This window comes from Lissotriton vulgaris, chromosome 1_1 (assembly GCF_964263255.1).
Source record: "Lissotriton vulgaris chromosome 1_1, aLisVul1.2, whole genome shotgun sequence".
NCBI lineage: Eukaryota > Metazoa > Chordata > Amphibia > Caudata > Salamandridae > Lissotriton > Lissotriton vulgaris.
This window is the reverse complement of record NC_141685.1, coordinates 1,542,502,536-1,542,790,893: the sequence shown is the minus strand read 5'-3', so window position 1 is coordinate 1,542,790,893 and position 288,358 is coordinate 1,542,502,536. Positions and strand designations below refer to the sequence as shown.

At 44.7% G+C, this 288,358-nt stretch overlaps 1 protein-coding gene across 1 annotated transcript; it reads left to right on the top strand.

Moving 5' to 3' along the window:
- The first annotated feature begins 75,598 nt into the window (after positions 1–75,598).
- On the top strand, positions 75,599–269,776 carry ZC3H11D (zinc finger CCCH-type containing 11D). The gene is made up of 16 exons (XM_086931116.1): positions 75,599–75,613; positions 76,480–76,599; positions 86,603–86,726; positions 96,403–96,570; positions 98,123–98,125; positions 103,339–103,416; positions 103,495–103,611; positions 129,648–129,758; positions 143,323–143,430; positions 146,298–146,408; positions 155,563–155,794; positions 164,368–164,468; positions 196,988–197,212; positions 212,890–212,982; positions 229,917–230,009; positions 269,691–269,776. Exons 1-16 carry the CDS (start codon positions 75,599–75,601, stop codon positions 269,774–269,776), a joined length of 1,785 nt encoding a protein of 594 aa, XP_086787242.1.
- The last annotated feature ends 18,582 nt before the right edge of the window (positions 269,777–288,358 follow it).

Genomic DNA, 288,358 nt, shown 5'->3' with positions numbered 1-288,358 from the left:
CCTGTTGCTGGGCAGAATTCAAGCGCAGTTAACAAGAAGGTAGGACAAAGCACATGGTGAGCACATTGTAGCACATGGCAGACAAGATGGCTGCCAGAAATACAAAATGGCTTTCACAAAGCAGATAAGATAACTTCTAAATACAAGATGGCTTCTGCTAACGCTAACCCATTGCTGCCAATTTACAACAGTTGGGGGTATAATGCTCGCTGGACAGCATTTTAGTGCAGCTGCTCCATGGAGGAGGGGGAGTGTAGCAGCAGAAGGCGTGGTGGATGTGGTCATGGGGGTCCACCATGGATCACGTTCTGGGTGCGCGAGCTGGAGTTAAGCGGCGAGGAAGGTGGTTTCTGGACCGTCTTCCTGGTGATGTATCTTCAAAAGTGACCTCAATAGCGTCTGAGCAGGAGCTTGTACAGCCTTAGCCTTTCCAACTGAAGTAGGGTCAATGTCCAAACACCACTCAAATTGTTGGGTTCGTCCCAGAGTGCTTTGTTGCCTGCTTCTCCACAGTTAGTAAGACCTGGGCAAGGTTCTGGCTTTGGTTGGCCATGTGCTAGTTCGTTGTAAGTTAGCTTTACACTTACTCCTCTATCCGACTTTGGGAATAAACGTTCTCCCCCCCCCCCCCCCCCCCCCAACTTCCAGCACGCACCCTATAAACTGTGTGCGAATGGAACCTGGCATAATAAAACACAATTCCTTGTGCAATACCCGTCCATGTTCTCAGGAAAGACGTCCATCGGGAACAGGGCAGAGCTCGCACCGATTGGGAGTCTGCTCCAGGTGGAGGGCCTAGGCCATTGGACGGGGATTTTGTATGTGTAGGCCAGTTCTAGGTATTCCTCGGGGTCCACAACATGTTGTATTTGGGCGGAGTGGCCTGTTGGTATCCTTCCTTATTTACCCTGGCTTACACAACCTAAACCATACCCTTATCCAGAATTGCGGTGGAGAGATGACTTGCGGTTACTGCCACTGTGGGGCTTTTGATGTTTAGTTATCGTGCCACAGCAAATATTGACGGGTGGCTGGGGAAGCTAAGGCGTGCGTGATGTTGCCTAGGCGCACATTGATTATTAATACCTTCCCTGTTGGTAATGCATTGCCTTCTCCAGGATGCGGGGGGCTCTGCCGCTTTAAACACAGCATTTGACAGGTTTGGGATTAGGAGTGCATACTTGTGCTCAACAGCACATGCAGTAGTTTTATCAGCTGCCCTTGGGAGAAACTTATTGGGGAGCCCTGTTTAGAGTAGCCTTGGATTTGATACAGTCCAGCTCTTTCATGCTCACTTTAGGAAAGTTACTGTCAGTGCACGGACTACCTCTTCCAATTTCTAAATGTGTTTTCTACCACAAGCAAGTTCTAAGCGTCTTTTCAAAAGGGTAACACAGCAACAGCTCACAAATAATTAAAATAATAGGTGAGCGGAGCGCTGCGGGTCGGTAGTGCGACCGTTGGTGTTTGATTTTGCTCTTACAGTTGAGAAGAATAAAAAGAAACTTGTACTTGGTATGCGCCAATTTTATAAGGAATGTGTACATCCAGCCAAGGTCACATGACTGCAGATTATGGAAAGGCAGGTAAAGACAGCACCTCGATTGAGGTTCCCTCTTAGCAAGAGCCTTTGCACCGTGTTGAGCGGGTACAGTTGAGAAGCCGCTCTTTCAAGGTATTTGGCGTTCTCGTAATGAGATCTAGCCTAGCCATTTATGATCCATCTTATGGCAAGTGCCTTTGTACGGCGTGGATCTGTTACAGTGATATGTCTGTTTATAGCCGCCTGGCATTCTTGATGGTTAGCGAGTGTAAGATAGAAGGGGCAGGTTGTCTAGTACCTGAGGCATCTCTACAATGCCCCGTTAAACTGCTATAATGGTTTTGTGCGGCTTCAGCTGATTTTACACATATTTTACCCGTCACAGGGGTGTATGGTTGATTGCAGTTGAGGGATGGTGTGGCTTAATGTAATGTCCCATTTTGCAATATTTAACACATAAAAGTGGCAGTCATCCCATTTCAGAAGGGCAGCATTTTCAATATGCTATGCAGAGAAGCCTGAATTGTGGCTTCAGTCATCTTATACAGCTAACGAGCATTGTTATAGCCAACAGTACTGGTGGGTTGTAGGTGTAAGGTGGTCCCGTAGAATACATCTGGAGGCAATGACGGAAGCCGCTAAATCCCAGCCGGGTGCACACTAGGACCAGCACCAAATGCCAGCGGACGAGTCAGCCATGCCAAATTGCACTGACTGCGCAACCATGAGGTTGCCTGTGGGGCACTCTGCCGCAGGAGGACCTAGACAGGGGTAGCACAGGCTAGTGGGAGACAACCTTGCCCATGTAGAGTGGTTTCACCGGGTGGGCGTGCCCACCACTGACGGTGATGGCTTAAGAAGCGAGGAATGCTTGGTCCTCTCGCATTTGCGGGCGAATCCTGGGTGGGCTTAGCTTGGTAGGCCTCCCTTCAGTGGTTCACTGACTCTGGCAGTCTGTACTGGGGTTCATCCAGGAAGGGGGCACAGTAGGACTTAGTCACCCTAGAACGATAGGCACATACTGGCACACGGTGCATTAGGGTTGGTAGCACTCAGAATTGGGGGTCTCTCATGGAGCACACACACTGCCTGGGACAATGGTGAATGATAATTTTGTTCACCCAAGGAAACTGTGATCTGCTGCCAAGACCTGTCTGTCGTTGTTATTGGTCACCAGCCCAATGGTGTGGAAAGTATAATTAGCAGCTGACTATTGCACAGAAGGATGGAGGGTGTTTCAGGGGACACAGGTGGTGTGTCGGCAACGCTAGTCTGGGTAGGAAGTTTTGCATCTCCATACAGAAGGGTGCCCTGTGGCAAGAACCAGTGAATAGGTTAATCCATGGGTGCCCTTGGCCTTGCGGTTTAGATCTGTTCAAAGGGAAGAGATAAGTTAGGTACCTAATCGCTTACAACATAGCACAGTAAGGCAAGCAGTGTTGTATGGTGATGAAGCAAATGGGTAACATATACCGTCTATTCAACGACAGAGGGGCCCGGGGGCACGCACGCTTCACTGAAATGCAGTGCTGCGACCGGATAAGTGCCAAGTGGCAACAGCCAGTAAATGGTAAGAGGTAGCTCTATGGCCTTACAGCTGAGGGAAGCCATCCTCAAGTTGAGGTATGCCCAGGTGGGAAGTGGGTGCTTTTCTAGGTCCTCATACCATTGTGACTTATCATGGCACACCAAGCGGACTACCCAAGGTCATCCTGTGTTGCCATCCCAAGAAATGGGGAAACAAGGTGCCAAGCACCAAAGACTATGTATAAAGCATGTGGCTTGTCCAGTGTGCTACATGAATTTAAATTCAGCAGGGCAGGTTATATCCCATCCCTGGGGATGCTCAGTGTGTACAGGTGAAGCCCCCTGACCCCCTACTCATAAATTTGCTAGGGAGGGAGTAAGCAGGACTTAGTCTGTCCTTAAAGGTAGGCACCATATGACAGGCAGTGGGCACGGCGCAATCCAGACATTCTGTGAGTCGGTAGGCCCAGGGGGATTCACCATGGAGGGAGCTGAGTAGGCGATCCCTTGCTACTTGTCACATACTTACAGTTAGGGACAACCAGGTGCGGCATGATTTGGAGAGCAGAATGACTGCATATGCCAAGGTATATCCCTTTCCACCCTAACAGACTTGTGAGAAGGTGGGTGGGGGAGCAGTCAGCTAACAACTGGGCTGCTGCCCCCTTTAGATTTGGGGCAAAGGTGTGTATTACGCACGGTGCAGCCCGTCGCGACCGGCAAATTCATGGGGCCTTGTGAACTATAGTGCCTGATTACGCCCCGCCCTAGTTTCACGGGGCGGAGTCAAGGAAAGCGATGGAACTTTCTCATGGGGGAATTAGTTCTTGGCACAAGTTCACTTGTCAGAAAGGCCGTAGTCATGAGACTTTGGAGGTCCAACGTCAAGGGTCACGGGGATATAGTGGCGTCTCCTGCCCATGCGGCAGGGGTCCCCTATATGAGAAGTTGCAGGGATTATAGGTGCACAGGATTCAAGAAGCAGTAGGACTGTGCAAATGCGAAAGTATATTCCTTTTCACCCTAACAGCCTAAGTGGGCAGGCAGGTGTGGGAGTGGTCAGCTAACTAGTGGGCTGCTGCTCCTCGAGAGGTGGGGCACAGGTGTGCATGACACACGGTGCGGCCGGGTGCGACAGTATGACTGTGTAAATGTACACGGTGCGGCCCGGTGCGACCAGCAAATGCAGGGAGACATATGAACCATAGTGCCTAACCCGCCCCGCCCGAGTGGCATGGGGCAGAGTCATGGAAAGCGATGGTACTTTCCCACGGGAGAATCAGTTCTTGGCACAAGTTCTCTTCAGAAAGGGCTCTGGTGATTTAGATTGGGTCTCCTGCCCAATCTGGGCATGGGGCCTGTATATGAGAAGTTGCAGGGGAGAACGGAGCTGTTTTGTGGGGGCCCTGTCGGCGACGGTGGCTGCCGCCAGAGCTGTGGCAGAGTTGCAGGGCGATCTGGAAGCAAATGGATACAGAAGGGTACCTCTACACGGCACATAGTGGTGCCAGAGCCCAGGAGACTCATGGGAGGTTCCTGGAAACCGTGTCGACGCCCCGTTGGTCCTTCAGGCGGTTGTGAGCCTGAACAACCGAGGGCTTGCCTTGCTACGCTCTGCCCTGAAAGGGGCGTGAGTAATAAGTGTCACGTGATCTCGGAGGAGGACCACCAGAAGGGGCAGCACAGATGGGGTTCACCCCAGTGCTGCTTGGCTCATATGGCGGGCAGGTGGTGAGAATGCTGCCTGCCCTTGGATCGCCCGTAAGATAACCCACCATATTACGTAACTTTGTATGTAATAAACCTGCAGCAGTTTTTCCCAATAACAAATTTGTGTTGTGTGTATTATTTTCATCCATGCCATGTGCCTGGGGGTGGGGAGTGCTGTCGCCATGAGGGTACTAAGCATTTGCAACTGGAAGTCCTTGGTCGGGGAAGTCCATGAACCAGCAGAGGATATGGGGAAGTGATCTTAGCTTTGCTACTTAAGCCCCAGCAGATGAGGACCGGAGTGCAGGTCAATGGCCTAGCCATGAGGAGACCTCCCCTGCAGCCAGAGGATGCTGCAGGCTTCTTCCGAGTAGCCACCAGGAGCAGGATTCCTACCACTGCCTGAAACATTGCTGAGCCCCTGTGGTTGTCCCAGCAGGGTTGGGGGCCCACAGGGCTGACCATGCTCCACACCTACATCACACTGGATGTTTTCTTGACAGGCCAGCATACCTATCAGCAGTGTGGGTGTGGGCTGCAGAAGAGCTGCAGTGCATGGTCTGTATTTATTCTCACCTCTCTGGAAGTCAGTGGCCTCTGAATGTCTGAACAGTGTGATGAGGTAATATGGTACGTGTTCCATAGCCTGAACAACCCCTGAGCCCCCGCAGCAGTCCCTATGAGACTTGGGGGATATAAGGCCATCGACGGCCACAGGAACCTCGGCCCCCCATCACATTCTATTATAAGGGACTCTTGCTGTATAGGTTGGTGGCCCCCTGGCAGAGAGGGCAAGGATTGGGCTGATTGGAAGCAGTGCAGTAGCCTCCTGAAATACTAAACCACTCACTACATGAAGACACTATTGGCGTGTGGCAGCGCCCCAAACGTTTTGGAGGACTGGAGACTCACCCCGCCTGCTACACCCTGCCTACCCTGGATAGGTGCTTATGTCCCGGACTTCTCTCCATGCCACTGGCCCTACCTGCTCATCAGCTTGCATCTTTCTTAGTCCTGGGGGCAGCAAGTTGCCCACACAATGTCTTGGATGACTGATATATCTATGTGGGGGGTGCACACCCACCTGCATCCTATCCAGCCCTGAAATATTGGATTTGGAGGCTGAGGGAGAAGAACCTTGATTACTGACCACTGAGTACTGGGAGCTGCCGGCCCCTATGTTTTACCCAGCAGTCTTCTGCTATGAGCACTGTAGGGACCCCGGATGCTACACAACCAGCACCAGGGGCATCAGTGCCCTCTACTTAAGCCTTCCTGCTTCCACTCGGCCTGCTGGGCCCACTTGCCCTTCTGGGTCCTTAGGCCCCACTCTTCACTTCTGGCCTGCCCTACAGATCCTTGTGCACAGACTAGGGACAGCCTTTATGTCACTGCTGACTACATCCACATTGGTAGTAACATAGTGGGATGGATTCAGGGTCCAGGTCCACCAGGGATGCCCTGTCTTGATACTTCAGGCAGTGGCCACAGACGGCCCAGCGGCAGGCCTTGCCGTGGTTGAAACTGCTGATTGCTAGAGCTGTCCTCCTCTACCTGGGAACCCCTTTGATGGTGGTGCTAAAAATGGACACATCCAGCTGCTGCTCCACCCCTCTGCACGCACATGTACCGCCATGGTGTCCTTGGGTCCTCTGTAGGGTTGACTCACCCCATATAGTCTCTCCCCCCTTGCTAGCTTTCCACTCAACAGGCCCAAATCTGGACTGCCACTAACCGCAGTCGGGTGCAGGAGTCTGCTCAGTCCACGATGACATGCAGGAAGCTGATGAACTGACTGTGCGGATGGGTACAGGTCCGAGTGTTTTGTTCCTTGGATGTGCCGTGGTTTAGTTTGTTGAGATTGATCACTTTAGGAGCTGATTGAAATACATTCTTACCCCGTGTGAACTGGCATACGCTATATATTTTTTGGACATTGCAGTGGACGCCCCCTTCATTACTTGTTTAGGACGCGCACACCTAGAGAGGAGGTTGCCTCGTGTACCTAGGAGCCCCTGACCTATGGTCATGATATTTAAGTACCCGTGCCCTGATGAAGCGTAAAGAAATATTAGGCGGAAACGCGACCACGACTGCGTCGACACCATTCTAAAGGAGTCCCCTTACATTGATTTTTGTGTTTCATTTCTGGCGCCTTCTCTTTTATAATTTTGTGCATAAAGAATTGATAACTTAGGTGCTGAGAGGATTTCCTTTATAGCTTTATATCTCTTTTAGACTATAGTGAATATTGTTGACTCCAATTTTTTTTCTTTTTTGTAGGGTACACCATGTTTGTTTTTATGTAATGTATATAATGTATTTGTATGCTGTATATATATATGTAGATAGATATATTGTAAATATGTATAATTTATCCATTATTTTTTCTGTTGTGTGCCACCCTGTCCTGTGATGCGTAACTTGTGTTTGTAAATTTGTGAAATTATATGCCGTACAAATAATTGTACATTACAAGGTAATTAAATATATCTTGTGACAAAAGATTTTCGTTAAATTGATCCCTCTACACTCCCCCTTTTTTCTACTTTGTCATCCTTGTGGTGTACCTAGCCCAGGTTTGGGAGGGTTATTTGGGCAGAACCCCTGCATAATTTTTTAGGAAGCTGATGAGGTGGCTGCTATTGATAGAGGTGGTCTCCCAAGCAAAACATTCACCTCCCCCTTCAGGTCCCTCGGAGACCACAATGGATCTGATCCTCAGGGATATAACGCCAGTGAGGCTTAGGCTGGAGGCTGTGGATGTGAAGAGGACTGACCTCACAATGGAAATAAAATTGATCTGAGCTGAGATCTTTGGCTTCCACGACAAAGTGGATGCACTGAACCACCATCTATCCTCCAGAGAATCCAGAGTCAAGCTTCTTCCGGACAGGGGCCATGAAAAGATCAAGGACCTCAAGGATCAGAGCAGCAGAGACAACTTCCACTTCTTTAGGATCCAGGGTGAAGGGTGCCAATGTCAGGGGCTTTCTCTGTGACTTTCTACCTGTCCTCATTGGAATCACCTTCTCACCCCTTTGGAGATCCAGAAGGCACTGGATATAACCGAGGTGACCCCTGACCCCACAGTCGTGAAGCTCATTATAGCCTACTTCTTCCGGTGCAGGCAGGCATGGCAGATCCTGACAGCAGCTAGGACGCACTGGCCCAACGACTTTGACACAATTCCAATTGCGGCGGACCTATCCAGTGAGACAAATGACCAGTAGAGGACTTCCTCTACTGACGCAAATGAGAAGTCAAATTTGTATTTTCAAGCCGGCATGTATGTGGATTACCATGGTCACCAAATCTGAGTACTCCTACGACCTAGAACTGCTGCAGGCCTTTCTAGATAGGCTGTTGGATGGGGCCATGGATACCGCCCCATGCCTCCCTGAACTTCCAGCTGTGGGGAGGGGTCTACCTGCTTTTAGGAACCTGGATGCGAATCCTTGAGGACCCGACACCAAAACAAGGCACACTGCATGCAGAGTGGCAGAGAGACAGTGATGAAGGTAGTGTCGAACACACGCAGGGCAGTGTGTGAAATAATCCAGCTCCCACTAAAGCTGGGGCCACCTGCAGACAGATGGTCACTATGCCAGTTGCTGCACACTGAACTTTCAGTACCCTCCGACCTGAAGGCTGATTATAGCCTGCATGTTTGTTATTGCTGGTTCTTTACTTGTTTGCTTATTACTACTGCTGGATGAAGGAGCTTGCCCACTTGCAGTACAGGCTACCCCCCTGCCAGGTGCCCACTGATATATGACTGTATGCATGGAAGAGGGCTCTTCCTCCTTCCCCCACCTCCGTATGCCATCATGCGTGGCACCTAGGACCTGCCTCCTCATTCATTCATTCATTCCATGAGTCCAGGGGGGTGGGGCTGCTCAAAGACCCCCCCTTCCTGCCCAGTTATCGTATTCCTCCATCTTGCAATGACACCATTACATTGACATTTTGTCACTAAACCAACCAGGGACCATTCCTCAGTCCCTCATTTACCTGGCTCCACCCTGAGCTTACCAAAGGCATGTGCTTTTCCTCCCTCTCTTCCCCTCCCCAGCCCCCATATACTCCCTGTCCATCAGGTGGCAGGACCTCCCTTTGATCCCTTGTTCACCCACTCTCACCCTCTTCTGTGTCTCCTCAACAATCCTCCTAGATTGCTCTCCTCCCTCCTACTCGCCCCATCCTTTGCACCCTAGTGCCTCCCATACTCCGCGTCTTCTGAGGTTTGGACACGCTGATTACAGTTTCTAGGGCACATTGATTTGCAATTTTGCATGAGCATTTGGTTCTCATATTCATTGTTGTGTTATTAGTCTTTTGTTCTCCCCCTCCTTCCCCTTTGTTTTCTTCTTCCTTCCTTCGTTCTCAATCTTTTCTTTCTTGAGGTCGGTTGCCTCTTCTACCTCACCTGCCATTCTTGCTGACCATCCCTCTGCTTCTCCCAGACCCATAAGAGCCCCCCCCTTTCCATAGTTCGTATTCCCATGCTTGGCAAGCAGGATCTGACAGATAGGCCCGGCCCCTCTGCATTCCCCGCTGGCCATTCCCCACCTCCTTTCCGGGTGTCACGGTCAATTATGTCTTCGCACTTGAGCTTTAATATAAATTATTTGAACATCAACAGCCTAACACACTATGTTAAGCACAAAAAAGTGCAGACATACCTCAACTCCAAGTATGGTGACATGAGCCTTCTCTAGGAAACAAACCTCACCACACCAGAGGCAGAGAAGCTCTGGTGGGAGGGGGCCAAGGTAATCCAGAGTAGCTGCTCCCATGGGCAGCAGATGACTTGTAAGCCTTCCAAAGTGTGGAATGGCTATCCTGATCCATAGGTCCCTGCCCCATGCAGTACTCAAGGCCTTGTGGAACCATGTTCGCCAAGTTAAAGATCAGCGGGAAAGTGTTATGTGTGGACTCTGTGCAGGCCTCAATGGACCCAATGTGCCCCTTCTTGCCCCAGCTTACCCACAGTTTAATATAAATTAACACAGCAAACATTCTGATACAGGATGACTGGAATTTGGCCTGAAATGCAATCTTGGTCTTGGACCATACAAGCCCTATTGACACTCTCCTTAATGCAGACCAGGCTTTTCTAGGAGAAATTAGGGATGACCATGGCCTCCAAGATGCATGACTCCTTCTTACCCGATGGATAGAGTACACCCACCTCTTCCCAGTCCATGGCAAGCAATATTTTTGATGGCCCACCCCCTGCTCCCCCTCATTTCTGAGGCTTCCATTTTTGAGGGCGCACTCTAGGACCACCCCTTGATTCGCTTGCGGGATAATCTGGGCCTGACACGGCTAATCCGGAAACCCTGGTGCCTCAGCCTATACCACTACAATTAATTGACAGGCAAGGAACTACTCAAAACCCACATATGTGCCTATTGTGAGCACAATAGAGGCTCAGTTGATTCAGCCCAGACCCTATGGGTGGCAGTGGGAGGTCACCGTCAGGGGCCAGCTAATGCTAGATGCTTCCCTAGCCAACCGGAAGAGAAGAGAAGGGCAGGCGGCACTGAAAGAGGATTTATCCCACCTTACATGTGCCTACACAGTCTGACCCTCTGATGCCACCAGGCATAGCCTAGAGAGAGCCTACATGGACCTCAACATCCTCTTTACCTCCAAGGATGAATACTCACTCCAGAAACTGAGGTACAGGTCTTACGAATAAGGGCAGAAGGCGGGTAGGCTTCTGGTGGCGCAGCTGAGAAAGTGGTAAGCAGGGATGGCTATGCCCACCATCACCACTGACTCTGGGACCTTGGTCACCAAATCACAGATGCATTCGCTTCCTACTACTAGGTCCTTTACTCCCCAGAAATAAGCAGCCGGCAGGCACAAATAGCTACCTTCCTGGATGGCATCTGGTTACCCTACCTCAAGGATGAAGGCAGAGACCTGCTCCATGGTGTGATCTCCAAGGAGGAAATTGTGCAGACCATCTCAAACCTACCCTATCACAAGGACCTGGGGGATGATGGCTTCCCAGCAAAATTCTACATGTGGACCAAGCCAGAGTCCGAGGTGGTGGATCTCCTCCACGAGGCCTTCACTGAAGCTCACCGGTCGGGTTCTCTGGGTCTAATAACCAACAAGGCACTTATCTTGGTTCTCCTCAAGCCGGGGAGCACCCCCTCTCTGCAGCAGCTACCATTCCATCTCCCTGCTCAACAGGGATGTTAAGATACTGGCCAGCATAATGGCTACCCACCTCAAGCAGGTTCTTCACTCCCTTATCCCTCACAGGTAGGTGGGGTACGTACCAGGCCGCTCATTGTGCAATCCCCTCCAAACACTGGCACACTTGGTCTGGATGGTAGTGGACCTGCCGGAGGATGCCTTGGTACTGTTGTTGGATAGAGAGAAGGCATTCAACAGGATAGAATAGGACTACCTGTGTGCCCCCTCCAGAAATTTGGCCTAGGTGAGGATTTCATCTCTAGAGCGCGTTGGCTCTACACCTCCCCATGGCACAGGTTAACTGCAGCAACTTCTTCTCCAACACTTTCCCAGTTCTCTACTGTACATGTCAGTGGTGTCTGCTCTCCCCCCTGCTGTTTCTCCCCGCCATGGAGCCCCTGTCAGCATCTTTGCACCAGTCATATTGGATAGGGGGTATTTCCTTTTCCAGAGCCCCTTCAATGCTATACTTATATGCAGATGACATTCTGCACACCCGGTCAGTCCTTCCCTGGTGCTGGAGGTCATCAGTGCCTTTGAAGCTATATCTGGCTATAAGGTCAAGTGGGGTAAAAATGAGGCCCTTCCATTATCAAGGATTACCCAATGTGCATCCATTGCAGGGTATCCATTCCAGTGGAAACATGGCCATCTCAACTACCTGGGCATCTTTGTTAATAAAAGCTTGGGGGATATTCTCAAGAATGTGTGATAATTACAGCAAAATTAGCTTAACGCAACTCTTCATATCGCAGTCTATCGCAGGAAAATACCGCTGTGTTAACTAAGTATTCACAACACGGAGGTTCCATGTGATAGGCCCACGACAACGCTGCAAATGTCCGCGATAAAGTCAATGCAACGCTGCAAAAATACGAAACACGAACGCAAAAAAAGTTGTGATGAAGCCAATCGCGATACAAAAAGCAGTGAAAATCAGTGACAGGCCTGCAAATCCCACGCGTCATACGGGAAAATGCACTATAAAAGCAACAAAAAGAACACACCAAAAACAATTCAAAATGCGTAGCACCATGGATGCAACCAGACCGAGTGAGGAGTTCAACGCGAGCCCCACAGACCACCAGCAAGGAACAACGGGGTTGGGGAAGGCCAAGGAGAAAAGGGAGAGGAAGACGGGGTGTGGTCTGCAGGAAAACCAGATCAGCGTCACAGAGGTGACAGAACACTACCATCAACTGACCCATAATTAGACTAACGTGAATGCAGTCAGAGTGTTGAGGAGGTCAATGGAGGAGGCCAAGAGGTGCTGGCCTGATGTGAAAAGCAAAACTAAGCACAAACCCGCTGCCAAAAGAAAGGCAGCAACGGCCATAGGAGATGGGAGTCCAGCGCCACAGGAGGAGCTGGAGGAAATGGAGGCCACAGCCATCAGTGTGGAGACGGTGCAAGGAGTCGGGAGTCCGTACACAGCCCGAGAGGACCTGACAGAACATCAACAGGGTGAGTAGCGACCAGGGACTGGGGGGCCGGGGGAAGATGGACACAATAGCACACATGCACAATGATGTGTAGCACACTGCACACCCACAATGACCTAGGATCATATCCCTGATCCCAGTGGCACACTGCAGCACAAACACATAGCAATAACTGCACATCCACATTGACAACAATGTGGTACAATGTTCAACCCTGACACTGCAGAACAGAGGACACAACTGGCTCCGCTCATGCGCAGAAACAGGCCAACTACATCTAACAGAGCAGGAATCTGTGGGATGCATATGTACGCGTACAACCTCACATCCGTCATGTAGTCCAAATTTCCACTGTCCCGCATCAACATCCAGCACCTCCCAAACAGTCACAATGTACATTGTCATACAGTCTGCATGTTAACAAGAACAATAAGCCAAAATACATGTCAACACAATGTCAACATGCATCTCCCCTTCACATTGCAGAGGGACTAACAACACCTCTAGCAGAGCAGAGCAGACAACTCATCAGTGATGCTGGAGAGTACCACCAAACCTTCGACACCAACGCCCTACAAAAGCTGATGGACATCCCAGGCAACCCACCACCAGGACCAGGGCAGCCAAGATACATAGAGGAAAACCCAGCCCCTGCATTGACCACACAGAAGGAAGCACCCGCCAGCACGGCTGGCTCCCAACACTTCACCGAGCCACACATGGCATTCCAATACCAGGTGTCAGAATGCCAAAAGGAGGTGGCCGAACAGTTGCGGGTGGGGTTCGAACCCATTGAAGACGAACTAGATCACATATGTGGGTCTCTAATTCCCTTCAGGGACCACCTACACCCCACAAAGCAGACCCACACTGTGACAGAGACACATGCATTTGCACATTTCCAGTACTGAACCAAGCCCAGAGGCACGCAATTATCATTCACACACCCACACTGGACCTGCGTACGATGGCCCAGCCCACTCCTTTTAAGTATGGAGTGGGTGACGACAAAGCTATGTGTCCAAGGTCAAACCCTCTGCCTGCGGTGACATGTTTGCGTCGGCTGTACACAGCACAGTGTAATGTTTTAGGGCCCTGGGCCCTCATGCATGCATTATGACCACACGGATACACGCAGTAATTTTGTGGAATTAGCCTTGGGCATGTGCGCCCGGCCCCTTTATCGGCAGGGCCACATGTACAGTGACGCCTGTGCTGGATGTGTGTGTGGTGGGTATAAGCCAGCCCTCACGGAGTGGTTGGTGATGGCAACAACTCGAACAGTGAACACCATTGAAACTGAAACTGAAAACACCAGGATCACAGAGACAACTGCAGAGCATCATGGAGGTAGCCGGAGCAAGTACAGAGGTCACCTAATATGCAAACAGAAGTGTCCGTGAGTTGCTGTACACAGAGTTTGGGGCACTAGAGCTGGGCATGCTCATGTGAAGAAATTGTCTAGGACTGTCTCCCTTCGGGATATACATGATGCAGCTGCAGTGGGGTGTGTTACACCTGCATCATCTTCCTCGTCATCGTCCCAGGTCTCCCACACTGCCTGAGTTGACATTGCTGCATAACCTCTCCACAGCACAAAACTCAATCAGTAACGGTCCATGGGTTGCGGAGGACTGAGTTAGTGGCACCTGGAGTGCTGAGCAGGTTATCAGGCAGATAATGGCATGCACGACAGGCGTGAACAACTCCATTAGTCTATCAGTACAACTGTCTCGACTCCGGCAGCTGGCGGGTGGAGGTGGCCCTGGCAGTGGTGGCGTGTGCCTCCTGGGTTGATGCGACGTCCGGGCCGGTCGGGACTCAATTTGATGTGTGAGCCCTGGTGGACCGCAGATGAGGCCGGAGGAAGCGGACAGCGCAGGGCCACATATACATGGCGTTGATGACCCCAAGGCCATCATCTCAGAGGCCATCCAATATCCCTAAAGACAGGGTGCCTGATTTGAGCTGCACAGAGTTAGTAGCCCCGGATGAACTGCGGCTGAAACAGGCACACCGCCATGGGACGGTGACTTACGGTGCACTGAGGTAGGGCCCGTGGACTGAGCGGGTCCTCATTGATGTCTGAGGTGAATGTGGTGGATGGTTGTGGGGGACAGTGGAAGGTGTCCTGCTGGGCATGATGCAGAGGGCTGAAACCATCCGGAAGCGGCAAATTGAGGAGTGGAATGCCACAGCCTCGTTATTACCAGCACGTCAGTATCAGCTACAAGAGGACAACACCCAGTCCATAGACTCAGACGCCACCATAGTTCAACCAGAGAGTGTCCATGAATGTCGAGGAACAGACTTAGTGGCACCTGGGCTGAGAGGGGATGCATGCGATGATGCCGGTACAATGATATGAACTCGGCCATTCCTAAATCAAAACTCAGCCCCAAATGTGTGACCTACTCGACTGAAGTGTGGCCCGAGGGCAGTAGTCCGCGTGGGCCCACCGACACATCTAGTTGGAATGCTATTCACAGACTTGGTGGCACAACATCCAAGGGATTATAGTGATATAGACTCTGCCATAAATAATGTTCTCTCCCATAGTGTAATCAAGACTCAGTTCCAAATGTGTGACCTACTAGTCCGCTGTGTATGCCGGTGGAGTGCATCAACGAGAAAGGAGTACTGTCGCAGAGGCCGTGATGGTCTGAGGAGGCTACCAGGGTCACGGCCCTTGAGCTTGGACTCAATGGCCAATGCATGAGGAATGGCTCACAGGCATGTAAAAAACAGCCTCCTATGAGATGGTAATTTATAATCTGATGGACTAGTCCGACCTGTTCCTTCTCATATGGTCCCCCTTCTTGAGGGAGAACTGGCCCTGACTCTCACCCTTATCCTCTGCCACATTTGCCTTCCCCCACACCCTCCCTTCCCAACCGTTTATTCTTTACCATGCCATACATGGGCACTGGCTGCAGGTGCTACCATTCCATCCTCTTCTTCCCACTACCCTCTCTTCCTTTTCTTCTCCCTCTTTCTCTTTTCTTTCCTTCCATCTCGTCATTCAGCTTTTCTGGAGGCAATTCTCCTCCCCCCGCCATGACTGCCGACATATGACTGGCTTTCTTGATTCTTATCCTTGCTTGATAGTTATGTTGGATTCGTTTTGTGATCTTGTATGCCATCACAATGAAATGTAACCCAACCTTCTGGAGGAAAAAGCTAAGAGTGGGAATGCTCTGGGAGGTTGAAGTATGCTGGTCTTTAGTGTAATGCACCTTTCCTGCTTCTCTGCCTTGCTGCTCAGCCAGTGTGGATGTACTGTGGAATGTTGGTCCGTGGTAAGGTAATGGATGTTGTAATGTCTGAGTGTGGAGTGTCAGTTGAGAGTATGGGCTGAGCAGCAAGGAAGCTGCTACTGGTGGCATGGGACCACTGTTGTTTGAATAAGTATGTTCCCCGAGGTCCCCTGCTGACTGAATTGGGCCCCTTTTTGTTGCTAATATAATGCTACTGGTGGGGCTCGCTCTGTGACTCTGTACTGAAGACCTATTCTATATCTATATCTGTACTGCTCAATGCTTGATACTTACCTACAACTAGGAACTGTATCAATAAAGCATTCATCTTAATACTCCACCTCGACTACATGGACTTATTGCAGAGGTAAAACTCTAGGGGTCGCAGTTGGCAGCAGATGCTTTGAAGGGAAGACTGCTCTTGCCGGCTGCTTAGATTGGAAACAATAAACCCTTGAAACATACGTGAACTAAAGTCCAATTTATCTAGGCTGAACTTAAGAATAAGCATGCATCACTGTTAACGGTTATGTTTTTTTTATTGTGTCCACAATGGATGTACCTCGCATTACTGCTGTTGCTTTACTTGGAATCTTTGACATAATAAAATATAATTGCACAAAAAAGGTGTCCCTGCTTGCGCCAATGTGGGAAGGGAAACCACTATGTTCCAGGGGTGGGCTCCTCCGGTCATAGCTAGTGGGCCTGCTCTGGGAGATGGGCTTAATATATGTGTACACATATATCCCCATGTGCATACATACATGTGATAATATATACATTGTCAGACATGTACAGGTGTTTTGGTCATAAAAATATATAGAATGTTTTTTTATCGATTTCTACGTATATGCATATCCCTTTAAACGGAAACATATACCCATATACATAGCCACATGTATATAACGTCATCATACCTTTATATATATATATATATATTTGTATTTTATTATTAAGATGGGAAATATCTAGCAATTTGTGGCACTGTTCTTATTCCACATAATACATAAGTGGATTTTATTGTGATGAGTGCCATTTAAGCTGATTTCTAGGCTTAAGCCAAAATCATTTAATTTTCTTTAATCTCAGTTTCATGGTAATCAACTTTGAAGTAAGGTACTGAGTATGTGTTTTAGTGTACAATCGAGCGCAGACACATGCTGGTGTCACAGTAAACAAAATAAACCCTGCGACACTCTGAATTTAGACGTGGTCCCTTCCATACAGCACCTCTAGCACCTCTTTGAAAGATCAGGCTTGTCCATAAACGTGTGTTTATCCTTTAGTGGTGAAAAGACGTGTGCTCTTTTTCTATTTTCCCTCTAGACCTCAATTCACCAATTTCTGCAGTGCCTTCTAAATGAACCGAAGCAGAAACAAGTGAGTTACGGGTTGGGTGGAGTTAGTCTCATCAGACATGTGATGTCACTGAAGATGACGTAACAAAGCCCATGGTAACAATTGTCACAACTCCAATTCATGTCCGCTGCTGACTAGCAACCACTTTCAACTTATCTGACAGCTGAAGAGGTATCTTCTCATTTACAAACCCGTATACATAAAGAGAGACGGTCATTTTAGGGGTATCTTTTCAGTAGTCTCTCAAGTGGATCCATTTTGTTTAAAAGAAAAACCGCAGCTCGCCGGAGGCCTTTTTTGTTAGAGTAAGAGTGGATCCTTGAGTTGAGCTCTGCACGTGCCCTGGCACCATTATTGTGTCAGTAGAATGGATTAGGAAGCTTCAGAGATGCCAATGGCAGACGTGGGGAATGACTGCTATTTCTATTTTAATTCCACTTGCTCGAAGGTACTGTATACTTTAAATTATTTACATGTTCTTAAACCTTCTAATTTCTACAAATATAACACTTTTTTGCAGGTCAGCTGATCTGTATATTAGTCTATTATCTACAGATTACTTATATATTTTATATTTATAGAAGGCAAGGGGCAATTTACAGGTTAAGAGAAATGTGAGTGCAGAGCAGAAATAATAAGTGCCTACCGTCTATACAAGTGGGGTTGTTTTGAGAGTTATTGTATGGGTTACCATAAATAGTGTCCGGTTACTTTTTTTCAAGTTATTGGTAGGTGCAGGGACTCCAGTTTGGCCCACAGCAGGACCAACAGTGGGGTGTTGGCATATGGTAAATAAGATGTCATCCGGATGTGCCTGGATTCAAGGTTGAGCCTCCATATTCCTTGTGCTTGGTGTGTCTGGTGGGTGCACATGGTTAAAGTTCAAGTTCGAGCATTTATATAGCGCGCTACTCACCCAGAGGGTCTCAAGGCGCTTGGGGAAGGGGTTCATTATTTGTCGAATAGCCAGGTTTTGAGTTCTTTTCTGAAGGATATGTGGTTTTGAGTAAGGCGGAGGTGAGGCACTGGCACTCATTTTGGGGGTCTGGGACAAATTCATCTTCAACCTTTGATCCACACCAAGAAAATGAAAAGTTGGACAGGGCGAAAGAAGAAGTGGGGGAGATAGGAACAAAATATATAAAATTGAGAAAGCAGGGATGGCAAAGAACCCAAAGGGTTTAACAAAGAGATAGGCAATGTAAGGCTTGGAAGAAAGAGGCAAGAGGTGGACACAAGTCCACTTGCCACACCCTCCCGCCCCGCGCAAAGATTTTTTTTTTTTTTTACAAATTATACAGTTGATATTTCCATTCCTTCTAAGAGCACACAGTGGAAACCGTTCAAGGGGATATGAGGTGTTGAAAGTAAAGGGATACGCATGGACTACGCATGCGGGAAATGATGCGTTTAGCACACACATCTTTTTACTAGCAGTGACCCTGGCTAATCTTTTAAAGAAGGGTTACCGTAGGTAGAATAGTTGATTTTCCTGGTTTGTATCACGACGAAGCTTGAAATACATATATTTGGAAGGGACCTCTGCCCGACACAGGTAGCAGTGTGGCAGTTTTATATTCCAGCCAGGTGAAAGACAAGAGGAGAAACAAGGAAAGGCAATCCGGTGGGTTTCAGACTTTGTACAGAGACCCTCAGGGTAAACTGTATGGTTGGACTTACTTAGAGGTAATTCTTCACTGTAAATCCACATACCCCCCATCAATACATCAGAGTAGCAATGCAGTCATGAGGTCATAATGCTTGACATTGGTGAAGGCTGGCTGTCTGAGGGACAAAGATAGGCAAAGTTAAACATAGATGAATATAGGGCTAATGTGTTCAATGAAATGCCCTATCACGTTCCATATTGCACAAAAAGCCAGTTAAATTCCTCTTAGCCTTCACTGCGGCATTCTGCATTCTTATTGGAAGTACCATTTCTGAAAAAAACATTATATTTTCTTAAGCCTGTAGCATGGCTTATTTTCTCATTTTCATTAGTTACCTGGACAAGGATAATAAACAGAATATAGGAGTTATTTATTACAGTATTTGAAATACTTGGAGAAGATATTCTCACCCAAGCAGCCGAAATAATATTGTAGGGTTAACAAAAGCAGTGTACTGGAGGAGTAAAGGAAGAGTGGGTCTGGTGCTTTCCAAGTGCATTGCCTAGATGAAGAAGACTCGTGTTGCTAACAGGTGTTCTCCTCTGGACTTTCCATCATCTCATTTCTAGAGAGGCCTAACAGAAAAGCCCGGGGGTAAGTAGAACTTGATCATAGCTTCTGAAATCCTTTGATCCCATGTTGTGTGTAATTCTAGGGAAGTATGTTTTTTCAGTTTGTCGGTCTGAGGGCAGTACTTGTTTTGATTGTTGAGGTATTAACAATGGCTGATGATGCGGCAGCAGAGGCAGGGAAGCTGAGTTGACAGGATCACTTTCAGGGTGATGGTGGGTTGAGGGAAGCTGGCAAGATTGGAGATCCCTCCAAAGGAAATGCCATCAAATGAGCTAGCCAGGCTGTACGAACCAGAATGGGGAGCAAAGGAACACCAAGTGGCAAGGGAAAACTGAAAAGGAGACCCCAGGAACAATCCTTGATCGTAGGTATTGATGTCTTCTGTTATTATCAATTAACCAATGTGTGACCATGTTACCGTAGTCTTCAGCTTAATGCTAACAGCGTAGGTTAGTGAAATTCAGGGGGTTGCTGGGCAAGCCCTGCCTCTCTATGAAACATATTTGTTTTAGCTCATAGTTGACGTAACAATGGCCCTTGAATTGGATTTGAAGGATGCTGGCTAAAGGTAATATACTAGATTCTACACTGCTGTATATTCACAAAATGTGAATTGATAGATGAATTTAAGGAAGAAGAATCAGCTGAGTTTTTTTCAAAGGTTTCCAAAGAGTTTGCCGAACTTGTTGAACATTTGACAAGTTTTGTCCCTCGAGCTTTAGATGATACACGGTGGGAAATAAAGCCGTTGTATTCAAGGATAAAGCCTGCTGGCAATGTAATATTTTTTCTTTTTGAGGGCTCACCTCGACAGGTATGCAGCAGAGCATGACTGGCTTTTGTTTTACTTAATGTTTCATTCTTTTTTTGGCCTACTGCTCTGTACTATAAACACTGAAGCTAGCCTATGTATTTTTACTGCTTATGTTTTCCAAAAGAACTATAAGCCTACAGATCCATAGCATTGTGTTTGCATTTTGACATGTAAATTGGCCCTTCTATTGTAAAAGGATATAACTGGTCTTATGTGTTTGCTTAAACTTAAGGTTAGTTCAAATCGACCTGTATGTATTTACGGGTCTACACAGCTTTTCAGTGTAAAACTCACAGTTTTTAATTGTCAATTTTGGGGAAGGTCACTGATGGATGTGGGGGTCCTTATCCCCTCACTGCCACCACCTAATGCTGGAGGCAGGAGTTCCTGACCCCTCATTTCAACGTTAGGCTGAGTAAGGACAGCGTCTGAGAAAGCCCTTCTCACCCCATTAGTAGCTGGCAAAAGCAGCCAGACTTATCTCCAAGGTATGAGTGTACAATATGTGCAACCACACTCACAGCAACCCAATGATGCCAGCACAAATAGACTCCACACAAGTTTTTATAAAATAAGTATAATCTTTATAGAAGAAGTTATACGATATGACCACACAATACAAAACTAACATATAAGAATGGGTAGTATTCCTTCCGCTGGGTTGGTTTTTTAATCCCAACCAGGCTTCTAACCAACAGTTAAGCTTACTTCTAACCGTTTCCAAAAGGTTAGGCAAGTTGTATTGCTAGAATCACACACGTTGCAAAAGAAAAGAAATACTGCAATGCCTAATGATATTCACTTGTACTGTGAAACAGAGAAACAATGCCATACATAGTGCCACAGCCATGCACTTTGCAATAGAAGGAATAATGCACTGCGTATCACTACTAGCATGCCCTGTACCAGGAAGAAGCAAAGTAATGCATCACGCAACAATCATGTACTGGGCAATTAAGAAAGGCCGAGATCTGAGCTAAAGCAACAGGCTCGCACAGCTGGCAGAAGCGAGAGACTGAGAGAGTGTCCCTCCGAGCCCGCACCCCACCACAGGTGGTGATCCACGTTACCTGGGAATGCACAACCCCACTCTCCTCTCCTACTTCAGCGACTTGGGCCTTGATCCAGAACTCCATCACGGGTACGGCGAGCTCGTGCCTGCGGCTTAGCTCCTCCGGGGCTGCCGGTCCAGGCTGCTGCTGTTTCACTCCGAGGACCCAATGACCTGGCCCTCCTTCTGGCGGTCTCAGTGAACACCAAGACCCGCCCTCAGCACTGTGGAGACTTTATTTCGAATTCGATGTACACCCTACCCAGGCACTCCCCACCAGCACCTCAGGTTGCACCCAGACCCGCACTCTGCGCGTCCGAGACTCGCCTCTTCTCTGGTGCTCACGATGACCCGGCGCGCTTCACCAGTGCCTCTGCTTGCACCTCGATACACACCCTGCTCGTCTGAGTCTCTCCTCTTCTCCAGGTGCACACAATGTCCAGGCGCTCTTCACCAATGACGTTAGTCAAAAAGAAATTCCCTTTGGGTAAAGTAACAGTAGTACAAAAATACTTACAAACAAACAACCATTTAAGCCACCCACATATCACACGGAAGCAATGTAGACAGATGAAACTGACAATATATGTGAAAACACTCTAAAAATATTTTTAAATTATAAAAACAATTTATTAAGGATACATTACATTAAATAAAAACAGAATCAGAAATTGGGAAACACACAAAGATGGTACAATAATCAATAACAATTGATTATTGTACCATCTTTGTGTGTTTCCCAATTTCTTGCTTCCGTGTGATATGTGGGTGGTTTAAATGGTTATTTGTTTGTAAGTATTTTTGTACTACTGTTACTTTACCCAAAGGGAATTTCTTTTTGACTAACGTCACTTGTGGAACCCTATCCCTTTGGTTTCGGGGTCCCTCTCTCTTTTATTAGAGGCTCTTCACCAATGCCCTGGCTGCACCACAACACACACTCTGCGCGTCCGAATCTCACATCTTCTCCCGGTGCACACTATGACCGGGCACTCCTCAACAACGCCATGGCCACACTTTGACATGGACTCTGCACGTCTGAGTCTCACCTCTTCTCCCAGTGCACACGATGACCAGGCACTTCTCACTAACACCCTGGCTGCCCCACGACACGCACTCTGCGTGTCGAGAATCACTTCTTCGTTCGGTGCACACAACGACCAGGCATTCCTCACCAACGCTCTCGCTTGCACCATGACACGCATTCTGCTCGTTTGTAGTCTCAATTCATCTTCCCGTGCATACAACGACCAGGTGCTCCTCACCAATGCCTTGGCCTGCACCACGACACGCATCCTGCGCATCTGAGACTCAGCTTACTCCTGCATGCCCACCACCACAAGGCACAACTTCTGAGGGTCTCAAGCTGCAAAAGCATGTGAACACTGCGTTGCTTGGGACTTCTCTGTGTTTCCAAACATGGAGCCAGCTCCCCTCGGGCCCTTGGGGTTACAAGACACAGCATAAAGCACAGTCTTCTTCAAGAAGGAGAACCCAGCGCCTCCAAGCACACTCCCAACAGCCTCTCCCCTGGTTGGAACAGCAAACTGTTCTAACCAAGTCACGAAAGCAAGGATTGGTCTTTCCACAGCAGTCTCTTCAGTTGCTCCTTCTTTAGCAGAGGTTCCTCTTGACCACAGAATGGGTCCAAGTCTTTTCGGTCTCAATCCATTTCTGTTTCATTCCAACGGTCAGGGGTTTCAGCTCTCATAGTTATACCCCTTAATGTCTTTGAAGCTCGTTTATGCTCAGGGGTCCCTGACCCCTCCCTAAATCAGTTCTGGGCATCTTCCTCCCAGTGTCATCTTTCACCCTTTGATACAAGAGGTCTGGATCCTTAATCACTCAGCAGGCGATGGGTCAATTGGTTTATAGCACCAGCCCAGGCCTTTTCACTTCCCAAGCTTCTCCTCCCCCTACTCCCAGATGCAGGGCAGCCTTTTATTCGCTGCCCCTGGACAGTTAAGTACAACTTCTTCCTATCTCTACACTAAGGTGTTTTTTTGATGTAAATGGATGATCTAAACTTACGTTTTTTTCACAGATTCTTTGGTATGATTAGTAAACCTATCCATCTAGACTACGCCTTCAGACATTTTTACCCCTTTTCAGGTAGGTTCCTTTCTTTGCTCACCCTTCCAATTTATCGTTGGGTTCCCTCACTTGACTCTTCCTTTGTACTTTATATCTGTTTTAATCAATATTGTGGATGGCTTGAGGCTCCACTTTTAACAACACAGAGACTCCCTCCGTCCATACGGTGAAATGTGAACCATCTTTACAGATGATAGACTCGCTCTAATTAGCCATGTATCTACCTCCAATTTCCGCCCATTTGGAAACTATCTACAATCGCTCCAACACAATTTCCAAACAATTTGCTTTAAAATACAAATTACCTCTCCCTCGCTATCCTCGCGCTTCTGCTCCTACACGAGAGCAACTTCAACTAAGCAAGCCGAGTGCATTGCTCTTCTGGCTTTCACTATGTGACCCGCTCACCAAAATGAGTGATATTTACGCTACTGGCTCCTCTCATTGGGACACACAAAGACAAATTTGAGCCTGAGAGACCAAATAAGGGCTGTTTTCGGCTTTACGCTGTGCATCTCCATGGCAACACACAGCCCTGAGCCAACGGACAGGCTTCCTTCTCATCCTGCTCGGCAAAACTGACTTGTTTAAGACTAATTAAGGTCTTGAATTTAACTAAACCTTGCAAAGAAAGTCCTCGCTAGGAATACTTTAATTTACAATATATTAAGGAAAAAAAAAGTAGATGTCGCAGGACAATATTGAGACTACTAGTGAGACACCCCTCACAGAGAACTCTCTTATGAGTCTCTTTGAAAGACAACTAAAGTCCTGCTTAAATGAGGCGGTAGAAGCAGCTCTCATCAAAAGGAAAAGGGACATCCCTGAAGATGACATGGTAGCCTCTTCTGAGGAGGAGGATCCACTCCCTAAAAAAGACGGTAAGGTTTTAAAAAAGACAAAACACCTTGAACCTCATACTAACCATCGCTGTACAAGTGAGCTAGTCCTATCCTTTGGTAGCCTTTGCGCTAAGAAATGAACCAGGTGACCTGAGCGGCACAAAGAGAATAAGAGACCTTTATGGTGCAAAGAGTGCAGGTGTCCCTCACGGCATACAGAGATCAGATGTCCTTCGCGGCACAAGAAACATCATCCCCTTTAATGATGATGGCTATTTGTCCCCTATTGATGACATTGATGAAGCTGATGAGTACATTTTCGACCCCTTCGAAAAATTTGATGACCTACCCGAAGAGGACTTGGACCAACCCACCACCTCTGGGTCCATAAAGGACCCATCAGGGATAGAGATGTTTAACCCCTCGAAAATCACCCATTAGTGAAAAAATCAAGAAAGGTTCGACATCGGAGAACATGGCGGCTAGCAGCAGCTAGTCGTGAGGCTCCGTGTTATCCGGATGGGATAACAGCAAACACGCTTTTCTGTTCTGCATGCTTGCAGCGCAGACAGCGCTGATGTAATTGAAGGACATTCGCAATAATTTTACCGGGTGGCGATTGGTGGAGGAGGTTGATTTTGCTGCCTCAGGTTTCGCCGCCGCCGCTGTGCTGCCGCTGTGCTGCCGCTGTCGGGGAGTTGGAGGACTTGGGTGGCGCAGTCCTGCAGGTATCGCGGCACAGGCGCCTGGCTGAGCGGGCTGGATTGTCCGAGCCGCTCCTGCGGGAGGCTGTCTGCCGGGAGCGTCCGACTCGGGTCAGCGACCTGGCGATGGCGGGCTCAGTTAAGGTTGACACAGCGGGAGCTGCCATTGAAGGTATAAAGGACACAGCAGTAAGCACGGAGGTGAGGGGGCCACAAATAAATGTGATTGAAGGGGGTTTGGCACAGTGGGCTTGCACAACCTGGGAGGTCAGAAGGGGCCGAAGTGCAGTTGCAAGGGTCTCCCGATCTGGCAGAGGTTGGGGAAACCGGATTGCCCGGACTCTCTCTCCCAGAATCCATCAGTGGCCGCGAGGGAAAGCCGTGCACTGGCTGGCAAGACTTAGAGGACTTAGCCGGAGATACTCTACAACATCCTGGAAGAGATGCGCAAAGACCGCTAGTACCCAGATACACTCTCAGGAGCAAAGCCAGGAATCAAGAATCAATATCAGCTGATGCATCTAACGCCCCAAATAAAACGAAAAAGGATGCCTCAGTGTCTGTGCAAAAAAAGCATTAACAATGGCAACTAAACTCCCTATTTCAACTAAATCGAAATCTAAGTCGAAGAGGAAGGGCGGCATTAAGAACACTAACCTGATTCATATTAAGGCTACTACTCAAGAAGTTTTACGTAGGGCCAAGCCTACTCCCTCTCTTAAGGAGTACTTCAGGGTTATACCTACCACTCTTGAGTTAAAACCCTTGTTGGGATGCTCTACACCCCCAAGGGGCTATACAAGCGACCTCCGTAACTTTTCGGAAGGAATATTAAGCCCTAATAGATATCAGGTACTGGAAGATCAGCCGGGCCCAGAGACAATTGAAAGCTCCGAAATGGGGTACACAGAAGCTATTATAGATGGTGGATCTACCCCGCCCTGTAATGGGGATAATCCCCCCAAAGGCGGAAAAGGTGGAGAAGAATACTTGGCAGCCCAGGAAGGTGTCAATGGGCGGGAGAGTACTCCTTCATCCAGTAGCAGCCAGAGCATTGAGAATAGTGGTAAAGACGAGGAGGGGCTACCTAGTGATCAGTCTGTCTTGTTAATCCTCCAGTCCCGGAGTCAACAGATGAGAAATGGTTTCTGGGTCTCAGAAAAGAATCAGCAGGAGATTAAGACGTTCTGTGAAAAGCTAGAAGAAAAATTTGACTCACTAGCTGTTAGGACTATGGTCCTGGAATCAACAGTTACAGATCTCAAAACTTTGACTGTACAACACGTCAAATCGATAATCTAAGAGAAAGTGAGCAGGGGCTTCAGGAAAAAATAGAATCCATTGAAAATTCTCAGAGGAGAAATAATCTACGTCTTCTGAAAATTCCGGAAGGGGCTGAAGGGAATAATATCAAAGAATTTGTAGCTAAATTCATTAAACAAGCAACTGCAATAGAGATATCGGAACAAGATCTCATTAGGGACATACAGAGATTTCACAGGGACCCGTTCAGATTAAACCCGAAGAAAACTAGACCGAGGAAGATTCTGATACATTTTCTAACCTACACTTTAAAGGATGATATTCTTAATAGGGCATTAAAAAGTAGCACCCTAACTGCTGAGGGGAGCACATTCCAGATTAGGTCAGAAGTTTCCTCAATAACGGCATCTAAACAGTGGGAGCTAGGGAAACTCCTTGACTCATTTAGACAGGTGGGCGCAACTGCACAATTGAAATTCCCTGCATCCTTAAAAGTAATGTATAACAATAAAATGAGGATCTTTAAGAGAGTGGAGGAGGCAGAAGCCTACCTCCAATTGATTTCTGAAATAGGTCGGGAGGTAGAAGTGGGGTAATTTTACTTTTACACCAGTTTTGCCATTCTATTTTTTATTTTCCATGCATTTACTCTCTGTCACGTCGTACAGTCTATTTAAAAAAAAATCACATATATAGAGAGTAATCAACACTGTCTGGATACCAGGAGGGGAGCCTCAAGGCCAGAGTAGTGCTATAGGAAGAAGAAGGGGGGTTCTCCAGGGGAGCACTAGGGAGGGTCAATGGAGGGTGGGCTGTAGGGTGGTGGTCACTGGGTGGGGAGCATGTGGGAAAACAAAATATGTCCGATCCGCCAAATTAGGTCATTTAAAGAAATATACCTTCTATTTAGAGAAGAATGTCACAAGCTAGATCAGTTCAGGATATATATTTGAAGGTTTTAACATGGAATCTAAACGGTCTGAGGGTAAAACATAGAAGGGAGAGAATATTACAATATCTTAAAGATGCGCCGGAGCAAATATTTATTCTTCAAGAGACCCATCTCACAGAAAAAGAGATGAGGGAGTTCTGCAAGAGGAAAAAATGGATACAGGATGTAATATGCACCACTCAGCAAGTAACCATAAGGGGTGTTGCTATCATAGTTAAAACCAACACAGATTTTGTAGTGGAAGACTCTAAGGTGGATAAGAAGGGTAGGTGGGCCATAGCGAAGATTAGCTACCATACATATAAATTTACGGTTCCTGGGTATTATGGACCAAACTTGGATGATTCGGCCCCGCTGAGGGAGCTGCTGGAAGAACTGCTAGTCTATAAAGATCCGTTAATCCTGGCGGGAGACATTAACCTGGTTCTGGATCCCTTAATCGATAAAACGTTCGGAATAAATCCCCACTTAATTGTAAAGTGAGATCTCTTTTAGTAAATGCAATCCACCAAATGAGTTGGGTGGATGTATGGAGGAAAAAATGGGGCTCTAAAAAGAGATACACTTTCCACAATAAGAAGCTTGGGCATAAATCCAGAATAGATTTCTTTTTGATTGCTGAAGAATTATTGGGTGGTGTAGTAGATGTTAAGCGTCTAGGTGGGCATCTGTGAGATCACTAGGCAGTCACTTTAGTTTTAAAGCTGTCGAAGGAGTAAAGCACTAAAAGATAGACTTTGGATCGAACTATTCTGTTGGATGATGAAGTGGTAAAAAAGTTATTGGATGAGTCAGAGAGGTTCTTTGAGATACATCTAGGAACCTCTTCAATTGAAATTGTCTGGGATACTTATAAAGCATACCTGAGGGGGATGTTTACTGCTATACAATCCATGAGACAAAAAAAGTTTAGGGCCATGATAGCCGAAATTGAGGCAAGAATCTGTAAGTTAAAACATGACCTTATAGCTCAGACCCAGTTGTCCAAGGTCCACATTCAGGAGGAGCTCTTCGCTTGTAAACTTGAACTAGCAGAGGTTTTAGATGCCAGAGTCAGGAAACGGTGGCAGGCTAGCACTCTTGCACATTTTGAATATGGCAAATCTAGCGGGAAGCTCCTAGCCTGGAAAACTAAAAAGGAGCAAAGCAGAAACAGGATTAAAGGAGTCTTGTCAGAAACCTCTGGAAAGATCTCGGAGAACGCTAAGGATATTTGAGGAAGCCTTTTATAAGCACTTTGAGCAGGTATACAAGGAAGCTCTAACCCCACAGGATAGTTCGATACAAGCATGGCTTGATCAATATGCTCTGTTGAGAATAGACGTTGACGCATCTAATAATCTAAATGGAAATATCAGTTCAAATCGGGCAAGCGAGGCAAAGCGCCGGGCCCGGATGGGCTCCCAGTCGAACTATATAAGGTTTTAGCGCTAGCCAGTATCCCCGTGCTTCATAGGCTATTTTCTTTCATTTTTGAGGAGGGAGGGAAAATACCCCCATCATAGAATGAGGCAACTGTGGTCCTTATCCTTAAACCATCTAAACCATCAGGGCAATGTGACTCCTATAGGCCCATCTCTCTGCTTAATCTTGACTACAAGATCTTTGTCAAGATTTTAGCAGAGAGATTAAATGGGGTCGTGGGTAATCTACTGCATAGCGAGCAGGAGGGGTTTGTCAAAGGACGGAGCATACAGGACCTGACTCATACATTAGTGGGTGGTATAGATCTAGCAACCCTGTATAAATTGGCAATGGCCATTATTACACTTGACGCTACCAAGACGTTTGATCATGTAAATTGGGCCTATTTAGCACGAGTGCTGGAAAGATGCAATTTGAGGGAGTACTTCTGTAGAACTATTTGATCTTTCTACCATGTTGTGTCTAAAAAGTGTTACTCGATCACGTCGAACAACAGCTACCATGTTATGGTACTGTGCAGACTAGGGGCACGATGTAAGCCTAGAGATGTGGAAAACAAACCTTTTCTCATGTGTAGACCTTCATGAGGCCTAACTTACAAAAACCGCTATATGCAGTGTTGTATGCAAAGGCGGCAAAAGGCAAAATGGTGTTTAAACTTCTAATTATGCTTACATTTTTTTTGAGAGAGAACCCTTGTGAACACCAGGGGATTGGAGTACTTCAAACAGTAAAAGAAAGGTTTTCCCTTGGCTAAAACAGTTATAATTTCATGCCTATGCACATGTATTTCTATAAAGACACTATATCCCATGCACTACAGTCTATCCACACACAGATTGTATAGTTTAAAACATTTATTCTTGCTAAAAAAAAAAAATCTTTGGTACGAGATTTTATACACTTTTAAAAAAATGTCATAAGCTAGAACACAATCACAATATAACATATTATAATTCATAAACACAATATTATACACTTGAATGGTTAAAAAGCGCAATAAGTAGATTTGTTGCACTAGTTATAAAAAAGAGAGAATCACGTCAAAGGAGAGACATACAAAAGACACAAATGATTAGTCATTAAATGTTACACATCTGAGACCCAAACGAGTGGGTCCATTCAAGTGTATAGTTTTGTGTTTATGAATTATAATATGTTATATTGTGATTGTGTTCTGCGCTTGTGATTTTTTTTTAAAGTGTATAAAATCTCGTACCAAAGAATTTTTTTTTTAACAAGAATAAATGTTTCAAACTATACAATCTGTGTGTGGATAGACTGTAGTGCATGGGATATAGTGTCTTTATAGAAATACATGTGCATAGGCATGAAATTATAACTGTTTTAGCCAAGGGAAAACCTTTCTTTTACTGCTTAAACTTCTAATAAGCCATGCTTACATAACATGCATTCAAAGCAGGCCTTAGGCCACACTACACCCTCCCTTGATCGGAGAACGCACAATAAAGGGGGCAAGATTAATAGAAAGTAGAGTTCAAGTTCGAATGAGACAGAACCAAGTTCAGAAATGTTCCCGAACTTGAGAATTGGGAGCAAGAATTCGAATTAAAAAGTAAACAATTTAGTAAAACATTCATGAGTGGCCATGGTGTGAACAAGACCTCAAAAAAATGTAGAAAATATTAATGCATCATTGAAAAAATTCACAGGTTCAGTACGTGTTAATGAAGCAGAAAAAAATCTCACTTCAATCCAACAGCGTATTGGCACTGTATTTTGCAACCACCTCCAACAGGAAGTCGTTGTTATCATCCGTGAACATTTCACCTATCCAATTCAGCAATGGAAATGAACATACATTTTCTTCAATAACCGGAGCCTCTAGCACCATCAGAGGGCAACTTGGGCTTCTTTCGAGATAACTGCGTGCCAGAAAGTCATATGTCGCAGTCCATATGTTCCAATTGCCCAGGAACCCATGAGCCTCTGCGCAGGCCATAATCCCGAAACCAGAACAATCTATTTCATGAGCAACTGAGGGACTCATTAGTAGATTAAAATCCGGGTCAGGAGACAGCGTGTTGCAGAGACACAAATCCAGGGCCCACTCAAATCCACAATCCAGGCAATGGAAAACAGACTGCACGCAAGTAAAATACGTGAACCGGAAAGATAAACCATAAGCCACACTCAGAGTCACCTGAGGTAGCAAGCCATAGTAGTCAACCATCCCGTTACGAAGCTGGAGCAGCCGGGCCAGATCGTCGTGGGGCACAGAATGTGCATCCATTCTGGAGTAAACAAATTAACAGCAGTAGGCCCGCCTCCAAAGGGAGAATTAACAGGAAACCGCCAAAGACACTCAAAAAATCGAATGAACAAATGCTGGAATGACACCAAATATAGCTTGGAACGAGGTCACAAGGCCAGAACTTATTACTTTAATATAATGTGCCAGGCCCGTGGTCGATGAGGCATTAAAGACTGCATGAATCAAAGCAACGAAATGCAGGGTCAGGTCTGTATTTAATAAGGCATGTACCTCAGTACCTGTGTTTGCAACGTGAAGGATGAATGTTTCACGCGCAGGTGTAAGGGCGACTTCTTTCTGGGACAAAAGAGCTCTTATTGGACTCATCTTGTTGAACTCTGCTTTCAAGGTCGGTACAGAAGGCCAGATGGAAATATCGAGCCTCCCATGTGGAGGAGGAAACAGGACATTCTTACAGCAAACTACACACTGGGAAACTGGAACGATATACGGAATACCAAAAAGCATACCACAGCAATCTTCATTATTTAATAACAAATAACTACCGTTCAATTGCAGATTTCTACAGACTAACAAGTGATCTGGTGTGGATATGCAGTCTTCACCTTTCAAATGAACTTCCTTTCCTTCCTTCCAGCACCTATATGTAAACAGGAGATTTCAGACTTCATGAAGATAAGCACCACCTAAAGGTTCAAATCTACCTAAGGCATAGTGTTTCATGCATGATTCAAATTTAAACAGAGGGAAAGGTAGAGTTATTAACCTATGGATAAGCCACACTGCTGAATTTGTTTCGGCCACAGAAAATGGCAATGGTTCTCACTTTTCGATATGTAACAGTGAAAATGCGGCATCCTTCATTGACATAAATTGTTGTTTAAGAGTCAAATTAAAAGGCAGAAATAACGAAGTCATGTTCATGTAATCCCAAGGCACCTTCCAAGATTTTGTTTTTTTAAAACATTTTTTATTTGGCAATTCACATAAGTCACGCAGTGCTCTCCACCCCAGAGTCATCTGCCAAATCAAACCAAGTAGGACCATGAAAGTAATCAACTTTTACAGGAGCAATCATAAATTACATATGATCATTGAACAATAGTAATCCCGTTCCCCAACTCCCACCCTCCCACTAACCCCTAAAGATTGCACTAAACCCACACTGTCTCACTTGCAACTTATAGAAAAGATCCAAATATCCAAGTCCAAATACCCACACCCACCCAGCTCCCTCCCTCTCTCCCCTTGTATTGGCCCAATCGCATCATTCTGGTACAGAGATTCCTCCGTCGCCGGGGCTCCAGATAGAGGCCCCGATACTCCGCCCATCGCAGCCATATTTTGTAGTGTTTGCGCAGGCAACCCCTGGCCAAAAATATAGGTTGCTCCAGACCCATGCAAAAGTCTAGACCATTTTGTCTAGGCAGCCACTGAGGGGGCCCTCGTCGCCTTCCATGCCTCAGCAATATCCTGTTTAGCCAACGTGAGGCCCAGACACAATAGATGGCGCTTATAGATATTGCCACCCACACCTTCCATGACATGGAGCAGCGCAAGCTGCGGCGTGCATGTAAGCTCCCAGCCCAGGACCTCAGACAGACATGCAAAACCCCCCTCCAGAAACGATCCAGTGAGGTGCAGTGCCATACCGTGTGGATAAACATACCCTCTGCCTGACTACAGCGGAGACACTCCGGGGACTCAATCATCCCCGCCACAAGTGAGCCCTAGTATAGTAGACCCTGTGGAGGTATCTAAACTGGACTAGATGGAGCCGTACTGCTATGGCCGCGCCCCGCGGAGCTGCCAGGGCCTCCATCCAATCCTCCTTCTCCAGACCACCCAAATCTGCCTTCCAGTCCCCCCGGAGCTTCTGAAGTGTGGGGGAGCAGTGTGTGACCAAGTATCGATAAATGCGAGAGATCTTCTTCTCTGGCAGATCCCCCATAAAGATGTTTGCTTTGACGGGGCTAAATTCGGGTATCGACTCCAGGCCCCGCAGACTAGGGGACAGTGCGTGACGCAGCTGTAAGTAGCGATAGAATTGTGTCTGGGGCATATGGAACTCATCCTGCAGATCACAGAATGACTTAAGTGTCGTGTCCCTCAATACGTCCCCCAGAGTGGAGATGCCTCTGGCGTCCCATTCCTGAAACCCCTGCAGGGTCGCCAATTGGGGCAGTCACCCATTGTTCCATAGTGGGATCTCCCGGGTCAAGACATTCCACCTGCCCATGCACCACAGCGCCTGCCTCCATACCTTGAACACTACCCGTGTGGCCGATGGGAGGGTGCTACAGAGCAGCGCTGTGTACAGCAGTGTGTGCACTGAGTGGTTTCTCATTAGATAGCGTTCCAGTACGTACACCGGGTCCTCCCGTCGCCATACCACCACTCGTTGAGAACCAGCAGGTGCGAGGCCAGGTAATAAGAAAGAAGGTCCGGAGAGGCCAGACCTCCACAATAGGTGGATAAGAAGCATGTGTGTATGGCCACACGTACCTTTCCCCCTTCCTATGGAAACTGCCCCAGCACAGAGTTCACTAGCCGGAACCATTTAGGCTGGATCGGGTACAGGTGGTTCTGCAGCTGGTATAGAAGTCGGGGGGAGCCACCATTTTGAAAATGGCTGATCTACCATACAGTGTCAGGGGCATACGTGACCAGGACTTAATGTCTGCACAAACTCGCTCCCATACCGGTGCGAGACTACGTTCCCAGGCTATGGTCGGTACCTCTCAAAGCACCACACCCAGATATTTCAATCCACCCATTGCCAACTGGACCGCAGATGCCCACCTGTCCACTCTCGTCTGACCTCCCAATTCCCACAGTGTGGACTTGCGGGGATTCATGTACAGACCCGATTTCTCCCCGAAGATCTGCATAATTCACAGGAGCCGCAGACCGGTTCTGTCAATTGCCGTCCGGAAGAAAAGAACGTTGTCTGCATACAGTGCAATTCTATTGGACAGGCCCTCGGCCCACTCAAATCCTCGAATCTGGGCGTCTATGCGCACCCAGGCCACCAAGGGCTCCATAGCCAAGGCAAAGAGGTAGCCGCGTGCCCCTCTGAATAGGAAACGTGGAGGAGATAGTGCCGGCGACCCGCACTGACGCCGTAAGCCCCGTGTATAGGAGTTTCACATATGAGAGGAAGGGCGGGCCCAGGTTAAGTCTATGGAGCAGGGCGAACAGATAGACCCAGCTCAGTGAGTCGAAGGTCCTGTTCATGTCTGCAAATAGGAGCGCCGCTGGTTCCCGAAGCTGTTGGATCGCAGCGACCACCACCTGAGCCCTCCTAATGTTGTGCCGGGTTGCCCGCTGGGGCATAAACCCCGCCTGATCTGGGTGTACGAGCATTGTGATATGGGGCAGTAGGCGATTGGCCAGCACCTTCGCCAGGATTTTGACCTCCACATTGAGGAGGGAGATAGAGCGGTAGGAGGCATGCTGTTCCGAGGGACACCCGGGCTTGTGAAACACCACCAGTACGGGGGAAGCACGCCCTCCTCCTTGGCCTCTTCCACCACTGCCCGATAATGCTGAGCCAGCTGCACCCTGTATCGGCAAAAAAACTCACTTGGAAACCCATTGGGTCTGGGTGCTTTCCCAGGGTTAAGTTCCCCCAAGGCTAACCCCAGCTCCTCGTCTGTCAAGGGGGCCTCTAGCTGGTCCCTCACCTTGTCTGGCAGGGCCTTGGGTGGCAAATCAGTGATGAATGTATCTATCGTTGCAGCTGACAAACACTCTCGGGGGCATACAGATCCGCACTGCTGCTCTAGCTTATAGGGCACCCTACGATGTATCAGAATGGCCACCCCTCACGACCCCCTCATAATACCAGAGTGAGAAACCTGTTGGAACCCAGAGCGCTGTTGCAAAGGGCCTTTGTACCCATAAGGTGTGTCTCCTGTAGCATGAGTATATCAGCGTTCACCCTCTTGGCATAGTGAAGTATGGCCCCCCGCTTGATCAGTCTAGGGCCCCGCGGACATTCCATCTATGGACACCAAGGCTGGTGCATGGCCCACCGTCAGGGATGCTAGCCATAAAGGGTGGTGCCATAATACAACACAAATACTGAGCCTCGGTGGCGTGAGTGTAGTTGGTGGCGGACCTGCAGTGTAAGTACAACCTGGAAACAAAAACAATTCCCTCCCAACAAACCCCCTCTCCATACCTCAAAAACACTGCAGTATCTGTAGCGCCAGGGCTGGCACCCAATCCCCAACGGGGGGTTGGGCACTTCCCCAACCAATGGATTCCCAACTCACAGACCATGTCTCCCTGGCAGGGCTCCCGCCAGTTCGAACCTGAAAAAATACACCCATTTCAGGACATCCTGAGAGTCAGTAAATGTAGAATTGCCACACCTCTCCAGCATCCCCCGCTACAGTTCCAGTGTTTAACTCAAGGCAGCCAGCCCCCCCCCCCGGGAGGAGGCGCCCCCGGCAGCGAGCGCCACCGCATTCTTGACCTTCTGTTGCCCCACTGTCACTGACCACGAGGTCCCCCCTGGGCCACATCACTCAAGGATGAGTCCGACTCACTGCCAGGTGTCGTGTGCGGTCGCACCTGAACAGTTTCTTCGGTCAACTTAAAGACTTCTTCCGGGGTATCGAAGAAGTGGGTGCGGGAGCAAAAGGCCACCCGAAGGCGGGCCGGAAACAGGAGGGCGGCATTGTCCGGTACCACTCCTGGTTGGCCCCCAGAGGCTCCAGCTGCCGCCCCCGGGCCGGTAAACTTGTCGATAGATGGCCGATCCTCCTCCTCACTTATCTCTGGTCATAGCTGCCTCCCGAGCCCCCGGGCTGCCCCAAAGCTGATCCAGCGGTGCCCATACACAGATAGCAGCAGGTCCCGCCGCCCGGCTCAGCCACTGAATGTACAACAGCCAGAAAGATGCCCCAACGCCCAGGCCCTCGGTTACCCCGAGGATCCCGTCGTGTCTGGGGCGCGCTGAGTCACAGGCCACACCAACTCTCCCTCCGTGTTGAATGTTCTGCACGTCGGCAACTGCAGGCCCCCCCATGGCCCAGCGCAGGCCCCTGCGGCCCGATTCCGTGGCCGCCGATAGGAGCCCCTGACCAAGATCGCCCCGGGAACAGACAGCCCAGCGCAGGCTGAGGGAATGGTCACTGCGGCCTGCCCTGTGGCTCGAGAATGCCACCGATCTCCCGCAATCACACCCACAAGTGCTGTTTCCTCATGTGGCACCAATTCCTCTCCCAAACTCCACACCAAGGTCTCTGTGGGCCCAGCGGGGCGCCACCAGGGTGGGAACAGCCCGTGCAGCCGCCAATGACCCCCAACACGGCCCGACCGTGCCGCCGATCTCCTGCGATGGCCCTCAGCGGGGGGGAGGGGAGAATGTCACCCCAAACGGGCAATGATGGAAGAGTCCGTTATAGCCCCTCTAAGCAGCTCGGCCACGCCACCGATATCAACACAGTTTCAGATGAGGGAGGGGCCCCTCCAGCCACACAGCCATCCCCATCCCTGCAGCCTGATCGTGCTGCTGATCTCCCCCAGGCACACTAGTCGCCACCACAGCCCCGGCCACTGTAATAATGTCTCTAGGGGCCCAACAGATCACAACGGGGACGAGGAGGCAGCCGATGCCAACCAGCAGTAGCCCTCAATGCGGTCCGACTGCACCGCCGAACCCCTGAGATGGCACCACACACGGGGAAAGATGGGGACTGGCACCCCCAGGGCACAGAACCTCCCGGGGGAATGATATGCACCAGTGATGGGGGGGGGGCAGCCCAGTAGTCTCACCGCAGCCCCCTATGTGGCCCGACAGTGCCACTGATCCTCACTGCAGTGCTGGGGGGGCGCCACTGCACCGCAAACACAGGGAGGTGGCCCCACGTGGATCAGGCGAGCCGCCCCTGTCGCCAGCTGCCTGCGCTCGCAAGCCTCACTACCACTGCCAAGGGGGCCAGCCACCGCCCTACCTCCGCGGCCCGATCCGGCCACTGGATCCCCACAGTCTGCACCAGGAGTCCCGCCGTCCGCTTCACTGAGGCTTGGACCCCGACGCTGGGCTCCTCCGTTGATTGAGGCCACACGCCACCACAGGGCACTCCCCACCAGTCAGGGTCAGCTCCACTCTTGGCTCCAATTGAGAACCGCCATGCCGTATCCGGCGCATCGGGCCCTCTTCACTCAGCCAGGCCTCACTCCTGCATCCGCCGCACCACAGCGCCAAAGCGGCGCCCAGATTACAGCGGGGGACAGAGGAGCCAAAGAGGTATCGCTAGAGCGTGTTTTCAACTAACAATCACCTCAGAATGTCAGGATAATTGTCGGATAGTTGGCGGGCTGGACGGAGCCGGCCTACACACGTCCACCATGTAGGCTTACCAAGCCATGCCCCCCCCCCACCTTCCCAGATTTAACATTTAAAGAGTCCATGCAAACTGCATAATGGAACGCAATTGATTTTGTCCATGGTGCAGGACTGCAATGTCTTCTTGCACAATATCAACAACAGTTGAAACAATATTATCTAACGTTTAAATACGGGAAGAAAGGGTGTTAATGCTATTATCTACAACGGCAAGCAGTTTTTCGAAATTGGACTGATCAATAGCTCTGAGCCTAGAAGCAGCTTCAATTTGGGACAGCTTCCAAACCTCATTGTAAACAACATATATCCATCTTTTCGATCTGCCTGCTGCAGGACCTTTTATGAAATCATTCAAATCAATGGCGTCAGTCAGTTTAGACAAATGCGATTTAACTGATGTCAAGGTAAAGTGTTTGAGCCAGCTCTGACACAATTTGCCTACAGAGTAGGTGGTGACCGAATGTTGACTCTGAAAACGGGGATCTACCCTAACCTCTGTATACGGTGCTGGCAGGAATCTGCACTTTTTGCCACAGCAACCAGCCTTCGGGAATAATGCTGGAAACATTAAAAGAGGAATTTCTCAACATGGCTTGTAAATCGCTAAGGGAAGTACTGGTGTAATTAATGGGGTTATTCACCCAAATCAGGAAATGAAGGAGCATTTATTTTTTTTAGAAGTAGCCAATCCACAGCAGGTGGTTTGTGAAATAGAAGCATTCAGAAACAACATATGGTTCGGGATTAGGCATGCTCGATGCAAAGCCTCAGTGCCTTGCACTTGCCAACTTTTAGAACCCCAAACAGATTTAAGATCAACTGTATCTTTCCACAGCTCATAGCCTTCAACAGCCAACTGGTCAATAAAGGACTTAGAGTACAGTAATTTTGTGTGGGTAAGTCTAATCTCTGGAAAAGGACTGTTCAGTCATCTTAAAATAAAATGCGTCGGGTTTGATTGATCAAAATCAGTAAAAGAAGAAAACATTTTTCAAAAGAGTTTTAGAGCTGCCTTCAACAGGTGTGGGGCAATATTCCCACTGTGTGCAGTTAACCACAGTTCTAAATGTATTTACTTTATGCAGAAAGTGATTTCTAAAATGCTGGTAACAGAATAAATCACCATAGTTAGCAGAATCTAGATACAAATCTTCAGCAAATCCGATGTGATGAATAAAAAAAAATGAAGAAAGCACCAGCCAAATGAAAGTCCAAGTGGAAATCAAAAATGTTTTTTAAACCAGTTTTTAAACCAGGATAGCAAAAATCGAAGCTTTTGAAGGGGACTTTGATGTGGTCGAGCCAGTGTCAAATGAAAAACGTGATTGATTAGGCACTCCTGTCTCCAAATCAGGCATAGACAAGTCAGTGATGTAAGTATATTCAGTATCATTAAGAGGATCACCAGCAGGTGGATTCAATAAAGGATTTGCAACTGTATTCATCTCAATGGCAACATCAGGTGCGATGGCAGGATCCGGGGCCAAAACAGAGTGTCATACCATCGCAGGTCACAAGACTGCAGGTGTCATACTAAGAAGATGTACCTGTTCCCATTTTGCCCAGGAAGAGGAGGTAAAATGACTGTTTTTGTACACTGCACACCAAGCACGGGAACTGGAGCTCGATAGGAAGGACCAAAATTCCTTCTTGTTCTCGATCTTCTCTCGGACCAGTTCTCCAACTCGGGGTAGCCAGCCGACTACCGGAATCTGCAACGCAGCATCAGATGTGGAGGGCAAATGTTCCTTTGCAATACAGTCTATGGTCTTTTGTAGGTTCTGTAAAACATTTAGAATGTTCATCTATGTCAAAGGATGCAGCCGCCGCCGCCATGTCTAGAACCTCAAGGTCCGGAACAAACATTTTGATGCCAAAGAGCATTTCGTATGGGGCCGACCATCCAGGGACCTTCTAGGGAGATTATTTAGTGCACACTGTACGCTATTGAGGTGGGTAAGCCAGTCTCGGCCAGTACCTAATACCTTAGCTGTAAAGGATTGCTTTAAGTCACGGTTCATTCGTTCCACAGCACTATTACCCTCAGGCCGGTATGGAGATGAAAATTTGACCTGGACCCCCAAAGAACTCATGGCATCCTTGTATGCCTTAGAGGCAAACGGTGGACCCTGGTCTGAATGGAAGGTACCACACGCAAAAATTGCCACAAAGACTTGCAAATCCCTCAGTTCTGGAATCAGCACTGCGTTGCGGCTACAACCACACACAGCGTGTGCACAAATCAACTGCTACTAAGGTGTACTTATATGCAGTATCAGAAGAGAAAGAACCGCAGTGATCTAAATCAACACATTCAAGTTGTTTATCAGATATGTACAACTGAGTGTGGGGCAGGCGTGCAGCAGTAGAAGGTTGAATTTGCTGACAAATGCCACATTGAAGGACTTAATCATGCGTCTGTTTGTACAAACCCTGCCACCAATATCGTTGCTGAAGACGAGATACAGTAGCTGCACGCCGGCATGCAATGAGATCATCCCAGCGTGGGCTGTTATAATCAAAGTCTGTCTGCGGTCGGCGTTCTGTATCAACCTGTCACCAATGTCATTAATTCTCACATAAGGAACTTTATCATGACTTAAATGATAAGAGTATTTAGTAGGGAAACCTCTAGGGTAATTACCTCCCTTCTCTGTTGCAGCAATAGATGCCAAGATGTCATCATCAATGTTGCTTTTGGAACGTGTAACTGCTGCTACTGAGTATGCTGCAACTGTGGTATTAGCGGCTTTATCCGCAAGATAATTGCCAACAGCGTGAACTCCAACACGCTTGTGACCCAGAGTATGAATTACAAACACGGATGGCAGCTGTTCTTTAACCCCTTCCACACTCATGACGAGCTGGGCTCGTCATGGTGTAGCCTCCTCGTACACTCATGACGAGCCCAGCTCGTCATGAAACAATGTAAAACAACAAATTCCAGCACAGATGGGGAAAACGCATAGCAGCCATGGAGTTAAGCTCAGCCACACGAACCCAGATCATTTTATGTTTTATTGTGCGACCATTGCCCTTGGAGTCACAAACATTTTTTGGAGTCCAAAAGGGTAGATTGTCATTGTATGATTAAACACAGTAGTAAGAGTCACTTATGATAAGAGTGGTCACACGGGGATCTGCGTACTCCAATGCAAGCATCAGAGCACGAAGCTCTGCCAATTTGGCGGTACAGTCCCCTAAAGTCTGTGTATGCATGACATCGGACTTGAATTCACCATCCACCATAGTACCAACAACAATTGCGCAGGCCGAAGAATACGCGTGCTTTGAAACCGTAGCCGCTTGCGGGCTTTCGTCAGTGTAAATGATACAACGGAAATCCTCAAGTGGGCGCATTGTCAGAGAAGCAGGATGAACTAATTCATACTGCAAGAACTCCTGAGTCTGCAGAGAGGAATCAAAAATGAATGTTACATCCGGAGATGTGAAGGACATGGCCCATTGTATCCACAGTGGGTGCAAAGCTTTTGAATTTGGTACACTGGCTTTCGTCACTGCCTCCAAAGCAGGATACGGAGTAACAACCAAAATGCGTTTTCCCTGCAACAGAGCATGTTCCTTTAGAATCGCCATTTGCACTGCTGTCAAACGTTTTCCACAGTGGAAACCTCTATTCTGCCGAAGTGTACAAGTGTGACTTGTTAGCGATTGGACTGTGTCACCCTTATTAAAAGTGAGGTACATAAAACCCACTGCCCCTGGCACGATTCTTATCACTAGGTTGGTGTGGTTATCACAAGTCAACAAGAATTTCGATTTTTGTGCATCAGCCTGCAATAATTGCAAGATGGCTGAATGTTCAGGCAGCCAGCACGATTTGGAGAAAGTAGGTTGTATCAAAGCTTAAAGAGGCTTGATACGCTGGGCGTATTCGAGAATGTAGGTACGTCCGAAATTCAAAAAGCCCAGTAAAGATTGTAGTTTTTTCAGTTTTGTGGGAGCGCAAAAAAGTGCGCATTTCTCCAGGAAGTGAGGAGCCAAACCCCGACCTTCATTGTTGAGCTCGTAGCCCAGGAACAACACTGTGTACTCTGCAATGTGGGATTTTGAAAAGTTAAATTTATAGCTAAAATCCACAAAACGGTAAATTATGCGCTCAACACGGCACAGATGCGGCCATAATTCGTCGTCTGTGAGATAGATGTCATCCACATACGAAGATGCATCTGCGTCGAGCCCCTCCAAGAGCAAGACTACGCGGGCGTCAAGGACACCAGGACTGTACTTTTAACCCATGGCCCAACGGCTAAATTGGTGCTGTTTGCCACCACTGGTTAAAGCTATCCATTGACTACTAAGTGGGGACAGATTGTGGGCAAAAAAAACATTGGATATGTCAAGTGTGGTTTTGAACCTTTTACGCACAAGACTATCCACAAGAGCTGAACTGTACGACAATGGACGTTTAAGTGGCGGTAATCCAATACCAAACGGTACGAGCCATCCAGCTTGGTCACAGTAAAAAGATGGTTATTCATCGGAGACACAGATGTTTCAATTACACCTTGATATTCCAATTGTTCAAGGATTTCCGCAACAGAAGCTTTGGCTTCTTGCTGCTTGGGGTATTGGGGTTGAGGCTGTGGCATTGACTGCAAAGGAATCTCATGTCGAGGGGAAAATTTGTCCCACCCACAGTGAGTATGGTACAAAGCCGCCGCAAGCACCTTAGCCCAATCTTCTGCAAAATGCAGTGCCTGCTCTTTCGGCACTATGTGTGCGAAACTAGGTGGGATTACCTCCTCCCTCTGGGGAGCAGCTAAGACAAAGGTGGGGGCCAGTCGACCTCCACCAACAAAATATCGTGGGTAGTAGTTAGATTCTCCCCCAAAAAACTTTTATGGTATGTTCTATGTCACCTTCAATCATAAGGACAATTTCATAAAGTCTTTCAGGGGACCCACTCTAGTGTCAGCTGTCTCAACTACAACGAAGGTGTCAGTCGCTGTCACCTTCAGTAGTGGATGCAACACCTCTCAAACTATGGTAATCTACGCCGCGCTGTCCAACAGTGTCAGCGCCCATGTCAGATTCCGAAGCTGCGTTCTCACTATCTGTTGCATATCTCGCTGTTACTGCAGCAACTTTCTTCTTTTCAAGCTGGGGTCTTTGACGCGTTGACTCGTCCTGCTTGCCTTTTTCCGTCATCCTTGCGAAGCTGCTCACGGCTTTGATGGGCACCTTGTCCTCTGCCGCCGCCACTTCCACCGGTGGGTGAGACTGATGTTTCCTGCAAAGAACGAGGAGAGCATTGTTCAGGAACCTAAAATCTATCAGGTGACTTAATCGTAGTGCGGTCACGAAACTCATATGTACGCTCAGTAGAGGCAGGTGTAGTTGAAGAGGATGGGACCCCTGTTTCTGTTGCTGTTTTCCCTGTTTTTTGTTCTTACTCCAATTTTGTTTCGGAACTTTCTGGCGATCATCTTTATCAGATGACGCCTGCTGAGTTTGCTGCTGTGTTTGTTTTTAGCAAAAGGCTTAACACCCAAACTATTACGGTCTTATATTAATAATTCTCAGAAACTGACGGGGCTTCTCGGCCTCGGAAGTATTACGCAAAGCATTAGACACCAGGAAACTTACTGCATCCCCCTTAACATTCGCAAGGACAAGATCGCGAACCATGTCAAACGCTCCCACGAGTCGCATTCCCAATTCCACAGCCGCCTCCGGTTCGTGTCCATCCTGAACACGCTTAATGATGGAGGGCAGGACAGCCATTGACGGGGTGCCGAAGCACCTAGTATAGACTGCCGCAAAAATCACACCCCAAGTGGTACAGTCATTTACGTCTGGCACTAAGTCTTTCTGCAAACTAATGGTAAGGATCCTGTGTTTCTCCACAGGAGTGGTATTCGGGAATACTGCCTCTAGTTGGTCAAATTTCTCTGCAAGCCAAAAAGGCATTTTATCCGTATCCTGGGGATGCTTGCCCATAATCGCATTAACCATAACGGGACTAAGCTTCAGCCCGTTCGGCCCAACTGGATGCGCCGCTCCACCCGGGGCCCCACCCGGGAGGTTGCGGGAAATGTAATGAACCAGACCCCTTATTACCATCACTGCAGAGGCATAAAGGGGCCTTAATTCAGCAGCTGTACAACGCGCCACATTAGGGTGCGGAGTATAACCAGCTAAAACAGGCCAAGAAGCGCCTGCAATTGACAACGGTCCGTGCCTGACCGCCATCAAACTCTGGGGAAGGGCACCATTAAACCAAACCGCATGCTGCCAAACAGAAATTGGAACTTCCTGTGTTCGATACAGAGCGTACTCTACAGGTACGACAGACGGAGTGTAAGTGTTTAAAACACCAGTACCAGCTTCAACCGCAGGAAACAGGACCCAGGAGTAAAACAGCTCAAACGGGTACGCTGCGTCAGCAGATACAACAAAAACCACTACCATGCCTTCTAAAGAGACTTGAAAATCCTGTAAATGATTGCGCACAGCCAATCGGCTGTACACTGGGATATCCACTGCAGCCACAACAACACAGTGAAAGATAAGTACAATGCAATATAAAAAGCACAACTGGGTAGTAATTCAATAGAAACCGTTTTGTAATATCAAGCTTTAATCGACCTATGTAACTATAGGTAGGTTTATCCGTCACCACAGTCAACTGGAAACAATAGTGAGGGTGTCGTGGACTGATACAAGTACTACTCAAGAGTCTCACAATAAGACCACAACGTTGGTGGCGCCATGTTGCAAGGATTCTGCTTATACACAGAACTATGCACAGAGACCTAGGACATCAGTGAGTTGCGATGTACCAGAAACTCACCTCAGTACCTAGAAAATCATCAACCAGCTAGCATCAGTGTCACATTAGCTCTTCATCCTATAGCAAAGTAACCAATTATTAGACAACCTAGAACATGCAACTTAGGATAAACTCAGGAATGGTGGGAAGTGAGAACACTCTTTCGTTATACTCTCATACCAGTCCACAACAGGATTAAAGTAGAGACACGGGTAAAGTTAATACAATTTATTTTTAACGACGTGATCTCAAATGCAGTATCTTAGCCAACATAAGCAGACATATAATTAGAAATAATATGGTCAGCATTGTTACAATTCCATAAAATAGAAAAGGAGAAATCATATTACAATGATGGTGAAAACGGGTCTTATAGTGCATAGTTATAACACCCTCCCTATATGGGAACTTTATATTATAAACTATAGAAGGTCTCTTAGGTTTGTTTGGGGGAACCCATTACCTTTCCGCTCCTCAAGAGTAAATCACATCAGGATCAGTTAAAGCTCTCTGCATCCCTGGAAACGGAAAATCTTCCAAGTGTGTGAAATCATGGCAACTGTGCAACAATAAGGGCGCCAGAATCTCAGTTCGCTCACAGCTGCCAAATTGTTGTGTCTAAAAAGCGTCACTCGATCATGTCGAACAACAGCTACCATGTTATGATAACCTTGACGGCTTCAGCACTCACTGTGCAGACTAGGTGCACGATGTAAGTCTAGAGATGTCGAAAACAAACCTTTTCTCATGTGTAGACCTTCTCGAAGACTAACTTACAAAAACAGCGATATGCAGTCTTGTGTGCAAAAGCGGCAAAAGGCACAATGGCGTTTAAACTTCTAATAAGCCATGCTAACATAACATGTGTGCAAAGCAGGCCTTAGGCCACACTACAGTAGTGTTTGGAATAGATACAAAGCATGTGGTAATACATTCATTTTAACCGCGGATAGTCTCCCAAACCATGTCAGGGGAAGGCGACGCCATCCCTGTATATCTGTGCGGATCCGTGATATTAGAGCAGAGTAATTCATCTCCGCTGTTTTCGCAAGACTTTTGTGGAGGACCTGCCCGAGGAATGTAATTCCCAAATAGGTTCCAGAGAGCCTCCACCGTTGGCTGACTCGTGGTTGATTTTAAAGCCGGAGAACTGACTGCATGTCTGGAGGTCATCAACAATAGTCAGCAGAGAGGAAAAGGGGTGTGCAACTGAAAAAATAAGGTCATCCGCGTATAAACGAATGAGGTGATGGTCTAAGCCAAATGGGATGCCTCGCGCCCAGGGGTTGTCTCGGAGTCGTTGGGCTGGAGGCTCCATATAAAGGGCGAAAAGCAGGGGGGAAAGAGGGCAACCATGTTGCGTTCTTCGCCCTACCTCAAAGTGATCAGAGAGCAAGCCATTGACTTGGACAGCCACCTGAGGGGTGATGTAAATGCTCGCAATCCATCGCCGGAACCTTGGACCCAGTCCGAAGCGCTCGAGAGTCGCAAAGAGGTAGGCAAATGCACACGGTCTGACACCTTTTCCGTGTCAATCGCTAGAAGAAGGGCTTCTTCTTTGGACCGTTGCACCTTATCAATTAAGTGACAAATGCATTTGGTATTGTCTCCACATTGCCATCCCGCAATGAAACCGGGGGTTTAGTCTATGTGCTAATACACTGGAGAACAATTTCGTGTCTATGTTCAATAAAGAGGTCGGCCGGTAGGAACTGCAAAGGTCCGGGTCCTTACCCGGTTTGCGGATAACCGAAATAGAAGCCTGCAGCATGGAGGGAGTGAGGGACCCGGTGACCACAAATTAATTAAACAAGCGGGTGAGTAGTGAGGCGAGGTCCTTGCAGTAAGGTTTGTAAAAAAAAGGGCACTGAAGCCGTTAGGCCCTGGGGCCTTCTGTAACTTCAGCCAGGCGATCGCAGATATCACTTTTTCGATGCGGATAGGTGCCTCCATGGCGTCAGCCTCACCTGCAGGTAAAGGTGTCACCGCAGCTTCGCTGAGGTAGCCAGTGGGATAAGGCCGCAGAGAGAGAACTGCCACGTAGAGGGTTTTATTAAAAGGATTGAAAGGTCGACACTATGTAGTCGTCACTGGCAAGGGACTGACCAGTCTCATCGCATAGCATTTTAACAGTGTGTGCCGCCTGCTGGCTGCGCAAGCAATGCACCAACATGTGGCCTCCTTTGTTGGAGCCAACAAAGTACTTGTGTTTCAGGCGAACCACTGCATGTTTGGCTCGGTGGAGATCAATAAGTCGGAGCTGAAGGCGCTCTTTTTCAAGCTGTTGTCATATTCGGGGAGCACCCGTGAGTTTATGTATGGTCTCTAATTCTTTAACGGTAGCCTCTAGCTCTGCGCGCTTTGTTATGTTATGTTATGTTAGGGACATTTTTATAGCGCACAACTCACCCGGGGGCATCTCGGCGCTTACTTAGTGATAGGGCTGGCAGAGGAAGCTTAGGAAGTTAAAACAAAAAAGGCTTTTAATTGTTTCCTAAAAATGCTGTAGGAAGTACATTTGCGCAGGGTGATGGGCAGTAGGTTCCAGTAACGTAGGGGGAGTTACGAAAAAGCCATTCCACCGGTACGACTGAGACGTATTCGGGGAACCTTTAGGAGTGCTAAAGAATTTGATCTGTGAGTTCGACCAGATACCTGTTTGATGAACTTCCTTTGCCAATTGAGACATTGTAGGTGAGGCAGTATATTTTAAAGTTTGATCGCTTCCTTACTTGGAGCCAATGGATCTCTCTAGCAAAGGGCCTGATGGAGAGCCTGCCGGGTGATTCAGAATCAATCTTGCTGCCGTATTTTGGATCACCTGCAGTTTGGCGAGCAGCGTCCTTCCTACTTCAGCCAACAGTGCATTTTCGTAGTCCAGTCAACTGATCACCATAGCCTGGACCAGGGTCATGCGATGTTTGATAGGCAGATCGGCCAGAATCTTGCGTAGAAGACGTAAGCTATAGTAGCAGGAGCTGGTGATGGCAGCAATATGATATTTCGTAGATAAAAAATGATCTAGTATTATTCCCAGGTTTTTCACTGACTGTTTGGAGAGGGGGCAATTCCAAGCTAGAATGGCCACCAGTCATCCCTCCAGATGGATGATGCTTTCCCCATTAGCATAACCTCGGTCTTACTTGGATTCAACTGGAGGCAGTTCTCAGTCATCCAGTTCGAGATGGTGAGCAGGCCTGCCGAGAAATGGATTTTCTCAGTTTCCATATTGGAACCAATTGTACACATAAGCTGGGTGTCATCAGCGTTTGTCCATCTGGTCTTATTATTATAGGCGGCCTTAGCAGAGAGATCCCCGCACTACTAATTTAAGCGCCTCCCATACTGAGGAGAGTGGTGTGTTATTCCCATCATTAGATGCTGTATAGTTAGTAATACATTGCCAGATGTCCGCAACCACCTCTGTGGACCTAAGCAGTGAATCTCGCAGACGCCAGCGTGGGGCAAAAGCAGAGCGCTCAGGGGGGAAGCACAGGGACAGGGTAATGTATGTGCGGTGAGAGAGGCCCTGTGCTTCAGTGGTAGACTCCGTAACCAAGGCCCAGGCAGCTGAGGTGACTAGGAAGTGGTCAAGATGGGCATATGTCTTGTGTGCGGCTGAGTAATATGAAAAATCCTTCTCGTCCGGATGTAAGCAGTGGCAGGCATCTCTAATCCCCACTTCGCACAGCCAATACCCTACTTTCGCTGATAGAGCGCCTGCACTCCCCAGTGCGGGAACTAGAATGATGCAGTCCCCCATTCATCACAAGATTAAGATTGCCCCCCACTACCACAACGGGGTCAGGAGAATGCATCACCTCAGTGCAGGCCAATAGCAAAAATTTCCCTGGGCGATCGTTTGGGGAGTAGATTGAAGCAATAGTGCAGGAGGAGCATAATTGGAGTCGCAGCGCTAAGAGGCGCCCTTTAATCTCCGAGACAGGCCTCACTACCGAACCCCTAAAATGCTTGGCCACTGGGATGACCACCCCTCCTCGTCTACTGTTTGTAGAGGACCAGAACTGGTGAGGAAAGTGGCTGTGCCGCAAACGGTGGGTATCAGTTTGTAATAGGTGGGTTTCTTGGATGAGGCAAATGTCCCCCCCCCCCCGAGTTTTCCAATAGGGATCAGACCTAACTGGGTTACTAAGACCCCGGACATTGAGATTGACTATTTTAATATCCAGGTGGGAAGGAAGGGGTTGGATGAGCTCTGTGGGAGCACACGCTGCCCGAGGTGGAAAGAGGGCAGAGAGGGCGTGATGGATGAAAATGGGTAGCTGTGCCAAGTTGTTATGTATTGTGCTGATAAAAGGACTCACTGAAGAGAGAACCCACCTCATGCCAAAAAAGAAAAAAACAACCCCAAGAACAAAACAACATAAGGCGCAAAGGCATTGCAAGACCAATCCTGGACCGGCCAGCTTCAGTATCATAAAGGGAAAAACCGCAAACGTGCGGGGATGACACATGTCCGTCAAGGTAACACAGTTCGGGGGTGTGGTGATGATTCAGGTCCGTGAAGACAAAAGGGTGATGGCCCTCCAGCCTGTCCGAGTTAAGAATGGACCGAGGACGGAATAGAATTAGATGACGAAACCTGGCAGGAAGCGGTCTCCTTTCCTAAAATGGTCGCTATCCTAGCGCAATTCAGACTGGTGCAGCTAAAGGTCCTTCACAGAATTTACATAACTGGTTCCAAGCTGCTGCACATGGGTGGACTGACAGAAGGCTCTTGTAGGAGGGGATGCGCACAATGGGGCACATTCATACATATACTTTGGCACTGTGAGCAAATCCAGGTATACTGGCGCAACATCCACACATTTATGAGTGAAGTGTTGGGGGTTGAAATCAGACCGGAAGCACCCAGGTACCTCCTTAACATCTGGTAACCTACTGACCCCAACACTTATACTACGAAATGGGTCACCCTCGGTTGCATGATCGCCAAGAGAAATATTGCACAGCTCTGGGGAGCCCCCACACCCGCCCACAGTCATAGACTGGGAGCGAGATCTTGACTGGTGTATGCTGCGAGAGAAAACAGTCTATGTGGCCCGGGATTGTCCCCGTCAATGGTCCAAGGTTTGGGCCCCCTGAAATACTTACCTGGGCGATATATGTACCCCTCCCAGTGCAGCCGATGATGATGATTCCCCCATCCCCTTGAATTTCCATGAATTATGCTACTGTATTGTATGTAACCTGATCTCACTGTAACCTTCAATTGATTCTGTGACTTTGTACCTTCATGTCGAGACTGTTTAATAAAAAGATTTACAAAAAAACAAACAAAAAACAAAACAAAAAAAGAGGGTCAGGCGGGGGATGAATTTGCACAGCTGCCAGCCAGTGAGGCTAGGACATTTTCCCTCTCTTTCGCTAGTGCTGCTGCGTCCGGACCATGGGGCGAGGAAGAGGGCTTGCCCACGGACTGCCAACGGTCTGGTCTGTTGTTACTGGAGGTTGATGCCTTTTGTGGATGTGGCAGGCCGAAGAGGAAGACCCGAAAGGTCAGAGCCTTCTTGTAAAGATCTCAATTGGCATAGTTTCCCTTCGAATTTAAAAATGATGCGGATGGGGTGGCCCCACGCATAGGGAATCCCTTTTTCCCTCAGATGTTGAGTGATGAGCCGTAATTCTTGTTATTTGAGTTGTGTAACAACAGAAAGGTCCTGATAAAGCAGAGGAGTAAGGCAGCGGAATAGTAGAGGTTGCATGTCTCTGGCTTTACATAGGATAAGTTCTTTTAGTTGGAAATTGTGAGCACAAGCCAGGATATCCGGTGGTGGAGGTGTGTTGCGGTGGGGCTGGCCAACCCGATGTACCCTATCGATTTGGATCTCACTTGTGTGTTCCGGGCCTAGGATCTGTCTAAAAAGGGCTTGGACAAATTCACTAATATCACCTTCCTCCGCTCCTTGTCTCACTCCTCGGATGCGCATGTGGTTACGGTGTGAGCGGTTCTCCAATTCCTCTGCTTGCCCCTGTAGTTCAATATGCTGCTCTTTAAGAATTAGAATTTCCTGTTACATCATTTCTATTTCTTCGTCGCGCCCATTTTCGTGCTCTTCCAACGTCTCAACCCGGTCTCCTATTTCGGAGACATCGAGGCGGACCTCACGGAGATTCACTGCCAGTTGGTCTTTGAGTTCCTGGAGGTCCTTGAGTGCTGAGAAGAGAGAGGTCATGAAGGCCTTCGTGGCTGGTGCATCACCATCATCTCCATTCCCCGAATTGCGGTCTAGGCCTGTAGCATGTCTTATACAGAGTGATCCTTCCTAGGCTGCTCCTTCGATATGGGGGCCTATATTCCGACAGTCCCTGTGTGATGGGCCTCCGCTACCAAGGAATGCCTGAGGCCACGTAGATACTTGGTATGCGGGTGGGGTGTGCGCCGGGGGTGGGTGAACAAGGCCCCTAGCACGAGAAGATTAGGTGCTCCGCTGGCGTATATAGGGCCGTTCTCTGTTCATGTCAGGAAACGAATGGGCTCTGCTTGCAGTCCTGTATGGCCTGCATGAAGGCGTGGGCCACAGGGGGATTAGATGCACAGCACCAGAGCCCACCATTCCTCTGTGGAGACAACAATGCAGGCCAGGCAGGCTTACTGTCCGGCTGTGCAGGAAGGTCGAAGTAATCCTCAGAGCCGCAGATAGTAATCCTCAGAGAAGACCCTTTTAGCATTAGCTGAAGAGATTTGTTCATTTGGGGGTAATATAAATATGCATCCTGTATAATAATTTGCATAATTTCAGTAATTTCTTTATTCAGCATTCGTTGGGCTTCTATCTCAGCAGCATTTCTCTTAGCAGGTATATACGCAGTAATGCACATAGACCAAAGCATGGGACGACATTGTATACATACACAGCATGTAAATAGTATCACCAGCAGTATACAGAAAATAGTCAGTAGCCTCCAACCCCAAGTGACAAATAATGTCCAGAACCAGCTCGAAAAAGTCCATGTACCAGTCTCTGGGTGAATCTCTGCAGCAATTGTATGCAGTTTTGATATTGCATCATATACTGAAGGTGAGTGATCCGGAATCTAAACACAACAGCTGCTGCCGATGATGCGACATGCACCACCTCGATCAGCTAGAATTACATCAAGAACCATACGATTTTGGAGTGCTACAATTCTTGCAATTTGCAGTTTTTCTGTAATGTTCCCAAGTGCCATAGCTGTCTGATTGGTAACAGCTTCCACAACACCAGTCAATCGTCTTACCTTTCTACTGTTCAATGCAGCATCCACAATGAAAAACAAGCCCAAATTAAAGTCGACATATTGTTGCAAAGTGGTGTCAGTCAGATCAACCTCATCTGTACTTATTGTTCTTTTGTATCTGTTCTTAGAGATATCATTGTATAGTTTTAAATCATGGTGATACGATGGAGGGGACAGGAACACAGGTGGTAACAGAAAAGATATGTAACATACTCCGGACCATCCAATTGGGAGTTGTTAATATCCCTTATTACCACATACAAAATATGTATTATGCGACAATGTGAAACTACTATTATTGGCACCTTCAATAGTTAATGTCACAGTACACTCAATCCGTCCCACTGGAATGTTCCCAACTCTTTCTATACATAAATCTGCTGTAGCTCTGTCACAGGAATTACAAATGGTCCAGTGTTCTTTATAGTTCTTGTGTTCGTGAAAACATATGGTACAGAATTATTGTCCGGTTGATACTCTTTCCATTCCCATTTAGTTCCTTTAGCTTGAGGGTAACCATATTCATCAGGGTAACAAACTTTATTAAGATGATAGTTCATCCTTCCAACTGTCGCTTTCTTTGAAGCAATCAAAAGCGCAAACCAAGGTTGACAAGAACTATTGTGCGAGAAAGGAAGAGGAATAAAAGGTGTTCCCCCTTTCTTCTGGTGAGCAGGTATCATCCCACACACCCAACAATCAGTGGTATTTGTGGCATTATGCGTATGATGCAACATCTGAATAAATGTGTTGTTCAGGTAGGATTGTCGATGCTTCTGCCCATGGTAGGGAAGCTTAAACTAATGATGCTCAACTGGTACAGGAGTAGTGGCAATCAGCAATTGTCAAGCAGGAGCCACTTTCTCTATGAACCAAGTTATTAGTGCTATAGCCACCATAGCAACAACAAACCCTACAGCATAAATGATCATTTTATTACAGATCTTAGCAACAGTTGATCTCTCTGCAGACATGATTACTTCATCGTTGAAACAATCGTTGGAGCTGTTTGCCCTGGGCAGCCATTGATTTCTTCACTGAGGGTCAAGATGGGTGTCACTACGCAGGGCTGATCCTCCCCTTGCCACATCGGCACAACATTTCACCAACCCAGGACGGTTGCTCAACCAGTCTTTTTCAACAACGCCGGTTCTTTCCTCGGTCTCAGTTGATATCGTGATACTCCACAGATCGTATGGTCTGGTAAGACTCCCTCAGATTCGTCAGGGGAGATAGCGTGGCCCTTCTCCTTTTCCAGAATCACTCAATGATCGGTCAACACAGCAGGTTCCACCAAGGCAGGCGACACTTGCTTATAGTGAGTGCTATGGGCCCATATCTTCCTGTTCGGCACTCAAACCGCTGTCCTTGTCACTAGGAGCACCTGCTACGGTCCTCGCCGCCTCGGTTCCCCCTCTCAAATATTATTACCATCACATGGTCACCGGGCCGGAGTTCGTGGGCCTCACCGGTAGATCTATCAGGAAGATTTTCTCGAAACTGTTGGTGAATAGAGATCAAACTATCAGTCAACTGTGCCAAATAATCATTCATCAGAACACATGGTACATCATGTACGGGGCGTGGCTTTGGAACTCCATAAACATTCATTGGTATTCCAAATACCACTTCATATGGAGTAAGCCCAGATCATGAATGTGGCAATGATCTTATAGACAATATTGCCAAGGGTAGTGCATCTGGCCATTTCAAGGACGTGGAAGCCAGTATTTTCGTTAACTTCAATTTCAACGTAGCATTATACCTTTCCACCAATCCTGCTGATTGTGGGTGGAAAACTGCATGGAATTTCTGTTTGATTCCTAATCCTTTCAGGACATGTTCAACAACTTTCCCAATAAAATGAGGTCCATTGTCACTCCATAAAAGTTTGCAAACACCATATCTAGGGAAAAACTCTTTTAAAAGCACCTTTGCTGCAGTAAGAGCTGTATTATCCTTTTTAGGGTACGCCTCTATCCATTTACTGAAGGCACATACCACCACTAGAACATACTTCAAGTTATTGTAACGTTCAAGTTGGATGTAATCAATTTGCAGAACTTCAAAAGTTGCAGTTGGTATAGCAAACCCTCCTGTAGGAGTTCGTGTCCCTTTTCCAGGATTATGCTGTCAACAGATCAAACAGAATTGTACTATCCTTTTAGCAGTACCGGCAATCTCTGGATGCTCCCAAACTTGCCTAAGCAATTTCGTTGTTGCTAAAGCTCCAACATGTGCCGGCCCATGTGCCATTTGAACCATAGGCTATAAATAAGTAGCAGGCAATTTCCAACTATTCCTCTCTTTGTTGCGCTAACAGGCCTCTTCGTCTAACATTCCTTCTTTAGACCATTGCTCAAGTTCTTCCACAGAGGCAGATGTGTGTATATCTAATTCTTCTTCTCTAGCATCATGCCAAAGCTCAGCTTGTGATTCCACTACGTACATGGATGTAGTACTTTGTTGAATCGCAGTCTCAGCAGCTACGCAGTCTGCAAAGGCATTGCCTTGTCCTATCTTATCAATGACTTTCCTGTGCGCATTACACTTAACAATAGCTATTTTCTTCGGCTATGTCAGTGCAGTCAAAAGATTATGCACCAATTCTCCATGCATTATCTTCATCCCATGGGATGTAAGAAAGCCTCTTTTCTTCCAGAGTAGGCCAAAATCATGAGCCACTCCAAAAGCATAGCGGCTATCAGTATAGATGTTCACACACAAATCAGTGCTAAGTTCACACGCTTGTGTCATTAACTCAGCTGCTTGAGCCAACTTTTGTGGTAAACGAGCTGTCTCCACTACTGTCTCAAGTGTGGCAATTGCATATGCAGCTGAAGTCGTGCCATCTGGTAACTTCAAACAAGACCCATCAACCCATAGTTCCCCATCTACATCTGAAAGGGGCGTATCTTGCGAATCAACACAACCCTTTGACTGTTCTTCAGTAAGGAAAATACAATCATGAGATTCCAATGACTGAGTCTGAGTCGCTGGATATGGCAACAAAGTAGCCGGGTTCAGTGTTGCACATCTCTTCAGTGTAATGTGAGGGGCTAACAATGTCAATTCGTATCCTGCCAAGCGAGCACTAGTTAAGTGTTGGGTTTTGGTCTAATTCAAAAGGGCATCAACCACATAGGGTACTAGCACCAACAGTTTATGTGACAAAACTATCCCTTCACTCTGACGTATGGACCCAGCTGTTGCTGCAACTGAACAGAAGCACCCAGGCAATGCACGAGCAACAGGGTCAAGAACCGCTGAAAAATATGCACAGGGACGCTGCTTGTCACCATGTGTCTGTACTAAAACTGACAATGCACACCCATCTTTCTCATGTACATAAAGTGTAAAAGTCGTTGTGTAATCTGGAGTGCCTAACACTGGTGCAGAACAAAGAGCTTGTCGTAGCTGACGAAAAGCATCCTGGCATTTATCTGTCCTTGGAAGGGGCATTGGAGTATCTTTAGTCAAAAGCGCTAGCAAGGGTTAAACAATGTGTGAAAAACCCAATGTCCATTGCCTGCAGAACAAGGTCAAACCAATGAATACACGGACATCTTTCTGAGTAGAAGGCTCTGGTGTGTCTAAAATTGCTTGTATGCGATCTGGTGTAAGTGCACGCCCCTCCTTAGACAGAAGGTAGGTAAACTTAGGTTGACAATATTGCAATTTCTTCCGTGACACTTTATGGTGGTGTGTAGCAAGAAAAGAAAGTAGAGACAAAGTACATTTTTCATACTGCTTGGGTGTATCAGCTGCCAACAAGATGTCATCAGCATATTGTATGAGAGCCACTCCTTCAGGCAAAGTAAAAGAATCAAGTTGTCGTTTCAGTGCTTGACTGTAAATGCTCAAACTCTCAGTGTACCCTTGAGGAATTCTACAAAATCTGTACGATCTATTATTCAAAGTGAAACCGAACAAATATCGGCTATCAGGATGAAAAGGAATCGAGAAGAAAGCATTCTTCAGATCTATTACAGAAAATTTCGTTGCTGTTGGAGGAACTAAGGTAAACAGTGTTGTTATGTCAGAAACCACAGGGTATTGCGGTACTACAATCTTGTTGACTTCTCTTAAATCAATAATGAATCTGTAAATCCTAGGGTCAGTGTCTTATTTCAAAATGGGAAGAATAGGACTGTTGCAAACATTTTAAGGAACTTCTTCCACAACCCCCACTTTAATCAAATCAAATCCTGGAAAATGCGAATTAGTGCTTCTTCGCCTTCTTGAGAAATGTTATATTGAGGCAATCGTGGCAATAAAGCACCCTCCTTGACACTAATGTGTACTGGTGGAATAACCATTTGCCCTACATCGGTATCTGAAGTAGCCCACAAAGTATTAGGGAGTGAAGCTAATGCAATGTCCTCTTTAATAATACAGGATCTCTCAATCACGGGAAACATCACTTACAACGCATTTATTACAACGCACTACCATTACAACGCAACCATTACAACGCAAACCATTACAATCCATCAATCACAGGGCAGTTGTCATTCAAAATGACACGTACTCCTTCCGGAGAACATTGTATCGTACCCCTGAAATATTTGAGCATATCAAGACCCACAATATTGTCTGGTGTGTTTGGAGAAAGCAAAAATAGACATGGAGCAGTAAACTTGTCAACATGAAATGCAAGCGTTTGTGATAGTGGGCTAAGGAAAGGTGTTCCATCGAAACCAATCAATGTAATAGTTAAGCCAGACAGGGGAGCCCTTGGAACCAAATGTTTAGATAAGGCGCTACGAGTAGCTCCTGTATCAACCAGAAACTGATCATTAGAACCAAAACATGTGCTGTAACATAGGACCCTTCTGATATACTGGAACTTCAACTGATTCCTTACGCCATCCTAGGCAATCCTATGCATAAACTGAATCTTTGAAATCGGACGGCATATAATCGGACATTTGATATTGATTTTGTCTGTCAAAAGTGTTAATCCCATCCTGTCCACGCATTTTAGAATCCAACCTAGCACAATCATCCGTGCTCCCTCTAGGCTCTGGATATCCTGAACGATTTCGCTTTTGTCCCCGTCCAGGTGGATACTGCTGAGCACGTAGTGCCGGACAATCGGAAGCCCAATGTCCAAATTTCCTGCAGTACGCACATTGGCCAACAGACAAATTCGAACAAGTATAAGAAGGGAAGGACGAACCATAAGATCCACGTCCACCTCTATCATTGCCTCTAGAAGGCGGGCCATAAGCCTGAGCCAACATAACCTTTGTTTTTAACTCTTTAGTTATTTTATCCTCACTGCCCTTCACTTCCAACTCCTGTTGTTCGCAATATTGAGCCGCAGTTAAAAGAGAAACCGGAAAAGAGGTAGTCCATGAACTTTCACTGGCCATTAGGCAACTAGCTATTCCTGGCAATAGGTTGGCGACATATTTATCGACAAACAGATGCCTACCCGTGTTATCTGTCAATGACTGGCCACTAAAATCGTGGAATGCCTTCTCAAAGCGTGTGAAGAAATCAGAAACCGATTCGTCTACTTTTTGCTTACAAAATGCTAATACTGTCCAGTCTATCTTTTTAGGAGGAATAATCGTCTTTAACTTTAATATAATAGCAGCGGCGAGATCTAAAATAAACTGACACGGTTTATGTGAGGGTTCCCTTTCTTCATCCATTCGTTCTAAATCTTTCGATTCCGCATCAAAAGCTGTACGATCATTAACTTTACAAACAGTTCTCCACATATCAGTGGGTAATATCAATCCAAAAAACAGGTCAATATCAGGCAAAGTCATAGTGCAAGAGCTAATAGTACCCTCAACCTCCTCATAAAAGGCTGCTGGATTCTTCCGTGGATCAGGTAATGCAGTTTGAAGAGCCATGACATCCGCTCTATTCCAAGGAGTTTAAGCCCAATTATAAACAAAAAAACCCTTTGCATCAGCAGAATCCTTATTATCACTTGTTCCCTCACCTCTAGGAGGAACATACAAAGTTGCGACTTCCCGCATAGGTTTCGCATGAATTATCGTAATCTTATCTGTTCCGGGAGTAGAAGCTCATGCAATGCCAGTCTGAGATGTTTGTGCAATGGCTTCTGCTGCTTTTTTCTCCTCTCGCAAACGGACTGCATCAGCACGCAGTTTAACCAAACGTCTGATTGTATCAGCCACCTGGGAGAAGACAAAAAGACCATCACGCATTTGCCTTCAGTCATTTGCTACAAGATTGGGCTCCAATACCTCGGAATGTCTCCTAAACCGCTCAACGACTTCTGCAGCAAATACCTCAGTAAAATATATTTGCCCCCTTTCAAGCCAATCTTTCATGTCATCTAAAAGGTCAGAAGCAGGGGCAACACTACGAACGGCTTTACAAGCAGCAGATCTAAGTTCAGACGCACGCTCAGCGGACAACATAGAACGAGTTACCCGTGCTTTCTCCTGCTCTGTAGAAGAGTCTTCATCTGACTCATGAGGAGCAGAAGGAAGAGTATACGGAGACGGAGAACGGTCTAACAAAAGAGAATCATCTTGGGGTTTATTAAGGATAGGATAGAGAGATCTACGAACAGCATATTGGCCATTTACCTGTAAATGACGCTCCCAATCTTCTCTCTCTTTAATTTCTTTATTTTTCATTTCTAATGCTTTCGCATGAATGCTCTTACGCTGTTCCTTTTCAATCAAGGCTTGCTCACGCTTCATTCGTTCACGCACTTCTTTCTCCCACATTTGTACACAGTAAAACATGTCTTGCCTAGCCTTTCACTTAAACATTCGTTGTTCCACATACTGAATCTTTCGCAAATCAAATGAGCCATGCATAGGCCAACGATAGTGCTGAATATGCAGTATTATATCCGAAGTAGCACTTAAAGTACTCTTGTACGATGTGCCGTTTAAATCAATTCAAAACAGAGAAAATTCTCCTCCTTACCCGCCTATATAAATTGCAATTCATATATCAACTACTCACAAATCCAAATTGGCCAATACAAATTCCAAAAGTCACAGCAAGCGTCGCAAAACGACCTTACCAATCCCAGGCATCAAACCAACAGCAAGTTTTGCATCAAAACAACGCTTACCAATCCCTGGGTGTCCAAATTCCAACTGCCAAGTTCTTGAACTGACCAAATGGTCACTGCACGGCAAATCAACAGAAGAGATCTCAGTCGAGGACCGGCACCACCTGAATGGTCAGATCAGAAAGAGAGGAAAAACGCTGTGGTTTGCCAAGACGCCGGTCTCCTCGGGCAATGATCGTCCGAAGCGAGATTCCAATCCTTCGTTTCGACCACTCCTTTGGGCATCCGAGTCGCCGATGAGCCCCACTGGTTGGGTGCCAATTTGTCGTGGTGAGCCTCATCTGGGCCTACCAGTGCTAGGGGTTCGCCCTTCTCTGCACAAAGCCCTAAGACCAATGGGAAGAAGTTGGCACAGAAACTGGAATATAAAGCAAAGTATTTATTAACCTCATGAGGTGGAACTACATTTACACAACACCCTTTGGTAGTGTATGAAGTAGCACACCGAACAGTAGGCACATGGACCTTTTATACCCACACAGGGGTCCAAAAGAAGGCGGTATAAGAACAGAAAGAAGTTTTGAGGTACATATAAGGTCATACAGAAAATGCACAATCAACAAGTGGGAGGAGCTAACAGTTGCTAATTCTAGTAAATACATCCTGGCAGTTACAGACTAATAGCAGCTGCATAGACAGCTGCAAGCTCAACTGAGCATGTGCCAGGCAGGAGAGGCTAAATATACCTTGTCACTAGGCAGAGTACAAGAGCAGACAACAGAAATGTAGGACAGAGCACATGGTGAGCACGTGGTAGCACATGGCATACAAAATGGCTGCCAAATCCAAGATGGCTTCAGCTAGATACTAACACCGATTGCTGCCAAATTATAACACCATGTCGAAGGTTAGTAGGTCTCTTTCATGCATCCCCTGGGGTCCGAGGGTTTCTCCTGTGTCTGGTGCTCCCGCAGCAGTCCAGCCCTGTATACTATCCCGCTCCGAGGGACCTATCCTGCATGGCTGGAGACCAGGCTCTGTAGAAGTGAGCCCGCAAGGGGGTGAAGCAAGCAGAGCTGGTGAGGGGTGGGCCCAGGGACGGGCCCCACTTCAGGCAAGACCCCGCTGGATTGTCCGGCACCCCCGCCTTCTGCGCTAGCGTTGGTCCGTAGGTGCTGACCGCCGCGTTGATGCATACACACCCAGGTGGCTTCAGGTGACAGCAGGGGGGCGCAGTGCCAACCACGTCCGCCTCCACACCAATAGTCAGCCGGGATCAGGTGAGTCAAAGCGGGGCGCTGTGCTGCAGTTACCAGGGCAGCGTCGTTGTCTCAGCCTCCTCCCCTGGGCCTTTCCGCAGGCCAGGCCCAACCAAGTACCTTGATCCCCAGGTAGGCGAAGGTCATCTCAAATAGGCCGCACGCAGGCCTCAGCATCGGGGGGTCCCTGGCAACTCTGGCAACTACGCAGCAGGCGGCTGCAGTTGAACTCCCTCGCCACTCCCTGCGCTTGACAGCCATGCAGTCTCCCTCTGCACTTGCGGAGGTCGCAATGATCATCCAGGATCTCGGTAGGCAGTCGCTCGATGCCGGCTAGACAGTGCGAGTATCCCCCACCTCTGAAGACAGTGGATGGAGTGTGATTTCAAGGCTATAGTACAGGGCGGGCCGGAGCGACCGCAAAACACATCTCATGCGGTCACCATCTTGGACAAACCCCCTTAATTGGCACTTTAAAACATGTCTAAGACCTCCTATTTTTTTTAACTGACATTTCAACCTGGCAAAATAAACATTTTGTCAGGCTTAAACCTTCCTTTTTATTACATTTAAGTCATCCCTAAGGTAGGCCCTTAACAGTCCATAGCGCAGGGCGCATTGTATTTAGGAAGTGGGACATGTGTTTTAAAGTTTTATTTGTTCTGGTAGTAAAAAAACTCCTTTGAATGTGTTTTTCACTACTGTATGGCCTATCTCTTCAATTGGATGGATTGGGATACCTTACTGCATTTAGTAAGTACTAAAGTATGATTGGGAATAGATAGGGATGTCAAATTTGGACTCAAATGAAATATAACTTAAAAATCTCCATTACGGTAATGTCGGATTTTAAGTCACAGTTCTGAAAATTCCACTTTTTGAAAGTTGTCATTATCTTGCTCTAACCTTTTGGTGCCCGCTGCCAGTGTACTTAGTCATATTACAGTGAATATCTTAGCTGTCAGACTTTGAGTATTCCTCCCAGACAGTGAGACAAAAGGGGACCAGTTGTTGGCAGGATAGATCATCATGCCAAGATTCCTGGGGTAGAGCTGTTCCATGCCCCATTTATAATGCTGCCTCCAGCACACACACAAAGGAAACTGACACTAGCCTTTTGTCACCCCAGACTTCTGGGAGTCTTAGCATGTGAAGGAAAGAAGGTTTGAGGACCAGATGTAGGGGTAGCCTAGAAGATTCACCCACTTCAAAAGCGGAGACCAGGTAAATATATTGGACCCTCAGAACAACTGTTTAGTCTACTCCTGGGCCTCTGATACTACAGAAGAATGATTTGCCTTGATCCTCAGAGGACTGACTAGATGTTTAAGGTCTTGCTAGTTCCCCAGAAGACTGCCTGCTGTTTGAAACCTGACCTGATCTCTGAGAAAGAGGAACCGGACCTGCTCCATTTATCCCAGGGTACCTGAGTGACTCCAATGAACAGTTGGCTGGCCTCCTGTTCTGACACAACAAGATCCAGAGGCCTTCCTGCAACTGTCCACCTGACCTGCTGCACCTGCAACTGGGCCTGCCTGAGCCCTGCTGGTCTCTGTTGGAGTAACTCTCCAACCCCAAGAGGGACTGTCCAGTTCCTGGACCCTTGGCTGGTATCTGCTCCTCCTTGCCTAACTGAAGGTTCAATCAAATCCAGCATGAGGCGATGTGAAGCCCCACAAAGCCTCATCCCATAGCGCAAGCTTATTCAGAACTGACATCAAGTGACATGAAGCCTTACAAAACAATGCCACACGGACCTCGCATCAAGTACATAAACTCCCACCTAGCAGGTTAAACTTGATTTTGTCTTTGACTTGAGCTCCATCGTGTTTGGCCTGAACTTGTTACTTTGTACAGGTCCAGCACAACCAGATATCCTCAGTTATTGCTTTGCGCCTTTTGCCGATTCATTATCTAAACCGTGAAAATTCTATTTCCTCAGTTCTACTGGCTGGATGTTTGTCATTATGGTATAATTTTATTTAACATAATTTACTCCATGTTTCTAAATTGGTCTGGTATTTTTCTTGTGTTGTGTTTTCTGTTTATAACTGTTTGTGCGCCACATACATAGTTAACAATTATCCTTTAAGCCTGACTTCTGGTGTGACAAGCTATCAGAGGGTTAAACAGAGGTTAATTTAGTGACTTTTGTGGTCCACTCTGACAAGGACTGTGGTTGTTGCTTTAGTGGGGTTTTAATCCCCTCAATCAATAATCCAGTTCTTACATTGGTGCTCAGTGGTGGGGCCCAGAACTCCGGTTGTGCAGTGACACTCATTGATTCTGGGTAAGACTAAAATCCCCAAAATAATCTGACATCAGGTTTGACCTTTTTTTTATCCTCCCTAGTTTTTAAGTCACCTATTTTTCCTTTTTCTAAACTGAAGTCTTGCCTTGCATCATTTTTGTTACAATGGAGATGAAGCTGATTAGGTTTCATAACCTCAGTAAGGTAGGGTTATAGAGGATATGAAAGGGAAGGGGGTGAATGTGGAAAGGAAGGTAACAAAGGGGAACCTCCAGGCAGCCCTCTGAGCTTTTGATGATGTCAGAAGGATGCAGACCACCCGAGAAGAATAAGCAGAGGATGGTCGTGAGGAGGAGGAGGTGGATTTAGAAGAAGAGGAGGAGGAATAGGGCCTGGCCATGGGTCCTGAGCTGCAGCACCCCGAGGAGGACAACTTGCTCACCGGAGTGGAGTCCCCTGCCAGGGCATGGAGCTGTGAGTTTTCTTGAAACCTGTCATGTGAGTCCGTGGAGGACAGGAAGGCTGAGAGGGAGCTTGAGCTGCAGCTGACCAAGTCAAAACTCGAGGCTTTGAAGGAGGCGGCAGCTGCAAAAAGAGAGAGCCAATGATAAAGCTGCTGCAAAAAGGGCCTAGGAAGAGAGGGGAGGGAACAGAGATTGCCCTAGCCTAAAAGAAAGCAGAGATTGAAAGGACTTTTTTTTTAAATTTTAACCTTTATTCACAGTCAAAAATCTGTTACAGAGTTAGTCACCTGCAGCCCCAGGGGACGACAGCCAATATCTAGAAAACATATTGTATACTCAGCAAATATCTGACACAGCCTGAGAGCCGACATCCCGGAGGCTCGGCGGCGTACGATGAAAGCATAGTGCATTACAGATCTAGAAGTAGTCAGAATAGCATCATCGTGAAGACATTTCAGAACTTGTGTCATCATACCGCTGACTGCATTTGGGACTTTGACATTACAAACCCAGAGGGAAGCAGGCAAGACTCAACCCAGCATCATAAAAAGAAAATTAAAAGAGAAGGGCTAACTAACGTCTACCCCAACTACCCCCCCACCCTCAATTCGCCAGCAGTGCTCTTGCCCAGATTGCAACACAGCTAATACTTGATTGAACACTATGCTACTCTAATGGGAAAGGAGAAACCTGTGTACCACCTAACGTCCTGCTTTCCTCTCAAGGCAAGCAGAACCCTCCAGTGTGGCCCGCGGGCAATGCATCTCACATATCCCCCTCATGCAGCCGGCTCCCTAGTGCCCTTCCACCCGCCATATCCCTACCGCACCCCCCTCGGGACCCCAGCTATGTACTAACCTCGAACCCCTGTAAAGGCCCCTACCCGGGTTCCTCAGGTGTGTTCTGCTCATCAACGTCCCCACCCTGCTCTGTTTCCTCCTCCTCCCCAGTACCGCTGATGTATGACTGATACAATGTACAGAAGTTCTTGGGCCGACTCATGGAAGGGAGTAATTCGCTATATACCTCAGACTGTATGCAGCAGTACAACATGTCCTTTGCCCATCTTTTATTTGTTGGTAATGGGCCTCTCATCCAACAAGCGGCTACGACTCTTCTAGCTATCAACAAGGCTATATCCACCAACCGTCTCAAGGCAACTGGCAAGGGCTTCGAGTATCCCAGCATTGCCAGCGCCGGATCAGCTGCGATCTCCACATCAAGAATCAAGCCCAGTTCCGAAAACACTTCCCCCCAGAATTTACTGACGCCCGGACAGCCCCAGGCCATGTGGAGGAAATCAGCTGTCATCGCATGGCAGCGTTCACACTCCGGGGATTGCCGCAGACCGTATCTGTGCAGCCTCTCCGGGGTATAATAGACACGCTGTAGGAATTTGAAATGAACCAGTCTGTGTCTCCCATTCAAGGACAGCCTCTTTGTGCTGAGGCAACAGTACCTCCACATGTCATCCTCTATCTGTATTTGAAGATCGCGCTGCCACTCTGTTCTAGCTTTGGAGGGCTGGGGCTGCTTGTGACGGGATCCCAGTTTGTTTAGGTTAGTCACCAGCTTACGGGAAGACACAGTTTTAATCACGTAAGTGAGTTCCGGTACCTCAGCTGGTTCCTGCAGATCCGATCCCAGGAGTTCCCGCAATGCTCCCCGGACCCTATGATACTGAAAACGAGATAGGAGCGAGATGTCTGCCTGCGGGGGAGACAATTGTTCCCACGTCTTCACCACTCCATCCGTGAACAGGTCCTCAAGTTTGGACACTCCCAACTTCTGCAATGTTCTTGTGACTCCCCTCTCCCTCAGCAGGGGGATCCATATTGACCATTCAACTCTCAGGTGTGGGGAGTACAGAAGAACACAGTTCTGCGCCCGCGCCAACTCATGCCAAGCATGGTTCGTGTTTTTTATGGAGTCCAGTCTACCTACGCTCCGGTCCGCGGGTAGGCATATTGTGGCTGGCAGCGGCATTGGTTCCGCGAAGAGGCGCTCAAGAATGACATGTGGGATCTGCGGGGATCCGTGTATCCAGGGATGAAGGTGTGCCGCCTGCGCCACCCTGTAATACCTCTCTATGTCAGGGGAGCCTAGGCCTCCCATTTCGTATGGTAATGTCAAGGTCTGCCACTGTATCCTGGGGTGTTCCCCCCACCCCACGCTAGACGAGTGAGTGCCTGTGTCAGTTGTTTGAAAAAGGCCTTAGAAAGGACAACTGGGATGTTTGTGAACAGGAACAGAAACCTAGGCAGCACCACCATTTTCATAATAGAGATCCTGCCCATCAAAGACAGGGGAGAGTGTCATCCGCGTACGTGGATATGCCAATCTTGTACGTCGGGAAATTGATGCCCTCTGCCACATGGTATTCCCTAATCGCGCAGGCTAGGGGTTCAGCCACTAACGCATATAGTAAGGGAGAGAGAGGACATCCCTGTCTTGTTCCGCTGCTGATTTCGAAAGGGTCAGTGACAGAGTTCCCTATCCGCAATCTAGCCGTAGGCTTATAGTACAGTGCTCCCAGCATTTGCAGGAAGGGTTCACCCAGTCCAAGTTTTCGCAGCACTCTTAGCATGAAAGGCCATTCCACTGAATCGAATGCTTTTTCCATGTCTAGAAATATGGCTATGGCCTTATTCTCTTGCCGAACATGTTGCATTGTGCCCAACACTGTCCTGATGTTATATGTCAGATTCCGTTCTGGGACAAAACTAAGCATGGGCGAATTTTGCGAATTAGCGATCCGCGAATTTGCAGATTTGTGCAAATTTGCGGATTTTTGTTTTTTGCGTGTTCGCTGGGTTTTTTGCATGTTCGCGGGGTTTATTGCGTGTTCGCGGGGCTTTTTGCGTCTTCGCGAGCCGCTTGCATAGCGAAGTTACCCATGCAGTTGTTTATGGGAGAGGGAGAGAGAGATAGATAGATAGATAGATAGATAGATAGATAGATAGATAGATAGATAGAAAGAGAGAGAAAGAGAGGGAAAGAGAGAGGGAGAGAGAACGAGAGAAAGAAAGAGAGGCCGGATCTCTGAAGGGCCAGATTCCTGAGTTGCCCCTACAGAACATACAGCTTTTTATTTTTAGCAAAATGCATATGAAAATTCTGCTGTAAAGGTCTCTTTTAGTTTAAACCCTCCTGACAACTCATAATGGGTGTATTTGCCATCCTCTCCCTTCTTCCTGTTTTTTATATCTGTAAGTGCTTCCTGATGAGGTTTAATTCCTTGGACAGGTGCCTCGTTGCCTACTTGTAACTATTCTCTGACCCTGCTTCAAGGGTCAGAGCAGGGTCAGAGAATAGTTGCAAGTAGGCAACGAGGCGCCAGGAAGCAATTAGCAGCAGGTGTCCAAGTTGAAGTTAATTTGTTTGTAACCCTTTTGTAAAAGGTTACAAAGAAATTAGGTTCAACTTTTGCACCTGCTGCTGTAACCCTTGCTTGGCTGAAAATTCGTCCCCGCTGATTCGCGGATTTTACCGCGATTTCGCGGGATTCGCGGATCGCGAAATCGTGGAAAATCCGCAAATTCGCCCGCGAAACGGATTTTACGCCCACCCTTAGACAAAACCTGCCTGCTCCGGCGCCACGAGGTCGGGGACAAGGAGCGCCAATTGAGTGGCCAGCTCTTTGGCATACAGCTTGGTATCCACATTCAATAATGACAGTGGCCGATAGGAACCGCAAACTTCAGTTGGCTTACCGGGCTTCAATATCGTTATCAGCAGGGCCTCGCTCATGGTGGGAGACATCAACCCGTCCGCACAGATCTCATCAAATAGGGTGATCAGGTGGGGCATTAGTTTGTCCAGAAAAGTCTTGTAGAAGCCCACAGTAAGGCCATCCGCACCGGGGGCACTGCCCGCTCTCATCCCCCCCAGTGCTTCCCGAATCTCATCTCATCCGCCAGGAACTCTCTCATCGAGTCCGGCAGGAATGGCATCCTAATGTAGCTAAGATAGTCCTCTATCTCCTCTTCCATATGAGAGGATTTGGACTGATGGAGATCAGAATAATAATTTTTAAGTGTTGCAATAATCTCCTTTTCATCCGTAAGGGACTCCCCAGTGGGTGAAATCAGTTTATCTATTACCTAAGGCTTCCTCTCCTGTCGCATAATTCGGGCCAGGACTGAGCTGGGCCTATCCTCCTCCCCATACACTCTTGCCGTGGCGTACTTGCCCATATGCTGAACCTCTCTGTCAGCCTCCTCATGATATTCAGCTAGCAGTGTTTTAAGTTGTTCTGCAGAATCCGAAGCGGGGCAGCCGCCTTGCTTCTTCTCAAGACCTCTCAGTTGGGTTTTGAGTGTCCACAACCGTTGTCTGATGGCTTTGAGTACACTGGAGTGTTTGGCCATGGCCATCCCTCTAATGTATGCCTTAAACGTATCCCACAGAGTCAGGAAGCTATCCACGGTGCCTAGGTTTGCCTCAAAGAAAGTGTCAATGTCTTCCGCAAGGCCACCTCTGAACCCTTCATCTAGAAGTGAGTAGGGAGGGAATCTCCAAGTGAACGGGGGAATTCTTTTCGCCGGGACCACTAGTGTCAACAGCAGGGGGGAATGGTCCGAAAGTGTACGGGGCAGCACCTCGCAGCTACGAACACTAGTGAGCATCGATTGTGAGGCCAGGAAGTGATCGATGCGCGTATGTGTATCATGGTATGCCGAGTAGTGTGTAAACCCTCCCCGTGTGGGGTGTCTATTGCGCCAAGCATCAGCCAAGTCTAGTTTCAACATTTCAGCCTGCATAAGGAGGGCCGTGGCCGCCGGGGGATCCCTGGATCTGTTCTTATCCGGGTCGTGGACAAAGTTAAAGTCCCCCCCCCATAACATTTTGGAGGTCTCATAGGGCCGACAACGTGTTGATAAACCTGCGTAGAACTCGGGGTGGTCGTAGTTGGGCCCATAAACATTAACCACTACCAGGTCCAAACCCTTACCTATACATCGTGCAATCAGGAAACGCCCTTCTGAGTCCGCTTCAATTAGTGACAGCCGCAATTGCGAGCGTGGATTGACCCATATGAGCACTCCCCTAGAGTGTGTGGTGAATCCCGCTGCAAGACAGTTACCCCTAATGCCTGTGGTGTTAAGCATCTTGCTATGGGGAGGGAGGTGTGTCTCCTGTATGAGTGCAAGGTCAACTTGGTGTCTATGTAGGTAGTTTAACACCTTCCTAAGCTTGCGGTGGTCGTTTAGGCCCCTCACATTCCATGTTAATGCATTCAGTGAATCAGGACCACTATCAGTGGTCATTCTACCTACGTCAGCCATTTCTGGAGAGAAATCAGTGTAGCAGCTAACAACATTTCCCCTCTGCTGTTGAATATTTTCCATGAATATGCAATAAAAGCAACATTTCCTGCAAGATAGCATTCAGGCAGCATTCTGCATGGCGTACCCATTAGAACGCCCCAATTGCAACCGTAACCTCCCGCAACTTGTGCCTCCCCCCACCCACTGCAGACCTCCCCCAACCTGGCCTGACAGGGTCCTATCCCACCCTCAGACCTCAAAATCACAAAACCTTCCTGGGGTTCCCCAGACATAGTCCACCTGGGGACAACTTGAGCTATGCGCGCTGGGGGAGAGGTCACTAGGAGTAACACAGAAGAGGACCACATTCGTGTAACGTACAGCCGATGCCCCAGGCGCCATCACCACAGGTCATGTCCATCAACGGGAAGAAAAAACAGGGCACTTCAGAAAAACACATACTGCTGCCTCCAGGAAGTCCCTTACATTGTCTCGTTTTGCAGCTTTACATTCAAAGTTCAAGAAAAGGGAGGAAATAACAACAAAGAAAAGAGAGCGATCTCACCCAGCTGCCAGCCGTCAGGGATTTTATGAATGCCTCTGCCTCTTTGTACCTGGAATTCCATACAACATGGAGTCTCGGCCGTGCGGCGTTTCAGCGCCACCGCGCCGCACTGCATCAGGCAACTACCAAAGTTAAACTCTCAGCTGCTGGCTAGGGTGTCATTCCTGTTCATCCAGCCTGCTACTGTCCACTTGGTCGTTGGACGCTCTGTGGGGGCTGGCCCTCTGCTCCTTGGTCCACTCCTTCAGCAATTTCTGAAGATCCTTAGGATCGGTGAAAAAGTGTGAGTGCCCCCGCCTGTTTATTCGCAATTTCGCAGGGTACAGCATTGCGTAATCAAGGCCCAGCTCACGCAATTATCTTTTGTAGGGGGCAAAGCGCCTTCGCTCCTCTTGGACCTTCGCCGTGAAATCAGGGTACAAAGAGATATCCATGCCTTCGAACTGCAGCTTCCCTTTTTCTCTGGCGACTCTCAATGCTGCGTTGCGGTCTCTGTAATTCAGCAGTTTCGCTATTATCGGCCTAGGGGCTGCCCCCGTGGGTGGTCGCTGAGCCAACGTGCGGTGTGCTCTTTCAACTACAAACATCGGGGAGAAGACATCGTCTCCCAGCAGGGCAACTAGCAGCTTCTCCACAAACAGTTCCATCCTCCCGGTATGCGTCGTCTCCGAAATCCCTGTGATGCGAATGTTCGAGCGCCTCGAGCGGGCCTCCAAATCCTCCGACTTCTCCTGAATGACTTGTAGGAGTCTGGAGAACTGCTTGCGATCCTTGTCCCATTCGGTTTGTGCCTCCTCCACCTCTGTGATGCGTCTCTCCGACATATCGAGTCTTTCCGCATGTTTGTCAACCCTCTCCGCCATGCAATCCATGCTGTAGGTGAGCTCGCCTATCTTCGTGCCTATAGACGCTATACTTTCCTGTAGCCCCCGTTCCATGGATACAAGCATGTCCTTAATGTCGGCATAGAGCGTGTTTTCGGGCCCGCACTCTTTGCGGGGGGTCAGGCTGTTGCTCTTCAGGGGCTTTCGACTTCCGTTGGTCAAACGCCAATTTGGATTGTGTCCTGTCGTTTTTGCCCATAGTTGGTTGACAGAGGCGGTGGGTGCCGCACTTCTCGGCGCTGGTATTTGCCCTTTACTTGCAGCCGAGAAAAGGTAACAGGTACACTGCGTTTCGCCGTCTGTCCACAGACAATCCTGTCTGTCGCAACCACTGTGCCCGTCGGCAGTGCTGCGCCTCGTCGTCTTAGCCGCTTACTCCGCACCGTAGGCCGTAGTGCGTGGGCCCGCTGCGCAATGCTTGCAAGGGCAGCCCGACCCCTCCCCACAGCAGGCGCCTGCGCCTGTCCCCAGCGACGGCTGTGTTTGTGGGTCCTTAGCTCTGTGCTCTACAGCCGCCCCTGTCAGGTCACCACTGATGTCCAAGAACGTCTACTCACGACGCTTAGCGTCCGACTATTTGGTTGCGCCCAACTCTACAAGTCTTAAATCAGTTGTGACATCTTGCACAAGGCGCACAACGCATCACAGTTCTCCCCGGTTTCTTCCAGTAATGGGGGGGGCAGAGGGGGCCCAAATCGTGTTGTCCGTAATTAGGGGGGACCTGTGCGCCACCGGGACGAAGGCAGTCGGTGGAATCACAGGCCAGGCCCACCCTTGCCGCACCGCCGCCGGTGCACTCCCGTGGCGTCACCTCGCTGGGCCCCCGATGTCCAAGCGCACTATCGTAGAGGGCTCTGCAGTACTGCTCAGTGATTTGTGGCGCTATGTGGCGGGGAGGGGGAGTGCCGCTGAACCCCCAGACTTCAGGCACCCCAACAATCACCGTGCTGGGCTGCAGCTCGGGGCCCGGTGTGCCGCCCACGTGTTCTCCGGCGGGCCCTCTCTGCAGTCCCAGGCAGACCGGTACCGCTCTCCGCCAACCCTCTCACCGCTGTGTCTGTTGTCTGCTCCTGCCTCCGTATTTGTGTGCCAGACAGCGGGGCTATCTTGGCTGCCCACGGGTTCCGGAGTCCGGGACAGAAGTCGTTCGCTGTCCTGCGGGACCACATCACTCCACTGGCCGCATGTCAGGTCACGCACGCCGGCCCCGTTCTCAGGCAAGACCGCTGCTTTTGGGCCTTGATCCACCGGGTCTCTGTCTCCTCGTAGCGCCGTGAATTTCAGCCCCTCTGCCGCGAGAATGCAGCCGAGTGTGCCCAATGGTCTTCCTTGCAGCAGAGCACACTTGTAGGGGCAAAGTCCCATTAATGAAGGATAATTTTGCAGGATTTTAGAGGTGATGGCGCGGAGCTCGGCGCTCACACGTCCGGCATCAACGCTTGCAAGCTCCGCCCCCCGATTGAAAGGACTTTGCTGAAAGAAAATCGATATTGGCTCATTAAAGTGAGTCTTAAAGAGCCCAACCTAGAAGCTAAGCACATCTCAGAATCCAACCAAAATGTTGACAGTGATGTCCTAATGCCCAATAGAGCTAGAAAGACCCACATCGCCAAAGATCTGGTGCCTGATTTTTTTGTGGGGAATAAAATTGATATGTTGTTTGAGGCCTTTGTGGTTGCCTTAGGGAAAGGATGATGTCTCCCCTCAAGACGGACACTCTTTGTTACAGGGATCCTGCTTTTACCCAGAACTGTGCGCAGAGACCTAGGACCTCAGTGAATTGTGATGGACCAAAAAACTCACTTCAGTACCTAGAAACCCTAACCAGCTAGCATCAGTGTCAAATTAGCTCTTCGTCCTATAGCAAAGGAACCAATGATTAGACAACCCAGAACATGCAACTTAGGTTATACTCAGGAATGGTGAGAAGCAAGAACACTCCTTTGTTATACTCTCATACCAGTCCACAACAGGAATATAAAAGAGATACGGGAAAGGTTAAAATATTTATTTTACCAACATGCTCTAAGATGCAGTATCTTTGCTAACATAAGCAGATATATGATTACAAATATTATGATCAGCATTGTTACAATTCCATAAAACACAAAAGAAGAAATCATATTACAATGATGGTGAAAAAAGGTCTTATAGCGCCTAGTATATCACCCTCCCTAGTTAGGAACTATGTTTTATAAAATATAGAAGGTCTCTATGGGGCCCCCCTTGTGAGGGGGACCCCATAACTCCAAGATCAGCAGGTGTTAATCCCACCAGGATCTGCAAAAACTCTCTGTCTCTCTGGAAAACGGGAATCTTCCAAGTGCCTGAAATCATGCTTACAGTGCAATATTAAAGGCGCCAGAAACACGTTGGTTGCAGCTGCATGTATGTTATAGCTAAAACGTGAGCCGATCAGCCTGAACAACAGCTACCTTGTTATGATAACCTTGAAGGCTTCAGCACTCAGAGTGCAGACTAGAGTCGCGATGTAAGAAGAGGGATGCTGAAAACAAGCCTTTCTCATGTGAAGCATTTCACGCAGCCGAACTTACAACAACAGCTATATGCAGTGTCATGTGCAAAAGCAGCAAAAAGGTAAAATAGTGTTTAAACTTATAATAAGCCTATGCTAACATAGCAATGTGCGCAACAAGGCCCAGTCCTCACTACACCTTGTCAGGAAATATGGCCTCTTCCCTGATCAGAATAGGCAGATGTTCAGGGAAAGCCTAGTGAGCTCTCTGATCCCTGAGAGCTTGCTAAGGAGGCGGACCACTGGCTCAGCGACAGGTTCCACAAGAACGTATCTGTGAAGATCCCCAAATAGGACAAGGTCCCCAACAGAAGAAACGGAGGGGGGGCAAAAATAAAAACAAGGAATTCTCTAAAGAGCTCGAACATAGTTCATTGGGGAAGGATAACCAATCCCAACCACCCACCACAAGAAGAGTGGGTTTCCTGAATAAGCTAGGGAAGTTAAACCTCAAATGAAATGGGTGTTACTGATATGGGCCCAATCGGGTGCTGTACCTGTCCACTGGTAGGCAGACACCATGGTTGGCCATTGTAGCCCTTGGGGAGGAGGCTGTCCTAGTAAGCATGAGGGGTAGTGCAGTGATTAACCTAATGTCCTTGGGCACCCTTCTTCCTTCTTTCTGCACCCTTCTTGTCTCTTTCAGCACCTCTGTTGCTTCTTTCTGCACTCCTCATCCTTGTTTCTGCACCTCTCTTGCCTCTTTCTGTATCACTATTGCCTCTTTGTTCACCTCTCCTACCTCTTTCTGCACCCCTCTTGCCTCTTTCTGCACCATTGACGGTTCTTTCTGCACTGCTCTTGCTTCTTTCTGCACCTCTTTTGCACATTTCTGTATCCCTCTTGCCTCTTTCTGTACCTTTCATGCCTGTGTCTGCACCTCTTTTACCTTTTCTGCACCTCTGTTGCTTCTTTCTTTACTTCTTTTGCCTCTTTCTGCACCCCTCTGGCCTATTTCAGCACCTCTTTTGCTTCTTTCTGCACTTCTCTTTCTTCCTTCTACACCCCTCTTTCCTCTTTCTGTAACCCTCTTGCCTCTTTCTGAACCTCTGTTGGTTCTTTCTGCTTCACTTTTGCCTCTTTGTGCACCTTTTTGCTTCTTTCTGCACTTCTCTCTCCTCTTTCTGTACCCCTCTTGCCTTATTCAGCACTACTGTTGCTTCTTTTTGTACTTCTCTTGCTTCCTTATGTGCCCCTCTTGCCTCTTTCTGTTGCCGCTCTTCTCTCTTTCTGCACCTCTGTTGGTTCTTTCTGCAGGGCTCTTGCTTCTTTCTGCACCTCTTTTGCAAGTGTCATTTCTCTTGCTGCACCCCTGTTCCCTCTTTCTGCACCTTTCCTGCCTGTTTCTGCACTTCCCTTGCCTCTTTCTGCACCTCTGTTGCTTCTTTCAGCAATTATCTTGCCTCTCTATGCACTTCTCTTGCTTGTTTCTGCACCTATTTTGCATCTTTCCGCACCTCAAGAGCTTCTTTCTGCACTTCTCTTGCCTCTTTCTACACTTATTTAGCCTCTTTCTATATCTCTCTTGCCTCTTTCGGCACCCCACTTGCCACTTTCTGCTCTTCTCTTTTCTCTTTCTGAACATTACTCTCTTCTTTCTGTACCTCTCTTGCCTCTTTTTGTACCCTCTTACCTCTTTTTGCAACTCTGTTGCTTCTTTTTGCACTCCTCTTGCCTCTTTCTTCACCCTTCTTGTCTCTTTCAGCACCTCTGTTGCTTCTTTCTGTACTTCTCTTCCTTCTTTTTGCACCCCTCTTGCTTCTTTCTGTACCCCTCTTGCCTCTTTGTGCACCTTTGTTGGTTCTTCTTGCACAACTTTTGGTTCTTTCTGCACCTCTTTTGTTAATTTATTGCCTCCCTCATGCCTCTTGCTGCACCCCTCTTCTCTATTTATCTACCTCTCTTGCTTCTTTCTGCACTTCTCTTGCTTCTTTCTACACTGCTCTTGCTTCTTTCTGCACCTCTTGCGCAAATTTCTGTATCCCTTTTACCTATTTCTGCACCTCTGTTTCCTCTGTCTTGCCTGTTCGTGCACCTCTATTGCCTCTTTTGGTAGGCCTGTTGCTTCTTTCTGTACTTCTTTTGCCTTTTTCTGCACCTCTCTTGCTTCTTTCTGCACCCCTGTTGTCTCTTATCTGTACTCGCCTTCCCTCTTTCTGTACCTCTCATGCGTCTTTCTGCACTTCTCTTGCCTCTTTCTGCACCCATCCCACCTTGTTTGCGTCCCTCTTGCCTCTCTCTGCTGTTCTCTTGCCAATTCCTGCACCTCTCTTGCCGCTTTCTGCACCTCACTTGCCCCCTTCTGCACTTCTCTTGCTTCTTTCCACACCTCTGTTGCTTTTTCTGCACTTCTCTTCCTTCTTTCTGCACCCCTCCTGACTCTTTCTGTAACTCTCTTGACTCTTTGTGTACCTCTCCTACCTTTGTCTGCACCCTTGTTGCCTCTTGTTGTACCTCTGTTGGTTCTTTCTGCACTGCTCTTGCTTCTTTCTGCCCCTCATTTGCCTCTTTCTGCACTTCTTTTGCTTCTTTCTATACCTCTGTTGCTTCTTCAGCAATTCTCTTGCCTCTTTCAGCACTTCTCTTCCTTCTTTCTGCACAACTCCTGGTTCTTTCTGTACCTCTCTGTGCTCTTCTCCTACCTCGTTCTGCACCCTTCATACCTCTGTTTGCACCTCTGTTGGTCTTTTCTGCACTGCTCTTGCTTCTTTCTGCATCTCATTGCCTTTTACTGCACTTCTCTTGCTTCTTTCTATACCTCTGTTGCTTCTTTCAGCAATTCTCTTGCCTCTTTCTACACTTCTGTTCCTTCTTTCTGCACCCCTCCTGACTCTTTCTGTGCCCCTCTTGCCTCTTTTTGTAACTCTGTTGGTTCTTTCTGCATTGCTCTTGCTTCTTTCTACACCTCTCTTGCCTCTTTTGGCACCTCTGTTGTTCTTTTCTGTACTTATCTTGTCTCTTTCTTCAACTATGACTTAGAGATCGTTTTAATCCCCCTGCCCTATTATATACTAGGGCCTTACAGGGGAGGTTCATGGCAATCACAGGGGTACCCCAAACCCATAGGGTCCCCTAGTTTATGTAGGTGTTTTCACTTTATTCTAAGTGTCTTTCAGCATAGCACTGGCTCCAGGCCTGGTTAGTCAGAGTCAGTTACAACTAGTACCAGTCAGCAAAAAGTTGGGTGCACAGAATGACTTTGCAACAAGGCCTCTTTCTGCAACTCTGTTGGTTCTTTCTGTATATCTCTTGCTTCTTTTTTCCCCTTTCTTTGCCTTTCTGGACTTCTGTTGCCTCTTTCTGCATTTCTCTTGTTTCTTTCTGCACCTTTCTTCCTGTTTCTGCATGTGTCCTACCTATGTATGCATAGTTAGAAATTAGCATTTAAAAAACCTTTGAAATTCACTGAAAAAAACATACTTTTTAGGGACGTCATAGTTAGAAATTAGCATTTAAAAAACCTTAGAAATTCGCCAAAAAAACCCCACTATAACTCCTGCCCCCAGCAATGCACTGCTGATGTTGTCACATATTACATCATTCATGACATGGTCAGTGACATCACTGATGACATCTCAAATTACTTTACTGATGACCTAACTATAACATCCCTATAACCTTTGTTTTTTTCAGTGAATCTTTAAGTTTGTTTAAATTCTATGTCCTATCTATAATCTCCCTGTAACCTTTTTTCAGTGAATTTCTATGGTTCTCAACAAATATTTATTCAAGTCCATTTGAAATATAATTTTTAAACTTTTGAAAATAACTCCTTACCCCAAATCATACATTGTGTTTCAGTATCTGATTAGATACAGGGTTGTTTTTTTTCATTTTGGGCAGTGAATTCATGAATCTCCATTTGTTTTACCTTCTTCAGAGATACATGGAATGTGACAAAGTTTGCATGAGTTTCCTGACAACCCAAATTCTGTGAATATATAACGATTTATGAACAGATTTTAAGAAGTAACATAGCATTTACTCCTTGATCGATGCACCTTTTGATTCTACTGTGACTTTTTAACTTTGGACGTCTATCACATGCCAAGACAATAGAGTTATCTTTTTGATAACTGCAGCCAGTATTTCTGATATCTAATGCTAGGCAATGTGTTTCCAGTTATTCATAATACAATATTGTACTTTTACTTTTCTGCTCCATCTTGTGAATACTTGAAATTATTTGCCAGCCGCTTTCAGAGGCTGACTAGTGATTTGAGTTTCTGAGGCAAGCAAACAGCACATCCTGCACACCCACCTTTATAAATGATATGAAGGGTCCAATGGTAATGTGAATAAATGCATTACATGAATTCTCAGTATTAGTCCATAAAGTAATACCTTCTAACAGAACACCGTTTCTCTCTATTTAAACTACGTATTTTTCCAAATGTTATGATATTCTGTTGCACTTATTTTTTTGTAATTCTCCATTTTCTAGATGTATGTGTTTTGAAAAAAAGCTAAAGGTTGAGTTATTTTTTGTGTGGGAAAACGTAGGGCCATATTTAGAGTTTGGCAGGTAGCATAATCAGTCTTCTGCCGTATTACCGGTGCCATAGGCTATAATGCCCTTGTAGTATGGCGGACAGGACATCAGCTGCATTTGTGATATAGTATGCCAAAATCCAAAAATGGGCCTAAGTACCTTAGCAATATAGAAACTTCTAAGCAAAGTTTAAAGTCTAATAAAAAACTGAACAGTGATTATTGTGAATGCTGGAGGTGGGCAGCAAAGGATGTGAGGGGGAAGGAGTATGGTAATTAGTGCTAAATATCTCCACATGAGCTGAAGTGAAACAATTAATTCTAATAAGTAAAGAGTACAATCTGATATTATTGAGGATGTAAGTTTCATATCAAATATAACAGTAATGGCACTGTCAAATGGCTGTAAAAAGTAGAACTATCACATATTTACATTAAAGGAATTATCCTCTCTTCTGACTAGTTCCTGCTCACTTCCACCTCTGCTTTTAGATTAACTTTCATTAACAAAAAGTGAATTTGATTTCACATATTATATTAATGCATTAGAACTTCTGTATTCTTCATAGTTATACTTTTCTAAACACACTACATAGGAAAAAAGATTGTGGCTATGACATTTTTGAAGACAGCACAACATGAATAATTTCCTTTTTTTTATTAGGGCCCCCTCTGCCGATTCCGCCATTGTAAAGAGGCCCTTGGGAGTGACTCTGTTTGCTCATCATGGAGGGAAGGGAGATGCCTTCTCCCTCACTGCACATCTAGACACATGGAAATACAGGTAGAAGCAAATCTCTTTAACCATGAATAGTCATAAGCGTTATTGGAATGTGACAGCTAGTTTAATGTTTCTATTGCATACATTTTCTTACCTTACTATTATTTTAATATTTACTTTTGGTATACATGGTTGAGGTAAGCACGATTTATAAAAATGAATCAAAGTATTCACAGTAATGGATTTTGTTACCATTCTTACAGGTTTATATGAAAGTAAGGTTTACAGAAATTAAATAATGCAACTTTGTAATGTATATTATGGCTTCTGTTATCTATATTAATATTTTCACTGTATCACATTTTTTGTTGATCTATTACTCTTACAACAAAAAATCCAAGGCAATGTTACAGGAAATTATCTAATATATAGGGCAATTATGCACCAAGATTCCTACTGAGCAGCAATTGCCTAAAACACAATTTACACTGGCCTACGTGTGAATGAATGCAGTTTTTGCACGGGATGGCGCAGATCTGAATTTTTCATAGGTTGACATGTGAAATTTTGAAATACCCAATGACAAAAATAATGTTCTTCTGCTGTCTGATTGAAAATTATTCACGCATGGTTGAACACAATATTCTGTTAGACCTTAGCAATTTGTAGAAACAGATGAGAGAGGTGGTAAAGGGTGGCCGTTGCTAGTCGGATATCGTTGAGTTAGAAGGTGCTCAGACATTTTTTAATCAAGAGAGGAAGTGTAGAGGAAGCGATAGAATCACCTTCCTGGAAGACTCAAATAAACAAAGAGATTCTATCAAGAAAAAAGTGCAAGTGTTTATTTTTAAGGGTTTTTATAAATATATTTTTGAAAGGGAGGTTGGCTCTTCATCTAACCAATGGGATGAAGGCACTGTGTGCTTTTTTAAAATACCCCTCACACACTAAGAGTCCCTTAGTGTCATGCTTCATCATGGGGGTCTTCCCGTCCCTCTACGGGGCGGGGCGTGCTGCGACCTACGAGCTACGCGGGAGCACTATAGTTTTGTGGTGAAAGACTATGTGTTTGTGCAGTGACAGTGGAGGTGGTGAGGTGTAGGGACCTACAGAAGTGATTAAAAAGGTTAAAAAATTCCCTGGCTAGTGGAAAAAATAATTTTATTCGCTTCCCTGGCTGGGAATGTTAAAAAGGGGTTGTGGGGTAGGGCTGTGTAGCAACTACCGGGTCGACATGTTTCACAGACAGTCCCCTACTGTCTGATCATCAGGACCAGTGGTGGTCCCTACTTGGAGGTACTCAGTTCTAAGTAGTATAGCCTAGAGTCCTACAAACTGATAGCAAAAATCGGCTAACAGTTTGTGCTTCAGAGCTTGAGTTGGCCCAATGTGAAGCGTGAAAAATGAAAAAAGACGCAGTGGTCTCTGCAAGAGAAAGGAAAAAAATAACAGAATGAAGTAACAACATTCATAGCACATGGTTAGACTCGAAATTGTCATTGAATTTTTAGAACATATGCATATCTAGCAAAAATTTGAAGATAGCTTTTACCAAAAGTACTCCTGATTGCGGAGTTTAGTTTTTCGGTAAGACGAACATACATAAAGCCTCAACACACATATAACAGTGACACACAGAGAAGGACTGACACCCATTTCTACCAATGTCTCTGTTCTCTTGACTGAAAAGAGATTGTGCAATCGGTTTACTCGTTTTCTGAGTTGCGTTGCAAATGATAGGAAAGGCACAGAGATATATATAGATGGTATACATACTTTCCCGGTTCAGAAAACGTGCCTCATGAGCCGGCAGATACGAGGGTTTTTCGATGCGGTTAACTAAAAAAGGGGGATAGACAGAGCCGCATACTCTCGTTAGATTGCTTGGTTCGTGGGAGCTTGTTTTACCTTTTCGTTTCTGAAGGTCTGTCAACCTCGGCTCTTAGTTCGTAGTTGATTTTACTTACGTAACCGCTGCTCGACAGTGCCTTATCCCTACCCCTGTGCCGCTCCGAGGAGAACATCAGCTTCACCTCGCCTTCGTCTATTTATACATATGCCGGTAATGCACTCTCATCGGCGTATGTATTATTTCCAACTACTAGTCTGCTAACTCAAAATGGCCGCTTGTTTTTGGAACACTTCCTGGTAGGACCGGAAGTGTTGTTTTTTGGTTAGACCTCTCCCTGAAAAATCTCTAATGTTTTTGGAACCCTATCCATACATCCTAGCCAATGTCTTTTACCAACGCCTAACCAAAAAACAACACTTCCGGTCCTACCAGGAAGTGTTCCAAAAACAAGCGGCCATTTTGAGTTAGCAGACTAGTAGTTGGAAATAATACATACGCCGATGAGAGTGCATTACCGGCATATGTTAAATAGACGAAGGCGAGGTGAAGCTGATGTTCTCCTCGGAGTGGCACGGGGGTAGGAATAAGGCACTGTCAAGCAGCGGTTACGTAACTAAAATCAACTACGAACTAACAGCCGAGGTTGACAGACCTTCAGAAACGAAAAGGTAAAACAAGCTCCCACGAACCAAGCAATCTAACGAGAGTATGCGGCTCTGTCTATCCCCCTTTTTTAGTTAACCGCATCGAAAAACCCTCGTATCTGCCGGCTCATGAGGCACGTTTTCTGAACCGGGAAAGTATGTATACCATCTATATATATCTCTGTGCCTTTCCTATCATTTGCAATCACAACTCAGAAAACGAGTAAACCGATTGCACAATCTCTTTTCAGTCAAGAGAACAGAGACATTGGTAGAAATGGGTGTCAGTCCTTCTCTGTGAGTCACTGTTATATGTGTGTTGAGACTTTATGTATGTTCGTCTTACCGAAAAACTAAACTCCGCAATCAGGAGTTCTTTTGGTAAAAGCTATCTTCAAATTTTTGCTAGATATGCATATGTTCTAAAAATTCAATGACAATTTCGAGTCTAACCATGTGCTATGAATGTTGTTACTTCATTCTGTTATTTTTTTCCTTTCTCTTGCAGAGACCACTGCGTCTTTTTTCATTTTTCACGCTTCACATTGGGCCAACTCAAGCTCCGAAGCACAAACTGTTAGCCGATTTTTGCTATCAGTTTGTAGGACTCTAGGCTATACTACTTAGAACTGAGTACCTCCAAGTAGGGACCACCACTGGTCCTGATGATCAGACAGTAGGGGACTGTCTGTGAAACATGTCGACCCGGTAGTTGCTAAACAGCCCTACCCCACAACCCCTTTTTAACATTCCCAGCCAGGGAAGCGAATACAATTATTTTTTCCACTAGCCAGGGAATTTTTTAACCTTTTTAATCACTTCTGTAGGTCCCTACACCTCACCACCTCCACTGTCACTGCACAAATACATAGTCTTTCACCACAAAACTATAGTGCTCCCGCGTAGCTCGTAGGTCGCAGCACGCCCCGCCCCGTAGAGGGACGGGAAGACCCCCATGATGAAGCATGACACTAAGGGACTCTTAGTGTGTGAGGGGTATTTTAAAAGCACATGGTGCCTTCATCCCATTGGTTAGATGAAGAGCCAACCTCCCTTTCAAAAATATATTTATAAAAACCCTTAAAAATAAACACTTGCACTTTTTTCTTGATAGAATCTATTTGTTTATATAAGGTGCTCAGACATACCAGCTCTACTGTTCACAGTAGAATTTACTTTACTGCTCTCCCGCTTTACCTAGCATTACTTTGTAAATTAATTATGGGGCCTTATGCACAATCTTACCGAATCCATTTCCGTCATGGTTGTTCTAACATTTTGAACACGATCAGAGGCCTAGAGATGCCTGGGTCCTCGTCCACCTGATGCTGTTGCTACTATGGAGCCTTTTACATTGTGAGGAGCTTGCTGGCATCCGCCTTCTCTTAGAAGTGTTCGGAAAGGGCGGAGGTCTGGGAGTTCTTGGTTTCATGTAAAGTTTAGCTATTTAAATAACAAGCAGTGACAATGCCAATAGGTCAGGCTTGAAAGGAATGTTGAATGTTAATGTGAAACATCAGTATGAAAATAGCTCAGAAACAGATATGTATTTCTGTGGAATCAAAGACTGTAGAATAATATTGGGGTAGCTTAAAAGGTAAGGTGACAGTTGAACTGTCAAGCCATACCTAGAAAGCCATGTAGGTTAATTAATGACTGTTAGGTCTGGGTGGAGCTGGCAGAGTTTTACTCTATGGAGTTCCACAGAGTTCCTGAAAAACTCTGCTGACTTACGCATAGTTCTGTGTGCAGGCGGAGTGGCTCTGCCAACATGTTTAGCTCCTAGTCATGCATGTACAGAGTCGGATTCGGAGAGACTCTGGTGTTTACACACAGTAAAACAACGTCTGTCATGTGGCTTAAAAGTTAAAATGTCCAGCCTGGGGTAGGAGTGAGCACAGACAGGGCGGATTACCAACCTGCGCTGGAGGAAGGAATACGAGCACAGGCAGCAGTTAAGCCTGCATGGGAACAAGTATTCGTGCTTTGTTACAAAGGCTTTGTACAGACTCAAGGTATAGCCACAAGCTCATAACACGATGAGAGTAAAAATGTAAAGATGGTAAAACTGAAACATCACAATATCACGTGCACCCGGCATTAATGTTATTCTGAGGTGCGCCTCTTCCACGCGCCCACTGCAGGGCCCCTCGTGACCTCAAAACAGAAGTTGATGGGTAACAAGAGCTGTCAGAGGATCTTAATACCACTCCCTTAGGGTATAAGCATGATCTCCCCTCCATCACTGTCTACGAGGCGGCAGTAGAGTCAGACATGAGGCCTTTACCGTTACCTTGCCACCCACTACCTGCACCCCGGCCAGATTCGGTGGCTCTGGGCTATGAAGCGGGGCACTGGGGACATGGTGAAGGTGGTGACCAGCAGCAGCATGGTGGTAGCGGGTACCTGTCCTCTGTGAGGACCCTAGCCCATCAAGCTTCTGTGAGATAGGGCTGCGCTACACAGTGGCGTCACTAGGGCTGGTGTCACCCGATGCGGGTAACTCATGGTGTCACCCCCTCACAACTTACCGGATGGACCATCTCACCCTCTGACTGCACCATGTCCCCTCTGCCTGCACCATCTCCCCTCCGCCTGCACTATCTCACCCCTGCCTGCACCATCGCACCCTGTGCCTGCACCATCTCCCCTCTGCCTGCACCATCTCTCCCTTTGTCCGCACCATCTCCCCTCCACCTGCACCATCTCTCTCTCTGCCTGCACCATCTCTCCCTCTGCCTGCACCATCTCCCCTCCACCTGCACCATCTCTCCCTCTGTCTGAACCATCTCTCCCTCCACCTCCACCATCTTTCCCTCCGCCTGTGCCATCTCTCCCTCTGCCTGCGCCATCTCTCCCTCTGCCTGCACCATCTCCCCTCTGCCTGCACCATCTCCCCCTCTGCCTACACCATCTCCCCCTCTGCCTGCACCATCTCCTCTCTGCCTGCACCATCTCCCCCTCTGCCTGCACCATCTCTCCCTCTGCCTGCACCACCTCTCCTCTGCCTGCACCATCTCTCCCTCTGCCTGCACCATCTCCCCTCTGCCTGCACCATCTCTCCCTCTGTCCGCACCATCTCCCCTCCGCCTGCACCATCTCCCCTTTGCCTGCACCATCTCCCCCTCTGCCTGCACCATCTCCCCCTCTGCCTGCACCATCTCTCCCTCTTCCTGCACCATCTCCCCTTCGCATGCACCATCTCACCCTCTGCCTGCACCATCTCTCCCTCTGCCTGCACCATCTCCCCTCTGCATGCTCCATCTCTCCCTCTGCCTGCGCCATCTCACCCCCTGCCTGCACCATCTCTCCCCTCCACCTGCACCATCTCACCCTCTGCCTGCACCATCTCCCTCTCTGCCTGCACCCCCCCTCCCCCGCCTGCACCCCCCCTCCCTGTGTGCTGCTCTTTTAACCCTTTCCTTGTCGCCTTCTCCACCCCCCCCATGGTTTCACCCTTACAGTTCTCTTCTCTTCACAAAGTGACTGAAATAAATGAAATGTGCTTTGCATTCGTGCGTGCGACACTGAGAGGATACCTTTAAATTAGCACAGAGACACACTTGCCCTCACCTTCGAGCAGAGTTGTGTTTACACAGCGTAACCAGATGGTGTCATCCCATGTGAGGGTGTCACCCGGTGCGGTCCGCACCCCCGCACCCCCTAGTGACGCCGCTGGCGCTACTCCCTCTATTCCAGTAGATTGGTGTGACTACCTGTAAATTCTCTTTATAGTGCCCTTTACCTACAATAAAACATCTAAGGCGCCCAGTAGGAGACAATTTGGTTCAGGAGAAAGTGTAACCACAATATCGAATGCCTTGCTAACTTAGCTCTCCCAAACCTCGCCTCAAGTAATTAAACAAGCCAACAACATGCCTCTCAATACCTCAATGAGCCATCCGAGGCCTTACTACAACTTTCTATGAGAAAGGCAAAGACAATTACATGTTCCTTCTGGACACCAGAAAGCAGAGCAGAATCGATATTGCATGGCATTGAAGCCATGGTTCTGATTTCCCTAATCTCAGAGGCAGATCTACTGTTGTTGATATCCAAGGTGAAACCCTCAAACCTTCTATGCGATGCCATTTCTGGATCCATCAGCAGACTTCCCTCTAAACAACCAATCCCTGTGTGGAGAACTCTAGTTAAAGCCCCCCATGAATATAGTTCATTCCGAGACAGTCTAAAAGTTGGTCAAATCTCTCCTCTTCTTACGAGAGAGTATCCTTCCACGTACCCAAGAGGAACCTCCGCTCCGCCGACCTCGCCCTGGCAGAGACCCCCGGATCCGCATAAACAGAACCGGCGCCTTGAGAACCTCATGTATGAGTAGCGCGCTTTACAAACCCCTGATTGATTGATTGATTCTTAAGAAATAATCTTTGGATCACAACAACTTGAACAACTTAAGTCCTGGCTGCACCCTCCCATTCCTAGGTAAGGTGATCAGAGCTATGTACCGTCTTAATTGTTCTCTCACATCAATGCAAAGAATCTCCTTGATACGTTCCAATCTGTTTTCCATCTGGACTCAGCACAGAGATGGCAGCTCTGCGGACTGTGGATGACTTCCTTCTGATCCTTCACTCTGGATACTCCAGTCTTGTTCTCCTTGACCTCTCTCTTTTGCATTTGACAAGACAACCTCCTAGCCCTGATTTATAGCCTGAAGCATCAAATGGAATTTAAAGACGTAGTCCATAAAATGTTCACCTCCGACTTAAAGAACCCCTCTCAAATAGTGAATATCAGGAAATCTGTTTTGAAACTAGCTAGCCTGCAGCAATGGGCACCACAAGGCTTGATCCTCTCTCTGACCCTTCTGAATCTCTATTTCTCATACCCCTCTGTGTCATCCTTAGGAATTCTAGGATCATCTCCACCTGTACGGTGATGATACCCAAATATACCTGAAGGTTGCATCTTCAGGTGACACCACCCTCTTGTCCAGTGGCGGCTCGCATAGGGCATGCTATGGGGAGATGGGGAGTGTCGGGGGGTAGTAAACTCAGACATATACGACGGAATAGAGGAAATTAATTATTACGTTCCTTTATTCCGTCGTATATCCGAGTTTACTAACGCCCCACCCTACTCCTCCCCGCCCACTACCCCGCAGCACGCCCTATGTGAGCCGCCACTGCTGAGCAAGCCCTGAAGCTTTTCATCACAATACTCCCCATTTATACTAGACACAAATTATAAGGGGGTGTTATTATCAAAAAGACAGGTTACTAACGTTGTCATGTTGTTACTGTATTAATATAAGCAAAGCTACCATAAAACTGCTACATATCACACGCCGCACCATTGAAATAACTGTGGATAGTACCATCTCAATAATGCTCATTAATGTATAGATCATTGCAGTGTCAATATCAACAGTGTAAAAAGAGCATTTAGAAACATTTCAATAACTTTCATGAACACACGTCATATAAGATTTCATTATCAATATTGTAAATGAAATATACTTTCAGTTCAATTTGTGCAAACATATTTATTCTACCTTTACCATGCTCTTATTGCAGTTTTAGAACCGACCAACAGGAATCCCTACAATCCCCACACTCCAGAGCTCATATTCCAAAACATAAGCTCTAAAAGTGGGTAAACCATAGTAGAACCTGTCTCTGGTGCATCAATATAGTCCCCTGGGAGATTTAGGCAGTGGGCAGGTTTATGTGGAGGCTGTTGAGTCCTGGCAGCACCCCTGGACACCTTTCAATATATTGGAGATGCCCCTCTCTTACCTGGGACACCAGATGATTGTGGGACACTCCTTTAACGTGTGACATGAATATCTTATGAGTGGCTGTGCCACTCTACCCAAATAAATGTTTAGCTTTCTGCTGTTTTAAAGAGGTGGCTTCACCTCGTGCTTATAACTTTTTAATCCAGTATGCTCTAGGCTGGGACAGCAGGGGAGTCCACCCCTGCGCTGACTGGCTCCATGCCTGACTGACACTACTCTTAAACCAGTGCAGGAGCCGACAGTTCATTTCTCCTACATGGGTTGTCAACGTTTGATAGTGGTGTGTACCCATCTCCCCCAGTGCAAGGCTCAGGGAGTGAGAGACACATCCATCCATTTAAGACTCCAGTGATGATCATCTTCCGTCCCAGGGGATGAGGTCCCGAAGGAAATTGTCACATGCGTTGGGCCCCAGATTGTGGGGTCCCTGGGCCTGCAGATGTTCTCTGACAGGGGGTCCCCCACAAGCCCCTCCCCATAGATATAAACAAAACAAGGTTGCACCAACCACTGAGGTCTTGGCCCACCTTGGGCCATTTCACGGATTTGTGATTAAGGCTATACTATTCGTTCTCTGCCTATTTTGTTTTCTCTGTCCTTGTAGTCTTGATTTTCAAGAGGGAGGTACTGTTTTGTTCCTGGTAGTGAACTTCAACCATCAGGATTAGTTTATTCAGATATCCTGGCTTCTAAAAGTTTCATTTTCAGGGAGCTTGATTTGTAATGCTTATGTTTTCGAACCTGTCATTTATCAAGAGTAAGAGTACCTGCCTTCACCAAAGCCCTCTTTACCAGCTCCTCCAACACAGTAGCATATCTGTAACACTCCCCAGGTCCGATGGCTTTGGCTTAGTTTCTGGGCATCTGTGTGTCAGCAATAGAGTCAGTGGCATGCTTCCTAATGAGAGGGTCACCCAGCTGCAGGACAAGCCCACAAAAGATCCAGAATTACCATCCAGGATCCCTCCAAGTAGGTCCGTCCCCCTATTTTAATACAGAGTGAATAAGGAGGCAACTGTCCCTCAGTCCCTGGGTGCCAGGTGCAGTCAAAGTCCTTCAGTTCATCCTTGCAGTGGAGTCAGGTGGCTTCTTCTTCCAGCTGGGCAGCCTCTGGCATTGACGTGCCCAGGTGCAATGTATTCTTAAATGTCTCTTTCTTGTGCAGGGGTTTTTAAGTGGGGGTGGAACATTCTGTAAAATAGGCACCTGAACCTAACCCTCGGGTTCCACATTATCACTCTGCCTCTGCTTTAACCCTCCTGCACAGTATTCTTGGACATTTAACAATGGCAATGTGAAGTGGCCTCAGCCCCATCCTAGCTGAAACAATTGCCTGAACCCTTCCCCTAAAATCCTCATATGATAGCCCCTGTTGTGTTTCGCCTCAGTGGTATGACCTTCCTTCTTTTGCATGGGCATGGGTGTGTCCATGCCTGGTGAACATTAACAGTAAATTAACACATGCAGATTTCAGCCCCACCCCAGGGACTTGGCCAAGCACTATCACATGGCTCTAATGTGTGGGAAGGCATACATTAAAGCTTCATAGCTGATCCATCGGTTAGTGCTATAACCAAAAAAACCATATTTAAAATAGGCATAAGTGATTACTTACAATTGGTTTTCATGATCAGACCTAGTCACTGACCAAATAAAACCCAAATCTGTAATCTCTAAAGTAATATCAACCCTAAGTAACATTAAATATGTTCTATTTATTAACTAGTATGAATAGAGGTTGTGTGCATGTTTCCAAATCATCCTGTGTTTGGTTTCTCTGTAAGTCATTGTTTCGTTTCGAATTCACAGAAACCACGCTGTGCACCACCATGTTTCTGGGAAAACCAACCTATTGGTTGTGTGAAAATCAATTGTTACTTCCATCACAGTAAACCTCGCTGTATAAATGGACTATTCTTGCCGCCCAGTGGAAGTAAGTATAGATTTTCTTTACACATGTATTTTGTAACATGTCATACATTTGCTATTGACATTTTGTTTGTTAAATAATATTCTCATTTTAAAAATCGACAGAAATAGAATAAGTTATAGGTTCAGTGATAGTTCCACAACTGACAGGAAAAGCAGAAAGCATTTCAGACGTCTGTTTTGTTGCTCCCCTAAGCAAAGTTCAACAGTGTTTTGCTTCATTTCACCAGTAGTCTTTTCTTATTACTATCTGATTCATTGCGGTGCAGGTGAAGGGATGGTCAGGAAACATCAAGGGTTAGGCACCTGTAGATAGTTCATGATTTTAACAAGAACCTTTGTGTTATTTATTGTATTATAGAAACAGAATTTCATTTTATCAAGCAGATGAAATGAAAATCTTTTTCATAGTGAATATACCAAAGCACTGCACGGCTTCAACACTTAGGTATCAATCAGCGTGACTACTTCACTCTAGTCTAGATCATTACGGACACTGTCTACAGTCATTCACTTTTGTCTCATGCATATATTTATCAGTTGTGTTAGTCTAATTAGTCAAATGGAAGAAAAACAAGTAGAAAGTACTGACCTGGAGGGAGGAGATCACTCTACGGACAATATTTCACCCTTGGTGGGTGCTGCAACCTATGATCCTATATTGTACTATTTATTTTATCATCCCATTAAAGATAATTGTCCAGTTCCCTCTGTTTAACAGTAACTAGAGGATCTGTGGTCAACGTGAAACTGCGCCTACCATGGGTTTTTGGTTGATACCAGAGGAAATTATGTCTCCGTAGCGTTTCAGCATGCTAGCAAATATATTACAGTGCAAGGTGGGCCCCATTTCCAGGGGGGCATAGCATCCAGACAAGAGAAGCAGATGGAGATCGACACACAATAATATCTCTATTTACACTAAATTGAAGATAACCTAGAAACGTTGTACATGCCAGACTGTTACAGTCCTGGAGCATCAAGGATAGTTGCATGCTGACCAAATATGTTTCCTTCAAGGTGGAGGTGCTGTTAAAGTGAACAGTTTCATCCTCCTTCTACCAGAGAGCGCTCTAATGAACTGGGACTCTAGAACCAACTTTGAGACTTTCTTATGTAGTTTCGTGTTATTTTTAATAGGAGTGTTGCAAGTGTGTGTTATTATGAGTCAGCCCCAGTGGAGGTTCTGCAGGAGCAGCAAACGTGTGAATCTTGACATGAAGGACAACAAATGGTGAACTTCAGGTCTTCAGAGACAGTCAAACTGTGAACTGTGACATTCAGACAGGATGGAGAAATGTTCATGAGCATAAAATAGGCAATCAAATTCAAGAGTTTTCTTTAAGAAAAATCACTTCAATGGATATTTAAGCGTGAAGAAGATCCAGAAAGGGAGGAATGCTGCAGATGGGTTAGGAGAACATAGAGAAGGAGAGAGCAATAAAAGATCAAAATACAGATGAGACAGTATGAGGCAATAGGCAACTACAGCTCTGCAGTAAAATAACCAGTGTTGGTGGACTTGTTGCAGAGATCTATCTGCACCTGAAGCTTCAAGCTTTGAATTTGGGCAGTCACCCCTCAACATGTGATAGTAGTAAAGAGGGTAAATTAAAGACTATTGACTTTGGAAATATTTAAGGATATAGAAAGTATTTGCTGCACAAGGGATGATAGCCAAAGTCACAAACTTAAACTTGGTGAAGTCAAGCAAAGTTTCCTGATTTCATTCAATGTCGCCAAAGGTTTCGTTTGGGGCCCCCCTGACTTCAGGGACAATTTCCTGTTGAAGGATGTCATACGGGTAGAACATCATGTAGCAGGCAATTGTGAGCCAGCAAGCCCTCTACTTGAAAAATGTGTGAGGTGCCAGAGATGGGCAGACAATTGTTCATAGGCGGGTTGCAGTGCAAGTGGGGGTAAGAGGGCTAGAGGGGACAGGTTACTTTCCAAAAAGAATGAGGGCACTTCAAGGAAAAAAAGGTGTATGGTAGGGGCCATGAAAATGGTATAGCTCCAAAATGGTGCTAGCACGCAGCAACCCTTAATGGCAGTAACAAAGATTTTCTGCTGCCAGAAATGAAAGCAGTCCATTTTTTGGAAAAAAACGTTGCAGCCTTGGCACTTCTAAAGGTATAAACAATACCGTCTGAACCCGTTACATGGGCTGCAATCACATCCTGATATCAAATAGTTGTCATTTGGGTCTTTTGATAGCTGTTGGCATTCTAGTTTGCTCTAAAGTCATTCATGTTCAAGAATGGAAAGAAGCTATTTAAAATTGTAAAAACGTGGACAACATCACGCTCAAACAATTCTGTAAATATATACCTGTTGCCAAGTCACACACACAGCTTAGGCTTTTGGCAACAATACATGCACTACTGATAAAAATCAAAAGTATCATAGACTATCATGTACATCAGCGGTTCTTAACCTGTGATCTGAGGATCCTTGGGGGTTGGCAACGCCTATCAAGGGGGTCTGCTTCTGCTTAGAAAAATACATATAAAGTATATAAGTAAAGAAGCAACATATAAATGTAACTTGGTATCCTCAGATTGATTTGTGCTAGAAGTGCAAGTGCAGCCAACAGAATCTAATTTGAACGAAGGGTAGGCTCATTTGAATTTAGAAAAGCTTTAAGATTAACACATTTTTTAATATATATTTGTGAAATAATATATTTCATCTTGTGTGTTTGTTTAATAAATGCCTGCTTCTGCATTTTTACATATAGCTTTGCCATTCAACTCATCAAAATTGCTTAGGATGGGGTATCCGTATTCCAAATAATGACTCAGTGGGGAACTCCAGATTCCAATAATGATTAAGTGGGGGTCCACAGAAGTCTAAAAGTTAAGAATCACTGATTAACATAATGAATACCCAGCTTGTTTCACCATTCGCCTGCTCGGGTACATTTGCTTTTCTTGTCTTGGCCAATATTTGGGCATCATGGCCATATAAACACATCGAAAGGCATAATATATTTTCCACATTTTATTATAGCCTTATAGCCCGCTGTAGCGGGCTATATAGGCTATTAAAGGCCTGCTCCAGCGCAGCTCGGGCCTTTAACAAGGGAGCGGGACTTTAATAACTCATATAGCCCAGCTACGAAGGGCTATAAGGCTATTAGAACATTCTGCCACTGGAGGGCAGAATGTTCCAACAAATAAAAAAAGAGGCCTCTCGGAGACCGAGGGTTTTAAATTCCCTCAGGCTCCGAGAGGCCTTTGAAAACAACATTGGAATGTTGCTTTGTTGGCCTTCACCGGCCCGTAAAAGCATGGAGCACTCAATGGAGCTCCCAACATTCCAATGTTCTAATATGGTATATTCCTCCAAAAAAACTGTGTATTTGGTAGTCCTGTTTCATTGTTATAAATTGATCATATTTAATCTGCCCTGTCTAGGCCCTGTGGCAGCCAGTTCCAGATGTCTGCTTTACATGCCCATTTGATGCAATGATCTGATCTTACTATTTACTTAGAAGAGAAGATTAAGGGGGGGGGGGGGCATTTACAGTTGAGTGTAGTGGGAGTACTGGTGTAAAGTGGCAGTGCCCCTGCTCCATTAAACTCCATCAAACTCAGGGGTATATTTAGAAGGGGATATATTAGAAAGGGCGGTTTCTAGTTGGCAGGTTGTTATCCTGTCCATGTAGGGACCCTTCTTCCTAGTCAGGAGAAGGGGGATACACTTCTAAAATAATCCCTGCTCACCCTCTTGGTAGCTTGGCATGAGCAGTCAGGCTTATCTCAGAGGCAGTGTAGGAAGCATTTGCACATAACCAACAGAACTACAGTGAAAGCACTACAAAATTACACCAAACCAGTTTTAGAAAAAGAACCAATATTTTATCTGTGTAAACAACACCAAAAATGATCAAAATCAATCATACAGTTCTTAGAAATATCAATACTCAAAAATTGTCTTAAAATTCCATCCCTTCAAGTCGAATGCTCCGTCCAGGGCTCTCACAGCATCATGAACAACAAATCAAAACAGTTCTGGCTGACTGCGGCGTTGCAGGTCCAATACAGTGTTGGGAAGACCCGCAAAACAGTACCTTTTACAACTGCAGGGCATTGAGGCCCTAGCTGTCATCTCTGAAGAGCCGGTGTCAGCAGTTGTCTATTCCGGAGGTGTGTGCAGGAGTCGTCAGGCTCTTGAAGTCACACGTGTTGCAGATCAATGCGGTTGAAATCGGGAGCACCGGCATCAGCAGGTGTCAGGGCTGTGGTGCGAAGTGCAGAGGTGTGGCGTGTTGAGCACTCAGTCCGCGGTGCAGGCAGCGGCACAGGGACGGTTGTCCAGCAGCGTCAGTGAGACCACAGCTGTGGTGCGCAGTCGTGCGGGGCTCACTGTGGTGCTGGCAGGCCACGGTGCAAGCAGCGGCATCAATGTCAGCAAGCAGCAGCATTGGAGGGTACCAGGGTGGCAGTGTGAAGTGAGTCAGTGCAAAGAACGGTACCCATGGATCAGAAAGGCTTGGTGGCGTCGTCGTCGGTGAGACCAGGGTTGCATTGTGAAGTGTGGCAGTGCCCTCTGCTGTGCCTTCAGGACATGGAGCCAGCATGATGGCATCAGGTTGCTTTTTCTTCTGTTGCATAAAAAAACACACACTTCCCAGTGTTGGTCGCAGATGAACTTGAAGTCTTTGCTGTTCCTGAGACTTCTTGAACATGCAAAAAGCTCTACCTCAAGCCATTGGAGAAACTCAAACAAAGAAGTTGCAGAAAGTTCAGTCCAGTTCTTCTCTGCCAAAGACAGAATCAGGCACTGCAGGCCAACACAGCAAAGCACATAGCAAAGTGGTAGTTCCTCCTCACAGCTTCTCCAGCTCTTCTTCTTGGCAGGTTTCTGAATCCAAAACAGTTCAAAGTCCAGGGTCTGGGGTCTGGGTCCATATTTTCCTTTGTTATCTTACGGCAGAGAGTCTCTGTGCTTAGTACAAACCAGTTCTGTCCTCACTGGCCCAGCATCCTGGCAGAAGTTGGAGACAGCATTGTGTAAGGCACTCCTCCCACTACTCTAAATGCAGCCCAGGTCTATTCTGCCTAGCTCTGACTCATCCAGCAAAGGCAGGACCCTTCTCAACCCCCCAGTGGCTGTCCACAGTGAATGCACATCCCCTGCCCCTTTCACTTCAAAGCCAGACAGTCAATCCACAACCCAGCAGAGGCAACCAGGATGGCTAAGCAAGAAAATGCCTACTTTCTAAAAGGCTCAGTAAGATTTTGGTCGAGGATCTTGTGAGAGACGCCGTCGCGTCTTGGAACCTTTGGTCCCCGATGAAGGGCACTACAGCCCGAAATGCATTGGACTAAGAAATCAATATAATGCTGATTTATATGAAATGAAATATGGAAAAGCTTATGAATTGATATGAACTGATGAAATAAACAAACATACTTGAAATCATATTACAGTATCTTTGAATGATGGAATTCTGGTGAACCAGAAGATTAATGAGTGGTGCGCCAGGGGATGCTTCCAATGGTCCATTGTTCCGGTCTGCGACCCCGCCCCCTGGAATGGCGAAACGCTGACTGAAACGCCGCGGCTGAGATCTGCTCCTGTTCTTGCTTCGCAGCCATTTTTGCCTTCACGGACTTCAGCGGGGGCGATGCGGCTGACGTCCACAGTCGATGTGTAAGGTCGAGGGGTGTTTGTGACCCCTGTAAGCTGCTGGGAGGCCACAGTTTGCCTGTTTGCTTACGAAGCTCGGCATTCGGCACCCTGGGTCCCGCGGACATTGCAACTTCCCGGCTTCATGCTTCACGCCCTGAGCCCGGACTTAGGGGGCATAGACTCTCGCTAATGGAGCTGCTGATTAAGGGGGTTCAGCTCCTAGCATTGCAGAGGATTTTTCAGGATTGTGGTGCTTCTTCCTTTGGATTTTACACTGGCCCTCGAGTTTTGAGTTGGGACGCGCAATCAACCAGGAGAGGCTGCTTACCGACCGTGAGGGGAACGGTCCAACTCATTGTCCCTGCACCTGTGCTCCCCGTGGCAGGGGGAACATTACACTAGCGCGCCCTGAGGGAAACGGCTTGAAAGCGTCACGGACATCCACAGGTACTACAGCCCCCAGAACCACCTAGGGTGCACGCTGATAGCGTCAATTACCGGCGACGCCAGGCTACATCAGCGCACGGTGCCTCAGGCAGCGCGGGACGCGCGCGGGCGTGCGCCGGGCTAAGCCCGGGCAAAGGGCGGGCCCTCTGTGGCCAGAGGAGGTCGGGTCGGGGCACTCCTCTTGGTTGGTCTCTTTGGACTAAAGACATGAACTAAGGTATGCTTAATTAGAGACCAACCATCCAGAGCCTACCAATGAATGTTCCTGTTTATTTTTTCCGTAGCCCTTTAGTCTTCCTTAGTCTTCCTAAATATCCATTGGTCTCACACAAGATGTGTGCAGTTGGGTCATTAGCTTGTCGCATCATGACCTCTAAAGGGTCAGCCAAACAATCTGCCTCTCAAGGAGGGTCACTTAAGGGGACACTGGACCTATATTTAACTAGGGTAACATCGGCTTTTGAGTCATTAGAACATAGCCTCCCTAAAGACACCATAGGTAGCAAACGATCCCCTCCAATCTTAATTGACTTGCCAAACTCTTTATTACAGAGGGAAATAAACGCCATTTGCAAAACCAGGTATATCCCCATTGAGCAGGGAATTGAACAATCCAGTTCCACAAGATGCCCTACGGGTACTGGAAGCCCTCCGCTTAGGAATTCGCATCAACTTAATAAAAGTCCACTGGAAATCCCAGTCGTAACAACAGATACAATTACCATTCAGGGGTTAGCACATCCTCAGGTGCTCACCCAGAGCATAAAACGTAAAGGTATGAAATATAAGGGGAAACCATCGAAATACCGAAAAACAACCTTAAACCCCTCTTTGGTTACTGCCACCACCACCCCCGAGACACCCAAAGCAGATCAAATACTGGAAACCCCTATATCCCTTCTACCATCTATTTTGTTGGCCCACTTTGAAGAATTGGTAAAAACCCTATTATCCCCTCTTATCGAAAGGTTAGAGAGAATTGGGGAAAAGCTCTCAACAAGAGACAACAATAACAAGCCAACTAAGTCAAACAAGCAATCTCAGAGAATTGCTGCCTCAAAAATGTTTGACACGACTACACAGCAAAATTGCCCAGAATAACCCATCTGATCCTGTACTATCAGTTATTAAAAACAAGGAGGTAGCCAATGAACTGAGAATGGCCCATAGTTCTGTTCCCAGAGCGGGTCGGTCGAAAGTAGGCAAATGTTCTGAGGGGCTAGCCGTGAGTAATAGATCCATAAATTTACAACCAGAGGCAGCACTCTACGTATGTGTCCTCTCGGGAGTGCCTGCGCTCGCTACCGGGAAGATTGAAGGTCACCAGGACCTCAAAAACAAAGTCCAGTTTTGGCTGACAAAAAATAGACCTCTTCCATCCAACATTAACCGGACAATCCTAAATGTCAGAAGGGTGGGGTGGATAGGCTCCCGTCCTAAGAACATAGCGGGAGACCTGGTCATTGTCAACTTCCGGGACAACATGGTCGTCCCTTATCTACAAAGCTGGGAGCCACAAATAGGAGATGGGCCTATATCAACACTTGAATTGTGCGATTTTTAACCAAAAACTGCATATTCGCCAAGCACTAGGTGGAGCGTAGAGGGATACCACCGGGGGGGCAGGAGGGGTCCTGTACCAACTAGTTACCAGCAGTTACCCCCCTATAATTACTAGAACCTACCCCTTGTCCCAGATATGTTACTCTGATAGAACAAGGATATCACTCCTACCAACTTTGTATTGTTTGATTGTAAGGAAATCTGATGTATTTTTCCCTTAAATTTTATTGTTATTTTAATGTAAATTAATTGTGTATTTTGTACGCTTTTATGGTTAATAATTTTAAGCGAATAAAGTACCTACTGAATCTGGTCCATTGGGGGCACAACTTGTGTATGTTTACTTTCTAAAAGCGGCATTTTCAAACACACAATTTCAAAACCATATTTACTAAAAGCAGTGTTATCAAATTCTGAGTTCAGAGAGCCCAAACTCCATTTCTTTATCTTGTCCCAATGGAAAGTTATACTTGGAAGATGTTAGAAAGTATCTCCCATTCTATCCTATGGGGCAGATAGCCTTTCAATAGCGAAAAAAAGAAATACTCTGCATTTCACTATCAGAACATGTCACACTCACCAGTACATGTCCTACCTTTCATCTACACTGCATCCTGCCCACGGGGGTACCTTGGGCCTACCTGGGGGATGCCTTACTTGCAAGAAAAGGGAAGGTGTGGGGCTTGGCAAGTGGGTGCACTTGCCAGGTCGATATAGCAGGTCTGAGAATACTTGGAAGGGCTACTTGTGTGGGTGGCACAACAACTGCTGCAAGCCCACTAGTATCATTTGATTTACAGTCCCTGGGCACATAAGGTGTGCTGTACTAGGGACTTAAAGGTAAAACACCACCAATCCAGAAACACAATTTATAGTAGGAGCACTTGCACTTTAACACTGACCAGCAGTGAGAAAGGGCATAGAGAAACTAAAACAGCAAAACCAGAGTCAAAACCAGGAGGCCAAAAAGCAAAAAGACAGCAGAAACACGCCAAAAGATGCCAAATCAGACAGGATAGCACCACCACAACTCCAGTTTTAGGGACGTTCTGGTGGTGCTATGCCATTCTCCCTATTTACAAAGCTGCGTCAAACCACTTTTTGTCCCTTAACGCCGCCTTGTTAACACAGCCCCTTTACATACATCACTTTGCGTAAAAGGAGCGTGCAATGGGTGTTGCTTTCGCCATTCCACCCCAGCACCCATTGCTTTTTGACACTGTCACAGATTTACAAGGATGTGTCAATCTGAAGAAGCGCCAAAAACTAACGCAAATGCTAACACCATGCAATAGCAGGCCCTAGAATGGCGAGACGAGGAGAAAGAAATGCCATTAATGATTCTTTTTTGCAGAAAGGTGTCCCTTCCTGCATATAAACAATCATTAAAAATTACAATTTGCTACGTCCATTATTGATTGTTTATGTGCAGGAAAGGACACCTTCTTGCACTTAAACAATCATTCTCTACAACGCAGGCACTCTTGCACTATGGTGCAAGGGTGCCTGCGTTGGCACTTGACAGCTAAGTTTAGCGCCAGGGAAAACACAGGGGTGCACGGTATTCTTGTAAATATGGTGCATCCTTTTATTTTGGAAATGTTGGAGCGTGGCGCTGCCAAATTTGGCACAGCTCCGTGCTTCAACATCCCCTTGTAAATATGCCACTCAGTGCAGCATTGTTCTCTTCAGAGTCGGACATTTTTGACCTGACAGCCCCTTTTGACCTTATAGCCCCTATGCAACAAAGCTATAGGGCCATAGTGATTGTCCCTCCATTCTTTGTATTAGTGGTCCAACCATCAGTAGAATTTCCCTGCCCTGGGCAGGAAAATCTCTCAATGTCCCTCAAGTGCAGTGAGAAAACTCTTCGCTAGCTGGAGTAATTTTTATTAGTTTTTCAAAACAAATTTCCCACTCAAACTAGGTCCTAAATATTAAAAGGTATTGTTTAATATAAATGTTTCATGTGTACAGGCTCGTGGACATCACCTTCACGCTAATTCATTGTTGACTATCCTTTCTTTTAGCCAATGTGTCGGAATCAGAAACCCAGAAAGGAACTGTACACCTTAATATCACTGAGGTTCTTCTGAAAAATGCAGACAGCATTTCAAGACCAATTCATCCACCACTCATCATAACAATTGACCTGGATGAGGATGACGATGGGGAACATGAGGAGGATGAGGAAAGCTGTAAATATGCCTTCACTTCAGTTACATTGTCTGCTATCACCAATTGATCTCACTTCTCATTTTACAGCTCACAGCTCGATATTCTCAACAGAACCATGAATGCAGTTTCAAAACAAGTAGTATAAACCACATTTTTGGAAAAAATCTCTAAGGTTGTATACATGCACAAATGTGTTGTTACTGATATAGCGCCTAATTTGAGAAGAGCTGTGGTGTGAATTTGCCTAGTTTCCTGCTGGACTGGGGCTTGCCTGGTGCTGTTGGGGATGAGGACGAACAAGGTTTTGGTCGAACTCAGCTCGAAGTAAGCAATATTGACATAATTGCTTAGAGATAGTGAGGGAGTGTTTGCAAGGTCGTCTCCTTGATGGCAGAGATTACAAGTGCATTTCGGTGTTTTTGCCTCTTTTCGCATTGTGATTCCATGGGGTGCAAGAAGGCGTTGAAGAGGCTCTCCCAATAGATTTAACACCATGAGGTGGTGAATCCTTGTCACTGGCAGCCACTTTGGTCTGAAGATGTCTATCTGGATGAGTTGATACAGTATGAGCAGGCAGGGGGAAGACCTCAAAACTGTTGTGCTGGTGAGCCTAATGAACTCTGGTGAGATGTTTATGATGACGTCACAGTGAATGGTATGAAAAGATTACACAATTTTAAATAGAACAACAATGCATGATCAACCATCTCTGCTGATGAAGAGCATCATCCATAATTTGAGTGGTACCTGTCTTGTTGCTGTTGTGTGGCCTGAAGCCAGACTGATAATTGAATACACTTTATTTATTAACCATCATTTACAAACCCACAATCTCAGCAAAGATATGGGGATGTTGTTGGATGGGATTTGGAAGACTTGAGTGCCAGGCGTTTTGTGAGGGTGTTCCCTGATATTTTCCACTCTCTATGCTGTCAGTCTGAGCAGATGTGGATCAGGACACCTGTGTATAAGCCTTGGTGCTAACCAAAATCCATAGTAATTCACTTTATGTTTTTACTAAATGAATACAGAGCAGGAAACAGGGGGGCATATTATCAAGAACGTCGATAAAATTATCGCCGCCTTAGCAGCAGAAAACTGCCGCTAAAATGGCAATAATGGGCTTGATAATATGTCCTTGTGAATTCCCATAGCAGCCCAGGTTCTGGTGTTAACCTGGGCTGCTATGGGAATTCACAAGGGCACACGATAGGCGGAAAGAAGGCAAAAAAGGCAAGATTTTTTTGCAAAGGCCTGGAGCTGACCAAAGTCCTGACATTTCCATATCTAGGGATAGTATTTGATCACAAAAGGACATGGGTGGCGCAGCGAACCATAAAAAAGAATGGTCTAGCAAGGTTCATAAAAAAGAATGGTCTAGCAAGGTCCACGGGGCTGTTCTTGGGTCCGCTAAGCGAATAGGTTCTAAGCCTCTTCCAGCCCTTATGAAAATCTACAAAGCGAAGTGTGTCCCCATGGCTCTATATGGGAGCGAGGTATGGGGCTACACTGACGCTAGAGAAATACAAGTAGCAGAAAATATTTTTTTACGGAAAATATTGTCGCTCCCAGCTGGTGCTGCTAATTTTAATGTTCATGAGGACTTAGGAGTCTGCTACATTCAAGATCAGATCGCTGTGGCACCTTTATTAGGCTGGTTAAGAATTTGGGCCCAGAAACCTCCTAATTTGAATCAAGATATAATTCAAGATTGTATGTCCCTAGACAGAGCCTTGGATATCCCTTGGCTCAGATATGTTAAAACTCAAATGGCCATTTTAGGCAGCCCTGACCTGTTCATAAATCCAAGGGCGTTGAATATGGTGGCTATTAAAGCCATCAAACTCCAGTTCTTAAACAGGTCTATGTCAACAAGCGAACAAGATGAGCTGATTAAACCCTCAGTTGGAAGTTTTGCAATCCTAAATTCGGCGAGAGGAATTCAGCTGTACTTAACATATATAAACAAACCATTTCATTTGTTTGTAGTGATAAGATTTAAGTACAATATGCTTCCATGGCTACTTTCTTTCCCAAAGGGTTTTTCGAAGGAGGGGGCCCTTGGTCCATGCCCCTGTGATAATTTTTCAGACCAGAACACCTTACATATGATTTTCTTTTGCGATTTCTATGTTACTATATGAAAGAAATTCGTATTGCCGTTGTTAAAGGGCTGTCATTTTTAACAGGTCAGGCCAGCTCTGATATGTCTGCAATGTCTGAGATCCCCGATGGTATGTTTTGGAGTGGCTAGTTATATCACAGGGGCAATTAGACGAAGAAATAGGATGCAGTTATTATGATATGAGCCCACTATTTTTGCACATGTGGCGACTTCATGATTGAGGAGTATTTATTGACATGAATTTTTATTGTCATGTAGTTTTTAAAAATGTAAATTCAGTGGGTGACAATCTTTTTAATTGTTTATTGAATGTCAAGTATTGTGTTTGTAGGGGACAAGTTACTTAAATGATCTTCTCTTAATAATTATGAAACATATATGTTGGTATTAATTGTATTTTAATGTATATAGCGAATATTATTATGACCCATGTGTCGAATTACGCTTTGATGGTTTTAAAAACTTTTTTAACCGAATAAAGCTCATTGTATTGTTGACACAAGGGCACATTATCAAGCCCATTATCGCTAGTTTAGCAGCAGTTTTGTGCCGCGAAAGGGGCAATAATTTTATTGACGTTCTTGATAATAAGCCCCAGTGAGTCTTAATTATATGCCTCATTCACTGTGTGGTGCGTTTCTGTGTATGTTCACTACTCTAAGCTTTCTAGGATGCAAAGAGCTGGTGACCTCTAGACAGAGGTACCTCAACAGAGTCATTGGCCTGCTGGCATCCTTCAAAGAACTTTCATTCTATACAAATAGCCACAGTGCCAGCCTGAACAATACTAAATACCTCCTTTGGCTAAGATATTCTTATCAATGACCTAAATACCGTAAATAAAACACCTGTTCCTGCCAACAACAGACCTATTGCCATGAGATTAATAATTGTCTTCCGGTTGCTTCATACCGTCCACTTATGCAATGTACTATAGAAACTCCTTGCTTAGGCATGAAAAGGGTTTCTCTTCTTGTTACAGAATGGAATCAACTCTGATTGCCATATGGAGTCTCCAGAAAACCCAAGCAGACAGGATGGGAAAGGCTATATTTGTTATTCTGGACCGGTCTGGGGCAGTTGACGCTATATAAGATACTATCCTCATCTGCAGACTCTAATTTAGCGTTTGTGTCGACCTTTCAAAGAGATCTCCTTGTTACTCTCAGAGCAAGACTAATTATCTTCCTTGCCACTTACCTTTCAAAACTTAGGGGCAGATTTACAAGCCCCTTGCGTCTCATTTGCATGGCCATTGCGTCACTTCTGTGACACAGCATTGGCGTAAACCATGCGCCACATTGCGCCCTATTTACAACGTGATGAATCTAGGGAGATGAGTCATGTTGTAAAGCCCTGCACCACATGAAACCTGCGTCAGGTTTCATGTGGGCGTTCTGGCGCATGGGGGGGGTTCCTTCGCAGGAACGCCTCGGAAAAGTGCCTGAGTGAAATCTACAAGATTTCACTCAGTCATTTTTCGGGAGCCGCTGCGTCAAAACCTTGCACCTGCTTGAAGCAGGCGTAAGGCTTGACGCACCATGTTGGACATAGGCAGGGTTGGAATAGTGCTGGAGTTGCGTCGCGCCCGTGACGCAACTCCAGCACTGCGCCAAGCTTACGCCGGCAGATGTGACACGCATCTATTTATCCTTGCGCCATGATGTGCCGCATTGTAAATCGGAGCATCTGTGGTGGTGCATGGGTAAACAAGTACTTCAGATTTCGAGTTGTTTAAATGAAAACAATATACTGGCATCCAACAATGTGAGTGAGTTTGACATGGTCTAGTGAAGACACTTATGCAAAGTGGAGAATGAGATAAAAACCTATGAGTCATCGGCATGGAAGTGACAGCTTAGCTCAGAGGATGAAGCGATGCAGCCATGTGGGGTATTATAGGTAAAAAAGAGAAGTGCACCATGAACTGAGCTTTCTGTAATATCATAGGCAGTGGGCACCTCCAGAGGGTCTGCAGCACAAGGATCCCAAAAGAAAAAATAAATGTCAGGTGATTGGAATGACCTAGGGACCACGGTGTCAAGATCCAGCATGCATTTGAGTCGGGGTCTCAAACTCTATGGCATATGCATTCCCTATGAAAAGTTAGCAGCTGACACCTCCTGGGCAAAGACTACAATTGTGGTGCTGGATGTTTCATTTGTAATGGCATCTTGAGCAATGCATTCTTCAGCCCCCATAACCATTCCACTCACAGGAGTCTGATGAGCACTTTCTTTTCAGCATGGTTGAAGGTACTGCCAGGGCGATCTTGATATACAGTGCAAGTCTTCGAAATGGACTCCAACTTCCGTTCCAACAGATTAATCACTGCCATTCTTGACTGGCCACTGATGCGGCCAACCATGGTAGAAAACGTTGAATCTAATACAGAAAATTGAGGAAGCTACATAGGGATTTTTTTACCATCAATTCTGAGGCTCCTGCGCCTCAGAATTAATTGGCTGTATAGAGGGAGTATAATGCAGAGCTGCTGAAACATTGTGCCCTGCTGAATGGCTGCTCATTCTCATAATTCAGCTGCAACCTTGTAGCTAAGATTTGGAGAATAGCTGGATGAGCTTTCTTCGAGGCACAGAATCAGGGCCTGTCTTGTTGTCCTCTTCGTGTTCAGGTGAGGGCAAGCACCATAATGGAAAGATCACCACCAGGAGATCACAAGAGAGCACAGATGATGCTTGATGATCTAGGTCTTCTAAGCCCTGCCCATCCCCTAGTCACATGTAGTGTTTGTTTGAGAGAACAAATAACACCCAGTATCCAGGAGTCATGAAAAGTAGATGAGTGTTCCGTGTGCTTCTTCCATCTTTTTTATTCTCCCAGCACGTAGTGGGCACTCTTGATGTTTGCTGTTGCTCTGCCACAACCATAATGCACGTAGTTGTTGTCTGCATTAACCATGATGTACGTAGTGTGGCCCCTCTGACTTATAGCACGTAGTGGGCACTCTTGATGTTTGCTGTTGCTCTGCCACAACCATAATGCACGTAGTTGTTGTCTGCAACCACCATGATGTACGTAGTGTGGCCCCTCTGACTTATAGCACGTAGTGGGCACTCTTGATGTTTGCTGTTGCTCTGCCACAACCATAATGCACGTAGTTGTTGTCTGCATTAACCATGATGTACGTAGTGTGGCCCCTCTGACTTATAGCACGTAGTGGGCACTCTTGATGTTTGCTGTTGCTCTGCCACAACCATAATGCACGTAGTTGTTGTCTGCAACCACCATGATGTACGTAGTGTGGCCCCTCTGACTTATAGCACGTAGTGGGCACTCTTGATGTTTGCTGTTGCTCTGCCACAACCATAATGCACGTAGTTGTTGTCTGCATTAACCATGATGTACGTAGTGTGACCCCTCTGACTTATTTTTTTCGGTGGAAGCCCTGTACAATGTTCTTCCTAACAGAGGTGCTGAGGAAAAGAGGGATGGGCAGATGGGGCATCTGCCAATTATGGGGATGTACAATTCCTGCTCACTTATAAATAATGCCCCAAATCTGCACACACATAGGTTAGAAGGAGAGAAGCCGGATGTGGGTTACAGGAATGGTTCCTTTTGGTTTCCCCTCGTGAATGTTTTCAATCATAATTCCTATAAGTTGAAACTCAGAGACTCATTTAGTGGTAGGCAAGGGGAAGTTAGAAAGCCCCACTGTGTCCATGGGGATTTTTCACTGAACGTGTAAATGTCGGCCAGTCCTTATGTTTTGATGGCATGGCAGACTAGTCAACTTGTTTTTGCTTTGCAAAGAGGAAACCCGAAGGCAGAGGTTTGCCTTTTCAAACTAAAAAACATTTTCCCTGATATTCTGAGAGAGATGTCTCCTAAATCGATCGGGGCATTGTACACTTTTTCCTGCTTAACATCTCCATGCGTTGCGTGGCAGTCGGGAACTGGAAACTACAGTGTTGGTTCAACTGGCAATTATGTGGTGGTTGGCCCACCAGAAAAGGGATCTCGATGAATGAGCCAGCTAACCTCCCTCACTTAAGATTCGGTCTCTAAAAGAGTTGAGGGAAGTGATGGATGAGCGGAAGGGACATTCACAGATTTTTCGATGAATGCCCCATTCACCCGTCTCTATATGACCCCATCAAATACAGAGCAGAGAATCATCCATGCACATGAGGCAGGAGATATTTAGTGGGAGTCTACCCATGTGACTACAGGCAAAATAATCAAAGGAGAGTCTCAGGGCTAACATTAGCAATACATGTTCCTTTATAAGGTGTTGACTACTTTGGACAACATTTTACATAACATCTGATTACTAAAGCAATATATGTGCTAAAATAATTTCCAGAGGCGAATAATGACAGCTGAGTAGCCAAGGTGACAAGGTATGTCACCCACAAGCATAGTAAAGAAAAAACTGTATATTTCTATGAATCTGCGTTTTCTGCGAGTACAGATGTGACATACATCACACAGAGTAACTGAAATAAGATGTTTAAAGAGAGAAAAGGTTGCGATCTTGGGAATCCAAAAAAAATTGTTTATTCAATTCTTCGAGACAATCTGGTTTAGACAGTTTTAATTTACAATTTCTGTACTTATTTGACTGCAATGGCCCATAGATGTTTACTAGACATAAAAGGTTGAGATACATGTTTTGATTGTAAAATATTTTGCATAGGTGATGATATTCCAAGGACAAAGACTCCTGAGGAAATAGAGGAAGAAAGGGCCATAAAGGAAATGTGCTGCAAATCAGGTAAACATCCATTGAAAACTGCCCTTTTCCCTGTTTCAAACAGCACAGCCATTGCATTAACACGTGTGTGCTTTGCAGGAGAGATCTACAAACTGCAAATTCCAGAAGAGGATTTATCAACCAAATGTTTGCCAATCTCTGCACTACAGACCAAATTGCAGAAATCCATTGAAACTGGAAGAGATTTGCAGGAGGGTAAGTGTATCAATGATTTGGTAATAGCTTGCTAATTCTGTAATGCATATACAATAGGTAAAACATACATTTACTCTGTGGAGGAACTGGCCAGCTCACTTCTTGACTTGTGAAAACACCAGCGTAGAACGTCTTTTCACTTCTGTACTGTTGGTGCTGTTGTGATTTGTCAATTGTGTTGCAGACTGTGAATACCACACCTATGATATTGGGGTAGCATGTGTATAGTTTGTAAAATGTCCCAGGAATCATGCGCAAGGGGTGAGGTGGTGTTAGCAGGTAAAGTTATTGGCCTTCAAAGTAGAATTGTTAATGACTCAGATACCCAACACCTACTCTTGTTTCCACCTGCTACTTACTCTACATGATTCTCAGCTTCTCAACTCTACCTGGTTATTAATCGCACCTGTTTATGCCATTACACTTGATTAATACCATGATGCAGTATTAAAATATCACACAATAAAATGATGGACGGAGTGTTGAAGCTTTTCAAACACTCATCCCCAGTCACATATCTTGGTTTAATCCATCGTTATTTTGCTCGCCACGTCATTCCAGTTTGGACTCAGCCATTTCCAAATCAGCCTTGATCCTGCTCCCCATGTGAACAGTCTAGCTCAAACTGCCAGGCCAGTTCCTCCCTGGACAGGAAATATGCATCCTAGGACCAGGTTCAGGGTATCACTCCTCATCAGCCAGACAATCTTGAATCCAACACTCAGTCCATTATTTTATTTTGTGATGTTGCTATGTATGCCCTAAGTAGTTAGGGGTATGCCCTGATATGCTTGCTGCACCACCAGATCCTTGATCTTTATTCAGGACCTAAATAGATCCCTACTCCACACCTAGGATGTGACATGTAGTGCCAGGTACTCCCCTATATAATACATTATAGTATGATTGTCCATCTTAGATAAAACATAGAAATACATTATAAAAACATTTTTTATAATATATGGATATGGTGCTTCTCATATAGGGGAAACATCCATAACAACGCGGGCATTACCCCGCACTGCTATTACAATGCTGCTATTACAACGCAAGTTACAACGACTTGCGCTGGAGGGCGCTGTAGGATAGGGAATAGTTTAATTTTCTATCCCAACACCTTCCCTACTATCAACGTGGGCTGGAGTTGGAATAGAAATGTAAACTATTCCACTATCCAGCGCCCCCCAACGCAAGTCATTGTAACGACTTGCATTGTAAAAACTGAGTTGTAATGCATGCGGGGTAAAAGCCTGCGTTGTAATGCCGTACAACCCTCATATAGACACTGATTGCTCATGTCTCATCATGGTAGACATACTCATGCTATAAAATGGGTGCTTCAAAGTTGGCGCAAAGTGGAGGGTGTACATACATACAATAGGTCAGGCAAGTAGACACAAGTGTAAAAAAAACAACAAGCAACATTGATTTTGAAACGTACAACAAATAACAAGGACAAATAAAGGGTAGTGAAATCTCCATAGATGAGAGTAGAGATCTAATTCGTTTGCATCAATCTGTAAGCCCCTTAGGTCAAAAGAAATAGGTAGTGCACAGCTACTAAGAGACTCTTAAAACACAGTAAAGGAATATCAGCATTAAAGAGAATAATTGTCGTCCGGCGATACAGGGAAACATGACCTGCTGAAAGTTTAAAGTGAAAACTGTACTCATGTGGTCCTGTGCGGAGAGCACCGGAGACCTACCCCACCTCTGCTCGCCTGGGTACAGGAATGCAAAGAGGTGAGAGAGTGGTATTTAAAGAACAGCAATTCCTCTCAGCACACACAGTAACACAATAAAAACACCACAAAAGACTCCACACAGGTTTAGAAATATAGAGAATATTTGTATGAGAAAATCTAGACCTTCAAATAATAAACCAAAAACAGTCAATAGCACTAAACGGTTACTTGAGGTCATGCGAGACGGGGGTAAATCTAAATGTTCAGGCTGACCGTGATGGCAGGAAGCCTGGCTAACAAAGTACCTTGAATGGAGCAAGCGTCGATTTTGAAGAATCGATGCAAGGATTTGAGGAGACGCTGCTTTGTCGTTGATCCCATGGATGTAGGCGAAGCATCAGTGCTGATCCGCGCAGTCGATGAAGGCTTCCAGGACGGAACTAATTTGTGATGCAAGCAGTACATTGCCATCAAGCCATGCTGTTCGTCATCGTCAAGCAGCGCAGTCTGTCCAGGCGATGTCGCCGATCAGTCGGCGTCATAGGGGCAATGCATTGGTATTGAGTGGCGCCTACTCGTCACTGTGTAGATTTTGATGCAGAAACTGCTGCAAAATCTACTTTTGAGTGCCAGGCCCAGGACCTCAGGCAAGACACGACTCACAGATGGCAGAGTCCAGCAGCAGCAGAGTTTGTAGGACGTCTTTGATGGCCCTGAGTCTTCAGAAACAGGAGGCAAACCAGCAAGCCCTTGGAATCCCTCTGGGTTCAAGTGAGATGGGTTCAGACCTTGTTCTCAGCAGGGTAAAGATCAGAATCGGCAGAGAAGCTCAGCAAAGCAGAGAAGTCGTTCTTTCAGAACAGTCAGTCAAGAAGAGTAGCACATCACAGTCCAGTAGTGTACTTCCTTGGTAGGGTCTGAGCTCCATTACTTATACCCAAATGTGCCTTTGAAGTGGGGGTGACTTCAAAGCCAACCCTTTAAGTGCACCGATCCCCTTTCATACCCAGCCCTGTCTGACAGGCTATCTGTGGGGGGCATCAGCCCTTTATGTAGGACACAGACGCTGCCTATTAAGATGTATCAGCTCCGTCTCCCTCTTCCGGCCTAGGAAGAGCTATCAGAATGTAGATGAACGTACATGAATTCTCTGTTACACTCACCCTTTCAGTGTTTGTGGTGTCTAGAGGGAATGCACAAAGTGTAGCTGTCATCTACCCTAGACATGTATTGGAGACAAGCTGCAAGGTACACAGAGCAGTAAGAGCAAAGAAATGTCCACTTTCTGAAAATGGCATTTCTAAAACATTGAAGTTAAATAGTCCTGGGTGGTAAACTGTGCTCCGCCAGTTAAGTTTGCAGAGTTTTTACATTCTAACCTCTGCTTTGAGCGCAGAGTTCAGCAAAACACTCTGCCAACCACTGGCAGAGTGGAGTTTACAGGCGTGCTCAACCCTACTTAATATTTATTTTACATTTTGGTTGCAAATTCAAGGATTCAAGTGCCTTGTGACCACTGCCTCTAAGGAGCTTGTGAGCCTTACCTCCGAGGAGCTAATTAATGCATCACTGGAACCCACTAACAAGCCCCTTGTGCATTTCATACTCCACAGTTCATTTCTCTTCTCATTTGAACACATTCAGAAATGTCCATGTTTCAAGTGGCAACAACATGACGGAATTACATCCCTGATGGCACTTTTCCTCAAAGCTTCCATAAAATCATGCTGCTCTCTTCCGGATACTGCAAGTTTATTATGTGACAGAAGGTTGGTGTATTGGATAAACATTTTCTTTGCGACGTTCTTTCACTCTGATGTCTGTTCAAGACAAACGAATTTCCAGCTTGGGAATGGGAGCCATTCTGTAACTTATCTCCAGTGGCATTGCGCCATCTAGTGACATAAACTATAATAGTGCCATTGCAATACTAGCTGTTAGTTACTCTCGCTTTATGTATATGGCTGTGTCCCTGATTCACTACTGCATAAGTGCTTAAAGCATAGTCCTCCAGCTTACAAGGCGTTTTTATAACATTCACAGACCTGAGACCCTAGAATTTCAGAAGCAGCAAAGACCACCAACTCTGGGAGACACCACCAGTGCCCCAAGACCCTCTGCCACTGTGTCATGGTCAGCCTGCCTCCAGAGGCATGCCATGAATCCAAACACCTTGAAACAAGGAAGACTGTTGTGTTTGGAGAGACGGTCTGTGTGGTGCACAGGGATCTTCACTAAAGGCGAGGGGTGCAGGAAGCACACACACAAACGCTCAGCGCTACAAGACTCACTCCCTTTGCCCTCCTGGAGCTTGGCCCGAGCTGTGCCGACACCAACACCTGAGAAAGCACCTATAGGCACCAGGGGCCTTATTTATGAAGGCCTTGCGCTGCCGGTGCGTCACTTTTAACATGGTAAAAAGTGACGCACCGGCGGCGCAAGGCCTTCATAAATAAGGCCCCAGGTGGGTGGTGCTGAGCCTCGGGGTGAGCAGAAGGTGCAAGAGGAAGGGAGCTAGCTACCTGTTATATGAGCATCCCCGCGATGGGAGGCAAGGGGCGGGAGCTGGGCAGTAAGTGTGCCCTCCAAACATGCAATGCACTGCTTCCTCCACTGCCCGGTGAACTTCACATGTGTACAGGGCAGGCACCTTGATGTAGGCTGTGTGGGAGCTCAAGGGCCCCTCCTCCCCACGAGTTATCTTCAGAGGGCCAGTGGCGCCCTGAAGGTGGCGCCCAGAAGCATGAGCTTCTTGGGCTCGCAGATGGTGTCTGGTAGAGGGCGATAGGCATAGTTGATACCAGAGCCATGCAGGCGGCCAGCACTGGTGGATGGTCATCATCCTTGGAGTGCAGTGCTACCCTGCTAGGCGACGGGTTTCAAGGAGCCTCTCAGGCGGTGTGATACAGGAGGCGCCCATTAAACAGAGATGCCAAGGCACCTTTCGAGGAATGCCTAAACTGGTTAATAGCAGGTTCTCTGGCAAATAATTCTCACGAGCAGCACCCGGATCTGGAGCTTCAGTCAAGGTTTCCCGACTCTGCTGGCCAATAGGAAGCACAGAGGGAGAATGTTCGGGTGGCTGTGCTTCACTCACCCTCTTTGCATGAGTGCCTAACAGCTACCACAGAAGACTGATACAAAGAGCCTCGGAGCATCTGTTCACAGCACCAACTCCTGGCCACAGGCCCCACTGCAGTCAAAACTGTAAACCAACATGAACAGTAGGGTTTGCGAGTAATACTGCACCTGCTCATGGAACTCTGCAGAATTTGGCGGAGTTTTCAAGTGACTCTGCAGAATTCCGCGGAGTGAAATTCCACGACTTCCGCTTAGTCCTAATGTTAAATCCAACTTTACCACTAAAGAAGATTTATCATTACTATTCCAAAGATATGAAACATAAATTAGCTACTCCTTTCTGTGAGAAGCTGACCTGGTATATGATGTCCACTTATGTAAATGGGCACCCTGCACCAGTCCAGACAACCCTTATGTTGATTTAGGACGTCTTAGACAACCTTAGAAAGCTCTCTAAGTGGTAGCTGTGAAGAGCAGCCTTCAGGCTTAGTCCAGAAGAAGTGTAAAGCAGCTTGTTTTACCAGAATTCAATCTTATATAACAGAGCATGTGTATTTGTAAAGCACACGTTCACCCATGATGGGGCATCTTGGCGGTGAATAACAGATGTGGCATGATTAAGTGAAAAAGAAACACCCAAGGTATTTATACAAATATGTATTTATTATATAACAGTCTCTAACACATACAAATATCTCCTAACCAGAGATATGCACAATGCACACAATTCTTAGGAAAGAAATCAAAGGAAATAGCACAGAAAACACAGTGGACCCCAGGGGGGGACCAAACCATATACTAAGAAAGTGGTATACGAACCACGACTTGGGTCAAGATAATGGTCAAGACAATGTTTAGGGGACGTAGAAGTGCTGGAAACCCTAGGAACCACCCAAGGTGAGTGACTAGGAACCCCATGGAGAGCGTGTGCAGTGTAGGAACACGACTGCGTGCTCTGTACAAGTCAACGTGTAAGTTGCGGTTGGATTTTTAAAGCTTAAGGACCCTTCCCAGTGGACCCTGAAGAAACCCAATAGAAGGCAGAAGGTTGGAGAGCCGCCCCATTTGTAGATACCCGAATACCCATGTTACCTACACCAGGGAAGCCAGGTGCATAGGTGTGAAGTGGTGTCCGAAACCCAAATCAAACCCAATGAGGGACTTCAGGAAAGTGCCACTGCTGATGAAGGCGAAAGTGTCTGGTGAAATCTGAAGGTGGATTCTAGTTGAGAGGTACTTGCAAGCAGAGGGGACACAGTCTATGTCACTCAGGAGTGACTAGGAGACTTGGAAGGCAAATTCCCTCCGATGTCGGGTGTTGCAGGAGAGATGACAATGACCTTGGGACCAGGCGATGCTGAGGAAGACCAGAAGCCATGCATGAGCTGTCCCACGTCAGATGTCGAGAGCTGAAGGGTCGGTGTCTGGCAGGAGCATCAACAAGCCTTGGCAAATGCAACCAATGCAGAAGTCGAAGAAGGTGCACTGGTGAGACCTGCAACGTCCAGAGGACTCACCAGAAGCAGGGGAGACAGGGCAGTCCCCACGCAATCAGGAGAGCCCAAAAAAACATAGATGACCCTCAACAGGACCCACATCCTGCAAGCACTGGAGTCGCAAGAGGACCCCAAGCAGCTCACCAAAAGATGCAGGAAACAGTGCAAAGCATTTAATGTGGGCAAAGAATTTTGTCACTGAAGATGTTTGAGGTTAGGGCTACTTGGAGTTCGAAGATTTTTGTGGAAGGAAGCCAACAAGCCTGTGCAACTGCAAGTTGACTCGGTGCACATAGTTTCGGTTATTACAGCCCCCACGAGGGATACTGGCATCAAACTTAGTGAGAGGGCAGGCAGACCTCAAGAGCTGTGGAGAAACACACCTGTGTTGCAAAACCTTTTGGAGAATGGAGGGGCTCAGATTCAGCAGACCGGTCAACTTAGTTGCGTGCCTGCGAATGCAGGGAAGTGACTCCTTCACTTCAAGGTAGATTCCTTCAGGTGTCTTTGAATCCAACAGGCCTAGGATGGTTTCTGTATGGTGCACAGGCACAGACGCTGCAGCAGACTGGAAGTGATATGAAGTCAAGCTCAAACGAAGTCTAGCGAACTCCAGAGTGCATAGACCATAGAAGAAGAAGTGGTGTCTGATCTGCATCTTGTCCCACGATGAATCCAGGGACCCACGCATAGGTAAGCCTCTAAGTACCCTAAGGAAAGGGTTGGGACGATTCAGGGGACCCTCCCACGGGAGGAGCTGGACAGGAGTGACGTTACTCCTATGACCTTTGTCCAGTTTCACACCAGAGCGGGAGCCAACTGCTCCTAGAGCTGGTTTGAACTGAACTATTCAAGGAGGCACCAAATGTGCCCCCTCATCCAGATCCAGTGGCGCTGACAAGCACACCCACCCGGTCCCAGTACACTAAATCCTGTCTGGGAGGTTGTGACACCTCCCTGTGACAGGATGCCTATTGTTCTGCCTTCCCCTGGTCGAGCTTGGCTCAGCAGCAGGAGGTCAGAATGTTGTCTCTGCTCGCTGCAATACGGGAGGCACCGATGGATAGAGCGGGGCCTCATACTCCCAAGCGGTCGCCGGGTGAGGTGAGGTCTTCACCCACACAAAGCTGGGAAGAAAACACATTGATCTCCCTCCAGTGGACACTTAAGTATTGAAGTTCCTGGTAAACAAATAATTAATATATTGTTTTGTAGTACATTTTTGCATATCTTTCACTTTAATGTAGGTGCAGTAGCCAATCTATGTTTAAAGGTCCTGAAGAAAGCCGGGGTAATTGCCCCTATGGCTGAAACATGTCGACCACTCTGCACTGTGCCAGTAGGTAGTCTTACTACTTGGCACATTTTTAACCTCTGGCACATGGACTTCTGTTTAACCCCTTAAGTGCTGCTGACGGCCAATGGTCGTCAGCAGCACTACCTCCCCAGTGCTGCGCACGACCATTGAACGTCCATTCAGCACTAGTTCTAATGGACAGCGCAGCACTGCGGAGAAATGTTTACACGCAGCTAAGGTGTTAAACCCTCTTCGGAGTCTGTGTAGTCATTTTTATCCATCACCATCACTTTAGCACTGCACTTTTTCACCAGCATCACACTAGGATGTTTATTATGACTACATTACTGTTATCCATTCCCACACCGGCACTACATGGTCGGACGGAATGTTCAGCAATCCCCACATGACGTAAATTCCACCAAAAAGGGTGGTCTGATGGGAATTGCTTTAGCTTCTGTGTAACAATTGTTGTTTAATGTGTTCTCTATGAATTTATGCAGACAGCAACCTCCACTTACACATGCACTACGTGTGGCCACGGTGACTGGTATAGCCACACACTGTTTCTAGACCTGGTCTGTTCTTTTGTGTATTGTATATTGGCATAAGGGGTATGAGCAGAGAGGTCGTTAAAGATTCCCCTCGACCCTCCGCACACCTGTTTTGTTTTTCACTGGTCTAAGGAACCCCTTGGTCCTATAGTTTGAAGAGCTCTATCCCTCTATTTTGTTATGGGCAAGAGAAAGACTTCCAATTGCCCACCCAACACACTTGTAATAAAAAACTACCAGCCTGAATGATTGGGGCTTTAGATATAAAAATTGCTGAAACTGAAAAGTATCCTGCTAGTCCCATTCTGGCTTACATATTTCTATAGATATTTTTACTGACATTCCTAAACTTAAAGGCTCTGGCAAACATGTCTCCTTGCTGTTTAAAAATCCCTGCATTTCAAATGTTTCTTCTGTTATTGAATCAGAGATGATGTTGAAACCAATACTAGTTATACTATAGAAGGTTGGTCTTGTGGTTAAGAAGGACGCAGTTAAAGATTCCAGTCCACCTATTGCCGAACCTGGTCCAACAACTTAATTTTCTTTCCAGTTGTTCAGAATATTTTAATCAATAATAAATCCGCAATTTGTGGCTATTTTGGAACCCGTTTTGACTGTTTTCAGTCACACCTCATAGCAACTAAAGAGAAGGCCAATAATATTTGTAAAATGTTTAATTTAAACGTCCGGGCCGGTAATATTGCAGGTTGCTGCTCACTGTGAAGTTACTGAGCAGTTTGTTGTCATTCATTCTGACACCACAAATTATGATCCTGTGAACAGTACATTCATTGGTACAGCATCTTCCGACTCTGTCCTGAGCCCTGTGTTGAGTCACGTATCTCCACGTAATCCCTTAACCCTCCTACAAACATCTCAAACATTAAACCCAACTTGTTATTCTGACTCTACCTCCACTGGCATCCCCTTTTGTAATGATTCTTAACAATATTCTTGGTCATGAAGTATAAGGATCGTATTATGTCAAATATTCGATAGTCACAACGTTTTGTACATGTGATACATGCGGCGCTTTCTTGGCAAAATTGCAGTGAAAAAGGACGGACATTTTGCTGAACATGGCTTGGACTACTAATTTTGGAGATATAGGGCCATCTGTATGAACACTTTTTCCCATAGACACAGAATGGGTAAAACCCTTTGATACATCTGGCCCATAGTACACGCAGCGCTTTCTTTACTCAATGGTTTCCGGTAGTCCAAGCCGGGTCCTGCAATACATCCATCTTCCTTCACTGCAATTGTGCAATGGCAGAATTGTGGTGAAGGACGTCAGATTTTTGCTGAATACAGCTTGGACTACCGATTTTGGAAATCATTGAGTAAAGAAATCGATGCGTATATTACATGTGCAAAACTTTGTGACCATTGCACATTAGACATAATACAGTCCTTGTAGTTCATGAGTGTTATGCATGGATGGTTGCTGCTTCGTTTACGCTTACCATATGAATTCTGGTGTAAAATAGTGATAAGCTAACCAAGATCTTTGCTATGATTGCTGGTTCGAAATATGTTAAATCTAGTAATTTTTCTATCACAATTCATCTCCTTGAGAAGGTCAAGCCTTTCTCGTATTTGGGTGTGGTCTCAGATAGTACATTATCCTGCAATTATCTTCTTAGATCGAACTTGAGGTCTTTTGTACTTTTATTTTTCTGTGTATTTAGTTTTTCAAATTAGTCAGACATAACGTTTTTCAACAGTTGATTACTTTGTATAACAGTAAGGGCCAAATATTATGAGGCCAGTAGCGTTGCACTTACCCCACGCAACGTGGTGCATACGTGACACAACTCAAAAATGTAATTTATAAAGCCATGCAAGGCCACTTTCCATGGCTCTGAGTATCTTTATACATCTGTAGAAACGCGACACAGAGTAAATTGCTGTGTTGCTTTACTCTGCTTTGGGAAGGCATTCCATAGGTGTTCTGTGGGTGTTCCCACACAACTCCTATAGATGTTGACACATTCCCAGATTTACCAGAACTGGTAACCGTGGGATTGCACCACAATGCTGTGCCAGGGGAAGCGTAACAAGGGGAAATATCTTACTTACTCTTTCTATGTGTTCTGCATTGTGCAGCACACATAGAAAGAGGAACATGTTTCTCAGGGTTGTTTTTGTGTAGGAAGGTGTCCCTTCCTGCACAAAAATAATCCTGCCTGCATGCAATGGAGGAACCCTTACGTTTGTACTAAGCACTCAAAATGGCGCTAGTGCAGGGACAAAGGCAGGAATGAGCCATATTGTTTTAAATACGGCTTATTCCTGCCCTTTTCCTGTCACATAGTGCAGCATAGCAAGGTGAAGTTTCCCCTAAGTGCGTTCCTGTTTCCTGCTATTGCGCTATTGTGTTGTAATTTGAGAGTATGTAAAATCTGGCCCTTTACACACTTAACCGCATCGCTGCGGCGGTTATTTTTCCGCTACGCGGCTTTTTTCTATGCACACGACCACCGTGGCTGATGACGAGCTGAGCTCGTCATCAGCATCGAAGGGGTTAATAGAACAAATTCTGCCATCATCTTTTATCTGTTCTACAGAGAAATCTTTCTTGTTAGAACTTTGGATTTCCTGTTTGACCGAGAGAATCCAGCTCTTGAGCTGGATCTCAATTTCTATCAATCCTTGTACTACTTTTAAGAGATTGATCATCAACGGTCTTCTATCTCTAAAGTGCCATCAAAAAGCTAGGCGGCTTTCCTACATTAAATCATGTTGTGTAGAATTGTAAAGGCCTGAAATTTTTCATCACCAAGAAATGGAAACAAAATAGTTGAAGACCTGGGCAAAGTTTGACTAGAGAGTTTCTAGATTTCTCTAAGTCACAGAAATGGAGAAAGTGCAGAAGGGCTTGGTCCTGAGGGTGAAGGACGCGGAAGGACGGGCCCGACGCAACAACCTGCGCTTTGTTGGCTTTCTGGAAGGATGTGAAAGTGGCCACGCGGAGTCCTTCTTGGCGCAATGGAGAGCTGGATCCCGGCGGACACTCTATCTAGATGCTTCGTGGTGGAGAGAGCTCATCAGGCGCTGGTGCAGAGCCTTCGCTCGGGACACGCCAGAGACCGATCATGGCCAAATTCTTGAACTATGCAGACCGGGATACTATCCTGAGGCAAGCGAGATCTAAGGGCACACTCACCTATGATAATGCCACCATCATGATCTTCCCGGACTATTCAAGATTGGTGCAGCAGCATCGCCAGTCAGTCAGTCAAAATACACTTTATTCGATTTGATTAAAATCATAAAAGCAATAAAAACATTAAAAAGACATTTTAAGATTACTGTGCAAATAAAGCAGGACATAGTTCATACAGGATACAGTGGTACAGATAAAATGCATAGTACAGGAAAAGTGCCAATCTGAATATGATTTAAAAAAGAAGAAAAAGGTTACATAAACGCAGCGTTATAAATACGAGCTTAAAAACAGGGTTCTATGGTCAAGCTTTTTGATCTAATCCTGTGGGACGCCGCTAAAAAACTGGCTACACAGAAGATGACGCGAACACTACATAAAGACTGTAGGTAAACAAAGGCAGGCCTGACCTGTATAAAACCCGCCTCTTTCAGTAAAGGCACCAAATATTTATTCCTGGGAACCGTGTACATACTGCAAAACATGATAAAATGCATGGAGTCCTGTATGGAGAATGCGTCGCAGACACAGGGGGGGCCACTCTCCGGGTTACACCATGTATGATATGTGCCTAAGGCATAATGTATCAGATTAAATCCGAATTTGGTTAACAGCAGCCTGTGGAACGGCTTAGTAACAATTTTTAAATAAGGTTCCAGGGAGGGTGAGCTTAACAACAAATAGTGTTGTCTGACTGTAGGTTTCGTTAGTTCCGCTTCTTCCCGGGTAACTCTTGCCAGGTCCATAAAATTTCTTTTGGTCCATATCACATCCTCCCGCCTAATACTGGATGGAGTTATAAATAGGTCAGGGCGGCCTAGCCGTGCAAAGGTCTGTTTTATGTATTCGTACTCCTCTTAGGGATTTGAAGTGGCTTGTACACCGCCCCTCCTTTGTGACCCTCACTTGGGCAAATAAATCTTGATGTAGCGAAGCTAAAAAGTGAATGAGAGGCTTATCCACACCCATCTGGTCAAGGACTCTCCACAGTTTTGATCTGTTAACGAGATCAAAAGCCGAGGTGAGGTCCATGAAAGCTAAAAATAGAGACCCCTCCTTGGCTACTGTGTATTTAGATATTATCAGGTGCAAGTTGGAGCACTGGTCCACTGTACCCCTTTTTGCTCTAAAGCCATATTGGATATTTGTTAGCCCCCCACAACTATCAATATTATCTCTTAATTTGTGTAGGAGAACTCTGCCTAGAATCTTGATAGCCGAGTCTTAGAGAGATATTGGCCTGTAACAGCTTGGGCCGTCGCGTTGCCCTTTCTTAAAAATTGGAACAATTATAGAGGTGGTCCAAGTGACAGGGAAAATTTTGGAATTTGCAATTGTGAACACATTTGTTAAGATCCTTGCCCACTTTTTGGGAGAATGTCTGTAGAAGTCCGCGGGGCCCCCATATGGCCCTGGAGCCTTCTTTTTAGATGTCTCCTCTATTGCCTTTTCCACGTCCTCAACCGAGAACGGCAAAGGATCGAACTCACCCCGCTCCCATTGGGTATCCTCAGTTACAATATCACTGTCACTGTCCCCATATACACCCCTAAAATGGTTTATCCATTTATCGTCTGGGACGATACATTCAATGGCAGTGTTGTCCCCTTCAGAAAAATAAGGATGATTGACTATGGACCAGAATTGTGCGCTATTATGTAGCACATCACAAGAAAGTAGGTCTTCGCCAGTCATTCATTGCAGCCGATGCCCGTCTCCGAGACCTGAAACTACAATATGCGCTGATCTACCCGGCTCGGCTGCGGGTGGTCTACAAATCCTGATCGCTATACTTTGACACTCCGGAAGAAGTGTTTCAGTGGACTGATGCGACTGTGAAAATTCTGCTTAACACTGCCAAAGAAGGAGAATCGGACTCTTCATCGAGTGGATTAGTCAGGGAGGGTCTGCGAGTCAGCGTCAGCGCCGTAGAAGATCACGATCAGGTGGGAGGTTGTGCTCGGGCTCTGCCGCACGCCAAGAGGACCTGATACAGACACAGCAGCCAGGAGTGTCTTAAGGACAGAGAGACATATATGTCAATCAGTGTATATGATGCATATGAAAGCCCAGGGCAATGTTGATTTAGGCTGGAAAACCGCCCAGGGTCAGTATGGGAGGGTGGATGTGACGGCCTAGTTCAGATGGGTTGTTACTGGGGGATTCATTGGAGGATGCAGCGCTGGCTCCCCGGTTGGGGGCTTGGCCGCCATCCGTCCGTGACAGGTGCTTCCATGTTTGGGAGGTGCGGGGTGGGTGGTGGGGAAGGGAGTTTTTGGGGTGTTGGGGGGGAGGGGCTTTGCTTGGGTGTGCTCCGTGTCCAATTTGTTTGCCTTGTACCGTGCCGGCTGGACGGTAGGACCCTTAGGTCCACTCATGCTACGCTGCTCAAATGCCCACTGCTAGAGAGGGAGGGCGGGTAGGCCCCGGGCCGCTACGAATCATGAGCTGGAATGTGAGGGGGATGCTGGACAAAATTAAGCTGGGAGCGGTGTTTCAGTACGCCAAAAGGACGGGGGCGGATGTTCTTCTATTGCAGGAAACTCACATGCTGGGTACCAAGGCACTGTGCCTGCAGCACTCAGGCTACACACAAGCCTTTCACTCTGGCTTCACAAGGGGCTCTAGGGGGGTTGCGGTCCTCATACACCGTAGAGTGCCATACATAGGGTAGGTACGTAGTGGTACAGGGGGAGATCAGCGGAGATAGGGTGACATTTGGTAGTGTATATGCTCATCCCCCGCTTCAGTGGTCAGTGGCTGAAAAGTTGCTATCCCTGTGGAGTGAGGTGCCCGACTCTATGTCCATCATGGGGGGAGACTGGAACGATGTTCTAGACAAAAGCTGCGATAGGTGGCGATGTTGGGCAGTGGCGCAGGACCATGGGTATGAAGGAACCACCACAAGATTATCAGCGTTAGTCGCGGGGCTTGATTGGCTGGACGCTTGGGGATATAAACACGGTGCGTGACGGGATTATACATACTTCTCAGCAGCGCGAGACTCGTTCTCTAGATTAGACTATATTTTTGTCCCAAGGGTGAGTGCCTCTTGCATTGTCTCGGCGGAGATTTTGCCGCGGACCCTGTCGGACCACTCCGCGGTGCTCGTCTCGCTTCGCGTGGGCCCAGCCAGGCAGGCATTCCGGTGGCGGATGTCGACTGGCACTTAACCTTGGACGACTATAAAGTGCACCTGACGGTTGAAATAGACTACTACCTGTCTGTGAACGAGGGGTCGGTGGACTCTCCGTCTGATCTCTGGGAGGCCCTGAAGCCCACGCTACGTGGCCGCCCGGTGGAAGAGGCGCTGCGACCTAGTGCGACGGGAGGCTGAATTAGAGACACTGAAGCGCAGGGCTCAGGAGTTCGATGGTGGGCCAGCAAGAGGTCAGTTGGTACTAGCGCAACAACAATATGCGTCGGTCCTAATGGACGAGGCGCGGCAGGCCTGGTTGGCAACTCGCAGCCGGGTCTACCAGTCGGGCGAAAAGTCATGTAAAATGTTGCATCGTCTATGCCAGGGTATTATGCATGCTCAGCCGCTGCCTCGGATAGGGACCCCGGAGGGAGAGCCTATGTTGGATCCAGCGGAGATAGCAGAGAGCTTTGCCGGGTATTATGAGGCGTTGTATGCCCCCCGGGAGTGCTTAGAGGCTGGTACCGTCCAGTGCTTTATTGAGGACCTCCTGCCAAAGCAAGTCTCGGATGAGGTGAGGGACCGGCTGGACAGGTCCCTGACAGAGGATGAGTTGGGCGCCGCGCTGGGAGAATTGAACCCGGGCAAGGCGCCGGGTCCTAACGGGTTTCCCAGTGAGTTTTTCCGGAGATTCTCTGTCCAGTTGGGCCCGCTCCTTTGGCCGGTAATTGCAGAGTCATGCGAGAGCGGGTCGCTCCCGCCGGATTGGCGTCACGCCGAGGTTGTAGTATTTCTGAAGCCTTGGAGGCCCCCGAGGGCCACGCATCCTATTGTCCGATATCGCTCCTTAATACCGAAGCCAAGATCTTAGCGAAGGCCCTGGCTACTAGACTCAAACCACATATCTTGGCTCTGATTCACTCGGATCAGGCGGGGTTTATGCCACAACGGGCCACCCGCCATAACATCAGACGGGTTCAGGTTGCGGTGTCGGCTTGGAGAGGGTTGGGGGAGCCGGCCGCGCTGTTCCTGGCGGATATGGATAGGGCCTTCGATTCCCTCAGCTGGACATACCTCTTTGCCCTACTGAGCCGACTGAATCTCGGCCCACGCTTACTGGCGTATGTCCAATTGTTATACACTGGTCTCACCGCTTCGGTGCGTGTCGGAGGCGCGATATCTCGCTCGTTCCCGGTCCGGAGAGGGACGCGGCAGGGCTGTCCCCTCTCCCGTATTTATTTGCGCTCGCCATGCAGACCCTTGCGGCATGGGTACGCATTGATGCTCAACTCAGGGGATTCCGATTGGCGCCTGGCCTTACCGACCGAATAGTGTTGTACGCTGACGATGTCCTGTTCTTTTTTCACTGCCCTGGACTGTTCCGGACCGCGATTGCTGCATATTCTACAAATCTTTGGTGAGACCTCGGGCCTATACATGAACCCAGGCAAATCCACGCTGTGGCTGCAGGGAGACCAGCGGACAGTGGGAGACTGGACGTCGGGTCTCCGAGTGGTGACGTACGGGGTGAAATACCTGGGAGTCTTTTTATCTGAAGATGCAGCTGTATCCCGGGAGCGCAACATCGCTCCGGTGTGGGTCCGGGTGCACGAGGACATGAAGGAGTGGGCGCGGATGCCACTATCTATTCTCGGACGGTCTGCCATTTTCAAAATGGTGGCGCTTTCACGCCTCGTGTATCAACTACAGAATCATCCATTCGTAATTTCCCCTCGCTGGTTTCGGCAGCTCAATTTGGTGCTGAGCGGCTTTCTGTGGGAGGGGGGAGTGACCCAGGTGGCCCTATGGACATGTTATCTATCGACCTATACCGGTGGCCTCGCCACATCGGACGTGCTGTCATACTACCAGGCGGCTCACCTCCTGGTGCTAAATGACTGGTGATATGGCGACCAGGGGGATCCGGCTTACACCGTCGAGAGACACTTAATGGGCTCGGCGTCTTTGCACACGTTGTTGTACGCGGCCCCCCTTCGGAGGTCCCTCCCATCGGCCACACAGGTGGTATTTCTGGGTTGGAGGCAGGCATTGAGGCAGACTGGATGGTGGAATGTCCTTACGCAGGAGACCCCCTCTGGCGTAATGGAAGGCTCCCGCAGTTGGATGCCCTGACGGGCTTCAGGGGCTGGGACGTCATAGGCATCTCGACCCTGGGCGACGTTCTGTCTGGAGATGCCCTTAAATCCTTCACAGACCTGCAGGAGGACTTCGGAATGCCCGCACCCAATTCTATTGATACCTCCAATTTCGCCATGCGTGGGCGCCCTCCCTAGTCGGTCTGGAACAAATCCCCGAACTCAGTCCCATTGAAGCGAAAGTTTTCATGGGAGAACTGCCAGACAAGAAGCTATCACGTATTTTTCAAATGCGACATTGCTCCTCAGACTTGAGTGGCCTTAAAGCCCACTGGGAGCGAGTCATTGGGGAGCTAGACGAAGAGGACTGGGTCGAGGCTCTTGGGAGTCCCAGGGGGGCAGCCATATCCACGCGCCTGCGACTAATTCAGTTCCCTTACTTGCATCGCACCTATTACACCAGACAGCAGTTATAGAGGGCAGGTTTAGTAGCGTCCCCGGACTGCCTCCGTTTCGGCCAGGAGGTGGGCACATTGATACACACAGCCTGGGGCTGTGCATCGCTGCAAAAGTTTTGGGATGGGGTTCATCGTTGCTTAGCCGAGGTTCTTGCCTGGGAGATACAGAGGGACCCTAAACTAGCGTTGCTACATGTCATGGCTGGGGTTGGAGGAAACAGGTATAAGCGTCACCTTATGCTGTTGGGATTTACTCTGGCGAAACGAGATATAGCGAAAGCATGGAAGGCCCCCCAAGCCCCGTCACTCACGGCGTGGAAGAATGGCATGGACTTTTGTATGGGTATAGAACAACCTGTGTTTCTAGCAAGGGGCTGTCCCCGGAAGCATTTCAAAATTTGGAAACGGTGGAAGGACTACCGGGGCCTGGACCTAGACCCGCCACCAGAGGAGGATACCCTCCCGATGATATGAGGACATGCTATATGAATGATTGCAGCTGGTTCGGTCTGTACAAGGCATAGTACTGTACTGTTATCTTTTGCGTTAGGTTGGGAGCAGGCAAGCAGGGAGGGCATGGGAGGGGGGAGGGAAGGAGGTTTACATATTGACTATATTCTGTGTTCGACAGTTTTCCTGAAGGGACTCAATTGTTTCATATGTTTTAAATGTACCTGATGACTTTCTGCAGATACATTGATGGTGGCATTAGCTTCTGGGTGACGGAGCTGTGCACGATATGTGACCTCAATTTAAAAATAAAATTTGTTTAAAAAAAAAATGAGCTGTTGTGCAGCTGCAGCGATGCGTTTGTTCAGAGATGCAGTGAGGCGGTGGTGTGAAGGCCTGCATCATGCTCATGAGTCCTGTCAATGGGACCTATGATGTGAAATTCGGCATCGAGGATGCAGCATGTAGTTGGAATGATATGTCAGTTCCGAGTAGCAGCGAGGCTGCGATGCGCAGTCCAGTGTCATCGAGGCTCCCTTCTATGACGGATGTAAGGGAAAGCGCAGAGGATGCGTCACAAAGTGGTGGTTCTGAAAGGCCTTGTGAGCTGAGGTGGTGATGTGGGTCTTTGCTACTGGTCCAATCCACCAGAAGATTGTGTCGCGTTCAACAAAGGAGTTGTATCTGTTACGCTGGATCCACAGAGGCTGGTAGAGCGTCTAAAGCCCATTTCCAAGGGTCCTAGTCTTAGGTGGCAACACTTGGCAGGGTAGTCTCACAGATGACAGAGCCCAGGTGCAAGGTTGTTGAAATCCTGATATGCCCCTGAGCCTTCAGATCAGGGGGCCAGCCAACTAGCCCTCAGAGCCACTCTGGGTTATAGGTTCACAAGACCCATATCCAGTCCTTCTCACCCAGGCAAGAGGGCATCAGGCAGCAGGTCAGCAGAGCAGGGCAGCAGTTCCTTCAGAGTAGCAGTCCAGCAGAGTGGCAGTCCTTTCAACAGCACAACAGTCCTCCTTCCTGTCAGAGTATCCACAGGTCCAGAAATGTACTGAAGTGGTAGTGACTGAAGTCCGGTATTTATACTTCATTGTGCTTTTGAAGTGGGGGGAAAAGCATGCCTTTGAAGTGCACATGTGCCCTACCCTCCGAACCCTGGCTCCATACTAACTACAGGGGGTATGCAGCCCTTTGTGTGGAGACAGAACACAGGCTATTGAAGGGTAAGTGGTTCGGGCCCAGGCCGGCTGGTAGCATTTAATTTATAGGCCCTAGGCACAGGTAGTGCCACTTTACTAGGGACTTGCACGTAAATTAAATATGCCAATTGGGTATAAAGCAATCTACCATGTTTTAAGGAGCGAGCACAAGCACTTTAGCATTGGCCAGAAGTAGTAAAGTGTGAAGAGTCATAGGGCCTGTAAAAAATGCAGTCAGCAAAAACAGGATGTTAAAAGGCAAAAACTTAGGGGAATACCACACTAAGGATGCCAGGTCTAACAAATGTACTATGCACTTTATATTCTTTTGTAAATGGTAGCAAACACAAGAAGATGATGGATGGAGCACTGAAACTTTTCACACACTCACCCCCAATCACAGATCTGGGTAGAATACATCATCGTTCTTTAGTTCGCTTCGCTACCCCAGTTCAGACCCAGCTATATGCAAATCAGTCTTGACCCTGTTCCTTATGGGAACAATCCAGCCTGAACTGCCAGCCTGTCTTCCCTGGATCTGAAAGAAGCATCCTGGGACTGATTTCGGGATAACACCCCTCATCAACCACTTCTGGCCATACCCTGCCAACTTAGGGCCAAAAAAGCAAACACAAGGAGATGATGGACGGAGCAGTGAAACTTTTCAGACACTGATAGAAATGGAAATATTTGGTTGGCTAGGGCATGTGCCAAAGTCGGGCAGAAACCACCACTCTAGTCAGGATAAAGGAGTTAAACTCCTAAAATAACTCCTGCTTCACCCCCTTGGTAGCTTGGCACAAGCAGTCAGGCTTATCTTAGATGCAGTGCTTTAAGCATTTGTACATAATCAACAGTGTAAGCACTACGAAAGGACACCACACCAGTTTAGAATAATATCCAATATTTTTATATACTTAAGACAAGACCAAAAATTATACAAATCCACAATCCAGTACTTAATAATGTTTGGTTATCAAAATATGCTTGAAAAATAGTTCCTTGATGTTGATAGCTCCGTCTGGGGCTATTACATGTCGTCAGCAAACAAATCCTGACAGTTCTGGCTGACCGAGGTGTTGCGGCCAGCTACGGTGTTGGGAAGACCCAAAACAGTACCTTTTATAAATGCAGGGCATCAGCGACCTCTCGTTGAGCTTCCAAAAGAACGGCGTCCGCGGGCGTCGGTTCGGGAGGTCGTCGGGGGCCTCAAAGTCACACACATTGCAGATCGATCTCCTCTCTGTTGATGTCAGGAGTGCTGGTGTCGCAGGCGTCGGGTGCTGCGGTGCAAAGTGCAGCTGTGCGACGTCCGGTGCCTCCAGGTCACAGTGCGAGAAGCGGCTCGATAGTGGCATAAGATGGCATTGTCGGTGAGACCAGGGTCGCGGTGCAAAGTGAATGCGGTGCTCGTCGCGGTGCTGGCCGGTCGGGGTGCAAGCAGCGGCGTCGTCATTGCTGAAGCGCTGTCATCGGCTGACAAACTGTAGCCGATGGCGCCGGCGTCGGTAGGCCAAGGCTGCGATGCCTGATGAGGGCGGTACGTCATGTAACTTTACAAGCGGTGCCCTCCAACCACGGTGCAAGCAGAGGCATAGATTTTGGCATGAAGCAGCATCCTCGGGGATACCAAGGTGTCGTCGTGAAGCAAGGCGGTGCAGAGTGCGGTGCTCACAGGTCAGGGTGCGAGCAGCGGCTCGTGGCAGCATCAGCAGGCGTCGGTGTCACCAAGGTCGAGGTGCAGCTTTGCGGCTGTGCCCTCTGCTGTGTCTTCAGAACACAGAGTCAGCAGTGGTGTTGTAGATGTCGTCAGTTTGCTTTTCTTCTGCTGCAGCACAAAACACACAGTCCCCAGTGCTGGGGGCAGAAGAGCTTGAACTCTTTGCTGTTCCTGAGACTTCTTTAGCAGGGGGAAAGCTCTACCACTAGCCCTTGGAGAAACTCACAAAGTAGAGTGCAGAAAGTTCAGTCAAGTCCTTTCACTGCCCACGACCGAAGCAGCCACTGCAGGGCAACACATCAAAGACACAGCAAAGTCGTAGTTCCTCCTCACAGCTTCTCCAGCACTTCTTCTTGGTAGTCTTCTTGGTCCAAAAGAGTTCTAAAGTTCAGGGGTCTGGGCTCCAATATTTATATCCCAAAATCCTTTGATCTCTTAAGCAGAGTGTCTGTGCCCAGCCAGTACCATTTCCGCCTTCTCTGGTGTGACTTCCTGGCAGGAGGTGGAGACATCATTGTCAGAGGCAGACTAGGCCCTTTGAGGTGCAAGGAGATCTCCTCCCCCTTCCCCCTTTGCAGCCCAGGTCTCTTAGACTATCTGGAGCCACTCCTGCTCCCCAGCCTTCTGTCATCCAAATCCCAGACAGGCAATCCACATTCTAGCAGAGGCACAAGGGTTACTGAGCAAGAAAATACCTACTTTCTGAAAGTGGTATTTTCAAACACAGAATGCAAAAATCACCTTCACTAAAAGATGCATCTTTAGATTCTTATTTCAGGCCTACTAAACTTTGTTTTCCTACCTAATTTCCCGGGCCAGTTATGTTTATAAGATGTTATAAACAAAATCCGCATTTTGTCCTATGGGGAACAGGTAGCCTTGCAATAGTGAAAAACGAAATTGGCCGTAATTCACTACCAGGACATGCCACAAACACCAGGGCATGTCCTACATTTCACATACACTGCACCCTGCCCGAGGGGGTACCTTGGGCCTACCTTAGGGGTTGCTGACATCTAAGAAGAGGAAAGGTTATGGACTGGCAAGTGTGTGCAACAGGCCAAGTCAAAATGGCAGTTACAAACTGCGCACAGTATCTGCAATGGCAGGTCTGAGGTACCTTTTCTGGGCTACTCACGTGGGTGGCACAATCAGTGCTGCAGGCCCACTAGTAGCATTAGATTTACGGGCCCTGGCACACTCAGTGCACTTTACTAGGGACTAACAAGTAAATCAAAAATATCCAATCATGGAAACACCAATCCATAAGACAATGCACAGAGAGCATATGCACTTTAGCGCTGATTAGCAGTGGTAAAGTGCCCAGAGTCCTAAAACCAACACAAACAGTTCAGGAAAAGTTTGGGGATAACCCTGCAAAAAGGGCCATTTCCAACAGACACTCACCCCCAGTCACAGATCTGGGTGGAATCCCTCATCATTCCTTAGCTCACTTCGCCAGCCCAGTTCAGACCCATGCAAATCAGTCTTGACCCTGTTTCTTAATGGAACAGTCCAGCCATTACTGCCAAGCCAGGTCTTCCCTGGACCGTAAACAGGCATCCTAGGACCGGTTTCGGGGTAGCACCCCTCATCAACCATGCTACCTTGAATCCAGTGGCAAAGTGAGTAAGGGACCCACGCCTTTTGTAAATTGTATTCATTTCCTCACAAGATTTTTCTTGTACCGACACTAATCAAGTAAATATCTACAATGTCGGCCAGCCTTTATTTTTTTATATAGTTGCTTAACTTGCCATTGGTACATTGTGCTGTAAATCGTTGTTTATCTCCTGCTATTAAGATTTGTATGTGTCTGATAAGCAATTTGTTTTTAAGCTTTTTAATATTTGTTCTCTGTTCTTTGCCTTTTTACAGCTTTCCTTAGTTTATGCTTTATACTAAATAAAGATTAAATACATTGAATTGATTCAATAATTTGAGAGAAGAGAGGGGCAAATGTATGGAGGTAAAGAGTTTTCTAGCTTCAAAGATAGAGGGCACAGATTATTATTACATTATTAGTTTTCGATGACATCAGAAGTTATATATGGCGTGACCAGGCACCAAGCATTAGCGAATTAAGTAGCCAGATAAGGGATTGTGATCTGGAAGAGACTGACTAAAGAAAGATGCTGAAAGGAGATATGGGCTGATTAGCGAATGGGACAAGGTCAGATTATGAGAGCTGCCAATAAAGATCAAGAAACAAGAGTGAGATGAGGGGGGAATGGTATGGTGTAGGGGAATAATGGAAATCTGAGAGGAGTGAAATGCTTCTATTATTTTTATTTTCATAGATAACAAATTAGCTAATTGGTTTGCATTAAGAGTAATCAAACTCTATGAAGCATATGCAAGATGGGAGTACAAATTGGTTTGCATTAACGGTATTTGAACTCTATGAAGCATATGCAAGATGGGAGTAAGGGAAATTAAAGGCACTTAAAAATCTGGCAGATGTTTGTTTGAAGGGAGATGACCAAGCATCTGGCAATAGGTAGATTTGGCGTGAATGAGAGTAGAGGTAAGGTTGGAAAGTGGGATTTCTAACCAGTGAGCATGTCAGAGAAGCAGGTCTATGAAAAATAGGTGATAGTATGATGTGATAACATTATTCAATTGGTCAGATAGGTGTTGCAGGCATTGGGAAGGGTTGAGAGCAATTATCTGGATGAATATTCAATATCCCATGCTGTCAAATGGCACTGGGAGCATTTGCTCAATATTTTTTTAGTGTAGTCCTTTGAAAAGAAGGAAATTATATGGCAATATCATCATAATTACATTTTTTAATTTCGGTGATTATCATCAATAGCATTCTAAATTTAATGCAGTAAAAGTTGTTAAGACAGCCTGAAGCTTAAGGGCTTCTCTGTAGTTAAATAAACGTGTTGTGCTGGGTCACAGTTATTATGAACAATGTTACTGAGCTAAACTTTAATATCATAGTAAAAATTGTAAATATCTATTTTCAAATCAAAACAGTAAAACATATAATTTTCACTGACACTCTCAAAAACGGATAGTATGAGATTGCTGAAATAGTGTCTAACAATAATATAGTCTAAAATGGTGAATAATTTGTGTACAAGGACGGGTGCCACAAGTGAAGTAGGCCAAATCAAGTCTCAGTGAGAAACAATGCATCAGGGTTATGATCACGAAGGAAATTAAATAAGTGTTGTTGATTATGTTATGTTATATCTGGGGAGCGAATGGTAATTCAGGCTAAAAGAGTTCGAGTGGAGAAGCACCCAGTAGAAGGCCTCTCGTCTTGAAGTCCATCAAGTCCCTCAATAAACCAATGTTTAGAAAGTGGGCGCTGAGCCACGTGAGCTTCCCTCAGGATACAGTGAGTAGAGAAGGCACAATTGCAGCAGTTGCAGGTCAATAATGCCGCCCCTGGGTCAATGACCTGGCAGCTCATGGTAGCATTTGGCTTCAATGAATATAGAAACGTTGCAGCATAAGACTTTTCCTTTGACCTTTCCTCTGGCTGGAAGAGAGCAGGGTTCCTGGCTCCTGGCCTCAGTCGGACATGGATAGGCGTAGATGGGCTTGCCGTAGGCGTGCCAGGGGTGCACTTGCTGCACACGTCCACTGCGCGTTCGACCAGCGATTGAATTAAAGGGCCTTTTTCCCAACAACTAGCCCGCTAACCAAGCCGGAGGTGCCAGATATGAATGCTCAAGATAAGTAAATTAGGAATACGGCGCAACTGTACTGTATTGGAAAATCTTCTAAATAAATTTTAAAAAAAAAATTGAAATAAAAAAAAGTCAAGTAGAAGTGCACACATGTCTTATGCTAATGACTTTCAGAACAGCGTACCTGCTGCCTTCATGTACCCCCGCATTTCAGTCACCCCATGCCCAGGATACAGAATCAATACAATAAAGGCTGTCCACGACAACATGATGAAATTCCAGTAGAACTGGGAACCGGTTCACGGGACTGACTTCCATAGTTCTGGGATAGGTCCCTGCAGGCAGAGTTACAGTGAATGCTCAGATCAGCTTCCTTGTATTCCCCAAGATGAGATTCAGAGACTTTTCCTCTTATGGCAAAGCAGAGGGTGAGCCTTCATATTCTCCTTTTGAAGCTGAAACTAATAGCTGTAACCTATGTACGAGTTCTTGAATTGTACAGACAAGCATGGAATTGGCAGGTTCTCATTTACATGGGTTCACTTATTTATCTCTCCATGTCATATTTGGAATTAGCCTTTATTGTATCCTTGGCTTGATCATACTTTAACCACACCCTCTGAGTAACCTAGGATTACTCCAAATTCAATGGCCTCTGGCCCCGAAATTACCAACACAAAGAAATTAGAAACTGCTACAGGAATCAGTAATTACAGATTCAGGGGCATATTAGCAAGAACCTCGGTAAAATTATCGCCGTTTTAGTGGCAGGAAACTGCTGCTAAAACCGCGATAATGGGCTTGGTAATATGCGTTATAGAATTCCAATAGAAGCCCAGGTTAGATGTGCAGGACATCTAACCTGGACTTCTATTGGAATTCTATAATGCATATTAGCAAGCCCATTATCGCTGTTTTAGCTGCAGTTTCCTGCCGCTAAAACAGCAATAATTTTACTGAGGTTCTTGCTAATATGCCCCTCAGTCCCTTGGCCACTTACTGACCTAGCACAATTTTAGTCCAGGCCCATTTTAGAGGATGTTTCACTAAAAGTGAAACAAAACCATTGAAAATAGAAGATATAGTGAAATAGGGTTGGCAAGCATGACTCATAGCACAGAAGATGGAAACATCTAGAGTTCCAAAAAGTAAAAAAAGATTGTGGTAACACCATGAGTAGATTTGATGGCCAGACACATTATTTTCATATATATAAAAAATGCGAGGTAATGGCATAAGTTGTAAAAGCATAAGCATTGTAAAAAAATGTGATAAAAAATGCGTGGTTAAGGCATACGATGTATTTTCTTACGTTGCAAAAATCTGCAAATTGGAAGAACATCTGCTCTTGTAAGTGGCAAATCTGCTAGAAGGCTATATGAAGTTGTTACAAATATATTTTATATTTCATAAAAGTATTCCAAATTAGTTTTAACTAAAATTATCTTGCATCTTGCTTATCCTGCCATAAAGTTAAGTGCAAAGGCACAACTTGCATTTAAGAGTTTACGTGATTCCGGCAAGTGAATGGTTCAGATGAAATTGCTTCCTTCAAGGTGTTTTTTACTGACACTTGATATATTCTCCTGCAAACCGTCTCAACAGAATTGTGCTAGATTTCGCAAGCATGAAAATTACAACATTTAGCGAGATTTTTTAGCACAGTGAAAATTTCACAAAGGTCTAATCTGCATCTAAATCTATCCTGGTATTGCCATTTGTAAATCTATTTTTGCATGTGAAGGTTTTTTTTTCATTTTTCACCACTCTTAAAACATGTTGTGAATCTGACCCAAGATTTCCTTTTTTTACCAGGTCGAAGCATGCATTTAGAAAAGAAAGCTCACCTGGCATTTAATTTTCCTTTTGACATATAGTTTTGCATACGTTTTTCTTTGATCATTATTGTGCCTTCCATGTGATAAAATGTGTTATGTTCAATTTTTAAAAAATGAGATGCACATCAGATAATATTATTTAAATTACTGACAATTTCTGGTGGCTATTTCCTAATGATGGGTGCTTTGTCTTATCAGGTGATGGACTTGCAGTTCCAACCAAGATCAGTTTATCTGGGAGACAAGGAAAGGTATTTGTGCCACATGAAGGAAAAGCCAAGGTGGATCGCAGGGCCTTTGAAAAAGGGGGTAAGAACCAATAGTTACGAGTAAGGCATGACATTTTTAACCAGCTGTCTCTCTGCAGTTCCGATATGCAGGTAAGCTAAACGGTAGTGCAGGAGTGCCCCAGGAGTGCTGGTGGCATTTGCAATCCCATTTCTGTAATTTCCTATTACAGAAGGGCTAGCAGACAGTTGGGTAACCTGTTGTTTAATTCCCATTACAAAGGCACAAATGCATTGCCCAAGCAATGTGAAGTGAGTGCTCCCTCATTTGCAAAGGACATGGACCTATGCAAATTGGGAAATAACACACCACACAAGCTAGGCACTTGGACATTTAAATGTGAGGAATATGAACGTTGACAATTAAAATGTAAGAATAAGCCTGCTTCCTTGGGCAGAACATTACTGTTTACATACTTTTCCTGAATTATACTGCCTTGTGAGACATAACTAGTGGCACTGTCAGCTCCAGCTCTGGTGGCAGTCTAATTAGGAGCTTATTGCCATTGCCACGAGATGAGGACGCCCATGGGCAGAACCTGAGAGGAGAATTCGCCTCTGCTATATTGAAGATCATGAACTAGAATTGTTGAGGAGTAAGACAGAGGCCCTCACTCTGCTTTGCGGACTCATACAGCCAGTGCTGTGCACACAAACCCAACGGCAGGAGGAAAAAAGAAAAAATATAGGAGGAGATTACATGTGACTCCCACAACCTTGCGGTGAGAGGAGCTTCATAACCAGCGATTAAGTCAAACAACAAAGGCCCAAACTTACTCACTCTGCCTGCTTGCTCATGTGCACTGCTTTCCTTCTACAACGCCATTACCCACTCCAATTAGGGATGGGAAAATCAGTGTTCAGCAATGATCCATAGTAAACTAAGGCCATCCCAGTTAATCACGATGGGAAAAACTATAGACCACAAGCAGCTAAAACTACCATTCAAGGCTCAGTGCACAGGCAGGCAGACAGAGACGCATAATGCTTTGAGTAACCCTCAGACTGGGGACACAGAGACAGTGGGGAAGAGCCTGATATAAAGGCACTCCTCAAAGGTATGCAACAGAGCCTCATTCAACAGAGGATGACTTGCACCGAGAGACAGAAAAGGTGTTCCACATGAAGTACTTTCACTAATAAAGGCAATCAATTTGGATTTGGAAGCCAGATTGTGGAGAAACAACTAGAGAATCCTAAGTGTTGCTGAGTTGATGGACACCGGGAAAACGGGAACCTTTGCAGAGAACATGCTGGTGTTGTTGTTTGGAGCAGATAACTTCTCCAAGTCACTTATTGTGGAAAGAACACACCAATCGCTGGTATCCTATCACCCCTGTTGGCCCATCCCAGATTATTTATTGCTAGATTACACCATTTCTGGTACAGAGACCTAGAGCTTCAACTAGCAGGAGAAAAGAAAGATATAGCAATAAAGAGGATGCAACATCTCTTTATACCCCAACTTCACAATGGTTGCCCAGGATGCACATAGAACATTCACATCAGTAAAGAAAAAAAATGATCTAGAAGGAAATTTCACACACCATTCAATACTTGGCACAGCTGAGGATTACACACTGCAGCAAGTAGAACGTTTTTACTGATCTCATTTACTCTGAGTCAAAAAGAAAATGCACCAAGACCGCCCTCTTAGCCGCCACTGACAACATGCGCCACCCTCCTTGATCAAGGCCACATTTCAGCCCTCATTCTACTAGAGATCTCAGTAGCCTTCGACACAGTCTCCCACTGCACACTAACCGTAAAACTCCACGACGCTGGCATACAGGGAACTGCCTTAGAATGGATTCACTCTTTCCTCTCTAGCAGAACACAAAGAATAAAACTCCTGCTCTTCCTCTCCGAACCCACAGAGATCAAATGCAGAGTAACCCAAGGATCCTCGCTTAGTGCCACGCTCTTCAACATATACATGGACCTCCTTGCAACCATCTTCAGAAAACACAGACTCAGCATAGTATTCTTTGGCGATGACACCCAGCTCCTCCTCTCCCTCACCAAGGAACCCGACATCACCAGGAACAGTTTCCAGGAAGGAATGAAGGACATTGCATCCCGGATGAGCAGCAGCTGCCTGAAGCTTAACCCAGAGAAAACTGAAGTTCTTATCCTTGTATCCATCCCCGCTGAGTGGGACAACACGTAGTGGCCCCTGCCCTTGGAAACCCTCCCACCCCCATATACCATACCTGCAACCTCGGCATCATACTTGACTCCTCACTCATCATGAACCAACAGATCAACTCTGTGTTTTCCACATGCTTCAACCCCCTCTGCATACACTGCAAGACCTTGAAATGGATGCCCCCAACTCCAGGAAAACCGTCAACCATGCACTCAGCACCAGCAGGCTGGACTATGGAAACGCTCTCTACGCTGATCTTTCTCCCTCAGCTACTATATTGAAAAAAAAAGGGATGACGAGCCAGGCATTTACGGCCCAAACTCTGGGGAATCCTTTAGGACTGCTCAATTAGATAGAAAAGTATTCTGTGTAAGTTGTGGGAATCTGATTTTTGAGGAGTGCACTAGGCAGGGTTTCACCATTCACCAGCATGTTAAGGGGAATGTTGTGGGATGGAGGAGGAAAAGGAAAACATATCTCCATCAGACCGCTTTTAGACCTGTTAGCCTTCGGGCGATCTTCCCCAAAACATTTCTGCCATCCTGCCCTTATTTTTGCTGATCTTTTTTTTTTGCTGGCCTTATGATTCTTTGTACTTTACCACTGCTAACCAGTTTTAAAGGGCATGTGATCACTCTTTAAAGCATGGAAACATTGGCTGAACCCCAACTGGCATATTTAATTTGCTTATAAGCCCCTAAAAAGTTGTACTGTATGTACACAGAGCCTGTAATTCAAATTCTACTTGTGGGCCTGCAGCACTGATTGCACCACCCACTTAAGTAACCTTTTCAACATGTCTCAGGTCTGCGATTTCAGCTTGTTGTGTGCAGTTTTAAACTGCAATGTCAACCTGGCAAAATAAACCTCCTTTTTAACACATATAAGTCACTCCTAGGGTAGGCCCTGGACAGCCCCAAGGGTAAGCTGCAGTGTCTTTAAAAAGTTGGAGATGTACTTTTAAGTTTTACACTTCTTGGTAGCCAGCGCCAGGAAACTTATGGTGACAGAGCGCTATACAAGTTTCCCTTAAGATAAGATAAGATAAGGTAGTGAAAAACTCATAAATGTGTTTTTCAGTAGTGCAAGGTCTACCTCTCCAATAGGATAACATTGGAGTTACCTTATTACAATTAACAAGGTGTAATTTCCAAATGGGAAAATGTAACCAGTCCATGTTTGGTGTCTTCGGCATTGTAATGAAAAGTCCTCTCTTATATTAAATTCGGATTTCAAATTACAAATTAGAAAATGCCACTTTTAGAAAGTTGACATTTTCCTGCCTCAGCCATTTAGTGCAACTGACAGCTGGGCTTTGTGTATTCCTCCTTGACAGCCACAGCAATACAATAGAGATCTTAGGTGTGCCTGGATGGGCCATTACTGGCAGGATGGGAGGGGAGAACTGGGCACAGCCTTACTTACACTTGAATTAACTGTGCCCTGCCTCCACACAAAAGGCTATATACCCCCTGTAGTTAGTCTGGAGCCAGGGCAGGGAAGGCAGGAAGACTATACACGTCAAAGTGAATCTCTAGAAGCTTCTCCGACCTTCCAGAGGAAGGGTACCAGGTATAAATATTATGTTCCAGACCCTACTTCTTCAGTACACTTCCAGACCTTTGGATACTCTTCCAGGAAGAAGGACTGCTGTGGTGCTAAACGAACTGCTACTCTGCTGGACTGCTGCTATGAAGGAACTGCTACCCTTCTGTGCTGACCTGCTGCCTTCTTGCCCAGTTGAGAAGGGTGGACCTGCATCTGTTAAACCCAACACCCTAAAATGACTCCAAGGGCTGGTTGACGGACCTCCTGTCTAGAGTCTCGGGGGCAGAAGGCTCCAGTAACCTTGAACACAGCACCTGGACTCTACCATCTGTGAGTCCTTCCCTGCCAAATGGTGCCACCAGAGTTCTGACCCCTTGGAAGTGGGCCTGAAGGTGCTCTGCCATCCCATCTGTGGAGCCTGCGGAACAAACACATCTCTACTATGTGGCGCAATTCCGTGATTTGCATATAGCCAGTGTCTAACCCAGGGTGGTGTGGAGTGCAAAAAAACGATGGATTTAGGCCCAAATCCTTGTACTGGGGTGAATGTATGACATTGTTCTACATTCTGTCCATCAACTGTGTTTTTTGCAATTTTCACCCCGAGTATGCTGGGTATACTCCGACGTGAGTCCCAGGCTCTCCACACCACTGGAGTCAAGCTATCCAGGCTGATGAAGGCTGATAGCCAGAAACCGGTCTTTGGATGCTTGATTCAGGTCTGGGAAAGACATGGCTTGGTAGTTCGGACTGGACTGTTCCCATGAGGCACAGGGTCAGAGCTGATTTGCATATAGCCAGTGTCTAACCCAGGGTGGTGTGGAGTGCAAAAAAACGATGGATTTAGGCCCAGATCCTTGTACTGGGGTGAATGTATGACATTGTTCTACATTCTGTCCATCTACTGTGTTCTTTGCAATTCCGAGCAGAACTGACGTATTGCCACTGCTGCGAGGGTACTCATGATGTAAAGGACTCTGCACTGACCTCACAAACTGCATGGGAGACTCCATTGTGGGAAGTTTCACCAATGCAGGCCTTTGCATTGCAAATCTCTCTTCAACGGCAGCCATCATGATGACTCAGTGTCTCGCATCGCAGTCTCAGAGCTCTTCAGAACTGATGCAATGCCTCAACAGTACCGAACTTCACATCACATGCCCTCTTCAGTGGGATCCTCGACTATGAACCAGGACCTGGCATCTTAGCTTCCCATCTCCTCTGACCCATTTCAGAACTGACGCAATGCCTCAACAGTACCGGACTTCACATCACATGCCATCTTCAATGGGATCCTCGACTATGAACCAGGACCTGGCATCGTAGCTTCCCATCTCCTCTGACCCATTTCATCGCCTCAGCTGCATTACGCATCCTCAGCGAAGGACCTCATAATACTCCACAAGACAGAATTTAAGATACTTTTGTTTAGAAGGCCTCACTTACTCGCTGTAGCTGGCCAGTGCTCCATCATGGCCAGCTTGAACGTGTGACTTTGTCCCAGTCGGGCGCGACCAGAAACCCACAATTGGTGTGGTCTGCTTTTTGGTGCGATTTTCACCAAATTCTTTTAAACCTGAGTAACTCCAGTTCTACTGATTAGATTTTTGTCATTTTGGTCTTGTTTTATGTATTAAAGAACAATCTATTTTTTTTATCTGGTGTATTTTCCCTGTGCTACAGTTTGAAGTGTTTCACAGATTCTTTACACATTGTCTCTAAGTTAAGCCCACCTGCTCTGTCCAAGCTACCAGGAAGTTGAGCACAAGATAATTTAAGGTTTGACTTCACCCTGTCAAGGAATGTGTTCTCTGTTTGAGTAGGGCTACAATCACATACACACACGTACCAAATTGCTGCAATACCATACATTACCAATTTAACAGCCCTTGATATGTTTCACCACACTTACCCTGTCAGCAAATACTGATTGATGCAATTGGCTGGCACCCAGTCTCCATCTAGTTCGTGAATGCACTCTTCTCTCCTGAATTGTGCATGAATTAAACAATCCTAGAAAGATGAGGCAGATGATGGCTTGTCTATAGCGAGAGAGGGCGGATATTGTCCTGCTACAGGAAACATACCTTACGCCATTCAGTGAGAGGCACCTACTAGGGAAATTGGTAGGAATTACCATAACAACCTTATCCTTGGCCTACACTAAAGGAGTAGCCATTGTCATTAAACATGGTACTCCATTTTGGCTAGGACATGGAGTATTGGGTAATAAGCATGTGACACTCATTAACACCTCTTGCCCCAACACCAATTATCCTGTATTTTCCAACACCCTTTGGGGCAAAATACATGGGAGGGAATTTCAATATTACATTAGAGCCATACATGGACAAGTCACCAATGCTGTTCACAGGAATCATATCTTTAGCACTGCCCTCAGAGATATGATAGCTGGCAGGAAATTGGTGGATGCATGCTGACACAGGCACCTCTGCAACAGTAAGGGACATAATATTTGTGCAACACACAATATGTGATCTAGACTAGACTACTGATTGACCAAGCTAGATGTGAACATGTGGATCACGTGCACAGACCACGGTGCCAGTACACTATCAGATTATGCACCAGGGTGACTATGCATGAAAATGGCAGGGATATCACATGAAGACATTGTTGGTGTCCCCGGGGTGCTTTTTGATCTACTGTTATGAGAGGAAATATGGACCGGAATACATAATTCCATTGAGGAAACCCATATATCTGTGACCAAGAAGGCAACATTGGGGGAGAGTCATAGTTGTGCTTAGGGGCTAATGAATCACGAATCATCATGGCATACTTAAATCACTGTGACAGCATCTGGAGATACTAGAATGGAAAATTTGATAACTAGAAGTGAGCCTGGTCCAGTAGGATAATGTCAAAGCTAGAGAGGAAATTAGAACCAAAGCACAGCGTACAAAAAAATTGGGGAGCGCAAAGCAAATTATCTACGTAAATACGATTGGTCATGTGTATATGGGGAGGGAGGAAGACTTAGAAAGACAGAAGACACACTATTATCAAGAATGTTTAGTCTGCTAACAGTGCAACCCACATCATGAATAGCATTGGAGATCCCAAATACAAGGCCGATGAAATTAGGGAAGTATTCCTAAGGTATTATATTATAGAGAGTTATACGCATAATTTTACACTAATGAGCATGTCATATCCACAGATATCAGGATAGCATGACAATAGCTTGGCTAAGCAATATCCATAGAACATTCTTGGTGCTACCGATCAAACTAGGAGTGAAGAAGGATGCGATATGGGGATTGCCCAATGTTGAGGCCCCCAGGTCTGACAGGCTACCTTCTGAACTATAACAGACATATTGATTTACTGTTGCTGCTCTTGATGGAAGACTCCACAGAAGCCATTGCTATAGACTACCTACTGGCCTCCATGCACAAAGCTATAGTCATAACCATTCTTAAACCTACCAAACCGGCTGACTGTTGCAAATTGTAACAAGAGTTACAAGATCAGTCAGACATCATCCATGGGAGATCGATTATGCATACATTTTGCACCCTATTTGCAGTACTGCATCAGCAAAACCTTGAAGCCAATGCGGGGGCAGTATTTCTAGACATTACAAAAGGATTTGATTCGGTCGAGTGTAGCTACCTTATGACATCCCTGGGTTGTATGGGAATGCACAGGCCATTCCTGGCCCTAATCATGTTATTAAATACCTCACCAGTCTGTAGATTATATATGAATGGGCAGATCACTATCCCAATTCCAATTGCCAGGGGACCAGGCGAACATGCCCCTATTCCTGATACTTTTTGCTTTTGCTCTGTAACCACTAGTGGCAAAAAAGAGACAGCAGTAGGCGCAATACGCCTTGTGGTTTCTAGATAGACCACTTCTAATATCGCTTTAAGCAGATGACAATGCTTTATGCCGGGCTTTAAGTGGGATGAAATAACTGGGGGGGGTCTCCCAAATGGACATGGCCAATGTAATTAAGGGTGTGGCTTAAAAAACGTAAGCTAAAAAGCTGTGCTTAGCATAGTGTACAACCCAACTTGTAGTTTTTACTGTTTCTGTCAATGCATCCAGATATATGATAAAACAAGTAACATCTTACCTACAACAAGTCAGGACTAATATTGGCTTTTTCAATGGTTGTTGGTTGCATAAGATAAATAAGCAGCAACTATGGCTTGTATATAATAGCGAAAAAGCTTCAACTTAAAGCCCTGGTGACACCATAACGATATTGCTGCTACTGAGTTTAAAAAAAGGGAAGGGAAATCCGGAGACAAAATGACTCTCCTTTAAGGATTTTCCTTCCTCAACAACGCGCCCCTGGCGTAACTTCTCCACATGTGAGAAGTGAGTAGTGTGAGCACGCACACATCGATGTGCCTGCTGTTACTGCAGTCCGAAAAAATACGGACCGTCCATGCCAGGACACAAAACAGAGCCCGATAGAGACCCGTTTCGAGGTCCCCCTTAAAAAACTGGCAGTGCTCATTACTGGTGAGACCCGACCCACTTAAAGCGACGGCTTTATGTCTGGGACTCACTAGTGAGCTTCATCCCAATTCCAAGGGCATTTACCAGGTTTGGGGGGTCTCTCTGGACTTACCAACAATTCGGAGAAGTCTGCTACCTCCTCCCCACTTACGCTGAATACCAACAGAATTAATTTAGACTAGCCACTGGAATGGCTCTGTGATTAAACCTGGGCATCTGGATTAGGTTTAACTCAGATGAAATCATCAGTCTCAACTATGTTAATGCAATCAATAACTTTGAGGATCAAATAAAAGTGCGGCTAAAACTTGACGCTTGTAATGGCAGGCCATAAAGGACTTATCAAATGGCTGTACTTGCTAAATTCCTACACTACTTCGATAATATTCCCAACCCACTCAATACCAGCTTTCTCCAGTCGTTCACATGCCAACTCAAGTTTGTTTGGGCAGGTAAAAAGCCCAGAATTACTTGCGAAACAATGACTATCCCATACAATCACGGTGGAACTTTGCTGTCCCTATTATTGAATTGCATTACAGATGCGCACAGGTGCACTTGAGAGTGGCACACTATTGGTTTAACCCTCAAAGATATTTGCCCCATCTATCAGTGAAAAGAGATGTCATGGACCCTGTTTCCCTAGGGGCAAACATAAGGATGAAATGTCCCTAAAAAGCACTGAAATGAACACCGTCCAAACCACAATTGCAGCATGTGATAAGTTCAGACTAAAGGCATGACACAAGATACTATATAACTATATACTCCCCATACTGATCTTCTGTCGCACCCAAGTGTTCACAGGGCTGCTGAGTAAAAAGTGTAATCCCAGTTTCAATGGCTCAACATCACCAACTGCGCAGATCTTTATAAAAATGGCACATTTATCACTTTTGACAATCTATGTGCATTCTCTATTGCCCCATTCGACAATTTTCTGTGTGACAGGCTAAAAGTAGCATACAAAAATATCACGTCAAATTCCCCCTTGGAACCTGATCAGTTAAAACTGTTTGAAACGATTATCACTGCAAAAATATATTTTTTTAAACTCTCCACAACGTAATATGAGAAATGCATGGGGTGGTCCTTTTATGTCACTGTCGGGTCAGAGCTGGGTGGGAGGCCGACCAAGACACCCACCTAACCAATGAAATGTGGGAATATTACTGGTCACAGACGGACTAACTCTTACCAATTAGTAGACTTTGCTTAATACACTTCGGATACATCCAAAGAGTGTACCATTCCCCCTCGGGAAAGCACAAATAGGGACCGAGGCCTAACTCCTCGTGTAAATGCTGCAAAATGGAGGGAGTCAGGCTCTTGAAGTTTGGCGGCTTCCTGACCCTTCATACTAGGGGGCAGATTTACAAGCTCCTTGAGCCACTTTTGCGTCACTTTTAACATGGGAAAAGTGACGCAAACCTGACGCAAGGGGTTTGTAAATCTGCCCCTAGAATTCTTGGAAGATGTGATAAGTGCAACGCAGGAAATAATTCGGACATCGCCTCATGTCACGCTATTGGCTTGGGTGCAACAAATACGATTTCCCATGTTCCTCTCTTATAGTTGCTTAGTAATTGCACAATTCCAACTTCTCCTCGAAAAAATGACTGGATCCATGCGGTAAACATCCTCTCCAGGAGCCCCCTACACCAAAGGGTAGAGCCGTAAAATGGCGATACGTCACAGCCTGAAAATCAGTAACCTCTCTCCTCCACTATTTTAAGGAATTTGATTTATAACTAGGGAGATGAGAGGCCTTATTTTTCAATCTTATCGCACAAATATTTTAGAGAAGTATTTAACTTACTAAGTCAAATGATCTAAAGGCGAACGCACAAGTATGACTTTTACCTTGAACAACTACAGCCTATTGCTTTGCCAGGCTTTGTTTTTTTTTAACTCTTTTAATTGTTTTATGAATTCAAACAAAGAATTATAGATTTACACCTTTCTAACAATAGCAATAAATTGATGCCTTTATGTGAACAATGCCCCAAATGTTCACTCTTCTCCTCACAGCTACCAGTCAGGTACAGAGCAGTGTTTATTCATAGTGTTAACTCATATAAGTATATTTGCGTGTGTTGCTCAAAGTGGTACACAGCAGGGGCCACTGAACGAAAAGGGTCCCTTGACTTAAGTCAAAGCATTAATTGCAGCACTTCACGCCTTTCTTCCTAAGTAATGGACTGATAGATCATTTCATCACCATCAGGCAGGGGATTTGTAGTTTGGCTGTATAGGTGTTTACTCTAGTCCAATGCAGCCAGAATCTAAAAAGCGTTCTATAAATTACTTTTGTGACATTTGAACTAAAAAATCTAAGCTCACCACGGAATTACATTTTCACTGATAACATCAAACACCAAGGAAGTACCCAGATGTAGTTAAATCGGTCACACTTAAATATAATTTGGTTGCCAAACATAAAAGAATGAAGAAAAGAAAAAACTGTGACACAAAGAGGAGCAAAAGGACAGAGAAAGAAAAATAGTGAGTGAGAGCACAGAAGGTGGGAAAATGAAAGAGAGAGTGAAATGAAAGCAAGGAGGAAGAAATGAAAATAAAAAAGAGAAAGGGCAAGCACATGCTCTATTTTTACAGCAAAAGACATACAATTGATGGACGGGATGCAGAACAAATCAAAACATTCACCCCCAGTCAAGAGATCTGAGTTAAATCTATCATTCTTTTGCCCACCATGCCACCCCATTTTAGACCCGGCCATATGCAAATCAGTCTTGAGTCTGTGCCTCATGGGAACAATCCAGCCTGAACTAGCAAGCCAGGTCCTCCCTGTACCGGAAACAAGCATCCTAGGACCTGTTTTGGGGTTTCACCCCTCTTCAGCCAGGATAGCTTTATTCCAGTGGCACAGTGAGCCCAGGGCCCACGTCTGGGTTTAACTGGCGCACTTAGGGCGAGAAAGCAAAAGACACACAATTGATGGACGTAATGCAGAACAAATCAAAACATTCAACCCAGTCAAGAGATCTGGGTTAAATCCATCTATTTTTACAGAGCACATGGTAATTGTTTCTGGTCAGGGAGGCTTGCCAGTTCGGGCTGGACTGTTCCAATGAGGCACAGGGTCGAGACTGATTTGCATATAGCTGTGTCTGAGCTGGGGTGGGGAACTGAGCTAAAGAATGATGATGGATTCAAACCGGATATGTGACGGGGTTGAGTGTCTGAAAAGTTTCAGTGTTCTGTCCATCATCTCCTTGAGTTTGCCTGATTTTTTTCAGAGAGCACTAGAGGAAGAGAAACAGGAGAGAAGGGGAGTTTGTGAGAGGAGGTGGACCGTTGTAGCATAGGCCTTCAACACATCTCTCAGCTCCTTGTCAGATCTCTCAGAAGAGGTTCTGAAGAGGTGGAGGGCACGTGACTTAGATGTACATAGAGGCAGGCAGGCACCATCCTCTGGTGAAGGGCCTCCTGTTGCATATAGCAGCCTCCAAGGCACAGAGAGGACGAGATAGCCATGCACCCAGAGTCCAGGACAAATGCCTTATAAAGTGGGACGAGCGCTAATTGACACACTGAGGAGAGCTGGTATGTTAGTTGCTAATAGAGTAAAAAAAAGAAAAACGTCTACTCATAAAAAAAAAAAATGCAAATACATTTTTTATGATTTCAATACAGACCTATGAGATGAGGTGGTCCAAAACCTTTGTCCTCCTCTAGCACAGCTCAGTGTTTATACGGAGACAACAATTTCTTGCAATCTCACTCTTAGATGATGTGAAGACTGAAATATATTGCTGCAGAGTAGCTGAGTTGAGCCTCTTTAGTCCAATGCACCACAATAACCCAGCCATCTTTGAATAGAAAGATACCAATTGGAACAATGAAAAGATGTCAAAAAAATACAAAATCTAAATGGAATAGTTGTTACTAATACTGCACCAGTTTGGCTGAATAGGATTGCAAATAGTCTTCCAAAATTATTTTAATCTCCTGAAATTCACATTAACTTTAACCATTCATATTTTCTAGTAGTACATTTAATGTTATGGATTGGCATAACAAAGCATAGGTAGTGACACTATCAAAATATGGTTGGCACCTGTCCACCTGTTCCTCTGTATCGATGAAACATCAGCACAGTGGAAAACCAGAAGACTGTTCTTAGCAGTAGGATGGAACAGAAACTCGAGTGGATAGTGATGTAGAAATCTGTGTGTATCTGCATCCTGAAAAACAACGAGCAGTGAGGCTGTCATTTCTACAGTGTTCAAGGGTGTAGAAGGGAATCCCAGATTAATTAATGGCAGGGGTTGGCAGGGGTTTACGGGTGAGGGTCAGGGTCAGGCAAAAACGAGTAGCATCTAAGGGGCAGTCAAAGAGCCACAGGTGTAGGAGTTGCCTAGAGAGTGAAGGAGAGGGGTCAATGATAGTACATACATTGCTGTCAAATGTTAACATTCTTTAGCAACAGACAGTGAAATAAGGGGATTAAAATAATGACTAGAGGGGATGCAAAGACTGATGAAAGTTCAGCCCGTGTGCTGCTCTGCACCAGAAAGTACCTCAGATGCTGCTCTCCCGCAAAATCGCACACATGCTGCTGTAGGCACCCTCCCTATGCTACGGTCACCTTGAAGTATCTAGCCTCAATCACATCAAGCACAGCTCCAAGCCTATGTGAGGCCACGGTGCTGGGTCGAGATCGACCCATTTGAGTTTTAGGCTCATTGCTCCCTTTGTGGATTTCAACATGTAAAAAGGCAAAATGCTGCCACTCAACATGACTGGCATTATAACTACTGAATGGCTAGCCAGAGGTCTGATCGGAGATGTGACTAGCACTTCCAACATGCACGAAGAAGGCTAAGCTATTGCCCTGTTCTAGGCATCCTGTCTTGTGAGCTAATCCAAAATGTGAGTGACACTTTAAGCAAGCAATTGATGGGTATACAACCCTTACAACAAATCTTTTACCACGCACTACCATTACAACGCAGTCATTACAACGCAAACCATTACAACGCATTGCGCTGGGGGGCGCTCTAGGATAGGGAATACGTTTTATTTACTATCCAACACCTTCCCTAGTGTCCACGGGGACTGGAGTTGGAATAGTAAATTAAACTATTCACTATCCAGCACCCCAAAGCGCTATGCGTTGTAATGGTATGCGTTGTAAAAACCGCATTGTAATGGTATGCGTGGTAAAACTATGCGTTGTAACGTCATACATCCAATTGATGAAGGGTGCTGAAAGAAAGCCTATTCCTGTATAGTGCATGTTTTCTATCATATTGTGTATTACTTGCAAAATTGATTGACAAATAAAACGTTCTCTAGCTCAAAGCTATAAATCATATGATGCTTCAATTTTTTTGTCACCATTTTTCCTGGTTGTTCCATACAGGAGGCGATTGCTATGTGCCACGCAGAAATCCATTTATTAAACTGGATGAAAGAAAAGTGCTAATGGAAGATAATGAATACATGGCATCAAAACATTCAGATTCAAGAGGTATTGCATTTCTACTTTTGAGATTTTTTATGAATACTGCATTTAGCTAATCATTCAATGTATCATCTTTAAAGATCCACATACTCTTATGAACTCTGCAATGTAAGCTCAATATCATTTTTCACATTATACATCAAACTGTACATAGGTAAAGGAAAACATTTATTTATTGGGACCATACATATTTTGAGATGCTGGTCACTACTATTTATTTTATATATATTAGCCCTATAAAGCTCTCTGCATCTGTCCCGTGCCCCATTTTACGTAAGTATTCCATTTCCTTAGGAGGTTATTTTTAATCTGCTTTTGACACATCAAACAGGAAGTGACCGCGGATGACGACTGGCAGTACAATAATTAGTTGCATTATGGTATCACAGATACAAATGAAAAGGTTGCATATTCTCGTTGATGGAAGGTAACCTACAATGTAATCTTTAGTTCCCATATTTTAGGATGTGATAGATCTGGACACTGTTCTCCTCTGAAGCCATTTTTTGTTCCAAAATTTGAAAGGTGATCGCAAAATGGAAGACAATCTGAGTAAGAAAACACCTCGAAACCGATTAAAAAGGAATAAATTGTAACATTTTTTGGCTGGGAGAACTGCTAGAAATTAACATCCATACTAGGAAGCCACATATTTGTTATCTAGTCCCCCTTTAAATAATATTGCACTACGAAAAGGGGTCTTCTGCCAGTTCGTTATTCAGTAATGTTGCAAAGTCCTGAGCAATTTCATAGCCCTATCTCGCCCTTAGAGAATATGTACCTGGGGATGATGAATTGATGAATGAAACCCCTGTAATAGGATTTGTTGAGTGCCATCGTATCCCTTTAAAGCTACTTTAGTTCGATTTGTTTGGAAAAGTACACAATTGACTTTCAGCAGTTGAAGGTATACTGGAAGGCTTTATTACACAGCCTCCAGATGAGTCTATGTATTCAGGTGAATTTGATGAGTCCTTTGCAGATGGTGTGGCACACTTCTGTCTGCCCTGTTATCTTTTCATAAACTGGTCTCTCTCTGAGAGGCCAAGGCATTATATGTCCATCTCAGTGATGAATTTAGGACTTTCTGGAGTCATTAGCCTTTTGATTTGGCATCATGCCTGACCTGTCTGTACCTGACCCGTGCAATATAAAATTATGGCTAGCTATGAAGTTTAATGTATGGGTGAAGTATGGATCCAAGAGATTCTGGGGTCTTTGTCACAGGAAGCTTTACGCATGGTAAAAAAAGTGTGGGCAGGTCACATGGCATACTTTTAGAGAAGTGCGAGGTAGATAAAAAAATATTAGAAATTCAGTTGACAGATTAAGAATAAAGAACGGAAGGTCTTGATCAAATTAATAAAAAAGTGTCAACATCTATTAATGCCACAAAAAGTTGGAAAAAATGAGTGAAAAACATGTTTAATGACTACTTCAAAATGTAATCGTAGATGCACACTTTTGCTGTGGGGGGCGCTACCATATAAAATATTTCCATGATATCTGAATATTAGACATCTGACAAAACATCTCTGGTGACTGATCAGAGTAGAAGTCATGTTGGAAGGCGACCTTTAGGACTCTCTGAGCTGTGGTAGTGTCACATGACTGAATCTAGTGGGTCTTTCCTTTGAAGGGACAGAGTAGATATCACTTTTGAAAAGTTGAAGGCATTTATGCATTGGTACGGTCTAGTCAGTATTTTCACTCTTAAGTAATTCGTTATCAGGTTATTTATTACAGCAGATATCACCATGTGGCTCATAGTGTGGATCACTGTTCCTAAAGAGCGGCTATATTGTGTTCTCGTTTGCAAATTCAAAATTAGCATGTATGTTTTTCCCAGTTTGATATCTCCCTGAACCCTGTCAGCCTAAGTAGAGCAAACCTGTGTTTTATGACAGATTTCACCTATAAGTATGATACAGTTAAAACACCCCAGATTTTCTAGTAGGCCCTGCAGACCTTCACTATGAATGATCACTTATATTACAAGATCCACCACATGACAGCACCAATCCTTGCAGAGTTCCTTCTGTGAAAATCTACCTGTACACTGATACCGGGTTGTGCAAAATAGTAGTCTCACATATGCAGTCCGCACATGTGTATCCACACATGTTAATCTGTAACCAGTCCAGTGCCTCCTACCTTAGCTGCGCCGCAGCAACCTTATCTTAAAAAGTGAACACTGGCATTTAGCAGGCTCACTCCAATTACCATGAATTTACTGTGAGTGAGACTCAAGTAATGAGATTCACCCACAGTCAAGGTCCAAAAACAGGGTAGCCGAAAGCAATACAATCCTTGGGGACCTCATGAACTAACCCGTTTGCTACAATAATGATATAGCAATAAGGATCGACAATGCCAAATGGAAGGCCCAATAGTGTGGCTGCTTCCTAGACGGCATTTGCACTTAGAACAGATAAATAAACCGTTCTGAATTTTAATCTATAGCACAGGAAAATATGGTTCTTATTGATGCATTAAAAGGATACTGTTGGCATTTGAATTTCTATGACCTGAATATATAGGTCAAATACAATTGGGTTTTGCATATGGTTTCCAATGCTCCCTGAAGCTATTTCCTGTTAAAGGGGGATTTTCCCATGTAGCCTATCACTTACCATATAGACAGAGGAGTCAGCAACATTTTAAATCCTTACCACACTGGAAATTGAAGAACGCTTCCGCAGGTGATTATTCAAGCACAAACAATCCGTGGTCATCACAAAGTGAGCATCAATTTGCAAACCTAAATAGGTCTGCAATATTAGAGTACTTAGCATGGCAACAGTGTTTCTGATGCCATCTTTGCTCATGTAGAAGCATTTCCATCTGATTAAACATTTTGAATTTGATTTTAGGAAAAGATGGGAGAAAAACTTTTAAGAAAAGATTTTTTGAACACCTTGAAAGCAAACAACAGACTGATATGGATTCGCAGAGGCCTTCCAGCACTCTTCCTAGAGGAAAAGGTACATGTTGTTTAATGTACATTCAATGTATCACACAACAAGATCCTGTAATATGGCACTGTTTGCTTGTTTGAAGCTATTAACATTGATTTAGAGATTGTGTTATATCAAAAAATATAACTAAATACAGCTAAAGAAAGGATTAGTGAATGGGCGGTGCAACAATCTGGTAGAGTGCAAGTAAACATCATAATCTATACTACTATTATAAAGAGAGAAATGTGTCCTTTAAGCCAGGTAAACTCGAAAGTACACAATCAATCGCAACACCCAATACAGCGTTGGAAAGGGGGGGTCCTGTAGATGGACATAGGCTATAAAAAAATTAAAATAAACGTTATTTAAAAAATAAACAATAAAAAAGTAGTCCCTAAGAAGTAGCGCCGGCCGTGTGAGCAAACAACGTGGACGTGCGTGCTGACATCATCTAGCGCGGGGAGGAGCGGCGGACAGCAGCGGTGAAGTCGGGCTGAGATAGATGAAGCGCGGGGAGGAGCGGAACATGTGCGGCTGACTGAAGCAATGGGAGGAGGCGGAACGAGGAGCGGTGAAGTCGGGCTGAGATAGGTGAAGCACGGGAGCGCTGGGAGGAGGAGGAACGTGTGCGGCTCAGTGAAGTGCTGGGAGTAGGCGGAACATGTGCGGCTAAGTGAAGCGCAGGGAGGAGTGGCCCGTTAGCGCAGGGAGGAGCGGTGAACTGTGTGCGGATGATTGGGGGCCTTGAAGGTGGCAGTTCGGCTGATTGGGGGCCCTGAAGGTGGCGGTTGCGCTCCAGGGGACCCCCGGACAACGTCGGGACGGGCTGCGGCCCTGAAGCAGCCTTTGCTCCCGGACAACGTCGGGACGGGCTGCTAGTCAACTAATATTTGGCTTTATTCATAGTAAAAACACTTCTGGTTGTTTGGAGGCATAATTGAAATGCCTATTAAAGAGCTATGTTTACAGATTATGTACAAGTGAAGAAGATGTTTAAGGATCAAAAATAGTTTTTTTAGAAGAGTCGATCTATAGCAAATTGGCGTGTCCTAGGCTTTTAAACAACAAAGAAACCTAGGGGTCTAGAAAAGAGGATAAACAAAATTTCCTCAGGCTGTCATCAATAGTATTTAATACATTAATGACTAACAGCTAATTTCAACGAGTAGGACAATATTACCAAACACAATGTCTGCGGTGATTTGTGAGTACAACCCAAGATTCCCATCAAAATCTTGTGATGATCAATGTTATCATTTGGTCATCCAACCAAGGCAATAAAGTCTCTTGATCATTGAGACCAAATTCATGCCTTGTACCAAAGTAGGGTCACTGCCCACAAACACTTTTTGACCAAGTGATATCAAACTGATGGGTTAAAGTGCAGTGCAAAAAATCATAAAGGTGGTGAGTTTTAAAAAAAGATAGAGGACAAGAAAAGTAATTTTATTAGGGATCTGGCCTCTTCCTAGTTAAAAACAAGAAAAGTGCAAGAAAGCAGTGTTAAACAAATTACTGCATAGGGGCCAACATGTTTCAGCCTAAATGGGGAAGACCCAAGGCTTTCTTCAGGGCCTCTGTTCTAAACGTTGCTACTGCAAAGTGATTATGTCATACAAAAACTAAGGTGACAGAAAAAATAGTAAAGTGAAGAATCAAAAAGGATACGATAATTCAGTTGCATATCCTCCGTGTCAGTAGATGAATAAATACATCTGGAACAACAAAACATAAAGCAAACATAGTATTCAAAATAAAACATGTCCCACTCATTCTCCTCCTTGTGAGATGGATAAAAATTAATAACACTCACCCAGCACGACCGGGGATTTTACCTCACCTCACCTGGACACATACTCAGGAATAAGGAGGCCAGGCTCTAGAAAAGTAAGGATACGGGTGCATGATGCAAATAGGTGAAAAAACCTAATTCCACTCTACTCTGCACTAATATAAACACTCCTATCGTTAACTTAGTGTTCTATTACTATTCAAGTACCCTCAAAATTACTAAGGGCTCACACCTCTCACGAGGTCTCTCAAACATTGGCCTATAACTTAATAAGCCTGATCCTGAAGTATAGCCGATTATAAAACAGGCTCTATCTGATTGTCAAATTCACAAAGTGTAAGATACCTGATTAAAGTCTCAAACAAATATCTATAATAGCAACACCCTCTTCCGACATCTGAGCATACCTGTGCGTCGTTGCCTCTGGCAGGTCCCGAGTTTAGGGGGAGGCAACAAACGGAACAGTTGCAGCGAGTCAAATAGAGTGTAATGCCTACGAAGCACCCAATCACTGACGCGCTCTCCAATTCAAAAACAAGACGGAAACCGTCTTTTCACACACCTGTAGCCTTATGCTCCTTGTAATGCCATCCAATAAACAACTAGGGGTTGGCTCTAATCAGTATGGCTGAGCCGTCATACAACATAACAAAAAGAGATTGCCAGTACTGATAATACCGCAGTAACATGAATTCGGACACAGTACTTGAGAAAATATTCAAGACTGGGGGCTAGTTGATAGCTTTTTATTCTTATTTTTGATTTTATCAAAAGATACTTTTTTTCATATTCAAAACACAAACATATACAACATATTTATCAAAAAAGTCACAATAGGGGGGTATCATTCGTCATATCAATCATATCACAATCATACAACATGCAAGCATTCGTGGGGAGAAGGGGTGCACTAGATAAGAAAGCTACAAAATTTACCAAAACATACAATATTTACAATATAATATCAAACATAAGACAAGAATAACCACAGTCTGCAAAAACACTTAAACAATATTTTCATTTGGTGTATGATCGATTATACCGTACATTCCTATAGTCAAGTATGAGAATACTTTCTAAATGTTTAGAGAAAGGATAATGTACAGGGATTAGTGATAAGCAACAATTATCCTGACATTTACGCTTATCACTAGAGCAGACAGGAATGTGGCTTGGGCCTACGCGTTTCGAATCCCAATGACTTGTAGGGATTCTCTTCAGGGCCTTTAGAATTCTCTTCTGTACTTAAGAAAGAAATAGTCTCAGGGGTGGGATAGGTTGACACAGTTAAAATGATGGTGGACCTAATCAAGTTCAGGTGGAGGAGGCCATGTGAGAGGTAGCTGCCGGATTTTTTGGTTACTAGACACGTCGAAAATGATAATTTGAAGAGATGAAAAGTTGTGCTTGCTCACGGGACCCCTATCAAAGAAGGGAACGTTTGACACGGTGCTTATCGAGGCAGAAACTCTCAAGCATTTGACCGTAAAAAATGAAGCACGCAAGTAATTCAATTTAAGGTGACTTCAGACGGAAAATATTTTCAATCAGTCAGTTGAGATTATTTAAGAGATTTAGGATTGAGCAGATTTCCCAAACGACGGCGTCTTTGGCAGCACTGCACACAGGCTAGTGCTGCCAAAGACGCCGTCGTTTGGGAAATCTGCTCAATCCTAAATCTCTTAAATAATCTCAACTGACTGATTGAAAATATTTTCCGTCTGAAGTCACCTTAAATTGAATTACTTGCGTGCTTCATTTTTTACGGTCAAATGCTTGAGAGTTTCTGCCTCGATAAGCACCGTGTCAAACGTTCCCTTCTTTGATAGGGGTCCCGTGAGCAAGCACAACTTTTCATCTCTTCAAATTATCATTTTCGACGTGTCTAGTAACCAAAAAATCCGGCAGCTACCTCTCACATGGCCTCCTCCACCTGAACTTGATTAGGTCCACCATCATTTTAACTGTGTCAACCTATCCCACCCCTGAGACTATTTCTTTCTTAAGTACAGAAGAGAATTCTAAAGGCCCTGAAGAGAATCCCTACAAGTCATTGGGATTCGAAACGCGTAGGCCCAAGCCACATTCCTGTCTGCTCTAGTGATAAGCGTAAATGTCAGGATAATTGTTGCTTATCACTAATCCCTGTACATTATCCTTTCTCTAAACATTTAGAAAGTATTCTCATACTTGACTATAGGAATGTACGGTATAATCGATCATACACCAAATGAAAATATTGTTTAAGTGTTTTTGCAGACTGTGGTTATTCTTGTCTTATGTTTGATATTATATTGTAAATATTGTATGTTTTGGTAAATTTTGTAGCTTTCTTATCTAGTGCACCCCTTCTCCCCACGAATGCTTGCATGTTGTATGATTGTGATATGATTGATATGACGAATGATACCCCCCTATTGTGACTTTTTTGATAAATATGTTGTATATGTTTGTGTTTTGAATATGAAAAAAAGTATCTTTTGATAAAATCAAAAATAAGAATAAAAAGCTATCAACTAGCCCCCAGTCTTGAATATTTTCTCAAGTACTGTGTCCGAATTCATGTTACTGCGGTATTATCAGTACTGGCAATCCCTTGTAATGCCATGGCAAATGATTGCTTAGTGCAATGATCTAATATGTAATGTAATACCCCGAAAACGGCTTACCCCATTGAGCACCGGCACACTGTTTACTCATAGCCGGAAGACCAGGTCAAGCGCGTAATCCAGCGAGACTTCGTCAAACTACAGGATGACGTCATCCTGCTCAGAGTAGTAGTTCCTAAGTGAGGCGCATGCGCTCACTGGTCGTACAAGCCTCCAATGCAACCCAAAGTTCACGTGCCTAGTTAGCATTCTCAAAAGTGACACCACGACAACATTATTGAACGGAGTGACTCAGTAATCGTTTCTAGCTATGCAGATGCTAGTAATGCACCTCCCAAAAAAAAACCTATATGGTCTAGCAGTATGTCTCAGAACTTTGGCTATCTCAATCAATAGTTGATGATAGTTGATGAATATGTAAAATAAACACCAAAAGCAGCAGTGTGTAGGCAGACTCAAATAGTGTACATCAAAAAGCATCTGATATTATATTTCCAAGAACAGCAGTGTCAACAATGTCATATGCAGTTCAAAGTGATGGGCCCTCCTGCAGTGATATTGCATTATCAGAGGGTGTTCCAGGGTATTTCGTCATTCAAACCGTCGCAGTCCTACTCTCAGACTGCCATGGTTTAGCTACAGGGACATAGCAAGCTCCAGAAGCCTTCAAGGAGCTGCCCAGCTGACCTCCTGCACTGGACATGCCTGGACTGCATCTGGACCTGGCTGAGTCCTCCCTGCTAGTCTCTGCTAGAGTGAGCTCCTGATCCCAACAAGGTGCCTCCTCATGCCCTGGACTTTAGCTGGCATCAGCTGAGCTCCTCCTGTGAAGAAAGGTGAAAACCTGATCCTTTGGTGCCAGAACTCTGCTGCCCATGATGACTGGCAACACAGATCTTCTGTGAATCCAACTCTTTGCACTAACTTGACACCCAGAAACAAGCAACACGAGATCTGCACTTCATGCTAAAGCAACGAAAACCCACTATGACCATCAATGCAAATCTGAAGGAACAGCCGTGCCCGACTGGTTCTTCATGCTACAGCTATGACCTAAGCCTCATGCTCCAGAGACAAACATCTGTCACTCTCTTCCTGCTCTGTGCAGCCTCCTCCACCTTGAACGGAACTCTTTGTGCTGGACTTTGAAAAGCTAACTTTTTCAGCAGGACTATCCTTGTACCAGTAACCGACCCACTCTTCCCCAAGGTGAGCCTGAACTTGTGACTTTTTCCCCCAATCTAGCGTGATGAGATGACCGCATCTGGCACTTTGTGCTTTTAGGTGCTATTTTCAGTAAAAACTTTAAAGTTTAATATCTTCAGTTCTACTGATAGGATTTTTGCCATTCTGGTATTACTGTAATTATTAAAATGTACGCTATGATTTAAATTGGATTAGGAATTTTTCTGTGATGTGTTTTCACTTTCTTACTGTTAGTGTGTCTGCATACATACTTTGCACTTTGCTTCTAAGTTAAGTCTGACTGCTTTGTACCAAGCTAAAAGAGGGTTAAGCAGAGGTTTATTTAGTGACCTTTGTGGTTGGATTGTGGTTGTTGCTAGAGTAGGGCTTCCACCTACCTCAACCAATAATCCAATTTCTTAAAATTACCACTCACAAATGGGAAGAGAAGCCCAAGGACCACTTCCCTTTTGTGAATTTGGATAAAACCATTTTAAGGAACAGCATATTAATGTGGTAGGTTGAATTGCGACCCACTACAATTTGGTATGTTGTGAACCAATCTATTGAACACACTGAAATACTGGGTATCATATGGCTCCATCAGTCAGCAGCATACTTATGACTATAGATCTGTATGAACCAAGGAAAATACAGATGCACCCAGTCCTATTTGGCAGATGAGGTAAATTCCACTAAGCATTGTTCTGGATGTACAAGGAATTGTTGGCTCTAAATCTGGAACATTGTACTCTTACATACTCAACCAATGTAGGTAACAACTTATTCTGTTCTTTGAAAAAAAATGGACACAGTCACAGTAAACATCTAATCAGGAATGACTCTACCTCCTAACACCTTGGCACCACGGTTGAAACAGCTAATAGTGTTGCTTGAGTTCATCCTAGTTCTACCCCAGAGCACTGCCAAGATCCTATTCTCCTTGAATAAACAGTCCTTTGACACACCTGCAATGTACATCTTATCCTTCCTACATGGATTCCTGCCAACAATAGCCTTTTTAATACCTCATTTTCCACGGTATATAGCATTTTACATCTCAAAACAAATATTAGTCATAGTAAAGTTACAATCAAATGTTAATACCAACATCTTGTCCAACTGAATACTTTTCTAGGCTCAACTACATCAAAAAGGCACCAAATCAATCCAAATCACTTTGTATCTAAAGGCCAGTAATATGACTAGATATCTCCAGTTTTTGTTGCACTCATAAGCCAGGAATTAAACTGAATTTCTTAGTATCAAAAGGACGTCACAATAAATAGAAATTAGGATTTCACCCTATTTTACATCTGCCTCACAAACTGACTTATGTTCTCAATGTATTCTGGTGTAGCCTAAATATAGTAATACTAATTCACCTAGTGCTAAAAAGGCATCTCCAGACTTAATATAAGAAAGGCTCATGAATTGGCCATAAATTGGCTCTCTTTGAGAGGATACTAGTTATTAAGGCTCTCCACAACTCTACCCCTTGCTCCCTAGCCGAGGTTTTCCAGCCTTGGCATCCAACCATAAGTGTGAAATCTATTACCCTTTGTTTACTTGGCACTGACCCAGCCAGGTACATAACATTTGATGTGAAACCTCTTCAAGTTCAAAAAAGGCACTTTAGAACATCCTGCCACCATATACTACAGTCAGGTGAAAGTTCATGCAGAACGGAAATTCATCTTTCCCACAATAAATATGATGAGGAGCTGCTACTACTTTTCCCTACCTCAAATCTCAACATGCTAACTTACTGGCATTCAGACTTCCCATTCTGCCCTTCAGCCTATTGGTCATATGACTAGGATGACTATACCACTGAATATCGAGAATATGAATATCATGATACAAGTATATTGTGGACAAAATATCGAAGACCAAAATATCAAAAGGTAAGGGCAAATAGAAGAAGGGATCAAATATTCCAAACTCTACATCTACGTACCTTGAAGAGACATATATATAGTTGAAGTTAGGTATAGAAAATCTATATACTTGCTTTTTATATTATGGTCTCAATATCTCCATACCGCAATATTCTATCTTCAATATTCATGGGGCACACGGACTAGGATTCGTCTACGTAATCATCCTCAGGAATTGGAGGACCTTTATTCAGCCCTTGATACTAAAGCTTCAACATTATCTTCTCATATCAGGGCTGCTGTATGAACATTGATGTGGGTACACTGGAGCTGATTCTTTCTGAATCTGTATCTGGATACTCACTAAACACTCCCATTGTCAATGCTTTTAGTCCAATTCCCAAAAACATGTAAAATTAGGCAAAAGAGTACGACTTAAGGACTGCATTACATGTCCCTGTGAATAGATTCCATTGACTCTAGGTAAGCCATCTTGCCTCTCTGGGTCTTATTTAACTCCTCTGGTTCTCATCCCCATTGCTTTCTGAATTGCTTTTGCAATTTAACATATTGCTTTACAAAACCTTACAAATATAATGGATAGAATAAAACATAAGTAAAACTAGGCTTGACGCACAACCTGTTTTTCCTACCTAGAGGAACATAGGCAAAATAGTACATGACAACAACCCTTATTGAACAAAGTCAATGGTTAGAATGACTGTCTCACATAATTATTTCCCACCAGTACATGATCATCACATTTTCTGCACATACCTGGACAGCATAAAATACCTGTTGTGATCCGTCTTGTGTCACCACTGTTCATGCGCTCAATATGAGGTGAGGTCGACCTATTTCAGCAGTATTAATTAATAAAGCAATATTAAAAATATAATGCTTTGGTGCCTGCAATCCCTGCATACAAATTAGTCTCTTCATTATTACTATCAAGTTGTGATGTCCCCAGTCACCTGTAATACAATTATAAAGCTGCTCAATTGAAATAAGCTGTTACAGTTGAGTTGTGAGTCATAATGCCTGATGGCTGAGCCACCAGCAGGGCGCAGAGCAAAATTAAAGCTGCAGTTCAACCAGCAAAAATGAGAACTGCTGTTTCCTTCTTCTAATCTCTTTTTCTAAAGTGAACAGTGATTGGCAAAAAGAAGATGCATTTGCATGTTTAATTTATGTGCGTTATTACAGGAAAGATAAAATCTTTACCTGTTTCTACACCTTCTGATTTTATTATTTTTTATCTAGCATACAGTAAACTGATTTCTTCTTTTTTTGCAACAAATTACTAATTGCTTTTTGGTCTGTTTAAATATGCATTCCAAATATTGCTTTTATTTTTCATGGCTGTAACCAAACTATCATTTCCATATAGAAGACCAACACATTATGGATTTTGGTGGTTTGTGGAAAGGGTGATGGTGTGACCATATATTATAAGAAATAAAATACCTTCTTCAATACATTAAAAGAATATTACAAGTTGCTTAGTGTTCCATGGCCTTTTAAAGGAGCTTTTGGTCTTGTTCCTCTGAAATCATGGACTTCCTCTGTAATTTGCAGTATCCTTGTAATATATGGAATAGGATTCTTTATCTAAAATTTCTGACTACATTGTGCCATTCTTTAGCAGTATCCCTCACAATTTTCCATAATATTGATGGTATTGTTTTATATTATTGTCTTATCTTGTCTAGCACCCTCTGGAAGACCAAAGGTTAAAGGGGGTTTTCACAACCAGAGGTGGAACAGGTTTGGAAACGATAATGATGTGCCTGGTACAGTTCTTACCCAGAAAGGCACAATAAAGAACCATCATTCAGTCCCCTACACACCTACTGTTTCATCAGCTGCTGGTAATAATGCTATGTGCAGCATTGCTACAAATGCCACAACAAAACAATCCACAGACAATCCTTCTACAAGTAAGTATTTCAATCTCTGAAACAGTATTACTTACATTTGTATTTAAAATTTACTATATTTTTCATTAGTTTATATATTTGAGCAATTTATTTTAAAGAACTTGTGAGCAATTCTTTTTAGTATAGCTAAAAGTCAAAAATGTACAACAGCTTTCAAAGAGAACAATGGCCTTAGAGTGTTTCCTAAAGCATGCACATTCAATGTGTGCAGGATTTTCATCTCTAAAAACACAACGAAGGAGGGGAGAGTATAAGCCAACACACTTCTCCAAAAGTTAAAGAACTAAAATACAAAATGCTATTGTGACTACGTAGTGCTTTTTTAAATCAGTGTTATATGCACAAATCACTGATAACTCTAATTCTGGTGTTGAGGGGAGGGGGGTAACATAAAAGAGGAAGAAAGACCAATCTTTTTGGAAAAGGAAGCCTTACTGGCATAATGTGACATGCTACGTCATAGGCAACCACTCCCCACCCTGGTAGGATAATTCAACCAGGGAGGACTTACCCTCCTAGTGGAACCGATGGAGAGATTTCTTAGAAGAAATTTTTCCTGGACAAAACGGGGAGATCCAGCAATAAGTACTTAGAGGTGACCGGGTTTTCACCTTTAATATGTGATTTTGAACAAACTATGCAATGGAATGACGGACAGCCCAATGGCTCAGACCATGGTCTTCTTGCCAACATGCTGGAGTTTCATCCCCTGGTACTCATTAGCCCCCTCCCCATTTACATATATCAGTATTTCTCACTGGCACCCCGTGTTTCAATAGGGATTAGGGCAGAAAATGCATGATTTCTATACATTAGCACATCCTTATACTAAACTTTGTTGTTACAATTGTATTCAATTACAGATTATTCCTCTCCATGAATTGTCCCTTCTATATATTTGTACAGTATTTTATGTAATATTCCTATGTTTGAAATTGTTCAGACCTTCTTCATCAGTGCAATATTCTCTCTCAGGGTGATCAATATAGATTTTCATCATCATCATCATCATCATCTTTATTTCGGCAACGTATTGCCATAAAAATACAAAGAACATTACATTGAAAACAGCTAAAAATAGTTAGATAAGAACATTATAAAACCAATTTATAAAACGAGGACCAGCCTCATACATACAAACATTATTACTGTAATAGATTTACAATTTAGCTGTTGTCATACGTCCCCAATTATTAGGTGTCTTCTCTTGTGCCAAACTATTCCCAGATATTTGGCCGTGGCAAAAACTATAAGCCTGGATAAATCAGTTTTGAAGACCCTATATGCATGCAGACATTGGGAAAACCCCAGGTTTTTACACACCGGGACAATCCATTGCCTCCTAGCCCGCGCATAAGCATTGCAAAAGAACAGTATGTGCAATTCAGTTTCCTGATCTAGTTTATACCCTGGACAGTGGCTCGGTGAGGACGCAGACCATTTACCGGTATAAGCTCGGATCGCCAAACTGCCGTACCTCCCTTGAAGGTACAATTTCCTAAGGGTGATTGGAAATATAAAATCTAAGACAGGTTCGAACCTGTAAATGTCCTTTGCCATTAGAAATTATGCCGTTAAGGTGCCCAAGCCTGTACTTTGTGAGTGTGCAGCAAGTTTGCTTTCATTATACAGTGTGACAAGCCGCCTCCGTGAGACCCTAGAGCATGATGACAGTGGATCGGACCATAAGGTGGGTAGTCCTAATCGCCCTAGCTCATTTTTTATGTAATTTAACCAGGGGATTTTCCCAGCATTTGGGAGGGTAAGGATTTCCTGCAATTCTGACCTATAGTTGAGTAGCTCTGGTACAGACCATAACCTACACCAACATATTAAAGGCCGTAGGCCCAAGTCTTCATCAAGGGGTCTCAAACCCAAATCAAGCCTCATTGGCAACAAGGGGGTGCTAGGGGGAAGTGATAAAAGCTGTCTAATGAATTTGTTCTCTGTTGCTACTAAGTCACGTTTACACGCGTAGCCCCAGAGTTCGCTTCCATACATAGCCGCACCCCTGGCCTGTGCTCTGTAGATCTCTAACGGTGGGCCAACCGGCTTGGAGGAAGATTTATTTTTGCTTATGAGCTTAATAATTCCTCCTGCTATTTGGGCCAACTTTAATTGAGATTTGTCCTGGTGGTGCCCCCACAACATCTTTTCGTTTAGGGTAATATCCAGGTACTCGAAGGTTCGGACCCTTTCTAGCCTGTTAGCACCAATATACGGATTAGGGCGAGTTTTAGGTGGTGGATTGAAAACCATATATTTGGTTTTCAATGCGTTGATTTCAAGGCCATGATCTTGACAAAAAGCCTCAAATCCATCGAGGACTCACTGTATCCCCATTGGCGACGTGGACAGCAGCAGGGTGTCGTCTGCGAACATTATCGCCGGCACCCTGCTGCCAGCGAGTTTGGGGGCGTCGCTGTTTTCAACCCCGTTCAGATGGGCAATGACCCCGTTGACATAGAGGCAAAACAGGGTCGGCGCTAACACACAGCCCTGTCTTACCCCCCTGTCAACGGGGAATCTATTGGATAGAGTTCCCTCCCTGCCACATCTGACCTGCGCAAAGTTATCTGTATGTAGTCAGATAACTATGTTTAGGAGATGTTGCGGGACCCCCAGGTTAGAAAGCACGGACCAGAGTTTCCTACGGGGAACAAGATCAAAGGCCGCTCGCAGGTCAACGAATACAGTATAGAGGCCTGCAAAATAAGAGGGCGAGACGGAAAACTTGATCTATAGTAGATACTTTATTCCTGAACCCGGCTTGGTAGGGGCTCAGAACAGAGTGGTCTAGCATCCATTCTATTAGGCGATCCAAGATCAGCCTCGCGAAAATCTTTTGTGGGACGTCGATTAAGCTGATGGGCCTATGATTGGTTGGGAGCAGAGGGGAACCCTTCTTAGAGATGGGGACGATCTCCGCCCCCAGCCAAGTAGTAGGCACCGACATCCCTCGTAGGATTGCCTTAAATACCACCTGTAGGTATGGGGCCCAAACCATTGGTTCGTGTTTAAATAAATCACCTGGGAGTTTATCCAACCCTGGGGCTTTTTCTGCAGAGAGTCTAGAAATAGCTGCCCCAACCTCCGCCGTGGTGAATTTATCCGACTCCAAAGATGGCATGAGGGTGGATTTTCAGTTTTGATCTCAGTACTAAGGAAAGAGTCTTTTTAGGTTGAGCCTAAAGCAGCGCGCATGCAGTGCTTGCTCGACTTTTAGTAAGGGGATTCAGTAAGCTCCCCAAGCTCACCACACGCTCGTGCGTATGTGTTTTCTTCCGCACAGGCTAATGGGCTTTGCATGCGTCTTTCAAATAAAGACAGCATGCAATTGGACAAAGGCAGGTGCATGTCCTGCCTTTGCTCTGCCCACAGCCTATTGCTTGCGGTTACCCGCACAGGCCACATCTGTTTTCAATTATCGTGCCCAGACACGGCGCGATGATTTAAAACAGATCGCTCGATGTGGCGCGCGCGCGCAACACTCGCGGGCTAATGGCAAAAACTCTGTGGGGCGTTGCCGGGCCCAGTCGAAGAGGTAATAAAACAGAAAATAATAATAATATACTTTTCATGCTGTACTTGCCTTGACGCGTCTGTTTTTCGGTGGCTGCTGTACTGGTCTCAGAGGTGAAGAACCGACCTTGGCCATGGGAAGCCCCTAGGCCACCATACATGCCACTGGCTCTGAATCTTATTTGGGAAAGTATTTCCTTCCATCTTACCAATGGTTAAAGGAATCAATTTTGAAGTCCTCTAAGGGGGAGTCCAGGAACATTGGCAAAAAGGAAATATGAAGCATAGATCAATTAGTTTGGCAAAGAAGGATTCCAAGTGAACTGCAATAAAGTAGCAGCGTCAGCAAAAAGGCAGTCCAAGATAGAAATTTGAAGGATGAATATAAAATCATAGAAAAAGAGTTCCGTTCTCTCCTAAGGGAAAAAAACTAAAATGATGCATTGCATCAAAGAGGTAGACAGGTATGGTGTTACCCCTCCTTTGGGGTTTCTTCCTTTATAGTCCTTATGCCATTTTAATGACATGTGTCACTCCACTAGTCAGTCCATCAAATGATTAGTTTACATATGTAGTCACCAAATCCATTTAGTTACTCCAGCATTCTTTCCCAAGCACTTCTTGTGAACGACTTGGCTTTCCAGGTCTCATAGGTTTGTAAACAGTAAGAAATGTACAATGTAACTGACTATGGCGTAAGGTTAGAGTTGGATTTCCCACCGAGACATCTCACAGCGAACTTCAAAAGATTGTCCTTTATATGTAAGAGGAAATGTGCACAGAAAAATGCAACATTTGCAGAAATGTCAATATTTTATTTTGCTAGCTAAGTGACATTTGCAACTAAGGAAAGAACACATTTAAAGCTTAAAATGCAGACATCAGCTTTGAATGATTAAACTTAATTAGAATCAAATATATTGCATTGAATCATTTTTTCATAATAACAGAATAATAATAAATGTTTCACCAATGTATTATTACACAACATTAATTAGCGATAGATATGGCCTACTGCTACACATTTTTCAACATCCATACATTTAAATTATTCTTAAAAAACATTTTGCTAAAATAATTTCCTAGTTTTTATAAGCATTCAGGTCTCTACTTTCACATCTGTAAGTTTCAATTTCCTAACTAATTTTATAACATAATTTCACTTCGATCTATCCATAATACATTTGCAATGAAAGGCAATAGAACTGTTAGGCCTCATCGTTAGATTCATTCATTTTCTTCAGTATGTTAATAGTAAAACATCACTTCATGAATAATCTTGTTATTAGAATTCTATTAATAAGTGTTATAACTATTTAGCAGTGTATTTTCTCTACCTCTTCAAGTATGCTTTTATAATGCTGTTACTTCCCTTGTGTCTATTGCTGTATCACTTTGTCATCTTGTGTAATGCACCTTCTGGTTTTTGTGTCTAAATCGGTAATGTGACATGTAAAGTGTTTTTGAAATATCTGCACTATCAAGCCCCCTCTGATGGCAAATCAAGCCATTACAATATCTAATCATCAGCTCTGATCACACATTACGGGTTTGTTTTCTCAAACCTCTTTCTTCTAAGATTTTATTTTTGTCATAATATTTACATTGCCCATCTTCCATTTCAAGATCAGATCTTGTTCTTTTCACTTCTTGTTTGTATTTTCGATATTTGTTAAATTTGATAGATATGATAGATATTATCATCAGTATTATGCTCAAAGAGATTGCCACTCAAGGTCTCAAGATAGAAATTGCCGATCAGTTTCCTAAATTACCTAACCAGTTACTAATATTCACAATCCCTTACCCATCGTTTCCCAGGTACCATCAGGTTTTACATCTATTAAGTCCTTTTTTAAGTCAGTAATGTTTTTGATGTAACTCTCTAAGTCTCTGTTCTTATCTGGTATATTAGTTTAACAGCGTCAGACCTTTAATAATCAACGGACTTCATCCTCCTTCATGAAAAGGATATCAAGGGAAAGTCAATTTTAAATCACCATCACTCTTATTGAAATCATTTCTACATCCATAACCGAACAGTCCCCAGCTGTACCTGTGGCTAATTTATCAACTATAGTAGAAAGTAGTCTCATTTTATGTGAGTTTAATGCTACTCCTACTAAAGGTAAAAACACTCACAAAATATCACCTACTATTTCACTTGCACACATAACTTTCTTTATTCTCCTGTTCTCAAATTTGTTTTCTCTTTCAATGGGGCTCATTATGATGGTGGAAAAATAGCCACCACGGGCCGTCAGTGGCGATCTTTCCGCCATCGTCATGAGATTTATCCCCGACACATTATGAATGGGGGTGCGTATCGCGGCGGATGGAAATTTCATCCGCCACTTTTCCGCTGGTACCAATCGTCACGATTGCCTGGCAGAGCAATCAGCATGCTCACAATGGTGGCAGAACCTAGCATGCTCCGCTGGCACAATTATGATGCTGGCGGAAGCCAGCATTGCCGTGGGGGTTGAACTGCCATTGAAAGGCTGGCAGAGAATGTCTTCAGGGGCCCGTTGAAGGCCCCCATTGTGTTGGGGGGAGGTGTGGGTGCACTGGGGGGGGGTACCCATGGTACCCCCCTACATATCACTGCCCCCAAGTGGCAGGCACAGTGTAGTGCCTGCCATGTAGTGCAGTGAAATGCACAAGCTCTTTTTAACATCGCAGCAGTGCTGCTGTCAGCAGCCACCGCCGCAATGTTAAAGGTGCAGAATCCGACCACAGCAGTGGCAGTCCCATTATAATTGTATATGAGGGACTGCTGCACGCATGGCGGTCGGACCCAATCACCGCTACAGTGACGGACGGACCAAGTCCTCCCGCCGTTGTGATTAGCCTGTTTACCTTGATACATTTTTGGATAAACTATTCCCACATTACGACTTCCAAACAAACCTCTCAGTAACTCTATAAAAAACATTCTTTTCACAAATATAATACACACCAGGAAAGATTGGATCAACACCCTTTAAGTATTTTTCCCAGTTCACACTCCTTTTAAAAGTTTGTTCACATTCACTAGAACCTACAAAATTCCTGATAATAATTGATCTTTTTCTATGTATCTGAAGTTTACCTTTGTGTTGCCAGACTAAAGCTAACCAAGCCATTCCTTCTAGGATATTCTTTTCTTCTATCAGTAGATATCCAAGGATTTAATTTAGGCAATGTGTTAGTAGTTATGTTATATTATCTCATCTACTTTCTTTATTAAAATCCAGATTCCATTTCTTGATTATGGTCATCAGCTCTCTAATCTGTAATTTGGTACAATGACAAAATATCGACACCGAAAATATCCCCATACAAAAATATTGTGATCAAAATATTGATGTAAAAAATATATTTAATGGTAAATACAAAAATATTGAAAAGAAAAAAATGATGTCATAAATATAATTTTACAAAAAAAAGGGGGTCATCATGATGGCAGAAGGCCCGCCACCGCCAGCCATATGGTGGCGGGCCCTCCGCCATCTGACTTCCTTTTGCAACCTGCCACATTACGATGTCGGGGGGAATCGTTCCGCAAGCTTGGCGTGCGCAAAGAGAGCCCGCTACACGTCCGCCACAGGCAATCGTTACGATTGCCTGGCAGAGCGGACAGGAATTATGAAAATGGTGGCGGTACCTAGCAAGCACCATCCGCCAGATTGCAATGCTGTCTTCAGCCAGTCTTTCCATGGCGGTGAAACCACCATGGGAAGGTTGACGGATATTGGATTCGGGGGCCCATTGCTGGCCCCCTCTGTGTCGGGGGGTGCACTGGGGTTTACCTATGGTACCCCCCAACATTTCCCAGCACGTAGTGCAGGGAAAAGCACTGCATGCCATTTTAGCATTGCGAACAGTGCTGCAGCCAGCAGCACCATTTGCAATTTTAAAGCCCTGGGATGCGCCCGCCATAGTGGGTCCCCACCACCGGAGCCTTCCCAGTTGGGCCCATGGGGTACCAATTGATTCCCCCTTACCAGCCATGCACAGTGTGGCAGGCACCAGGGGGTGCCCACCACAGGTGCCCGATTTTCCCCAGCCTCCCCTTTCCTCAAGGGGAGCCTGTGCATTTGGTCAGAACATAGGTTCCCATTGAAGTCAATCGGAGTCCAACCAAATCGTATCTGGAAGCATCCGGATGCATCGTAACCGGTCGGTCGGACTCGAGTTGTTCAGAAATCATTCCCAAACCGTTTCGGTCTAGAGGATTTCCAAACCACATCAGAATCAGGCCCTCATCTGTAAAGACACGTTTCTGATCCAATTCGGACGGATCAAATGCTTTTAAGAGGTCTTTTTAACCGCATCGGAATCAGGTCCTTAGTTTTTATTAGGGAGTTCCAAACAAAAGTTGGATCCTCTTTCAGAATGTGCAGGTGGTAGTTTATAGGTATGTTAGTTTCCAGATATCTATTATTTGTATACGTTTTTGGAAAGCAAAACACCTGCCACATTTTCAATTATGAACATTAAATGTAACAGTTTGTGTATTGGCAAAAATGTAGTTTAAAAGCATGAATTTGCTTCATAAATTCGACAAATCTGATGGTGATTTAAATTAATAATGTACAACTGTGCTTGATCAATTTTCTGTTCATATTACTATGTCTAAATAGCAAAGATAATCTGGAAATATTCATATGATATGGATATTTCTTTTACAGATCATTTGTAACTTATTAGCACTGAACAATTTAAGAGTTCTTTTGATGTATTAATAATGTTATATTCTGAGTAACTGAATAAAAAATAAAAATAAAATATGTAGAGCTCTTTTGAGCATGTGAGTATTTCTGTGTAGCAAGCATTAGTTGGTAATTTTCTTACTTCATTATATTATGAAACTACATGTGAGTTATCAGATTACTTGTCACACATATTGGTGCAGCAGAAAATATCTATTTTCTTTGAAACACATGCTTCACAAGCCGTAGATTTAATAGATTATTTCAAACCCGAACACATGTGTTGGATATTGTCTTTATAAATACTTATAAGTAATATTAAGTGTTTGTTTGTCATAGCTACAAGGAATGTTGACACAAGGAATGTTGACCCAGCAATGAAACAGCCATGTAAAAGAGTGAGAAAAAAGCAATGGACCTATGAAGAACCCAAACCTTCACCTCGCCCACCAAAAGAAAATGGTACTGTACAAACAGAATTGAATTTTTTTTTCAGTACAAGCAATTTCGCAAAACTTTATATTGTTTAACTGCAGCAACATAGTACAATTGAGTATGGGCACATCAGTTGCAGAGGTTGTTGGCTGTAGGTACACCACTTCTTTTTGTGTGTTTGAGGCATAGTGTATTTCTTTTTAGCAGAGATGTTTTAATAACTGAAATAATAATTTTACCTTTTGGTTCAAACTAAGTTAAATCTGGCTTGCCCCATAACTTTTTACCACAATGTTCTGATTACAAGAAGTGGCTTCAGACGGCAGGGCAACTATTTTTCTTATGCACTCTATGGCAGAATCAGTTTAAGCTTGGTTGTCATCCTTGACAATGTTGTTGATTGCCACCATATTAAGGCAGCGCTTGAAAATTAGAAGTCTTAAAGCATTAGCCCACATGTTTGGATGCCTAGTATTAAGCCTGGTAAAATGTTTTTGTTGATGCACCCATATTCATGGGCGCCACTTTTGTAAAATTCACTAGCCAGTGAGTGGGAGAGATCCCATAAAACTTCCTAACCAATGCGGAAAAAGTTCAGAAGGGCAAAGTTTCCCACTTTTGCAGAACATCATGCTTACCTTACTGCAAATTTTCCACAGTGCAGTATTTCAAGTAAAATACAAGATCTGACAGTCTTTCTGTCCTTAGAGGTGGCTTGTGTGCCTGCTAGGGATGTGGCATGTAAATTAGGAGCCTCCTTCTCCACTACTACACCAACATTTTTCAAGGTCCCACTTCTAACAGGCTGGTGCCAAACTGGCTACAGGGAGCCCAGTGGAGAAGACTTCTTCTCCCTAAGTTTCCCTCAAATGTAACTATGAATAAGCAGGCCTCACCTGCTTCAATCAAGTTAATCAAATTTGTGATCCTTCCCCCGCTGTGACATGCCTCATAACCAAGTTTTCATGGCAAAATGCCAAAGTCATTGTTTCTGACCGTGGCGCTGTTTTCACACTTAAATAATGGGAAGCGCTGACAAGCCAGCTGTTGGCAAGCTAATGGTAAATAGCCTACAGGATGTTCATGCAGACAAAGTCTAACTTTCTAAAAGTCTTTTTTCCTAACTGTTTTTATTAAAAAATCTAACTTCACCACTGAATTGGATTTTTAGTAAACATTAAAAATAGTAGCTTCTCCCTAGCCAAAGTCAGGAGATTTAAGATTTCATTCTGAACTTTGGTTTTTCTTATTGACCAGCTACATCCCTTCACAGTGAAAATGCGTTTGGGGGCTAGTCACTGTAGATATATACCAACATTAAATTCTTACATATAACACTTATAAATACTGCGTACTATATCTTGTGAGTTACAAGGCTTACTTTAGGGGACTTATTTAACGTTTAAAAGTGGAGTTCTTTCATGTCAAAAAGGGGTTTTCTGGCAGGTTTGCCTACAGTCTGAAAAGCTGCAAGAGTCAGGCCACACAATTAGACCTGAAGTCATGTTTCTTTTGCAAGCCTAGTGAATGGCACAACATGTGTGCATTTCCTGCTCCCTATTCTATGGTCTTACTGGGACGTTAAATATGGAAATTGAAAGTTAGCATATTTTTACCATGTTTTAGTGGTCAAAGAACCTACACTGGTGTCTGCACAGCAGTACCGCAGTGTGCAGAGTTAAACACCAGCAATAACAGTCAGCAGAAAATGTGACCATGCACAAAGAGTCATTTTCTCATAGGTTGCAACTGTTCACTCAACAAATAAGGAACACACCACACTTCAATACATTCAATATCTTGCATCAGAGAATCACAAATGCATGACCAGCCATAGATAATGCAAGTGGGAAATATTTAAGTGCCCAACCCTCAAACTCCCAGTGCCACTTACTGCCTGAATTAGGTAAACCGCACACTGAAGTTCAGGGATCCGCTCACAACAACATGCAACATGTCCTTAGAGCATGCTACAGTTGAAGAAACATGCTATTGATGCAATACACATACTTATTTATACAATATTGTTGCAAATGTTTTGCACAATTCTACATGTTTTTAAACAACAGATGCCCCCAATAGGTACTGTATGGTGACCTATATACTCACTATTAGCACTTGACAGTCACTGGAATTCAAATGTTTGGCATTCTTGAGTCAAACAAAAAAGTTATTGGTTGACAATAATTCATGTTCCTCGTGGTAAGTACAACCATTATTGGAGCAAACACCTTTTACTAATATATCATGAAAACAGGTGTGTTATCATGGTAACATGTGACCCAAATGTTTTCTCATATTTAAGCAAATAGGCTGCAGTTGAGATACAACAACACACCAGCCCTACAACAGCAGGAGAGCATGCACAACATTAGAATAACACAACATCACAACAACACAACAGCAAATCAACAGAACAAAACAATGCAGCTACAAAAAGCAGAACACCATCTGCACAACAGAAACAGCTAATCCAACATATCCACAAAATGCAACGAAACATGAAAACAACACCATGACAACACAGGAAAACACTGCCACAGAAAGGCAGCATGGTAACACATCACATCAGTCTCATGATATAACACCACATTAATCAAAATATAGCACACCAAAGCACAATATCACAACAATAACACAACATCATACCAACATTAAACAATACATTGCAACACTCAGTAAATCAATATTACACTAAAAAAGCAACTAGCCAGCATACCACAAAAATTCAAAGGTAAAATACTGTATAATTTTTAGGTTGAGCTTAGAGTCAGCGTGCAAGTGCTGCTCTAGGGAAGATCTGGGGTAGTTCAGTATGTGAGGGAAGTCTCGCTCACTGCCCCGCCCATTTTTTTATTGGCTTGAGTCTTTGTCCTTCGTAAATGTTGTCTTATGATTCATTATGTGGCTTGTTAGTCCCTCTCGTGTTTTGCAGCACATACTCGAGGTGCCCCCCATCCTTCGGAACATCACGGTGTATGCACTGAGAGGACGTTTTTACGGTGCGCAGCCCAGCGCTTCTCAGAGGTGCTAGACTGTAACAAGGGCGCAGTCGGCTCGGCTTTCTGATAGCTGAGCCCACGGATCATGGAGCAACTCAGCACCCTGGTTAGACAGATCTCTTGTAGGGCAAGTTACTGCTGACAGGTTGTGGGACCCAATTCACTGGAAGGCGTAATAAACAGTCTTTTAGCGAGCGCACCATATAAAGCAATTATCCTCATAGGTTTACATGGCCGGAAATGTATAACTCTCACTCACAACTGCACAATAAATATAGATATTTGTAATTCCAAAACTTTAAATTGGAGCAACTATTTATTCACAGGCTGATCATATTCTTTTTTTAAGTTTAATCATTGTATTTTATTTTTGGGATTCACATATTCCAACCTAGCAATGTGAAAATAAAATTTGTAGCGTGATAAGGGGGTGTGCCCTTGGAGGGTGCAGGGCTTTGTGCTGCACTACCTTTGATGCCCGTCTGCCCCCGTGCCTTGCCCCCTTTGACCTCCTCCCCACTCCAAAAAAAACAAAACATCAAAGTGACACATTATTACTTCATTATAGATGAGTTAAGACTGGTTGCATAATAGAAACTGACCAACATTATTATTGCTGCTCACTCAACTCCTTAACTTTGACAAATGTAAACATTTCTTGCTGAACCAGGACACCTGCTTGACCGGACACGTCAAGTGTCCATGAAAACAGGCAACTAAACATCCACACTAGGAAGAGAGCAGTACCAAATGTTTCTCTGATTGTTTTGTGTAACTGCAACTACTGAGGTCAATTCCACCCAGATATGATTTTGTCACTTTTTTAAAGAAACAAATCAAAGTAAATCATAGTTTCTGTAAATAAAGGTATTCGGCCATGCAACAGTTGATGATTTAACATAAGACAATTCTACTTAAATTCTTATTCTAAGGTATCCCTAAACAAATGTCATTTTTCAGGAAATAACTGTGTAAAGCATTACTGCACCCAATGGCCCATCTAATCTGAACTCACCTACGGTAAAAACAGAAGAGAAATACAAGGGTTTAATGCATTTACGTTTTACCAGTGATTCAAAATGGGTCTACCTCAACCCTCCAGTTTTTGTATCTTATAGTTTGTTTATTGTTGGACTTGGCCCTTTTTGGGTAAAGTTCCCTAAACTGTTTGCTTTCCCCCTAGACCTTTTTTCTGACATGGTGTTGCCAACTTAGATGCTTTGGGCACTTTGCCACTGCTGATCAGTGTCAAAGTGCAAGTGCTCCCTGTGTAAAGTACAAAGGTAATTGGTTGTCAATGATTGGTGTTTGCCTTACTAGTAAAGTCCCCAGTAAAGTGTGTGTGCCAGGGCTGGTAATACAAATGCTACTTTGGTTGCTTTTTATCTCTTCCCTGACTAAAAACCTTTGAACATATATTAAATATATGATTTTTTTGAAGTACATTTTCGCACCGTGTGTCACTTTTAGAATTATTATCTATTATTTGTTATATTTTTCACAATTAAGCACATAGATTGTTTTTGATTGAATCTGCTGTTCACCACTGATTAGGGTGTACCAAAAACATAGAGAAAATATCTTGAATAAGTACTTGATAAACAAAATCCATTGTAGGCAATTTTGCCTTTTTAAAACTAGTGGGCCTGCAGCACCAATTGTGTCACCCACACAAATAGCCTTAAAGAGGGAACTCAGGCCTGCCACTGCAGTGCCTGCACGCAGTTTGTTAAACTGCCATGTTGTCCTGACAAGTGCACCCACTTGTCAGGCCTTACCCTTCCCTTTCTATGCACATCAGACACCCCTATGGTAGGTCCAAGATACCCCCTGGGCAGTGTGCAGTGTATGTGAAAGGTAGGACATGTACTGAGATGTGTACCATATCTTGACAGTGAAATACTCTATAATTTCGTTTTTCACTGTTGAAAGGCCATCTTGAACAGAATGGTGAGGCTGTGTGATATGTTTCCAGCCTATCTTCGCAAAGGCTTAAGATGGAGAGGTGATGTTTAGTGCACCTGAACTCGCAATTCGATAACACATCTTTTTGTGAAGGTGGTTTTTGCATTGTGTGTTTAGAAACTACTCTTTTAGAAGTGGTTGGGTTTTTGTACTCTAACATTTCTGTGTGTCTCTGCCTGGTTGTGGATTGACTGACTGGATCTTAAAGTGATAGGCTCTGGGGAATGTCTTGACCCAGGGGAGGAGGTGAGCCAGCAACAGGCTGGCCTGCATCTGGAGTGTAGGGGGGAGGAGTAACCCCTGGTGGTGAAGAGGCTGGGCTGCCACCATAAAACAATGGCTCCATCCCCTGCTGAGTGATTAAGGATCCAGACCCCCACTATCAAAGGAAGAAGGTGTCACTGGCACGGAGGCACCCAGAACTGGATTGGACAGGGGTCAGTGCCCCCCTGAACACAAAGACATCAAAGACATTGAGAGGTATAACTAGGAGAGCTGAAACCCTGGACTTTAGGATGGAAATGCCTTGTTCAAGACTGAAAAGGTTTCAAACTACTTTGTGGTCAAGAATTACCTCTGCCAAAGAAGAAACAGCTGAAGAGACTGAAGGAAAGGAGAGACCCTTGCTGTGTGTCTGGGGCTGGCCTGCAGTTTTCTGTTTTAACCAAGGAGAGGCTAATGGGACTTTGCTGTGTGCTGTGTCCCCCTGCTTGAAAGGACTTTGCTGTGTGCTGTGTCCTGAAGTAACTTAACCCCAAGGGCCCGAGTAGAGCTGGCTCCCTGTTGTGGAAACTCAGGAACACAAAAGTTTACAGGAGAGTCTCAGCGATGCTGTGTGTGTGTGCTTTTTGCAGTCGGAGACCCTCGTAAGAATTGCCCTGTGATCGTGGGCCCCGGGAGTCCAAGCAAGTCTCAGCGACGCTGTGTGCCTGTGCTTTTTGCAGCCTGAACCCTTCGTAAGGATTGTCCTATTATCGTGCACCTGGAGTCCAAATGAGTCTTAGCAACGCTGTGTGTGTGTGCTTCTTGCAGCCTGAGACATACGTGATGATTGCCCTTTTATTGTGCACCCGGAGTCCAAGTGAGTCTCAGCGACGTTGTGAGTGTGTGCTTCTTACAGCCTGGGACCTTTGTGAGGATTGCCCTGTTATCATACACCCGGAGTCCAAGTGAGTCTCAGTGACGCTATGTGCATGTGCTTCTAACAGCCTGAGACCTTCCTGAGGATTTCCCTGTGATCGTGTGCACTCGGAACTCAAGTGAGTCTCAGTGACGCTGTGTGCGTGTGCTTCTTGCAGATTGAGACCTTCGTGAGGATTGCCCTGTGATTGTGTGCACCCAGACGTCATGTGAGTGTCAGTGACGCTGTGTGCGTGTGCTTCTTGCAGCCTGAAACCTTCGTGAGGATTGCCATGTGATTGTGTGCACCTGAAACTCAAGTGAGTCTCAGCGATGCTGTGTGCATAAGCTTCTTGCAGCCTGAGACCTTTGTGAGGATTGCCCCATGATCATGCACACATGAAACTCAAGTGACTATCAGCAACGCTGTGTGTGTGTGCCCAGTTGCAGCCTGAGATCTTCGTTAACGTAACTGCCCGGAATCCACAAAGTCGCATCGGAGGCCCAAGTCGAGAGAAGAGGAGGGGAGAGCGAGTTCGCACCCCTCAGGTAACGTGTATCACCGACTGGGGCGGAGTGTGGGCTCAGAGAGGGATGCTCTCAGTCTCTCCCATTCTTGCAGCGCGAGCCTCTGCTTGAGCTCGCATTGCGGCCTGTAGTTGCCGAGGAGTGGCAGTACCGGGGCCAGAGTGCGGAGCTGCACTGTGGTTTACATCATACCCGTGTTGGCGCCATATGTTGGCCAAAGCTGACCTCGAGCCGGTACGAGTGGCGGAGAGAGTGCCTAAAGCACCATGATCGGTGCGGGATTGTATTACGTATTGCATTCTTTCTGCAGTACGAACTACCTAATTTTTGTATTACGCATTGCATTATTTCTGCAGTACGAACTACTGGATTATTGCATTACGCGTTGCAATATTTCTGCATTACAAACTGCCTGATTGTTGCATTACGCATTGCACTATTTTTGCATAACAAACTTCCTGATTGTTGCAGGACGCATTGCATTACTTTGCATAACGAACTGCCTGATTCTTGCATTACGCATTGCATTATTTTGCCATTACAAACTGCTTGATTTTTGCATAACAAACTACATTATTTTTACATTGCAAAGTGCCTGATTCTTGCAATACGAACTGCATAGCATTGCACTAGGACTGCATTGGATCATCTATAATTACTCATTAATACTGCTAGAACCTACAAGGGCTGGCTGGCCTAATAACTGGCCAGGAGGAATATTACAAATACGCATATGTTGCATTTATATTGTGTGGTCTCATCGTATATCTTTTTATATAAACATATACTTGTTTTTCTATGAAACTCGTGTGGAGTCCATTTGTGGTGTGATCATTGGGTTACTGAGAGCGTGCTTGCAAATACTTTTCACACTTGCCTTGAAGATAAGCCTGGCTGCTCGTGCCAAGCTACCGAGGGGGTGAGCAGAGGCGATCTGAGAAGGTGTCCTTCCTTTACCTGATGTGGAAGCAAGGGTCCATATTTGACCTAAGGTACCTACCTCATCCAACTAGCGACCCCCAGATCTAACATTTATAAATGTAATAATTTCATTTGCAGAGACTTATCAATATAATAGAGTAAAACAAGCATTTGCAATGCAATAGGTCTCTCATTTACGCAAGTTTAAGCTATTGGCATTGTAAATGGCAATGCCTTTTAATAATGTTTATGTTTTTAAAACAAAAACAAAAAAAAAGGCATTGCTATTTGCAATGTCAGTAGCTCAAACTTGTGTAAATGCGAGACATATTGCATTGCAAATGCTTGTTATACTGTTAGGTCATATTGTGTTTTTATGTTGAAAGGATGTTTTGTTGTGGCGTATTATTGTTTTGTGTCATTATTGTGTTATGTTGGGTTGTGTGTCTTTTTTTGTTGTTGTTGTAAGTTGAAACTGTGCAGTGTTTTTTTTTGTTGCTCTTTCATTATTGTTTGGAAATTACCTTGCATTTGATTGTGCTTATGGCATACAAAGTGTAAATGCTGTTGTATTTTGGTGTTAAATTACTTTTGTTGTGCTATTATGGTGTGTTTTTTCTTGTACTGCATTTACTTTGTTACTGTCGTGCTACATTCGGTTGTGGTTCCCTATTGTGTTAGCTCAACATGTGTTTTAACTATTTAACAAAGGCTGATAGCCTTAAAGATGGAAGCAAGACTTTCAATTAAAGTTCTCAAGCACAAATTAACCATTTATCATTGTGTTAATATTCCAGTCATCCCAAAACCATTGCCTGTTCCTTGCCTTAAAATAGCACTCCTCATGCTTACTTTAAGTGCTCCTGCATCCTGCCTTGGTTTGTACTATTCTGAAGGATCATCACAGATATAGTCAACAATTCCTGCATCCATATTCCTGACTAACGTTTTACTTTTTCAAGAAGATCCCTGAAGTCCAGGCAAGCACTCTGTATAAAAGGTTAATTGAAAATTAGGCCACTGAAGCTAGTACCTTACAATAGCATCATTGGATGTAATTTCAAGACATCTGACATTTTCAGAAGAACGTTTATGAGAGTCTCTGTTCAGTCTAGGAAATGTCTTACATATAGTACAAAATTCACGGTGCAGAGAATAAGGGGTTTCAATTTGAAATATACTGGTTTCCTGCATATATTATACATGCCTTCATATAGTGTGTGCACATACCCATACTATAGAATGTATTTTAGTACAAGCATATAAATATATAATATATGCTTCTTATTATGCAACAAAACTGCCTCATTTTATATCATGTATGCACATCCGAGTAGTGTACAAATTAAAGATTTAGTTAGTGCACAGGCTTTGCCGTGCAGTATACATTTGAATATTTTCTTTTTGCGCCTCAGTGTGCAGTGCATGTATATCAGCACATCAGACATATTTGAATTCCCATTTGTATTATAATCGGTAAAGAATATAACCGTCTCACTGTATAATGCAAACATTGCACTGCAGCAGGACCCTTCACCTGTCTCCTGACACTTCACCACCACCATAGGAATGACTGCCCTAGTAGGATCCTGCACTTCGCCATCCCTGCCACCCAAGCACCCCAACCAAGATCAACTCAGATGCCCCCTGATCAATGCAAGATTGCTGTGCAAACCCACCCATGAAGTCTGGGACACAATTTTTACCCTGATCGGATGTGACCTTCATCACTGAGACCCCCCCTCCGGCATCAGCCCCGGACATCACCTCTGCAACTCCCAGCGGCTACAAGATGAAACATTGTGACTGCACCCAAAGACACAGAAGGAACGTCAACATTGTACATAGAGAGGCAATCATATGTACGACCACCGGAGCCAAAACCACACCATTCATGGAACACCTGAATTTCCAGCTCCAAAACCACTATCAGAGGCATCCTTGCATAAACCCAGGCCCGCAAATCGGCCTCAGCAATGCCATAACTGAATTCATCAGCCCTCTTGCCATCAAATCCAAACACTACATCTTTTTGGGAGACGTCAACTTTCACCTGGATGACCCCACGGACACCAACTCCAACAACATCCTGCCTGAAATGAATGGACAACTTTGGCCTCACGCTGCTGGTCTCGGACCCTACACACAGAGCTGGACACATGCTGGAACCCATCTTCAGGTCCAGCAACAGAATCAGATACAGCAACACCATGGAACTCACCTGGTCCAATCATTTCATCATTCACTGAATCCCTCTGCACCATCCCCAACCACCACTTTCATAGCTGGGCCATGGTCACTCAGCAACAAATGACCAACGCCCTCATCCTCTCCCAGCCTGGTGCCTCCACCAACCTGAACCAGGCAGTAGAGAACTTCAACGTTTAGATCACCTGCACTGTCGACTGAGTTGTTACCGATGCAAAGAACTGATTAGAAGATGGCACTTCAGCAAAAAACTACAGTGATTGAGCCATGTTCAAGTTGGCCCTCAACAGCTACTACCACCTACTTAAAACCACAAAAAAGAGTGCTGTAACACACGGCATCAAGGCCAGCGCCAACCACAGTAGGGAACTCTTCCCTATCATCAGAGAATTCAACTGCCCATCTGTCACCAAAAACTCAGCTCCACCCTCACAGGAACTCTGTGACACCCTTGCATACCACTTCCACAACAAGATAGCCGCCATTTACAGAAACTTCAAGACGCAAGCCACAGACCTCCTCAGCATCCCCAATCCCACAAACACTGCCGCTGACCACCTGCTCACCACATAGAAAGAACTGAGCACAGCGAACACCAAGGTCTTAAAGAATGACACTCACTCAGGTGCACCCACCAACCTGTGCCCCCATCTACTTTCCAACCTCTGAAGCATTGAGATCATCCACCAGCTCACCACCATCCTCAACTCCTTTATCTCCACAACCACCTTCCCCGACGCCTGGAAACACTCAGAGGTCTGACTCCATATCCCTGCTTCCATTCCCTGCCAAAGTACTGGAGAAGGCCATCGACCTTCTACTCACCAAACATCTAGAGAGAAACAACCTTCTAGACCCTTCTCAATCTGGATTCAGAGCTAACCACACCACGGAGATAGCCCTGACTGCCACGACAGACAACACCCATACCTTACTTGACAAAGGAGAAGCAGCAGCCCTGATCCTTCTCGACCTCTCCGCTGCCTTCAACACCATCTCCTTCCAAACACTCATCAACAGTCAACTTATTTCACTTAGCCTAGGGTTGGGTGTGCCTTAGCGTGCACAGACCGCCCAGGCTTATATGGTCCTGACGAAAACCTGGCAATCCCATGTAGACCATTTCCTTTTTTTCCACATAGATATAGTCGGCCATTGTAACCCTCTTTAATATCTTACACTTTGTTTTTATTACTGTCCAGTACCCTCAGATTAAAGTTTTATTGAAGGTATACTGTGTCAATTTTTACATCACTTTTCTCTGTTTCTTTTACCCCACCCACACAAAAAAAAATTTAAAAAATTATAATTACCAGCTCCACTGTAATTCAGGTGTTGCAGCACACCCGGATGGCACTCGACAATCCGGGTGGGCTCCGATGATGAAGCATGTCACCAACCAGGTTGGTGAGTGAGGGGTTTATTAAAACAAGGAACAATTCTCCTTGAGTCTTCATATATTTCCCCATCCCCAGTAGGGCCACTTCCCGGTTCTTTGGTGATACTCCTTTTTTGTTTATATATACTTGGTCTAGGGGACGAGGAGTACCCCCTCCACTCCTGTGGAGAAACCCTTACTCTCCCATTGTTTTTTGCTGTAAGGTGTGACACACCATGTTGAGGATAGGCCAGATTGGAACAGTGCTGGAGTTGTGTCACACCCGCGACACAACTGCAGCACTGCGCCAACCTTACGCCTGCAGATGCGACACGCATCTGTTTATACTTGCGCCATGATGCTCCGAATTATAAATGCAGTGCATCTGTGGTGGAGCAATGGTAAACATGCGTCATGCATCTTTCCTGGTGCATCCCTCTTGATTTGCAGGGATGCGCCAGGAATCGTACATCTGCCCCTTAGAGTGAAGTAGTTAGATTTTGTTTTTTAAATGACAAGAATTATCAATATTATTTCAGTGTAGGCATTACTCCAAGTCTGGCCAATGTAATGTCAATATTCTACACATTATTGCCACAATTGACATCATAATGCCAGGGAACATGTTGCTCCAATCGTGGGCACTGTTGTGCAAAGAGCACCAACAACATGTCAAACAGTCTTAGCATATGTTTGTATGTATCCCATCTATCAGTTATCCAGGTGCTTATTATTATTTTCAAATGTATGCATTTACTTATTCATTTCAGATTTGCACTCACAAATCTTGAGTTGCCTCATTAATCATTCATTTTTAATCCTTGTTCATTTGCAGCATCACTCAGAATTCCTTGCTACGTGTTTTTTGTCATAACTTGGTAATCAAGTGATTGTTCAGATTCACCACTTCACCCAATAATCATGATTGCATGGTTAGATTAGCACCATTGTTTAACAGTCATTAGTACATACATATATTTGTATAATCACTAGTGATGTTAATATTTACAACATCACTCAGAAATTCTGAACATATGCCCACATTTAAGCCATTATTCAAAATTCTTCTCTGCACAACCAGATTCAGATCATTGCATATCAATTCCTCGTACATATTCAAAGTTGCCTAGCTGATCAGTAATCCTGAAGTGAATTCTGACTTGCCGAATCACTTCGTTACAATTAGTGCATGTTCTGTTTATGAATTCATTCCAGTTGCATGTTAAAAGTTGCCCATACACAAGACAAAGGGTGTACAGGAGTTAAGGAAAGAATGTAATTTAATCAACCACCAAATCCATACACTATGATTCTTTTTGCTTCAGAAAAAGAGTTTGAATAAACATTGTATTTATTTTACAATGGCCACTTTTGTGTACGGAAATTCCATGGGATCTTAATACAGCTGCTGCTGTCATACTTCTCTTGCCCAAAAATACCTCATTCCGCTGTACACCGCAGCCAGATGTAGTGTCAGGCACTGCCCACATCATCCCTGCTTTTTCTTATTAGTGGCAGTGCCACACTTCAGCTGCCTGTCTCTGCCAGCTCATGGCATCCACGGCCTCTACAATTTCCTTTCTTGCCAACAGCTCCCAAGCCTGTATGCCTATTCCAGGTGGTTCTTGGCAAGGGGGCACTATATGTAGCACTGTTCCTAAATTAACGATTTCCACATGGTGACTCTCCCTCTGCACACTGTCCCTTTGGGTCCATATACCACCATGGGTGGCTTACAGTGTGAGCAGGTGCTAGTAGTAATATCCACCTTAATGCATGGCTTCAAGGGCCGCACAGTATCTCACCGCTCACATTCCTCACAGTAAGTGGATGACTGTTGCAAATGATCATCTTTTGTGTTGCCCCAGATTTTTGCCTTGACTGTTTTTACAGACCATAGAACTTTACTCCTGCTAACTAGAGGTACAATGCCTATGCTCCCCTTTTGCAACATGATGCAATTGGCATACCACTGACCAGCATATTTAATTTGCTAATAAGTCTCTAGTATATGGTGCACAGTGGACTCAGTGCCTGTAAATGAAATGATATTAGTGGGGTGCAGCACACATTGTGCCACCAACAGTGATAGTGCAAACATGGCTGCAGGCATATCCTGGCTGTACCATTTTAAATCTACAAAGTTGACCTGTCAAAATAACCCATTCTGACAAGCCTAAACCTTTACATATTAATGTAACCCTAGCCTATATTGCTCATAAAGCAACGTGTGTGGTATTTATAAGTAGGACATGCAAAAGTTTAATGTTACACATGTCCTTACAGTGACCACCAGGGGTTCACGTCACTCTGTATGCCGGCAAACAAAAACTCAATCTTTGACCGCGGTTCAGGAGGACTGATGGTCTTCGCCTCTATAACGACAATAGGCGAAATTAGGGCTCCGGACTTTCACATAACCCCCCCCAAGTGTCATACAGGTGGCAAAGCTCTCACTCCCCTTAACAAAGCAGCATCAGGAAGTTATTATTATAAATACATACATCCACCCCAAACGGAAACAAAAATTGGTGGAAGAGCTGGCGCACGTTCTACAAAAAATAAGGGATTCTAGGGTGTTGGACACCTTCATTCTGGCTGGTGATTTCAACATGCTTCTCATCAGCAAAGGGCAAGGCACTGATCTCATTTACAAACTGGACACAGCATGGGGCGTGCCGCCACAAGGCCAAACAGAAAACAATAATTTAACGAAATATTCAAAAAACGTTCTTTTGCTACTGGATAACCGTAATCTAAGGGCCCTAAACGGACGTTATGCGGAAGACGACCCACCCGCAGCTACCTTCCACTCTAGTACACAATCTTCGCATCTGGATTATATGTTCATGTCTCTAGACATGTTCAGCTGGATAACATCATTTAAAATAGATGCGACCGACTTCAGCGACCATCTGCCCCTTGTGGCTGAGATAAGATCCAACTCAGCAGAGGAAAAACAACGCTATACTAGCCCAGAGACAGTAGTCAGCGCTAACTTAACCTCTTAAGTGCTGCGCCTATACCAACGGCCGACGGCACCACTACCTCGGGAGTGCTGCCGTCGGCTGTTGGACGTTCCAGCTGCACCTGCGCAATGGAACGTTCAGCACTGGAGCTGGACGTTCCAAAGCAGCTAAGGTGCTAAAGAGGATACGGTGCAACCCTTACAAAAATCTACCTTATTAGTACCACTGCGAAAACCCTCTTCCATCAAGTTCATTGCTCATACAAACTAGCGAACGTCTGGCAAGACTTCATTAACACCATCGGGGAGCAAATGGGAAGTTCCAGGTCTATTAACCCTCGCCTTGGGAGGGGAACCTCAAGCACGAGACAGATGCGGCTGGATATGAAAATACAAAAACGTTTGATTAATCAAACTCTGAGGCGGATGCGAAAGAACCAGCCTGCAAGTAGTGCTGAGGGAAGCAAAAAAGCAACTCAAACGGCTGAAATGGGAGAGTCAAAAGCAAAGAAACGATGACCTTTGGGGGAAACTTCTCTATGAAGGGAAGCAGAAAAACAGCTCTAGGTTCTGGCAAATGGTGAAAAGAATACAGAACCCTGACCATCGGGGGCAAAATTCGCACATAGCAGAGGAAGTATGGACCAAATACTTATTGTCACATTTTAATAATGACAATAATACAGGAGACACGACAACAAAGTCACCCTGCATGAAAATTACAAAGCTTGGTCATGATGGTAACTTCAACAATCATAGGGGGGCAAATACGTGCGAAATGTGGGATGGTAAGGGTATCACCCCACCACAACCTGACTACCTAAAATGGGAAGGAAGATCTGTAAAGGACGCGGAGATAGTGCTCACGGGATTTACCCCAGCGGACATCGGACGGCAAATCACCAAGGGGCGACCGAATGGAGCTCCGGGGCCAAATGGAATCCCTCCCATGTTGTATAAATCTGACGTAGCTTTCTGGAGTGCATCTCTGGGGCTAGTTTTTAACGAGGCTAGACTTACTTTGTCCCTTCCGGACTCCTGGCATGGGTCCGTTATAAGCCCGATTTATAAACATGGGAGCAAGAGTAATCCGAAAAGCTATCGTCTCATAGCTTAGCTTGACATAGAAGCAAAATACTTCGCTGGACTCATCTTGGAGGAACTATCGGCATGGGTGACAGAAAAAGCCATTATCCCCCCCAATCAAATGGGTTCCGTAAAGGCCAAGGGACAACAACCAACATCATGGCCTTGTCCCTACTGATGGGTGAAGTAAAAACTACTAAGCTACCGCTATTCCTCTCATTCATCGATTACACTGCTGCCTTTGACCATGTAGACCGAAACAAACTTTGGGAAAAACTATTTAATTGGGGCATTCCGGAACACCTCCTGGATATCCTAATACTGCTTCACTCTAACACCTGGGTTAAAATCAAACTTGGAACTGGCCAACACCTTTCGAAGCCGATTAGGACAACTAAAGCACTAAAGGAGGGGTGCTTATTAGCGCCCATCTTATTCAATCTGTTTATTTCGGATTTACCTGGAGAACTCGACAAATGCTGCAATCATGCACCCAAGCTAGGAAAAGCCACCCTCTCAAGTCTTCTATATGCGGCTGACTTAGTGCTGATAAGCCGGTCGCCAAAAGGGCCTTCAGCATCTCCTGAACTGTACCCATGCCTCCTCGGTAAAGAATGCCCTACAAATAAATCTTAACAAATCCAAGGTCATGACGGTGAACTATAGGAAGAAAAGGATCCCTTGTTGGTATCTGAACGGAGAAAAGCTTGAACGGGTAGTCATATATAAGTACCTCGGTGTCGTGCTGGATTCTAAGAATACGTCTAGGCCTCAGCTCCAGTCCATCCGAGGGAAGGCAACAATGACCTTACTTGCACTAAAATCACTAAAGCCCAAACTCCCTGACCGCACCCTCAAACCCTTCCTTGAAATCCTCCGAGCGAAACTTCAACCAACGCTCACCTACGGGAGTGAATCTCTGCATGGGAAGGACGCTGCACTGTTGGATACAGTCATAGCCAACTCTTACAGGGCCATCTTTAACCTCCCCAAATATGTTTCTCCGGCCCAAAATTCGTTCAGAATTTGGGCTTGTCAAACAAGCACTAGAAAGACAGAGTGCATATGTAGCTAGCTGGCGCAAGATCCGCGATTCTGACTCTGACTCCCTAAATGCCAGCGTCTGGCAAGAGCTACTCAGATGTCGCACTTCACTGCCTAGGGACTATTTATTTGGATCTCTTGAAGTGCTAGGTTTATCTGAAATTTGGGAAACAGCCATAGACCTTCAGTCCTTCAAAAAATTGGCCAAAAAGTCTGCTCGGATAATCTCAGCAATAGAAGACAAGAAAGATCTAGCCAACAGAGCGCACGGATGGATAACGGTGGGAGATTACGGTAAAATACGGCCACAAGCCTATCTTAACATCGGGATGAAAATAAAAGTTAAAGAAAAGTTTCTAAAACTGCGCCTTGGGGCTATCCCAATATTACCGCACCTGCCTCCATGGGAGAGATCTCATGCCTCGGACTTGTGTCGCCTGTGTAAATCTGGCAAGGAGGACATTGTCCACGTGATATGCACATGCCCGAGATTAAGGGATCTGAGGCACAACCTGCTGCTACCATTTTTTAGAGCACATGCTCATTGGGACTTAGTAACAACCTTGAACTGACCACAGTAATTGTTGCATTTTTAAAAAAGTGAAATCACTTTTTATTGTCATATGGCTTTTATACTTTTGTAAAGATTTTAATTAATCATATACAAATAAAATATTACTTACATAAAATATTACTCACTACAGTGAAAAAAAGACCAAAAGTCATTTTCACAGTGCATTTTTACCAATGAAAGAAAGGAATCAATTGTAAACTGCAGATTAAGGGTGAGTGCAAAATCCGTTCCGCTCGCGGATTTCGCGGATTTTCGGTAAATCCGCAATCCCGAACTCCCGCGAATTTACCGAAAATCCGCGAAATCCGCGAGCGGCGGATTTGGGGGGCAAAAGTTCAAGCCTGTTGAACTTGTAACTATTTTAGGATGGCGCCAGCAAGCTGCCAGCGCCATCCTAAAATAGTTACTAAGTTAGCTTCAACAGGAAGCACTAATAGATAAAATAAATCAGGTGCTCGAGCTCCTGCTTTATTTTATCTATTAGTGCTTCCTGATGAAGCTAATTTAGTAACTATTTTAGGATGGCGCTGGCAGCTTGCCGGCACCATCCTAAAATAGTTACAGGATGATGGGCACTGGCAGGCAGCTCACTCAAGGGACCCTTGCGCTCTTCGGTGTGATGGCAAAGTTAATCAGCCCCCCCAAAAATGTGAGTTTTGTCGAGGCTGGGCAGGTGTGCGTTCTCCCCATATCTATCGTCGAAAATTAGCTTTGATGCTTGATGGAGGCCTTTGCATTATTGACTTTCACGAGCTCAATCCCTGTGCAGTTCCTGTGACCACGAGCTTCTCTGATCCGTGCCTGTCCTTTTATGCATACAAGAGGCATGTGAACTCGCATATAAGGCTTGCCCGTTTGGCCCTGCCCCTCACACTAGCGATGTGCACCATTTTCCCACCCTTTACCCACTATGAAGGACAGCTCACTCGAGGGACCCCTGTGCTCTTCGGTGTGATGGCAAAGTTAATCAGCCCCCCCCAAAATGTGAGTTTTGTCGAGGCTGGGCAGGTGTGCGTTCTCCCCATATCAATCCCTGTGCAGTTCCTGTGACCACAAGCTTTTCTGATCCGTGCCTGTCCTTTTATGCACACAAGAGGCATATGAACTCGCATATAAGCCTCGCCCGTTTGGCCCTGCCCCTCACACTAGTGATTTGCACCGTTTTCCCGCCCTTTACCCACTATGATCCGCAAAATCTGCGAATCCGCAAATTCGCGGATTTTGCGGATCCGCGAATCGACAAATCCGCAAATTCGCAGATAGTGGATCCGCGAAATCCGCCCATGCTTACTGCAGATTGTCCTGTTGGAGTCTTGAGGTTCTAAAGGCAGAAGAGGAGTCTGACAGCTTCCCATCAACAAGGCATCCATTCAATTTAATGAGTTTCCAAAGCAAAGCAATGTTAAATTTAATAATGTTTTCCCCGCTAGGAAGCAACTACAAATTTCATTCTTGGACTTTTTGAAATATTTTTTACAAGCCCTAATATTATTTATTTGGGTTTGCGATAACTATTTAGGAAAATTTACTTTTAGAAAGTTTATTTTTCCCTATCTAAATCTGCTGGAGGCTGATTTGCATGAGTGCATTGTGGGGAGGAGTTTCTGTTCCGCTGAAAGGATGACCATCTGCCCAGGAACTTGATTAACTTAAAATATGCCTACCCTGTCGCAGGCAAATTTTAGCTGACACAATTTGACAGAGCCCTTCTTTGTTACCCCAGTCAAACAGGCACCAATCCTAATGAGAGGAGAGCTGACCCTAGAACTCTCTTTGAGTGACCACTGGGAAGGCATTGCTCATTTCCCTGGTTACACTTCTGGGGTGGCCACACAGGCCCTACACAAGGCAGGAATGGTTTTACCATCTTGGATTTAGGCAGAGAGGGACACTGTGGGATTATTTGCTGTAAGTCACAGAAGACATGCTTCAAAAATGAGCAGGGTTGCCCCTGGAAATGTTGATCCTATTGGCTAGGAAGGGGCCATGAGTCATTCTCACCCACAGGCTGCGAGACATAAACATAGCTACCACAGTACCCTCCTTAGATTACAGACGAGTACTAGGCCTCTTGCATGTGGCCTGAGAAGAGCTTTGAAGACTAGACCTGTTCTTCCTTTTGTACACAGGACAAGGAAGTGGATTCCAAGGGTCATAAAACTGACTTTTTGTTCAAGATACAGGGACACAATAAGCTACAGAGGCCTTTTCTGCAACTGCCCATCTGACCAGTTCCAACTTGACCTGTCCAGGACCCTGCTGCTAGCCTCGGCTGGAGTGAGTCTTGGCCCCCAAGTGCTGTTTCCGAAGTCTTGGACTTTTGGTTAGGGTCAAAGTACACTCCTCCTACCATCAAGTGAAACTTAAATACTTTTGGGTTCCAGAGACCTCCAGAAGACTGGGACCAAACTGCTAAGCCAATCTGACGAAAATGCTTTGCCACTGGACTGAAGATTCAGATTGCTCCCCCTGGGAGCTTTTCGGCAGTAGCAAATCCAGTTCCTCTGGACCTAATGGAGGAGGCATCTCTCTTCTGCTACAGCATGCAGCCTTGCCTCACAAGAGGAATCTGAGCTCCAAAAAAATGAAATGTAGAAATCTTCTCCAGGTGAATGCACCAGAGGTATACGGACAGAAAGGGACATTTTCTCAGCATGAAATTCAAATTTCTCTTCCTCTGAGCTTTCCTGCCAAAAGGCAATGGATTCTCTGAGACCTCATCCACCAGCTATGGAATGGATGGAGCCCTATTCGGGCACAACCTGCTGTATTGTCCCACCGAGGATTTTTTTACTTCCATTTCAGAGACCTTGTATGAAGGTAAGACCTTTGACTGGAATATTTCTGTATTAAACCCACACTCCATCAAGTTCGATCATACCTTTCGCATAGTTATCAATCAAGTGTAACCAGATAACCCAATTTGGCAAATAATGCTTTTTGGTGCTATTTTGGACCTTAAACTTTAACAATCCATATGTCCAGTTCCTCATTTTGGATTTTTGTCATTTTGGTGCCGTTCTCTCTACTGAAATTTACCCTATTTTTTCTCAATTTTGGAGAGATTTTTCTTGTGCTGTGTTTTGACTTCCTACTGTCTTTGTACCACATAAATATTTTACATAGTGGCTCTAAGTTGAGCCTGCTTGATCTGTGCCAAAGCTATCAGATTGTTCAGCTCAGATTAAATTAGTGACTTTACTGCTTCATCCTGAAAAGGGTTGTGGCACTCACCCTCTTTAACTAATACCCCAGTTTCATACAATGACTCATCAGTAATGCACTCAACTCAGGCGTACATTGAGGAGGAATTGCAGTTAAAGAAGTGCAATCTTAATGCATGGGCACACTGGGATGTTGCCCAATGGCCCCAGGAGCATAGTGGCCCATGCAGCCAGAATTTAACACTAATTTTCAGTTTAATATTTGCATTCCTGTGAGTGGTTGTGTAGGCAGTGTCCAGTTCACTGCTTTGCCTGGGGGCCTAAAATGTTTTTGAGATGGCCCCTGAGTGAAAGTGGGCTTGAGAGCATTTGTCAGTCTGGAGAGGTGCACTGTAGAGTGTGAAAGGTTTTTATAGGTGCATTTGCTGTATAATGCAGTCATACAACTGCTTTATCAATCACTAGCAAGATAAACAATCTAATGCTGATGCATCATCACTCTCAGTTTAATCAAGCAATGGCTGATGAAGGTAGACTAGCCAATTTTTGAGTGCATGCTTCATTTCTTCGTGTAGAAAACATTATTTCTGCTTTGACTCATGCAATTCATACCCATGGCAAAAAGTAATTGCTCATCATGAGGAAAATTGGGTCTGATGTTTGAAAATAATATTTACCTAAATTGTGACAAATAACGATTCGCAAAATAGGAATTGCAATGATTTCCCTTTCCTGTAGGCAATTAGTGATTCATAAGCATTTTTAAATACCAAATCGTAAATTGCAGATTAGGACTGTCTCACCAGCAGAGTGTGATGACCTCACCTATTTCAGGAAGTGCATTTACTTTAATATGCAGGGCAGAAACAGATCTTCTCTCCGTACACGAGGCTAGGGACCTGACTACCAGTTTGTTGATGCAGGATTGGGGCGACACACCAGCGCCCCGCTCCTGCACAGCCAAACTCGATTGCTGGCTGCCTGCCAGATTATGAGTTTTCTCGTTGGTCCTTTTGCGTTCTCAGGGCGGTGCATTTGAAAACGCCTTATAATTTAAAACTGTCTTTAATGGTGAAGTCGGATTTTAAATTACTATTTTGAAATGCATTTTTATTTTATTTCAAAAAGAACAATTGATGGACAGAATACAGAACAGTGTTATACATTCACCCCAGTACAGAGATCTGGGCCTAAATCCATCGTTTTTTTGCTCCCCATGCCAGTCCAGTTCGAACCCAGTCATATGCAAATCAGTCTTGACCCTGCGCCCAATGGGAACAGTCCACTCCAAACTGCTAGGCCTGGTCCTCCTGGACTGGAAACATGCATGAAGCATTAAAGTTGGCATTTTCCTGCCTACGCCAAATGTGCCAATCTGCCGGTGTCCAGGGTCTCCAGATTGTGATGGCTCCCCAACTGGGAAATTTGTACTAAAATCAAAAGACCTGGGTATAGAGGGGGTGTGGGTCTTCCTGACAGGATGGCTGGGAGCTAGCTGTGCTCTGCCCTGATTACACTTCAAAGAGTAGCCTGGAGGCTGTGCTTAGCCCTTCCTGACTGCAGAAGAAGCTTACCCTGTCACTGGCAGATGCAGCTCATACCTTGGCCTGCCTGCCCTTTGGTGCACTAGCCGGGCTGGAGCCAAACTCTGGGGAAAGGGAAGAACTGACTAGAAATAGTTTAGGGTTAGACAAAGGTGGTGTCACCCACCCAAAAGCTGGCCCTGGGCATAAAAGTGGCATCCTCAGAACCTGATATCAGGCCTTTTCGGGATCTGAGAAGATTCAGAAGAAGGACTGTCATGCTGTCTGCAGAAGGAAGACTGGACCTGCTTGCTCAGGTACCCAGAAGTCACTTTGAGAGTCAGTTTGCTAACCTCTTGTTTGAGCTCCAACTTTCCATCTGACTATTACCAGCTGGACCTGACCTGTCCCCTCCTACTGGCCTCCAAGGGAGTGAGTCCTGACCCCCCAAATGCTATCTAAGGACCTGGACCCTCTCTTGCAGTCAGATTGTACTTCTCACTGATTAACTGAAGATTTCAACAGAGCAAATGCAGAGCTGTTCACAGTGAAGAAGAAGATTGCATCGCGGTTCCATGCAGCTCCTGATTGGTGGCGTTATTGATTCCAAGGCAGAGTCTCACATTGACTACTGAAACATGAAGATGGAGTGAGTATACCACAGTGGTGAAGTAGCAAGGAGCCTGGACCAAATGACAATCACCTTAGAAGAATGTCATACTGTTAATACAAGAATAGGGTAGCAATGCCTGATGGGTAAAAGGAAGAGGGCTCAAGTGTAAGTTGTATTTCCTTTGGTAAACCAGCTACATCAAGGAGCATTGGAAGCCAAAGTGCAGAAGGGAAAGGAAGTGACAGCTTTTAACACAAAGACCAACAACTGGTGGTCAAATGCATAAATAGTAAAGCATACAATGGCACTGTTTTCAAGAAAAGAAAACAAATACTGCCTTTTATTTAAACTTAATTGATATCTCTATTACTGAGTAATATACTCATAATGTATATACTTTGCATTTTCGAAATCATTTGTGAATAAACAGAAAACGTGATGTTGTGTCCTAACTACGCTTTGTTTGGTATTTATTTCAAAATATATTTCTGATACATTTCTTAAAGGTAGTTTGTGACATGATCCTTGTGTGCATGTCCCTCTACAGCTCTTACAGCATCAAGTCTTAGAAGTGATAAGGGGGATTTCCTACATCATCTTCATCTATATTGTCCCATGCAGGTACATTGGGAGTCTCCTCGGGATTGCTAAATTATGCAGAATAGAAGATGGCTATTATTTTCTAGCACATTGCTGGCTCCTACTCTGAGGCACGCTCACTTTTCTGTAAACATCGGAATATGCCTTCATGTAACTCAAATGTCCGCTAATAATGCTCCTTGTTTGCCTGTGTGCAACATTGTCCCTCGCGTGTCTAGGCATCTGGGGGGGGGGGGGGGGGGGGGGGGGTTGGGGGGCTGGGTGAACTATGGAGTCCTGATTGGTGGGCTTAATGCATATGCACTGCAACTTGAAATTAACGCAGTTGTGTTAGAATGTGTGAATTACCCAATTGTGGCATCTAATTTTAAATTGTAGGCAGAATACCGAACAACTATCTGCCTCCAAGTTCTCCGCTTGGTAGCCGCTCATATGATTCTTTGTATTGTGATACACATACTTTGTTTCAGAGGGTGGACAAATTAGAACATGTGTACCATCTATACCATCTATACATTGAATCACTTGAAGGAAACATGCTGTAGCATAGAATGGTATTTAGACAGACTATCAGAAACAAAAATATCGTAGCACAAAATATTGTATCAAGAATATCAAAGACAAAAGTATTGTTAAGGTAAGTTTATATAGGTAAGCAATATTTTACCACATAGATATACCTTGACGAAATATATATAGCTTCAAGGTACATAGATGTAGAGCTATGAATAGTAAACCTATACTTACCTATTTGCACTTACCTTCTCAATATTTCGGCCCTCGATATTTTTGACATGATATTCTGACCACACAATATTTTTGTTTCCGATATTCTGCCAGTGATCCACTTAGAACTAGATTTTTGTAGCTATCAATTCCGCAGGTGCACTTGTAAAAGCAATTTGTGAATTTACTCTTGGAAAACATTGCACCAATGCGTTTATTCTAAACAATCAGTATATGGTAGACTAGAGTCACCCTCCATCTGAAAATCCTTTCTCATCTCCTTCTCTGTTGAGCTCCAAGAATCCACATCCTCCTCACTAGAGCAGAGAGTGCAACCATTGTGAAAGATTGCAACGCAGTTTTGGCTCCCTTTTATACCTTACCTCTAGTTATCACCTGCTTTCATTAGATACATATTTCCCATGTGCAAAATACTGTGCTTTGACAAATTTCCTATTTAGGAATCTACTGATAATCACATTTAGCGATTCTGTATTTCCTTTCTCAAAAATAAGCAATTACTAATATACAGTGCATTGTGCTATTTTAAGAAATATGGCTTTAGCAAGTGTTTGCAATTGCAAATCACAAACGCCCTATTAAGTGATCGCTAACCAGATTGTGACTAGTTAGGGACTGGCTATTTTTTTGTGCATCAGACCCAGTGTTTCTTCACCAGCTATCATTTTGAAAAGATTATGATTTGAATATCCTATTTTCGATGTGGCTGCTATTGAGAGTCAATGATGACCTGAAATATGAATCTGATTAGATTAATATATTAGCTTGAATATAGGCATCAAATCAATAGAGATAAGGTCAAAGGAGCTTTAGTATTTGATTTGCTTTAAGTTCTCCAATAAAAGTTGAACTGCAATTCTATCCTATAAATGTGAGGAGAAATACTGCAAACGAAATACTGTTTTGGTTCCAAACAGATGATTCATGACTCTTTTGCTATGGTATGTTTTTATAAATCTTGACATTTGCAATTCGCACGGCCTACTGATGCGGACAACCTTTTCAATTACCAGAGTATCAGCTGCTGATTCATGGTTTTTATGCAGTAACAGTTTGATAGAAGAGGGAGAGGATAGGCCATATGAACACTCATATTACCTATGTAAGTAATGTCAGTGCATGCTGTGCTAAATAAATATAAGGCTTCATATGATGAAGCACTGTGGCCATGCCCGTGTCAATGTCCTCCTGCCCTGATGTTTGGGCCTGTGCATCCATGATACAGTATTATTGGTCCATACCTGCATCTCCAAGCCCCAGTGTATAAATCTCTGTCACTCTCCCCATAGTCTGAGACCATGTCTCTAATGTGCTTGAATATGCGTCTGTGTTGCCCTGTGTCTGCCCTTTGTCTTTGTCTGTGCAACCCTTTGCATGTTTACTGGCTTGAGTATTCATGTCACTCTGCTGCATTTTCTATGTCAAAGTCCTAAGATTAGTATCTGTGCCTACCTTTTCTAGTATCCATATGTATGGGTTCCTTACCATATTGTCTGAGTCTCCTTGTCCAATTGTTCATCAATCCCTTCTTCATTGGTTGTACACAGGAATCCCTAATTTTAGATTTTTTGTTTATTTAACCAGTGTATTTGTGTCCCTTCCGATGCCTCTCCATATCCATGACTGAGTGTCTATTTCTCTTTGCTACCATATCTCTGTTTTGCTTTAAATTTTTTTAGATATATGCGGTATGTTCAGAACATGCACCTGTATTCTTCTTTTAGTTATGTATCCTTTATAGAATTTAGATGATGGTATCCATGCCAATGCAACTCCTTCATCCTCATTGTCGCACTGTCCAGCAGAAAGTACTCCAAAAGCATCCTTTGGGTCCAAACTCCAATCAGTAAAAAGTGAACAATCTTGCAACCAACACATCTAACACATCCTTGCACTAAGGTATATTGATTAGGCACCTACCACCCTAAAAAAACATTTTTTGAATATTAGAAAAGCAAATGGTTCACTTTTAAAGCCAACAGCCTTGTGTACCTGCATGAGTAGGTGCCACACTAGCTCTCCATCTGAAAGTGCCAAAGCCTGCAGTTAGACTTCCTAAAATTACCTCTCCCTCCAGTCAGTTAGTGAAATACATGTTTTAGGGGTAAAGCCCTGTGGCCCATAGTGAATAAAGGATGGTATAGATCCGTTTGGTGGTATGATATGAGAAGTAATTTCCGCAAGCCTGAAACTGTCTGATATCTAATCATACTGATTATCTTTACCAGTAAATTGCAATCATAAAAAGTTCAGTCTCTTTCTGTCTCGAGCACTAATACTGACAGTGCATTATGGAGCTATCAGCAATGAACCAAGCAGTAGACATCAACCCAAGTAGTCCACTAACTTTTTTGCCCAGTAACGAATTATTTGAGCTGGAGACACTGACACATCTACCTGAGAGATGCAAGTGGGTGATTCTCCGTACACCCCCTCCAAGTTGAAAGAAGGCACAACATACACAGCGTGAGTGCTAATAGTAGATTGCTTTATGCAAAATATTAAGGAATAGGACAATAAAAATAAATTAAAATAACAAAAAGGCACAAAAGAAATGTACATGAGAACGTCAACCAGGGAAAGAAATTATTACGCAGAAAACAGAAAGAGAAGATAAGGTACAGCATAGAGTGAGGGGGGAAGGTAAAAAATCATTGGGAGGGAACTGCTGGTCGAGGGGAGATTAGACAGAAAATGGTTGAGGTGTACAAGGATGAGCTGAGGAAGGAGAGGGGTAAGAAGGGGGTAGGAAGAGAAAACAGAAGCTGAAATATAGAAAAAGAGAGGTAGGAGTGAAATAAGGGAGAACGGATGAGTGTGATGACAATAGTGCGGTTAAGGACCCCAGTGTTTGCTGAGAAGGAAATGTTGAAGGTCTTTTTTAAAGCTCAGGTTGGCGGGGTTACATCGCAGATTCTTTGGTAGAGAGTTCCAGATGATCGGGCGTTTCCAGAGAAGGAGCATGTTTGTGTGTTTTTCTTGTTTAACAGGGAGGAACGAGGAGGAGAGTATTAGTGCTTCTCATTGGTCTGGAGCAGCCCGCTTTTTTGAGTTTGTTTGTTAGGTACAAGGGGGTATTTTTATGGAGAGCTTTGTGAGTAAAGCCCGCTGTCTTGTAGAAGGATCTACCATCAACGGGTAGCCAAGTAAGGGCTTTAAGGGCTGGGGAGATGTGGTCAAAGTGTTTACAGTCAGTGATTAGTCTGGCCGCTGGGCTGAGCACAGATCTGAGGGGGGCTAGGTGTACTTTAGGTGTTCCTGTGAGGATGGCGTTACGGCATCAATTTTTGAGAGGACTAGGTATTGTATAACCCATTTGAAGTCTTCAGCAGGGATGAAGAGTTTGATTTTCTTGGAGTGACGGAGAGTGAGGAGCGCTCCTTTTGCTGAGTTTTTTATGTGGATGTTGAGAGTAATGTTTTGGTCAATGGAGACCCCAAGGGATTATACTAAGTTAGATAAGGAAAGAGAACAATTGAGGGCATTGAGGTCAGAAATCCATGCCCCCCATTCAATGGGGAGCCGGTTGTTTTTGGGTGAGAAGAGAATGATTTCAGTTTTTTTAGGGTTAAGTTTGAGGTGATTGGAGTGGAACCAGAATTGGATCTTACTCAGGGTGTTGTTTAGATGAAGTACATCAGAGTGGGATCTAATCTGATAGTTGAGTATCATCAGCGTGGGGCTGATAGTTGATTGCAGCTTGTTTCAGAATGAGGGTGAGGTGTTCCATGAAAAGGTTACAGAGAGACGGGGAGAGAATAGAGCCCTGAGGGACACCTAGGGAGACAGGTGAAGGGTTTGATAGGCAGTCATTTATTTTGAGTTGTTGAGTTCTGTGTTGGATATAAGAGGAGAACCATTTGAAGACAAGACAGTTGAGACCAAAGCGAGTTTAGTAGGAAAGAGTGGTTAACAGTATCAAAGGCAGTAGAGGTCAAGGCGAATCAGTAGGCCGGATACAATGTTATCAAGGGAACAATGGATGGCATCCCCTACATTAATGAAGGCTGTTTCGGTGCTGCAGCCTTTTCTGAAGTTGCTAATGTGTTTGCCCAGTTGGAGTAGAGCACATTTCTCAATGGCTTTTGAAATAAGGGGAAGGTTAAAGATAGGGCGAAGATTGTTCAGGTCATTAGGGTCAGCAGTGAGGTTTTTAAGAATGGGGTGATTTGTCCAAGTTGGAGGGAATCAGGGACACACACTGTGGCAAAGGAGGTGTTGATGATTGTAGCCCAGTAAGGGGTAATGATGCAATTTAAATCTTGAACAAGGTTAGAGGGGAGCGGGTCTTTTATGTGTGAACTCCGCTTTATTTGTGCAATGATGTTAGAGACTTCGCAATCAACAGTCACAGGGTTAAAATTTCCCCAGGATGCGTTGTTTTTCAGCAGTGAGTTGGAAGGTCTGGAGTCAGGAGGGGTTTTATCGTGCCGGTGAGGGGAGGAATCAGGGGTTAGAGAAAGCAAGGGAGAAAAGTCTACAGAAGCCTCAACGGCAAAAAATGGGCTGGGTGGGATCTCTGTTAGATGGAAGGATTGATCTATTTTGGTGATTTTATCAGAGAAAAAGTTGGCAATTTCCTCTGGGTCTATTTTTGGCACATTTCAGTTGTGCTCAGAAGAAGCCTGCCTTTTCATTGAAAATGCATTCCTTGTGAGTGGATCTTGCTGCTCCGAGGCGGGTGAGATGGGAGGGAGAGGGATGTTGCCTCCAAGTTCTTTCTGCCAGTCTAAGGGAGCGTCTTTCGTTTATAAGCTCAGTGTTGAACCAAGATTTGGAGGGGATACTTCTTTGCTTTTTTAGTTAAGATGGGGCTAGTTGGTCTAAGACATCAGTGATGGTCTTATTGGAAAACTCAGTGAGTTTGTTGGCATTTATGGAGGTAAGGGTAAGAAGAAGTTGTGCTTGGAGTTTAGATTCAAGTTCACCAGGAGGGAACTGGAATTTCCTTGGAGGGAAGGGTTTGACATTTTTTGTGGAGGGACAGTAGGGGAGTCGTAGTAAACTTAAACAGAATGAGGTGATGATCAGACCAGTCGATGAGAATGATGTTGGAGAGGGAGGCTAAGTCATTGTTGGAAATGATGGCATCGAGAGTGGCCCTTTGGTGTGAGTAGGAGAGTGAACTAGATGAGTAAGGTTGTTTATCTCTAGAAGATTAGTGAGGTGGTTTACTGTGGAATCATCAACATTGTTCCAATGGATGTTAAAATCTCCTAAGAAGAGGTTTTTGGAGTTAGAAAATGAGGATTATGTGATAAGGTCAGATAGCTCTTCAGCGAAGAGAAGACCGCCGGGTGGGTGGTAGATGTTACGTAGAAAAAGAGTAGAAGAACCCTGCACAGAGAGTTCTGAGCCAAGGTATTCAAAGGTAGGGTGGTCTGAATTATTTACAATAGAGATTTGAAGTTTGTTTTTATGGATTATAGCTAATTCACCAATTATTTTGTCAGGTCTATCTTTCCTAATGATAGAGTAATCAGGAGGGGTGAGTAAGTTAAGGATGGCCGTCGAGTGGTCATTAAGCCAGGTTTGAGTAAGAAAGGCGATGTCAATATCTTCACTGAGGACGGTTTTTGATATTTCAGTCGCGTGTCGAGCAGTCGTGTGGCAGTTGACGAGCATGCAGGAGAGGGGATTAGGATTATCTTTGATGGGGGAGACAGAGTGGATGGAGGTAAATTGGGCTGGGGATCTGGGGGGGTTGGGAGTAGAGGGGATTTGGCTAGTATCCAAAATCACAGGAATGCTGGAGTAAGGGAGGGTATGATCAGTAATCGAACGATTGGGAAGGTAGGAATTGCAAAGATCAGGAAGGTCATAGGGGGAGAGGTGGTTCGTGGTGCAGAGAGGCCGAGGAGCTTGGCTGCAAAGGGGTGTGGTTCTTTATCGGTTGTTTGGGGCGATGTTTTGGAAGCAAGAACAGAGGGAAGCAGTACGATTAAGGAAAGTCCTGGAGTCGAGTAAGTTCAGATTTCATGGTTGAGAGGTTGCGTTCAATGTTAGATAGTGTCTGGGCAATGAGATTGAGGGGGAATTCAGGTGAAGAGGGAAGGGTAGATACGCTAACGATATGGGGAGAAAGTCTGATGCGGAGGGAGGGGGGATAACAGGAGGGGGGTCAGAGGAGTGTCAGGTTGTTGGGGAGCTCAGGTGAGGAGGGTAGAGTAGGATTGTTGTCAGTCGGGGGAGTAAGACTGATGTGGAGAGAGGGGTATTTCGGGAGGGGGAGTTAGAGGAGTGTTCAGGTTGATAAATGTGGAGAGAAATGGGTCATTCATAGAGTCAGGGCATGAGTAAGGAGATGAAAAGAAGGGGAGAGGGATGTGTGGGGAAGTTAAGTTCATTTCAGGGGAGAGAGGGCAATTCAGATAGGGGGTTATTGTCGCAGGGGATATAATCGGAAGTTCAAGTTGTGGGGGAAGGGAGGTACGAGAGAGGTTAGATGTAGCGAGAGGGGTTTCAGGAGGTTGGTTGCCAGAGAGGGAGTGAATTTGGGTGGCTGTGTTAGCAATTGAGAAGTCTAGGAAGGAGGAGGTCAACATCATGGGAGAGGGAGAGATGAGAGATGTGTCAGACAAATGGGCTGAAGAAGGGTTAGTAGTTGGATTGGATAGTAGTTTGGCAAGGGTAATGAAATGGTTCTCAAAGATGTTGAGGTGGTATTCAGAGGCTTGAATAAGGATATTGCCAGTTTTGAAAATGGAAATGTCAATTTCGCAGGGAAAGACTGCGGATAAATACTTGCACTGATCAGAAATTCTTTCCACCCATGAGGGAAGTGATTCTTCCATAGCATGGCCCTACGAGTTTAAGGCCATGAACATAGAAACCTCTTACCTTGCATCTCAATCATGTTAAAATAAAGTGTATGTAAGTTGTGAAGATAGATGACTCACAACTTGGACTCTTTTTCAAACTTCATGAAATTCTCAAAGCTTGAATCTCATGACGTTTTGAAAAGGAAGACCAGTACATTCAAGGGCCTCTCATAGCAACAGGGACCTTCCCCAAAGTTGTGAAGGGCAGTGGGTGAAGTGGTACTCCTTGGCAGTCAGTGCCCATTAGATCCCTCACCCATGTTACATACTCTCACATCTTTCTTGCCACTTGAACTTTTTCTAGCAAAATAAAATGTTATGGTCTTTGTGTGTGAATGCTTCCCCTACTCACCATCTCCTGAGCACTGCTCCCCCAGCTAGCCCCCTACCCATCCCTTGATATAAATCTCTATAGTATATCCAGAAATCTGTTGACTTTGAAAGGTAGGACATCCTGTGACTGGAAAATAGCCTCATTGTTCAGGCCTACATTGGGGAAATTGTACCTCAGCAAAGGTAGGAAAAATCTGAAAACTTAGCCTGCCATCAGCTTAGTGAGGGTCCTAACTGAAAACTAAACTATTCAGGTAAACAAATGAACTTCATCCTCGTTGAAGAATGCTTCACATGGTTCTCAGGGGCTTAGATTAGTCGTTAGATGTAGGTGTGAATCTCAAATTTCCCAACCAAAAAGCATTGGGCCTCATGGGGAATGTGTGAGGTGACCACGGGTTCCTTGGTGCCCCCTTTCCCAAGTGAAGAGTCAGTGCTAATTTGCATTAGGTGTGCCTTGGTGTTGATTTAGAGTTTGGGGAACAGGCACTCTGTTGCAACAGACACAGATTACCCTGTCTGCCACACTTAAGTTCCACCCAAATCCAATTGTAATTCAGGCATACCACACAGTTTCACAGATGGAATACCATTTACTGTGTCAGCATATGATGTAAGAGCCATCAGCTGAAACCGTCCTGGTGTGCGTCCTGTTTAGAGTGCACTGTCAGATAGCTTTTTTTGTTATAGTTTCCGTCACCACTAGATATATCCAGGGGACAGTAAAAAAAATAATACTACCCCTACCCCGTGGGAGAAAACAGGTGTGGGGGTCACTAGTTATTTTTATTAAACAAACTCCCAATTTGGGAGTTTGGTTTTGAAAAATAAAAGATTTGGGAAAGTTTGATGGTCAGGCGAAGTTTGACAGAGCCAACCATTTATACTTTTCCTACATTCATAGGAACCACAATGACAGCAGTTCCTGCCAATGTACAGAGATTTCTGGCGGGCTGTCAGACATCTCTAACTTTGGTGAATGGAGTAAAGTCAGTAATGTCCTCCGCCACCCTGTTGGCTTTTACTCGATCTTCTAAATCCTGAATCAGGTCCTCATTCAAGGTGTACTTCAATGGGTGCAGTTTAGCTACTTTTTTGTATACCGGTCCCTGAGAAGCATATTTACAAATTCCATGTCACAATTCCTCACAGCAAATTAAGTTGCTGCATTGCATTGCATTACTCAAAGTAAGATGCACTGAGACATATTTCAAAGAAATGGCTCATGTTTGTTTTCTACATGCACTGACACACTTTAGCAGCCTTTTGCCAATGCAGGCAACCCTGTGACATAGTGTCAGGGATTCTGCGTTATGGTCAGGAGAGTATTTTGTACAGGAAGTTGTACCTTCCTACACAAAATCTATCCTTCAAAGCTTTTTCCACTTTGCATGCGTGCTGCAGAATGCTTTTCTGTAAACATCGGAATATGCCTTTAAGTAACTCAAAAATCTGCTCAATAATGCTCCTTGTTTGCCAGTGAGCATCATTGTCCCTCCTTTGTCTAGGTGTCCGAGAGAGAAAGTATGGAGTCCTGATTGGTGGACTTAATACATATGCAACTTTAAAATGAACACAGTTGTTTTAGAATTTACGAGTAACCCAACTGTGACCACTATATTTAAATTGTAGATAGAATTACCGAACAACTATCCCCCTTCAATGCAGCACACATGCAAAGTGGAAATTACAAGGATATATAAAGACGTTTCTCTTTGTTACACAATCATCAGGCAAGCGCACTGTGTGGGTGCAACGCATGTTTACAACTCTTTGTGGTGTATCTGCTGCTTACTTTATTGCAAAGAATAATCACCCAGTTTTGGCGGTTTTTCCAATAATTAGTTGTTATAGTATCTAGAAAACACAAAGTGAATCTGTCAATAGTATTGCAGTCAGGTCCACAAACATAGGGAGCTGTTCTTGAAATAGAATGTTTCTTCTTTTTTTAGACTTACTGATCCGTAATTGCAAAGGAAAAGTAGTTTGTCAAAGATTTGAAGAAAGAAGTGATCAAAACAAATCACCACAGAACTTTAACAATACTCATTCTCAGAAAGGTTCTACGAGGAGCCCTCATCAAAAAACATTATTGCCAAACAAGCCAACACCTGCAACAAGTGTCACTAGCTTGAGAGAGAAGATGTCAGATGAACAAAATCCCAGTGCTTATACAGGTAACTTTTTACATTCATATGTTTTAATGAATAATGTATGTTGGCACTGTGCGTCTTAAAACGTTAAGTTGATGAAATTAATTATAGGGCATAGCAACAGGGACCTTCCCATGGGTAATGTCCCATGACATTACCCATGTTTAATAATAAATAAACGCGAGTTTATAACATGACAATACAAATAGCAAAAGGTTTTTGTCATGAAATAACCTTAGTTCAGAGAGCTCAATAAAGTTTGCACTACGAGCACCCGTGTTGAAAAAAGACCGTTCTTCCAGCAAGACGGATGTTAAAATAAAAATAGGACTACCAAACAAACACGCACACGGCACTCGTGCGGTAACTGCTATGGCGAGAACTCCGTTTTGAGCACTACGCTTATTGAAATAAGGTAACCGCTAACAACGGATTTATTTTTCAACAAACATTTGGTTGTTTGTAATTTTATAGTCACCATGATTAACGGGCGCTCCCTCCCCTTCTTTTTAGTGCGGGAAGCGGACATTTCGGCGAGACCGAATCTTAAACTGCTAGGCTCGCAGGTAAATGTGTGTTTGTTACTATTTCAAAAAAAGAGAGTTTATCTACTTAAAGCAGTGCATTTACGTAAAACCGCTTGTTTCACTGCAGGTCCCCCGCTTTATCGACATAACGTCTAAAAACACAGGTGAGCCTGATTAACCATTGGTTTCCTTATCTCACCGAAAAAATAACTAGAAAATAACTAAGACAGTTTTGCCGTATTTGTGTCTTACAGATATAACTCACTTACCATCACAGGTAACAAAAAGAGTAAAATAAGATTCCTTTTCCTTCCCTTTTTTTAAATATGCAGTCATTTTTTTGACGCATGGTGATTTTTTCTTCCACAGATCATGAAAATATAGCCTAATTAAACCCAAAATTATGAGTTTTGTTCATAGAAAATAGGTAAGCTGATAAATATTCATTACCCAATATGAACGTTCAGAATTAATCATGTAATACTCACTCCTTGCTTTCCGTTTTTCTTTCAGACCCCTGACGAAGGGGCTTTTTTACGCCCCGAAATGCATTGGGTTTTGTTGATTTATTTGTTATGATTTGATGATATACTGTTGGTTGTGTATAATAATCAGTATTATTCATGTGAATCTCTTAAATGATTGTTTGAAGTAATGTAATTCTGCACATCACATTTATGTGATGGAAGTGTTTGATTTATGATATTGAGTAAAAATAAACCAGAACGGTTAAAAGGAAAAGCATTCTGATTGTAGTGCGTGTCAGAGTCCTAGTGTTTTACACCAGGCCATATACATTGTTTTACTAGTGAGCAGGCACTAATCTGACAGAGCACACTTATTGTAAGAATATTTCAAATATCAGGTACACCTGAGTGCAATACCCTTCTCCATTCATATCTAAACTTACTGCACCCTAAGGGCATTTGCACCAAACCAAAAATTAAAATGTCATTCGATTCAATCGCCTCAATAACCGACAATCGAGCCAACACAAAAGTATACACAGCGGACGAAGCCAACATAATATACAAGCTTATCAGAGAAGTAAAGACCTTTGACACGCAAGGAGGATCTGTTGAACAGCAACTCAAACAGCTGGAATATCTTACTAGACGAGAATTAAACCAACGTCTACATGCAACTACTTTGATACAATATCATCGTGTCAGAAGGATTCCTAGGGGACTTAGACTTGCAATTAGACCAATGTTATACAGACTCAACAACAACCCAAAATTCATGGAGAAATGGTTCGAAATACTCAATAAGTGTTCTTTGGATTTAATATTACTATTGGTCGAAGAGCTTGCCAAAACACTAAAGGATTTGGAAGAAGAAATACACAACATTAAACAAGAACTTTCAGAAAGATTAGAAGAAGCGCAATGGGAAAGGTTTTTAGAAGATATCAACACGCGCCTTGACAAATACGGGAAGGAATTACAAGAGACCAAGCTGCGCAAATTCAAACGCGACACCATCGACTACAAGTTAAACGAAACGTATACGTGGGCTGAGGTCTACGCAAAGAAAAGATTAACCAGTAGAAGACAGCAACCAACATCTTCAGATGAGAGTGTGGTCTCAGACAGCGAGTTAAACATCGCTAGACAACCCATTTCAACTCAACCACCAAAAGCAGGACAGATCGTTGATGCATCATCCATCACACCAGGTACCTCATCTACTTTTTTAGAGAAGGACCAGCCACCCAGCAAACCACCAGATCTAACATTGGCTCAACAAGAAAAAAGACGAGAAGAGGACAAGGAGAAAGAAGCAAAAGAAAAGGAGAGAGAGAAAGAGAAGGACAAAGATCTGCAGAAAAAATCAGGGTTACGGAGCCAGACAAAAACCTTGTCATAAATATTTCCCAGTATCCACTGTCAAGTTTTGAAGAAAATTTGTTAAATAAAGGAATCTCTTTTGTTCGAACATACCAGTCCAACGAGTTTGAAACAGAGATATCTTTTTTCAAATTTATGAGAGTCCTCAGATTAAAATATTTCTTTACCACCTTGGATCCAATGGAGAATTTGGAAGACCCTATTAGGCTATTCAAGCCTAAAAGCAATTTTGTTCCTCCCACATCACATAAAAGTTTGGATACTTTTGAGACTTTGGTTCGAGCAGACTTAAGCAAAATACATTACAAAAGGAAACTGAACAACTTGACAAGAGCAGAACAAAGCACAATACAACGTTTGGCTAGGAACACCACCATAACAATACAAAAGGCAGACAAGGGAGGTGGACTCGTAATCATGGATTCATCATTCTACAAACAAAAGGGCGATGAGCATGTTAATGACAGGAATACCTACACGGAGCTACCACAAGATCCTACGAATAACATTGGAAAAGACTTGGATAACATTTTGAAAAAGGCAGAAGAACTAGAATGGATAGACAACTCTACAAAGAGATACCTTCAACAAATCTACCCAAGGAGACCTAAGATATACTTTTTACCGAAAGTACATAAAGATGTCAACAACCCACCCTTCAGACCTATAGTGTCGGGATGTTCCTCTATATTTGAGAACCCGGGAATCTTTATAGACACGCACATGCAGCCGTTCATACAGAAATGGCCTACTTATCTCCAAGATACTTCGGACTTTCTTAGAAGTCTATCAAACATTGACACGACAGGATGCGCTGAATGGACTCTATGCACTATAGATGTCACTGCATTATACACATCAATTCCGCATAAACAGGGTTTAGAAGCCATGGAGTGGGCTCTACTCAGGACTGACAAACCAAATGAAGAAAGAATTTTGATATTGCAACTATTGGAATTCTGTCTTACAAACAGCTATTTCATCTGGCAAAATAAGTACTATACCCAATTGACGGGTACAGCTATGGGTTTCCCTGGAGCCTGTATATACGCAAATATCTACATGGCTAAATTTGAGCTAGATTACATTTTAGAAGATCCATCATGGCAGCAAGGACTCATCTACTATAAACGTTTCATTGATGATATCTTCATTATTTGGAAACATTCGACAACTAATCTACTCAAGGTTATCAAAAGTCTAAACCTAGCAGATCCAAGGATTCAATTTACACATAAAGTCAGCAACACAACATTACCATTCCTGGATGTACTAGTTGAAATTAAAGATGGCTCTATAACCACTAAACTGTACAAAAAACCAACAGACAAAAATACTGCACTACTTTACAGCAGTTTTCATCCAGCAAATTTGATCAACAATTTGCCTATATCCCAATTCATGAGGATCAAGCGGATATCATCTGATAAGGAGCAGTGTGAAAAAAGCCTCAATGAGCAAAAACAAAGATATTTGGATAGAGGTTATATCCCAAGAAACTACTGGAAGCGCAATTGGAAAAAATCAAGACCACGTCAAGAACTGATCTTCTGACCAAAACATCTAAAACTTCTAGCACCAGAATGGTGTTTGTGTCTAAGTACTCAACCGCTTCTAGAGATATAAAGAGAACAATATTGAAAAGATGGGAAATTCTTCTAGCAGAAAAAGATTTTGAAACCCTATTTAAGGAGCGTCCACTGTTTGCGTATAAGAGAGCTCAGAATCTCAAAGAATTGCTTTGTAAATCCACACCGTCACAACAAGAACAACTTTACAAAGGCACAATGAAGTGCTACAATTGCAAGAATTGCAACAACGTAATAGTTGGTAACACACTATTACACCCACGTACTGGCGAAAAAATAGCATTGAGACATACCACAAATTGTGACTCAGAGCATGTTGTGTATTCAATCAAGTGCCCATGTGGCCTTTTGTATATTGGTAAAACAGACAGAAAATTGAAAATCAGACTTTCAGAACATAAAAGTCGAATACGCAACAAGAATTTAACATCTCCTTTAGCACAACATTGGATAGAGCAGAATCACGGCATCGCCCAAATTCGCTTTCAAGTGATAGAACTGGTGCCCCAAAGACTTGGAATGGACAATGCTAAAATATTGATTCAAAGAGAAACTTATTGGATTCGAAAATTGCAAACGCTGACCCCATTTGGATTAAACGACAAATTAGAAATGGCATGCTTTTTGTAAAATAGACAACATTTTTTCCAACATCACACACATCTACACACACACACAAGGTTTAAAACTCGAAAGTTTCAAAAAGAAAAGATATCCAGATTGTTGCTTTAGATTGTATATAGGCAGGTTTAATTCTGATGAAATATTCAGCTTTGATATATAGCATGCACTTGATGGTTTCTCAGCCACTTATCACAGTGATTTTTGAGTATCAAGTTCTAAGCACAACTTAAATTAACTGGCGTTATTTTCACCCGGTATCTGTGTGTTAATCACTAAAAAGCGCATATTTTTAAATTTCAGACCACATGCGAAGGATCCACCACGCATGAAATAATATAACTGTAGTACTTGATCCAATCATCTTTCTGTTAAGATATAACCAAGGCACAACCATTCGATAAAGTTGTTTAACACTAACCTAACTACATTTTGTCGACATAGAAGAGGGACACTAATAATAGAATTCAATGTAATATCACGCATTATCGTGATTAAGAGATAAAATTTTCTATTTAGTGTGGCAATCATGCCCGTAAATTTATTGTCATGATTTTAGAATTAAGTCGCCATGGCCGAGATACGTGACATTACCCATGTTTAATAATAAATAAACGCGAGTTTATAACATGACAATACAAATAGCAAAAGGTTTTTGTCATGAAATAACCTTAGTTCAGAGAGCTCAATAAAGTTTGCACTACGAGCACCCGTGTTGAAAAAAGACCGTTCTTCCAGCAAGACGGATGTTAAAATAAAAATAGGACTACCAAACAAACACGCACACGGCACTCGTGCGGTAACTGCTATGGCGAGAACTCCGTTTTGAGCACTACGCTTATTGAAATAAGGTAACCGCTAACAACGGATTTATTTTTCAACAAACATTTGGTTGTTTGTAATTTTATAGTCACCATGATTAACGGGCGCTCCCTCCCCTTCTTTTTAGTGCGGGAAGCGGACATTTCGGCGAGACCGAATCTTAAACTGCTAGGCTCGCAGGTAAATGTGTGTTTGTTACTATTTCAAAAAAAGAGAGTTTATCTACTTAAAGCAGTGCATTTACGTAAAACCGCTTGTTTCACTGCAGGTCCCCCGCTTTATCGACATAACGTCTAAAAACACAGGTGAGCCTGATTAACCATTGGTTTCCTTATCTCACCGAAAAAATAACTAGAAAATAACTAAGACAGTTTTGCCGTATTTGTGTCTTACAGATATAACTCACTTACCATCACAGGTAACAAAAAGAGTAAAATAAGATTCCTTTTCCTTCCCTTTTTTTAAATATGCAGTCATTTTTTTGACGCATGGTGATTTTTTCTTCCACAGATCATGAAAATATAGCCTAATTAAACCCAAAATTATGAGTTTTGTTCATAGAAAATAGGTAAGCTGATAAATATTCATTACCCAATATGAACGTTCAGAATTAATCATGTAATACTCACTCCTTGCTTTCCGTTTTTCTTTCAGACCCCTGACGAAGGGGCTTTTTTACGCCCCGAAATGCATTGGGTTTTGTTGATTTATTTGTTATGATTTGATGATATACTGTTGGTTGTGTATAATAATCAGTATTATTCATGTGAATCTCTTAAATGATTGTTTGAAGTAATGTAATTCTGCACATCACATTTATGTGATGGAAGTGTTTGATTTATGATATTGAGTAAAAATAAACCAGAACGGTTAAAAGGAAAAGCATTCTGATTGTAGTGCGTGTCAGAGTCCTAGTGTTTTACACCAGGCCATATACATTGAAATTAATTATAGGGCATATAAAATGCATATGGAAAGGGACAATAAACGCACAACCGAATGGCGAGTAAGTTATTTTGCATGCATTATACCTATAGACGTTTATAGTCTTTCGTTAGTATGTAAAACACATGCAGGAACAGTCATAGAAAAATACATGGGCTCAAATCTGCTAAGGTATTTTGCTGGCGCTAGTGAGATGCAATGCAATTAACAGCAGCTCAAAGCAACACATTCTATGTACTGTCCATGACAAACAAGCATTGGCATAGCTAATAGGCCTCGCCTTTGGGACCTTATAAGTGTTTAACCATGCAGCTGTTAATGTTGTTGCGCCAAGGATATTGTGCTGCATAACTAAATACTTATAAGGTCCCAAAAGCGAGACCTATTGGCTATGCCAATGCTTTTTTTCTTAGTCATGTTATAATTCACCACCATGTTGTGCTGCTAATTTTCTACGGCATTCTTAGGCAGGCCCAGTTATATAGCATTACAGTCATCAATGTGGAAAAGGAGCAAAACAGACACCACTTGACTAAACATCTCCAAAGGAGGGAAAACAATGGCTTTTCCTAAGCACTTTTAAAGGGCACCTCGATACTGCTTGCTTGACACTGTGTCACTGCCCAAAGGGAAGTGAATTCAGCACAGATTCGCATTATTGGGGCCGGTGCTGGTGAAAAAAGGTGAATAGCAATCAGGTGGTTGAAGGTGACAGGACAAGATATAAAACCCTGGCAGAGGGACTTGATTAAATGGGCCATTGCTGAGGAAATAGGCATGAAAACGGTCCGCACTGACAAGTATTTGGCCGATGACTTGGAGGGCTGGTCATCAATGACAATAGATTTTTGGTGGAACTAGAGGGGCATTGGGAAGGCAATTGATGGCACATATGAATAGCAACTTTATGGTGTATATGTGCCATGAAGGTCCATGCTATATAACATGTCAAGATGTACTTCATGATGTTTTTGCTTCTGTTCGGTGTAAAAAAGCATAAATAAAAATATGGGAAAGGAGTGTCTCCCTTTTGTTCTGGCCAGAAGTCTGGTGTCCAGCAGTTAATATTCCCACCCACGATCAACACATCTATCTTGTGTGTTTGGGTTTAAATAGGCACAGATCATCAGTCCTGAATTCCTACAAAGTAATTGATGCTGGATGTTGTAGATCCTTGGTCAGATATCAATAAAAGCTGTTTATCTTCGGCATATTAAAAAGTGTTAAAACCATGGATTTTCTTAGGCTGCTAAGAAGTTGCACAGAAACCTTAACCTTGATAGGAACCTGAACATTCGTAAACCCCTCAAGACAGTGTAATCTTGACGGACCGAAACGTAGATTTCAGTACATACATGACCTATTTTTCAAAAAAGAAGAGAAACATGCCAAATTTCATGATGGTGAAGTAACTTCCCCGGATCACACAATCTTCTCACATTTAACACGTTCATTTGAGACAAGCTTGCCAGGACTCTAAATTTGGCACGTGAAATATCAAATGATATTTCACGTCTGGTAGAATAAAATACTTGCTCAGGATCAGACAATGTTCTCAAGTTATAAAACATATGTCATATAGAGCTTAAATTAACAGTTGCCCTGTGTCTAAGCACTACCTAAGGACATGGATTGATGGTCCCAAGATCACGCGCTTTTGTCAAGTTGGCCAGATTAATTTTACAGCCTTAGAGGGCAAAAAGAATGAATACTTGACATTCTTTAAAGGCTGCTGTGGTGTTTGTAGAGTTGTTTTTAAAGTGCTGCAAAGCTTCACGGCCACCCACAGAGCGCTCTGAGTCACATAAACTCTATGTTATGAGATATAGTTGGACGAGGTAGGTTGTGCAAGATTTTTAGAAACTGTGGGCAATCCTAAATAAAGCCAGGATGGAGGGTTCTGTGTAGACGCCTCTTTAAACAGTGAGGTGGGGTCTGTACAAGAAAACATGGGCCGGGTCCGACAATCCAGCCCGAATCTCTGTCATTCCACTTAATAGCTGTCAAAGGCTTGTACGAATACAGCGGATTTCGGGTGCTCCCCGTGCAGTGGGCAGTTGGTTACACTCAAAGAGGCACTGAGGGCGTACCGAAACTGTATGCTATGCGATTCTGAAAATGACATTTGTCTATGATCTGCTTGTTTCACTATAAAAAAATAATATCAGTTCTTGCCATGTATGAATTTAAAGAGAAGAATATAGGATGTGCGTCTTTTTTATCCATGCTGCCAGCACAGAAAGCCACCCTTATCTGAAGTAATTCTCCATCCACTGCAGATGTTTCATGACTAAGGCATTTGCTGGTTTGAGTTAGCTGCTGAGTACGCGCTGGCTCCGTAAATTAACCTCACCGTACCCGTCCCACTCACTTAACTTGCAAACATTAGATTAGAGATTTTCATAGCAGACGCCAACTTCCACCCCCAGACAAGAATTCCGACTATGGTAATAACCAAATTAACCTACTTTAAAAGTGAGTTTATCACTCAAAAGCAATGATATCTTTTGAAATTTCAACTCCCAAAAAATCTTGACGTGGTGTCTTATTTTTCATCTCAGTGCATCTCGTTTTGTGGAGTCTTCACTTACGAATCGTGCGCCCATTTCTTCCAGACCCTTTAAACATGTGGTTTGCCAGTAAAACACTATGGAAACCGCGTTAGTTTTGAGACTACGGACAATGTATTTATGTAAATCCAAGTCTTTCTAAGTGTACTGTATATGCATTCATATACTTTTCGCAGTGTAGCGTATTTTGTTTATCTGTGATTATTTAGAGTGGCTCCGCTGGGTGTTTGCACCTTAAGAAAAGGTTTGGTTTTGCTTTAAGCTTGTAATTTGCAAACTGAGCTTGACAGACTGCTCCCCTGAAAGGCCTGAAGATCTAGGGCGGGTCAGAAACATGGCAGGTTAAAGTCACGCCTTAGTCACTTCTACTGGTGCCAATTGGATACATCCATTTTTGGTGAGCCCTTACTACCCGTCTTAAACCAGTTTCTATGGGTAGATTTTGCAGATTAGGACATTTAAGGGTAGGGGTACGGCGCGGTTTGCTCAGGATCACAAAATGTACTCATAGGGAAAGCCAGGATTAGTTCGCATGTTTGCTTTGTGATAGTGATAAAGCACGAAAGATTGAACTCATATGTGCTAGTACAAAAAGGAACCACCACTGTGGAAATCAGACTTGGCTCATCACAAATAGCGCAGTCTAGATTAAACTGGTAAGTCACGACACGCGAAGGGCAGATAAACAAGCATTGGCGGCCGCAAAATGAAATGTAAAAAACGCGCGTCACCACAAGTACTACTTCGCTGGTGATCTGCTTGCTATAACACGCATGCGCGTGTGCGCTCTTGTGCGTGTTCTAGCAAGCAGATCGCCAGCAAAGTAGCATTTCCAGCGCACCTACTAGATGTCTCGGCCGAGACCAGCACATGCGCTGGATCAGGCCGAGACCTAAAAATGGTTAGCGCTGGAAGGGTGACATTTTCACAGCACAAAAACACTGCGTCTGTTTGCGTCAAGTGGGCATTACTGGCGTGGTTCAAAGCAAACATCTATAGCTTTTGATGAAAATCCCAATATTCTAAGATAACAAGACTGGGCTGTGCATTGTGATCTAATGCCCACTCGAAGCAGGGGCAAGAAATGGAAAGTATATGCATTTCTCAAAGAAAATGAAGTATGGCAAGCCAGATGCAGTGCCAGCACACAACCACTGTGGGATACATTCAGAGTTTATACAAATTTGACCTGAAGGGTAAACCAACAGGACAGCGAATGCTCACTTTCTGGAAATGGTGCTCGGATGTATATCATGTAAGGCAGCCTGTTTGTGTAGCCGGTGGATGACAGCAGCAGCAGAGTAATCTCCTAGATACGGCACTGTGCTGTGCGTTCACACTTGCGCAATGCAGCACAGCAAAGCTGGATCCCGGGCTACTGTGCATAACAATTAGTAAATCTGGGACCTTATTTTAAAGACGGGAGTATCGTAGCTCTGTTGGTGTGGTACGGAAAATGTCACACGGTGGTACAGTGGACACATACTTTTTGATTGCAGCGCTCCAAGATGGCAGAGAGGACGTACTCCGTATTGGCTCCGCTGCCACCGAGAGATTAATCGGAGATATGTAGTTGAAATAACCCAAATGTATCAAGGTCCGACACAGCACTGATCACAGCAAACCCCTAGCTTCCCCTGTCTCAACTTGAGGGGAGAAACAACATCAGGAGACCCAGCAATGTTGAAGGGCCTGGCGGTGATAACATCAACGCGGAGTGGGATGAGGGGCCGGCACTAACGAGACCCGAGAATCGGCAACCCTACGCAGGGCAGTGCCTGCCAGCACAGCAGTGCCCCCCAGCGGGAAAGCATTCCTGGCGGGGGAAATCCGTAGAGCAGTGCGTGCCACAAGGTGAGCTACGGAGGGAGACACAGAAATGGTGGGACAGAGAGCTGTGCGTGACTGCAACTCGGGGTAAAACTAAAAGGACAGGTATCGGCCTGCCCTATGTAGTGACCCAGAGTCAGCAGTCTAGTGTTTTGTATGCCCTGAGGCTGCGGCGGGGTGGTGACTGAACTGGAGCGACCGCAGCGTAAGGAAAGCTGCCGGGCGCCGAGTGATTAAAGCGGAGCCCACCCACACGCACGACGAGGCCCCGCCGTTGGCAAGCACCCCCAGCACAGCCGGACGAAGCATAGGCTGCCCAAGGCCCCAGAGCAGTGTGCCACCTGGAGGACAGCGCCAACACTCCTCCCCCGCCGCGCCGTGTGTGGCTTGTGAGGCTGCAGCGGCGGAATAGTGAAGGAAAAGCGGCGAGAAGTCCAGCGGCGCTAGCGCTAACGATCTCCCCCCCTACCCCCACACACCCCAGGCTGCGAAGAAGACTGGCAGGGAGAGTGAACAGGACTGCCGGCCCGCGGCGAACCAGCGATGCGGCACCAGCCCCTATCCTGCGCAGCCGTGACGAGAAAAAGCCTGTGGCGAGCGGCAGGGAGTTTGTAAGTCCACCAAAAGAGAAGGACACCACAGCACACTTCACACTGCCCCAGCACCGACTCTTCCCCGCCCTGCGCAGCATGTGGTCTGAGAGGCTGCAGCAGGCGGGGAGAAAGTGAAGGCAAGCAAGCTCCTCACCAGCAAAGTGCAAACAGCAGCTCCAAATCAGATCAACTGAGGCTCCGTTCCCAGCCGAATGCAGGAAGCATCCAGACCACAGCAAACCCGGGCTCACGACGAGATCAAAGGATACACTGCCATCTAGTGGCCATTTTGAATAACTGCGCCCCCTACATGAAGGAATTGAGCAAAGGATGGCAGAATGAGAGGCTCTAATGAAAGAAAGGACATGTAATGTGTTCAGGCCAGATCTGCTCCAGGTAGCAAGGAACAGCCTGTAACATCCCAGAACATTTTTGCCCAGAGACAGATAGAGAACGACCTGCTGGCAGGTGGCCACTCCCAAGAAGAGAGGAACGCGCCACAAAGCGAAAAGAAGGCTAGCAGGAAAAGACTATGAAGGGCAGCAACCTGCACGCCGTCACGTCCAAAGAAGTATACAAGCCATCACACCGCCGAGGAAGAGAAAAGGTAATGGCGCAGGAGCGCGCCAGAAGCACAAAAGAACGCAAACACACCCCGTGAAGTAACAGGAAGCGACTTTGAACACTAAGAAGCTCGGAGCGGTGACGTAACCCTCCGCACCCAAAGAAGCACAAGAAGAGCGTGGACAAAAGCGCGCCAACGCTACAGCACCGGAACCGAGCGAACAGCAATCAAGCAGAAGACAGCAAAGCGTGAGGACTCACGCAGAAGACCACCCAGATGGTCACCCAGAAAGAAAAGGAGAAGATGACCAGTCAGATGGTCGCCCGGAAAGAAAAGGAGAAGATGACCAGTCAGATGGTCGCTCGGAAAGAAAAGGAGAAGATGATCAGTCAGATGGTCGCCCGGAAAGAAAAGGAGAAGATGACCAGTCAGATGGTCGCCCGGAAAGAAAAGGAGAAGACGACCAGTTGGATGGTCGCCTGGAAAGAAAAGGAGAAGATGACCAGTCAGATGGTTGCCCGGAAAGAAAAGGAGAAGATGACCTGCCTGAAGGTCACGACTGCGAAAACCTGCCAGAAGGTCAAAGCAAAAGTAACTGAATAGTCTGACATGGAGACCGACGTGAAGTTCAAGAAGAGGTCTGATAGCACCGACCCGAAGTAAAGGAGGAGCGACAGGAAGAAACGTGCGATGTCTGGTTTTGGTCATCGGAAGAAGAGAAGGCATGTCCTAAGGGTAGGATGCAACCAGGGAGACACGTGTGGAGTGCACGCTACAGGGAGATGGCCTGGGTGGTTGAAGAAAAGAAAATGGACCGACCACATCGTGAAAGGAAAGGAGGAGAAGAAGGTAAGCGAGTGCCACGGTGCCACTAGAAGATCACAAGAAAAGAAGAGGTGTGACCAGCCAACTCACACACCAATCAGAAGAAGATGGTGACATGCACCAGAACACCGGAGTGCAGCGGAGAACAAGGCCTGGCAGGAACACCGGCGGGACAAGTCAAAGATATCCACCTACAAGCCATCCATCCATGTGGCAATCACAGAAGAGGGCAAGTTTGGACGGTTGACAACAATCTACCTTTGGAGTTGAGCGGAATATTGGATGGCGAGAGTGCTCACACATCCGGCTGAGGAACTGACCTCTCCACACCAACCCGTGGCAGCCCAAGAAGCAAAGGCCTCAAGGGACTCTGGTGGCTGCAAGTCCCGCAAGAGAGACAGGTCCACAACGGTGCGTCTGCAAGACCCACTGAGAGGAAAGCTTTGCATGCAAGAAAAGAGTCAACAGCGTAACCTTCAGGTGGAACTAAGACACAATGGTGAAGATCGTGGAGCGCCCCGCTCACGGCCCGAAGGCTATGGTGGAGCAACATGACCGAAAACACCAGTCCAGTGGAAACCTGGCAAAGAGGTCCTCCCGGACATCTTGTGAGAGAGGAATACCGGCGAGAGGGGCATCCTAGTGAGAGAGATGTATGCACCTACTCCTTTCATCTGCCCAGAAATACTTTGAAGCCTGCCCCGAGACATCACCAAGGACCAGGACTGAAGAGGAGAACCGAGAAGACAAACAATACTCGGATCACGTCACCCTTCTATCTGGCTACCAACTGTCACCAGTGGTGTGAAGCAAAGACAAGGCAAAGGACAACGTCCAGGCGGCGCAGACAGAAGATTGGACCCGCCGAATAACGGCAAACCATGCCACAGTGACTCATGAGTCCTGGATGCAGTAACTACACCATCTGCGACCTGCAATCCACCAAAGAGACTCACTTCAAACTATAGAGTCCAGTATTATAGTGTATGTACATTTTCTTTCCCAAAGGTTGAACTTTGTTGTGGGGTTTGCAAACTGCACTTTTTCTCCCACAGGTTGGACTTTCTTTTGTTTTCAATTTTCCCCAAAGTTTGGGAGGGATGTAGTGACCCAGAGTCAGCAGTCTAGTGTTTTGTATGCCCTACAGTAAACACCCACCCACCACTGATGTCACTGGTCAGGTGACACAGTTCTAATAAAAGAGGCCGAGCGCACGTGCTCTGGGCCAGTTGTACCTTGTAGCTGATGGTGTCTGCGTCAGTCCTTTACAGCATGAGGGCCCAGGGCCCCCAACATAACACCCTACAAGGAAGGGAATGGTGGAGTGACACCCGCCAGCGCTAAGCAAAGACTCACCGGAACACTGACACAGCAGTATCCCAAAATGGCAACCCGCGTAGCCTAAATGTGAAACACCACACGCGAGTTACAGAGGTGGAGGCAGGGGTGCAGCGACAGCAACGGGAGCAGCCTTCAGCAAATTTATCCAGGAGACCAGCAGACACCCACTCCCCCCATAGAGAATCTTCGGGAAGCAGCTACATGGTCTGTCTGACCTTAAAATGGTTGGATCTGCGCACTTGAAGCTGAATCTGCTCACTTGAAGCCTCCCCCTCCCAGAAGCAATTGGCGCAGATATTATCTAAAACAGCAGGGATCGGAGGGGGGAGAGCATCAGTCTCCCCCTTGTTCACCTTTGCAGACTCTGCCTACTTGTGTGGCCCAGCACAACCTGTATCCAGCATGCTGCTTCCCTCACCACCATTCGACCTTCTACCCCATGGACATCTCCAACTCAGTGGATCCCTTCAGACCCAAGAATACCACCCTTGAGTGCAACACCACCTGAACACCTGGCTTAACGATGGCAAGAATGTCCTGCTCTGTAAATATGTAATATTTAATTGTCCAAGCCTAATCGCTGTTAAAATGTAATCCGAGTGAATTTGCAATTTGTATATATTTCTGTCTCTAACCACTAGTATATGTAGCAGACCTTTGTACTTACTACCATTCCTATGTGATTTTAGAGGTTATCTGTTTGTATCTCCTCCTTGAGTGACTCTACAACTTGCACATTTGCAATTTTTCACTCCTTTCGCTCCACTTGTACATTTGCAATTTTTGTCCTGTCTATATCTGTTATGTAACTCATGTAATCCAAAGTCCTTATGTAATACAACTGGTTCTTTTGTAAAGAGCTCTGACAACTTTGGGTAATGTTTGCGTTATATAAAATTGCATTAAATAAATAAAATAAATAACATATTTAAGTTTTGAACTGGAAGACTGCAGCCATTCTCTGTGGTGGGTATAATTCAATACTACGTATCAAACCTTTGTGAAAATGCTAACTGGCCAAATGGGTTTTATTTGGGAAGGGTTAATTTACATAAAGGTGTTTTAAAGTGATTACTTTAAAAATACTCAGTATAACATCCAGAAGGTACATTTTGATCTAACCTAATTGCCAGCCTATTCTATAGACCTACTTTCTGTTGTAATAACTGCAATACAATCTGAGTAAATCTTCGATTTCTCACGAAGATTCATCAGAAGTCAAGGTCTGCCAGAGTCAAACAGGGACAAATTATTTGTATAGGTCTATCTGTGAAAAATAAAGAGTTTGATAGTGTAAACCAAATGCATATGTATGTTTTGGGACCGTATTATTTTTCAGAAAGGTAAATATTGTATTGGGGTGATATTTCCCGGGGGAAAATAAGATATTAACACCGAGAAGCATGGAATAATATTTCTCAACATATATGATTAACCTGTGTATTGATCCTCAGATCGGATGGTAATATTCACACGGACGTTGACATTTGAGATCCCAAGAGCATGTGGTAGAATGTTAATGCGTTTAATTCATAACAATTAAAAACTTCCTTCTAGGAAAGCAAAGCAGTACCGTTGATTAAATGGCTTGTTAAATTTTAATGCATGTTTATATATTTTTAGGGCATTCACCGTTCCCGACCAATAATGCTCAAAGATGGAGGAAAAGAGTACAATCTACAATTGCACCGACAAAAAACGACAAAACACATTATGGTAAGTAACACTTATTCTTTTGTTCCACGCCTAATGTGTTTTAAGTTAATTTAAGCATGAATAGCGAAGCTTTCTACAAACAAATTTGTAGATGCACATTCCAGTTATAGTTTTCCTTGTTTGTTTTATTGGAAGAACTCAAACCGAGGAACAAAGGGGGATATTTGTCCACATAAAGTACAAACAACACATTTTTTGGTGAAAAAACATATGACAAGAAGCCACAAAACGATCAGTATCAAAATTTAGTAAAGAAGGGAGATCATCATGGTAATAAATAAAAGCTAAACACCCATGTCAAGCACTCATTTCATGAACAGCAAGCCTTTCGCCCATCCAGAGCCTGACTGGGTCCCACATCTGGCTCAGCCTTCATCTCCATGCATCATCCTCTAACAAAGTCCTCCCCAACAGGCAGATGTTCAGAAGTTCCCTCCACCAGTTCCAGGGTTTGGAGGAGGGGGGGGGGGGGCACTCAAGAGCCAGGAACGTGCCAACACCTGTCTGGCCACAAAGATTGAAAATAAATATAAGCGAGCTACGGGTTCAGGGATCACCGACGAATGCCACAGCATGATCAACTTCGAGTCCCACTCTACCCATAGATTCGGGATGCGATTAGTTTTCCCGAAAATGAAAGCCTAAAAAGAATGCAGGGTAGGACAAGAAGAAAAGTCATGAACCACATCGGCCCCCTCAAGCCTACAGTGAAAGCAGCAATTACCTGCTGGAAGTTTCCTGACCCTAAGGTGGTAGGGAGTGTAGTAGAAATCATTGATGCATTTAATAAGATGATCCTTAATGCTCGACATATTAAAAATCGTCTGTGCCAGGGAGTTATTGTCTCATGTCCCCAGCTGTTACCTCCGATTTCAGGAGCTTGCTCCATTTTTCCCCCTCTGCTGAAAAGGATTAACCACATGAAAGCGTGAGTAAAAATAGATTAATTTATAGACCAAACCAATATTTCACTTCCCTGGAGCTTTCATTACTAATTCTAGCAGGGGATTGTCAGAGCAGCTAATCTGGTCATTATTAACACTGGAAATAAAATGTTGTATGTCAACATATCTATAAAAGCCAGACGAGGAAATGAAAACTACTGCTGCAGATCCTCAAAAGAGAGGAAGTCTTCCCCCTCAAACAACTGACCCAAGATAAAAAATCTGGTCTTCTCCCAGTTTTCCCGAAAACACTCATGAACACACAAAGATAATTTAGGGTTAGGTTATACCATAAATATGTAAGTTGATTAAGCAAGGTAATATCTTGGAATATTTGCTTGAGCGAGCCCCAAATAAGATGAAAAGCATTTAAGGTTTTGAACTTTGTCCTTTTAAAATACACTGTATCCACTATGCTTACATCTGGAGTAATCGATTCCCCTAAATTTTGAAGTCACCAAACTTATGCCTTGCTGCCACATCCCCCAGCCCAAAGCCAATCTTTGACTCTGAGCAAGAGGGCGGTTCATTGCATAGTGCGGTCAGTCCGTGGGTCGCCCCTGGAGATATGCATCGGTGAGTGACAACATGTTGACACCGTTAGACCCCTGCCCCCTTTGGTCTTGCCTACGCACAGAGAAAGCTTCTTTCCCTACTAAGAGGGCCAAGCTTGAAATGGTGCCACAGTGGTTGAGAGCCTGTAAGAGCATTTCAGTGCGGTTAAAAGTGTCTTGGAGGAGCAGCGCAGAAACAGAAGTCATGGCTGGCATTCCCACATGTTTCCTTGTGTTGGAGGAGCCGCGCTGGCCTCGAGTTGCTGGACCAGGGAGTTTCTGGCAGCTTTCTGGTGAGGAGTAGGATTGGATCCCCCTCATACAAAGTATTTAGAGAGTATTTAGAGAGCTCTCCTTTCTGCTCCTACTATATTGTTTGCATTTGCATTGTGAGACTGGGCAGCAGCCGGCTTTGTTTCCTGGCTGATACTTTGCTTGTTATGTGGCTGCATACTTAGCTGCAAGTGATTCTCTATCAGCAAGAGCTGAATGATGTGAGCACAGATACCATAAAAGAAGTTTTGAACTTATTGAGGCTTATGGTCAGACTCAATAGTCTCTCACTGGAAAAGATGCTGGCTAAGAGGGTTTTCAAGAAAGGGGGGCGTGGCTGGTTCTATCCGGCGCCCACTCCTCACCAAAGCTTGGCAAGAAGTGGCTTCTCCGCAGTAAGCAGGGCTATAACACTCCAAAGGTTCTATGCAGATTTTACGAGCCACTCCTCACCCATCCGATCGAGATGGGTTGGCCCTGAGTTGTCCAGACATTACTGTGGGCCACCTAGGATTGGTCGGCGAGTCTGCTTTCCCTAACAACGCTGATATGTTCCCATCTGTGACTGACTCTATTGTACTGGGGCGAGGGGTCACTTTCTGCTTTCACAGATAACATTAGACTCATTCATTGCCCCGCTCCCTCCTCCTGCTTGGGCTGCCTCAAGTGGTATAGTGATGTCGGGAGTAGAGCAACCAAGAAAGTGCATTCAGCACCAGCGGCACAGGCTCTCCCTCCTCCAGTACAGCCCATGGCAGTTACTAGGGAGTTCCAAATCTTGACAGACACCTCCCCAGTTAATCAGACTGATGCGAATAGGGCTGCATGTCATTTGGAATCTGTTAATGGGCAGGCTCTCGTTGCACACAGTCTCAGTAGATGTATCTGGGACACCACTCCCAGATCTTGCCGCTATGGGGAAACGCCAGGAGGTTTTCCTTTCCCATATGACTCAGGCAGCTTATTCAAGAGTGATGATAATGGTGATCAAACTGTTAAATCAGTTCTAGCAGCCAAGGGTTATATTGATCCTCCAGAGCTTTCAAGGAGGTCCCTCATTTGCTCAGATAACTCTCTTGGTATTACTACTATGCTTGCTTTGAGGAATTTGAGTGCTTGGGGGTGTCACAATTCAGCCTACAGGACTTTGTCATGGCTGTCTTTGTCAAGGGGGAAGTGGATCCTGCTCCTTCTCAATGGGGCAAAATAGTTTTTTTTAAATATTCTTTACTGATTATCATAAGATCACTACACTGCAAAGGTAGTCCAGCATTTAAACACCTACCCAGTCTAAAAATCACAGATAATATTTAACATTCAAACAATTCTCTCAACTTACTCCACCCCTCAATGCTTCTCTTCTTCCTCAGCATACATTTCCATATTGTGTGTATTTATTTATCACAGAAATTTGTAGTACAGCTTCTGGCCAGTGGCCAATGTAGTTACTCTTCCCACTCCCTGGTTTATTCTGGCTGTTAGCACAGTTTCCAGGTTACTTATTCTCTTGCCCCTTCATGTCTCAGGACATATCATGTTCTCACACAATCCTCTTCCCCTCGGTCCCCCAGTCCCACACCTGTGTCTGCCACATTGCGTTGTTCAGTCGACATCAAAGTCCATGCAGCTGAAGAATATTTATGGGATCCTGACGGGACAGGGCTAACTCCCATCAATCTCTCGCCACCCATGTCTATTCCTCCTACCACCTTGCTAGCTGCCAATCAGTCTAGTTCCAAGGATTGGGCTCCTGGGGAGGCCCCTTCTCCCTTCACAAGATCATGATTGGTGCAGGACGCTCCGACCCTGAATGATATTTATCATCTTTTTTAGCAGAGGGCGGAGTACCGGAAATATTCCCTTTCTGAAAATATGGATATCATTAATTCCCATCTTGGAGCAGTGGAGAGATCCCAGAAGGCCCTCCGTATGACTATAGAGGAAAATTGCTAAGTGATCACCCACCATAAATCTCAGTTTTCTATCCAATTTCCTCCAGAGTGGAAGATCTGAAGAATAGATCATGTAGAAACAACCTATGGGTTCGAAGGTGCTGAAGGCAACAATCCTAGGAGCTTTGCCATCTGCCTGCTCCAAGAAGCCCTCTCCACATTGAATGACTGGGACATGAACAGTATGATCTGGAGGGTGCATCACATTCCATTCAGGTGTTCCAACAAGGGGGTGTCCTCTCGATACCCTTGGGCCATTCTCATCTATGTAGATAACTACATTTTGCAGCAGGAGGTTTACAGAGCAGTTTCACCTGAAACCACTTGTTAAGGCTTGTGGGGTGGATTTTTTTGTTTGGTCATATTTTTACCATCAAACTGTGATGAGGTGTTGGCAGCTCTGGGAGCATATCCCAGCACTCTAGAAGTTTGGGCCAATTGTTTCTCTTATAGGGCCCGCAACTTTTTCGGTTAGATTTTAAGGTCAGCCAAAGATCCAGGAGTTACTAACTAAATGATACCCAGTCTGTAGCGCAGGACCTCCTCGAAAAAATTCACCTTGCATCGTGAGGGCTCACTTTCGAAATTGGGTGCTGGTGAATCTATCTCTGAGCTGGAGGAAGCTCCTGAATGTTCAAAACAAAGCGACAAATGTCCCAAATACTTCAACAATGGAAGGTTCTCCGCAATATGGACGAACACCCACCCCATCGACAAGGGTGACCACTAGGTCCAGGAAAAAAAGAACAAGACAGAAGAATATAGCAACGGGAGTCTGATCAAGAATCTTTCATCTATCACACTCTCAGAGCAGAAACAAGTATTCTAAATAAGGGACTTTCCTTTCTTACGACTTAATTTTGAATCTTTGAAGTAAGTCATAAACACAGAAAAATAAAAATCACTAATCTACATACCTTGTATAGGAATTTTCTTTGTGCAAAACAATAACTTTTTGGCTTGTCCTGACTCTTTTTTGGAACAATAGTGTTATCCTCCCTAAAAAAGAGTAGGACCCTACTTTCCATGGTTCATATCAATCAATGTCATTAATTAATGCTGACTAAAAGATATATACACAGATTCTGGCTAATTGGTTATCAGAAGTCATCACAAGCTTGGTCAATTCTAGCCAGCATGGCTTTATTAACGGGATACAACCTCACATTCAATGCGGCAATTACCGCCCTGGAGGCCACCTCTGTTGCCAAGGGCCCAGTAGGTATGCTTTTATTTGATGCTAAGAAGGCCTTGGACTGGGTTTTCCTCTGGGCAGTGATGGAGCTTCTTGGACTTGATTCAAGCATTGACTCCAGAGTCTACCGACATTTCACTGGTCTGAAAGCAAGGATTCATTGTTCTTGATCTCTCTCTGACTCAATAGTTATTTCACGTGGTGCTAGGCAGGGGTGTCCTCTTTGCCCTGAGCTGTTCGTTTTATACATCAAGCATATAATCCAGTCTCTCAGTTTGCCGAGGATATCCAGTCCTTGAGAATACATCAGTTTGAGGTTAAGGTTCTAGCTTATGCAGATGATGTGGCAGTATTAACTCCTGCCCCAGTCAGAGCCTTAAGGGTAGTCGGGAAGGTTGCAAACTCATTTGGGGAAGTTTCTGGTTATAACCTTAATGCTGATAAAACTCAGGGTCTGCCTAAAGTCACTTACCCATTCAGGATACGAGAGGACACAGTCTGCTGTCTTTCTGGGGATAGAGCTATTGGTGCATATGGCAGAGATTGTTGAAAATAGTTATGGCAAGCTATACCAACAAACAATGAGTGTTTTTACAAAGTGGAATTGTTTTCATCTGAGTTTGCTAGACCAGTGCATCCTTATTAAAATGATTGTCCTCCCGGGGTACCCTGTATCTCAACCTTTGCATTTCTCTTTTCCGTCCTGTGACTGTTTTCGATAAGATAGAGTCTTAATGGCAGAAGTTTATTTGGTGTAATAGGAAGCCTTGCTCTAAAATACAGTTTATTCATCAGCCTAGGGAGTATGGTGGGGTTCTCTCCCAGATCTGCAGTTTCATTGTCTCGCCTCATTCTTCTCTGGACTTTGGCAGAACTACGGATGGTTTGTTTAAAATTATCAATGGTTCTTAACTCCTTAAATGCTGCGTCAGTGCATTGGCCGACGGCAGCACTACCTCCCCAGTGCTGCGCACGACCATTGGACGTCCATTCAGCACTAGTTCCAATGGACAGCGCAGCATTGGGGAGGGATGTTTACTAGCATCTATGAGGTTAAAAACCAAAGAAACACTCCTATGTTTTCCATGGATTTCAAGTTTATTTAGGAGTTTCACGAAATATGAAATTATTTGTTAAACAGGCATTAATGGTATTTATTTATTCATTTACAACTTAAAAGCCAACCAATCCAACCTAATTTGCCTTCCAAATATTTCTTGTAAAAACGATTAATCCTGCTTACAAAGTGGTATACCACAACTGTAAATGGTGACAAAAATAGTATGTCCTGGTAAAGTTATAGAAATATAGTTAAATAAAATACTTTTTTTTTTGCAAAAAACACATTGCAAAATTGTTGCATTGCTTGTTTAAAATGTAAAGGTATCCTTAATAGAAATTAGAAAACAAAATTAATTTCATTTAAAAGTCACACACAACGTGTACCATGTTTTTAAAAGGAAGATTGGTGTATCATTATCAATGGGATGGTTATGGGAACCTGTATGTGTCACAATTACAGTTCTACATAGATTGCACCTCCTGACATGCCCATTACATAGCAAAAAGAATAAAACATTCAACAAAATTAATGTAATCTATTTCAAAATCAATGCAATACATGACAGAATCGATTTAACATCGAGTCAAAACAAATACGATGCAAAGAAGCATGAACATTTTAATAGTGAATAATATGACTAACACATATGCTAATTTAAAAACATATTCTAAAATATATAGGAATCATACTAAAACGAATATGGCCTTCATTAAAAAGACTATATAGCAAGCACTGAAATGAAAGGAATATGACCCTTCTTCAAATGAATATGACATGCATTACAATAAATATGGCTTATGCTGATATGACTATGACAAGTAGTGAAATATAAATGGCACGCATAATTAGTAACAGCTTCTTTGTTAAAAAGAATTTAACATGCCTTCAAGATGCTATGACCTTAAATTAAAATATGTATAGCATTTGCTTAAACAAACATGGTATGCATTAAAAAGAACATGACGCATTTTGAAGAGAATCAAACATTCACTTACATGAATATTGCAAGGTTTGAAATGAATTTGACAGTGATTGAAATTAATATGAGAAATGTTGAAATGAATGTTGTACTTGTTAATATCGACATGCCCTAATACAATTTGTGCTAAAATGACTAAGACAACTTATTGAAGATAATATGAAACGCTGTGAGATAATTTTGGCATGCAGTGAAAGAGAATGCAGCATATGTTGAAATTGAAATGACCTTATTATTTATTTATTTATTTTATTTTAAAGTTTTATAGAGCGCAAACCAGATTTGTGAGGGTATCAGCGCGCTTTACAGGTTTGAGGGTGGCATACAAAGCGTTAGGAAGGGAGGGAACAATTGGGTAAGATGGGGGATACATAATACATTATACAAGAAAAAGCACGCAGTCTAAGGTCCCGGCTACAAGAAGGATAAAAAGTTAAAAATAGGTAGACAATTATTAAAGAAGGCACGCAGTCGCAACTCTTGGGAGGGATGCCCAGGAGTAAGTAATTGGTATCCTCCATAGAGCCGTGGATGATGTCAAGATGGAGGGTGGAAACATGTTGCTACGGTGATTGCGATGTAATCATAAGACGAGGTATTTGCCCATTAAGAAGGTTTTGGTTTCCTTTTTAAAGTGTGCCAAGGACGGAAGTCTTCTGATGGCGGGTGAGAGGAAGTTCCATACTCTTGGAGCGGCCCCAGAGAAGGCCCGATTGTAGGTTTTTTCTTCCAGAAGTGGGCTGGTTCCAGCAATAGGTCTTTGGCAGATAGGGAGTTTCTGACTCCTCCTGATATCAAAAGTCTATGGGTGATAGAAGCAGGAAGTAGAGAGCTTTATGAGTAATGCAGGCCAGTTTAAATTGGATCCTGGCCGCTAGGGAAAGCCAGTTCAGAGTTTTGAGATGGGGAGAAATGTGGTCGAATTTCTTTGAGCCAGTTAGGAGTCTGGGGGCAGTGTTGAGGCAAGCTTTCAGTGGGGCTAGGGAGTTCTAGGGTAGCCCTGCGAGAGTGGAGCATCCATATTCTAGCCTGGAAATGACTAGAGCCTGGATTGCCGTTTTGAGTTCGGAAACCTCAAGGAACGGTTTTAGGTTTCTTAGGTAGCTCAAGTGGAACCTGGCCGTCTAGGTCATCAAGTTTATATGGCCGCGCATGTTCAAGCTGATGTCAAGGGTTATTCCAAGGGATTTTGCAAAATCAACAATTGTGGGCGGGCAGTTTAGTGCAGTGATGCTCTTGATCCATTCCTGGATGTCAGGGTAGGTTTGGTCCAAATTGACCTGTGTAATTAGAGACAATGTCTAAAGTATTGATGCAGCAATTCAAACACTAATCAAGTGAAAACACAATACAAGAAAAGTCCCACCCCAGGCTAGAAAAATATAGCACATTTTAATAAATTATTTGAGAGCAAAGTGACCAGATTTCAATTAATAGAACTTGGGATATCCACTTTTAAAGATTTCGCTAAAAATGGGGCCTAGAAGCATAATCTCAAACTGTAGTTATCTGGTTGCTGCAGACTGGGACAAAGCAACAGGCAACCCATGATGGAGCACAGGTCAGATACAGGAACCAAGTTAGGCCCTCTGAACAATGTACTTAAAATTCTGGTTGTAAAGTGGTGCGATATCCCACGGTAAGGATGTGTTGTGCAGAGCAGTTATGATGAGCTCTGGGTGGCGAAGTGAGGTCCTGGGTCAAGGATGTGTCATGTAGTGGCGGTTCTGATTAAGTCATTGATGAGGCTTGTGGTGCAAGGTCCAGCATCGTTATCGAGGATACCATCAACTGAGTCTTGCAATGCAAAGTCCTGTATCAGGATGCATCACACCTTCCCAATGCAGGGCTACATCATCTGTCTGTGGGGCTACAGCGATTCTGCTCAAAAGACCACAGCAGGACTTGCTGAGAACTTCAGGGCCACTTTCCAGTGTCTAGGACTGGGGGTGGCACCACTTGGGGGGCAGGACACACATCAGACAGAGTCCAGCTGCTGATTGCAAGGTGGTTGGAGTCTTTTCTCTCCCAGAGGCCCTGATCAGGACGCCAGCCAACTAGCCATTGAAGTCATTCTGGTGGTCCTGGTTTCAAGATGCAATGCCACTCGTTCTCATTCAGGCAGCAGGGCAACAAAGTATCAGGACAGCAGTGTTTCTTGTAGCAGAGCAGCACAGCAGTCCTTCTGAGCCTTTCATAAACCCAGAGGTGTACTGAGGTGTTGGGTCAGAGGATCCAATATTTATACCTGGTGTTAGCTTTGAAGTAGGAGAATGTTCTGGAAGTTTCTACCCCAGAGGTGTTTGGAATTTCCTGCCTCCCTGACCTGTCTCCAGGTCGTCTGAGTGCACAAAAGACTAATGCAAAATCCTTTGTGAGTGAGCTGAGGCATAGTTTTTGTGATGTGCAAGTGTGGTAGGTGACAGCTCCGCCCCCTATCAAGTCAAAGCTGACCCATTCTGTCATCACCTGTTTCCTCTTCGTCTCACTGTCTGGGAGCAAAACACAAAAATGAACTGCCAGCTACACCTGGTTTTGTGACCCAGGATACAGGCTGCAGACACCAAATGGTTAGTCCAAGAAAATGTCTACTTTCTAAAAGTAAACAGAACAGAATGGCTGGATAGGGAAAGTTTGTATCATAAGTAACAGTCACGCAGTCGATATGTACTGTATAGGTGTAAATATTGTATTCATGTACTCACTGTTGTGACAGTCTGTGGTTTGCCCATGCGTTTGATAAATCTGAAAAACTAGATAAAAAATTAAATAAATTTGTTTTGGTACAGAAGACCTTGGCTACGTAGTACATATCGACTGCGTGACTGTTACTTATGATACAAACTTTCCCTATCCAGCCATTCTGTTCTGTTTACTTTGTTGTTGAGATCCGGGCTGGGTAGACGTAGGATCCAAAATCTTTTTTGTTCTACAGTACTTTCTAAAAGTGGCATTTTGAGATTTGTGACTTAAAATCCAACTTAACCATTAAAGAGGGTTTTAAATTTCAATTCTTTAGACACCAAACTCAACAATCCTTCTTGCTCCCATTTAAATCACTAATTATATGTAATAAGGCAACCCAGTGTTTTCCTATGGGAGAGGTAGGCCTTGCAGTAGTGAAAAATGAATTTAAGAGTTTTTCACCACAAGGACATGGAAAACTTAAAAGTACACGTCTTTTTAAATGCACTGCACCTGCCCTCTGGGCTGCTTTTGGCCAACCGTAGGAGTGACCTATATGTATAATAGGGAAAGTTTAGGCCTGGCAAAAAATGTATTTTGTCAGGTAGGAATGGCAGTTTAAAACTGCACACACAGGCTGCATTTGCAGGCCAGAGACATGGTTGAAAAGCCTTTTCAACTGGGTGGCAAAATAAGTGCTGCAGGTGCACTCATTGCATTTAATTTTCAGGCCTGGGTACATGGAGTACCAGTTGGGTGTAAGCCACTGTTATATGTTTTGCGGAGAAGGCTGAGCCCAACACTGACCTAGGGCCGTAATATGGTTACATTGCACTTTCCTTGTTTGCGCCACAACACGCCTCTCAAAAGGTGCATCCTGCGTAAAAAGGAAAGTGCACTATATTAGAATGAATGCTCTGGCCTCCAGGGCAGCTATAAACTCACTTAGACCTGGCTGGCGGCATCGCATTCACCTTAAAATTCGGAGCAGCTGTTTGAAGGCTGCTCCATATTTCACTGTGAATGCGGCAAACCTCTTGCACTTTCAAGGAGATTAGAGATCCCATTGCAAGCAGGTGCAGTACTTGACTGCACCCGCTTGCAGGGGGATGTTTGAGGGATCCGTGGGATCTGGTTTCTTCCCCCAAGACAGTCAATCAAGAGTATTTGTAAAGCACGCTACTCACCCGCTAGGGTCTCAAGGCGCTGGGGGGGGGGGGCTGCTACTGCTCGAAAAGCCAGGTCTTGAGTTGCTTCCTAAGGGAGAGATGGTTCTGGGTGAGTCGTAGTTGGGTGGGGAGGGTGTTCCAGGTCTTGGCCGCCAGGTAGCTGAAGGATCTTCCTCCGGTGGTGGTTCTGCGGATCCGTGGGACGGTGGCGAGGGTGAGGCTGGCGGAGCGGAGCTGGCGGGTTGGCGTGTAGAACGTGAGGCGTTTGTTGAGGTATTCGGGGCCCAAGTCATGGAGAGCCTTGTGTGCGTGGGTGAGCAGTCTGAACGTGATCCGTTTGCTGAGGACCGAGTGCAGGTGAAGTAGCAGGCGTGGCAGGTGAAGGCTCCGTGGGTGCGTTTCGGGGTGGCTTGGTAGCAGGCTGGATGTCGGCCGGTGTTGAGTGCGTGGAGGGTGGGTGGCGTCGTAGCTCAGTCGGGTTGGCTGGCTCTGGCAGGGTCCAGGGGTTCTGGCGCTGGGCGCGGTCCAGGCGCGAATGGGCGTAGACGGGCTTGCCTTTGGCGCGCAATCGGCCGCTGCTCGTACGCACGGTCCCCGCCATTTATGGCCAAGTGGGAGGGAGGAGCAGCTGGGAGGCGGGAGCGGGGCGGCGAATCGGGAGCGGGGGACAGGAGAAGGGGCGGGGCCGCAGGAGAGCAGCGGCGGGGAGCAGAGGGGGGGTTGGAAAGAGCAGGAAAATGGAGCGGGGTAGAGCGAGGGCAAGCCTGGAGAGCGAGTGCAGGCCTGGGCAATCCTGGGGAGCGAGGGCAAGCCTGGAGAGCAGGGGCCCTAAGGAGAGGCGGCAGCAAGAGGGCCAGCAATCTAGCGGCAGCAGAATCCGGGCACACGTGGGCCGTGCGGTAGTAAAGTGACCGGGTCAAGGGTCACAGCTCACTGCCGCGCGGTCCCCGCCATTTATGGCCAAGTGGGCGGGAGGAGCAGCTGGGAGGCGGGAGCGGGGTGGCGAATGGGGAGCGGGAGACAGGAGAAGGGGGAGGGGCCGCAGGAGAGCAGCGGCGGGAGCAGAGGGGGGGTTGGAAAGAGTGGGAAAGCGGAGCGGGGGAGAGCGGGGGCAAGGAGCACTAAAAGTACACCACATTTTTGTGGCACACTTTTAGTGCACCTCTTAAAGGCATGTTTGCCTCTGCGCCCACGTCAATATTACGATGCAGAAGCAAAGTTTTTCTGTCATTTGCATGGGGCCACACTTACATGCAAGTGAGTGGATGCCCTCTCATAATAGCGCCAGCGAAACATGTGCACCAGTGCTATCTGTATTACAGATGGGGACGCACAAGCCATTGTGCCCTGGGGTGCCCAAAGCTGGCACAGATGCCCATTGTGTGCCTAGCGCACAATTTATAATACGGGCCCTGATGCACTTTGATAACCCTTACATCCAGCCTTGGGTCAGTTGGAGATTTTTAGTAAGTAGTAGCAGCGATCTAGGTAAATATATGGTTATATAAATAATATGTCTTATGTCATGGTCTACTGGCCTCTCATTGTCCAGTAGTCCAAGAACAACCACTACAGGGGAAGCTAAAATGTCCCTCCTCTTTGTATTTCTCAGCGCTTGAAATATACCTCACAGAAACATCTTTAAGCTATTACAGGACCAGAGTATATGTAACCAGCCCTCTGGCAAATACAGTAAACATTTTATTTAAAGTCCACAGTGTAATGTAAAGTAGCCATCCTTTAAAAAATGCCATGCATTGAAAATTAGCGTCTCTAAGACTTGAATAGCTGTAAATCGAAATAACATTACTATTGAGCTTCTCCTATCTGTATTGCGCAATACAGTTCCCATTGTAATCTTATCCTTTCCAAGGTTGACTCTGGATTCGTGTGCAGCTCTTTATAACAGAGGCCAAGTTTTAAATGAGATTTTTCTACATTGAACTGCTTGTTCATCGGACTCCAAGAAGAGCTTATATCTGTCCCCTCCAGATTTTGTAAAAATGTTCTTATTTGGGCGTTCATATGGAGTTGTTTTTCTAAGAGGTTTTCAAAAGATTTTAAACTAGCCCCTTCGTAAAATATCCCCTATTTTTATAATTGATAAATCAGCCCATTTGTTTATTGTTTCAGGGGTCAAGCTAAGTGACAAATGGCAACAATGCCACAGAGGTGCTTCGGAATTTGCAATGGGGATTTAATATTTCAAAAAATGAATTGTGCTCATATTCCAGATAAAATGCAAATATTTGCATCTTACTTTCTCAGAGATTCGGGGGTTTAACCAGCTGGGGTCCAATATATCATAATTCTTCAACATCAGATGAATAATCAAGTAGTCAAAATTGGCACTGTGGATCGAACAATTACGCCATTGTAATATAAAAGACGCCATGTGATATAACCAAAAGTCTAGAAACCCCAAACTGCCCTCATCCTTACACATTTGTAGCACTTTCAGCTTTACCCGGGGAAACTCTAATTCCAAACAAATGATGTCAGAGTGCACTCCATTTTAACAAAGATAGTTCTAAATTCACAGGAGATAGCCTTGAAAAAATATAAAATCATAGGTAAAATAGACATTTTATTCAATGCTATGCAGTAGATAATTGATGGTTATAGGCCCCTCCTTCCTTCCAGAAAGTTGAAAGCCTTCCTCATCACTGGGTTATAATTATTATGAAACAATTCCCCAGATTCCTATGCTTGTTGGACCCTAGACATAATTTCGGACCATCTTTGTAATTATTTAAGGCTGTAGGGAGGACTGCTGGAGAAGTGTTATACAGTAAGCATTCTCTCTTTGCGTCATTGATCTTATCTCCACCCAACTTTGTAAACGATGTGTTTGTCCGCAAGGCCAAATCTATACTAGTAAGGCAATGTCGTTGGCGTACAGTTAAAATATTTTTATTTTTTCGAATAAGCTGGGCTAGGAGTTCAGTAAAATGGGAAAATAATAACAGAGAGAGCGGGTACCCTTGACAAGGGCCTCGTTTTGAAATGATCTGACCTGCTAGAATGTTATTAATAATTAACGTTGATGTCGTCCCTTGATATATTTTGCCTAAGGACCTAATGTTCTGGGGTGGAAATTGGAAGTTATACGGAATTTGGAATAAGCAGATCCAAAGGTTTTTCGGCATCCTCTAAAATAATTACAGCCGGGGTAGCAGCAGCTGTTATCACATCAGTAAACTTATAGGGGCATATTAGCAAGAACCTCGTTAAAATTATCGCAGTTTTAGCGACAGGAATCTGCTGCTAAAACGTCAATAATGGGCTTGCTAATATGCGTTATAGAATTCCAATAGAAGCCCAGGTTAGATGTCCTGCACATCTAACCTGGGCTTCTATTGGAATTCTATAACGCATATAAGCAAGCCCATTATCGCCATTTTAGCAGCAGTTTTCTGTCGCTAAAACAGCGATAATTTTAACAAGGTACTTGCTTATATGCCCCATAGATTCTTCGCTATAAGAACATGGGGGCAGTATTTATCCGATTTGCTAGAATTTTTGTATATATCTTATATTCGGAATTTAACCCCTTGGCCGCAGTGGAAATTCCACCGCAGCGCTGGGGGGGAAGGGGGGTCCGTGCGGCCACACCATGCTCGTGACGGACCCACTCTGTCATGAGCCACGGGCGCGCTGTGCTTGTGACGGAGTGGTTCTGTCACGGCCCCGCCTGCTCAATAGAACGCCCGCGCAGGCACGGACTTCCTGCAGCGTGGGTGGCCGCGCCATGACGGAACCACTCCGTCACCAGCACAGCGCGTCCGTGGCTCGTGGCGGAGTGGTTCCGTCATGAGCACGGAAGAGGTTAATATAACAAAATAGGTCTATAAGACTTCGAGTCTTTGCTGCTTTCTCGGTTTAAAAAAATACACCTCTACAAAAGCTTTCCTTCATTCAATAAATAGGTAAATAGATCGATCAAATGCCCAATTAAGGAGGAGACGAATGATTTATTAAACCCAGCAGAAAAACATCTCCTGGGGCCTTCCCATTAGGAAGCTGCCCTATTACTTCCTGTATCTCTCTTCAGTATGCCTCTTCTGTTGTGTACGGCTGGATTTGACCAGTTCAGATGCACATTTGTCTCAAAGCTAAAATCCCACCTATAATGACCTAACTAGGGCAAAATACACGGGGCAGATTTACGTTTCCTGGCGCATCCCTGCAAATCAGCAGAGATGCGCCTGGGAAGATGCGTGACACAAGTTTGCCCTTGCGCCACCACAGATGCGCTGCATTTACAATGCGGTGCATCATGGCGCAAGGATAAACAGATGTGTGTCGCCTCTGCAGGCGTAACGTTGGCGCAGTGCTGGAGTTGTGTTGCAGGCACGACGCAACTCCAGCACTGGTACAACCTGGCCTATCCTCAACATGGTGCGCCAAGCCTTACACCTGCTTCAAGCAGGCACAAGGTTTTGATGCAGCTGGGTCGGAAAAGTGACTGAGTGAAATCTTGTAGATTTCACTCAGGCACTTTTGCGAGGCGTTCCTGCGCCGGAACGCCCACATGAAACCTGGCGCAGGTTTCCGGGAGGAATGGTTTTCCTTTTTTCGGTAGAGGAAGCAGTACCAGGCAACCTCTGCTTTCTTCAAAATGTTATCTGTGGTGTTGTTGTCCTGAGTTAATCCAAGTGACTCGATGTTGAGTAAAAGATGTTTTTTGGAGGTTGTGTAGGTCATTCAGGCATTGCAATCACATGCTAACTCCACACACTCTTGCACAAGTAACTCCAGAGTTACTGGGTGGCATAACAGGGAACTCACATTAAGGCCAGAAATGTATTCACTTTTAATAAAAATCTAAAGCCTCAACAAGATCTAAAGTTGTGCACACAAACATGCATGCACAGTATTTGCTGGATCTTGCTAGGGATAAGGTGGACATCGAACCCAGCATATTTTTTTATTTACAAAGATATGTTTCTTTTTGAGCAATCGATGCCGATCCTTCTTCAACTTCACTGGCAGAGGGAAAGGAGAAAAACACACAAGAAAGTAGGCCTGTTGGTAATGTTTACCCTGTACTTGCAACTCTTGTGCAGGTATAAGAGTTGTAGAAAATGTAATAATGATTACTGCCTAAGCGGAGGCACAAGTAAAATTATTATAATTCAGCCGCGGCCAGCAGTGGGAGTACCTGCAGGTCCCCAAATGCGATGCAGTGTGCGCAACAAAATTAGTTTTATTTATTTAAATGTTTACTTACCTGTAAAACTCCGTATTCCATACATTACTAGCCCGCACCCTGCCCCTCCCCCTCCCCACGTCACCGCCCTGCAGGTACTCCCACTGCCGCCATGGCTGTTATAATTGTCCTAGATGGGTCCTTTAACACAAATCAAGGGAAATACATTCACCAAATCGGAGGCCGACTGACTTGGGTCCTTAGCATAGTTAAGTATTTGGTGGTTGCCAAGAGATTTGGGCCACATGTAATATTTACTTGTTGCAAAATAGTGGTTGCAATTTACAACCAGTATTTTTGTGACCAGTAAAGAATTTTAAGAACTGGCCTATGTACTAATAATGTCGGTTCTTAACATTCGAAATAATAGTGGGTCAAAATCTAACCTAACGTATATATTAATGAAGTAGGCCGCAAATTTCAATGCACTCTTATTGGAGACCATCACAAGAATGGCAGCCTTGCTGGAGTCAGAAGACCACCTCATTTGTGATTGCCTTTTAATAAAGTAGACTTGTTTTTTTTTAATGCAGGGTGTTTTACTTAAAGGAAACAGAACTGCATTTAAAAAAAAAAAGTTTATATGTTTTTAGAAGATTGTTTATGAGGGAAGAGTGTTTTCCTAAAATGGGACTAGTAAATAAGAAAAAAGCATTTTAATGGATGCCAACGCCAAATTGGAGTACTTCTGGTCCTTAATTCTGATTGGAGGGAAGGGATGTTCAGTGATGTGAAGATAATAGACTCTGAATCTAGATCAGTGTTCTGTTAATGGGGACCTGCATGAACACTTTATTAGTTTTGTTTCCTTAGTTCCTAACTACCTTGGGTATAAGAAGTATAAAACTCATGATCATAACTTTGATATTAAGTAACCATTGCCATTAAACCATATGTTTATTTTTCAGACAATTACAATGAAGCACCTTATATTGCACCAGCCTGGAGAAAAAGGATCTCCTACACAAAGACAGACCAGAAATCTGAGAACTCATATAATGGTAATTACTTTTCACAATTGATACATTTCATTTTATTGCCAAAGATGTATTTATTTATTTTTTTGAAAGTTTTATATAGGGCGAACCAGACCCTTGCGAGTATCAGAGCGCTTTACAGGGTAGGTGTCAAAGTTACATAAAAACAAAGAAAATAACATCGGTTCAATGCTGGACAATGATAGTATAAACTTCCTAACATATCTACATGGGAATAAGGCACATAACAAAACATTCACTGTATATCACGCAAAATATTTACATGTTATAAATGAAACACAGTTAGAAGCTATAGTTTGTTTTTGCAAAATGTACCAATTAGGTCTTGTTTTCTCATCCTTTTATGTCTAGGTGAGCAATTTTGACAGTGCATATTATGCGACTTAGTATTTGTTTTCTGCATTCTATTTCATCTTAAAAAACATTCTTGTACTGGCCACTTATCTGATTGTAATTGAATATGTTTTCTATTAGTCATCTAGAAAGTTTCAAAAAGGGATGTGGTCAGTTGAGTAATAATTATTCTGCCAATATAATGAATCATTTTACAAAATTTCACAAATATCATGAACGTTATGAATTTTGTATTTAAAACTCCTTTAAAGATTGGGGACAATATAAGTATTTTATGTTAAATACAGGTGATTTCAAAATTATAAATCCACATGTTCAGGTTTAGGACGAGTCTACTGAATGTGAAAATGAATCTATGTTGAATTTTGCCTATCAAACCCAATATTTTAACGTTTATTCCCCATAAATGCACCTATTTTTATATTAATTGTACAGGGTCATTAACCTCACAAGTGATACACGATAATTACAAAAAACCATAGCTGTGTTTTTGATGAGGTTTTTTTGCCATCCTGCACTATAGTCAAGGGTATGAAAATAGTTTTATTCGAAGATGGCTCAAAAACAAAATCTTAAATTAGGCAGCCCGAATTGTTACATATGTTCCTCAGGATAGCAATTTCACAGTTAATTGTTTATCTAGTAAAATGTAGTGAAGCTTGACCAATTCATTGAACGATAGGCTTCTTGGAGATTTGCCCAATCCCTTCCAATGCCTTAGTAAACAAACATTGGCAAAGCTTATGTGTCTGGTTATTTTAGATCGAGAAATTGGTGGGTGAGTCAATGTGATAATGTGTCAACTTTTGGATGTAATGCGTTGATTGGAGGTGATTGAATTCTTAGATAACTATGGTATGAGTGGTCAAATATGTGAGTGCATTGATGGATGGATGAATTTGTGACTGCATGAATGGGTAAGAGACTGAGGGGCATATGTACAATAAAGTTGTGAAGCGTGTCATTAAGCCAAGAAGGCTAACTACACGCTTTATCACTTTAGAAATGCAGGGCAACTCCATATTTACTAGAATATGGTGCAGCCCTGCATTTCCCCTGCGCTGGTGCTAACTTTAGCTGCCCAAGGCCAACACAGGCATCCTAGCACCATAGTTCAAGGGTGCCTGTGATGAAGGGAAGTTTGTTTGATGTGCAGGAAGGTCCCCCTTCCTGCACATAAACAATGTTTAAATGCTGTTTTGTAATTTCTATGTGTGCTGCTTAACACATAGAAGTTGCAAAACAGCATTTTTTTTAAATGATTGTTTATGAGCAGGAAGGGGGACCTTCAACCACATAAACAATCATAGGCAATTTGCTGATTCCATGTGTGCTGCACGAGGCAGCACACACTGAAACAGCAAAAACAAGGAGAAATAAAGCATTTCTTCTCATTTCACCCTGCTATCATGCTATGTTTTCGCTGGCCTTAATTTTGGCTCTGCCTCCAATTTACGCTGCCCTTGTAAATAGAAGACAGTGTCAAAATCAATAGGTGTTACGGAGGAATGCCCACAGCAACACCCTTTACCTTCCCCTTTCACACTAAATACAGCATGAAAGGGTGCCTTATTTAAAAGGCAGCGTGAAGCCATCTCAAGTGGCTAACTCTGCCTTGTAAATAAAGCAGGGCCCCTATCGCCATCTCAGCGTCACTGAAAATGATGTTATAGTGGCGATAGGGGCTTGTAAATATGCCCCTGAGTCTGTTGGTGAATGCAGGCATGTTTATTAAAAGCCTCGGACATCAATGGAAATATTGTTATATGTTAGAAAAAGATTCTAACTCCCCTACGAGGCTCGATTAACTAATCTATACATATACACTACATGCAAACTGTGAAAAAACACAAATATACAGGAACATACACATAAGAAAAAGGGTTACTGGTTGAGTGGAGGTGAAACCCTACTCAAGCAGAAACCACAATATTTGTTAGGGTGAAGTCGCAAGCAAACCCCAAATTGACCTGTACTCAACCCTCTGGTAACAGTCAGGCTTAACCTAGACGCAATGTGTTTATTCAGCACTTCAAATACAAATAAAAAGAAAAACACAGCACAAGAAAATTCTGCACCAATTAGTTAAATAGAGTAAAATGTAATGAATAATCACCAGAATGACAAAAATCAAATTGGTAGAACCAGACATATGCAATCTTTATGATGTAAGTAAATATACCATGGTTGAATCATAACTTCAGGTTGGCCATGATTAAGCATGAGTGGGCAACAGAGACCCACTTTGGCCCACTGAAGAAGAATACCGTAAATCCTGTTTCAAGGAGGAGTCACGTAGCGGTGAATCCTAGGTGCTAGGATGCCATTGATGAGGGTCTTGCGATGCTAAGTCCTGTGTCGAGATGTGTTGAGCACTGGCTGGTTCTGAAGACATTGTTGAGTTTGCAATGCATAGACATGTATCGACGAGGATGCTGTCAATGAGGGACTTGCATTGTGAAGGCCTGCATTGAAGATGTGTTGCACAGTGGTGGTTCCTGGAAGGCTGCTTGTGGTGGTACAAAGTCCTGAGATGGAGAAAAATCTCGCAGAGGTCCCGTTGCAGTGTATGGAGAGGTGATGCTTCGCGCAGAGCTTTAATGCAGTGTTTCTGCTTTGAATTCATCATAATGCTTCTCTGATGGCTGAGTCCTGCTGGCACCACAGTTGGGATGGTACAGCACCTCCAGGTCCACTTCCAAGGATCCAGGACTGAGCTGGAACCAATTTGCAGACTAGAACTCACAGCAGGCAGAGTCCAGGTGCTGGGTTCAAGGTGGTTAGAGCCTTCTGTCCCTGAGGCTCTGGTCAAGATGCCAACCAAATAGCCCTTGGTATTGATCTAGTGGTCCTGGGTTCAAGAAGCAGGTCCCGTCCTTCACTAAGGCAGCAGGACAGCAGAGTGGCAGTCCTTCTTGCAGAGCAACACAGCAGTCTTCCTTATGAGTTTTGCCACAGGCCCAGATGTGTAATGAAGAGTCGGGTCTAAGGGTCCAGTATTTTTATCTGGTGCCCACTTTGAAGTTGGAGAAGCTTCCAGAGGTTTCTAACTTTAAAAGTGCGTGAAATTCCCTGCCTTCTTGCCCTGGCTCCAAATTGTCTGGGGTCATAATAAACCAGTGTCAAACACCTTTGTGTGAGTGCTCAGACAGAGCCTTTATGATGTGCAAGTGTGGTAGGTGACAGCTCCCCCTGCTCGTCAACACCTAGCTTCCATTTGTCTCAATGTCTGGGAGCAATACACAAAGATCAACTGCCAATTACACCTAGGCATGAGACCTAAGGACAAGGTGCAATATTCTAAAAGAGGCATTTTCTGAATTGTGACTAGAAATCCAACTTTACCATTTAAGAAGTTTTTAATCTCTGTTTCATAGAAACTAAATTCGAGCTGTCCACCCGTTCCCAATTGAAAGCTATTATTTAATAAATGTAATTAGGTAGCCCAATGCTAACCTATGGGAGAGATAGTCCTCATAGTAGTGGAAAAAAGAAATTTGGAGTTTTTCACTACCAGAACATGTAAAACCTTATAGTACATGTTAAAATGTTTTAAAATATACTGCACACTGTCATCTGAGCTGTTTAGGGTCTACCCTAGGGTAGACACCCTAATGTGTCTTTTATGCATTAAAAAGGGTGGTTTGGGTTAGGAAGAGGTTTATCTTACCAGTTTGAATTGAATACACAGGCTACAATGGCAGGCCTTAGGCATGTTTATTTATTTATTTATTTAAGTGTATCTTGATATAGCGTACAGCTACCCCAACGGGGTGTCCCGACGCTTCTGTGTAACTTCATGCTGCATGAGATGGTTGTTAAAAAGGAAAGAATCAGCAAAACAGGTAGGTTTTTAAGGCTCTTCGGAAGGGTTGTTCATCCTTGATCAACCGAATGGCATTGGGTAATTTATTCCAGAGGGCCGTTGTCAGTACTGGGAAGGATTTACCACCAGAGCGGGTTTTCCTGAATCTGGGTACCGAAAGTAAGTTTTTAAAAGAAGAGCGAAGGGTCCTGGAGTTGTTATAAGGAATAAGGCACGTAGAAAGATAAGCAGAGCCCTTGCCTCGCAAGGCTCGATGAGCCAGGACCAGAGCTTTAAATTCTGCCCTCTTATGGACTGGTAGGTTAATGAAGGTCGCGACGATGAGGGGTTATGTGCTCACGCAGAGGGATACCGCGAACCAGTCGCACCGCGGCATTCTGAACCGTCTGAAGGTGGTGGCAGAGTCCCACAGACAGACCAGTGTACAGGCCATTGGCGTAATCAAGGTGTGAAGTGATTAACGCCTGCACCACTGTCTTCCTGGTATTACTGGGCAGAAAATGAATAAACTTCTTTATCATTCGAATTTTTGCTGAACAGGCCATGGAAACTGTGTGAACTTGATGGTTAAAAGAGAGGTTGGAATCCCATCTGACTCCTAGATTTTTCACTGAGTCCTTTGGGATGGGAGGCACGCTTAGATCAAGAGGCCACCAGATGTTAGAATCCAGTGGAGTTGGCTGATGGAAAAAAAGGACCTCCGTTTTGCCAGCATTCAACCTCAAGAAGTTATTATCCATCCACTGGGCGATGGTTCGTAAACAGTTTTTTAAGGGGTCAAAAGTGGTGGGAGTGATATTGTTAAACGAAAACAAAAGTGACTTTTATACCCGTTTGAGCAATGATATCAAAAAGTGGGGAAAAATATATATTGAATAAAAGCGGGCTCAGGGAGGATCCCTGAGGGACTCCCCACCGGAGCGGGAGGCTTTCAGAGGTAAAAGGGGGAGTGAACACCGCCTGGGTATGGTTGGACAGGAAGGAAGACATCCACCCTAACGCTGTACCCTGAATGCCCTTAGAGTGCAGGCGTTTGAGGAGAAGGGGGTGGGAAACGGTGTTGAATGCTGCTGACAGGTCAAGCAGCACCAACACCGCTCTAGACCCCCCATCCAAGCTCCATCTTACAGCATCAGACATCTCAATGAGTGCAGATTCTGTACTGTATCCAGACCTAAAACCATGCTGAGAGTCATGGAACGCGCCTGAGGTTTCAAGAAAGGTCGCTAGCTGTTGTTGAGCGAGTCTTTCTAGTACTTTAGCAGGGGCAGGTAATGGGGAAATCGGTCTATAATTGGCGGGGTCACTGGGGTCAGCGGTAGACTTCTTGATTATGGGAACCAATCGAGCTTGTTTCCAGGTATTTGGAAAGAGTCTCAGTTTAAACGAGTCATTCCAAATCCCATTCAGAAGAGGGTTAAGAACGGGGGCTAAAGATCTGTACTGTTTAGCGGGCCAAGGGTCTAATGGGGAGCCAGATTTAGTCTTAGAGAGTTCCACAAGAGATTGTTCCAATGTGATCTCTGCGAAATCAGAAAACAGGGGCTCTGAAGCCGCAGGAGAGGAGGGGGAAGAACATTTTATTACCTGAATGTTAATGGGGAAGGAATCATAAATTGTAGCTATTTTATTCTCGAAGAAAGTGGAGAGGTTGTCACAGAGAGTCTGTGATACCACTGGAGGACGTTTAAGGGCTAGGGGATCCGTAAAAGATCTTACTGTCTCGAAGATTTCCCTAGATGACCCTTGAGAACAATTTATTTTGTCTTCTAGAAATTTCCTTTTATGTTCAATGATCTTCCTCCTATAATTTTTCAAAGCGGCTTTATAGTGGCTTTTGCGGTCAGGGAAAAAGGTGGTTCTCCAGCGTCTTTCTAGACGTTTACATTCTGATTTGAGCACTCAGAGGTCATTCGAATACCATGGGGCCGAAGGAGCTGAGCGGTAGGTTTTAATGGGTCTGACTGGGGCAATGAGGTCGATTGCCGAAGTAATCTGGTCATTGAGATTAATCAAGCGTGTGTCAAGATCTGAGCTTGTGTCTGAAAAGTCGACCAGTGAAAGCCCAGGTGCTAGACTTTCCGGGGAAATCTTGCTCCAATTTCTAGCAGGGCTACTTAAGTGGGTGACACAATAAGTGCTGCAGGCCCACTGGTAGCATTTAATTTACAGGATGTGGGCACATGTATTACCACTTTACTAGGCACTTATAAGTAAATTAAATATGCCAATTGTGTATCAGCCAATCCAATTTCACCATTTTTAAAGGAGAATTAGAAATGTGGCAAAGTGCTAGGAGTCCTAAAGCCAGCAAAAATTAAGTCAGCAAAACCGGAATGCAGAAAGGCAAAAAGTTGGGGGAAAATGATGCCCAGAATCTCAAGTTCAATAATACAAAACTATATAATTTATTAAAATATAACACAAAAGTGTACATCTATTACTGTTTAAAAACATGGACTCTTACAGCCAATCATGTTGTTCTGAATTCATATTCACTATATTTCAAAAAGAACCAGACGTACAAAAGAAATAAATTCCTGACATTCATCGATGGGTTTTGGAGGATCATATTAATTCAGCCCACCTTCCTCAGGACAACAAAATTAGATTTTCCACATAAATCAACCTATATGGTTACAATATACAATCATCAATTAGCATAATGCATATCTAAAACCAAATATAAAACAAGCATTTGGGTCGCGCATTTGCGAGAGTTTCAGATATTGGCATTGTAAATGACAATGCTTTTTTATTTATGCATTTGAAAACCTGCAAGCTGTGCGTGAACAAGCACTTTGTACTTATTATCCTTGCTTACGAGATGCAAAGCTGGCAGTCTCGTTTACTGCCAGCCTTGCTTCTCGTAAGCAAGGACTATACGTACAAAGTGCGTGTTTATGCACTGCTTGCAGTTTTTTAAACAAATGAATAAATACGGTTCACCAGAGCATACATTTATTGGTCAAATGCTACACCCAGGCAGGAAAATGTATTGACTGAGGTACAGAATACTCCCTCTTGCCAGAGAAGGGCAGTGAACTGAGGAAAGAAAAGAGCGTGAAAGTTAAGAAAGGGAAAACGGAATATTGAGTAGAAAGTGAAGAAATTACAGAGAAAGGGTATTTAAGAGGAGGGAGAATAGAAGTGGGATTATGAAAGGTGGACCAAAGAGTAAAGAAGCAGAGGGAGGCTAAAAAGAATGACAATGCAAAGTGGAAGAGGAGTGAGGACTGAGGAGGGAAAGGAGGTGGAGTTGGGAAGATGTGGAGAGCAGAAGATATTAGGGCAGAGAGGGACGGAGGGAAAGAGAATTATAGAGGACAGATGCAAAGGTCTGAAGTGAACTGGACAGGGAGCCAGTAAGAAGCAAAAGGAAAAGACCATGAGCGAAAGAAGAGAGGATGTTAAACTAAGCGAGAGGAAGGAAATGGTGCGAGAAAGAAAGGGAGAACTGCCGGTGAGTGAAATAGCTGCTTGCGATATTTAGTACAAAAACAGTCAGGACGAAGTTTGTCCTCAGCACGGGTTAATGGACAGAGAACGTTTAGGCGGTAGTAGTGATTGCCTTGGTTCCCTGCTTCACCCTGTTTAACCACCTGCCCCATCTGATCCACACTGATTGAGCTACACTGCCGCTCCCGCCCCTCACCTGTGCACTCCTTCCTGCCAGCAGAGGAAACATGAGTGGAGCAACAGCATCCTTTGGCCTCAGATACAACTGTTAAGATTGCTAAATGGGTTAATCTAACCACTGCTGCAATCCGCCTGGGGGTTTACAGTTTCAGTGAAACAGCTCAGTTGGTTCAAGCACCTGGCATGGCCTGCCGAGCCCAATTTAAGTAAGCTAGCTCGAATGGTCAGCACAGCTGGTGCTGAGCTTTGTGTCTGTGACACCATCAACCACGGGCTGAGGCACACCTTGCTCCGCTTTGTGTAGTAGCTACAGTGCTGTAAACGCTGGCAGGCCAGTGGAGTTTTTCATTTCCCAGAGGGTGCTTAGAGCAAGGCAGGTCCCAACAACCGTGAGTTACAGCGCTATGGAACTGAGAAAATCAGTGCTACCAACTGCTACTTAAGAAACTGGTTCTTTTAATTATAAATAAGAGATAATTAACGAATAGTGCATAAATCGAAAAGGCGCGCAAATAACAGACCTACATTAGTTCGAGTGCACAGCTCAGTGAGGCGCCTTAGGTGTGGGGGGTGGACCAGTAGAGGTGAGCAGACAAACCACAGTCTGCAGAAGCAAGGCACCGTGGACCGCACAGAGAATAGAAATCAAACCGACGGTAAGTTAGAGACAAGATACAAAACAAGCACAAATAGAAACTACAGCCACAGAGATAACTGTAAATGTAAAGTCAACCAACCGAGCTGTTTCACTCAGATTCGAACATATGTCTGCAGGTTAAACACTGATGAAGACAGCATGCCAACTAGTGAACTAAATTAGCTGTTTTCCCTGACTTTAGATGTGATCTGCAATTTATTTAAACATCTCATCTGGTTACAATCTAAACAGGTGCATGTGCCGGGGGCTTACACCCGCACATAAAACCCATGCACACACACACACACACCTGCATATTAGCTCACTATGTTACCTTACTTGGGAAGGACCCTGGTTCCAGCCTGCCTCTAAGTAGGATCTACCGGGAGGGCGCCCTGGGCGGAGAGAAAATTTGGTGTTTGATGGGGGGGGGGTGGATTGGGGTCGTTGTGGTGTGACGGCAGGAGGTGTGAAGAAGATGGGGAGGGCAGGGGGTTGATTGGGTGCTAACAATGACGTTAAGGTATATTAAGGGCTGATTAACAAGTCTTTGACGCGACCTCATTGAGACCAAGTGGGATTGAAGAGCTCTCTGTTGTGCCCTTGTGCTCTACACAGATCTATAGGGCGTTTTACGCATATATCATGGCAGGGTACACGCAGCGCCGTGCAACATCACCTACACCAATTCAGAGCGCTATATTTCAAGATTGGCACCCTTGACCCGCAGACTCCTACCGGATCTCCATCGCTGGCGCATGTAACAGCTGGAATGTCAGACAACAGTCAGAACCAACTACAAAGCAGCCAAGTTGCAGAAAAAAATTAGATGAAGTTTTGAATCCTGGAAGCACATCATTTGTATAAGGTAAAGCGATACTACTGTTCCCAGACGTTTGAGCACTCCTGGTTTGAAGACCGGTCCTACTGCATTTTTCATAGAGCACATGGAACACGTTGGCAGCGCTGGGCACCTGAAGACGAGACAGCGATCATATACCCACAGAAGTCCCTCACAGTGTGCAGCATCACAGGTGCTGCAAGAGGTGGACACAGAGTCACCTGAACCCGATCCCAGAAGGTAAACATTGACTCAGGGCGGAGGGAGCTGCCTATCTGGACCACACAGGGTGCAGCAGTCACGAGTCACCACTTCACACCGCTGCCTATGCCAATCTTTGTGATCTTGGGAAAGCATGCCTCTGGGACTGTGTTACTGCCCCAGCGTGTCTCAGATGGGTAAGGCACCTGCTGCAGAATTGCAGGTTTTGAAGGAGGGGGGCGGGGCGCGTGAGGTGAATAAATATCAGTACTTCCTGCCTCCCTCAGCTCGGGTAAAACAGATTGACAAAGCACCCAGCATGTTGTTTTAGTTTGGAAAAGTCAACATTGCGTTAATCGCTGTACTTTTCACTCACCTTTTAACTGGCTGGAAAAGGGTTGGGAACAGGAGGAACAGCTGACTGGAGGGCAAGCTACAAGTCGAAGGCCGAGTAGCACAATACTTGGCAACAGGAGGCCTCAATCAAGGTGGTCGGTCGGTGGTCTGTAATCGCACTCACAGCAGAGGAAGTTCAAAAGGAGGAAAAGGGGGGTGGAGACGAGCAGAGAAATAATCGCGCACTGTGCTGAAACGCCGTGAACAAAAGACACGTCATACGTGTAAACATCTCCTGACATCAACAACAGTGAAAGCACGCCATGCGCACGTTGTGCTGGAATGCCGCAAGCCCTACGCGTGCACATCGCCTGTCTGGGCAGGCACGGCGAGTAGGAGACAGGGGGGAAACAAAACATGCCTTCCTTCCAATGAAATGCACGCATTTTTGGCCCGTGCCAATCAGAAGCATGGTAGGAGCTACCACCCCACTTCCCCAAAAAAATTGCCTAGCATCGCAACGCATGCACTGTTGCTTGCGAGATCTATTGTCAATTTTTCTTCGACAATAGATCTCGCAAGCAACAGCGCATGCGCTGCCATGCTAGGCGAGACCTAAACAATACATTGTACACTGTATAACACAGAAAGCAAATGGTTGTGAATAATATAAAATAAATCATCTTAAAAATCCTCCAAAACTAATGTCATTAATAGGTTCAAGGGAATAAATATAATTTAAGTTTCAGGCAAAAATAGTCCTTTAAAACTAGAAGGCAGGCACGTAAATGCAAGGGTTTCAAATACCATCCCAATAGTACCTCATTCATTATCATTATTAAACAGGGTCTTCCTACTGGACCTTCATGATTTTACAACCACATTTTAGAACTAAAATCAACAAATATACTAAGTATTTGTACAGGTCCCTATGTTTGCAGCTTAAATGCTCTGAAACAAGAAATATCCGTTAATTTAATAAAGAAAGCCCTGAGCATCAACATACTTCTTTCAATAAATACATTCCAATCAATGTTTAAGGTTTATGTACAGAGTTTAGCTGTCTTGCTCACCACCTAATATTATTGGCTCAACTCTTTTCAATAAAGTTGGATCAATGGCAGATTTATATTCTTGATAATAATATATCTAACCAGCTCGTATTTCTTGAAGCAGAAATGTCTCAGCCTATGAGATGTAGAAATACAGCATTTAGGACATCACTATATAGCATTTTTAATGCTTTTTAAAAAAAAATATTATTTTTTTGAGAGTTCATAAAACAAGATCAACATTACAGAATACATTTGTTAAAAGATTTGATGTAATACATGGCTTATGGTTATACATGAATAATCAATAATCGAGTGTCGGTAACATGATTATAAAGTGCAAAGAGTAAGTGCTTAAGAAAAGTGCATACAGGCAGACTAGAGATTATGAAGGTATTTTTTACAATTCAAAAACACTCCAGAACTTTTCATATTTTTTGAGCGCCCCTGATCTGAGCGCATATTTTCTTTCCCTACCCCTTGTTCGTATTAATTTAGCCTTCCATGCCTGAAAGGTTGGTACTTGATTGGTTTTCTAGCACTGCAATATGAGTGATTTAGCAATTAGGGAAGCTATGAAAAGAAATTCGTCATATTTGGTGTTGGTCACTGAGCAACCAAAAACCGGGACTAGAGCTTCCAAAATTATAGGAGTTTTAAGCTCAGAGGAAAGATATTTTTCAATTTCCCTCCATAGCTGTTGGATTTTAAAGCATTCCCAAACGATATGCTTCCAGGTCCCTTTTTCCTCGCATCAAAAGCATTTATCGGGAACTAGTGGAAAGATATTGTGGAGATAGGAGGGAGTTCTGTAAATCAACCATTTATTACAAAATTGCATGCGCTTAAAATTAGCGCCACGAAAGATTGTTTTGTTAAATTTGATTATTTTATCCCAAATTTGTTCATTGATTTCAATATCCTCCCTTTTTTCCACCTCTCAAAAATCTTACTCGAGGATTCCTGTTTCTTGTCCTCTTTTAATATTTTAACCCAGATACTCATCTTTTTTTTAGATTTATTATTCAGTTCTGTGGAGATATTTTCTTTAAAATAGAGATTTCCTATGTCCAGCTCTCTGAGTATTGGAATCAACATACAAAAGGACCATTTCAGAACGGAATGGGAATGACTTACCTGGCTAGCGATTTGATCCCATGTCATCCACCTGTTACCAGCCAGGAAGTCATCTATTTTTTCAAAACCGTTTTCTTGACATATCTTTATTGTTTTCCTATCCATGCCTCCCTCTTCACCTAGGTTGAGGTTGTTTAAATCGGTTGTGTTACTTATCCTAGGAATGGAATTGGATTTCAGGAACTGGGTTTTCTGTCTAAGAATCCATTGGAGGGACTTTAACGGATCTTTTTTGGGTCTTTAGTAACTCTAATTGGATCAAAAATCTTTGCCTCTAATAGCATCTTCTTCATAAAAAAGTTATCTGTCTCATTCGTGTCTAAAGTGAAAAATCTAAAACTATTATGTGCAAAAGACGCAGAATAGTATTCCCTTATGTTGGGGAGGGATAATCCTCCTTGTGCAAATGGAAGATATAAAGTGCTAAGTGCCAGTCTAGTAGACTTTTTTGCCCAAAGAAATGAAGATATTATGGAATCTATTTTTTTTAAAAAGGAAATCTGAATAACACAGGGTGCTGCATTAAATAAAAAATTAAACAGAGGTAGGATCGACATGCGTATCAGTGCTGCTCGGCCCATTATAGACAGAGGTAGTAGATTCCAGCGTTCTAAAAGGGACTCAACTTTTTTTAACAACGGTGAATAGTTAAGTGAGAACAGCTCATCTAAATTATCCGAAATAAATATACCCAGATATCTCTTCGACGTGGGGTTATAAATTTGCATAAATTCTGGTAATAAAGTGTCTACAGTGCAGTTGAATAAAATCATTTCCGTCTTGTTAACGTTAATTTTATAACCCCCTAGTTTTTGAAAATCAGAAAATATTTTTTACATTTTTGCTTGACTTAGGGGGTTAGAGTCTAAAAACAGGGCAATATCATCAGCGTATAATTTTATATTAGTCATGCATCTTTAATGTTGTACTCATATTTAAAAAACGTAAAACCTTTAAAAAAAATCTTTATTTATGAAATTTTCTATCAGTCATAGTACTACAATAACAATACACAAGCAATCGATGGGGGCAGAGAATGTACACATATGCAGTATGAAACCATGGCAACATATATTGTACATGCATATCGCACAGAAAGAAGACATTCCAAAAGAAGATTAATGAAAAATAACAGGGAGGAAAAAAGCTAGAGAGGCAAGCGTTTGTTCATGTAGGGAATCAAAAAAGATACATGTGAGCAAATCACAGCTCTATACACGGCAAGGGTGTCCCACAAAGGCACACACATATAAGTCATCCAGATATAGTTCTCAGGATGCAAATCAATCTTCCTCAGTTTGAGCAGCATCCGAGGCAGAAAGCATCAGATAGTTCCTTAGTGGCTACCATATGTCCCTTGGTCTCAGGGCAGTGAATTGTAAAGATGCATATATTTCACTTGTAGTATCACAGTACACAAGGTCTCGAATCCACTCCACCCAGTAGGACTGGAGGCTCCCCAACAGTGCTGCAGAGATACATGATGCTTAGCCAATGGCACAGCAAGAGCAGTATAATGATAGACATTTGCCTGTAGTGGTTTCACATAACCCAGTAGAGCTAGCAATGGACTTGCAGTGTGTGTCCTATCATACGTGACAATGTGGAGTGGACTGCTTCTCAATGTGAGACTAGGGTTGCAACTCCATGTTAAGTGAGCAAAGTCAGCATGTTCCGCTGCACATATGAGGCAGGAATGCGACTTGGTAGGGTTGCCTCCAGACAGTAACTGGGGGGTAGCATAAGCCAGATGTAAATGTTTAAAATGTAACAGCTTGTGATGATGGTTATAAGAAATCAGTAGCGTCTACTCACAGCAATAATGCCATGTTTTATCTGACAGGGGTCTCCTCAAGTCTCTTTGCCAGACGGTCCTTGCCCTTTCCACCCCTATAGGTCTCAGACTCAGAGAACTATGATATAGAAGGGAGACAAGGTGGGTGCTATCCGTGCCCATATGTATCATAGCAGGTGGAGAAAAGTCAGCAGGTTTCCGAGGGTAAGAAGGAAGTGCGGTACAGATAGTACTGTGCAGGCAGTGTAAGATAAATCTGTCCATATAGGACCACCAATCCTCCTGGCTATAGACAAAGGCAGGCTGATCCAGCACTCAATTTGGGTTGAAAGCTTATCACTAGCAAGACCATAAATAGGGTGAATGACCTCTGCGTTGTTCCTGTGTAAATAAACTGCAAGTTATTTTGGCGGGTCCATGCACCACTGCAAGGGGAATTCGATAGTACAAGGGGCTGTAGCGTCCGCCAAGGGGAAGATCTCGGATTTTCCCCAATTGATGGAGAGTCCAGAAAAAATTCAAAATGGATGACTTCCCGAATCAAAGGGGGAAGATTTGTCTCAGGATCTCTAGCAAATAACAGTATGTCATTGGCATGCAGAAAAGCGAGAAAAGGACCTAGATGAAATCCAAGTCTTCGTGGCATTCCTAAAAAGTGGTGGACCAGGGATCCATTCAAGGATGTATAATAAAGATGGGTGTGTTCAGTAAAGGGACAATTTAATCTAAGATGAGCTATGGGATGAGCCAATGGAGCAGTGTAGAGCAGGTTGACCAGGATCGGAAGCCTTTAGGAATAACTAGCTTCTGTAAAGTGGCATGTAAAAAGGACCACTCAATGGAATCAAATGCCTTATCGGCATCCAGCAGCATGGCGACCACCAGGAGGTCTGGAGAAATATGATTGATGACATCAAGTCAAGTCAAGTCAAAGATCTTTATTCGGAATAAAAACATCCATAAAAGTATATACAGATTGCAATTTCAAACAGTACAGTACAATGATATAACAGCCGGCATAGAACATAATTCAGTCAATCATTTCCACAATAACACATAAATGTCCCTCTTTGTTAAATACAGCAGTATATACAGTTAAAAAGTTATTTAAAAACAAGTGAAAAAGATAGCAACAACATTAATAAATCCAGATCAGTATTGTGCAAAAATACAAAAATTTGCAAAATGAAGCATAAAGTGTAGAGTGCATAGAACAAAAGTGCAATGTGCAGAACATTATACATCAATATATAAAGTGGCTTGTGACCGAACAGCAGCTTTAAGAAAACAGCTCACTCTGAGAGTTACTTCATCTGAGCCCAGTAGTAATAAGGTCCTCAGTGCAGTTCTATAGTTAGACAACTTATTTTTTCGACAATAGGGCATTAAATAGTGAGCGGAAAACAGTTTTTAAAAATCACAGAAAAACAAAAAGTGCATGAGACTCTGTTTCATATTTGGGTTACATGGACAAACTACATTTTCAAGATGTTTATTGTAACTCAGGGGGAAGTTCAATAAGTTTACTATGCTCCCATCCCGAAAGCGAAACAGTAGGCTCCTGTTCCATCTACCAAGATGTAAACGTAAGTATCTCTGTGGAGGGCCTGTATGACTGTTTAAGGATTCGAAATAACCCATATATTTTGTAACAGTACACTTTGAGAATTTCTTCCTTTCCCGCTCCTCTTAATACAAATGGTATAATGCCCTTTGAATAATAGTCTTATGTGAGCGATTTATTAGACTGGGTGAAGTAAACAAATAACCGTGCCCTACGCTATCTAAACATTATTTTACAGCTTTTAACCACAGAATACAATGTGCCCTGTCACATTTCAAGCAATCCAAGATTATATCACGGGTCAGAGTGGCAGCCGGGTTAATCCATATCTTTAGCCAGAAGAGTGCTGGTCTAGATCTAATAAAATCCTCTATATATGGGATGTTTAATTCACTGTGACATATATAGTGTGGGGAACAAATAACCCCACCCAGCACCTTCCGACAGAACCTGTTTTCTTCGGTCTGGATATGGATACAGTTTGTATAACCCCAAACCTCAGCGCCATAAGTACCGGTTGGGATGCATTGGGTTTGGTAAATCTTTACTAGAGGTACAATCACATCAGCATGGTTGGGTTGTCGTAAGGAGGTAACACAATTTATCGCTTTACCCAACTTGTTCCTTGCATAGGAAACGTGTGGTTGCCAAGAACCAGTATTAGAAAATAGCAACCCCAGATAAGGAAAAGTGCAAGTGCTTTTCAGAACATTTGTCCCTGATTTAATCTTGACAATTTTATACTTTTTGGGACCACAGCCCATGATAAGAGATTTTTTAAAATTTGTGGTCAAGCCTAGGTCAGCCATGAAACGGACAAAACCTGAAATTAAAGTGCGCAGTGCCTTAGGTGTGCGGCCCATTAGGACCGCATCATCTGCGTAAAGAAGAGTGGGTATGGGGACCCCATTCACGTAAGGTACATCTGTTGTTAAGGTGCTCAGGGAGCTGCTCAAATCATTAATATAAAGAATAAAAAGCAGGGGGGGCAGCACACATCCCTGTCTGACCCCCCTGCCAATGCTGATGTCATTGGAAACTTCACCAGATTGATTAATGCGCACACGTGCTCTTAAGTCACTATGTAAAAAAGCTAAAAAGTGAACCAAATAATCATCCAAACCATAATTAAGAAGGGTGGACCATAAACGGGAACGGTTGACAAAATCAAATGCAGAACTTAAGTCCATAAAACCAAAATATAAGGGGGAATTTTTAGCAGTGTTATATTTTGCCATAATCAGACTCAAGTTTAAACATTGTTCCACCGTGCCCACACTACTGCGAAAACCAAGCTGGCTAGGGTGAAGTATTTTGCTTTCATCTGCCCAAGTTCTTATTCTTTTAAAAATGACCCTGCCCATTACTTTCAGGGTGTTATCAATTAACGATATAGGGCGATAGCACCCAGGATCCAACCTGTCACCTTTTTTGAAAATAGGTACAAAAGTGCTACACGACCACGTTTCAGGGATGGAATCATTTGTTAAGTTATTAAAGACGTTACATAACAGTGGGGCCCAAAAGTTAAGTTCACACTTTAATTGATCGATCGAAAGCCCATCGGGAACAGGCGCTTTGTTACCTGCACGTTCAATGATGGCGTCCTCGACCTCAGACAAGGAGATGTTCAAAGGGGTTAAAGGGGAAGGGGTTGCTGTGTGGTTGTCAGATGCAGCATAAATTTTAGAAAAGTGGTCAACCCACACAGGCCCGATGATATTACAGTTAATTGCTGTTAAATTCGAACCTAAGGATCTTAAGTTCCTTACCTCCTTCCAAAACCCTGCAGTGTCTTTGAGGTCAGCCATACGTGCAAGGGATTCCCAATGGCCCTTAACTAATTCGTTTGATCTAATACGTAGGGTAAATTTACACTCTGCTCTAAGCAACCTTACCTGGGTAATATCCCTTGGTTCAGATTTAAGTGCAGCCCTTAAGTTCCTGTTTGCTCTAGAGCAGGAGGCATTGAACCATCTAGGTGTTTCCTCAAGTTTCCTGGGTGCCGGTCTAGAAATCTCACTTTTTATGGCAGAGCAGAGTTCACTAAAAGATTTAATTACATTACCCCCACGTCCATCAAAGGTGAGACAATTGTCGATTAAAGCTGGGTGTTTTTTGATACCCTTTGCCAGAACTCCCCTGTTATCCACGCCCCTCCAAACTACCCTCAATTTATCAGTTGAAACTTCCAAGTTTCTAGCACCTATTTCATTTTGTGAACACTTACCCCCAGTAAGCTGTAGATGGATTACAATGGGATAGTGGTTGCTATATACTTTGCACACTACCTCAGCTTTAATTAAAACATTAGCAATGGAAGATGAAACAAATATATAATCAATCGTGGTGGCACTCCCATGGCCAATAAAAGTGGGAAACAGGGCAGAGCTTATTTCGGTGCCAACGTGCTCCATGCAATTTACGAGTTCTCTAGTTGCGAGGAGATTCAACAGTTCTGCACCTCTTCTACAGGGGGGATTTCTAGACTGTATATGTGCGTTGAAGTCCCCTCCTAAACAAATACCATCAAATTTCCCGTGTTTCTGTCCCTCCATGATTTCATCAATAAAATCAAACAAAAGTATAAAATTGCGATTTGGTTGGGACAAAAAATCGTTATTGTAGAAATTAATCAAACATAGCCTAGTCCTCTTAGTATATATCAATGCCATGAAGCTTGGACAATTAGTTTGAAGTGCTTCGACTTTAGCTTCCGCAGAGATTTTGACCCAAATCTAAAGGCCCCCGCTCGGTCGACCTAGAGGGGGGGCCAATACAGTCCTGTTATGGCAACTGTACCCTTCAAATAGCAAGTCATCTGTGCACCAGGTTTCTTGGAACATTAACACATCGTGACAGTTAACCCAGTCCTTCCAGGATTTGATTTCCATTTTTGCCTTCAGGCCGGCAATATTCCAACTAAGGATTAACAAATTTTTATCGGGCCTTAGGCAGACATCCTGATTGGTTACTTGGGTGGATACTGTTATTTTATTCACCCGTTGATTACATTGTGGGGTTTCAGGCAAGGTGGTGTCAGATGATGTCAAGGGTGCCTCAGATGATATTTCCACCATGTGGGCAAAACAAGGGGCCACAACAACTGGTTCCTCAGCAGTAGATGACAGTCAATCCAAGGTCCCCAAATCGCGAAGTATTGAGAACCTGTTTTGCAGCGGAAATACAGGGGGTGGCTGCATCATTCTGTGTGGGGGTCGATAGAAGTAACTTAGCGGTAAAGGGGTCACCACAGTGGATGGGCCGGGTTGAACAAAGTTCTTATTTAACAGAAATTTTACGGTGCCTGGGTTCCTGAAATTGACTATAATACAGTCCCCATTAATGTTTTTAAAAAGAGGACCAACCCAGGTTACTCGACGTGTAGATAAGATTTCTTTAGATATGTCGTAGCCGACCCCCTTATGCTTAGTTAACCAGTCGATGCATTTATTGTGCAGTTGAACCGACGATTCCTCTTGCCCTTCCCTAAGAGGTGGGATGCCAGCCAGAACCAAGACATAGGGACAAGCCTCAGGTGGAAGGTGTAGAGCAGGGCCTTGATGTTTGAAAGGCCTGTTGTCCTCATGTAGAGTCTTATTCTGGCTGGGGTTGGGAGGAACCTTCTGCTTGGTCGTGCCTGTGACAGAATTACATTTCTGATTGATCTTAGGGGCACTAGGAGGAGTGGAGGACGAGGAAGATTGAGGGGTGGAAGATGTTCTTAGGGAAGTAGAGGAGTTGCCTTTCCTTGTGTTTGCATCCGCCATAGATGTTGTAGTTGTGGGCGGACTGGTGACAACCTGTGGTTCTTTAACCTCATTTGATGTGGACAAATTACAGTTTTTTGTACAGTCACCACTGGGAAGGGCATGGGTGATAGACTCCAAGTCTTTTAGCAAACGTTCACCTCTTATCTTATCTAGGCACACCGTACCTTTCCCATTAGCATCATCATTTTTGATTAGGGTTTCCAATCTATCAAGTCTCTTAAAAATATTATTAAATTGTCTGATCATTTGACCTTCTAATTGTTTAAAAATTGTGGTGTCCGCAATGGTCTCGATAAGATTCCCCTTTGGTTTAGAGTGAAGACTATTTTCATTGGGGGAATCTGTCTGCGTAGAAATTGTAGTAAAATTTATGCCGTCATTTATAACAATAGTGTCACCCAGGTGAGGTTGATCTGGCAAAGATACTGTTTGTTGTTTTTGTTTCTTCCCCCTGGTCCACATACTCTGTGGTGTTGGTTGGTTATTATTCCTAGGGGGCTGCCTCCTTTTATTTATTGTAGACTTAACTGGACCCCTTTTTCGCTTTGCTCCTGTGTTCTCGATGGTCTCAGTACACTCGGTGGTTGTTGGTAATGATAATCTTGAAACGGGATCCAGAACTACAACTGGGGCTATATTAATACTAGTGTTTCCATCTTCTTCAGATACAACGGGCAAACTGACAACAGGATTTGGCTTTACCACAATGACTTCAGGGAATATATGCATATTGTCATTTGGGCTACCTGTTGTCCCAGATTGATTTATAGTAAGTGAGCCCATAGAAAGCCTCCTCTCAGTTTCAGCTATCTCATTAAAAGCAGTGTCTATTAATGTCTCAAATGACGTTAAAAGAGATGCTGAGGTTTCAGCGTCCTGAGTGACTAGGTCTGTGGTGTTGCTTATTGCATTACGTTTGCCCATTATAACAGCTGAAAGCTCACCTTGGTAAGGGATGTTAGATAGGTGGCCCGCCCGACCACTGTTGACCTCTGAGGGCCTCAGAGGGCCCGCCCTTTGCCCGGACTTCGGCACGGGCTCTCCCGCGGGCGCGACTCGCGGGGCGAGAGGGGTGTCATCCTTTTACTTGCGCCGCCGGGCGCTTCTGGCGCGTCACGGGCGCGCTGCCGCCCCAGAGCCTGCTGGGTAGTGTGGTCCGGTCCGGTCTGCCTCCCGGTGTAAGCGCTGCCGCCGTTTCCCTCACGGCTCCGCTGATGGCGTGGCAGTGGCAGTCAGGTAAGAGCGCCTGGTGTTCCCCACTATGCTCGCGGGGGTCAGCCTTTTACTCGCGCCTCCGGGCGCTTCTGGCGCGTCACGGGCGCGCTGCCGCCCCAGAGCCTGCTGGGTAGTGTGGTCCGGTCCGGTCTGCCTCCCGGTGTAAGCGCTGCCGCCGTTTCCCTCACGGCTCCGCTGATGGCGTGGCAGTGGCAGTCAGGTAAGAGCGCCTGGTGTTCCCCACTATGCTTGCGGGGTCAGCCTTTTACTCGCGCCTCCGGGCGCTTCTGGTGCGTCACGGGCGCGCTGCCGCCCCAGAGCCTGCTGGGTAGTGTGGTCCGGTCCGGTCTGCCTCCCGGTGTAAGCGCTGCCGCCGTTTCCCTCACGGCTCCGCTGATGGCGTGGCAGTGGCAGTCAGGTAAGAGCGCCTGGTGTTCCCCACTATGCTCGCGGGGGTCAGCCTTTTACTCGCGCCTCCGGGCGCTTCTGGCGCGTCACGGGCGCGCTGCCGCCCCAGAGCCTGCTGGGTAGTGTGGTCCGGTCCGGTCTGCCTCCCGGTGTAAGCGCTGCCGCCGTTTCCCTCACGGCTCCCCTGATGGCGTGGCAGTGGCAGTCAGGTAAGAGCGCCTGGTGTTCAATCAAATATGATTGATGACATCAAACACTGTTTGTAGGTTCACAGAAGTACAATGGCTCGAGAGGAACCCCGACTGCAAGGGAGATATTATGCTGCCCATTAGTAGGGAGAGGCATGTGGCGAGAACCTTAGCCACAATTTTATTGTCATGGTTCAACAATGACAAGGGCCTGTATGAAGTGCACAGGTGTAGAGTTTTGCCTGGCTTAACTAAAAGTGTTATGAATCCCTACCGTAATGTGCAGTGAGATTTTCCTGTTAAATTCGGCATGGACTTCAAGCAAATGTGATACAAGTATTGCCTTGTAGGCTTCATTAAATTTGCCTGTAAAGCCATCCGATGCCATGTCTAGACTTATAAGAAATAACTTTCCTTCTTTTGTGAGGGTTAATCAGCCTTCTGATATTCTAGGCCATACAGTCAAGCGCCACTGGCCAACATTAACTATCTGGGTGCCCCATAGGTGTTACGATAAGTGAATGTCTGTGTACATGTATGTATAAGAAAAATGCATGTTTATTAGTGCAACCCCTACAAACAAACAGAAATAACAACACAGCCCAACAAGGAAATGCCCCCCACCCACACCGAAAATTGGGATAACAAAGTCTGGTGAATCACACAGTAACCCCCAAAAAGAAACAAAACCAATCAGATGGAGTACTCCTGAGGGTGTTGCAATGCTCTGAAAGAGAATGCCGAGCACACAATGAGTATAGCATCGATTACATCAGCCTCTCATTATATCCGAGTGCTACCAGGAATGCCGGGCGTCTGAAGTTGAGAGATATGGAGGGCTATTGTGTACTGTGCATCATTCTGAGCAGTGCATTGGTATTTCATGGTGAGGAAGTGGCCTGTATGTCCGCCATGGTGCAGCCGGGCAATGAAGTGGAGAACAGATCACCAGGTGACTTAGTCCCAATCCCATGTTGTGTACAAAAAGCAGCAGCATCTGCTGGGACTCAAATATAGGATGCTTTCCATCGAACCGGACACGCAGTCGAGCTGGATACAACTTTTCATATCTCACACTAAATTTATGGCGCACCTCCTGCACCAATGGGGTAAAATCTGGATAGAGGGTCACAGCCATTTCCTGGTATTGTAGCAGCCACTTCTGACAGGCCAGGTGAAGGACAGTGTCACGGTCACAATAGTGCAGGAGTCTGGCAATAATGAGATGTGGAGGCGCCACGGTATTGGTCTTTGGCCAAACGGTCCTATGTACTCTCTCAATTGTAAAGGTGGCTGAGAATACCTCTTCTCCAAACAGTTCCAGCAAAAGACTCTTGACAAAAGTGTCCATGCGGCCAGTGTTGGTGACTCATCCACTCCCGCAATGCAAATGTTGTTATGTCTGGAGCGCGCCTCCAAATCCTCGGTCTTGGCGGCCATCACCTTGAGGAACCACTCTACCTTCTCAAGACATTTATTTGCTGTAATGTTAGTGTCTACAATGTCGTATATCCGTTGTTCAGCGGCATCTAATCTTGTCTTATGTCTATCCATTCCCTCATCCATGCCATCCAAGTGGATAGATAGAGTCTCAAAGTGGCAATCCATGGATTGGAATCCGGCCTTTAGTTCAGCCATTATGTCAGCAATGCTTTCTAGTGCAGTGGATTCAACCACAGTGGTGCCAAAGTCCCCCTTAGTTGTCGTTGTTTAGGATCGTTGCGCTCCATTGTGTAGTAGATAGGCCCAGTAGAGACAAGTCAGGGCAGGAAGGAGGTGCCAACCATCTGCCAAATTCGAGAAAGAGCCCCAGTCAGGAGTGCCTGCCGAGACTCAGTTGAGGCAGAGCCAGTGGTCTCAGATAACCAGGGGTAAGCACCAGGACAGTCTGGCGTGCCCACACTGCCAGGTGGTCTCCCAGTCAGTGCCAACCAGATCCAATGAGGCAAGCACCATAAGTTGCGGCCAAGCAACTGCCTTGTCCGAGTGGTGGTGTTAATCACTGGCAGGAGGCGCCAATCTAACCACTGCCCCAAGCTGTAACACCAAACACTGCAGCACAGGGGTCCCCACAGTAGACAATAGTTCCATTGTTTATGACAGGGGCACAGCAACATTGCAAGGGACTAACAGGGTTGTTTAATGTGTTGTTAACAGGTGACTCCACTAGCCCACATGTATCATCCACTGGACTGCATAAGGCCTTGTCGGCAAGTACTGATATCCAGGAGAGGTTTGAGGCTGGCCTACTCACCACACCTTGCATCCAGTGGTGGAGTAGGCTCAAAGCCAGTCATGCAGGTTCACTTAGCAGACGGGCACCTGCAGGCAACACAGGCATAGGCAGGTGAACCCAGAGTGGCCCTCATCCGCAGAGGCAGGATTTGGCCTGCCCACTATCACCGCTGGGCCTCCTGGGGCCGCATCGGGCCATGACCGCCGGCAGACCTGATATCTTACCCCCAGGTGAGCAAGTGGTCCTGGATCAGGAAGGCAGATTCCCTGTGCTAAGGGCACCCCCAACCTCAACGACCGTGATGATGGACTGGAAGATTGTGGTGAGCTCTTCGAAGCTTCAGCACTAAGTGGCCATCTTGGTCCTCGGCTTGACCACGCCCCCTTTACTACCTATTTTATCTCTTTTTTCTATAATCTTAATTTATTGTGTTGGTGGTCTATAAATAATTCTAACTATCCACTACTTATGTGCAAATGTTTTGTTGAAAGCCTACTGGTAGAAATTAATGTAAAAAATAGGCATTAAAGCTATTTAAAAATTTCAAATTATGCACTCTGTTTAAAAATAACAACTTAGCTCGCTCCTCACCTATTTAAGAACATGTCAGCCTTCCCCAAATATCCCAATGATATAAAAAAAAAGCCAACACCAACTTAAATGCTCAATTTATATGGGGCACCATCAGGTAATTTAACTTAGCTGATGCTAAACTCAAGCCCCAACAGGCTCTGGGCTTTTACTATAAACTTGCGCAGAATAATTCCCAGTGCTAAGATATGCTGACTGCAACACACTCATGTTGGACTAAAAGCCCTTCTCATTCTGCCGCCATCTTAATCTGATACAAGACTAAAGTAAGTATATACAAATTCAAATACAAGCTCATGGAAGATAGACGATTTTTTTTTTTTTTTCATAAAAACACTAAGTTCCAGCTTCCGCAAAAAGTCTGCTCAATGCAACAGTTTTTCTAATAAATCTTGTACTTCTAGCTGGACCTCAATTAATTTTACATACATATTCCCTGTACATTCAAACTCCATGTTCTCTCACCTCGCCCTTAACCCTCTCTTTTTAAACTGACGTTTCCATGCCCCTGCCATCATCTGCTTGCCCCCTCCAGGTTCCTTGTTCCTTCAGTGCCTCCTGCCATTCTATCGGCAGTTGAACACCTGAAAATATGTACTTAACCATTCTAGGATGGCCAAGAGTGAATACCTGGCAGGCATCTTTCAAAGCAGTTTTTATATTTTTCCTAAGAAATCACATTCAAAGACATTTGCCTGAGATGTGTACGCATCTATGGCTTGCATCTTTGAATGGAGTTCTTGCAATTTAATAAATCACCTTCAAAGATTCACATACATCTACAGTGGCCATCTTAGAATAAGGTTCTTAAAATAACACAAAATATATTCTAAGATGGCTTCTGTGTATGTGTTCATCTGGTTCAGCTGTCTTTAAATGCAGTTTCGAATCTGTAAATGGCATGGGCTTATTTTTTATTTGATTTTTAATTGCCCATATTTAGACACCCTTGCTTACCTAGTGGTTATCTCAATGCCTTTTATACATCCAGAGGACTTACGGATACACAGAAGATGTAGGTATATTGCAAGTAGGCGACATGTATATTTCACCTGCTCAACATTCACATGCATATTTTATCCATATAAACTTTGCGGGGAATGAGATTTTAATATCTTTTATGATCAATTTGATAACTTATCTCATTCGTCAATTTTGGATCGGTTGTTATCTGTCATTGAGTAAAAGACAGCCCCTGCATAGGTTAGATAAACCCCATAAACTGACGCAACTCTGAAGAACCACTTACAACTGATGAAGTTTAAAAGGTTTAATATAAAATTAAGAAAAGTTGCAAATACAATCCTCTCAGGATAAAATTCAGCAAATATACAGGAACTAGAAGGAACATGTATTCCCTAAAGAACCTTAATCTATAAACGAATACAATTAAAGTCAGCTCCAGAATCAACAAATTAAAAGCATAGATATGATGTGGTTCCGTTGCGTCATCTACAAAAGAAAGAAATACAAGTTAAATCTGTCCCTACTCTATACTAGGTGACATCCCTACTTCGCAAGTTTCTAGTACCCTAAAAGGTGTCAGCAGTTTGACTCCCTAAGAAGTTCAAACTCTCTTAGCCTCTAAAGGTAACTTAAGTTTAAGAAGCAGTACCCTCTCTGCCTACCCATCCGATCTCTAAGGGTCCTCGGCCTACTGCTCTCTTGCGCTCTGATCTCTCTCAGCGCATCTGCTCAAGTCATCTGCTCTTCCTAACTTCGCTCTCGCTGTTCTCGCTATCTTCTCCCCGGGGTGCTGTCCCTAAAATACACAATCACAGTGTGGGTGGAACGCCCCTTCGACGCCCACCACGGACTTTCCCCATGATGTCATTTTCTAGCTCTTTCCATGGCTTCGTCTCTTCGCGTCGTCCGTTAAGTTGACCTTTCTCCTTAGACGCCATCTTCGTCTTCTTGCTGGTGACTTCATTCGACTTTACCTTTGACACTTTCGGAGCAAAATCTATCACCTTATCAGAACTTTACTCTTTACGACTATATACGTAACCTTTCTTGGTCTTGTGAATGGTCATTTCAAAACAAGACTCAAATTCCAAGCGTCTCCTCTCATGTTTAGGCAATAAACTTCGTCCGACATTTGTCACCTTAAATCTAACAAGAACTAGACTCTTTGGCTCGCACATTCTAGTGAAGGCTATTCACCACTCCTGTGAGCCCACTAAATTACCAACAGCGGACTACACTCCTGCGAACCCTTGGTCAGTCAGGTTATAATCACAAATGACCTAAAACTCTTCTAACATTCCTACAAACTTCTTCTACACAGTATAACCTTTAACATATATTTATATATGATCGCATTTAGCAAATCCCTTGCTTATATGTGAATACATTTTCCATAGAATACAAATTACATAGAATATAATTTTATTTTCTAATTTGTTACATCGTTATATACATGCTCTCTGCACATTTCTCCATGTTACATTTCTCGCCGTTTCTGCATTTAAAGTTACTCACGTACATGAATTCTACTTTGCACGTTCTTCTATTCGTGAGCATTTCTACACATTTCTACATTAGCCCACTACGTATACGGGCCTTCTAAATCTAATGCATTTTCAAGAGTAAATACAGTTACATTTCCTATATTACTTTGGTCACATCTGTTAACCTTATGCTATAAGCGTCAACTTCACGTTCGATATACATTTCATTCCTACGTTTATACAATATGCTTGTAAATATGACTCGGATATACGTTTTATTCAAATTGCGCTCTCTCAGTTCCCCCCTTTGATGACTTTTAGGAGTCATTACTAAATGCAATTTGAATAGCACCTTTAAACAGAACTAGTTACATCATTTCCTCTTTTCATCATTTCAAGTGCTCTCAAACTTTTATACTGTTGATCTTGTAAAGCAGCTAATCTCCTTTCTTGTTCTCTCATAGATCTTTGTAACCGGTTCGTCCTATACCATTTATATAGTTTCACAAATCCTAACAATGTGATTATACAAATTAATATTATTAATACAGGTTTCAATATATACCATACAATGCTTTTACCAAGGTTGGCAAACCAACTTCCAACCTTTCCTACTCCATGACCTACTTTTTCCCAAACATTTATTTTTGTCAAATCTTCGATTTCTTGATGAATCTGTGTAATGTTTCTTATGACCTTCTCAAGTGGTTTTGAATTATCAGGAATATAAGTACAACATTCCTGGACTTTCAAAGCCTTGCAAACTCCGCCTTCTTTTGCTAATAGCACATCAAGAGCAAGTCGATTCTGAAGAACCATTGCTCTAATCGATTGCATTTCGCCTTCTATTAACATTAATGACCTTGCAGTACTTGCAGACAATCTATCTACGACTGTAGCTAGTCTCCTGATCTTAACATCGTTAAGTATTAAACCTAACATAGGAAACATCGCTCCAAATACGTCTCCTACTACTTCTGCATCTCCTACTTCTCTTTTCATTCTTATCGAAGCCTTTCCTTCTATGATCGCTAAATCCTTTGCATGATATATTTTGGGGAAGACAATTGCCAAGTAACACGAACCATACCAATTGTTAGGCAGTCTTACATAGGCATTTCTTCCGCATACAAAATATACATTAGGAATCACTTGCATCTCCTTCATGAAATCTTTCGTGTAGTACTCTAATCTAAAAGCATGTTCGCAATTAACTTCACCTACAAATACATTCTCATAATATGTCTTGCTTCGAGTTACACATAACTTTCCTTTCTGCATTCTATCCAAAGCTATTGGACCATTGCTCCCTTTCTTTTTATGTGCCTTCTCTTCTTCGGTCCAATCAGTTTTCCACTGTCCTGACATTTTTAGAATCTTCTGCCTTCTGTATCGGTCATCTACTTGTCCTATGAACTTTTTCTCAATCTCTGACACTTTGCAAGTCAGATTATTTCTGCGTGCGTATGATGTATCTAATGTATCCCAAGGAAGGAAGAATTTGGCTAGTCTATCCTCCTTTTTGTAATAGTCCCACTTATTCATTTGTTTATAATTCGGAACTTCAGGCAGTACCGAATCATAATTTGAAAAGTAGTACTCAAACCCTTCTCTACCATAAAATATACTAAGCAGTAAACTACATGTTATCCCATAAGTCAGTGGGAGATGATGATATCGGATGCCCTCATCTACAGAAGCCGGCAATTGCATACAAACGTAGCAATCTTTGGCCTCCATGGCATCGATATATTCATATAATAATTTGGCATATGCATTTGACCTAAAGTTTCCCTGTGACTCGTCTACATGTAATCTACGAGCTTCATCTGCCAGTAACGCTTTTTCACGAATTATATTGCTCTCCTCCTTCTTCCCATCAAGAGCAGGTTTCAAAGTCGTTACAGGCTTTACATCTGCTGTTTCTTTATCAGTTTCATGTCCTATTATGTACGATATTGTCACTACTGTAATTATGAGAAAAATTACTACTGCTATATGTGTACCTATTATGCATTTAGCTTTTCGGTTTGGGTTACCGTTCTCCATGTTACCAAACAGCTTAACTCCTTCTTTTGCGAAAAAGTTTTTTCTTTTCTTTTCCAATCTTTGCTTTATTTGCTTTATTTTCTCTCAGTTTGTAAAGTGCTCTTTATCAACAAAGTCTCTTTTTCGCAACAATGTCTCTTTATTTTTAACAACAGACAACCCTAACCCTTCTCCGTCCTCTAAATGTTATCCCTAATTTTATTCTTCTTTCCACTCGGCGCTAGGTTATCTTCTTCTTTATAACTTATATACAAAAGTCTTTATACATCAACAATTATTCTCGTACCTGCAGCTTTCACAACAAGTTCCAATAGTTCAAAACGAATGACTTTTTCTTCTTCTTCCGGAATTTGATGACCAAAAGTCGGAAACTGTAATCGATTTAGCACTAGATCTTTGATCCGACTCAAGTATGGGGGTATGGGAAGTGTGAAAGTCAGTAATCCCTCAGTCTCGAGTCCAGGAGTCAACATCCATATCTCCACTGCCACAAATGGATCGTGATCGATTACTTTCACTTCCTTCACTCTCCCAGATTTCTGTCCCCAAGACATCTGCTAGATAAGTCCACTCTGGGGTGGCGTACCTTCTGCAGGGCACACGTACCCTTCTCGATCTTCTTGGACTCTCAGTTCCTGAGTCTGTAGTTTCTTCCTCTTGATCTGACTCTTCAGAGATTGGGACAAGAATTTTCTCCTGTTGTGCCTTTAAGCTTGGCCTTCTCCTTCTCTCTGGCCAACTAGCTTCGTCACTCCTTGTCCTCCTGCTCCTTGTTCTTGGACTTGTCTCTTGGTCACTCTCAGCTTGTTCAGTATCTGATTCGATCTCCCAGTTACTTTCTTCTCCTGAGGCGACTTCGGTCTCACTGGTGTCCTGACCTTCGTCGACCTGTTCCGACACAGGTTGGCCTCTTCGATCACCTCTACAGCTTGGCTTTCCCCCTCTGTGGCTTCTCCGCTTTCCGCTGGATTCTCATCCGAGAGAGGAGCTGTTTCTTCTAGAGGTGTTGGCACTCTTCGAGTGTGTGAAGCATGTATCCAATTTGGCAGGCCTCCACACTTCACTGCAGTGTTCGTAACAAGTATGACTTGAAATGGTCCTCGCCAACGCACGTCTAAGCAGTTCTTCCTGACATGCTTTTTCACCAAGACCCAGTCCCCCGGACTCAGGTCATGGCACAAGTCTTGTGCTGATGGAACCTCTGCAGCCTGGACCTGGAGGGACACAGAATTAATGGCATCAGATAGTCCCTTGCAGTAGTCCAAGATCAAGTCGTCTGTGATGTTCAATAACGCTGCAGTCGGAACCGATGGCAATCTCATAGCTCTCCCCATTAGCACTTCATGTGGAGAGAGACCTGTTTTTCTATCTGGTGTGCTACGTATGCTCATAAGAACCACTGGTAGTGCGTCTGGCCAACTCAGGGATGTTGATGAACAAACTTTGGCAAGTCTGGACTTGATTGTGCCGTTGATTTGCTCTACAATCCCTGAAGCTTCTGGTCGATAACTGCAATGTAACTTCTGATCGATACTCAAAGCTGAGCATAGCATCTTCACTATTTCGCTGTTGAAATGAGTTCCTCTGTCCGATTCCAAAGAGGATGGCACCCCAAACCTCGGTATTAACTCTCTAAGTAATAGTTTTGCTACTGTAAGTGTATCGCACCTACGTGTAGGGTAAGCCTCAACCCATCTAGAAAATATACAGACAATCACTAAAACGTATCTGAGTCTGTTGCATTTAGGCATTTCTATGAAATCAAGCTGCATCCTATTGAAAGGCCCCCCAGACCTCCCAATGTGACTGGTGTTCTTTTTCCTACGTTTAGTTGCTGACAGATCGCACATCGCTGACATACTGCTTCTGCCGCTACTCTAAATTTAGGATTAAACCACGTTTGTCTGAATACTCTCACCATGGCATCTCTACCTATGTGTGCTGATCCATGCAATTTCCTTGCCATTGGACTAACAAGTTCATTCGGTAAAACTGCTCTCCCATCTGCAGAAATCCAGAAATTCATTTCGCTCTTTATACACCCAGCTGTTTCCCAGCCCATTTTCTCCTCATCTGGTGCATTCTCCTGAACACTCTTTAGCTCATCCCACGTATCTACAGTGTCTAACAACATTGTCAATTCAGTTCTTTCTTGGATTCCCCCCACTTTCACATCAGTGTGAGAATATCCTTGTTCTGCGCAGTAACGCGCTACCTCATCCGCATAGCGGTTACCTTGTGACACAAAGTCTACATTTTTTGTATGCGCTGCACATTTGACAACTGCAATAGCTGTCGGGCCTTGTAATGCCTCTAACAAGAGTCTCACGAATTCTCCATTCCTAATGGGAGAACCCGAGGAGGTCATGTAACCTCTTTGAGACCATAACTGCCCGTAATCGTGAACTACCCCGAAACCATACTGGCTATCGGTGTATATGGTGACTCGAATTTTGTTACCTGCTAAACAGGCACGCGTCAAAGCAATAATTTCAGCTACCTGAGCGGAGTGTACTCCTTCCAGGCAAGCGGCTTTTACAACTCTGGTGATTGTACAAACTGCATAAGCTGCTCTCAGCTGACCAATATCGTCTCTTACGCATGAACCATCGACAAAGAAAATTTCATCGGGGTCAGTCAATGGCTCATCTACGATATCGGGTCTCGGTTTGGTGCATAGTTCAGTCACATCAAGGCAGTCGTGATCTGTACAAATTTCATCATCCACATCATTTGGAAGTGGCATCAAAGTTGCAGAATTCAAGACGGAGCATCTTTTTAGGGTCACATTCTCGGCAGCCAATATGACTTGCTCGTAGCGTGTGAGCCTGCTATTCGTCAGATGCTGAGTCTTAGTCCTGGTCATTAACAATTCCACAGAATGCGGTACATACACCACTAACTGATGTCCCATTACCACGCTTTCAGAACGTTCAATGCTGACACCTGTTGCAGCAACGGATTTGAGACATCCGGGCAACGCTGCGGCTACTGGATCTAATGTAGCCGAAAAATACGCAACTGGCCTACGCGCATCTCCATGTATCTGGGCCAATACTGCTAAAGCGCATCCCTCTCTTTCGCAGCAGTAAAGCAAAAATGGTTTTGTGTAATCAGGCATTCCTAAAGCCGGGGCGCGACATAAGTCCTCCCTCAGCTGTAAAAACGCCATCAAACAATCTTTGTCCCATGGTACCGGATCACTCACTCCTTTGTGCGTCAGTTGTAATAGCGGCTTTGCCTTCAGTGAGAAGTTGGCTATCCACTGTCGACAATAACCGACCATGCCTAGAAACATCCTGACTTCTCTCTGTGTTTTAGGCGCGTTCATTTTCATAATCGCCTCTATTCTGTCTGGAGACACCTTCCGTTTCCCCTTTTCAATCCTGTGGCCCAAGTATTGCACTTCGGTAAGACAATATTGCAATTTACTTGGAGACACCTTGTGCCCGTTCTCGGCCAAGTGATTTAGTAAGGTAATAGTGTCTACTCTGCAAGCTTCCTCAGTTTCTGACGCAACTAGGAGGTCGTCTATGTACTGGACCAGAACCGAATTCTTGGGCAGTACTAGACTTTCAAGATTTTTCTTCAGTAGCTGGTTAAAAATCGATGGGCTTTCTGTATACCCCTGAGGGATACGACACCATGTTAAAACGCGATTTTCCAGCTTAAAAGCGAAAAGATACTGGCTATCTTCATCTAAAGGAATCGAAAAGAAAGCCTGGCACAAATCTATCACTGTAAACCATTCAGCTTGGAACGGTATCTGAAACAATATCACTGATGGATTCGGTACCACTGGACAACATGAGACAACAATATTATTAATCTTTCGAAGATCCTGCACTATTCTGTATTTTCCACTAGGCTTCTGCAAACCCATAATCGGGGAGTTACATGGACTACCCACGATCTCCTTCAGTATTCCCTGTTTAATCATGGATTCGATCACAGGCTTTATTCCTGCAATCGTCTCCGGTGTCAACTTGTATTGTGGTGTTCTTGGATACTCGGCATTGGGTCTTACCATGATCTTTACTGGTTCTACCCCTTTGATCAATCCTATTTCTTCTCCAGTAAAATCCCACACCTCAGCTGACACTTTCTCCCTCAAATCCTGTGGAAGTTCCTCCACTGTTAAGGTAGGATATAGTTCCACGCATTCCTGCGAGTTTACAACCTTAAAATCGGCATCTTCATCGTTGGTCTGCACTTCTACTCCTTCAGGTGTGCAATGTATTGTGCAATTCAGTTTACACAACAGATCTCTTCCTAGCAAACACACCGGGCTAGAATCACAGATCACAAACTGATGTTCGTCACTGTAATTCCCTATCTTCACTGACACTGGTTCTGTCAGAGGATTCGTCATCCTCTTGTTTGCGACTCCTACCACCTGAATCATCTCTCCTGATATCGGCAGACCTGGGACTACCGCTGATCTCAACGTGGATCTAGTGGCCCCCGTATCCACCAAAAAGGTCGTAGGACATCCAGCTACTTCAGCCTCTACGTATGGTCCTCTCTGATCTACTTCCAGGGCTGCTCCTAGAGTACAGTCTTCTTCCCTATTCACTCGTTGCCCTGTAAGAGGATCAACGTAGTAGCATTCCTCTCCTCCTACGAACAATGGTATTTGTCTATAGGTTTTCCCTCCATTTGAAATGCGAGGCGGTTGAGGAAACGGGGCTCGAGGAGTCTGAGTCCCCCCTTTGATAAACTTTCCCTTCGGGACTGTCGCTCCCTTAACCACGTTGTTCTGTACCTCTTCCTCCTCCTGTTCTAATTCCCCTGTCTCAATATTATACGGACACTCGCGTCTCCAATGTCCCACCTCATTACACTGATGACACCTGGTTGTCCTTTTCAGTGTTGCGATATCTATTCTCGGTCTCGGTCTTTCTTCCTCATCTCTGTTCTGATTATTCTGTTTCTTTGCTGGCGTTCCTGTTCCCTGCTGCCGCTGTCCACCCTTTCCAGCTGCTTGCATCTGTACCAACATCAGCTTTTCCTTAAGCTTCTTTGCCTTCGAATCTATCTCATCGCTACAGTACCTTGCATATCTCAGAATCTCATCCAAAGGTTTGTTCTGCCAGCAAATTAAATGTTGTTGAATCATCAGGCTTATGTCTGGTCCCAATCCGAGAACAAACTTCGACACAAACTGTCCTATGTCTTTAGGATCCATTACGTCTAACCCACTGTACTGTTTAAATGCTTTCAGTAATCTCTCATAGAACTCGTGAACGGTCTCTTTAGGCTCCTGAGTTGTTCGATCTATCTTAACCCAGTCTATGTCCTGCACCGGCACTTTCTCTTTTAGCCATGTTATTACTCTCTCGTATTTTTCCATGACTCTGTCTGATGGACCGTTTGTCTGGGTATCTCTCGGAGGCTCACAAGTGGGCCATTCAATACTAAGTTTGCATGCCGTCCACAAATCTCCGGGTACTACGATATCGAACAAAGTGTTCAAATCGATCCACAGTACCTTAGAGATTTTCACGAATCTCTCTACCTGCTTGTACCACTCCACGGGGTTCTCTCTAAGCTTTGGGAAAGAATTAGTGAATGCCGCTAAATCCCCCCTACTCCAGGGTACATAAACGTAGTTTCCGTTCGCGATTTCTCGCAAAGGGAAAGCTTCCATTCGCATTAGGTCTGTATCCTGGGACTTCACAAGTGTACTCCGTCTGACAGATCCCCTCTTGGACCATTTTTCCTCCCATCTATCCAGATCTCTCCATATTCTAATACACATGATTAGTTCCCTTATGTGTACTCTTAGCCCAATCATTCTACGTTCATCTAGATCCCGATCCGTGCAATTCAGCCTATGGTTGGCCTGTAAGGCTTTTGTTCGTGACATGTCTATCATATACTTTTCTGCTAATTCGGATAACTTTTCATGAGCTGCCCTTGCTTTTCGAGTAACATCCTTAGATAAAAACAGTATTTCGTCTGGATCGTACAGCTCTAACCTTTCTATTGCCACTGTGCCGTCAATTATTTCATCCAAGTCTGATTTTAAACTCATTACATCTATGCGTCTTGCTTTTATTTCAGCTCTCAGTACGTCAGTCCTAGGTTGTTCTCTTACACCCCTCTCACCTCCACTATGCGCCCTACGCCTAAGCACAGGTGAGTTATGAGGAGTTTTTCCTCTATCTCTTTGTTCCCATCTCTCTAGATCCCAAGCTTTTCCATCTTCCCTTGGGGTATGGTGGAACAATGCTCCATCCCTCAACCCTACATTCCGTCTTTTTGGCTCGGTTTCTCCAGATACGAGATAGGATCCTCCGTGCTGTTCTAATCCACTGTAACTCGCTTGCTGTCTAGTGTCACTCAACAAACGATAAGGACCTTCATGGCCCTCCATGCTCCCGCGATCTCGTTCGTGATCACCGGATGTATGGCGAGACGTTTCGCGACTCCCTATATTCTCATGACTTCGTTCTTGATCACCGGACGCATGGCGAGACCCTTCGCGACTCTCCATGTTCCCGTGATTCCGTCCGTAATCACCGGAGGCATGTCGAGACGTTTCACGACTCTCCATGTTCCCGTGATTCCAATGTTGCACATTCTCATCCGGGGTATGGTGTGTGCATCTGAAAGTATTTCGGTACTCCTGCGTCCTTCGTTCTCCCTCACTAAAGGTGACGCGAGGCACTTCCCCACACCCTGTACTCCTGTCGTTGCACGTTTGCCTATTGCCACTGGTAGTAGGGCAAGTATCTCTCCTGCTTCCTTGACTCCCTCTCTCCCACTCCGGGCTGCTTTCGCCAGCTCCACAATGAGAGAGGATCTTGTTATCCTGGTCTCTCCACTCTGCTCCTGTTTCTAAACTTTTATTCCGAGTCTCTTCGGCAGTATCCCATTCTTTCAGGTATTCCCTTAATTCCTTATAGGATTTCGGTTTCGGTCCCCTCAAATCCATTGATCCTCTTTGACCCCCTTGTTCTATCCAGGGACCCGTTGCGGAATCTAGTGGGGTACTCCGACTCACTGGTGCTAGTATCTGCCTCTGAGGATTTATCGTATTATTCCTACTCTCCATCTCTGCCCTTTCCCTGTCCCATCTTGCCTGTTCCTCCTGCTGGACCCCCTCTGGGTTATAGATTGACACTATAGGGCCTATGGTAACAGGTACTTGTAGAGCGTCTGGCATTTGATACGATCTTGCATGCTGTGTTTCTGGCACCTTCTGGACCACGAATCTTCCTACTACTCTCTGTTCGGAACTAGATTGAAGTACTTCCTCACCTTTCTTGGTATCCCACTCTGTTACTGGGATCGATTTATATTCCCCCCATCTAGCTCCGTCCTCTTGCTGTAGTACGGGACTTGCGACTTCGCTGTTGTACGGAGGTGGTCTATCTGTTAATAGCCTCTCTATCAGATCCTCCTCTGTCTCGCTATCCTCATCTTCCTCTAGAGGTTTCTTTTCTCCCGTAGCTTCTATCATGGTGAACAGTTTGTCTGCTTCTATCTTTTGCACTCTCCACTTCTTAGCTTCCTCATCCCATTTCGCATCCTGCACTGCCTTTACTGATCGTCTCACTCTTTCTTGGCGCCTCTTTAAATTTCTTTCGTGTGCTGCTCTAAACCATGCACTAAGTGCTTCGAACTGTGTTGGCCTCGGTAGAGGTCTCGCTGCAAGCATTACTGCTTTTAGTTGGTTCAACACTTCTAGCTTAAATGTTCCGAATCTCGGAAACGTCAGTTCCTTATTCCCTTCTGTTAGCCTATTCCACTCGGAGATCCACATTATTGAGTGTAAGCCTACATTTACTGCCATATGATAAGCTGGTGTGCCTTCTGGTGGAGCTTCTTCTCCAGCATATAAGTTTCTTCTATTTCTCTTAAAGATTGCCCTTAAACTCTTAAAGCACTTCATTTTTGATAATCTACGATTTTCCTTATTAATTCTCTTCCTTATGTTTATGTCCCGATGACAACTACCAATCCCTGTGCGACTCTCAATAATCAGCCTATCCCAACGCTGTTCTACGCTAACCGACCAATCTCAGCGCCACTCTACGCTGACGTCACTTGTCCCCTCTGCAGCAGTTTCCTTTGTTTCTCAACTCGTCTCACGGTCTTACATGCGTTTCATTCATACACCGAAAAATGACTACTTCCGTCCAAGCGATCACTTTTCTCTGACTGTACGGCCACAGTCTAACTGTAATTGTCACCTCAACTGGCGAGACGTCTTCCTCTTACGGTCAGACGCTCACCTTAACTGATAGGTTACTTACACACAGTAAACGTACGACCAGCGTCCGTTACTCATACACTCACTCAAACGCTCCCCCTATCATCGGTCTGCGGGCGATCAATGGTACCTCATGACCCCCTTTAAATGGTAGACAAATTACTCTGGGTGTTCGATACACCCGAACCACTTAAGCCCTCTCTGGACATAAGATTTTATCCGGTTGCGCGCGCTCACAACCTTCCCTCAATCACACTACAGGCATTCAACTCCGCTTGACATTACAACACAGGAACAACATAAAACACCGCAATCTTACAACGCATGACCCTTATACTCACTCTCGACCGACTCTGCTGCTTTTCTCTCGACGCACCGTCAGCACCGTCTTCGGTAGGGATTCTTCTTCTGGTCGTCGATGACTAGGGACCTTGGGGTAATCTAAACCTGACCTAGGTTGTCTTCCTCAAGAAGAAAACCATCTTTCTCTGCTACCAACTGCGGGGAATGAGATTTTAATATCTTTTATGATCAATTTGATAACTTATCTCATTCGTCGATTTTGGATCGGTTGTTATCTGTCATTGAGTAAAAGACAGCCCCTGCATAGGTTAGATAAACCCCATAAACTGACGCAACTCTGAAGAACCACTTACAACTGATGAAGTTTAAAAGGTTTAATATAAAATTAAGAAAAGTTGCAAATACAATCCTCTCAGGATAAAATTCAGCAAATATACAGGAACTAGAAGGAACATGTATTCCCTAAAGAACCTTAATCTATAAACGAATACAATTAAAGTCAGCTCCAGAATCAACAAATTAAAAGCATAGATATGATGTGGTTCCGTTGCGTCATCTACAAAAGAAAGAAATACAAGTTAAATCTGTCCCTACTCTATACTAGGTGACATCCCTACTTCGCAAGTTTCTAGTACCCTAAAAGGTGTCAGCAGTTTGACTCCCTAAGAAGTTCAAACTCTCTTAGCCTCTAAAGGTAACTTAAGTTTAAGAAGCAGTACCCTCTCTGCCTACCCATCCGATCTCTAAGGGTCCTCGGCCTACTGCTCTCTTGCGCTCTGATCTCTCTCAGCGCATCTGCTCAAGTCATCTGCTCTTCCTAACTTCGCTCTCGCTGTTCTCGCTATCTTCTCCCCGGGGTGCTGTCCCTAAAATACACAATCACAGTGTGGGTGGAACGCCCCTTCGACGCCCACCACGGACTTTCCCCATGATGTCATTTTCTAGCTCTTTCCATGGCTTCGTCTCTTCGCGTCGTCCGTTAAGTTGACCTTTCTCCTTAGACGCCATCTTCGTCTTCTTGCTGGTGACTTCATTCGACTTTACCTTTGACACTTTCGGAGCAAAATCTATCACCTTATCAGAACTTTACTCTTTACGACTATATACGTAACCTTTCTTGGTCTTGTGAATGGTCATTTCAAAACAAGACTCAAATTCCAAGCGTCTCCTCTCATGTTTAGGCAATAAACTTCGTCCGACATTTGTCACCTTAAATCTAACAAGAACTAGACTCTTTGGCTCGCACATTCAAGTGAAGGCTATTCACGACTCCTGTGAGCCCACTAAATTACCAACAGCGGACTACACTCCTGCGAACCCTTGGTCAGTCAGGTTATAATCACAAATGACCTAAAACTCTTCTAACATTCCTACAAACTTCTTCTACACAGTATAACCTTTAACATATATTTATATATGATCGCATTTAGCAAATCCCTTGCTTATATGTGAATACATTTTCCATAGAATACAAATTACATAGAATATAATTTTATTTTCTCATTTGTTACATCGTTATATATATGCTCTCTGCACATTTCTCCATGTTACATTTCTCGCCGTTTCTGCATTTAAAGTTACACACGTACATGAATTCTACTTTGCACGTTCTTCTATTCGTGAGCATTTCTACACATTTCTACATTAGCCCACTACGTATACGGGCCTTCTAAATCTAATGCATTTTCAAGAGTAAATACAGTTACATTTCCTATATTACTTTGGTCACATCTGTTAACCTTATGCTATAAGCGTCAACTTCACGTTCGATATACATTTCATTCCTACGTTTATACAATATGCTTGTAAATATGACTCGGATATATACGTTTTATTCAAATTGCGCTCTCTCACTTTTAGCAATGCTGTAAACAATTTGATTATTTTTTCCCGTGATAAACAGGGCCAGACTGGGAACCACAACCGGCCCTGGCAAAGTTGTCGGCCACCCCCCCTAACCCACTCGGGAGGGGGGGAATGGGGGGGGGGGGATTTGGAGGTGCAGTCGAGCTCTTTGCCGGGGCCAGTTTTCGTCCGTTTTTGGTACAGGGCCAATTTTGCAGCCCAAAACCGGCCCCCACCCGTGCAGCGCACAGGGGGATTGCCCGGTGCCCGCTATGGCCAGTCCGGCCCTGGTGATAAATGTCCTGCCTCAATGAATAGTTGCAACTCTTGTCAAGGTAAACCCTCAAAACTACTAAATTAACCTGAGCTCAAACCCTTGCAAGCTATGACCCAGCGTGGACCGGTTTAACTTAGGGCAATGTATGAAGTATTTATTCAGTATCAAAGTAGTAATAAAGTCCAAGCACCAAGCAATACAAATTCCAAACTGAATTAGAAAACAGAGTAAAAATGAATTTACAGAATGATACAAAAATAGCAAAAATCAAATAGGGGAATCAGGGAGATGACTGTTTAAAGTTTTATGTAGAAATAGTGGCAAACAGCTCAAAGAGCTAATGATAACTCATGGAAGTGGTAGACTGGGACCAGTGCGCAATTTGAGGCTGACAGCAATTGAGCCCTCGTCACAAAGTTTCCAAGCTTTTTTCTGGTGCCTGAACAACCACAGGAGTACTCTTCTAAGGACCCAAAACCCAAGTAGAGGTAATATACAGACTCTCAGAGTATCAGGCAGAAGCCAACAACAAAATCCAGTCCAAGTCCAGTTGTCAGTGGTTAGCTCTGCACTTTAGGAAAAATACCCATTAAAGCGTGTTGTGTCTGTGGAGCCACCTAGGAAGTCATTCACCTGTCCCTTGTAGTCTACGTATTTGTCATGGGTACAAGAAGGAGCAGGTATAGTCCTTTAAGGTCCTCTCAAGATACTGACAGCACATTCAGTCTTCTTCCATTCTTTCACAGGTCCAGAAAAGGTTCTGATGGGGGTGCTCTTTTGGTGGAAACACATTTATGCCTGGCACAAGCAAATGGTTGGGGATGACTTCTGACAATGCTCTAAACACTGTGGTATAAGTTCCTGAGGGCAACCCTATTCCCTTTTTCAGAAGTACATGTATGTCTTACTGTAAACAGACTTAAAGGGTCATGTGTCAAGGCATTTTTAAGATGGCGAAAGACTTTGGCCTCACTACACTTGGTATTGAGCGTTGTGGGTGTGTAAGGGAGTCCTGCCACATCCAACCATTAAATCCAGTTTGAAGCAGGTCCTGTATCCACTACACACTATGAGGCAGACGTCTGGTAGGACAAAGACAGGATCTTACAACACAAATACAGGAGATGCGCAAAAAGTGTCCTGGCATCCTCTTTTCTACCTTTCAAGTGGATCTAAGTGTTATATTTTGCTCAAACAAACCTGTCATAAAGGATTTGACTATGTGGTGGGAACAGAATGCTTACAACCTGCAGTATGAAGGTTCTGTAGATCTCAGTTGAGTCATCCCTGCCCATTCATGTCACCCTTTTATGTAGCTCATGTGTGGAATTTAGCTGCTCACTCAAGGCTGAGCATAGGCTGGGAGCTGGCAGAGGCTAATGCTAATTAGCCATCTGAAAACTAAGACAGGTAAAAGGTAACTTTCTAAAAGTTACTTTTTCTTATTACCCATTACAAATGTGACTTTTCCATTGAGTTGGATTTGTAATTAGTATTAAAATAGTGGTTTAATTATGTTCCTAGCTAGTCCCTTTCCAGAATTAGCAATATTAGTATTTCAATCAGCACTTCTAAGTAGGGCAGTGAGGCCTGCCACAGTGAAGATCTCTAAACCTTATCACTCTAGAAATATTGTATTATAAGTTTGTAAATGTCCCACTTTCAAATAACATACATCCTGCCCTGTGGGCTACAAGCCCTACTCGAGGGCGGCTTACTAATATTTAAAAGGGAGGTTTTACCATCCAAAAAGGGATATTTTGACGTGTCACACTGCAGGTTTTACACTGTCAGGCTACGCAAGTTAGTCTGTTTCCATGACTACATTGCTACTGTAGTGGATGGCACAATAAGTGCCACAGTCCACAAGTGGTGTCTAACTTTCAGCCCCAGGTACGCCTATTTCCATGACTACATTGCTACTGTAGTGGATGGCACAATAAGTGCCACAGTCCACAAGTGGTGTCTAACTTTCAGCCCCAAGGAACGCCTATTTAAAGTCGTCCTCTTCCGCGCAGCGGGAACGCGCAGTGGGACGCCGTCGCTTAGCCGGAGTCGTGCCTGAGTCCTGCCCGTCTGCGCCCGTCCGCGCTAAGGACGCGCAGGGCGCAGCGGGCACCTGGGGTTCTTGAGAGTTGGTCTCAGCTCTCGTTACCATGCTGGTGTACTCTGGCGACACTCTGCGGGGCATAGGTCGTTCATTTGTGAGTTGTACCCTTCCCCCTATACACCCACTAGTGGGCCCCTATCACTGTGCGTGTGGAAGGTGGTCTTTGGATCCCCCTACCATGAGCTCACACGAAAATCTTACGGTTGCCCTTAGTAGGAACCGCGCCGAGCATTCCCTTCGCATCTTCAGCCTGAATGCCAGGTCTCTGGTGCAGCATTATCAGGCCGTGTTCGACCTGATACAGGAAGAGGCCCCGGACATCGTAGCCATCACCGAGACGTGGTTGAAGGATGACGATGTGGCCATTATCAACTTGGCTTTCCCCTCTGATTTTTCGGTTTTTACCCTTAATCGATCTACTAGGGGAGGAGGTATTGCGTTGGCCATGCGACCTGGCCTCACTGGTAGTTGGTCTGGTCTGACCATTGCGGGATGTGAAAGTGCGGTGTTTAAGATCTCGGTCACCCCACATTTCACACTCTCGGGGATGGTGGTTTATCGCCCCCCTGGTAGTGATGTGGCGTTTAGAGCGGCCTTCCCCGACATGGTTAGTTCCTTGGTGGTAGGCTGCTCCAATTTCTCGATCTTGGGAGACTTCAATTTACATTTTGAGAACCTTACCACCCCCTCGGTTACCGGTATTCTTGCTGACCTGGAGGCCCTTCAACTGGTGCAAATGGTTCGACAGCCTACCCATACAGGCGGCCATACCTTAGATCCTTTTTTCACCAATTTGGCAGATGCTGCTGTCTCTGCCGTTACACCTCTTGGCTGGACGGACCACTCTTTGGTTACCATCTGTACCCCTTTGCCGGGAATGATTACAATTCCCCCGGCAAAGCTGGTTACAAGGCGGCAATGGAGTAAATTACGGCTGAAGGACTTACATCGTGTCCTCGCCGAGGAGCCTTTAGAACCTCCGATGTTGGTTGATTCAGGTTACGAGAAGTTCTGCTCCTGGATCTCCAAGGCGCTTGACGCCCTTATTCCAATTACCGCTTGTAAAGTCAGCTCCAGGGACTCTAGTCCGTGGTACGATGGCGCCTTACGTACACTCAAGGGTAGTTGTAGACGAGCAGAGAGGGCTTGGCAGAAGGCGTACGATAGCGGGAAAAAAGCTATTTATCTCGCCTCCGTCAAAATATACCATCGGGCTGTTTGCCGAACTCGGGCAGCTTATTACGCTACTGCATTCGGCAACAGCTCCAACCCCTCTAAAACCATCTTTAAAGTGATGAAGGATCTTTTGGCAAAGCGTGCCTGTATTATGACGACTGGGTCCACCACTCACTGTGAGGCTCTTGCTCGTTTTTTTCTGGAAAAGGTCCAAAACATCTATCGGACGTTCCCTTGTACAGGGCCTCCGGTTAAGCCCCCGATCAACATCTATGGAGTTTCCACCTTGCACGTGCTGCCCCCGCTGACATCAGAGGGGTTTGACCTTCTGGCTCTGCAGGTCAAATCAGGGTCCCCTGCTGATCCGCTTACAGCGACCCTTTTTAGAGAGCAGTCGTTCGTGGGACGGGCCGTGGTTCACTCCTTGATTAACATCTCGTTGGAATCAAGCACGGTACCCGCTAGCTGGAAGCGGGCAGTGGTTTCTCCCATTTTGAAGAAGCCGTCCCTGGATCCAGATAAACCCGAAAACTACCGGCCCATCTCCTTACTTCCGTGGCCGACCAAAGTGTTGGAGGCCCATGTCAACAAAGTTCTTTCGGCTCACCTTATCCATGCTAACATCTTGGATCCCACCCAGAATGGGTTCCGTGCTGGACACAGCACGGAGACCGCCCTCCTCTCCATGGCTGAACACCTTCGCACGGTGATGGATGCGGGACAGACAGCAGCGCTCGTCTTATTGGACCTGAGCGCCGCGTTTGATACTGTTTCGCATCCTATCCTGTTGCATCGCCTGGAGGAGATTGGGCTGGGTGGACCTGCCCTCCAGTGGTTCCGGTCTTTTCTAGTCGATCGTTTCTTTAGCGTTGCCGTCCCACCGTTCCAGTCCCAATTCCATCCTTTGAAACAAGGGGTGCCGCAAGGATCCTCGCTGAGCCCCACGTTGTTTAATCTCTACGTGAGACCGCTGGCTGAGGTCGTCAAGAAATGGGGCATGACTATGGTCTCATATGCTGACGACACTCAGCTAGCGGTTACGATCAGCGGGGATGCGGACCGGGATGCCCCCAGGTTTCAGAGTGGACTTAGGGCGGTGGCGAGCTGGATGAAGAACAACTGTCTCCAGCTCAACGCTAAGAAAACAGAGATCATGATCGTCGGCAAGAGATCGGAGCTATGGGGGGACAGGTGGTGGCCTACGGAGCTGGGGCCGGCCCCCCTTCCGGTCACGGAATTAAAGAACTTAGGAGTATGGATGGATCCCTCCCTCAGCTATGTAGGCCACACGAAGAAAACCGCGGCCTGTTGCTTTGGTATCTTACGGTCCCTTCGCCCTGTACTGAAGTTCTTTGACCATCGCACCAGGCAGCTGATAGTCCAGGCTACAGTGTTATCTCGCCTGGACTATGCCAGCTCTCTTCTTGTAGGGTCCAATGTGGCTGAGGTTACCCGCCTCCAACGCGTCCAGAACGCTGCGGCGAGAGCTATTGTTGGCCTACCCCGTACTTGTTCTGTCTCCAACACATTGAGATCACTGCACTGGTTGCCTATCAGGGCCAGAATTCAGTTTAAAGTGCTGTGTATAGCGTTCAAGATTTTGAGGGGGGTAGGTCTCCCAATTCTTGCGGACCTTCTGTCTTGGTATGTACCTACTCGGCCCCTGAGATCCTTGGGTCATGCACTTACTGTGATTCCCCGATACAGACTGTGTCGGGTCGGTGGCCGTTCTTTCCGGGTCAGAGCAGCCGAGCTCTGGAACTCCCTTCCTGTAGAGATGCGGCTGTTAGACGATCTTTTAGTCTTTCGTAAAGTCTTAAAAACCTTTTTGTTTTAATAAATCACTTCCCTCCTTTCTGTTATGTTTCCTGTGATGTTGCATTTTTACCTGCCATGCGCCTGGACGCCCCTTAGCTGGGGCAGCAGTGCGCATTACAAATGTATGTAACATAACATAACATAACAGGTGTACTTTCTACGCCATGTAATAGATTTGTACATGCAAGATGAAGGTGCCACTGGTGAGAAAGTCAATTTAACCCTGTTTAAAGGGGAACAGAGACACTTTATTCTTGGTTAGCAGGGATAAAATGCACACAGTTCTAAAGACAGAAAAAATAGGGTCCAGAAAATTGCAGAAAATATATGGTGACCACTGAGAAAGGGTGAGTTTCCTACAAATGCTATTTGTGAGTACTATTTACACTGCTTAGGATACTTACATGTAGAACGAAGACAGGGAACTTTCAAATATGCCTTTAAATGTTCTTGCCATTACACCTTGAGATATTTTCAGTTGAAATAGTATGCAAATAAAAGACAATAATACAGTTGTTTTGCATATATTTTAATTTTAGAGCGAAGAAGGAATGGAAGCAAATAGAAGAAGATGTGTATATGTAAATTACAGCAAAGTGTGCCTTTTACAGTCATAGAGAAAATACAGCGATAAATTGGAGGATTCATGAGTGCATTAATGTACTCGCACTTGAGACAGAAGTGGCAGTTCAGAAAATGAGGGTATGGAGAGAGCAGCTGACACTACATACGAGAGATAAAATTACTTTGGAGTGTGCTGCAATAAAAAAATGAAATGTGTGTTTCTGGATTCTTAAAGTAATTAAACCCTTGAAGTATTTAAAGGCATTTTTGCATTCTGTACCACCTAAAGAGGTAGGCATCTGGCCAATAACACCATTCAAATGGCCTGGGCATTTTATAAAATAGTGATTACTCCTTTTTTTAGGTCTCGCATAGGCAGCGGATGCGATGCATGCACTATCTCTTCAAGACATTCTGTATTTACAATGTGGGCTTCAAGCACCTTCCATTTTGTTTCATTGGTTCCCCTTACTGCCTTTCGTAAATGCCTATTTTTGTTTGGTGAATATGCTTATTAGTCTCTCCTTTTGGTGTTTTGGAACCTCCCATGTAACACGCCCCTGTTACATGTCTCATTTTGCTCCTGGTTATTGTGGTCCGTTTCGTGGACTATTTTTTTGGTGCCTTTGCTCGTGTTCTTGGAATGCTGTTTGCTGGCTTTCCAAGGCAAATGTGCGCAACTGATGTTTGCAACCATTGTTACTGGTTTCCCCTCTCACCCACTGTTTCTCCGTGTGCTGTCCCCTTTGCACCACCTTCAACCCCACTCTTGTTCCCTCCCCACCACCCTCCTTGCATCTTCTAATTGCCTATTCTCATTCCTTCCACTACCAAAACAGTTCCCACATTTGTACCCCCTTATCTCCTTTTTCTCCATCGCCCAGTGTCTCTGTATACCTCATTTACTCCATGGTTCTTTTTTCCATTTCCAATCTCTCTGCACCTCATCTACTTCTCCTATCTTTAAACTCTGCTATCTTCCCCTCCTCTCTGCCTACATCTATTTTTAACTGGGCAACTCTCTCCTCTGCTCCCTCAATTTCTTCTCCATTCATTCGGTTGCACCCCTTTTTGCTCTACACCCGCCTCTGTGTGCCCACTGTCTGTGGGCACTCCTTTCACCTGCGCCCTCTCTCTTGCATGTCTTCCCCCCGGTGGGCTCCAGGGCATCCCCCTCGGGGGCTGCTCCCTCCTGGGTTATGGGAGCCAGGGGGCCGGCTTCATGTGCCCCCTGCCCCTTCTCTCTAAAGCAGGGATCTGGGCTATAATCTCAGGCTCAAGATTCTTCTCAACACCCTCCTTGGCTGCCATGGACCTAGTGGTAGCACATGCCCTTTCAGGCAGACCCAACATTTGCAAGTGAGCTCTCCTCTCCACCGTAGCCCACGGGGAGTTCTCTAAATCATTTCTCAACAGACAGTCTACAGGCATGGGGTGGGGGCTGTTCTGTCACAGGTAAATGAGGAGGGACTGGACCAACCTGTAGCCTTCATCAGTAGGAGGTTACTCCCCGGGAACAAAGGTGGAGTGCAGACTTTGCTATGGTCTGGGCACTGAAGAAGCTGAGACCATACCTGTTTGGGACTCACAGACCACAGACCCCTCAGATGGCTGATGCAGATGAGGGGTGAGAATCCCAAGTTGTTGAGGTGGTCAATTTCCCTACAGGGTATGGATTTCACGATGGAACACCGCCCTGATACAGAACACACCAATGCAGCATTAAAGTCAGATTTACCAAGCAATGCAAGGCCACCTTGCCTGGTCTTGCGAAGCTTGGTAAATCGAGTAACACAAAGCAGCACAAGTCGCTGCCCTGTGTTCCTCTGCTCCAGGGAGGTGTCCCATGTGTGGAGCGTGGGTGTTCCCACGCATCCAACTATGGACTTTGGTGTATTCCCAGGTTTACCATGAGTCGTAGAACTGAGAATGCATTAAGATGCTACACCTTCCATTGGAGGCTTTTCAAGAAGCACGTTTATTTCTTCCAGTTTCTTCCTCTTTCTACCTGTGATGCATTCTGCAGCACACATAGAAAGAGGAAAAAGCCTCGGAGGATTGGTTTTTTGCAGGAAAAAAACAATCCATCCTACAACACAGACACTAATGAACTATGGTTTAGTGAAGCCAGCGTTGTCACAAAGCAGCACATTGTGCTCAAGTGCAAGAAGAGGACAGGAATGCGCCATATGATGTGAATTACGGTGCATTTCTGAGCTCTCCCTTCAAGTAGTGCAGCAAAGTGTCTTGCTGCATTGCGTTGAGTTAAAGTATTATACATCTGTCCCCTGGTGTGGAGCTTGCTAAGCCTTCACTAAATCGAGAATTTAGCGGAATTTATTAAGGCTGGAAGGGAATCATTGCTGAGTCAGTACGAAACGCCGGCACAATCACGACTGAAGGTTGCAGTTGATGTGATAACCAGTGAGACAGTGACTTAGCACAGACTCACAGATGGGTACAGGTATGCACGCAATGGGCTTTATCTCAGAACACTAAGATAAAAACTAAATTGGTGCAGGGTGGAGTGACAGAACCCACGGCCTGGTGAACTGGCCGTGAGTTTTTCCTTGGGCAATGAAACATGTCGGCTTTTAAGAGGGCAGAAACACTGCACTTAATAAAAGTCCAATAGTGAGTGTGATCTAGCCTGGTTTTAACTTAGTATTCAACATCCTAGCACCAGTGTTCACCCTTTGTTTCCTTTTTCACAAGTTATGTTCAGGTTGGTGGTTGCTAATGATGAGAACCTGAGGTAGTAGGCAAGTACCTTCCTACTTACCCCCATGGTGTTACTTCTGTGAGGCACCACCATCCGCTTCACACATTTTTTCTTTATGTATCTCCGTGTCACTCTTTAGAAGCACTTTTCTCACATTAGGGGAGGTAGAGCGTGGGGGACACATTAGTTGGAAGCAGTGCAACAACCTATACAGCATACTGTGTTTTAAAAGTGGTAACCCAGATCTGGTAAACACAGACGGTATAATTTTAACCACTCTGCCCTTAGATATTTCAGAATCGAGGTGTTGATCTGAGGTTGAGAATTACTGTGTGAACAGGTCCTTTGTTGTGTATAAGCCTATTAGTGGCGGATAACCTGTTCACTACCCCTATAGTTCCTTTTTGTATAAGGATGGTAGGGAATCATAATTGGAAGATCCTAAACATGTCCCTAATGGCTCATCAGTGGGTTTGCTTGAATCACAGGATAATTGAGTTAAGTGCATTTGTATTTGTATAACTTACAATAGAAACAAAAAATATTAGATGCAGAATTGTACAACAGTCCCAAGATGATAATCATAGGACTGTTCAAGCATTTGTACATCAAAAACAATGAGATAGAAATGTCTTCTGACAACAGTCTTTCAGTAAGCATGTTAAGCACTGTTTTGTTTTGTTCTTTCACATAGGGTTTTACTGTGAAAGATGCGGTTTCCAATTAGGATTGTTTTACCACACAGAAATGTCTCTCACAGTGTCTTGGGGTCTATTAGGTGGAAACAATATCTTAGTTGTTTTTTGTGATTGTAAATATAATAGCATTTTATAGCCCTTACTATCCTTGATGAGGTGTTAAAACGCCACTGTTTTGTAATCCAAGGCTAGTGGTTAATCTAGTATTACTTGTTACTGTTGGTTTTAAGGATTAGTCGTGTGTGCTCAAACCAAACATTCCAGACATCTGCCACAGGATCTTTGTGATAAATACAATTAATAGAAGTTAGGTGTTATCATTGTGGGAAGGGTAGTGCAGATGTTTGGTGGGGTTCATAGATGAGCTAGAGGAGTTTAGATGTTGCTAGATTGCAGGGATATGACTTTTACAATAGGAGTGGTTATGATCTTTGAAATTAACTTTGGGCAATTTGGAGAAATATATTAATAGAGTTTAGGGCAAACATTAGAGAAGCTTAGACATAGAAAGAACAGACATACATTGGATGGGAAAGATAACATTGGTAATTTGACAGAAGAAACTAATGCGACAATGTTACATTTTAAGTAAAAGTGAAACATCAGTTTTTCATGCCAGACTTTATGAATAAAGAAAGATACTTTTTAAGACTGCATGCAATTTGAGCATGCTAGGATCTAGACAGAAGTTACATGATATATATGTGAGGATATTGCAATATTTGGTAGTTGTGTTAGGTTCTATAATAAGGCAAAGAGTCTGTGCTATGCTAGGCTACTGCTAGACCACTGCTTCAGCAAGCAAAACTGATCAACTCAGGAGTTGGATGCTTAAAATGATGGTTTGGTACAAACATGTAAAGGAGATTCTGCTAATGCTGGGGTGGATTTCAAATTTTGCTCTTAGTATTAATTGTAAAGCAAGGTAGGATCCATTTTGGATGCCTTTGGTTTGACACCCTTACAATATGGAGGGAGAGTACAGTTTCTGCAGTATTGTATTGCCTTTATTCCCGTGGCTGGAGGTCCAAATACTGATTTCAATGAAGATGTTGTAAACAAGAGGCCACTGATTAGACTTCCTGAAGCTCTGTCATTTGCTAAATGGTAGATTTTCTGTGCACAGGGAAGGGGAACCTTAGGGGAGGATCAGTGATTTGTCTTCATTGATCACACTTTCAGTTGGGCTGATGTCAGCCCAATGCAAAACCTCACACCTCTTTGTGCCTCTGTTGTAGGTGCTCCAGGCTGGTGACTACCTTGCTGTGAGGGACATATCTTCATAAAGGATGTTTCTGGATGGCAGAAAAAGGATAATTTAAAGGAGAACTACTCCAAATTAGTTCTGCAGCATGTAGGCTTTAGAAATATGTATCAGCCTTGTTTCAAAGCACTTCCACACTTTGTTAAACCAGCAGAAATTAAACGCTTGACAAGGTTACTTGAAAAGCAGTAATGGAGGCTAGAGTATGGAAGCATTAGGTATACAAAACACACGGTTGTGGTAAGAAATACATGCACAGAAAGGCACAGTTGGTAAAAAAAGAAATGCATTCAGTGGAAAGGCTGTCCTTCATGATGGGAGCAGAAGGGAGCATATCACAAACAGAGATAAAACCACTATTTCATCTACGACACAAACACACTTGTAAAATTCAACAACAGCATTATTATTTCAGCTGCATTTGTTAGTTGATATATGTGTGCTAGTTGAAAAAGCTTACGGGCTTATTTACAAGCCCGTTGTGCCATTCTTGCATCATTTTTAACATGGGAAAAGTGACGTAGGGGTGGCGCAAGGGGGTTGTAAATGCACCCCTAAATTTGTAGCTCAATGATCCGATTCCAGGGCATTTTATTCTTCTTTCTGTTTACAGTCATGATTGCTTCAATTCAGAGTAGCTCTTTTCTGTGTTTTTAAGAACTCCTCAAACCTGAGTGTCCTTGTCACTAAATATTTCCACATTGAGTTGAGGTTTCTATTAAACACAATAATTTAGAGTGAAGTACTCACTAAAAAAACAGGTTAAAATAAAGCTTTTTTCACATGTTCTATATGTGTTTACTCACTGTATCTCAGATACAGCATTATGCACCATTTCCCTTCACTGCACATGCACAGCCTTATGTATGCATGTTCCCTGCACCTCACATGCAGTCATGAGTTTGTTCTATGTGCCTTCCATGCACATCATCATGTCTGTTTGTTCCCAGCACCTCACACGCACAGCATTATGTCTATGTGTCCTACCACACATGCATAGCTTCATGCCTGCTACCTTCACCTCACATGCATCATCATGTCTGCATGCTCCCTGCACCGCATATGCACAGTCTCATATGTGCCTGCACCTTTATTTATTGTCATGTGAGTTTGATCCATGCACCTCACATGCAGAGCATCATGCATGCCTGCCCCTCACGTGCGGTGGCATATGTGCCTGCTCTTGGCATCTCTAATTACCGGTGTATGTATGTATGTATGTATGTTCTTATATAGCGCTCGATGTACCCTTGGGCATCTCGGCGCTTGCCTTGGGAACCCGTCCTGGTTTTTCCCTGTGAGATCACCCGTGCTGGGAATCCCCAAGGTGAAAGCCAGGCATCCCGCCGCGGGGGGGCCGTTGTGGAGATTAAGCAAGCTTGTTGCCAGAGCTGCATAGTGTGAACTCATGCTTAGAGTGGGCACCGAAGCGAGAATTATCGAGTCTGTGGACAATTGGGTTCAGGACCCTGCCGCGTCGGGAATCGAACCCTAGTCCCGGGTCTGACCTCAGCTTCAGGGTATGCCTCGTCTAACCAGTGAGCCACACTTCTCCACTGGAGTCCGCCCCACTGCACCGCACCAGAAAACTATGTCTGTCAATGCACCTCACAAACTCAGTTCCATGTCTGCCCTTTCCTAGTATATGGCCTGGACAGCTTCCCACACTAAAAATTTACAATTCTCTGTCCCTTCTAGACCCCTTTTTTAGGAAGCACTGCTGTTTGTCTGCTCACCCTCGGCACCTCACGTTCACAGATTACTATGCCTGTCCCCTTCACCTCCAAGGAAAAGGCTGCAGTATCTGACACCACCAGCCGTGTCCCTCACACCAATATCCCATAAACACAGCCCTAATTACATAACCCGTGTGCGTACACAGCACCTTCCATGCACGGCAGCTTTTGACACCGTGTCTCCTGTTAGGCTCATCAAGCGGCTGGAAGAAATAGGAGTCGAGGGGGCTTCCCTGGGGCTCTTGGCTTCTTTTTTAACCAGTCGGACTCAAACAGTGTGTTTGGGACAGTTTTCTTCTAAGCCCACTCCTATAACATGTGGCGTCCCTCACGGCTCCTCCCTGAGTCCGACGCTCTTTAATATTTATGTGGCGCCTCTCGCCAAGGTTGTGAAGTCCTTCGGCCTCGAAGTGTTGTCCTATGCGGACGACACCTAAATTATGGTGTCCATTACCCATAACATGGCTGACTCGGCCTCCAGTTTTATGAGCTGCATGGAAGCCGTCTCCCTGTGGATGAATGCAAATTTCTTAAAACTCAATGGTGAGAAAACGAAGTTCTTATTTTTGGTAGCAGAGTGGGTATCTGGTCCTCCGATTGGTGGGCGGACTCTTTAGGTTTGTGCCCCCGCCCGGTGCCTTTTGGTAAAAACCTGGGCTTCATCGTGGATAATTCTTTATCCGTGAGTAGACAGGTTAGTCGGACTTCCTCTACCTGTTTCGGGGTCATTAGAACCCTTAGGAACCTCTCCCATTTTCTCTCATTTGAGGCACATAAACAGGCTGTGGTGACCCTGGTGATCTCTAGGCTGCATTACTGTAACGCGCTGTACCTGGGTATCAACAAAGGTCTTCAACAGCGCCTTCAGTTAGTACAGAATGCGGAGGCAAGGTTCGTGTTGAACCTGCCAAAATTTCACTCTGTCGCTCCAGGTATCAGGGGCCTTCATTGGCTGCCGCTGAAACTGAGAATTTATTTTAAGACCCTCTGTTTTGCCCATAAGGTCTTCTTAGACGCGGGGCCTGAAGGTATCAAGGCGATCCTTCAGCGCTACATTCCTAGGAGGCAGCTACGTTCTGCGGACAAGAATCTTATGATAGTGCCCAGGTTTAACAAGGCGAGATGGGGAGGCTGTGCATTTGCCAACATTGTTCCTAAGTTGTGAAATGCCCTCCTCGAAGAAATCACGGTCATTCCTTCTCACCTTTTGGTTCCGCAAGGCTCTTAAGACCTGGTTTTTCTCCCAGGCTGCTGTGTGGAGTACTTTGAGGCGCTCCGGACCCGCTGCCGCTTGTGCTGTCTGTGCCTTGATGCCCATGGGCTTAGTTTGTGCTTTACTAGTTCCACAGTGCAGCAAGAGGAGAATTTTTCTTAAGCAGCACATCTCCCGGGGTCACCTGACCCAGGACTTTCCTGAAGACCTGACCAGCAGGCAGGTTTTGCTGCAGTTATATTCTGGGAAGTAAGTTTAGTTGGAAAGCGTGACTAATCACCTGTGAGGGTATCCAGGTGCTGAGTAGAGCAGACCTGAGGTGTTTCAGGAGGTCATTCCAGGTCTTGGCTGCGAGGTATGAGAGGTGTGCTCTTCCTTGGGGTACAGATCGACGTTGTCTGGTGGGTTGGAAGAAGTTAAGACGGTGATTAAGGTAAGCTGGACCAGTGTTCAGGAGAGCTGTGTAGGCATGGGACATATGCCCAGACGTTGGTCCCTTGCTCACTTTGGCACTGGATTCAAGCTAGCCTGGCTGATGACAGCTGATTAGGAGAGGGGGAGGTACCTTGGGTCTCCCATAGTGGTACCTTACATGTAAGAAAAGGGAATGTTAGGGCCTGGCAAGTGGGTGCACTTGCTAGGTACCTAGCAGTTAAAACAGTGCACCGACACTGCAGTGGTAGGTCTGAGGTACCTTTTCAGGACTACTCATGTGGTTGGCACAATCAGTGCTGCAGACCCAGTAGTACCATTTCATTTACAGGCCCTGGCACACTCAGTGCACTTTACTAGGGGCTGACCAGTAAATCAAATATGCCAATTAGGGAGAACCAATTGTGATCCCAATTTGCACAGGCAGCACTTGTACTTTGACACTGATCAGCAGTGGCAAAGTGCTTGAAGCATCCAAGCAAGCAAAAAAGAAATCCAGCACAGCATCAAAAATACAGGAGGTAGAGGCAAAACGTCAAGGGAAACCATACCAAAGATGCAAGTTCTAACACCTATTCCTCGGACTGTACTGCCTCACGGAAGGGCCCCCCTCAATGCACAGCCTCTGCAAGCCTAGGCATGAAGGTACCCAGTTCATTTCCCCCACACTGTCCTTTTCATGCCTACCCTGATGCTACCTTCTTTTCTCCCCCATTCTCTCTCTCTTCTCTCCCTTTTTTGTAAGCCTCCTCTCCTGTAAGCACTCCTCTTGCGTGTCTACATTCCGCCCATCTTTTCTTCTTCCCATCCCCTTCCCACTTCTCCCTCTAAGGGATGCCCTACCTTTTCCACCCTCGCTCTTTTCCCTTTTTCCCACCTATCATGCCAGCTTCTCCCACCAATCCTCTTCTCTCACCTGGGGTGGCTCTCCCCTTGCCTCCCAGTCTTTTTCGCACAGTTCTGTGACTGACAATGTCGCCTCATCGGCTACACTATCTACTGCGACACTGGATGCCTTCCTATCATGCCCCCCCTCAGTGCCTGGTCGTCACCACCTGCACCCTCCCAAGTGACAGGAGCCACTGCGGGTTCCCTGAGCGACACTGCCTGCTCTGGATATATGCCCCTCCACCCTCATTGCGTCCTATCATGGAACCTTAATGTCCTGACACAAATCAAAAAGGTGTTATTGTACCTTCAGGCAAAGAGGGCAGATGTGGCCATCCTACAAGAGACACACCTGATGACTAGGTTCTGACAAATTGCGCTGAAACTGAGTGGGTAGGGTGATTCATAGCAGCATCTCGTAAACACTGCCCGCCGAGTGAGGGACACTCTGCAAGTGTGGAGTGACAATTCTTTATTCGGGAACCACTGCCTGTTACTGTAGTAAAAACCTGGTCCAACCAGGATGGCAGATACGCATTTGCCAAGCTATAGCTGGGAGAGAGATCCCTCTCCATGGGATTGGTGTATGCCCCGACGGGGAAGAAACATTCTTTCCTTTTTCAGTTGAACCACCTTCTCATGGAGATAGGAGTGTCACAGTACCGTGCCCAGAATGCAATTTTGGATGGAACTGGCCCTCTAGTTGATGCGAACAAGGCGGACAGGGCTCTGTGTGGAGACATGACCTTGTACCAAGGCCTGATAGACCACCAGTGTCTCTGCCATCTGTCAAACAAGGAATACACCTTCCCTCCCCTGCCCAGGGCACTCAATCCATGCTGGATTAATTTCTCATCTCCCAGTCCACAGTGGCCATAGTTGGTGAATCACACATTCTGGAAGCTACCCTCACTCGCCACTCTCCAGTCCTACTGTCCCTCGACATGGGCCGTGCCTCCCCAGGCCACAAACCATGTCACCTGAATGTGCAGCAGTATCGATCCTCCGAGGGTAAGTTCTGACTGAAGGTCCACTTGTCTACATACATCTTAGACAATAAAAAGTTGGTCTGGCGGGCCAACTGCAACAACAGGAGGCTGGCATGGCCATCCCTGCCATACACTCAGCAAGCCGGGAGGTACTCACTCACCCCCAGGCTATAGTTAATTGAGTTCACGTCATTCTAAACAACACTGTACACTCCAGAGGCGCAGGCCAGTTCAGAATGAGTCAGCACCTTTTTGGAGAGCGTGGACAACCTCTGGGCTGCCAAGGGCTTGCCGGTCGATATAGTGGCCCTGTCCCTAGACACTGAGATGGCATCTGACCGCATTGAGTAGGGGTACCTCTTTGCTGCCAGGAAACTGTTTTATTTGTGAGACCAATTCATTGCTAAATTAAGGCTACTGTATGATTGCCCAACGGCTCAAATCAATTGTGGGGGGTTCCTCTCAGACCCCTACCAGACCCAGCAGGGCACCTGTCAGTGTTGCCGGCTTTTCCCCTCATGTTCCTCCTGCCCATAGAATCCCTTGCCGCTGTCATCTGCAACTTACTGCACATTGCAGGTGTGCCCCTCATGGGCAGTCTCACCAAAATATACCTCTGCGCCAATGTTGTCCTGCTCACCCTCATGGACCTCCACCACTCTTTACCGGTTCAATTTTAAGTCAGTGGTGACTTTGAAGCTGTGGTTCCTACAATCTACCCCAGTGGTAGCCTATCTAGTCATATGGGGCTGCCAGAAGGGTGTGATGTTGAGACTCTATAGTACACTCACAAGTCCTCCTTACTCCCAACCCATCCTTCAGATCATCTGCACCAAGTGGCTGGACCGCATGCATACTCACATCGAAGAGGAGAACTGGGTGGACATCCTGGAGGCCCTGGACAGGTGCACCTGGTGAAATAAAAACCTTTTTAGGGGTTCACTGATACACCTGGTCCTTAAACCAACAAAGAGGAGATTGGCACGGAGGCTGCAATATCATAAGAAGTTTTTATTTAAGTCACATGAGGGAGACTGCATCATACAGTACCCTCAGGCCGCTGTATGAGTCTAAGTAGTACAGAGAACAGGGAAATTATATATGAGGTCCTGGCACATACAAGAATACTTATTGAGTAATATGGGTATACAAAACTTGCTTTCTCAACAAAGTGGGAGGGGAGACATTTCTCCTTACATCAGTGAAAACAGCCTGACAGGTATACACTAAGAGCAGGTGCATTCTGGCAGCTACAGGTCTTTCTGAGCATGTGCAAGGCTCTGGAAGAGGGAGAAAGCACATGGCTAGCACATGGCTAACTAAGATGGCTGCCACAGAACATCATGGCTTTAGATCATGCTAACGGCAATTCCTGCAAGCTTTAACAGACGGTCCTTTTAGCATGAGCTAAAGACATCCCTATGATCTAGAAGGAACATAGAAGTTATTTTGCACATTTATTCTCGTACATTCATCAATATCCTAATCCATTGCTAGGTGGGCATTTTTCATTCTAAATATCGTTAAGCATGCATATATAAGGTATAGACAGAAGCACAAAGGGAACAGAGCATTGGGGGTCATAATTAACATACAGATAGCAGAAGAGCATAATGACTATTATTACAAACAGAACTATCAATATTTTTCAAACCCAAGCAGAAAGCAAATCCCAAAACCATCTAGTCCAATTCTAAGTTTCAGGGCTCGGATGTATTTCAGTGAATATCTATTTCAATTTCAGAATAGCCAACAGCACATATCTAATAAAAACATTTTCAATAGACTGGTCCAATGTTCATTTTATGATGGCTAGAGTACAAATCAATTTACTTTAGGGGGGGTGGGGGGGCAAAGAAGAGTTTATCAATTGTTCAGCAAAATGTTTCTCCTGCAGAATAAACATTATTCCTAATGCAAATATTAAAGCAGTCAGACATATTATTACAAAAACTATCTCGGCTGCAGTGGCCCAGGAGGACCACAGAGGGCCATAGCAATTAGGATGAGGAACCGCAAAGGGGTGCTCCTCCTCAAAAATGGGACAACCAAAGGGGTACATTGCTAACAAAAAGAAGACCTTGAAAAATTGAAGCCGCTGTACAACCAGTCAGAAGGGAGTCTTCTCCCTGTGTCCGTCTGAGTCTCACAGGCAGGCTCTTGTTGTTCCCACGGTGGAGCTGCACAACTCGCAACTCAAGAAACATTCACAGCCCAGTTTGAGAAGAAAATTCTTTCTTTCAGGATAGGGCAATCACATTTCACGGCAAATATCCTCAATGATCCTGTCCAGTGTCTCAGGCAGTGCACCAGTTTTCTCCACTTTAATCTGACAGGCACCAAAGGCTCAGCACTGGTACCCTGAGCTCAATCCTTCCCTAACTCCTTGATTTCTCCGCTGGCGCACTGCTCTTTTGTCGGGGCCAAAGATTGCACCCAGTATTCCCAGGTATCCCTTGATCAACAAACAAATGTGCAGACTTGCATTCACTTTGGGACCAGGACTCAGTGGTTTGAAGCAACCCTATTTTCAAAGGGGGTCACTTCAAGCAAAAGCCTCCTTGCCATCCTTGTCGGTCAGTAACTCTCTCATCTGGGCATAAAAAACTGGATCCACTCGAAAAGATCACTTCTCCATCCTGATTTGTGACCCTGTCTTTCACCCAAGACAGTGGCAGGGGTACACACTTCACTTCCCAGTGCTTCCGGCCTTCAATGAGGTCCTAGTTGCCCGCAACTCCTGTGCTGGTTACCTTCACCTTGGCTTCAAGCTGGACTGGCGCTGACTCCCCAGACTGGATCTGATGTCCGGGCCCCTCTGGCAATGGTTGTAGGGCAGAAAATATCAATTGTTGGACAGAACTAAAGGTCTTTAGATAAGGCATACAAATAATCTATCAGCAGAGAGGATAGTCTCAGACTACTTCCTTAGTCTTGGGGCACCCCATACATTGGCAAGGCACCCAAGAACCACTTCATCTATCTGAGAGTAAAGAAAACCTGGACCCATTACACTATTTGAAGCAGCTAAGGAAGTCTCAATTACTAAATTCTGAGGAAAAAAGAAAAACAATACAGACATACTCTAAAAAAAAGAAAGGGACATTCTTAGAACAAGCATTCTTTTGTGTTTCTTGTCTTAACAAGCTTGTGTTTCATAACCTTTCACTACTTGTACAGGACTGCGGACACTTCTAAAATGATTTTTCTTTTATAAAGACACCTACATTGTACGCTTAGGACCATGCTCTCATGTTATAGGTGCAGCGGGAAAATCTAAAACTGCTAATTTAACAGGGATTCTTATTACATAAAGAACTAAAAAAAACTTCAACGTAGTGGGTACATACATTTCTCCAGCAGAACATCTTGTGAAAACAACCTCCTATAAAACAATATTTTCTTTTCAATAATGTTTGCTGAGGATCACATGGGCATCTTTCCTGCATTCTACTTTTCAGATTCAGACTATGCCACATCATTTTCAAAGAAAACAATCCTATTCACAAGCTCTAATAAGGGCTGTCAGCTCATTTACACAGACTAATAAAAGACTAGCAATGCCCTATAAAACTGTATACAGCATGAGAATAACATATAGTTCCCCTTAAAGGTCAAATAAGGGAACATGAATCTAAACTACTTATCCTTTCATAATTTCACCAGACAGGATGGGCAGTAACATGTTTTTTTTTATTCTTCATTTTATTAATGCTAACAATTTTAAAACAGTATTACTGAAGAGCCAATTAAATGTCTCATGACGGTTTTCTAGACAGCTTAGACAGGCTCAAAAGATAGTGA

What these genes read in the sequence shown, in the direction of transcription:
- ZC3H11D (XM_086931116.1), top strand. An exon ending in CAGGGCCTTTGAAAAAGGGG is followed by an intron (nt 129,759 to 143,322) that starts GTAAGAACCAAT and finishes TGTTCCATACAG; the next exon opens with GAGGCGATTGCTATGTGCCA. An exon ending in AAAACATTCAGATTCAAGAG is followed by an intron (nt 143,431 to 146,297) that starts GTATTGCATTTC and finishes ATTTGATTTTAG; the next exon opens with GAAAAGATGGGAGAAAAACT.